General features: G+C 41.8%; 2 protein-coding genes across 15 annotated transcripts; both read right to left on the bottom strand.

The window, feature by feature from the left end:
* Positions 1-14,844: 14,844 nt before the first annotated feature.
* FAM120A (family with sequence similarity 120 member A) lies at positions 14,845-65,605 on the bottom strand. The gene is made up of 18 exons (XM_080996725.1): positions 64,546-65,605; positions 55,324-55,570; positions 54,693-54,775; positions 37,636-37,764; positions 36,527-36,623; positions 33,723-33,820; positions 33,284-33,567; positions 31,764-31,851; positions 31,236-31,460; positions 30,277-30,451; positions 27,260-27,509; positions 26,137-26,251; positions 24,234-24,443; positions 23,462-23,645; positions 22,040-22,177; positions 20,322-20,463; positions 19,404-19,500; positions 14,845-16,749 (listed from the first exon to the last, which is right to left on the bottom strand). Exons 1-18 carry the CDS (start codon positions 65,017-65,019, stop codon positions 16,438-16,440), a joined length of 3,348 nt encoding a protein of 1,115 aa, XP_080852851.1. The 5' UTR covers positions 65,020-65,605; the 3' UTR covers positions 14,845-16,437.
* Positions 65,606-112,848: 47,243 nt separating this feature from the next.
* Positions 112,849-235,807, bottom strand: WNK2 (WNK lysine deficient protein kinase 2). Of its 14 annotated transcripts, XM_080996655.1 has the most exons (32): positions 235,145-235,782; positions 233,036-233,965; positions 203,997-204,169; positions 202,817-203,037; positions 198,064-198,221; positions 193,573-193,661; positions 192,179-192,398; positions 188,904-189,192; positions 183,796-183,992; positions 178,969-179,121; positions 178,018-178,209; positions 164,969-165,520; positions 163,244-163,255; positions 161,431-161,736; positions 160,776-160,825; positions 159,014-159,179; positions 158,692-158,808; positions 157,434-157,601; positions 157,207-157,252; positions 155,761-155,877; positions 153,756-154,804; positions 151,260-151,332; positions 148,809-148,864; positions 147,659-148,275; positions 145,007-145,221; positions 141,037-141,252; positions 139,961-140,059; positions 135,249-135,293; positions 133,309-133,568; positions 122,285-122,396; positions 121,035-121,067; positions 112,849-113,094 (listed from the first exon to the last, which is right to left on the bottom strand). In XM_080996655.1, exons 2-32 carry the CDS (start codon positions 233,936-233,938, stop codon positions 113,066-113,068), a joined length of 6,933 nt encoding a protein of 2,310 aa, XP_080852781.1. In that variant the 5' UTR covers positions 233,939-233,965; positions 235,145-235,782; the 3' UTR covers positions 112,849-113,065. The 14 variants fall into 14 exon arrangements, 13 of the variants coding, with proteins under 13 accessions (XP_080852781.1, XP_080852782.1, XP_080852771.1 ...); XM_080996656.1 differs by lacking the exon at positions 121,035-121,067 and having other exon boundaries at positions 235,145-235,781; XR_013983311.1 differs by lacking the exons at positions 121,035-121,067; positions 122,285-122,396 and having other exon boundaries at positions 133,037-133,568; positions 235,145-235,780.
* Positions 235,808-288,358: the final 52,551 nt, after the last annotated feature.

Below are 288,358 nucleotides of genomic sequence, written 5' to 3' on the forward strand. Positions count from 1 at the left end.
AAATATACTGGCTGTAAAGCAAGACACTTCAGCAAACTTTCTTATACTCTCTGAGCACTCTTCCCCCCTCCCATACCTTCTCAAATTATTCCCTTACGTGGCACATCTATATTGCTTGCTAAACACATTTTATTGCTTGCTAAACATTCCCTCCCCTCTCCTTCGTACACGTGTCTTTTCTCATCTTTGCATTAGTAAGCATAAGACAGGAAAAGGGGCCTCTTTAGCAGGCCTGGTTAAATCTGCACTTTTGACCCGCCAGCCAAATTTAGTAGGTCTGGTTAGTTATTGCTAACAGCAGCGGTTTCTTGCTAGCTGGCTAGGCAGGAAACGAACTTTTGACCTGTCAGCCAAATTTTGCAAGCAGTCACTGGCGGTGTGCTAACTGTCTGGCCAAAATTTGCAGAAGTAAGATTAGCACAGGATTAGCACAGGAATTTACTGCAGATAGTATTTGAGAGCAACCTTTCTTAGGTACAGAGTTCTAAGCACAGAAAATATTGAGAGAAACCTTTTCCCATCTCCCTTTACTCACAGGGCTGGAAAGGGGTTAGTTTAACCTCCGGTTTGCTAGTAAAACTGAAGTACCGTGTCGCGAAATGATGCATGACTAAAAAGTATGTCACCAGCACAAAAAGTTTGGAAACCGATGATCTACAGGTAGGACTGGCAGAAACCTCTGCTTAAAATCCTGCAGAGCCTCTGCCAATCAGCATAGACAATACTGAGCTAGATGGACCAATGGCCTAACTCAATATAACGCAGCTTCCTATGTTCCTCTGTAAATAGATTATGATCAATCTGAAGTTCTCTGTTCACTGGTAATGATTCAGTCGATAATATTCGAGTAAGAATCACCTCACAATGCAAATAAGTGAGGTGAAAATTTAACATGACACATGAAGAATTGGAAGTTTGCTAGGACCATTTTTTCACAACGATGGATGCAATCTTTTGTCATAATATCTCTCCATGTGATTTCTGGAATCAACATCAGCTTAGTCATGCTACTGTAGTAAATACAAACACTCCCAGTATAAAGGAACAAATGATTCCGAAATGTTAATGTTATCGCTCAGCCGGCATTAATAAGCCAGTATCACCAGTTTGTCATTGGCCCTTTGAGAAGTATGATTTTCACACTGTGATTCCAAGAAGAATTTCACAAAGGAAGGCATAGACTCCATTAATTGGCTGTGTCTGGGAATGACACTCATACTCTCTAACAATCACTTGCAATTACATGAACTGTACTTACAAAAGCCGGGCTGCTCTGGTTCACTTATTGTTTTATATGCAACTTCTTTTTATCTGATAAATTTTACCTTGCTATTAATTATGGTGCACATGCCGACTGCTAAATAGATTAAGAGAAGGATTGTGTGTATAAAAGAAATGTTTTTTCACTCTTTCATAAATAAACCCTTTGGGAACCGCTGCTAAGTGGCAACTATAAAGATGAAGAGACCTTTGACACCTTACAGACTAATTTATTGCAACTCTTTGACATTGCTTCCTGTACTTCCTGCTTCGGGTAATGCTAGGCGGTCCTCTTCAGTTCCTCAAGCAAATGAACTACCTCTAACTCACAGTAAAGAACGCAAAGAAAAGGAAAAGAGGCTTGCTGGATCAGACCAAAGGCCCATCTTAGTCCAACAGGTTCTCCCAGCAGCCAACCAGATGCCTCTGCAAAGCCCACTCGAAGGATATGAGTCACCCTTGATCTCCAACAACTGGTATTCATGAACTGGTACATGAAGACTGGAGGTAATAGAACCTTAATCCACCATGAATTTGTCTAACTGTTTTTAAAGTTGATCAGGTTGGTAGTCATCAACAGCATCTGTGGCAGTGAATTCCATAGTTTAACTATGAGCTGTGTAAAGATGTGCATCATCTTGTCCATCCCAAATCTGCTACCATTTTGCTTCAGTGACCTTAGTTTCTAGTGTTATGTGTGAGAGACAGACTTCTCCCTAACTACTTTCTCTACACTAGGCATAATTTTATACAGTGGTACCTCGGGTTAAGTACTTAATTTGTTCTGGAAGTCCGTTCTTACCCTGAAATTGTTCTTAACCTGAAGCACCACTTTAGCTAATGGGGCCTCCTGCTGCTGCCGCACCGCCAGAGCACGATTTCTGTTCTCATCCTGAAGCAAAGTTTTTAACCCGAGGTAATATTTCTGGGTTAGCAGAGTCTGTAACCTGAAGTGTATGTAACCTGAAGCGTATGTAACCCGAGGTACCACTGTACTCCCTTTTTTCTCAGCTAAAAAGCCCAAAATATTACAAACTTTTGCTCATAGAGGTAAGTGTGCTACTGCCTTTTTCTGCACATTTCCCATCTCTTCAGTACCTTTCTGAGGGGCATTGACCAGAACTATGCATAGTATTCCAAGTGCACTATAGATGTGATGAAGGCATTATGATATTTGGCCTTAAAAAGAAATATTTTTTCCTAATGATCTCCAGCATGGAATTTGACTTTTTCCCAGCAACCTACTCAAATATGAGAGGTCCCACTGGTATTGGCATTAAGCCAGCTCTTAAAGCCCCTTGTTTCCCCTCATTCCTCCTCATCTCCTGTCTTGAACCTCATGTTTTAATTCTTTGCATTTCTGTTTTAACTCTTATTTGTTTTGCAGTTTTAATGGGCTTTTATTGTATTTAATCATTCTCTATGGCAGCCCCTAAGCTATGGTATTGACTTCCTACAGAGGTGTGTCTGGCACTTTCGTTGTATAGTTTTACATTTGCTGAATATGTATCTTTTTACCATGGCTTTTGACAGCTGCATTAATTTTTTTAGGACCCATCCTATAGTTTATCCAAATTAGACTAATTCTGATTACACAGAAAATGCTGGTCGTTCAGGTCATTCAGACCTGAACAGAATTGGACAGGCTCCAAACTAATCCAAACCAAATCTGGCTGTTTTCTGAAGGTATTCCCATCCTGGTCAGAGCATAAGTGAGGAATGTTTAGCATTGGAGCCAACTCCTAGTGGCCAATTTGTATTCCCCCCCCCCCCAATATTTGAAGGGACTACCCTTCTCCCCATTTGTCATTCAAATGGTGTGTGCCTGCCACATCTTGTGATCACTTATGTGGGGCGGGGCTTACCTGCCCCTCCCCAATATTTTATTCATGTTGGCACCCCTGAATTGCTTCACATGTAGTTCATGGGGTTGATATTTTTCTGACCTCAGGCAAATGGATGGAGCTAGTGGATACCACTGTTGATACCAAGTATAGATAAGATTGATTTCATACTCAAATCAGGAGCTCAGTCAATGAATTTCATTTTGTTTGTAAGCTGCCTTGTGAGGACCATGCCCTGAAAGACAGCCTGAATTAGAAAGAGCCAGAAACTGTATTCGTTTCTCCACAGAGAATATTTAAAGGTTTCTTCAGTGAAGGATGCTATCCTCTTAAACAAAAAGAAGTAACAAAATAGGATCCCTAACTTAATGAATTGCAGCTAGTCTATTGTGGTTGTTTTCCTTTAACTCCCACAGCCCCGATGGATTTTTTCTTTCTTAAATCAGCATTACTGTGCATACTGTCATTTCTTTCATACTAGTGACCTTGCCAAATGATCAAACTTTTCTTCAGCTCTCTAAATCTTGCCTTCTGCCTGTGGCTCACATCCTGCTACTTAACTGAGAGCCAGTGTGGTGTAGTGGTTAAAAGCGGTAGACTCGTAATCTAGTGAACCGGGTTCGTGTCTCCGCTCCTCCACATGCAGCTGCTGGGTGACCTTGGGCCAGTCACGCTTCTCTGAAGTCTCTCAGCCCCACTCACCTCACAGAGTGTTTGTTGTGGGGGAGGAAGGGAAAGGAGAATGTTAGCCGCTTTGAGACTCCTTCGGGTAGTGATAAACCCAGATATCAAATCCAAACTCTTCTACTTACCACTCATTTGTTGTTGTTACCAGATTCTTAGAACTTACACCTCTTTGTCAAAACTCCAAGAACTATCCCTTCAGCTTGTGGGGCTCATCAGTTTAAATAAGTTTCAACAACAATGATTTCTACATCCACATAGTTGAGCGCACACCTCTATAACTAAATAGATAGGGAGCAGTGATGGTTCTCTCCCCTGAGACGTCTTCAGTTTTAATTGCATTTCTTTCCTTTGATAAGGCCAGTAGCTTTGCTTCTAAGTGTTCAATTAATTTAGCAAGAAAGTGAAGTCTCCACAGTAATCCGGCAAGAATGTTTCTTCCCATGAGCTTTTAGAAAATAAAACAATGAGGCCTTTATCCCTGGACAACAGCAAAGCGGCAAAGTGAGGATTGAATCCCATCGACCCCAATAGCAGAGTGTTTCATCACCAAAGGGGGGGTGGGTTGAAGAAGACAGACTTGTAAATGCAAGCCCGCTTGATGTTTCATTAAACTGTCCTTTCACCTCCATTCTTGAACTTCGTTTTCAGCTGTCACACCTTGAGCAATTAGATATCGCCACATTAATTTAAACACAATTTAGCCTTCGGAGCAGATCAAGACATGATGCATCAGACGAGTAAGGCACAAAAAGACACAACACTCTTTGGGGGACAAAGGCTACATCAAGAACCTGGAAGGCATACATTAAAAAGGCTGCTGGTGGTAGTGAGGATAGAGAACTTAAATCTTTTCAAACATGTGCAACTGAAGGAGACAAAATGAGCCGAGATCCATTTAATGGACCTTCAGAGGCAAACCTCAACTCTGTTACACCTAACAGAATTTCTCTTTCTAGAAGTCTCTCCAGAGCACAGTTGTCATAGGTGAGATGTCATCTGACAAGGTGAGGCCTGCTCATCAACCAGCAGCAGGCACTATATCCAAATGCTGGAGACAAACAATGGCAGAATGCCGATACTCTCCTCTGGTGCTTGTGATACAAAACTCACAAGCTGTGTACAAAACAGGGGTAGGACATCTTGCTTTATGATAGTGTTTTATGAAGGTGTTCCTATTAATTTAAATGGGACACTTTTTGGCAATGCAAATTGCAGGTATTTTGTGTTGCGCCCATAGCAGGGAAGAGAGTGCTAAAACTCCTACTACATACCCTGACACCAGGGTCCTGACCCATATGAGGGGCCCATGTTGGCTTTTTGTATAAGTGAAGGAGGGCTAAATTACTAATGGCATGTGTAGTACAGTGGTACCTCGGATTAAGTACTTAATTCATTCCGGAGCTCCATTCTTAACCTGAAACTGTTCTTAACCTGAAGCACCACTTTAGCTAATGGGGCCGCCGCGCCGCCGGAGCACGATTTCTGAAGCAAAGTTCTTAAACTGAGGTACTATTTCTGGGTTAGCGGAGTCTGTAACCTGAAGCATATGTAACCTTAGGTACCACTGTACAGGTTTAAGCCTTCCGTGACATTAGGAATCCAACAGAAGTAAAGCTATAATCAAAATATCTATGGGTATTATCAGTCATGCTTGATGGTATTCCATATCTTGGGCTGTAGGACAGGCATAACGATGAGGTTTGGTTACTTTTGCCAGTTAACCAAAGAACTATGGAGTGATAAATGGTTCCATTTGTTCTCTCTCACATGTTGGAACTTCCTCAACCCAAAACTTCATCTTATTCCAGCAAGAACCAGTTCATTCATTGCCTGAATTCTGCCACCTTGTCATCAGCTACCTGGTTATCTGTATTTAAAACCCCATAGATAAGACAGGAGGCAATTGCACATTTGAATGAATGATTGACAAAATGAAAGAAAACTTCATTACAGGAAGGTTAGCAGCACAGTCCAAAACAATTAACTACTATTAGAGAGGGAGGAGCAGCTAAAAGAGCAGAGTACATTTCAGAGCAGTGAAGAGACCCCCTGCAGCTTGATTGCTGTCTGTTAAGGGGAGCATTATGCTTCTCTCCTACTTTGCACATCCAAGAGCAATATTTAGACAGAAAGCCCAGCCTTGGTGAATGTTCTCCAACACTCTTAGCAGCATCAGCAGGTGGATGTGCAGATTAATTGCATGGGGGCATTAGTGTGAAGTGTACTGGAGAAGCTTAATCTGCTATCCTTAGTCAGGGATTCCACACACACACACACACACACACACACACACACACACACACAGTGGTACCTCGGGTTAAGAACTTAATTCATTCTGGAGGTCTGTTCTTAACCTGAAACTGTTCTTAACCTGAAGCACCACTTCAGCTAATGGGGCCTCCCATTGCCGCCACGCTGCCGGAGCACAATTTCTGTTCTCATCCTGAAGCAAAGTTCTTAACCTGAGGTTAGCGGAGTCTGTAACCTGAAGCGTCTGTAACCCGAGGTACCACTGTGTGTGTGTGTGTGTGTGTGTGTGTGTGTGTGTTTATGTTCAAGGATTACTATGTAATAAGATTTTTTAATTTTAAATATATAGAGTAAACAGTTTCCTCTATACAATATGTTTGGGGGACAACAATGAGTGAGGGAAGATGATTCTGAGATACCTGAGATTTGTTTTGTGCTCATGTAGCAGAGATGAGCAGGGATTATTTTATAAATGGTGTGCCATTGTAACTTTTCCTATTATAAAAGGTCTACACACAAAAAAGCCCCATACCCTTCATATCATAAAAAGCTTTCAATAATAATTTGAAACAGGGTGATGTGTCAAGCTGCTCACCTGCCTGAGAGCCATGTTCTCTTAACAAGGAAGTCCCCCCCCCCCCCATTATAGTTTTAAAAGGAGGAACAACAAAACCGCTTCACCACTGTGTATCTCAAAGCCCAGAAAAGCTTATTTTGGGTCAGAGGAACCTTTCCCAGCCCGAGGGAAACTTTCCAGAAGCTACATGCCAATGGTTGGAGAGGCCAGAAGCAAAAAATGGGTGAAGCAATGGATGAGACACCTACGTTTGTATAGTTGGCTACATTTTGGCCAGGCAAAAGTCAACACACTCAACACATACACACCCGCCCACTCCACCCCATCCTTCATCCAGACAAGGAAAAAGGCATTATCACAGTTCAAGCCAGGCAAAGTACTTGAGGAGAGCAGTACAGAACAGTTTCTATCCAAATGCAATTTTGGTTTTAAACGCAGTGTAAGGTAGTCTGTATGGGAGTATACTGTATTTAATTATGGGGTATCAGAGTTTTTAGGGGGCTAACCAGAATGGGATAGCTGGGATAGCAGGCTTGTTGGTTTTTGAATGTCTGATATAATTTTTTTCAATTTCGTTGTTCTGTATGGGACAATGACAATAGAGATTATTGTATCGTAAGGGTGTGTGTCCTGGGGTGGAGGCCTACCTTGAGTAGCCTGGGTGGCCAGATTTGGCCCCTGGGGCTCAGGTTTCCCATCACTGGCTTACGGCTTAATTTTGTTGCTTTTGCTGCAAGTGACAAACACAGTTACCTCTCTGAGGCTTGTTACAATGGAAGGCACCAGATTTAAAGCGTATTTGTAAGTTAATGAGAAGTGAGAAAGTCACCCTGCCTCTACTTGCAGGCCTCTGCTTCTTTACCACAGTATTAAGTGTCACACGGCCAAGTCCTTGTATTCTTACAGAAGAAGAATACAAAAGAGGAAAGCTCTTATTTAGAGAGAGCCACTTTGCTAAGGAAATGCTCCTCCTGTCACATCGTAGCAGCCAAAGCTGGGACTATGCTGTATTGGCCCAAATATAAGCCACACCCAAATATAAGCCACACCTTTAAAATTGGGAGGCGGGGGAGAGAAAAAAAGAGAAAATACCTGAACATAAGCAGCTACCTTCCTTGCTGCTCCTGGCTGCATGCTGGGGGGGGGGGGGAAGCCATGTTGTGTTGCCGGTGGCCGTTCCCCTTCCTTACTCTCTCCCTTCCTGACCTGAGGGAGAGGATGAGGGACTACGCACACGGCGGGCGCTGCTTTGCCACGCTCCTGGTGCTGTTTGCCCCACGCTCCTGGCTGCATACCATAAGGTCACGAATATAAGCCGCACTTTAACTTTTCACGGTCGGAATTTGGGGGGAAAGTGAGGCTGATATTCAGGCCAATACGGTAAATGGAAGGTGAAATGCTTCTCCCGAACTAGGAATTAGTTGTGGCAAAAATAGGGAGTGTTGTTCGTCTAGTCAGGCTGCCTGCCATTATTTTCTCTTGTGCTGGTCTCGGGAGTTTGGGGAAGAGAGGAGAGTAGTAATTAACAGAGAAAAAGCTCTCATGCCTAAGAAGGAATTCTGAACTTGGACCAGCCAAGAATACCATATATACGGAACAAAAAGCTGGGTTTGGGCCTGTTTTGGCAGGGCACTGAGGGAAATTGTTCTGGGCTCACCCATGGAGGGGGCTCACTCAGCAGTGGAACGGTTGCATTGTTGTCAACTGTGAGAAGCAACCATCTCTGCTTGCTGCCGCTCTCTTCAGCTGGGCTGGGCCTTCTGGGCTGAGCTCCAGAACCTCATAGCCCTAAGCTCTCTTCAGAGGACTACCAAGACATGATGAGACCAGCAGCAAACCAAAGTGGCATCAGCATCCTTTCTCTTTCCTTAGTTTTAAAAACCTCTTATAGTCAAGGGGCAGCTAGATGGGCGTGTGCACAGTTACTTATGTTCATTTTATTACTATTATTATATTTATATATTGTTTTCTGCTACAAAATTATATTCATTTCCTGGTAAATGTGGTTAGTTTCAGAGCAGCAGATGTAAACTCAGTTTATTCCTGTATTCATAATGGTTACTGTGATTTAAGTGAATTTAAAATGGGAAACTACACATGCTCAGTTTTGAGTGGTTTTTTTAAAAGCAGGGTGACAAAAGCTTTTTATTTATTCTGAAATATTGGGAATGTAGAAGCAGTTGCGTGTGTGAGAGAGAGCAAGGAGGTAAGAGAGAAATGTTAATTGTATGCTTCACAACAAAAGGAATACAGTGGTACCTCTAGATGCAAACGGGATCCGTTCTGGAGCCCCGTTCACATCTAGAAGCAAACGTAACCAGAGTCTGTGCACGCACATGTCACTTTTCGCCGCTTCTGTGCATGTACGTGACATCATTTTGAGCGTCTGCTCATGCGCAAGCGGCAAAACCCGGAAGTAACGCGCTCCATTACTTCCGGGTTGCCGCGGAGCGCAACTCGAATGCGCTCATCCCAAAGCACATTTCAACCCGAGGTATGGCTGTACACCTAAAGACCCTCCAGTGCTCCTTCAGCCTTTCAGAACCCCCATAGGTCCCTAAAGCCCAAGGCTGCCACCCTCAAAATTAAATTCACTGCCAGGAAGGTTTGGCCAGCAGGCACCACCAATGCCATTTTTTGAACTATGAACAGCCCTTTTACATGCAAGCTGCTGCCAGTGTCCTTCAGGCTCTCTGCTCTGCCCCGCCAGATTCTGACTGGCCAGCAGATTCAGAAAAGAGGCAATGAGAAACGTGGGGGAACAATTCTAATTGGCCACTACCAGCAGAGAAGAGAGACCAATTTGAACCAGGGAATACCAGGGAAGATTCTGGAGCAGATCATTAAGCAAACAGTCTGTGATCACCTAGAAAGGAATGCTGTGATCACCAATAGCCAGCATGGATTTCTGAAAAATAAGTCATGTCAGACTAACCTGATCTTGTTTTTTGACAGAATTACAAGCCTGGTAGATGAAGGGAACGCAGTGGATGTAGCCTACCTTGATTTCAGCAAGGCATTTGACAAGGTGCCCCATGATATTCTTGTAAAGAAGCTGGTAAAATGCGGTCTTGACTATGCTATCACTCAGTGGATTTGTAACTGGCTGACTGACCGAACCCAAAGGGTGTTCATCAATGGTTCCTCTTCATCCTGGAGAAGAGTGACTAGTGGGGTGCCACAGGGTTCTGTCTTGGGCCCGGTCTTATTCAACATCTTTATCAACGACTTGGATGATGGACTCAAGGGCATCCTGATCAAATTTGCAGATGACACCAAACTGGGAGGGGTGGCTAACGCCCCAGAGGACAGGATCACACTTCAAAACGACCTTGACAGATTAGAGAACTGGGCCAAAACAAACAAGATGAATTTTAACAGGGAGAAATGTAAAGTATTGCACTTGGGCAAAAAAAATGAGAGGCACAAATACAAGATGGGTGACACCTGGCTTGAGAGCAGTACATGTGAAAAGGATCTAGGAGTCTTGGTTGACCACAAACTTGACATGAGCCAACAGTGTGACGCGGCAGCTAAAAAAGCCAATGCAATTCTGGGCTGCATCAATAGGAGTATAGCATCTAGATCAAGGGAAGTAATAGTGCCACTGTATTCTGCTCTGGTCAGACCTCACCTGGAGTACTGTGTCCAGTTCTGGGCACCACAGTTCAAGAAGGACACTGACAAACTGGAACGTGTCCGGAGGAGGGCAACCAAAATGGTCAAAGGCCTGGAAACGATGCCTTATGAGGAACGGCTAAGGGAGCTGGGCATGTTTAGCCTGGAGAAGAGGAGGTTAAGGGGTGATATGATAGCCATGTTCAAATATATAAAAGGAGGTCACATCGAGGAGGGAGAAAGGTTGTTTTCTGCTGCTCCAGAGAAGCGGACACGGAGCAATGGGTCCAAACTACAAGAAAGAAGATTCCACCTAAACATTAGGAAGAACTTCCTGACAGTAAGAGCTGTTCGACAGTGGAATTTGCTGCCAAGGAGTGTGGTGGAGTCTCCTTCTTTGGAGGTCTTTAAGCAGAGGCTTGACAACCATATGTCAGGAGTGCTCTGATGGTGTTTCCTGCTTGGCAGGGGGTTGGACTCGATGGCCCTTGTGGTCTCTTCCAACTCTATGATTCTATGATTCTATGATGCTATGAACATGTTCCATCTCTTCTCCCTGCTGGTAATGTCCAATATGAACTGTCCTACAATTCTAATTGGATGCTACCAGCAGAAAAAACAACAACTAGTATTGATCTCTGGTACATAAACCCATACAAAAAGAGGAATTGGTTGGCATCTGTCTGTCTCAGGGACAATGGAAGAGTGTGCTTTTGGGAGTGAAGTAGGAATCATATGCTAAACATTACCTTGAAAAACCTGTCAGACTAGTTGGTTCTGCAGAGAAGATGGCACCCAAAATCTGGTCTGTTATGCCAGAGAGTCCAAAGAGAAAATGGTGGTTATGTCAGTGCAGTGGCAAACTTTTAGATATTTTTTTTAAAGGAGGAAACCTTTTAAATATATTTTATGGCAGTATTCTGACACACATTCCTTCGCAGATTTGGCAGCATCAACGAAACCCTAAACGAACAGCATTGGATGTTGCTGGGATAAACCTTCCCTCCTTTCCTCATCACCCTTATCTATGACATGCAAAGAACATCTTTGAAGAAACTGAAGAAGAGGCAAATGCGTCGCCATCAAGTGGAAGCCACTTATTCAGATGTAAAATCAAGAACATGGAGACACAAATCAATTTTCCCAGATGGAAAACGTGACTGCAAGCTAACTGGCACAGACAAATTCAGGGCAGAAACATGCTGTAGGATCTTAAATAAACTTCGCATAGAAGAAGTGAGCCTGTGTTTACGCAGAAGATGTGCAAATTTATTTGTGTTTCTGCCAGGACTATTTCCTAAATCTTTCCTCCAGTCCTTTATAAAATAGGTCCTGTGGAAGGCTGTGCTGCTACCCCACTCTGCCCAGACGATGTGGTACTATCTTATTCTACTCTGCTAGGAACTCTGCTTTGCTTGTTACTGCTCAGGCAAGGTGAACTGGGGTTCAAAGACGGCAGAACAACCAGACCCCCACCACATAAAACATGCACATACACATATGAAAACTGAGTTTTGCTTTCATGTATGGACATATGCTGCTCTTGTCCCAGGAAAACTTATGTGGGGCAGGCCCTTGGTTCATTCCCTCCACTAGGTCATTTGCGGTTTGGCCCAAACCCTTGAAAGGCTGTCTATTCAAGGTAGGATTTTGGAATGCGGAAATCAGTGACCAAGAGAAAGTTTGTTCCTTTGTGGAATGGTTGCATAGCCCAGCGCATCAGGACTCCCAGGCAAGTAGAAGTTGATTTGTTAAGCCAATCTTACAAATGGATTTCAAGCCAATCTTACAAGAGGGACCTTTCCAGCAATGGGGCTTAGAAGCCTCTCATCTATTATCTTTATAGCTCTTTCTCTGTACCTGGCATTGACTTTATGAAGAAAGATCTCTCAAAGGATCACACAGGTCAGCAATAGCAAAGCCTATTTTTCCCCCTTTTTCATTTTGTAGGTGGCTGCAGTTGGGTATGGGAGAGCTGATCTCCCAGCCCTGCTAGACGGCCACTACCAGAGCACATCTTTCGGTTTCAGTAGCATTATGGCTTACAGATCAGACGCACTGCACTTCCAGGCCCATTTATTTATATGATCATTATATAGGCTGAGCAGATTATTTCAGAAAGTGCCATTCCCGGGTTTGAGGCATGTGCCTCCCCCAGATTCACAATGGAGCCATTAGCCAATACAGCCATCTTGCTTTCCCTACCCCCAAGCCCAACCAGAAATAGTAGTAAAAATCCTCAGAATTCAGCTGCAAAGCTCCCTTCTGGAAATCCCTCTTATAGTCAGATTTAACTGTGTTACTAAAAACACAGGCAGAGAGGGGATGGAATGACTTGCTTTCCAAATAGCAACTGCTGAGCACTACAAGGACACAGTAGAGGGAGCTTGCAGAGCTATGAGAAATGTAATGAGATAGCGTCCGTCACAGGCCCCATGCACCTGACCGCATAACCACATTTCTTACAATGCTCCAAATTACCGTACTGTATCAATTCATACAAAACATCACGTTTTCTTCAGAACATTGTGCTATGCTTGTGAAATATAACAATGCACTTTGTTTAAACAACATTGTTCATGCTGACGAAAATCAGAATTGTCGTTCCAATTGCACTGGAGCACATGCTGGTACTGCAATGAATCTACCTACCCAATTTGGATAAAATACCTTTATTTTATTTTTGCTGCCGATACTGTGGATTAAACATCTTTGCATGCGCTCACCATCTAATGCATATTTACTTTTTGGGCAAATCATGCATGCGAACTACTAGGTTTCTTTTACAATTTGAGGGGCAGCAGAGAAGGGCAGGAGTAGCAGGGCAGAGGAAGACAACTAGGAAGTAGGAATCGCAAACTGTGAAGAGGCAGTTTGCTCCAGCATCTTTAGCAATGCTTTCCCACCTCCACCCTTTATCTAATAAACATTATTCCTGATCACAAGGACTAGAAACCTGTTTTCCATGGCCCAGAAATGCACTGTACTGATTCCAATTCACTCTGATCTGGTAATTTTGTATTTCTCCTCAATAGTCTAGGAGAACATAGAGGAATGGATGAAAATATACAAAGGCAGCCTAATTCCAGACTATTATCAATTATTTACCCAGATAAAGAAACAGCTGCCTCCTCTTGACAATGAAGAACAGACTACTCCACCACCAGCCAGCACTTGGATTAGTTAACATGCAACTGCTGGCATCCTCAAGGCTAGCACCTCACATTCGAAATAAGCAGCTGTTTATGAATAACTGGACGGTTTTTCCTGCCCCAACCTCTCTGCACATTTGAGCCATCCCAACAAAAAAGACAAGAGCTTCCTTCCGTGTGAAGCCAGCACATTCATGTGGCAGTCTCACCAAGACATAGTATTTGCAAATTATCACAGCCTTCCTTAAAGCAAAGTTTGGAAAGCGGTAGAAATTGTGGCAATCAGAAATGAGCTAGGAATTATGCAAATCAAGCTTCTTTGGTGGCTAATTTCTGTTGTTCCCGTAAACATGCCCTTAGATTTCCTGCCGGATCAAACAGGGAGATGACATAGCTCAAAACGCATGGCCGCTGATTCAAATGGCACCCTATAGTGAATTCCCACCCCAGCTCCATAACATACAGTAGAAATTGTATCCTGCGGCCATCAGGTTGTTTCCTGAATCAATAGTTGCCATAGAAAGGGCATAAATCAAAGCATCGTTTGGGGGTGGGAGGAGGAAGACCCTCAACCAAGGGTTGCCAAAAGAGGCTACCTTTTGTCCAGCACCTGGGCACTGATGAAACCCGCATGCCTCAGAGTTGCACTTACGTTTGTACTAAAATCCAAGGGTTTTAGTGCCACAATTCCAGACCTCTGGAATAAGTTACCAGGTGAAATTAGGCAGGTGCATACATAGCATGGGATGTGGGTGGCGCTGTGGTCTAAACCACAGAGCCTTGGGCTTGTCGATCAGAAGGTCGGCGGTTTGAATCCCCACGACGGGGTGAGCTCCCGTTGCTTGGTCCCTGCTCCTGCCAACCTAGCAGTTCAAAAGCACGTCAAAGTGCAAGTAGGTAAACGGCGTTTCGGCTGCTTTGGTTTCGCCAGAAGTGGCTTAGTCATGCTGGCCACATGACCTGGAAGCTGTCTGCAGACAAACGCTGGCTCCCTCGGCCAGTAAAGCGAGATGAGTGCCGCAACCCCAGTCGTCTGCGGCTGGACTTAACGATCAGGGGTCCCTTTACCTTTATACATAGCATCTTGAAGCTTAGGCAACTACTGAAGACATTTTGAAGGCTTTCCTTAAGATGACCCAGTTATTTAATTTAACCGATTGAATTTTCAATTGAAAAATTAATTGTAGAAATGGTTTTATTAAATTAGTCTGCATTTTACCACTCATTTTATCTTATTGTTGGATGATTTGATATATTTTGACTGCAAAGCTGTTTATAAATATCTGTAATAAAATAACAGCACTGTGCTATTGTAATTTTATTAACTTTACATTTCTGGGCTCAACAGGAAGCACTGAAAACATGCTTGAGGACTGCTTCTTTTTCTGTGAAAAAGAGAATTTTATAGGGGCTTAGGATCACAAGAGCGCATACAAATCAAGACGCCGTACAGCAATTTTATACTAAAAGAATAAAGATTTTTATTAAGCATTGTAAGTTGCATTCAATAGCCTTCAAATACACCACACCACAATCCATCTACAACCAATCAAACCCAACAGTAGTTCATTCTTGCACAATCCATGAGTTGGGGCAGAACTCCCTTCAACTTACATTAAGATACCTACTTAGCTCTTGCGGGCAGGGAATGGGGAATTACACCTCATTTCTGATCACTAATGTGTGATGAAGAGCATCAGGAGAATTATATGAAAACAAATATAAAGAAATGATTCTGATTTTGAAGTACATTAAGTTTGGAAACACTAACAAAAACATCAAAATGATACAGGTATATTTGCTTATACTAAATTCTTGATGGGAAAGTTCTCAAGAACAAGCCATTTGTTTCCTGCTACAGAAGGGGGGTATTTCTTGAAGATCAAAGCTTTTTTTTGTTTTTCCACAGAATTTCATATTTGCTAATATGAAGGCATAAAACAGCAACAGAGAACAATAATGCATACAGCAATGAGTACACCAGGGTAACGTTGATATTCAAAACGGCTAGATAATTTTTTTGTTTTAGAATAAATGCAACAGAGGTCAATAATCACAAAATTTTAAGGTTAGAGCAAGATCAGTCAATGACTAAACATAGTTAACATCTTTTATAGGACTATTACTGATTATTAGCTTTTTTTTTTTTTGTTTTGCAAATGGGCACAGTACTTGTAAGAATGGAAGAAAGAGGACAATAACATGCATAATATTAACTACACACTTTAAAAATTATGAACCATGCAGAAGTTTAGCTCAAATAGTAGTACTAATGGTCTACGTCTGATTCAAAACCACATAGTTCATTGATCACGGATGCATGGTATTAGTCACGAAAAGTATCAGAACACATTGTGTTTGTTTTGAAAAGGTCATTTGCATCTTCTATGATTTTAAAGTTAAATCCATTTTACCTTGCTTGTAAAGTATGTATGATGTATATTTAAAATCAGCAGAACTCCAATATTACTCTATAATTTTTTTTTTATTTTGATAGTTTGCACATTTTAAACATAAAAAGAACCACATCAACAGTGATGAAATTTAAGAAAAGAAAGAACTGTGGTTGTGCCTTTCCCCCCCATAATCATGAAATCAAAGCCTTAAAGAAAGCTTTGTGACACAGTAATGCAAAATCAAATATAATGGCATACATATGGTGCCAAATACTAAAAATTATATTTCAAGCTATATATACTGAAAGACTGCCAAAATTTGTTGTTGTTTTTTTAATATATCTCAAGAAACAAAAACTACGAGCTTTTGTCATAACCAGTTTAAACTTTGTGTATACTTCATTTTAAGTGCGGGAGTCAAATGCTCTTCATTCTCTTTCATTTTTGTTGTATTGTAGCATTTTGACTACAACTGGTTAAAACTAAAAATGTGTTCTTTAAATCTCTGACATCCAAGAGGGATCCAAATTTCCAAAGTCCTCATTTTTCTCTTACGGAAAGGAAAAAATGTACGTAACTGTAGGCTCTCTTTCTTTCCAGATATTCCTAATCCTGACCCTTCCAACATCCTTCACCCTCTATAAAAAATAAGTTTACTCTTCTTTTTTTAAGACAGTGGCCTCAAGAGTATCATCTTTATGGCAAACACTGTCTGCATTTAGTGCATTTAAGTGAGGATTTGTATTGCACGTTTTAGAGTCATTACTCAAGGCACTTTCAGACTGGTTGGAAGCCCTGACGTCTGCTGTACTCCCATTCATCTGGGAGGCTGGTTTCTCCTCGTTCACTACTCCATTTTCAGCCAGGGATCCTTCTGAAGACACAATAGAGGACTTGGATTCCTCTGATTTTGACTTAAGTTCTTTGGCCACTTCTTCTGCTGAAGCAGCATAAGGAGGTTTGCCCTATTTTAAAATAAAAGAGAAGACAGATGGGTTATAAGCACATAATTTAGGTAGGGCAGTATTGCCCTTCAGAGTCCTTGGCTCAGTATGGAGAGGAGACAGCAGCTACTTTAGTCCTCTCCACAGCTGCTCTGCTGAGTTAAGCCATGATATGCCTTAGCATGGTGTCCAAACCTGCACTCTTCATGGTCAAATGCTCCCAGACAAACCAGAAGCTGTTAACTACAGTGGAACCTCTACTTACGGACATAATCAGTTCCGGAGGTCTGTCCATAAGTCGATCCGGGTCGCTGGTAGAAGCGCCGTTGTGCACAGGTGCATTTGGCAGCAATGCGCTTCTGCGCATGTGCAGATGGCAGAAGCCGCTTCTGAGTGTGTGCGAATCGCGGCAAACCTGGTATTTACTTCCGGGTTTGCTGCAGTCGCAACTTGGATCGAGCCCAAGTAGAGGCGGTCGTAAGTAGAGGTTCTACTGTATAGGACAAACTCTGGTTACAGCTCAAGGTTTGAAAAGAGGTAAGCTAAGAGCTGGGGTTTAACTGTCAAGGTAGGCTAATGGGGAGGCTCTGGCCTATGGACCTAATTAAGCTGCCAGGCATTGCCAGTTGGCCCACATTGCTGCTCTGACCAAGCCACACACACATGCCCTCAATGATGTCAGATATGCGAGGCAGAAGGGACTACAGATTGGCAATCAGCGCAAGCAAAGGAAAGCAGGTCACGTGACATCCTTTTGATGTCAGGTGACTTACTGACAGGCGGGCCTCCCCACCCCTAAGTTGGCCAATGGGTGAGGGCAAAGTAAGGATCTGGTTCACTCGCCAGATCCAGTCTCCCAACCCTGTATTGCACTAAACGGTTTATTGTCGTGCAGCGAAGGAATGACTGGGGAAGAACAAAGCAGCTGCAATCTCATACTCTCTCTCTCTCTCTCTCTCTCTTATTCACACCAAACCACATTTGGCTGAGCAGTATATGCAAACTGGGCCATGCTCCTCTGGTTTCTTACTGCAGTAAAACAAATAGCTATTAAAGATTAGCACATTTGTTATGACATAAGCTTTTAAGCTTCAGATGTGTGAAATGGTCTTGAGTCCATAAAACTGAAGGCCACCATACATGTGTCAGTCTCTTTATTCTTTTTGCTGTGAGAGACTAACTTGGCTATCGCTTTGGAAATTACTGTAGATGCCATGCAAGATTATTTATTTTCCTTTATTGGATTGACACAGCATTTACAAATATGAACTAGAAATAAAATTTCAAAAACTCACACCTGGGACCTGTTGCCCTATTCTTCATGGTCTGAAGAGCCACTCTGGATTAAGGAGAGTGCTGACCAGTCACTTGGAAACTGTTCAGCAAGTTAGATTTCATTTTAAGAAGCAAGTGACAAATCTGGCAAAGCTGGCCAAATCACGGCCTGCTGGCTCCCAAGGAGAAGGCTGCAGATGATTCTCTCCTCCTTGGCAGTTTGTGCTCAGGGCAGCCAGCAGCTAAAGCAAGTTTTGACTTTGTAGGGTGTCCAAACCTGGAATTGTGATTAAGCTCTGTCCTCCTTAACCACAATCCTGGATTTGGATGGCATGCTAAGTCGAATCTTGGCTTAGCTGCTGTGCCAGGCTAAGCTAAAAGGACTGGTGGGGAACAAAGCAGCTGCAATCTCATTCCCAAGAGCCAGCACACTTGAATGGTCCCCGTAAGTTATAACTTGGCTTGCCATGACATGTGAACGGTGGCACACAACAGCTGAATATCACCCATAATTAAATATGATAACAGTTTAGGTATCTGAATCACTGTTTAAAAGCATGCCAATCCTGACATCAAAATGTGGAAACCCCCAATTATGTTGTTCATCCAGTTCTTTTGCAGATCCAATGTAAGGTGTCTATGTAAGTGTACATATCCACATAGACATCACTTACACTGCCCTTTCTATTATTCCCCTTCTCCATCTTGAGTTGCTTTATATATGTGACCCTTTAAGTACAGATATGTATGTGAAAAATTAGTTTTATCATGCACTCCTGACAATCTCATCTGCTTAATGCCAGTATATTATATTACAAGACTTAATTTAACATCCAGAACTGCTGAGCAAATGGAATCAGAGTGCAACAAAAGCAATGGGAAAATGATGAAGTAAGCTGACCATGTTGGCAGTAAACCCTATTACCCTTTTGATTACTGAGCTAAAACAAAAGGTGTGAGTTGCAGATAAAGGAGGGATTCAGCATCGGCTTGCCAGGGGGAACTATCCTTCCCCCTGCTCTGGGGGTTCTCCTACCCCCCCCCCCCCCCGAGCCAATTTCAGGGAAAGAAGAGTAGGGGAAATGGAAATTCTTTGCACAGGACTTCCGCTGAAGGGGCTCCCTAGGGCAAATTGTGCCCTATGTTAAGTATTAACCTCTGAAAGAGGTGAGTGCAATTCACAAACTCCACCCCACCCCCAAGATAGGGGGAAAGGCAGTGAAAGCAAGTCAAATTAAAGGCCAATATAATTTAGTTCTACGGTCATATGGTTATTTCATGCAGTCTATCCTCCTACTCCCATGTCTATAGTTAAATTGGTGTATACATGATTGTCACCTAAACTCACGTTACCAAAATCTTTTCTGACTCTCAGTTTCGTAAATGATTTCTCCCAATACCTGAATTGTTCCCTGGTTCTTATATGCTCTCCCATAGTATCTTCCTCCTCTGCCAAACGTTCTTATCACTGGAGTGGAAATAACTCCTCTCGGGCGTCTGCATTGAGTGAGAAACAATTTAAAAACACATTTAAACTTTAGATATGTTTCTGTATTTTTAAAAGGAAAAAAGAAAGTTTCCATTTGAAAAAAAAACAACCCACAGCACAGTCTTTTGCTCCTCACAATCAGAAAGCTAGTTCTCTGTATCATTAAGAAGCTTCTCAAAATATTTATTTTTTATAATGTGAAAGTTGTTCAAACAAACGTTTCTTCCACTTACATTCTTGCAGTTGCTGTGTAAAGTACCAGCAAACCAAACATTGAAAACTGGTATGAATAGAAGTCGGCACCTATTTCCCCCCATTAATCCTGCTGCCAAGTTTCAAATATAATCTCTTTAGTAATTCTTAATGCTCGGAAGTTAACATTTACTAATCTCATACTAGTTTAGCCTGTACTGATCCATGTTTGTTCTTCATTGCCGTTTTTAAATAAACTGCTTAACCAAAGTACCTCTTCCTCTAAAATGATCAACACCTTATAGGCAGCAGCTGCCTTAGAAAAATATAAGTAAAAACAGGCAACAATAGTGAAAGAATTATATGTTGAGATTTGGTTCAGATCAATGGTCAACATGAAAGATATTAACTGTTATATATAGCTGATATAATTATAGCTAACGTCCCATTAGGTAAAATCATTCCTGATCTTTTCAGAATGTCTGACCCACATTCATTTTTTACACCCAAACATTCTGAAATAAAAGATACAATAATTGCCCTTTTCTGTACTTTAATAAAAGCCAGCTGCCACTTTTTTGCCATTGCTAAATTCCAAAGCCAAGCCAATATTAATTTAAGATTTATTTCTGCCTACCCTCTTGTGGGCCCTCCGACAGAAACCACCTGCAGAGGAAACGGCCCTCTCCCTCCACGACCACGTCTGCTTCCAGCCCAGTGGCCAACCACAGTGCCAGCTATTTCGAGTTTCCCTCCCTGAGAAGGAATAGGTTGGACACCTGTACAAAGATGAAAAGAGAGATTGCTATTTGCAGCTATAATTCAGAGAACAGAGTACATGGACTTCCAACTTTCCCTGAAAATACTGCTTTCCTTCTAAAGAAAGGAACATTGCACATTCAGGCACAAAAGATTCTAAGTTTTGTACTAAGGTTCTTTTAATTTATTTTAAATGAATTGCATGGTCCTTCCTGGGGGGTAACATTATCAGCATCATAATTTACAATAATCTGACACATGCTACACTTACAATCTACACACCCCTGTTCAAGATTAGATCCCATTGAGATTATTGACTGTTTTGCACTCATTTTATCCAGTTAGGTTCAATGGCCTCATGCTTAACCAAGACCACTGGATACTGGGTCCCAGGAGTCTCGTGGCACCTTCCCAAAGCTGGGTAAACCTGCGACTGCAGCTGTACGCAGGTGGGGAAGGGGAACAAATAAAGGAAGAGTGGGTTTATTCCAGTCTCCAATTGTTTGTTTATTTCCGCACACCATGCACAACTGCGATCTTGTAAGTAAAATAAACAGTAAGATGCGAGTTACCTGCATGCAAAGAGAATGCCAGAAATCCCCACTTTTAACCACCCCACATATGTTTTATCTTTTAAACACTCGGGGGTGGGGAGAGAACCTTCATTACCTCTCTGTTCGAGAATATGTCTCAACTCAAATTCAAGTGTTCACGTGTGAGTATTTACATAATCAAATCATTTCTAATAATCTATGGGATAAATGTTAACTAGATATGACTGTTAAAGCTGATAAAATGAAAGGGTTTAAACAGGTAGAAGCAATGTGGTTACAAATTAGGCCCCAGCGTTAACTTACTAATTACTACAGCGCTAGTGAAGGCAGGGAAGTACATTCTTCTCTATACTGTACAATCAACTCTAATAGTACAGCAGCTGCTTCATTGGGCTTCAGAGAACCAGAAGTGTCAGTTACTAGCTAAAGCTCTGATGTTAGAGAGCTTGCAGGAATTTGTTGGAAGTAATTAAAATGCGGGGGGGGGGGGGCCTTCCTGTTCCACTATTTTATTTTATTTTTTAAGGAGGAAATTGGGGAAAATTCTGTTCCCTTCAGAAGTGCATGCCCAGCTTCTGAAACATGAACACCTATGAGCTACTTACAAATAAAACATCAGCAACACTGAGCAATGTTTCCTGCTACTTTTATTTTCCAAAGTATTTATCCCGCAGCTGATTTCAAAACAAGCAAAAAACCCCAGTCTTGAAGCGCATGTTGCCTTTGAAAAAATTGTTTGTCCAAAAATTGGAAACAAACCTTTAAAAGAATACGTGCATTTCACCAGGTGTGCGTTTAATTTTGGAGGCGAGAATGTGACTCCTGTAGCATGTCACAGAGTTCTGAGTAATAGGCGTTAGTGAACGACGTGACAGCAATCCGAGGGGGTAGGTTGTACAGCAAAATGACAGCTGCGTTTGGTTACAGGAGAGAGGGATGGAGAGAGAAAGCAAGGAGGTCCCTGTTTAAAAATCTCAGACCAGGGTGAGGTGAAGAAGGCGACTGCCATAAGATGTTAAGAAAAGGGGTTTGGCATAATTACCGCCCTGAAACTTGCTAGTCCTGTTGCCGTCATTGCCAGAGAAGGCTCCGGAGTGTCCTCCTGCAGCAGCCATCCGGAAGGCTCGATAAGCGCCTGTTGCAACTGTTTCCCCATAGGGGCCTCCAAAGCCATAGACTCCTGTGAGACCCAGAGGGAAAGAGACAGGGGGAAACCGTGAGGGGGAAGGGGGACATACAGGAGTTCCCCCGAAAAATAAGCTATTGACCTCTGCTGGTGTGACCACAGTTTCCCTCCAAAAGCACAGGGCTGCACATTGAGAATATGCTGATTTAGCACCCAAGAGCAAACATGGAAGTCCCATCGCCCAACCAGAAATTGGTGAACATAGAGAGTTTGTCAACAATTTTTTAATTTACAGTTGACCGCCTGTTGTACAGGAATTCTTCAACAGGCAGAAGATATGGACCCTATCCACCATTTTGGACCGTTGGCTTATATGTCACTTTAAGTATGTCATTTTATAAGGAGGTCATGGCAGTTAAACATAAACCTTAAGACACTAATGTGATCATGCAACAGACTGTACTGCAATATATTCTACTGTATTTATACTGCCTCCACATCGTGTCAGACGATGACCAGACGATATTTCCCAGTTGTCAGACATACAGAAGCATGAACTTTACATCAAGTATGACGATGCAAGGGGAGGGGTCTCCAACCATTCTGGGTTATATGTGAATTGTTGAGGCGTACACCCTCACTCGGGTTGCCTTCCCCCCCACCCATGGGTAACACACCCTCCTCATAACCGCTTCCAAACAGACAGACCAAAAGTGATGCCTCCTTCTGAATTTCCTTTATTTTATCTGGGGGCCACAAGAAACCACCACTGCATTAAAGCTTGCAATGGTAGACCATAAGACTCATTGGTATCCTGTAAAACTCAAGGATCTGGTGGTCCACAAGTTTACAGGGAGCACCAGCTGACAAACCCCCCCCCCCCAGGTTTTCAGTTACTTAACACACAATGACAAATGCCATGATTGTTATAGATGGTAAACATGTTTATGTGCTAAACCATATAAATAAGGAAACATATCCCACAGTACTGCACTATACAAATAGTATTATAGTGATTATTATTTATTAAATATGTTAGTTGCTTTACCTTGTCCAAGGCCACCCAAAGAGACTTAGAACAAACCAAACAAACCTGCCACCCAACACAGATACATCAAAACTTAGGGGGAAAGAGAAATACATTTAAAACACCCCCCCCCACACTTCTAAAAGGCCACAGATAGTTAATGGCCAAAGGTCTGGTTATAGAGGAAGTTTTTGCCTGATGCCTAAAGATATAGAACGATGGCTCCAGGCAAGCCTGCCTAATTATACTAATAACACTGTCAAAATTTATTTTGGATGAAATGCTACATGTTAACAGTGACACATGCTTACCAGGAAAGCCTCTGCCTCTGCCCTGAGGTGGTGGAAGTGGCCCAAAGTGCCGAGGGTATACAGAACCTGGATAAAAAGGCATGGCAGGCGGTGGAGGAAAAGGGAGTGGATGGTTCTGCCGGGAGAAATTTAAGCCTTCGAGGATGCTCTGGCGCATCTTTTCAACCTTGGCAGCTTGTTCAGTCTACAATAAAAAAACACACAGCACAAACACATTTGAACGACAAATGGGAGGTGCCTCTTGGTCCAAACCCTGTTCTGGTCAACGTCTTCCTTCCTACAGTTCACAGGAAGAAGATCGAGCCCAGCCCCATGTCAGCATCTCTGAGTGGTGACAGAAGGAGTATCTTGAGAAACCAACATATTTCTTACATGTTTATTCTAGAAAGCTAAATATTCTGACTGACCCCTTCTAAATTCAAATATGCTATTCTACAAAATCATTTATCAATCAAGAATCAGCATCAGGTCTTAAACTCATAAACATAGTATTCTGTATTCAAACAGGACCAGGATCTTTAGTGGGACAGGGTCAATTCAATTTGTCAAGCTCTTTTTATTTACGCACATGAACATATGTTAGATAAAGTATGACTCACCAACCTTTTGACTTAATAGCCCTCCAAATTAAGTCAATCTAATTACCAAATATGATTTATTTAAAGTAAGCATTCTATTTTATTTTTTACCAAAGGGATTTGCAACTGACTAACTTGACTCAAAACTAGTGAAATTTCCATAGGCATAAAAGACCCCTGAGGAGCGAACATACCTGACCATCACAGAGGTCAATGAGAGGAACTTTCTCCCGGGTTCCTTTGATGAGCTTGGTCTGGAACAGCTTCCCATCAAAGTACATCCATGGACAACAATGCTCCCAAGGAATCGGTTGCCCGCAAGCATCATTTGCAAACAATGCCATGTCAACACCGCTCATAAACAATGCTGACAGCTGAATTCCTCGAGGATCTAAATTTTCAATCTTGGAAGACAGAAAATGAAACCGCAGTTGACTACCAGCCGTACAAAGTTATTGGCTTCAAGCACACTTATTAAGAGCTTATTACTGGAAGAGTACAGGTAAAGCCACATGATCTTGCACCTGCTAGTTAAGTTAAACTTACTTAAAGCCCATTAAAATAGTCTGCCTGTGTGTAGTTAAACATTTCTCTGTATCTGAAAAATGTGCCCACTGCAGACTATTTAATACAAATACAAGTAAATTGCAGATAACTGTTTTTTCAGGACTTGACCACTGTGGAAAAACTAGTACAAGAAAGCAGGCTATTTAGAAAACTCTACTTTTTCCCCTTCTCCTTCCCTCCTAGGTTGTTTGTGGGAAGAGATAAGGCTTGCAGGCCCCTCCTTCACAATAGGGGTAATGAATGGCCAAACCTAGAGATTCCACAGTTAATTTAGGAATGCAATCTATTTGGAAATGCTTAAAAAAAGCCGTATCAAAACAAAGGACTTAGGTTTGCCATGGGCACTGGATTCTGAACAGTCCCGGGATCAGTTTGGCTGTTCCACTTCTCCCTGTGGCAAGACAAGCTAGAAAAGGACCACCCTCACTGTATGGCAGCATGGGGCTGGGAGAGAAAAAGAATGTCGAAACAAGTTATGAGTAAGAAAATATTTAAAACAAAGCAACCCCATGAGAAATGAATGTATTGATTAGCAGAAAGTACTATGGAAATTAGAGATGCAGATCTTTATTAATCCAGTTAGTAGAATAGCAAACAACCGCAGTAAAAGTTTAGGCATATCACTTCTTACCAGTATATTTAGCTTAAAAAAAGAAAAAGAGGTCCTGCAACAAAATGTAACACTTTTGTCCAGGGTTCTGGCCACTCTATTCCATTTCCCTTCTCCCTGGTTTCCCACCCTCTTCCCTGAGTTCAGCATTTTGTGTGCACTGAGCATGCACGGTCCGCAATAGGCTGTTTCTTCTTTTGTTTTCTTTGTTTTTTGGATAGTGAGATGGGCTAGAGAGCCATGGTGGGAGGTATACCTCTCTAAGGAAGTATAAGTTGCTAGCAAGAAAGCAGTGGGCAGTGATGGGGGACGGACTGGGGACCAGGAAAGTAGAGAAGGTGAGGAAAGGGAAGCAATAGACAAGGCAAACAAAAACAATGACTCCTTTGAGATGGGACAGAACTTTGACTAGTATACGTAATTAGCAGAAGTCCAAACCCCTCTGTTTCAAGGTTAGGCACTAAAACCCTAGGGTTACCCAGTAGGGTCGGCTAATTAAAGTGACTATAATTAAAGTGACTATTTCCTGAACAGAAGATGCACAATTAGTTCCATGAAATAATTAAAGATATATTGGTTTATAGCTGACACACAGGGGTTCCACGGGAAAAAGAGAGAATCAAGGAAAGTGATATATTCTTGGGAAACCCTTTATTACAAGTTTGAAAGCTACAGATGCAAAGGAAATAAAATACCAAGTAAAGAAGTGAATAGATGATATCACAATTACGATGAACAAGTTAGAGTTCACTTGGAGTTGAAACCAGAACCCCTTCTCTCACTCACACTCTCTCACAGACACACACTTACACTTGCATAACACACGCATATGGATTAAGTTAAGAGTACTGACAAAGAAATGGGATTGCTTGTATTAAGTATGGATTAAAAGCCCCACAGAAGCAAAGTTCTAAAGTCACCTTTAGTTCCTGTAGTTGGTCAGGTTCATATAGTTTTGGAGATAAAGCTTGAGCCAGGAAGGCATCAAGTTCCTGGCGACGAAGTATCCGAACCCCAGGCCATTGCACCATATATCTACAGAGACAGACAGCACTGAATCAACATTGCTTGGAAAGCTGTGGTACCATTGCTTATAATTTCTGCATATAGGAATTGAAAGTCCCACAACCACATGGAAATTATGTAATGACATAACAATACTTGGCACAAACCTGCAAAAAGTTAGCACTTAAAAGTCCCATTGTTTTTTTAATTGGGAGACATTTACATTCCATTCTTAATTCTGCTATTGAAATCAATGAAATTAAGAAGTGCTTTACAGTAGGCTTCTTAAGCTAGCGTTGTGGCAACAATAAAAACCCTGGTGTATATTAGATCAGTATATTTAATATGAAAAATTCAAGCACACTAAGCTTGGAAGAGCATGTAAAACTACGTCATCATAGAGATATTATTAATGCTAGATTAAATTAGTTAAGCCATATGGTTTGCATTCACTTGCCAAAGTTAAGGGCAAGACACCTGGACTTGAATCCTAAGATTTTCTCGCACTCATGCAACAGGGATGGTCACCACTGATGCTGCCTCTACCTACGGATCTCCAGCCCCATATCCCAAGCCACTCCAGACTACCTAGCCCTCAGGAACAAATTTTGAGGTGGTACAGTGGGCTGAAATGGGAGAGCGGAGCCATGAAAAACCTGTTCCAGCAATGAGACTGGAATTGCTCATGGGAGGAAACCTCTGTCTGTGAATGGATTAGAGCAGGGGTAGGCAACCTAAGGCCCGGGGGCCAGATGTGGCCCAATCGCCTTCTCAATCCAGCCGGTCCGGGAATCAGTGTGTTTTTACATGAGTAGAATGTGTCCTTTTATTTAAAATGCATCTCTGGGTTATTTGTGCTGCACAGGAATTCATTCATTTTTATTTTTCAAAATATAGTCTGGCCCCCCACAAGGTCTGAGGGATGGTGGACCGGCCCCCTGCTGAAAAAGGTTGCTGACCCTTGGATAAGAGCAGGTGGCTATCTTGTGGCTCTAGATGAGTGTTTATTCTACACAAAAATCCAGTCAATGTACTCACCGTAATACACAACAGAGCACCATAAGGTGAGTGGGCACATTAGATGGGTTGAGCATTGCTGGTGTGTCTGACCTCATACAGGCCAAGAAAGCCCTCATGCGTCGATTCTTGTCCTCTACCGCCTTCCCCAGCCACAGTTTCTTCAAATTGGGACAGGTCCATTCCCTAAATGCAAGAGCTTCTACCAACTCAGGAGTCTGGGGGGACTTTCCTTTGTAAGCAGCCCATTCCTTAATTATCACCGGTGAGACTACAGAATGAAAAAAAGGAAACCAAATACTTTCAACTTCTGTACACATTTATCAAGGCTGAAATCCAGCCAGCATATTTAAGCTACTCATATACAGTTTAATTTGCGTGGACAACACTTGATAATTTTTATATCTCCCGGATTTCTATGAAATGCATTAACACCTAAGTTGAAATTGCAGGTTGGTGGCTGGCTATGCCATTGGACGAGTCAAATGTATTGAAAGACAAGACTTGGCTCTTTCCAGCTCTGATTCTACCTGATCTTGGAAGTTATTGTATGTTGGCCTGAATTCTAACTTTCCATTTGTGAACAGAATACAGCTTTCCTGTCCATTTCCTCTAAATCTGCTTCTGGAAGAAAGGGGATACTAGAAAAAAGTATGGGATATGGTACAGGGGGCAACAGGTAGAGGGGAGTTGGTGCGAACTGTTATCACCCCTTGTTTGAACAGAAAACTAACCTACAGCATCCAAGTCAGCTCAGACAACCCCCTCATTTACACGGGGGTTACGTTTCGAGACATCGCGTGTGTTAGTGAAATTGCGTATATTTGAAACCCCATTGAAAAAACCTGCAAATACCCTGTTCTGCCCCTTTTTGTGACTTTTCGGGTCACTTCCGGGTTTGGTGCAATGTGTGTATGCACAGCTGTGCACATACTGAACGTATGTAAATGGGGATGGGTGGGTTTGCTTGTATGTATTTTCTTAATGGAGATTTGCAAAGGCCAAAAACTAAGGTGAAGCTTGGTTAAACAATATTGGTGCATGGTCATTTCTGCATTCCGTAAGATTCTGCTTCTCCCTTCAGGCTTGATGCTTTTGCAGGACTTGTAGAGTATGCCAAGCACTACTGCCATCTTGTTACACTCTTTAAAACTGCAAACCAATATTGAGATTGAAATGCAGAAGACAGAAATCTTACCTCTGCCTTCTGGGGAATATCAGAAAAGCTGTTTTCTGAAAGCCAGACTAAGGCCAGAACTACACATTCTGTAGCCTACTCACACTTGGAAACCCAGGCCACTGTTTGCCCTCTGCAAAGCAGCATTGGAGGGACCACGTGCAGATGAGGAGTGGGGGGCAAGAGATGGGGTGCTTACCCCTTCTGCCCGCTTGTCCCCTGCCAGGTTTCCAGAACAGTGTTTTCATCTCAAATGGTATGGTTCCTTCCCACTCAGCACAGGCAATGGCAAAAGATCCCATGCCACTCTGGTGTGAATTTGGTCTGAGTTGTATCAGAAGAATTAATTTCAGAGGACCTTGTGCAGGACATGTTTCCAGTGAATTGTGTCCAATAGGTGGACATTTATGCACGGTACATATTCAAGCTCTTCTTGTCCAGCTATGCTGAATACAAGATACTAAACGTTAACAGAAATACTGGGTTCAGAAAAGATTTCATTTCACAAGTTAGACGGTTCTGTAGTTCCTATTTTGTTTTATTTAACAAAAGGTATATACTGCTTTATTGTACGAAAACCTCTAAGCGATTTACAAAAATATAAAATAAAATATTCTCTATAAAAAGTTAAAAACAAATGTTTTAAAACATTCAAAAGGTGATTAAAATCAGTAATGGCTAAAAAAACCCAGAGCACATGTAACTTCTACATGTCTGGATAGGGTTGCCTAAACAAAAATATTTTAAGCAGGCACCAAAAAGAATAATCCAAAGATGCCTACAGACAGGATTATTGAGACTTAACTCATTATATTTCTAGTAGTTTTATAGATTTTGACATATCTGCAAGAAAAAACCCATGTTTGGTGCTGTCCTGTCAAGGTTATTGCTTAACTGTTTGTGTCAACATTCAGGATAGAGGCCTATTTTACACAAAATACAACCTAACAATGCACTTAGTTCAATCCTCCAACACACTCACTTTTTAAAGTAACCCAGAAGTCACTTCAAAATTGAATTCATAATGTGCTATGATTATATATACATTTTCCTCCAACAAGGTCGGGGAAGAATGAAATATTGTATTTCAGCTACAGATAATGTTGTCTTTTGCTGCTACTGTTTTACAACTGCATTAGTAAGTTTTAAGATTTGTGTTTGTAGCAAAATTCAAAGAACTGCTGTTTAGACTGTAGTAGAAAAGTGGTATATAAAGCTTTATAAGGAAATGCTGACTCTGTTCAAACATTATACCAAGCTTAACTAATTTTGGATGTTATCTGAATTAACAAACCCATTTTTTAATCAGTCAGAAATCCATTAATCAGAAACTACAGCTATACTGACAATGACAGTGATGTCTGAACTGATAAACCATAGCTGTGGCCATTGTTTCTCCTCCAGAATCTTTTAATTGCATTCTATTGGTTGTATCCAACACTATGGGAATGGATTTCTGCTTGCACAACAGGACTTCTTCCTCTTCAGTCCCCATGACTCCTCCAACCCGAATCTACTCCTGAGGCTCTGGAGCAGATTTTGAGGGTGCACAGCAGGTGACAAGGGTGAGGAGGAAGGGGGGAAGTTCCATTGTGCAAGTGGACGTCTGTTGCCCACGTGGAATATGTAAACTGCTTTGAGGTTATAGATGATGAAGCGGTATATAAATCCTGTTTAAATAAAATAAATAGATAACATAGGAGGGCTGAACAGATGAAAAATGAAAGCAGTCCAGTAGCTCTAAAACATAGATGCCTATACGTTTGGCTCAAATGACACTCTAAAACATGGCTGGTGCAAACTATAGTTTGGTATGATGTCTGAGCTCAGCCAGCAATAATAGTAGAAGGCAGATACATACATTCTGGAGGAAGTCTGTTCTTTCTAAAGGCAAGCCTCTCAGTTTTTTTCCTGCTTTCTGCCAAACTGAACAGGACACCGTAAACATACTGACGAACTGGCCTATAAAGAAGAGCAGCAGGAGGCAGGTCTTTGTTTGCTTCATCTTCAATAGAAACTGCAATTTTAATTTCACCCTGTACATGAACAAAATGATTAGTAGCATACAAACTCTTGCAGATTCCAGCATTAGTAGTAGTAGTATAGCTCTCAGCACCTATTAGCTATGATAAAATGCACAATATAAAGAAACCACTCTGCGTTAAAGTCTTGAATACGTTTTTCGTAATAAAAATAATTCAAGACCTAAAATCTCATTAGTTGATTAACTGATTCGTTTTTTATCCAGTGTTCAGCCTGAGGACAGTTGCCTGGAGGACTTCTTGATGCTGGTGCAAGCCAGTCACCACAGAAGCACACTGAGATCAAGGTCCTAAAAATTGTGGACATCAGGACCCACAGATGAATAACTTGTAAATTGTGAAGAAAAGAATGGTCCTGTTTTTCTCAACAGCATTAGGGGAAACAGGGTCTCTTCCACTTCTGTGGAAGTACCCTGTTTATGTCATTTGGGTCAAGCCCAGCAGGCTCTGTTGCCAGACATAAATAGGTTGATGGGGCAAGAAGTCAGAAATGCTATTAAATTATTTTAACATATACAGGCTACAGAATCTTGGGAGTGCAACAGCAGAAGGCATTCCAGTGCATACAAGAATCTTCACATCTCCCCTGGTATGGCATGGCATTTCAAAGGGAGAAGGGGGAGTTCTAAACATTTTTAGAAACCCCAGGAAAGGAAAGCTTTAGAAGCACCAGGGCTTCAGCTATGTTTGCACTAATTAATTAAAAGCAAGGGACAACAGCAAGCATTCACCAATCCTTTTAGGATTATGGTGCTACTTAAAACTCCGAAAACCTTACCTTGGTTAGAACATGAAAGATGTAGGGATACATTAACCCCTTTTTGTGTCTGTGCTCTGCCACTCTTAATACTTCTGGTGCTACAGGTGGTAATGGAGGAGTGGTAATATCCATATGGTTCCTGGTGGGCATTGACAACAGACATGGGATTTGTGCACTATTGACTTGGTTCCCTTTAACTTCAGCTGCCTGGTTTCCTGAAGAAACAGTAGAGGAACCTTCTGCCTGTAATATACATAAAAAGTAATCTATAACAGGAACATCTTCCTTTAGCTTTAAACGTGGAAGCTTTGCAACTAAATATCAAGCATCTCTAAGATATTTTTTGAAAGTAAAATTTGAATATACTTGCAAATGAAGTTAAAAGTCATATGCATGCATGCACAGAGCTCATTGCCCTTCAGGTGTCAAGAGCTTTTCAAATTTCACCTTACAAAAGCAGTTTTATTATTTTTAGAAAAATCACAGGATTCAGCTGTGCATATAAAGTCTAATCAACACAGACTATAGTGCTAAGAAGGACTGTACCTTTGTTTGGTCTCCTGGATCCCCACGTCCTTGATTTTCTGACTGGGTTCCTGTTTTCTCCCAGCGCAATTTGTTCCCACCAACATGACTGGAGAGGAAAGAATGCCACACTATTTTTATTTTCAGAATTATAATTCAAAGGTACTGTTAAATAGTATCAAGATAAACACAACCCTTTGTATTTGCAGAGTTTGTTTCCAGGCTCAATTCAAAGTGTTTTTGACCCTTAGCACACCTTCATGGTTTGAGTCGAGGGCACCAGTGATATCATGTATCTCCACATGAAACTGCCCATGTGCTAAGGTTTTCAGCAAAGGTCCTTTTCTAGGTTCGCTTCCACCTGGAAGAGAGCCTGTGGTGCCAAAATACTTTCTCCAGGACGTCTCATCTGGTGCTTAACACTAATGTCAAGTGCTACACAAAGAGCTTTTCTGTTTCCCCAGGCATTTTAATTTGGCTTAAGTGCAGCTGTTCTTTTAAAACTGCTGCTTTTAGTGTACTTGTTGTATGTTTTAATTATATCATATTATTTCATCTTGGATTTTTGTAAGTATCCGTGGGAATTTATTAAAAGGATGGAACAAAAATAAGATTGTTGCATAAGTTCGTTGTTAGGGGTGATACTTGCACCCTAAGTTGTGTAAAGTTGACAGGTGAACAGCCACTTACCTGATGGCCTATGGCAAGTAAGAGTAGTCTCCAGGTGATCAGGCAATGAAGTTTTATATATAGTGGTACCTCTGGATGTGAACGGGATCCGTTTCGGAGCCCCGTTCGTATCCTGAGTAGAACGTAACACGCGACTGCGTGTCTGTGGGTCGCGTCTTGCTGCTTCCGTGCATGACATCATTTTGAGCGTCTGCGCATGCGCAAGCAGAGAAACCTGGAAGTAACGCGTTTCGTTACTTCTGGGTCGCCGCAGAGCGTAACCTGAAAACGCTCAACCTGAAGCATATTTAACCCAAGGTATGACTGTATATTCAAAAGAGCTCCCCCCCCCCCCTTAGGTGAAAAATGGCTAACATAGGCACATGCACATACCAGTAAAAATTGGGCTACTAACCTTCTAACTGATATAAACTAATTTCTGAAATAAGTCTTCACTCTCTTTAGCCAACCAGGGGAAATTGGGAAGCCAAATACTGTTGCCTCTGCTCTCTACCTATTTCACAAATCAATCATTTTAAAGGATCCAACACTTAACATTGTCTGGTATAAGCTTATACACTTCCTACCCTGCACATCATACACACAACTAATAAACATTGTTATAGCAAAAATTTAATAACCTCTACATCTTGGCTGATACAAGATTAGTTTACTTTTTAAATTTTCCTCATTTATCTGAAAACATTTCTGTGCCACCAGCATTAACAAAACAAAGACAAAATACATTACAATTAAGTAGATCACATCAACTGAATATAGAAACAACAGCAGGTGCAGGAACATTTCTCTGCGACAGTAAATTCAAAGACGCTACTAGCAACTTTCTTGCTAGAAACACATGATGTACTTACTTCACAGCGCTGCCACTGCCTTCATCATTGTCTGAAGATGATGATGTAGAAGAGGCAGGAAAGTATGTTGAATCCACATGATTGGGGCTCCCACTCTGAGCTGGGTTTATTGGAGAGGATCGTTCATATAGTGGTGTATGTTTTCCTTCATGAGGAATGTTGCTGTAGTTGTTCTGCTCAGAAATATTTTTCCCACCTGCATCCAAGGTGATGGCTGGTTCCGAGAGGCTATAGGGATATGGACCCTGACCTTGGGTATTACCTTGACTAGACATATGCTGGGCCTAAAGAGGGGGGGGGGAAGTATATTATAAATTATAGCTGCTTCTTCATAAATCAGAGCAAACTGCTCATACTCTATATATGTGCGACACACATTTCTCAAAAACAATTGAAGGGTGCTGGTGGGGAGAAAGAGGAAAAAGCAGAGTATACTTGCCACATGTTTTGCTTGGAGAGGGGTCTGTGGAATGTTAAGCATCTGAGCAGAGACATACGGTGGCACTATACCCGGCATTCCAAATTGATTTGGTCTGGCTAGTACAGGAAAAATCAAAACAAATTCAGTCTCATGCACAGCCTGGCCAGAGTTGCATTTTAGGTGAATCCTCAATAGGAAAAAGTAATCATGTAAGAACAAATGCCTGATATTAGGCTTTTGTTCTTTAAAGCTTTGACCTCATTTCCTATAGTACAGGTTACTTCAACACACACTGACTGTCAGTTTTGTTTCATTTTCTGCCTCTCTCAGGAGACACATTCACTTCCTCCTAGTCTGATCATTTATTTTTTCTTTCCACTATCTGTTCCTGTTCTGTTTATGTTACAGTCACTCCCACCATTTTAGTATCCATTGTTTACTTTCTATATCCCCACAGAACAGGAAGTGTAGCAATTTTAATTCTGCATCCAGTTCTGAAGTGGTTTGTTTTTAATATCCTCAGTTCATGCGCAACACGCAAGAACAGAAGAACAAATATGAAGTCTTTGAAGTCTTTTCTCACTTTAACCAGGATACTGTCTCAGCAACGAGTTATTAAGAAGTCTTTTTGATTGGTAACACATTTCTCTCTGTCGGTCAGAATTCAAGACTTGAAGAGAGTCAGGCACATGAAGATGGATACATCATGTAAGAGAAAACCAAGTTCAAACAACACTTTACAGCCATTAATATATCTGCTTTCAATTAGTCTAATGAAGACTTGTTATGTAGGATTTCTCCAGAAGAGAGAGAACTGATTTCTATATGTTACCCATCAACCTGGGAGACAGAAAAGTAAAACTAACTCAAATCTGTACCATTTTGACAAGATAGCTTATCTCAGAATAGGTAGGTTATTGTGTGGCTGTCTTGGCGTAAAAAGGCAAGTCTTGCAGAACTTACTATTCTGTGTGATCAAGCCCAAATTACTGTGATTTCCACAGCAAACTGAGGTGAGGTGACATCACTTCAGAACAGACAAAACCCACAGATGGGGAACTGACATTTATCCAGATGGTGTTTTGCCCCAGTTCCAAGCATTTTCTATTTTAAAAACTATTTCGCTAATGCAACAAATGTTACCTTTATTAAAAGTTCTAGTTTTAGATTTCCATATGGTTACATGTGTAGACTAGAACAGTTAGTTATGACAAATGACCACAGTGCTCTTCTACCTCTTTATTTAATAGGGCTGTACACTGTATTCAGACAAATTCCAAAGCATAGAGGAAAGCCTTGGCAGTGGGAAAGCAGGATTTGTACGAGACACCAAGGGTGAAGTGGGGATCCCTGGAAATGCATCACGGTAGCTCATCAAAAAGGGCATTTAAAAAACCCCTACAGGATGTGTGTCTGCTGAATACAAAAATAGTATCTCTAAGCTTATCATGAAACCTGAGTGGAATGACGGGTCAAGCTGGAATCAAAGAAAATGTTTTTACCTAGAAAGCAAGCCCCTTTTAGTTTTTCTTACCCCAAAATCAATGTGGAAAGATATCCAGCACAAAAGCCCGTGGATTTATTTTTCTGAAATTTGGCATGCTCTTTTACTCAGGAGGGGCTAGTGTACCTGCAAATTTCATTCACTTCCACCAAAAAGGAAAAAAGTTTATATAGCCTTTCTCCCCCCCCCCCCCCCTTTCCAATAGCTATCTGGGTGGTGAGCAGATTGAATGAACCCAAAGCTGAACTGTGCACCCTATAAAGCATCTTGGACAGAAGTGGGGGCTGTTTCCCAAATCAGGGGCCAAACTGAATATTGTAGTTGGTGCACACCACTAACATTTTCAGAAATAGTTAAGACTAGTCTCAGTATTTGTGTATAATAATCTGATGTAAAACTTATCCAGGATAAAGTTAGTGTAAGCTCTTTAGATCTTGTTTCTGAAGCAAAATTCACTTTGCTCAAAGGAATTTCTGTACAAAGAGACACACTGTCACATATGCGCACACTCTCTTACACACAAGAACATTTCAAAATAGGATGCTATCCTGGAGGAGAAAAGCAAGCAATAACCTCACCCAGGAATCCCCCTTTTCACCGGCTGCCTTTCTAAATCTGCATCAAGTATTGCCATGTACGTGGCAAAGAAGCTGTCAGAGCAGAGCTTTCCAAACTGTGTATCGTGACACTTTAGTGTGTCGGCTGCTGTGTGTAGGTGTGTCACACAAACGCTCCCTGAACTCCTCCCAGGGTTAGTTTGCTAGTAAAACTGGATTACTGCATCGCAAAATGATCCATGTCTAAAAAGTGTGCCACCAACATGAAAAGTTTGGAAAGCTCTGGGTCAGAGGCATGAAATCACAGAGAAAAGGTCCACAGCAGACAATGACCATGTCTGGGTGCAACACTGACTTGAGCACTCACACTCTGCTCCCCCAGTGGGGGCGCAAACCACAGACTAGCTGGCTTAATGTTATGTCCAAGCCAGAGCTTGTGACTAACCACAGCAGAGAAGCCAACATCTGCTTGTGCACAAGCTAATCTGCCAATAAGTAACATCAGTTTCAACTGACCAGAACTTCTCTGACAGCAGCGAGTGGAACACTTAGAGCAGACACAAGAGTGCCTGCTAGGTACCACAGCTGGGTCAGATTGCCTACTGATCCAGGATATCAAAGTGAAATCTGACTGATTTAATAGGATAAATGTTGTACGATTTCTCTATTGTCTCCCATCTCCTCCCTGGTGTAGGCCATCTCCTACTGTTTAACCAAATTCTCAGTATCATACTCAACTCAAAGTAAGTTTCAACACTTACCTAGGTAATGTGGTGGATGAAATGGCATAGGCTTATTGGTTGCTGAATAATATGCAACTGCTCTCTTAAATCGTTTAACCTTGTCATCCGTTCTAGACTAAAAGACATATTAAAAGCTTTATTAAAATTACACACACACACACACGAACTAGTATTCTCATTTTTCAAACCTTTATGGGCATATAGATTCCAGTAAGATTCAGTACAATAAAATCGCTCAGCAAAATTTACATCTAACTATTAAATTAAGGTTGTATAACATTCACAAATCTTCACTGTATGTTGCAGAAACCTGACTACTATCTCCATCTTATCCCTATCCTGAGTAAACATAACGCTAACTTACATTCATCTGAATGCCACTCCCTGCTAACAAAAAATCAGTGCACAACTGATGCATGTGCAGTGCAAAAGAACATGCACAACTGATTTTATATGACTCTGTCCTCAGGGGCATGGTCTCTCTGCGAGTGTTATTTTGTGGAATCTCCCTACAGTGTTGCCGAAGGTGGCACATTCAGTCTCACTAGCATGTATGCCCTGTGTTGATTCAGGTTGGTCCAATGGGAGATAAGTAGCCACTGGCTCCTCACATCGCACCATCCCTAGACTTGCACAGAAGCTGTTCCTGATTTTACTACTAAGTTCTTGAAATTCGTTGTCTAACAATCTGCGTTTAATTATCTCAAATGCAGGATTTTCTGATAAGCAGTACAGGGAGTCTAGTGAGATTCCTATCTGTTGTTTTTCCCCCTCCATCCCTCTTAACCACCCCGATGATTAGTACTATTCAGCTAGCATGGTCACAACAACACTGTTAGGGTCAGGCCTATAATGCAACCACAACCAAAACTGAAATGTTAGTAGCCACGCTTGTGTTACTAAAAGTCTTTGGTGTTAACATTGCCATAAAGCTGTACCCGGTATTATGGAAATTTACAGAACCCAAAAAAGCAAACCCAAGTTACACATCCTTGGACATGACAATGATAAGAGAGAATAGTGATAGGGAGGCATGTGCACATGAGTACACACACAGTAGAAGTTGACTATTTGTACAATTGTACTTTAAAATGAGTCTACACCTATGATCTTTGTTCCTTCCTTACCTGTGAATGTTGAAAGACATCTTTAGCTATGGCATCCAAATCAGAAGTGTCCTGAATATTGCGGACATAGTCAGCTACAGCTTTGATCACTACATCACAGGGTGGTAAAACTAACTGGTGTGCTCGTACCTAGAAACACAAACACATGTTAAAATGCCACAGCAGCTCCCTAACATAGCTCAGTTTTGTAGCTAGTAAGCAGACCAACTAAAATTCCACTGTAAAATATGTTAACGAGTAATTCTACCAACACAAACAGAATTTAAAAGCTTGTATATCTCAGATAGTGACCAATTTCTGAGGAGACTTTTAATAGAAAGAAGGATCTCAAAAAAATACTCTAAATATGAATTGTTATTACATGTCTGTTCAGCAAATGAGATGCCTACATCTAAATATGCAGCAATTTCTTTAGTAATTAAGTGGCAGCCACTGAAGCATTTCCATAAGGGATGTGTGAGCATAATCAAGTGGAAGCCAGGTTTTCAAGCTAATGGCAACAAGTAGGAAGAAGAAATGTATAATTAAATGGAAACATGGGAAGAGTAATTTGGGAGGAGTTTGCAAAGTGGATAAAGGTAAACGATTTTAAACTGATTTTACAATTCTAATTATGTGGTGTCTTTCCTAAAATAACCTGGTTTAAAATGAAATCTAAATACAAAGCATGTTAAAATCTACTTGTCTCTTTAAAATGAATTGTGGCCTGATAGCAAACACATCTTAAATAGGCTATTTTTCTAATAAAGCAAAAATTACAGGGACAAATGTCTAACTTCCGAAGTTGAGAAAATGGCACAATGAACTATTTAATTATTATTTGTTCTTATGGCCTAACAAGAGTTTAGCAGGCCATCATAGGTGCTGGAAGCTAGGAGATGCTAGTCCACATTTTACCCAGCATTCCAACAGTCCACATGGGTGACCTTGTGCAAATGTTTTGCTACATGAACTTTGCGATGTATTACTTTTCAAATTATGGCACTGTAACCAGCAGAATGGTTTCCATGATCTCATGGAAACATTGGGTTTTTTTGCGTACTACCGACCAGCCTTGCTTCTGGAAAGTTCCAGACACTTACAACTCAGTCCTACGCCTATTTACTAGGAAGTATTGTTGTTCAAAGAAACTTTGTTACAAATAACTGTGCATACAATTTCAGCTGCAGACAAGTGTTCTTCCTTTGCTTCCTTGAGCACATACAAAGAGGGCTAAGCTGCTTTTCTCAAAGCAGTTCCAATTCTGCAATTGATGCAGACTACGTGGTAAAAGATTTTGGATTATTCTGAATTGCAAACGAACGCATTAATTATTGTAGCAATCAGATAGCATGCATGCTTGCCCAGGAAATATATTAATTTCACAACAAGAAATCCGATTTAAATCAATGCACCCTTGGACAAGTGTGTATTAAGGTAAATGTCAAACTATGAACCTCTGACATTTACTAGTTCTTAACATTTTAGGGAGCCAGTGGAATATTTCAGACAATTCTGACATTAGTGGAAATATTTTAAAGCCAACCAAGTGTCTTTGACCAAAGACATTCTTGTTTCAATAATTCATTGATAATGTCCAGAGTAAGTTTTGTGGGAAATTGTTCAAATATTTGCCAGTAATGGGAGAGAAAGGAGGATGAAATTTGGTCACTGTCAGAAAAAAGCACTCAGTTTGCCTTAAGATTCTTTGATTGTTGGCATGCATCTGTCTCGGCGAGACAGTGGAGAAGTACGTTTACTATTTCCTATGGACCTCAAAAGACTTTAAGGATTACCAATAAACATCGGCATTCACTGAACTTCTTATGCTTACTACAACATATACATTAGCTCAAAGTTGGTAAAGTCTCTGGCTTTTATTTGCACAACTTCCACAAAAATATACTTTAAAAGATTGATTTCAACATTCATTTAAAAAGCTTCCTTCACTTCCATACAGGCATCCTATGTGAACAGCCCGGAGATATTTTGATGGAAGGTGGTATAAAAATCGAATAAATAATGAAAGTAATAATAGTAATAATAGTAATAATAATAATAATAATAATAATAATAATAATAATATAAGCGAGCTTCACTTTAATCAGTTGAGCTTACTCCTGAGTACATATGCATAGGATTGCAGCCTAAAAAATAACTTGCCATATTCATGTTATTCCCAACACAACACTTTTATTACAAGGAAGGTTTTAAAGAATTTATCATGCTCTACATGCCATAAAACAAATTTCTTTGAACTATGCAACAAATTTGTTTAATTAAAAGTATTCAATTCATTCATTATCAGCATTTGTACTTTATTACAGTGCTTCACTACAGTGTTTTATTTAAATATTTTGGGTGTTGTTTTAAAAAAAGGGTGGGATGTACGCTTATTACTAAAACAAACGTACAAATAGTTCCAGGTGAGGTTCCATGGTCTAATATCATCAATGCTTTTTCCTGGAAATCTACTGATTGCAGAGAACTTATTCTAAACAAATATGCTAATCTTGTGGTGGCAATTTAAGTCTTTTAGTCCTCGATAAAGCTAAAATGTTAGGTTTACATTACATTTCCATCATGGCAACAGTGGAGGTCTTAGTTGCTTAAAGAGTGTCCTAAAAGTAATGGGCACTAATCCCCTAACGAGCTCCATCAGTGCAAGCCCTGCACTTGGACTTCTGCTTGCACAATGGGGTTTTCCCCCCCTCTCTTCCCCCCTGAAATTGGCTTGGGTTGGTCTGGAGAATGCCTAGAACAGCACACAGGGGAGGAGAAGGAAAACTGTTCCATCTGAGAAGCTGCAATGCCTGTGCTGATGGGACATTCACCGCAGCACGGTGCTGGATTCCATCCAATATCCTAAGACATAGAGGAGTCTGGAAAAGTCAGTTTTAGCCAGCATGACTGCCAAAAGAAGTTTGGTTTAATTCATTTAAACTGTAGGTCATATTATCGCAAGGACAGAGAAACAAGCAATAACACAATAATTGTTAACTTATCATACAGTACACTTTTAAAACTCCAGCAACTGCTTAGTTCTGATCACTATAAGCTGGACCAATTGAAAACATATTTCAATGCTTCTGAAAGCTTTAGCAAATCTCCAGCAGAAGAAAACTCCGTATCTGGTTGAGCAGTCACCAGGAATACCTTTCTCTGCATCACTGCCGCATGGATTCTGCACATGTATGGTATAGAGTGAGGTAAGAGTTCCGAGTTAATCATAGAGAGAGTGTTACACGACGTAAGAAATGACTCATACTCTTCATTATGAATCCAATACATTTCAAAAGCTTTGCACATCTGGGCTTGCGCATATGAATTGGCGCAGGAAACGAAGAGCTAGTACAGGAGAGAGAATTAGAGTCAAGTGATGTGTGCCAATTAGAATGCAGGCGGCTGCACCTCTATGTGAATGGAAGCAATTTCAAGAGAAGCCCTATATGGCCAAGGGGAGGGACCATAGTTGAGTGGCAGAGGACATGTTTTTCATGTCAAAGGCCCAGGTTTAATGTCCAACAGCTCCAGCTAAAGGGTCTTAGGAAGCAGGACCATACCCAAGACCTTGGAAAACAGTTGCCAGTGCAAGCACTCTGGGGCCAGATGGATCACCATTCTGACCGGGTATACTGCAGCTTCATGTCTGGCATTCAGTCTTGGACAGATTGTTACAGATACAACCACAAGGCAGCAGCCACTCAAGAGTGATTTTATTAGGAATATTTAACAGCGATGCTCAAATAGCAGCCTAGCTAGTGTTTTTGAAATGAAGCAGCATAAAAGGCAACGTCTCACTTTCGGTCAAGCTAACAGAAGCCTGGAACCAGACAAAAACATCTTTAGTAGGGCTGCTTAGCAAAAAAAAAAAGGTTTAAGATATGCTGCTCCAACTGCCTTTCTGCAATTTGGTACAAAGGGAGGGTTTGGGTGATTGTATCTCTGCTTAATAAGCCAAGATAGGAATATGCCTCTTGCTCATGCATGCAAGCAGCAAACGAAACAGGAAGTTTTAACTACAGTATTGACTAGAGTTTTCCATTTAATCACAGTTTTCCCCATCTGGATCAACAGCTTTGGAATAAGGCAGGATATTAAACCAACTTCAAAACAGTGCTTGAATATCCCAGCCTGCTCTGAAATTGATAACTAGTTTCCCAGTTCAGGTTCAACAGGAAACTTGTGCAAAGGAACACAGGAAGCCGACATATACTGAGTCGGGTCAATATTCCACCTAGCTTAGTATTGTTTCTACTGCCAGGCAAAATTTCGGAGAGGAAGTCTCTCCCAGCCCTACCTGGAGATGCCAGGAATTGAACCTGGGACTTTTTGAACACAAAGCAGATGTTCTACCACTGAGCTACAGCCCTTCCCCAATGGATCTGTGGACTCAAGCAGGCAAAAGCCTCTTTTACATGTTTGGTTATTAAACCTCTGAATGTGATCTATCAAGGAATGTCAGAACTTGCAAAAATATTCTTGACTGAAACTCCTGGGCCTACTACACTGTTCCTCAGAAATAAATTCCCCCTGTTCCCATAGGGCCTGCCATTATGTGTAAAATAGTTAACCCTGGCTGAAATTAAGCCGGGACACTTCTAAACCAGTTCAGAATCCTGATTAAAACCAGCTTTTTCCAGTATCTTCTTCACTATTTAGATGCCTGTAATGGAATTATCCAGGCTCAACACCAACATGGCCTGTATCATGTAAGAAAGCCTGCAGCAGAAGCTTCATGTGGCAGATTTACTTTGGTGCCAGAATTACATGCAAACCATCAAAACCTGGTTTCATGGCTGATCTACCTAGAAGTTGGCAATCACACCTCAGTACCGTTATCTGTGCCCTAACACTAGAATAGTATTTCATTGCAGCGAAAGATCACAAATGGCACCAAGATGCACTGGTAATTTCAGAGGCAAATAGAACTACAAGAAATGTTATTTGGGTTATTAAAAACCACAGGCAAGAGAGCTGGGGCAGTAAATGGGGCTGATTAGCAATGTTTGCCACAGAAGACCCAAACCACATGGGCTCTAGTCCAAGTGGCAAGTTATTAGTGTGAAGCTGTATCCCAGGAAGCTCTTCATTTTCAAGAACTTTCACCAAAAGAAGTTTGGTTTTTTAAAAGCCCAAATTATGTTGTATTTGCTTCACACAAAATCACTTACAACAGTGATGTCCATGCACTTTGTAGCCTCACTGGCAACCATTCTACCATATCACATGTAAGATCAAAGGTAGGGAGCCTTCGATCTGTGAGCCAAATTCACACCACAGTATCATTTCCCCCAAACCACACCCACCTGCTCCACATCCAACGCTATGTGTACATCAGGTGTGGAGCAGGGACGATGCTGCTGGATCAGCTGTTCGACTGAGTTCCCCATAGGAAACTTGATCACTCAGCCAATCTCTACAGAAAACAGGGGTGCCAGCCTTATGTTCAGACTGCCCTAGTCCCTTGAGCTGTGGTTCCAACGTGCCCAACAACTAGCTGGCTGTAAGGCGCTTCAAAAGCAGTGCACTACGGACTTGGACAGATAGGTGGGGTAACTCACCTGTCAATCATGTGACATAACGATAACAGAGATTTACAAGTGTGTTGATTCACAGGGGTGGGAAAGAATAAGGATCTCTCCTGCTGGGCCAAAAAGGTCCCACACTCCTGTGTTAGGTGGTTAACTTTTATAACCTTCTAATCGTTCCATTAAGTTTTACAACCTTCTAAGATTTTTATTAGGACCTTAATTTATGCAAATATATCCAAATGGCTGCTCCACCCCAACCCTGCTCTAGCTGCCATAGTATTCATTTGAATCTCAAACATCTTGTCTTCCAGATGACGTATAAGTGGCTATTTTTCATAGCAGGGTGGTGTTCTTGGAAACTGCCTCAAATTAAAAGCTATCATAGTCTTTTAAAACCACCAGAGGGCACTCCTGAAGCCAAAGAAAAACATATTATCCATAATCAGCCCCTGCTCTGATTTCAGTTAAATTTCAGTTAAAATACACTACAGACAAACATGTAATTCTAAGGTACTATATATACGTAACCAGCAAGATTATTGGAAAGAAAACACATACAAGAGACCGGGAGAGTCAGAACAGAAGAGGAAGTGATATAAAAGTCTCATTTGTAGATTAGGAGGGTTGTCACACAACTAGCCTATAATTTATGCCCTCTCACTACCAACAACCTCCCCCTCCTTACATACCAATACACCGCTTCAGAAAAACGTTGGGTTCAAACAGGGTTAAGGAACAGAAATGTCTGGATAGTCTGCCTCTTCTATAAGGGCTTCACTTTTGAGCTGTAGATAGGCTCTGGCTTTACCACCACCACTTTTCAGTTTCTGAAGTCCTTGTAGTACATGACTCCATGCATTAAAGCAGACAGTACCCTCTTCACATTTGAATTGTGCGACGGAGACATCACATGGTGACCAGGAAGTGGGAGTGCACCAACACATAGATCTGAATGTCTGCATTGAGGAGACCTATGCATGAGCAGCTACTGTGTGTAGTCTTCCACATGACCTGCACTTCTGATAACGCTGGAGCCCTGACCTCTTTGGAGCCTACATATGAGCAACTGCTTCTTCAGCCAAACCATGGAAGGCCCTAAAGGGCCATAGGTTAGCCACCTCTTAGGTTAGACTATATTGGCCAAGATGAACCAATGGTCAACGCTGCACAAGTTGCACACTCTTTCTTGCCAAAATACAAGGTGAGCCTTGCAGTTTTTACAGAGCAAAAAGTCATACTTTTTATATCACCTCATGATAAATGATTTGGTGGAGGGGGGTGGGGGGAGCAGCAAATCAGTACGTCTGACTAGTGCTTATTTCAGAAGTTTAACTTGAAGCCTCACACAAACAGCAGCATAAATTTTGTTTGCAAAAAGGTTGACAAACCTAAACAGTTTGGGAACGCTGAACTTGACAGCACTTAGGTGTAGGAAATCAATAAGTAAGATTAGCTAAACAAAAACTGGTTTTAAAGCATCTATAATTCCAGTCTCTCCAGCATGAAATTTGGTGGGGGTAGGGAACACATGTGAAATTTGAGAACAAAATATTACCTGAAAAGCAAGGGCAACAGTAGACCCCATTCAGAAAGCTGGGTGGCAAGGCAACCGCTATTCACTCTCAAGAAAGGAATTCTCTGTGGAAAATGGCCTACTGTAAGATTGCATTTTAAACAGCATAGCGCAGCTATAAAAACTGTTCAACTGCTACAACATGAGGCCAATACCCTAAGGAAAATGCTATTTGCCATTAATAATTACAGTTCCCAACATTTTCATCTTTGATGGTTATCTGAAAATTGCCTCATACAGAAGACAGAGCTTCAAAACCACTCACATAGAGTTCTTTCTATGAAGAACTGGGCAAAGCCTGCAATTTACGAAAAGGCTACAGTACATTATATCCAAACTTAAGCAGTTACTAGCATTTCCCATGCTGAAAGGTTGCTATAAAACAGGATAAGGATTGACACATTTTAAAAATTTGGCAACTTTCTCCTTCAGTATTGATTTATTTAATAAAATGTATATACTGCTTGACTGTAAAAACAAAAAAAAAAAAACAAAAACAAAACCCACTTCAAAGCTAGTTATATGTATTAGAAGAGATGTAGCTTTGTGTTCAAACATATTCAGCTGAGAAGCCAAGAAATCAGTGGGAGTCCTCAGGCAAGTAACTATTTCCTCAACTATCTTCAGTTTAGCTCAAGAGTGAGCAACCTGTGGTGCTCAAGTTGTTGTTAGAGCACCTTTTCCCTCAGTTCTATGGGTGAGAGCCATTGATGCCACCGGTTTCTAGAAACTCCTGGTGGACTAAGGAAACCCAAACTGAGAACAGTAGTTCTCCACACCCCATTCTCATTGATGCCACCATGCTGGAAGCATGAATACTTAAAAAAAAAAAAAAAACAAATCATTGGCGGCATCTGGTATGTAAGATCTCCTACTGTGCACAAGATTATAAACATGCTTTTATTATACAAACAGTGAGAACCACTATTGTTGAAAAGGAATATACAAATATTACTTTAAAATAAATAAAATCTGCCAAAGGGTTCCCTGCCTTTGTCTTGCTTCATTCTCCCTCATTAGGCCTGGTCTCGCCATCTCAGCAGAATCCTTATCTCTTCCCATCCTTGCTCACCTCACAGGCTGTAATACCCATTGAGCAAAAGCCAGATCGGCACAGTAGTGACTGGGCTGCCCTTGTGTAAACCTTGAAGCCAGCTCCCCGTCTCCCTCCCAGAGCAAATGTTTAAGAGTAAAAACTAGCATCCAGAAAATGTAAACTAAAGCCCGAAGTATTTGAACATGTAGCCAGTTGAAAAAACAAAATGGCAGTGTGCCTAAAGCAAGAGACAATCCGCATTCGGTCCAGAACCACGGATGTGAATCCACTGAGAAACTAAATTTAGAAATTGGAAAGGGCTCGTATTGAGCTTGTGAACAAAACTGCTGGACGGAATGAGGAAAACCCTGGAGTCAACTTCCTTTTGTCGTGGGAAAGATTCCACTCACTGGACCTTACCTCAGTATTGAAAATGGCCTCCAACCAGCAAGAATCTTAAGCAGACAGGTGTGGGTGAATAGAAGTAGGGGCACAACGCTGTAGTAGATATTTATTTTAATTTAAAAGAGGAACTGTGCTTTCTGAATATACTATGCTGGCAAGTATATTCAAGAGTGTTGGATTCCTGGGAGTGGTAGGGCCTGTGTGTGAGGAGCATAGCTGTCAACGTTTCCCTTTTCTTGCGAGGAATCCTATTCGGAATAAGGGAATTTCCCTTAAAAAAGGGAACAGTTGACAGCTATGGCAATGCCACCTGCCCTTTAAATCCTGTTTCTTAATTCTGTGATAGGCCAGTTGTTCTGTAGGAGAAAGATGCTCTGCATATGCAGAGAGGCATATTTAAATATTCTTGCTGGCTACTAAAAATAAAAAATGGCTACAAAGCCCAGCTACTTCTGTGTACTGGTGTACGAATCCCACCACCTGGAGCCCCATCCACAGAACCATTTTACCTCATTTGGAAAGGATTCACCTGACTGAAACTTGTATGATTTTTGCCTTCAGAAATAGAGGTTATTCTTTGTCCATTAAAGAATTACTGGCGCAAGGGCATTTTTCAAAGTTTAATAACAGATTTAAGTATTTTTAAAATCGGCACGTAATTTTAAACAGGATTAGTGTAAAAATATTGACAAAGTGGGATGAGGAAACTAAAACGTGAAAATTTTTTTATGAAACTTTAAAAAATATAGCGACTATGCTTTGACATCAAGTTTTTATTAACTAGCAGGTCATTTTGTCTTCTACGCTTTACCCTCAGAGCAACAGCTAATGAAGGAAATCAAGAGAATTGTTAAACCTTCTTCTCAGATTAGAAGGAATGGAATACCCTGAGCTTTGCTACGAGAAAATAAACTAAATTTAATAAAATGCCACTTAAAAATGCTCACTGCTTTAGAGGCCCCTTCATATTTTAATTTTCAAAAGATGGTTCTACTTTTCCTCATAGCTGCATTTTTCTGATGTACAATGTTATCACTTAGTTTTTAGCTCCCCACCCAAAGCAACTAGCCTGCTTTTTACTTATACAAAGGAGTTCCTCTTATTAGCAAAAAGCAGACTGTTTTGTGTGGGGGTTTTTTAAAGGAAAATTGCAAGCTACAAGGGCTGGTGAAGGAGAAACAAAGCACACCAGCTCCCCTTAGGAAGCCCACTCACACACCTGGAGGGAATTCCTAGCTGCCAACGGTGACCAGGTGAGTAGCTAATACAAGACTGAATTGTCATAAGTAACATTAAATGAATTATATGTTGAAATTCTGGATTTACTGAATATCAAATATTAAAGGATGCATAATCAATTCTGAAAACATTTCTAATGGAAATGGAAATCAGAATTCATTACTATAGCTCCTATAACCAAAAATTACAGATGCTTTAACATGAGCAGTTAACAGCATGGCAGCCAGGCACAAGAGACACTTAAATGGGTACGGAAGTATTGTGTTTTTCTTTTTTCTTTTAAAATCTAACTGGGTAGCACTATAATTATGGAGGAGGAAGTGACATCACACCTGGAAAACGGAAGTTTGAAAGGAGAATTCTGCAATCCTGGAGAAGATTTTTTTTATAACCCAGTAACTGGAACCGAGAAGTCCACAAAAGAAAGTAGCAGCAGCAGCAGATTAAGTGGCTGAAAAAGACAGGCAGTGAATAGAGTTTTATTCTATAACTACTAGAAGAAAAACCTCAAACACTTCTGCTAGCACAATGAGGATACCATGAAGTACATAAAAAGACAAAACAGTCAAGATATCATGTTAAGCTGAAGCATCTAAAAAGTTAATGGAGTGTGTTTAGAAATGGAAACGGCTACAGATTTTCTTCAAAGGAGAAAAATGAATTTGCACTAATGTATAAGATCAAGTAGACAGATGTTTGCAGCAGACTGTTAAGTTTCAATAAGAGTACATAACCAAAATTAATAATCAGACGGCAATGGAGGGGGAGAAAATGTAAATTGCACGTTATGAGATCATGACAAGCAAAGTTCATTGTGAACCCCAAAAGCCCAGAGCCTGACAGCTTGGAGCAATTTCTCAAGGAATGACTGCACTTTTCATAAAGCCTAAGGATATTTAATCCCATTTTCCATGCCAAAAATCTGCACTCTATACTTCAAAAGCCTTTTTTTTATCATTTCCACTAGAAATGAGTTTTAAAAAGAAACCTAGATAAATTCTTCACATAGGTTAGTAAAACTGAAACGCTGTTTCGTTTAAAAAAAGTGAGAGCTGAATGAGCAACACAACCCTGTTCTTAAAAATTAGACATTATCTCCTCATAGTTACAACTAAAAAGGCCCTGAGACTAAAAATACTCATGAGCAAAAAGGCCTCAAAGATGCTATTGTCTTCAGAATCTCCACTTCTACACTGATGAGTGAGCAAATGTTATTTAACTAAGAGCAGGAAGAGATGGTCACATTCACTATACAATTCCCTACAAAGAATTTTTTTGGGGGGTGGGGAGAACAGAGTCTTTCTTGCTCACTCCAGGCTCATCTATTCTACATTAACTCTTCCCTATCACTTTGCATTTTCCTTATCTGACATTTTTCCTGCATCAATTACAGCAGAATCAGACTATTAGAGCACTCATCTAGGCTGACCCCTTTACTTGGTTCTATTTCAGGCTTCAGGAAACAGGCTACACGTTTTGTATGTTGCTTCATATAAAGTACTCCCTGTACATACAGAACTATGTCAAGGAGGGCTCTAGGCAAGTGTTCTCTCTTGTCATACTAGCTTGTTATGCACACTGAGATTTCTCAATGTGTGATCAGGGGACAGGACATAGAAAACATGCAACCCTCCACCTGCAGTATGAAATTATACAGTCCAGAAACAGGTACTTTGTGTCAGTGCTCTCGATAATTTACGTTTGCTCCTGGATTACAAATCCACAGGACAGAAATTGTCAACTGAGTGTTATACACAACATCTCTTAGAGCCATTTCCAGCTATGACAAGATAAAACAATGCTGGGATAATGTGCATGCTGCACATACAGCAACCATATATAAACCTTTATAAACAAAGCTACATACTCTACTCTCAAGCTTACACCTAAAGTAAGACAGGGTCACCAATCTTTTGGGACCAGTGAGCACATCTGGAATTTTAAGAAAGTGCCACAGGTTGCCAGCGAAAAGATGGGGTGTATAACCTAACACAAAATGGCTGCTTTGAGGGTGTGGTTCAACACAAAATGGCTGCTACGTCTAAAAAAGGAGAGTCAGGACCACAAAATGCTGTGGGCCTGCTCCCACCCCATAAAAAAGCACCTACATGAGCCGCCGCACTTGCTCAGTTTTTGCACCTCTCCTCTGTTCAGTACAGGGGGAGTGGGTGTCCAATCCTGGCATCCAATGAAATGTGGGTATGAACATGTTCACTGTGGGGGAGGCTGATTCAGTACAAACAAGAACTGAACAAGAATAGCAAACTTACACACTGTAGTTTTTTGAGGCGATATTTACGTTTCATAGGCACCACAGGGTGTACTGGTAGGCACACTTGCACCCAGGGGCACCCACTGCAGGAAGACATAATGGAAGGGCAATGTATGGGAATTGTAGAAAGTGAGAGTTCAGTTAAAGAATGATAGGATGAACAATACCTCTTCATCCCTTCTTTCTTTAACTGCATTTAAATACTAAAAATGGAAGAATGGCAGAGTTCCAATGGAGCAACAAGAAAGATAAAAAACAGAGCACAGTGGGGAAATCAATACTGTAGCACTGAATTTACAGGGGACAGTGTTATCAGGGGAGTCAAGACAGCAAGAGAGGAACATGCACAACAAACAAGTGGAAGAATGCATACATTTGAAAGTTAAATTGAATGCAAGATGAGAGAGAGCCAATGTATGTAACAGAAGACAGGAAGTAAAATCATCATGACGAGGATAGATTAGTTGAGCTGAAGAAAGAGAATACATAATTGAGCAACCTTCACATGAAAACCTACTGGACAAAAACTAAGTTACCATCAAGCAACTGTAGGAGATGCTGGAATCTGTCCAATAGGAAACACCTTGTCTTCTGTGAATCAGATGCAACAGTAGCCTCTCTCAATGTGTGGAGATGAAAGTAGAAAAAGGTGTCCAACCTCCTTGTGTTCATAATGAGGGAAAATGTTGCACTAGTTCCATCCACCCACAAGTGATTTTGATTTTAAAATACATCTAGATTTTAGAGTAGGAGTATGGAAAAGAGGTCGACAAATAGACAGCGGACCAAGTGCCAAGATTGTTGTGAAGCAGGCCAAACTAGGTAGCCAGTGCTTAATTCAAAAAAGCACTTCTTTTGTTTTTAAGAAACTGTGTTTACTTGGGAACATTTAACATTGATTAGCTATGCCTAAACTATTAAGAAATCCACTATTGCTTTGTAAATTTAAGAGCCTAGTGGACCACAGGGATTCCCAGGAGGCAGAAAGCTAAGAATTCAGCCCATTCTTGCCTCAGAAAACTGACAATGAATAAAAATTAGGTTATCTTATAAGCTGAGGCCTTATTTATGGATTTTAAAAAAAAATATCTAAGGTCTTAAAAATGACTCAACAACTAACCAGAGAGGTCATGAGTGAATCTCATTTCCTCTGTCCTACTTACTGGCTAACATGAACAAAATAATAACAGAAACTATTATTAGTTTTCTCTTTTCTCCTGCAAAGACATGTAAAGAAATGTTCTTAATCTTATTGGTTTGTTCATATTCTTACATTAATGTAAGTACCACATATTTTAACATTGTGTATGTTTAGAGCTGTATGTTTTGGGTGTTTTAAATTGCTTTTAGAGGATCTATGTTAATATAATAAAATTTGCTTTGTATTGAATATAACTTCCTAATGTGACAGTTGAGTATACATGTTACATGGGTACCAATACCCAATAACAACGCTACAAAACAAGACAATATTTTTAAAGTTTAAAAAGTGTCATCTATGACAATAAAGCTAATGGTTTTTAATGACTTTTTTAAAAAGCAGATGGATGGGGATAAAATTTGCTAACAGCACAGAACAGACAGCCATTATTTGTTTTTGTTCATATAAAGATAAAGAGGGAAACAATGCAAGGGAAACAATGAGCGCTAGAACAGGAGAAACTGGAATGGAGCTGGAGAGTAGGAACTCATGCATTCTGAGACTTCATGACTGCATTCACATAAACTATAATGATTAGTTTATCAAGAACACACAGATGGCCCCCATTTTGCTTCTCCCCTAGCAGGAACCACAAATCACAATTCCTGGCTTGGTGTTCCATCTAAATCATGACTGTGGTTTGTTTCACTCTAAGCTAACACTGCTGAGAAGCTAAAGTCTGCTCTTGGCTTCCCATTGCTCCTCAGTTCAGATATAACTCTTAGCCAGAGATCTTCTGATTGGAAAGGAGCACCGTAGGCACAATCTTCACATTAACAGTAATCCACCAGCTATAGTTTACTGTTATTTGCAACTGTCTGAAACTAAGGCAAATTGAGAATCTTTTTTTATCCCAAGAAGACCACAAGTGTATTGGTGTGATAAAGATTAAAAAAAAAAAAATCTTTGATGAACTGTGATTGATGTAACTCTACCAGAATGAATGGGACAGTCCAATAGCATTCTGAAAGGTAACAGTAGAACCCTGTTTTGAATAGTGTCTCTGATTTTGGTCTATCTATTCAAGAAGACTTAATTCAAACCACTACATATGGCAAAAAGCTCCAGTGATGGTAATAAACACTTGATTACAAGAAGCTGAAGTAGTTATGCCTGTTTAGCCTGTTCAAAAGGAGGAAGAGAGCAAATGAGCACATAAGCCTTAATGTCAAACCAACAGAAGATATTTCTAGAAATAACTACACAGGTTAAATAGTACCTACTGCAGATACAAATCAATGGTTGTAAAACTACCCATTAATAAATTTATATTAGAAATCAAGTCAAGGCTACCCAGCTACCACGTTTATAAAATTCTGCCTGTCTTTCTAAAATAATAACAAAGAACTTTAAAAGAACAGTGAAATCCATGTGTGATTAGTTTTAATCAGGTGCCTCATTTGTGAAACAATGGGGCACAGGTGGAGGGTGAATGAGAATGTGCTTGTATAAGCCTGAGGCGGTTGGTACCCCAAATATTGAAAATATTAATTTGTATTATTCTTCCTATTATTGGGCATCTGGAAAACATGGTATGCCATGGTACCTTGTGTGGTATAAATAATTCAACAATGCTATTTTAGGAGCTTACATTATGGGTTGAAACTAAACTTGTAATTGGCCAAGTTTCACTTCTGTTGGAAGAGGAGAGGAAAGAGATGTTTTGCTGATCCCTCCTTCACCTTGCAGCTTCCTGAAAATCTGCACAGGTTGGTTGGGGAGCACTATGAGAGGCATCACATCCGTGAACACAGGTCCCAATATGTAAAATTGTGATATGAAAAGCTGCCTAAGGGATGAAGTAGATATGGCCTGGGGAGCATGTTTTTTACTGGGGAAAGCTGGGTCCCTGCAGTGAGGCAAGCACAGGAAGGCAATGTGAGGGGAAATCCAGCTCCCCTGATGCATGTACACCCCTTTTGTTGCAAAAGAACTTCCCACCACCCTGGCGCCCGCGCGCTCTCTCTCTCTCTCTCTCTCTCTGTGTGTAGTGAATAGGACAGACGCACAAACAACATGCCTCTATTACATCTAGTTCAGCCTGCAAATTATCACCATACTAATGGTCAGAAACAATCTTCCCTTCATCAGGTTTGCTACTGAGGTTTGGACTTCTTTTTGCCCATCTTTGCTCCAAGTAGCTTACCTCACCGCTCTGAAACATCTGGATTGTTTCCCCCTCGTGTCCAGGCAGAAAGAAAGAGGAGTAAATGCAAGAGGCTGGTGGACACTGGGACACAGCTATTTGGCCATTAAAATATGTAACAGGACAGCTACTTAAGAAAAATTTGCCCCACCACAAGCATAATCTGTGAGGCACAGATTATAGCGAGGCACTTACAATTAGCATTTGTGCTGAATCACCCTTTTGCATTTGGGATTGTTACTCACCTTTTCTTCACAAACATGGACTAAACGGCTTTATTTTTTAAATAAGTAACTCACATTTAATACAAAGTGAAAGCAAGACCAGCAACTAGCATGCAGATTTGTAGCCTAATCTACATGTGATGAGTTTGATGTCATGGCTTATGATACTGCAGGTTGAAGCAGGCCAAGCTGCTTTTGTTCCTTACAAGACTTTCTTTTTTAAATGAGCATGAAAAGTTGAATATATATGATTACTCAAAACAAAGCAAAGGGGGAGAAATAAATAAATAAAAACTTCCAAAACTCCCAGTGCTGAATCAGCCTTGAATCTTAGGCTGCAATCCTAAACAAACTTACTTGGAAGCAAGTTGCAGTGTCACCAAGATAATTTATGTTCAAGACAACCTAGTAGGATCTGGGTTCTTATTGTGTATGATGGCTTCTTCTCCACCCCTGTTGCTTATTCAACAAACATAAAAGTATTATACAACTGCAACAAATAGTTAGATGGACTTAAAGTTATGCCCTTAAATCTATCTAAATTCCTGCAGCACTTTTTTTGCAAAGATGATAACTTCAGCAGAGGTATCTAGGCGAGAAAGTGACAGAATTCAAGAAAACGAGGAGGTGTTTGATCTCGTTTAAACCATCAACTGTGTTTACCATTTCTTAAACTCTGGTATGCATGTCCCATCAAGTCTAAGGAACCAACAGCACCTCTGAGAGCTGGAAGCTTAAGATCACCACTGTTTCAGATACTGAATTTTCATAAGCCGTACACCAGCACCCAAGCCCTCTGTTCAGGTTTTTCATAAAGTTGTCCAACTGGCAATACCACCACAGGTACAACTTTTGTACTAAACCTTGGTTCTCGAACTTAATCCATTCCAGGAGTCCGTTCGACTCCCAAAACCGTTCGAAAACCAAAGTGCGGCTTCCACTTGAGTGCAGGAGCTTCCTGCACTCAAGTGGAAGCCGCATCGAACATTCAGCTTCCAAAAAACGTTCACAAACTGGAACACTTAATTCCGGGTTTGCGGCGTTCAGGAGCCAATTTGTTCGACAACGAAGCTGTTTGAGAACCAAGGTACCACTGTAAATGTATCTAGTATAGCTGAATACAAATATTTTTTTCTCTTAGAGCTATCAGAAAGAAAGGAAAGGGAAAAAGAGCAAATATTTTCAGAACTGCAGTCATGTTGCTGATGCAGGTGCAGTTTAGTATGATAAAATGAGAACTGAAACAAGAAACACGGTGTGTACATTGCCCATATGAATGGAAAAACTTAAAGAACTCACTTACAGTGAAGCAAGTTCTCAGAGTAGTCCTCTTTTAAGTCTTTGGTGCTACTTTAGAATACCCAACAATATTAGAAGTTGCCCAAATTATGTTTTATTCCTATGCTAGGTTATTTGTTTTAATGTCAGAAATTATATTAAAGTTGTACCTTAAGAGAGGCTAGTGGATGTTCTGGACCAAGTAAACTCCAATGAAATGAAGCCAAATCTTCATCAGGTAGAATGTGATTACCTGGAATATACAATATGCAATGCTTTTAAAAAATATACTATATGTTACTTGTTCTTCATAAACGGTGTCTCGTTTACTTTTTTAAAATATCAAGGCAGTACTTGAAATTAGTGAAGTCTGACAGAGTTGGGGGGAAATAACAATCCTAAATTCAAATTTCACTTGCAGATAATGCAATTAGAAAGACTGAATATGATAATGAGTATTTATAAGGTAACTAATCTACATTTTTTCCTGGTATAATGTCTAATTCAGAAACAATGTTTATCCAAAACTAAGTCCCATATTAATGGGGCTTACTTCCAAGTAATCACATTTAGGATTGCAGCCTTACTTCAGGTACCTCCACATTTCCATGTAAAAGTGATTGGGATAAAAGGTACCAGATTCTGAGTCACTGCTATACAATTAAAAAACAAAAACAAAAACCACACACACAAACCAAGAGGATGAAGAAATGATAAAACAAGTGTGCACAGAAACAGTCCTTCCAATAACACATTCTTAAGATCAGATAAATGTGGACTTCCATGTGTCATTCCACCTACCTAAAAGAGCAGCAAAAATAGGAAACCGATTTGGATTCAGGTCCAGTTGCTTGGCAACTTCATGCATCAGGTATTGGCTTGTCGTGAGGCTTTTTCCATTACGGCTCAGTTTTAGGGCATGGGCACTGAAATAGTAAGGGATGTTGCACAATGCGTAATCTGAATCAAATGCAACCAAGCCATGGAAGCCTTTTTCTCGGCAAAATGAAATTACTTCTTGGTGGTGGTCTTCAATGCTCTGTGCAACCTATGCAAAAAGGGAGAGAGGAAGGGGGAGGAAGAACAGGATACATTAAATGTTAATACCAAACTGTATGAATGTGCTGAAATGTACATTAGCAGCTCATGTTAAAAACAAGTTCTCACGCACTGGAAATGTGCAGCTCCAACTTGATGACAACAACAGGGTATCCTATACCATCCTCAGTCAAACTTTAGTCCTGTTCCGAACAACTGTCCTTCCTTCTCCTAAACACTATAATCAGGGCCAATGAAGATCCCATATTCAAAACAAGTGTGCAGTTTCCCAGTTCAAGATTACTTTCTAACAAGAAGGAGAAGAAAGCTGAAAGCAACTCTTGATTTCACAGTATTCAATTGAGGGAACTAATGAACAGGCCAGACTCCCTATTCTGCTCCCCGCATCCCAAAAGACCTACATAAAAGACACCCATGTTCCCCTGCCAACAACTTTCTGAAACATACCTGTCCCCTTGGGACAGAAATGTATTTACAAGACAACACACATCCCATCTGAACTGTTTTCAACTCTTTTACAGGCTTATCAGGTCTCACCTTGGTTTTTGGCAGATCAGCAAGAGTCCATCCCTCCTGTGGTGTGGCATACCGTATTTTTCCGTCTATAAGATGCCCCCATGTATAAGACTATTTTGGGGGACTCAGATTTAAGAAAATGGCCTTGGCACTATCCATTTATAAGATGTCCCCTAATTTCTGACATAATTTATTAGGGGGGAAACCTAGTCTTATACATGGAAAAATACGGTATATATTTTTCCTTCTGGAGGTTAAAAGCCTGGAACTGGGACTAAGATCATCATCTGTCAAGGACCAGGACAAACTGCCCATATTCACAGCCATGTATCTCTGAAATATCAAAGTCCATCACCAAGATGCAAAAATAAAATAAAATTGTAAGCTGCTTTGGGAGCCAATCTTCTTAAAAATATATTTCAATCTCCAACTTTATTTGCCCATGTATTTCAGCAAGTTTCATAGCTTTGCTGGATTTTAGTGGGGGACTTATTTATTTAATACAACTATTTATGTCCAGCTTTTCAAGATTCAAATCTTTCCATGGTAAATTACAAGTAACAAAGATCCATGAATGAAATCATAAGTTTTGCTGGAGTTTCTTTGTCAGTCTGTTTTTTATGATTTTATTGAATCAGGTTTAATTTTTATGCCATTCTGAGTTCTGTTATTATCTTCTAAAATGACTAAATAAAGCAGGATACAATAATAATTAATTATATAATGCAACAAGGATCCCTGATGACTCAGGGATGATTATGATAGCTACTGCAATACCACTAGGACTGATTGATTGAGATTAAGAGATATTTAAATGTAAATCACATTTCCCATTTTGAATTTCATACATGCATGCAAATGCTACAATTGCACACGCTCATCAGTAAGTCAATCTAAGTGAACAAAGTGGGATTTATAGAAGATCATGCTGACAAGTGTCCAAATTTTCCCAGAAGCAATGTTATTGAACAAAATAATGTCTTCCCAGTGTGGAGTATAAATGACCATGCGATAGAATCATAAATATAAATAATCTGAAACTGAACACATAGCTGAGTTTAGGTACATGGACAGCATAAAACAGGACTACAAACTCAGTGGATGATCCTGCTGTCATAGAAGTCTGGTTTGCACATCTTACCAAGCCAAATTACGGTTTAGTAGGAACACACTGGCTCCTAAAATGGCAATAGCCACCATTTGGCTCCTCCCTCCTAAGTCATGGCTAAACCTATGGTTTAGCTTTCTAAGACAAGCTGAGAGCTATAAACCACAGGACAAAACTTGGTTAAAGCTCATAGCTAATATGGAGAGCTAAAACACAAGGCCAAGTTTAGTCAAAATGCTAAGCCATGTCATGGCTTAGTGCAGCGCAGCAGAACAAGCAGAAAGTATCTGCAATCTCTTCTCCCAGAGCTCAAGCATCCAAGCTAACCCACAGTCTGGCTTAGCATTTTATAATGGAGATGGCTCTATGCTGTTTGAACTCCCATCAGTTCCAGCCAGCATGGCCAATGGGTCAGGGCCTGTACAACTTACTGTCAAACAACATCTGAAGGTCCTGTGATCTTCCGGTAAAGGGGGTCTTACAGGGAATAAATGTAATTAATTAATTAATTAATTAATTAATGATGCTAGCAATCAGAGTAGTAAATACAGGACTTGACTTGATAAGATGTCTAGCTTATGAACCTTGAGGCAGTAATGGGTTGGACAAGGGACAAAAAACTTAAGTGCACTCCAGACAAGGCATTTGTGATCCTAATCAGGAAGGAGACAGACTATGCAATAGGATTCAAGCTGTTTTGGACAGGGTTGTGCATTTGAAAACATCAAGTTCTGAGTTTGGGAGTGCTGGATGACTAGGTGACAGCAGTGGTCAGCTTAGACTCGTGCATGAACCTTGTCCATTCCTGGCTACAGGAACTCATGCCTTTGTTACATCAAGGTTTAGCAAATGCACTGCCTACCACAGCCATTCCCAGTCAAATTTAAAGTGCTGGTTTTAGCCTTTAAAGCCAGGATGGGGAGCCTTTGGCCCTCCAGATGTTGCTGAACTACAACTCCCATCAGCCACGGAAGCATGGCTAATAGCCAGGTATGGTGGAAGCTGTAGTTCAGCAACCTATGGAGAGCCAAAAGTTTCCCACACTTGCCTTAAGCATAACTGGGCCAATTATTCAAAGGACCACCTGCACCCATACCAACCTGCCTGCACCTTAAGATCAATAATAAGGGCTCTTGTTGTTTATCTGCTACTAAGTTGGTGGGTACAAGGGACAGGGCTTTCTCTGTGGTGGCCCCACAACTTTAGAAGACACTGCCAATTGACCTACCTCTATAAAGCTACTACATTTCAGGTCTTCAGAAAGGCTTTGAAGATCCAGTTATTTTCATGGGCTGATCTAAAAGTGTCACTCTATGCTGCCACTGAGTTTCCTTGGCCAATGGTCTTATGGAAAATGTTTCATCTTATTATTATTGCTGGTTTTCTTAATGTTATATTGCATTCAATTTTATTATCACTGGAATAGTTTTACTCAAAAGGTAAAAGGTAAAGGGACCCCTGACCATTAGGTCCAGTCGTGACCGACTCTGGGGTTGCGGCGCTCATCTCGCTTTATTGGCCAAGGGAGCCAGCATACAGCTTCCAGGTCATGTGGCCAGCATGACTAAGCCGCTTCTGGTGAACCAGAGCAGCGCACGGAAACGCCGTTTACCTACCCACCGGAGCAGTACCCATTTATCTACTTGCACTTTGACATGCTTTCGAACTGCTAGGTTGGCAGGAGCAGGGACCGAGCAACGGGAGCTCACCCCGTCATGGGGATTCGAACCGCTGACCTTCTGATCAGCAAGTCCTAGGCTCTGTGGTTAACCCACAGCGCCACCCGCCTATAAATTTTTAAATAAATACTTGTGGGATCACCTCCTCCCAAACCATCCAGCTTCCTCAGATCAGGAAGGGTCCTTCTCTGCATCCTAACTAGAATGGAGGCTCAGTAGATGGCACAAAAGAAGCAAAGATCACCAGTGTTGAAGCAATGATTCTTCAACATTAACTTTGTTGGACTGGTTGGATGCCTGGGTATCGTCTTCCAAGGCAACTACTCTATTCCCAACTTAAAAATGGAAAGTGTAAATCTGGTGGTCAACAAAAGAGGTTTAAAGATGCTTTCAAGGCAAATCTTTAAAAATGTAGCATAAACATCGACAATTGGGAAACACTGGCTTGCGAGCACTCAAATTGGAGAACAGCCATTACCAAAGGTGTCATGAACTTTGAAGATGAACTCAGGACCAAACAAGCCAAGAGGAAGGCACGTTTGGCAGCCCCTCACCATGATAAAACTCCCATCCGGAAACCTATGTCCCCACTGTGGAAGGACGTGTGCATCCAGAACTGGCCTCCAGTCACTTACAGACTCACTGTTAAAACCATATCGATGGAAGACAATCTTACTCAGCTATGAGTGATCACCAAAGAAGACCTCTCTGGCTGGATATCACCAGCTGACGAATACATTTTTAACCTGGCAGACTTCTACCTGCCAAACACCTTATATAAAGGTCATGGTTTACCTCTTATCGCTGCCACTGTTATATTTTTAATTTTTTTAATTTTATTTTAGGACCTAGCAAATTTAATTTACTGCAGGTTGCCCCGAGTAGTGCCTATGGTGGATAGGCTATAGATATACAGCATAAAAACTAGAAGCCAGATTTAAAAGTGAAAGGAAGTGTGTAAGCTGAAGAAAACCAACAGGGAGGCAAAATAAAATGGTTTTGGCAGCACATCAAAATACCAAAAAACAGCACACCAGACACACCATCCAGGGTTGGGAGTTCTACAGCCTGAGCATCACAACTTAAAAAGCCCTGGCCCACATCTTAGAAAATCAGAAGGCCACTTATGATGCCTGCAATGAGCAGGCATCCAGGTTCATGAAGGCAGCCCTTCATATCTCTGAAACCAATCACGTTCTGCAATCCAAGTACAACACAGAAGTGCACAAATGGGGACCTATCATTTTTGCATGCAACACACATTTTTCTCAAAGGAAAGCAGTTTACTCACCTGTGGACCCTGCCTACGACACAAACACAATTATTCATGCTTTGGTAACCTCAAGACTAGATTACTGCAATGCACTCTATGTGGGGCTACCCATGGGCCTGGTCCAGAGGCTCCAACTGGCGCAAAAGGCTGTGCCTAGGCTGTTGACCAGGACAGATTATCACCAGCAAATAACTGTGGTGATCAAAAGTTTGCACTGGCTGCCCATACACTACTAGGTCAGGTTCAAGACTTGCATTAATTTACAAGGCCTTTAATAATTTGGGTCCAGGATACCTTAAGACTTATATACCTCAATCCCTTATATTTCAGCAAAGTCACCAAGGTCACTATTAGTGGTCCCCCATGGGTCAGATGCATGACTCATATCCATCAGGAGTTGTGTGTTTGGTACTGTGGTCCCAATTTTATGGACTTCTCTCCCAACTGGTTGAACTTCTGGCACTTCCTGAAAACTTTTATTCCAGCAGTAATTTAAATGAAAATCTGATTTTATAGTTTTAACTGATTTTTACCTTTTCTGAATTGGTATTTATTATATACTGCTTAGAATCAATTGAAGATTGTTTAGATAAATAAAATGAATTTTGTACTTCAGTATCCACACTTGACTATAACATTCCAAATGCAGCCAATATATGCCAAAATAGCAAAGAAAAGTTTGGTGGCAAACCAGACTATGTGTACATGGGTCTGCCAACAAGTAACAGAAAAAAGAAAAAGAGATGTCTGTATTTGCAATGCCTACTGTAAACACTAGAATTAGACTATGAAAATGAAAACTATATTACTCTTTATTAGTATTTGTTCCAGTTTACTTAGTGTCCCTAAATTCTAACTTGTACTGTATTATGCCCTCATAATCTGACTACCCAACTAAAAAGTGCTGTGTATTGACAGAATAGCATGTGCTCTGAATACTGTTTCCCACGCTCCCGATAGTCTACATTTTCCACTGACAATGCAATTTGCTAGTAGAAATACCCACTTGAGATTTCAACATATCAGTGTCATGAATTCCTATTTCATTTGACTTAGCACTACAAGAAACCATTATATATAAACTGTCTTTTAAATGAACTGTCAGCATGACAGAATTCCTAAGTTTCTATAAATTGATCTATTAAAATGTTTCTAGCCCACCTTTTATCCATAATGACATTCAAGACTTTACTCAAAATACCAATCATTAAAAACAAAACAAATATTAAATGGCATATTAAGCAACAATATAGTATCACTAAGCACAGAACAAAACTTCAACATTTATGTATTCAAGGTTCAGTAAAAGCCTTATATATGCAAAACCAGGAAATAAAAAATAGTAAGAATCAAATCATGGTTTGCTATAAAAGTCACTGCTACAATACACTATACAAACTAAAAAACATATTTAAAGATAAAATATTTTTCACTTCAAATGTACTTCTATACACTTCTTTGAGCAAGAATCTTAGGGAATAAAAATAAAGTGGTTTTATTTTTCATATTAGAAAAAAATGCATACTGGTTTAAAGTATTATTAAAAATGTGCAGTAACAGTTGGACTGACACATATTTAAAACAAGCTAAAAAGCAAGGTAACAGAAATTTCAATATGTGAAGAAACACAAATATTTGTTGCACCTTGATAAGAGTTGAACTAGATGACCCTCAGGATCTCTTCCTGCTCAACAATATGAAATAGTCTCTAAAAAGAAATAAAATTCTCAACCTAGATTATTCTTAAATTTAGAACTTGAAGAGATATCACTAGTAAAACCAGAACTTTACCCTCCAACCCATTTTAAAAGGCAGTATCAGCATTCATTGGTATTAAACATCTTTTCAAATCTAAGCAACTCATCCTATGAGGCCTGTAAAAAACAACAACACAGCACAAACTACTTGTGGTAACAAGTTTTTAGACTCAATCCTTTCGTCCTTTATTAGAAATGCATGTCACATCCGATTAAGTTACAGAGGAAAGTGCGGTTGCACTTAACAGCTTTCTGCTTCCATACAGATGAATTTAACAAGCGTACATGAACAGAACAATCTAACTTGTTCATAGGAGTGCTACACTTTCATGTCTGTCATTCCTGTAAGCCAATCATTACACTAGATCTGTCAACTTGCAGGCTTATAAAATTTCTTACCAGTTAAAAATGAAACAAGGGGTGGGACTTCCACTATCAACTTTGTCTGAAGTATCACTGCCTCTCTAAAAATGCAGGATGATTTCTAGGCCTTAAACCTAAGTTTTCAGCAGAAAATCACCCAATCCAAGCCTCTAGTGTTACTTTTCCAGTTTCACTGAGTTAACTTCACTGAAACTTAACTTTTATGAAATACTTTTTAAAACAATAGTAATTTTTCTCTTTCTAGAGAAACTCTCCCCATCCTGAGAAATATCCTTTGTCCCGATTACAGATGTGGTTTAATCTGCCAAAAGGGCAGCACGAAAGCCCAATAACGTTAAGCTCTGGTTCTAGATCTGTGCACGTCTCTGAAGGCCACAAAATATTTGATATGCTATGCAACGGAACTTTAAAAAGTGTACAACTACTTTCTATGTGCTCAATACTTTTCCTTTTCATAAAAATTCAAGCAGAAGAATATCCTGAGGATTATACACTTTTACCTACTTAATTTCTTCTGAAGATAAAATAAACCATAATGAAATAATACTACTGCCTCTTGATATTTGTCTTTACAAGAAAAAAATTAATGAGGTGCTGTCATAAAATGGACATTGATTATTTGACATTAAGTACAGCTTAAAACTATAGGCACTACTCATTTTCAACAGCTGCCAGTTTACATGTACAGTAAGAGAAGTCTAAAACGATTTGAAACCAGAGTATGTTTAACTTGTGTATAGCAGTCATTTTGCAAGAGCTAAACCTAAAGCTAGTTCAAGCTGCAGGTTCTCTTTAAATGTAAATCATATGTTAAAGAACTTGTTGCTTACTTTCATTTTCTTGGCAAACTTGTGTCTAAAGCCCCTCAAACATTTCACTTACAGTTGAGTCAAGATGCAGAAGTGATTGTACTTTTCAAAAACAAATGGATTGGATTTGAATTGAGTCTGTTTCCAGAAGACTGGCTGCTAGCTTGCAAGGGACATTTTATAAATCCGAGTGATCAGAACAATGGCCTCCCAAACAACATGGAGTCAGAACACACCTCGCTGGAGTTTTGAAGATGAGCAGAACTGCTCAAACTTCAAAGCATTAATTAGGGTGGCTCTGGAGCACAAGCGTTACAGATTCATTTTGCTACCTGCCCGTCTTCAAATTCTCCATCAGGCAAGGCACGGTGAGAGCACCAACCTCCCCTTCTTCCCGTTTTATGGGATGGGGAAAGAAATGGATCCTGAGATGCGGGGGGGGGGGGGAGGAAAGAGGAGCGGAGGGGGATGCATAGAGGCAAAAGTGCTCACAAAACCAGCAGTGGGGAATACAGCCTCAGGAACGCTGGAAAAACGAAATTATGATTGCATCTCCCAATTTAGCCTTTGCTATTCATTAGGACATCTATGATAGTGGATGGGAGCCTTCGGATGTTCCAGATCACCCTCATCTGGTTTTCAAAGCTTGACAGGTATGTATAAATAGAAAAATCCCCGTAGAGATTGAGGACATCAGGGCGCTTACGAAGTCCTCCCCTTTGCCAGCTCAAGGCACCCTGCTAAGGAGGAGGCGCGGAGGCGACTTAAGGCCTCTTGGCGGGAGGGGGAGACCCCCGGCCAACGCCGAAGCGGCAGAAACTTTTTGGCCCCGCTTGGGCGGCTATTAATGGCCAGCGGGGAGCCCGCTTGCTCCCAGGAAACTCGCCGCACCTCCTCTCCCCGCCCAAGCCGCCGACACCGCCAGCTTTTGACGACATTTTGCGGATATGGAGAGACACAGATTCCCTCCCTCTGAACTCCGTCAAGCCACAACCAAGAGGGCAAAACCTGCTGCCATCTTAAGAGTGCTGCCCCTCCTCTCCCCCCCTCCAAACACTAAAAAAAGACCCCCCAAACCCCACTGGAGCTGCGAAGAACCGAGGAGTGGAAAACCTGGCGCTTCAATGGCTAGGAGAAGCAGCCCCGGAGTGCCAGAGGAGCCCCGGGGGGGGGGGACCAGGGAAGGGCCCCTATTAGTGTGGGCCAACGGTGGGGGGGGATGGCAAGAGAGTGCAGAAATGGCCAACCAAAAGGAGGGGGCCGCAAGGTGGCAAAGGAAAAGGGGCAATAGGGCAGGGGAGAAGATGCAAGGGGCGCTGGCGCAACGTGGGGCTGGCCAGGAGGGGAAAGGCAGGGGCCGGCGGGGCAGTGTGGACAGCAGCCCCTAGCGCCCGAGCCCAGGCCCCCTGGGCCGCCTGCTGCTGCTGCTGCTGCTTACCTTGATGTGGAAGCGGATGAGGGCCAGGCGGATGCAGTGCGCCATGCAGACGGGCGGCAGGAACCAGACCTTGGGCGGCGGGGTGCCCTTGTTCTGGACGTGGCTGACGATCTGCTGGGCGGTCTGGCGCTCGTTGCCCTGCCGCTTCACCCACTCGTGGAGCCGGGCCTTTTCCAAGGCGCCGTTGAAGAAGACGAAGAGCTCGATGTTGCCGTTGAAGCAGGCCTTGGCCAGCGCCGCCAAGTAGCCCAGCATGTGGTTCCACTGGCCGCCGCTCACCCAGTCCGTGTAGAAGCCGCCGTAGAGCCGGTGCAGGCAGTTGTCGGCGTCGATGAGGAGGCGCAGCGGGGTCTGCGGGGGCCTCTGGCGGCCGCCACCCACCAGGCTGCCCCGGGCCAGCTTCTGCAGCTCCACCGGCACCACGGCGCTGGGGCAGTGTTTCTCGATGTAGTCCTGGAAGCCTTGCACTCCCATGGCGGCGGCGGCGGCGGCAGCAGCGGTGGCGGGGACCGGACTTGGCTTGCTGGAGGCGGCGGCGGCGGTGCAGAGCGAGCGGCCCGGGCGAGGCAGGAGCGAAGAGTTGCGGGGTGGGAAGTGATGGCCAATGTGATCCGACTAAGACGGGGCGGGCTGTTTGGTCTGGCTGGCTGGCTGCTGCTGCTGCTGCAGTTGCACGGCGGCTCTTCAGGGGGGAGTTGTGTGGGTTCGTGGGGGGCTCATGGCTGCTGCGGCCGCCATGTGCTGCTCTCACAGCGCCATGGCTCAGGGGATCCGGGCTGCTGCCGCTGCGGCTCCTACTGCCTGCCGGGGGAAGGGAGGAAGGGAGGGAAAAGAGAGAGAGCGCGGGAGGGGAGGGAGGACGGCGAGGAGGAGGAGGAGGAAGGGAAGGGAAAGGAGAGGAAGGGGGCAGCGGCACACGGCGCAGGAAGCCAACCCACTCGCCGTCGCGGAACAGGCGGGACTTGGCCCGGGCAAGCGGAGCCGCTCACACCGCCCGCCCGCCTTGCTGGGCGGCAAGCGGGACCAAGGCAGGGCGCCGCCCCCCGGCCTCTCCACTCCGCCTAGCGGGAAGGGAGGGCTGGCCGGGCCGCCTCCCCGCTCTCCCTTCTGGCGCCCGCCGCCCTCGACCCGGCCTGCTACCCAAGCGGCCGCCGCCGCCGCCCCTGCAGCTGGGACCCGCTCGGATGCCGGGGCCTGTTGCATAACCCAGGCATGCGCACGGCAGGGCAGGCGGGAAGAAGGCGAAGCGGAGGATTGGACCGGGAAGGGCCTCGCAAGCGGAAATGGAGGGAGGGGGGCTTGCGAGGGGAGGGAAGCGGGGGCTGCCGGGGAGGAGGCGAGGGGAGGGGGCTCGCGGCGGAAAGGCGGCGGCGGGAGGAGGAAGCGGCGCCGCGGGGAGGGGTTCGAATCTGGCACTGGCGAGGGGGACACGCAGCCACAGCCAGGCGGACGAGGTGTTCACCCCGGACACAGACAGGAAGCTTCTGGCACCTTGCGACACAACCCTGCCCCCATTTTGCTCGCTGAGGCTTGCTCCCCCCCCCCACCGTAAATATGGATAGGGTTGCCACCTTGAAGATTTAGTGCATTTTATGGGCGTACACACCAGCTAACCCACGGCCGGTCTTTTAAGGTGTCACAGTGCCTTTCCTGCGTGCTTGGACTGCACTATATACCACATACTAGGATTGGCATGTGCAGTGCTGTCGAGTGGTACTCAGGGGCCCACACAATGATGCGTCAGACAGATGTCGATAAAAGGAGACAGGTATCACTCCCATAAGATCAGGTTGTTATCCTCTCACCACCCACCACCAAGAGAACCAGACAACTCTCACAGGAACATTTCACGTATTGCCTTTTTAGATGTATTCTTACAAATTTAAAGGATGACAAATGCATGTGTCATATAAAGGTACATTAGTCAGGGAGCAGTTAGTGGCTGCACTTCCTTGTTCAGGGGTACTCTCTGTGCTTTGTGTGAAATGGCTCATATTTTAGCAAGCGATGATACTAATTTTCACCGCTTATTAAACAGGGATTGATGGGTTCCTAAGGTCAAGTCAGAATCTATCTAGATGTAATGACTGTGTGCCCTTTTACATATTAAAACTCATTGGTCAAGGCCCAGACCTTGCCATATGATTAAAACCATGAACGTGAAACCTCCTTATGAGCGTGGTTTTTAATACCATGATTTCAACTGCAAATATGTGCTTGGCTGCCTGATTCTATGTACCATTGTTTCAATAGTCTTAGGCACAAATAACGGCGCAGGATTGGAGTATACATATCTCTCATAGAAATAAACAAAACTTGGGGGAGGGACTTCAGTTGACTGAATTGTACTCTTGATATGTTTCTAGCTCTGCACTGCCAGAAATAAAAGTGACATAAAGGGGGCTGCCATATCTAAGACATTTTGAACAAAATAACATTAATATTATTTATACTGTTAACAGCATTTATAGCAGGTAGGTCACCTGCATTACTATAGTTTACTAAATGCTCAAAAGGAAAAGTCAGCAGAAGTTGTTACCTCTTTCTGACTGTTCAGATAATAGGCATTTCATATATCAATTCTAGTGAGCAGGGGAGCCCTGATTCTCACCTTATTTTAAATGTTGATTTAAGATAATTCAGTGAAATATAGGGGATGGAGGCCAGATTGGAAAGAAGCTAGCTAGGTGAACCTAAAAGAGAATAACCCCATATCACACCTGTAAACCACATGTTCAGTGGGTTAATATAAAGGAATCTGGTTGCTAACTGAAGGAGAAAAAAGCATCTCAAAGAAGCTTTAAATTGAAGAGCAAGGGAGGGGAGGGACGATATTAAAAAGTCAATGATGAGAAGTTGAAGCAAATTGATAGAGAATAAATGTGTGTGGAAGTGAAGGAGACGAGATGATACAGCAAAACAGTAGTTGCTTTTCTTCAAAAGAAATACATGATAAGTACCTAAGAAGAGTCCTGCTAGATCAGACCAAAGGGCCATCCAGGCCAGCATCGTCTTCTTACTGTGTCCAATCAGTTGTTAATGGAAGTCTGCAAGCAGAATCTGAGTGCAACACTACTATTCCCACTTGGGATTTCTGGCATCTAGGAATAAGTTGTTGTTGTTGTTGTTGTTGTTGTTATTTCACATCAAATAAACACATAAATTAGTTTTAAAACAGTACCAAAAAAACCCTGAAGATGGGTTTAAAAACAATACAAAATAAGGCCGAGACCTTTTCATCTGAAAAAAACATGTTGAAACAAAAACATATTCGCTGTTCCATGTCTTATCTGTTGTATCTTAACAGGGATGTTCTACAGAACAAGAGCAGCCACACTGAAGCCCTGCCCCAAGTTACTGTGGAATGGGCTTCTGATATTTTAAGGACTTAAAAGGAGAAACTCCTGCAGAATGTTATGACCTCCTGGGTATACAACGGATAGAGTGGTCTCTCAAGTAAACTGGTCCTGTGTAGGGTCCTGTGAAGCTGGTAAAAGGCAGTCCTAGCTACTGAGGACTTTTGTACAGCAAGCACCTCCTAGAGCTGGATCTAGGAGCACTTGCAGACTATGCACCTGCTCCTTCTGGAAGAGAGTAACTTCATAGAGGAGAAGCAACCAGACCTGGAAGTCACTCATCCATAGAGTTGCCATCTGTGCCAGACACAGTTTATTAATCCTCAGCCAGCCCATCACTCCAACCAGGCACTGATCCAGGGCCTGCGTGGCCATTCCTGATTAGCGATGGCACATCACTCCAGATCTCCTAATTACTGTTCCCAGCAGCTTCATACAGATCCTAAATAACATTGGAGATATGATACTACCCTGTGGCATTCCAAAACTGGGTGGACTAGAGACACTCATCCAGTGCTATCATCTGGAAGTATCCCAAGACCAGAAACGATGCACAACAGTGTCTTTGATACAATCTCTTGGAAACCATAGTTGATGCACTCAAAAGCTGATGAGAGATTGAGAAGGAGCAGCCCCCTTCTGATAAAGACCATCCACCGAGGTGACTGTGGCAGACTCAGTCCTGAAACCAAGTCTCAACCAAGATTAGAAAGAGGCTAGATAATCTGTTTCCTCTTAAGAATGCCTGCAACTATATCACTATGATACTGTCCAGTACATTGCCCCAAAAGGGAGTATGTGACTGGGTGGTAGTTGATAAATACTATCTGGTTCTCGCAGTTTTTCTTCCAGGAGTAGCCACACTACCACCTCCTACAAAGCAGCAAGCATCACACTGCCGTTTGCAACATAAAAAAGAAAAAAGCAGACCATTGCCCAGGAGCTTACAATCTTTTAATACTGCAGTAAGATTGTAGGGACAGGTATCTGAAGGGCAACAATATATGAATGCGTGGGGAGACAATGGCCTTGATTTTATTGTGGTAGAGGATAAAGACTTCAGGAGCTGGGGTTAAGTAAGGGCTTCATGGGAATGATCAGCCTGGAAAAGGAGGATGGAGGTAGAATCACAGATGGTGTAGGAGGGCATTCCAGGAGAAAGGGGTAGGGTAATGGTTTTACAGCCATGAACCTGAGGAATGTAGAATTCCAAAAGCAAAGGTATCTAGGGTATATTCAGGAAGAAAGTCAGTGGAGAAAAGATAGGGATGGGGAACTTGTGGCCCTCTAGATAGACTCCAAACCCCCATCAACCCACATGGCCAGTAGTCAGCCATGATGGGAGTTGCAGTTCAACAGCATTTGATTGCCCACGGTTTCTTCATCCCTGAGTTATGGATGAAATTACTATTTTTCTTCTTGGCATTGTTCCTGCAACAGGGAGAAAAATGAGCTTTTCTGAAGTGAACAATATTCTTTTTAAGATGGAAAAATTGTAAGTTACTACTGACTATGTTGGTAACCAATCTTTCTTCTGGATATAAAGTACATTTATCACCACTTTTATCAGCTGAATATGATGAATGCACCTTTTGACTCGATAAAGGAAGCAATACAATATGTCATTAGCTTGATTTGACTCTCTAGTTAGGAAGTTTTCTGCTGCTGGAGGTGATTTTAACCTGCATCATTAGAATTTGAGTAAAATATATATGTGATGTGCCATAAACTACAAAGATAAAGGGATGCACATAAAACCCATGTCTTGAAAGCACGTGTGGAAAAGTGGGACATGCATATGTGAAAGAGCCACACATTAGTGTGAATGTAGAGCCCCTGCACACTGCCACTGAATTGGCAGTCCTGTTGGAGCATGGCTGGCACATTCGTCATTGGTACAGGGGCAGAGCTACAGCCTCTTTGAAGTCCCCTCATACATGAAATTTGTGAGAACCCCATTAATAATAAAGAGTTGTTCGATGTTATTTTTCACTTTTGAGGTGTTTTTCTATAAAACAAAACAAAAAACTTGATCGCTTAATCTTTAAAAACTGGCTATTGTACATATGTGGGTATAATGTTGCCAGAGTTCAGTACTAATAAGGTCTATTGCTCTCAAAATGTGAGTAAAGCATAGGTCTAATTTCCCCCCACTGTAATCCATGAAGTTTAGGGCAGTACTAAGCACATGAGGCAGGGTCTTCTGATTCATGGTACACGGAAAAGTTCCTTACACTGAGTCTGACTATTGATCCATCTAGCTTAGTATTGCCTATGCAAGAGGTTTGCTAACCTTTCTGGGTCCATGGACAAATTCAGAATTCTGAAAATGTGCCTTGGGCATCAGTCATGAAATGGTTGCCGTTGGGCGAAACATGGCATATTACAAAATGGCTGCTGTAAAAATGTGGCATAGCACAAAATGGCTGCCATATCTAAACGAGTACACAGAGATGACCACTAAATTGTGCAAATATGGAAAATTTTAATTGAAGTTTGAAACATATAAGTAGCTAAAAACATTACAGGAATTTTTCCAAACATCGATAAGCCTAGTATGTTCTGTTGCTGGTGAAGTATTGTATTTTAGAGCTATAAAATAAAACAATGCAAAATTGTTCCTGAACTCAATTATAGCATGACTATACATACACAGTAACATATAAAAATACGCTGTTCAAGTTGACTGACTGGTAATCATAGTATTTTACATAAATATTTTTTATCTCAGAATGCCCACTAAATAAACCCCCTAGTCTTACCATCTGAAAACACATGGCACAACAGGAAAATGGATTGGGATGTTGCATGAAATAAGCAAATGCATGTATAAGTCCTTAGCTACAAAAATATGGAACACAGGATAGGAAAGAACAGCTCAGCAGAGAGAACTCGCTAGTGTAGTAGATGGAAAGCACTGCCCCAGGCTAGTACAATGACTGAGGCCGAATTGCACCTGCAATTTGTGGAACTTTCTGCATGCAAAGCCCCTTCCCCATATGTCCTACCCCTAAGATTTGGAACATCTCCCTTCAAAAGACCCATTTGGCCGTGTTGCATACCCTCCCAAGTGTCCCTATTTTCCAGGGACTGTCCCGGAATTCCGAAAGCCATCCTGGCTTCTGATTTGATCCCGGAATGTCCCTATTTCCCTGCTGCTGAGCTCAAAGAGGAGGATAAGTCAACGCTTGTCCCGAGCAGTGGCTGCGAGGGGGAATCCTGTTACCTTTCCATAGCTGCTGCTGCCAGCCTCCTCCCCTGGGCAGTTTGTAGCAGCTGTTGGAAAGCGGGCAAGAAGGAGAGGCTGCCACCAATGAGGCCCTGTCCCACATGATGTGCTGGCTCTGAGCGGTAGGAAGAGGGCAGGGCTGTCCTGGACGGGAAGAAACGGGGAGCATAGCGGAACACAAGGAGTCTTGATTATTTTTTATGCTGGCTAAACATTTGTTTTTCAGCAGACAAAGATACTTTACTGAGCGAAGTTCTGTCAGACTCCTTCCCTTCCCCCTTGTTTTTGCAAAATCTTGTTTTGCAAAAAGATACAGCAACTTGGGCTTTCAGAGGATCTCCTGGGCACTGTGGCTTTCCCAATCACCAAGGCCATGTTAAAAACCAGGCTGTGGGACATAGATCGCCAGGAATTAATCTCAGCTGTGGAAAAAACATGTTCCCCTCTTTATTTTCTTGGAAATTTAACCTTAATTATTTACAATTTTTGTTTAACCCACAAGAAAAAAGGGCTTTTTTGCTGGCTAGGTTCAATTCTAATCCTTCTAACCTCCTTTGGGGTAGGTTTGCGGGTATGGCAGTAGGAGATAGGATCTGCCCATGTGATGCCCACCTGGTGGAAACTCTAGCTCACATGGCCCTTAAATGTAAAATGTATGATGACCTCCGCCAACAATTCCTAGACCATCTATGTATTCCAACATGGAAACATGGAAACCAGAGACAGAGGTTATACTCTTCTTATTACAGGCGAGAGACCAGGAGCTCACCAAGACAGTAGCTAAATTCCTCTGTTTGATTTTTTTGTTGCCGAAGTATGCTACAGGATCCTGCCCTTGCTGGAGACCCACAGAGATGAAATAGATTGCTCGCCTCTTCTTCCCTTTGGCAAATGACTGTACTGTTGAAATGGCAATGAGATCGCACTGGCCTATTTATTCTGAATGTTTGTATGTGATGCCAATAAAGGTTTGATGGTGATGGTGATGATGATGATTTTTTAAAATGCTTTGTGCATCTGTGCCTAATCTTGCTCCTTCCTAAAATGTATTTATTGGTGTGTGCTTTTCCTTTCATAAATCTACCAAAGAATGAAATGAAATGAAATGAAATCAGGCTTAAGCAGTTTTCTCAGAATGGAGGGGGTGTGTGCTGTGTCCCATTGGTGCAGTATTCATGGCATTCGCCCTTCGTCCAATAGGAAATGCTCTGTGGGCAGGGGAACCAAAAATGGGTGGTGGTGAAGAGGGTCAGTCGGGGGAGTGAGAAATGTCCCTATTTTCATCTGAGGAATGTTGTTGCTGCTCCCCTTCAACTGGGCAATAAATACCTTGCTTTTTAAGCAAGACATTAACATATATCTACTTACTAAAATTTGCCTTCAGTTATGTGGTCACCAACTCTCTACCCCAATGTTGACACATGAGGAAAAAAAGTAATGACTCTTGCCTCCTCTATGATAAATACAAATACCTTGTAGGAAATAATGCTCTCCAAGCCATTTCCTGCTCCCTAACTTTAAAAAATCCTTCCTGTCTGTACATGGGTGTAGCCAAGGAGGGGGGCAGGGAGGGCAACTACCCACCCTAAATAAAAAAAAATCCATAAAAATCCATAGCTAACTGAGGTTCTGCCCCCCCCACAAAAGGCCTGCCCCCCCCCCCAACAAAAATCCTGGCTATGCCCATGTGTCTGTATATGCAGTTTTACCATCAGAGCCTTCTGTAGTATAAAAGTCTTGTGTTGTCTTGATTTCTGCAACATTTGCCTGTCTACCTTTGTCTCGCAGAACTTTTACACCCTTTTCACAGCACGGTGGTCAGCTTTCCTTTCCTTGCTAATTAAACAGTTTATCAAGCATTTCCTGACTAAGTTTAATAGTTACATATCCCCATATATATTGCATTGTTTTCCTCACCATTACCTTCAATGCTTTCTCGTGGTCCTTGTTCCATTTTGTAAACCTGCGACCTTCACTTTCAAAATCTTGATGCCTATAAATTGCCTGTTGTTCCTTCACATTTGCAGATTCCCCCTTATGGCTATCATGTCACAAACAGGATGCTTAGGCTTTGCCACTTTTAATCATTTCACAGATTTGCTGCTTTTCAATAGCTTTTACCTTTACTTTATTCTTTTCAAATTGTAATACAAAAAAATGCAACATCAGAAATGAAAGAACCAATAAAAAATAGAATTAAAAACAGGCAGAAAAAAATATTAAGTGGTCTCCTAAGACCATATTACTTATTTATGTATTAGTAGCACTATTGTAAGCAATGTTCCATGGCTATACTCAGAAACTCCCAAAAGTGCAATTTTGAAACTAGTTTTTTTAATCACTGCAATTTTACAATGTGTATTCTGTCACCTTGATTCAACATGGCTCCCAATCATATCCAAACACAGACAAAAACCTGCTTCTTGATCTCAGGAACCATCATGCAATATTTGGTAAAAACCAGTGCTGTTTTGAAGGTTTAAGTCTGCCATATGGTTCACATGGTGTCTATCTGTTAGCAAACATAGACCCACACACCTCCCCACCAAAAAATACCCTGCTCCTTGATCACAGGAACCATCATGCAATATTTGGTTGCAATATCTTAAGAAAATGTAACGAACAAACAACATTCCAAATTATATAGCAGACGACAAAATTTTATCATATATTTCCTCCAAAGAGCTAAAGGTGGTGCACATGGCTCTCCAACCTCCACATTTGAGCCTCACAATAACTCCCTGAGTTGGCTAAGCTATGAGACACATACGCCTGCTCAGCCGCTTTAGTCAGTGGAATAGGCGCTGTTACAGGTGCCATGTTATACCCGTTCCTCATGAATAAGTACTTGATCATTTGTGTGGTGGCCCCTACACTTCTTGCCTATTGAGATGGAGAAGGACTTCACTGTGCTCTTTTTGGCGCCTGCTAAACACACTCTTCTTTAGACAAGCCTACCCAGACGCTAAGGAAATTGCAGTAATTTTAATCTGTTTTAGTATTTTAGCTTTTATATAATATAATAATAATAATTTATTATTTATACCCTGCCCAACTGGCTGAGTTTCCCCAGCCACTCTGGGCGGCTCCCAATCAAATGTTAAAAACAGTACAGCATTAAATATTAAAAACTTCCCTGAACAGGGCTGCCTTCAGATGTCTTTTAAAGATACGATAGCTGCTTATTTCCTTCACATCTGAAGGGTGTTCCACAGGGTGGGCGCCACTACCAAGAAGGCCCTCTGTCTGGTTCCCTGTAACCTCACTTCTCGCAATGAGGGAACCGCCAGAAAGCCCTCGGCCTTCTGTATGTTTTAAAGTATGGTTCTATTTTCCCCCTTGGTTTTACTATTTTATATTTTTGCAAATGGCTTTGTTTGTTTGTTTGTTTGACAATCAATACAATCAAGCTGTGTATTAATTTTACAAAATAAATAAATAAATGGTGAGCTTCATAAATGAGTAGCAGTTTGAACTCTGGCCTCCTGGGATCCAGTTCAGCACCTTAACTGGTACACCACAGTGATCTCATGTCCACAGACCCACATTCGTTCACTGTCTTTCATGGAATCATAAGATTGGAAAGGACCGCAAGGGTCATCCAGTCCAATCCCCCGCAATGCAGGAATTTTTGCCCAACAAAGGATTTGAACTCACAGCCCTGGGATTTGACCTATCCAAAACATGTAACTTTTATCTTCTTCCTGTTACACTTTCAATTTGTTGCCTCTCTTCCTTATCTAGTTTTATATTTTAAACTGTTGAGTAGCTGCCTTTAAAACAAAACAAAACCCTGCCAATGGCACTTTATAAATAATAAAAGTAATGACAGCCATGTTCATGGATAAAACCCACTTTAGGCCTGAAAAAGAGAGAAGGCTCGTTCCCTGATGAATAATGGCATTTCAGCGCAGTCAGTGATGGATGCCAAAGTCAGAACTATCATCCTCTCCTGTAACTGCTTCCAATATCATGGTTGATAACTTTCAGCCACATGGCCTAGATTTAGCTTCGGATGCTAGCCGGCATTGCGGCTGCACACAGTTTATCACTTCAATATCAACGTACTGTCTTCTTATTCCTGTATACTTCACATCTGTCTCCAGATGCCCCAGGATAAATATTTCATTGCTATGGAAATAAAAACTGCCCCAAGAAAAGTAGCAGGAGTGTATACAAACTGTTTCCTCTTCCTGCAGATTTAGATATATATTAAATAGTCATTTTGTAATGCATGTTTGCAATGGCACACGAGGAAAATTATTAGTATGGCTTTATATCAAGCTGGTAAGGGTAAAGTCAAAGTTAACATATTTGAATCAATGACACAGCATACACACTAATGAAAAAATGAAAGCACTTTCTGGAACTCCATGTTGAAAACATCTGGAAAGTAAAAGATTTTTGATGACACTTTTATACGGTTTCCTGAAGAAGTCCATCCTATTCAGCTAAGATCTCCTTCAGTGTTATTTAGACACTTCCTCTTGCATCTTCTTGTCTTCTCTTCATTGTGGCTGAGACATAATGGGTGATTTGCCCTTATAGGGGTGTTTTAATTATGGGTTTCCTTGACCCCCCACCCCTTCGTTGCAAAAAAGAAAGAAAGAGCTATTCAGCAATTAAAAATAGAGAGGACAACACTGAAATGGAACAAGCTGACAATATTACAAACGGATTTTCTCGATTTTTCAAAGTAAGTGAATGGAGGATGCCAGTTTGAAATTAAATGGTTAGGATGGATGCAACATACATTCATCGATTCTAGGGCAACAAATTATTGAAAACAAAGTCTTACTATTGCCAATCATAGCTTAAAGTTAGAGGAGAGAAATTGTTTGATGCTGCCTTTACTCTGGCTTGAATTCTCTCAAGAGCTCTACTGGGATAGTACAGAAAAAGACAGGTGTCTCATAGCACGTCAAGAGAGATTTTCCACATTTATAATTCTGAAATGCATGGCAAGCAAGATTCTAGCTGCTCTGGGGTCCTGCTTACATATTTGAGGGAAAATATGCATGGATGGACATTTTGGCTTGAGCGTTTTCACATGTATGTAATCACCGGGTCACTTTGCAAAAGCCAAGAAAGCAGGTCATAGAATGACTAGCGGTCAACTACATCTTTCAAGATAAGGAAATATTTATTCTCACATAACTCCGAGCACAGGGATAGCAAACGCAGTACCCTCCATATGTTGCTGGACTAGAGTTCCTGTCATCCTTGGCAATGCAGGCTGGGACTGCTTTGAAAGAAGCCTTGTTTAGCCAAAGAATGTGGTTGGGGTTGATTTCAGGGGGGTTATACCGGGGGGGAGGGGGGTTTGGCAGAGCAGCAATATGTATGTGGTGCCCACCTCAGTTTCTTTGATTTGCAAATGCTCCCCTCCCACAAAAAAGAGCCGTAGAACCAGGGCCGTAGCTAGGGGGTGGTGAGGTGGGTCCCCGCTAGGGGCACAGGGGCGGGGGGCGGGGCGGTGGCGCAAAATCAGTTAAAATTTGTCCATAAATATATATATTGATTATTGCCTCATAAGAAATCGTTTTAAAAAGAGGGTGAATTGAATGGGTGGAAGGGGGGTAGGAGGAGAGGCGGAAAGAAGAGCTAATTTGTCTGTGGCTAGGGGGCGCAATCTGGACGGTTCTGCCAGGGCGCAAGATCACCTAGCTATGGCTCTGCTGGTTTCCCCTGCCTTAGACTCTCTTAAATACAGTGGTACCTCGGGTTACAGACGTTTCAAGTTACAGACGCTGCTAACCCAGAAATATTACCTCGGGTTAAGAAATTTGCTTCAGGATGAGAACAGAAATCGTGTGGCGGCAGTGGGAGGCCCCATTAGCTAAAGTGGTACCTCAGGTTAAGAACAGTTTCAGGTTAAGAATGGACCTCCAGAACGAATTACCGTAAGTTCTTAACCCAAGATACCACGGTACTATTATCTCTCTCTCCACATCCCCAGCAACCTTTTTATTTTTTTGTGTATCTTCTGGAGTCACTAAAGAACTCTTAGTGGTGTGCAGTGCTTTTTTTCTTTAAAAAAAATGTTGAGGGGTACTCTCATTCCATCTGAGACTCAGGAAACACCGTGACGGGAAATGAGGTCGCCGTCGGGTGCAGCAACGGAACTGACAATTCACCGCTAGAAGAGAAACTAAAAATTTAATATATTTTTAAAGTTTCTGCTCCCATTAGATTCACAAAATGTTTAGGGGTATGTGTACGCCTGCAACCCCCCAGGAAAAAAGCATTGGTGGTATGCACCCAGACAATTTCAGACCTAGGAAAGGCCCAGTTAACAAAGCTTTCACACAGGACAGATGAGGAAACAGTGAAGTACTTGCAGAGAATTACACAATTCACACACTCATGTGTACTCTGGCATACTGCCTTTGTGTACATGTGTGTCGATAGCTACCATGTGCAGCATATGTACAGGCCTTGTAAGAGCCCACTTCTGTATTTGTTATCATTAGGCCTAGGGACCAGCTAACAAAAGTCAGTACTGTGTGTTTCAGACTCTATACTGTATCACCCTGACATGAAAAAAAACCAACCCTTTATATCAGGTCAGATCATTAATTCACCTAGACCAGTATCCTCTACTCTTACTGGCAGTAGCTCTCCAGAAAGAGTTATTTTCCATCACTTGCTTTTTGATCATTTTTAGCTGTCTATGACAGGGATTGGACCTGAAACATTCTGCATGCAAAGCAGAAGGCTGTGGGAGGAACTCAACGTAGCACTATGGCAATTGTTCCACCAGTGTAAACATTTCAGCTTGCCAGCCAGAAAAAAAATCCCCCTTCTCCTCACCCTGTGCACTGTTCTCACAACCTGAGAAGGTAATGTGGGGGGTGTTAGGGGCACAAAGGGGAAAGCCTCATTGAGGTAGTGGAAGTCCTTGTGTGCGTTTTCACTCATTGGCCATGTTGGTGAATTTGGGCCTATGTTTCCTCTCTTCTTTTGCTAATGCATTTAACCCACAACAGTGTCCAATGAAGTCCCTTTGCTAGTGCAAAGATTTGCCCCCCTGCCTCGTGCCTTCCCCAGATCTGCTCCAGAGGGTTGGAAGCAAACCCAGACCAGTTTAGGGTGAATGCAGGAGAGGAGAGGGAGGGTAAATTGTGTCGCACAGACAAATGTTCTTGCACTACCGGAACTGCTTTGGTGGGTACCACCCAGAGTAATTTGAAAAATTGCAGATGATAAACAAGAATGCTAAGTAGATAGTAGTTTATATAGACACTGCACATACAATTCTAGCCTTGGTGGGTCTTCCTAACCTACTTTTCTATGCACAACGGTTGGTTCTTATATATGGAAGAACTTTCAGTTATGCAATCCCCTTCCTGCTATCAGACGTGGTACAACCAGGAAAGGTTTGGCTGCCTCATCTGTGTGAAAGAAGGCCATGATAATTTAATAAACAGTTCCAAACTCATGTCTTCAGTAAAGGAAACCAACTTCAATTCACATTTATGTCGAAGCCGCAGAGCATTGCAAACACCCTTAGTAGACTGTTAAAATATTGGTAGGTAATTGTTTGAGCCATGGATGTAGAAACCAAACAGCAACTACCATTTGCCTGACCATCAGCAGCTGCTTCTGGAGAGATTTGAAGAGATGCAAAATTCCAATAACGAAAGTTTTCTTTTGAAATCCTACAGCTCTTCTCTGTCCTCACATTTCCTGTGCATTTGGCCAAAATTTTCATTCCCTCTTCCCACCATCCCTTTCTGCCACCATCGCAGAGATGTGGAGGGTCTCTCTTTACATTCATTTACAAACTAAGTCAGAACTGTGGGTGTCTTTGATCTGCTCCTCCTTGGTAAAGTACAGAAGAGAAGAACACGTTGCTAAGCAACCATGTGCAGTAGAATGAAACTTGTGGAAATCAGGCAAGGCGGCTGGTGCGGGGGGAGCAAGCGAGTAAGGAGAGAATGAATGGCCCAAAATTACAAAAAAGAATGAAACAGCAATATATGCAGCAGAGAAATCGGAAAAAAACCTTTATAAGAAAATAACAGGACGATCATACAAGAATCTCACATTGGCACAACCTTAACCTCAAGGAAACAACCAAAGAAACAAAGCACGTCAGATTGACTTTAGCACAGCTTTAGACTTGAAAGGGAATCAGAGTTTTATTATAGTTATTTTTACACTAGACAAAGTTATTTTTAACTGAGCAAGCTTAGTGGACTGAACTGACAATAGTATCGCAGCTTGAGTGTCACACACCCACACACTGTGGTGTGCAAGTGTATGCACTAAAGGTCTGTGGGTACGGAACAATGCTTTTGAGTTTTTAGTGTAGCAGTATGTGGTGGGCCTCCCAAGGTGAGGTGTGGAAAGATCCTAAGGGAGGCCCAAATGCTTACATGACCCTATGTTTTTTTAAAATTATCAGGAGATGGGGGATAACAGTCATTCAGTCTGTTTGTTTGTTTGTTTGTTTGTTTAATTTTGTATACAGCCCACCACTGGAAAAACACAGGGTGGTTCACAACATAAAAAATACAAAATACATAATGAAACAAAACTAAACCAAACCGATAACACCCCCTCCCACAAACAGGTTTAGAAGGCCATAGAATGTTCAATCAGCCCAAGGCCTGGCTATAGAGAATATTTATTTTGCAATCCTTTTTTGAATAGTCTCTCCCCATCCCCCTTAAAAAATAGTAAACTGGGAAACAGAAGACCATCACAGCCAGCTAAAGAATGAATTTGCTTTTCCACTAATGTACTTACTTTCCATTTGCAGGAAGCTGGTTGCTTCTCCACAGGTCACTCAAAATGGAGATGCCTTACCTGCTGTGTGGTACAGACCCTTTTATGGCCCCAGCAATCTCTGGCCTTTCCATCTGCATGTGTAGCCCAGACTGGAGAACATGAAGTGACTGAAGCACTCAAGAGAAGCACTATATAGTTATAGTATCTGGGGAAGAAGGCTAGAAGTAATAGGAAAATGGTGTTTTCAGTTATAAATGAAATATTTGGGTTGAGGTTCACCCGTGAAACATTGTTATGACTTTCTAATAACATGAATGATTGGAGGAGAGCTAATGTGGCATAGTTGTCTTCTTTGGCAATCGCTCGTAGCCAAGGAAGATTGTCTTCCATGAATATGGTCTTAATGGTGTGTCCGTAAGTGACTGTGGAGGCCAATTCTGGATCCACACGTCCTTCCACAGTGGGGACATAGGTTTCCGCATGGAAGTTGATCACAGTGAGGATTTGCCAAACATGCCTTCCTTTTAGCTCGTTTCTCCCTTTCGTCCTGAGTTTGTGCTTCTTCAAAGTCCATGATGCCTTTGGTAGAGGCTGTTCTCCAACTGGAGCGCTCGCAGGCCAGTGTTTCCCAATTATCTGTGCATTTTTTTAAGATTTGCTTTCAGAGTGTCTTTAAACCTCTTTGGTTGTCCACCAGCATAGTGCTCATGCTAGGAGTGTCATACTAGGAGCTGGGAGACCAGGGTTCAAATCCCCACTTGCCCATGAAGTTCATTGGGTGGCCTTGGGCCAGCTGCTAGCCTCTCAGCCTGACCTACCTCACATTGTTCTTGTAGGAATTGAACAGTGTCGGGAGAACCGTGAATACCACCTTGAGCTGTTTGGAGAATAATGTGGTATATACATGTGTCATGGACTGACCAGATGCAGAGGAGTAGTGGGAGGCACCAGTGAGGGAACCCCCAAGGAAATCCCCGTCAGAAGAATGCACAGAGCCAGGGGATTGGTGGTACAGTACATGGTCAGAGAGAGAAGAGGGAGCAGACTAAGAGGGAGAGGTGGCAGAAGCTAAAGAGGCAACAGGTTTAGTGAGAAGGAAGAGGTGGTGGCAGAGAGCAGTCCAGAAGCAGAGGAGGAGAGGAAGGGGGCCAGGAGACAGAGAGGAGGCAGGCTGAAGGTGGGGACCTTCAGTCCTCGCAAATGCCTCATTGGGTAGACCTACTGGGAAGAGTTACTGTGATCACTAGGCCTGAGCTGTTTGGTTTCTTTTAATAAAGAGTTAACTTCACTGACACTCTTTTTAGATTTCTGACCTACTCCTGACTTGGGCTCCTGACAATATGTGATAGAGATAGATGATAGATAGATAGATAGATAGATAGATAGATAGATAGATGATAGATACTAGGATACTAAAGCATATTCATATCCAAATGTTGTATATGTTAATGGTATTAAGATTTACGTTTGAAAAGACTTGGAAGGATAACTACAGTGGTACCTCGGGTTACAAACACCTCGGGTTACAAACACTTCGGGTTACAGACTCCATTAACCCGGAAGTAGTACCTTGGGTTAAGAACTTTACCTCAGGATGAGAACAGAAATCGTGCTCTGGCGGCACGGCGGCAGCGGGATGCCCCATTAGCTAAAGTGGTACTTCAGGTTAAGAACAGTTTCAGCTTAAGAATGGACCTCCGGAACGAATTAAGTTCGTAACCAGAGGTACCACTGTTTAAGAAAGAGTCAGGAGATTATTGGGAGCAGATGGCAATTGTCAACTGGACAATAATGTTAAAAAATAAGGAAATCGCAGACAGATTAAACATTTGGAAAATGAACAAGTAATATATAAAAAGAGAACATGTGATAGCTAGAACCACAGTAGATTACGTGTTAATATAAGTGAACATAAGAAAGGATAAAATGAATTTATTACATGTTTCTAACCTATTTATTACCTATGTAGATTTGGCCATTCATTTCAGTGGGGCCTTATTAGGAGGTAGTCTAGAATCAGCAGCTTTATAGGCCTAAGTGGAACCCTATTGGTCCTTTTGGTCACCTGACTCCTGCTGAATGTGCAGTTACAGCATCACTCTCTGATCATCTGTTTTGCTGGCACAGAAGAAAAGCAGAGAGCAGGCTAGCAGCTCCCTCCTCTGGCTAGCTACCATTGTAGCATAGAAAGTAAAGCACCTGAGTCCCAGTGCTGGAGTTCCTATGGGGCCTTGGACTCTTTGGACAGTTGTATAGTGTTACATGTACATTTCACGGTGTAGCTGCTATGCACAGCTGCTAGGATCCAGTGCATCAGTGCTATAGCTTCTAAAAATGGCATGCTGCTTTCCCCCCATTTCTACTATCAATTTAGATGAGCCATCAGATCTGAGCCGGTTGGGTGCGGTGATCTTTAGACGCTAACAAAAAAGCACGTGCAGGTTATTGAGTTTTGCAGAACCTAGCAGAATAGAAATATGGCTAATTTTCATATGTATGTAAAAAGAGATCAAAGCTTCCTGCAAATGCACGTAACTCAACCACTTTCGAGTGATAATGGCTTAGTCACAATATTGTAGGATTTAAAACCCATGAAAGGAACATAGATTCTTGCAAGGACTTAAAGATCTGAGATCTTTGTTTAGGGCTGCGTACACATCATACATTCAAAGCACATTTAAAGGATATTTAAAGCACATGACTTCCCCAAAGAATCTTGAGAACTGTAGATAAACCCCCACAGAGCTGTAATTTCAACACACTTAGCAAATGACATTTCAAAAGAGTTTTTCGGGAAAGCCATGTGCTTTAAATGTTTGGTGTGTATGCAGCCCAAGTCATTGGTTGTTTTTGTTTATTGCTTGTTTTGTAGTAAGCAAGATTTAGCAATAGGGTAAAAATGTCTCTTGCATTTTTTTCCTGGCCATCCTTTATCAATTTATGAGAAAAAATACTGCATTGGAAAATTAGCAAAAGAGGAAGTGAAATTCTCATGAGCAAGATGCAAGGTTTTAGTGGAACTTACCTTACTTTCAAAGAACCCAAAGAGTGCTTGTGAGTGTCCTTTCTTACATTCCACCAATCATTTTTCCATTTAAAGAAATCAGTGTGGATTTTTTTTAAGGTAAAAGGAAGAACTTCTCTTCCAAAATCAGTGACTGCACTGATTTCAGGTGCTTGGTAGCCGGCATTTCTGAGTTTCCATGTTTGAATTAAAATATCATGAGGTAATTTCTCCTAAGGCACTGTTTTGTGATCAGGAAACACAAGTGATTGGGGAGACTGTACAGCACTGGGAAAATGTTTAATGGAAGGAAGAACACCCACACAACTCACAACAATAAGGTACGCTCCAGTCCACACCCACTGAAATTCTAGAGTGCCCTCGAAAGAGGTAGAAATGCAGAAGCCTCTTTTCAAGGGAAGAATACTTTTAAGAAATTAGTGGGAATAGCACTAACAATTAAAATTTTAAGGCGTAGGCATTTTGTTTTTTTAATTTAGCAGATATCATAAGCTGTTCAGGTTGGAATCAAGCACCAGATGATGATCATCTACCACCTGAAGATTGGACATTGCATTTTGAGGGCTGTATTCCCCTCCAGCTAGGTTATACTTCACAATTTGACTTCAGTTTGACTCTTTTTACCTAGTGCACCACCCAAAATTAATCCCTGGCTTTGCCAAATTAAAGAATGTCATGTTTCTCTTTACTTCTAACCAATCCGGAACCTGTGTGTTTTCTCAAGACTGGCTCTAGCAAATAATCAGTACTAGTTTATTGTGAAAATTCACCCATTTTGATAGTGAAAGAATGCTTTCTGGAGGTCCAAAATATTCTCACCCCAAAACCCCTTAATTACTGAGAGTGTCCATCTCTTCCTCCCTCCCTCTCCTTTTTAGGTAGGATTATCCCCCGTACTTGAAGTTGCCTAAACTTCCTTAGGTTGGGTTTCTTTCTCTTTTATGGAGTAATCCCAACAAATAAATGACCCTGTCTTGAAATGATGAACATTACAATAACAGATAGCAAACTGGTTGTGGCTGCATGCTGACATCACTGAGAGTGACTGAAATGAAGTTGATTTAGAATGAAGGCAATGACTCCTGGGTTGATCCTAGCCAGTTAGGAATGTGATGCCCTAACTGAGGATAAATAAAGCCTATCCAGGGCACTTCTTCCTGCTTAAGTAAATGCACATTTCAGGCCTTCTCACAAAGTCTACCAAAAGGAGGGGATGCCTTTTTATTCTGATTAAAATCCTTTTGCCTTTTGCCTCAGCTCTACTGATACTCTTCCTATTGCCATTATAGATCATGCACTGCAGAGGAGACTCTTAAGTACATGAGACTACCATAATCTTATTTCAAACACCGGTATATTTATCTTTCTTATACATCAGAAGATCATTGTTTGGACTAGGATTAGAAATACAGTTGACATTCCCCACACTCTTTCCAAAGTACACTCAAAGTAAGTGGAGGTTTGCCAACATCAGAAATGTCATCTCATCTCATTCAGACCTACAAGAGATGTTCCAAACTGTATGTCCCTGTTTGCTAATCTTAGGTGAGAGGCAGAATCCAGCTGGCTGTCTACGAAGAAGCAAGAAAAATTCATGGGTTAGCTCCTCCATGTGAGTTCAAGATGTTGGGTGCATTGTTGGTTTACGGTCTTCAACAATTCTCACAAAAAGAAGCATAAATCATCAGTTTATTGGTGAAAGGACAGGAAAGAAAGATTAATAAACGAGTCCTCAAATGCATGTTTGGATTAAAAGTGGGTCCTGGGTCTAAAAAGATTGAATCCTATTGCTCTAACAGTACAGTGTGAGAAATTGTTGCTCCAGAAATAAACACTCTCTTCTAACATCCATAGGGTGCTGGAGAGTCGGTACTAGGAATGTGAGTGGATGTAAAGATTCTTTGAAGTTGGTGATTTATGGAAGTGTAGGGAGGAAGTGGGGAACTGATTCTGGCTTGATAGCCATTCCCCATCCCCCTACTGAAGAAGATGGTGTGTTATTCAGGGGGTTTGCATGACTGAAGTGAACTGTTTGTGAAGAAACACCAGGTTAAGATTTTGGCAGCTATTATGATTTCATTCCAGCCCCAGATGTTATGCCATCTGCCAGAAGAACCTCAGTTCCAATGTTCTCAGCTTGCTCTTGCGCCGGGCATCACCAAAGATTAGGGCTGCTGGCTTTTCGGGAGGAGAAAATACAGCCAGTTAATATAAATAATGGTTGTAATGGAGGGATTGTAACTGCCTTGCACTGAGTCATAGCTTTTCCCTTTTCTTGCAAGGAATCCTATTTGGAATAAGGGAATTTCCCTTTAAAAAGGGGGAAAGTTGACAGCTATGCACTGAGTACAACCACAATTCAAAGAAACAGTGAACCTCAATGGCCCACCCACACCCCTGTAGTAGTGATTATAACTGCCTAGTGCCTTTGCCAAACTACTTTGAAAACCTAATAGCTGGTGAGTTACATTAGACCAGGCATCCCCAACCTTCAGCCCTCCAGATGTTTTGGACTACAGTTCCTATCATCCCTGATCACTGGTCCTGTTCTTCAGTCAGTTTTGGATGACTGATGTTGCTCAGAATTCGCCAAAGTCATTTGCTCTATGAGTAGGTGAGTTATCTGTATGCAGTGCTAAGCTCACTTCTTGTATGCTTTAGTTTACTCATTCACTGTTCATTTCTGGAATGAAGTAATGGTTATGATATTGTGGTTTTATTGTCTGACAGCATACAGTATTTGGAATGTTACTGTCAATTGTTTACCACCCCAGGCAACTTTTACTGAAGGGTGGCATGCAAATGCTGTCATCGCCATCTGTTAGGTGCTGTGTAAAAGGACAGTCCTTGCAAAGAGACTAAGATATTATGTGGCATCCCCACCTCGCTCCAAACACAGCAGTTATATTAAGGCCCAGCTAAAGTTTCTCAAGGACAATTGTGTTTTTCCTCTGCTGTTGTGTACACTTGTGCCTAAAACATATTTTCTTTGAAATAAGTCCTCAACTCCTCATTAAAATAAAAATTCAATGGACTGGGACATATTTCTAAGTAAGCATGTTTTGGATTGCGGCCTTAGATGTTAAGAGAGTTTTAAATATTAATATCCACATGCATAAATACATGGCTAGTTTCCTTCATCGGTAATTCTCTAGCTAACTGCTTTGCTTCCACTTAAAAAATGAAAACACCAGCCTCTTGGTGAGGTATATACCTAGTGTGTAAAGGAAACAATACGTTGGATAGATGGACAGTGTTACAGTGTTTTTTCCTTGATTGTTTATGCATATAAGGTTCATTTATCTCCATATATTTTTCTCTTTGCTTTTGAGAGTTGTTAAAGAGAAACAATATGTACATTTTTAAAACATGAAGATGATCCAATACAGAGAGATCAGAAAAAAGGGACTAAATTTGTTGGCACACATTAATAATCATTACATCCTCCAGGTACCAATCTAGCACCTGAACATTTCTAATTCAGGCAACAGAGAGAATTGGGTGCTATTCACATATTGGTGACACTTCATGCCAAAAGTCCTGATGACCTCCCTCAGCAGCTTCATATAAATGCTAAATAGAAAGAGGAGGAGGGCTATATACTTGGAGCCATGGGAGTTGTCCTGTGGTGTCCTGCAAGGATCCATCTTGTCCATCCCCCTTCATGCTGTTCTTTGAAAGCAGTTCTGGAAATGGAGCTGAACCACAACAAAATAGTTCCCTCTCCATCACAGAATCACTCCAAGATGATACTGTGGTTATCAGCAGCAAAAGCTACAGAGAGGTCAAAGAGAAGGAGTGGATTACACCCCCACTATCTCGATTCCAACAAAGCCACAAACCAAGGCGGTTTTGTTACCATGACCAGGCCTGAAGTCTGATTGAAGAAGAAGAAGAAGAAGAAGAAGAGTTTGGATTTGATATCCCACTTTATCACTACCTGAAGGAGTCTCAAAGTGGCTAACAATCTCCTTTCCCTTCCTCCCCCACAACAAACACTCTGTGAGGTGAGTGAGGCTGAGAGACTTCAAGGAAGTGTGACTAGCCCAAGGTCACCCAGCAGCTACATGTGGAGGAGCGGAGACACGAACCCGGTGCCCCAGATTACAAGTCTTAACCATTTCACCACACTGGCTTTGTGTGAAATAGATCTAGATCACACTGAAATAGATCTAGATCAGTGTTTCCCAGCTGGGGGCCCAAGAAGTCATCAATCACCCCCTGGCCTAGCCAGCTGTCCCCTTCCCAGTAGTTTTTATCAGCCAAGAAGGGCAAGGGCCCAGGGCACAAGTGGTTGCCTGACAGACCCAAGCACCTGGTCCACATCCTCGAGCCTTACCTACTGAAACTCATCCAACACAACAGGACTAGACAGTGCTCTGGACACTCCTTGAGATTCATCTGCTGTAGCAGTGAAGCAGGAGTGCCGGCTTGGCCCCATGACTGTGGGTGCCATGCAGCATGCATGGCCCTGGCACTGAAATTTGTGGGTGCCTGGGTCCTTCATGAGGAATTTTGTGGGTGCTTGGGCACCCAGTGCCCCAGGGAGCTGGCACCTATGTAGTGGAGGCAAGACGAATGCAAGCGATTTTGTTGTCAAATGCTGTGCAAACAACCCACTGTGAGCCACCATCGGTTCTGCCATCTTTTGGGGGCCAGCTTTTAAGAGGCCCCACACTACCCAGAAAAGCTCTGCTGGATGGTACAGTGAGGATGCAACGGTGGCAGTAAAGTATGGCTTCTTTGCTGCCTTCACTGCCACCAGGTAGGCTTGATAATGAGGCCTCACCAATGTTCGATATTTGATAAGCCCCCCTATCCCAGTGCCAGGCTGGTCCCGGAAATCTAATATGTGGAGACATTGTATGAATTTGACATTTGAAGATATTTAGGTGACTCTCTCTATTCCCCTTGTTTTTTCAGAGGAAGACAAAGTAACAATGTAGCTGTTACTGGAGTTTGGACTCTAATAAAGCTATTAAGAATCAAAACGTTCTAGGTAATTTACCTTTGAACTACATGGTAACAGGGCCTAATTAGCAGGGAAGCTGCAAGAAGAGGCAGTTACTATATATTTATGCGGGATTGAATCATGCCATTAGAGCAAAATTACAGGGATTATATTTGTGCAGAAGAATCAGGGTCCAGAATATACAAAGCACTTTATTTTCCACTTCCTAAAATTGCTAGATACAGCAATGCTGCTTAGCAAAGCACTGCTTTCTGCTGTGTGTAGATATGAGCTACAGGTACCAAAACACATGTTATCCAAGACAATGACATTCTCCAATAAACTCCTCTGATCCTGTGCTCTTTTAGACAAGGCTATTTCTATTTCGGATGGCAATCCCAATGTGATATAAGTAGCAGTGGATACGGGTTCCCCTCCCCACATTCAATAGCCCTTCTTTCTGCGGTTGCTGGCATTTTTTGTGCCACTTTTCAGCTGGAAAAACAAAGCTCGATTATGAGAATAATGAGTCCCTGCCTTCAGGATCACAATCTGAGATAAGACAACACAAAAGGAAAGGGGGACTGGGAGGGAGTAGGAAATAAGCAAGCTCAAGCACTGGTTCTCGCAGTGAACAGCAGAAATGGGGGGGGGGGGAATGGAGGCAAGTCAAAAGTTCCTGGTCTTTCAGCAAAGTCAATGAAAATGCCCTGCACTCCAATCTCTCTCTCCCCCCTCCCTCCCTCCCTCTCCCTCTTGCAGCCTGGCCAAATGGTTGCTCTAGATGACGGACACCACTAGTTTGCTACCCACTTTCCCAACATCTGCCTTGTTGCATGGAACATTTTATATGAAGAGTCCCCTGGAGGTAGCTGTGTGATCAAATTTCGCAAAGGCCAACTGCATATTCAGTGTGCAGCCGCTTCCCCTCTGAGCCCGGATATATCTATGATAAGAGTATTCATGATTGCTTTTCAAAAGGCAGTTCTCAAATGCTTAAAAGAAATGCAAAAGCATACGCCATGTATTTTGACAATGCTTTGAATATGCAAAAGGGCAGAGGGAGAAATCAAACAGTGGTCTCTTCACCTTTTATTATCTCATGTATATTTGTGAAATGTAGGCACTGAATTGAGAGGTGTGCATAGTTGTATTCATGCCATGAATCATGAAATATGGGTCTTGAGGTTGAATCTAGGAGGTCCCAAAGAACTGACAACCAGGAGGACTGAATGAGAATTGCATAGGTTCCTCTCCAGTATTCACTTCCAGACTCTATTTTGAATTCCATAGCTGAGTTCTTGACCATTTAAAGTAATAAATATGTAAATATTATGGATAACCCTATTGCACAAGGACTGGTTATGGTTAAGACTTTCCTTTTCCAATTTTAACACTGCTTCCAGTTCTCTATAAACTGGATTCTTTGTATTAATATAAGAGTGTAATAATACACAACTTGCATTAATTTAAAATTAATGTATAGGGCAACCGTGGAAGATTTTGCTCTGTAGCAGAGAACCACACAAGTTGATATTTGGATTATAACAACTTTTAAAAGATGTTTTTATTTTTCTTACTTGGGGCCATACAAGACATTATGTGCGAGATCCAGGTTTCTGTGTGCGATGAATATTTTTGTATGGAGGATCATCCAGTCATTTAAGTCCCCTATACAGCTTGGTACAGTCCAGACAGAGAGAGGGATGGAGGAGAAATTGCATTCAGTTCGCATTTAAAGGCAACCTACCTAATCCACACTTTCTGAAGCAGTACAGGAACTGAACCACAGCCATCCTTTTGACATTTGCACTTCCTCCAAATTTTGCAATGCAGGTCTCTGAGATCTGATCTACCACATCATCTCAAGTTTGACAGAACTAGACAGTAATGCCTTGATACGAATAGTAGTGGCTAGTTCCATTTACTTAATCTGATCCATTTGTCCAGTGAAATAAATACTTTTGCATTAATCCATTAATCTGCTGCAAAGGGTGGTGTCTCAGATATATGTATGAAACCCTCTCCACAAGCGTTCTTCCACAATTTTCCAAAGTGAAGATAGCTTGCATATTTGCACGTACAGGCCTTGCCTTTCTACTCAAGAAGTCCGCATATCCAAGAGCTCTGTACGTGCATCAGAGCACATGTTCTACCCAAGAATAGGACAAATTGGGCTGGATTCAACTAAGTAGTTCTCAAGGGCTCCCACTAGTGCAACAGGACTTTTCCCTACTTTCTCCCTTTCACATCCCTCCCAAATCAGTTGGGAGAATTCCTAGAATGGAAGAGAAGGGAAATTGTTCTGTTGGGACTTCCGGGGTGGCGCCATCGGCAATGGCGGACTCCCTCTGAACAGGAGGGACTAGCTCCGCGGGAAACGGGTCTTTTCCGCTACGGCGAACCGGGGACCCTTTTAAAAATCACAGGCAGATGAAGCCTGTGACCATGGGACTCGGCGGGCACCTTTAGCGCCCCCCCAACTCGCTAAGGAACCCACTAACGGGCTCCGAAGTGAAGAGGGGGAAGTGGCGCGGTGCTGTGAGTCAATTGCTATTTCCGTGGAGCGAAGCCGCACAGCCGTTGCCGGAGAGCGCTGCCTTTTTCCTGGGACAATTTGGACTCTAAAATAAGCACCCGTGAGTACTTAGACTTTGAACAACTGGACATTAGATAAGGACTTGCGAGCAGAAAGGAATTGGATTTTAAAAACCTATTTTAATTTGGTACAGAATGGGAAGGTCTAAACAGGAAGTCAGCCTTCCATTCTTCTGTAGACAGAATAAAGCAAAGACAACGTAAACTAGAGCTTAGAAAATCGCCTTTAAAGGATTGGATTTCATCATTTAAAATTGTGGAACCCCCCTTCGACAGCAGGAGAAGGAGGGGGATCTTTTCCGGACTGTTTAAAGTGAGTTTAAAGTAAAGTAACTTTCCTCCGTCCTGATCCTGGAGCAGGGTGTCAGGACTGACGTTTGAAGTTCATTGACCAGAGACAAGCATTTTGACAGATAGCTAAAAGAAGAGAAACATAGCGATTCCACTGCTTCCCTTCGCATCTTTAAGCAACAAATATTGACAAAGTATCTCAAAAAGGGAAATTTTGTTGCAAGAACAAATAGAAGTTTTCCCCCTAGAGGGAGACTGTGTAACTGTAACTAACTCCAGAGAGCCGGCAGCTGTTACAGATAACAATCGTGGGAACAGGTATTCGACCTTGCAGGACAATGTATTCAGAAGCTTTGTTGTGTGCTTTCTATAAAACAAATGCCCTACTGGAACAATTACATGAAAAGGTGAATTGGATGGCGACTTCGACTAGAAATTTTCAACAGGCAGTGGGAAATTTTGAACAGACAGTGGGAAAATATGTGGAGCCCACTCAGGAATTAAATCAGGAGTGTGTCCTGACAGAACAGGCCCAACAGGAATATGAGTTTTCGGATTTGACAAATGAACTTGGAAAAAGCCAGATTTGGAAAGAAAAAGTTTGGTTTGGCTTGGAAATGTGGGGCTGAATTGACCCCCCTATGCTGGGATGTTTGGACTTTTCAAATCTGACAATGGGCCGTGAGATGTTTGGGATTGTGGGGGCTCTTAATTTCGGAGGGTCTTTGAAACATGCTTTTAAATACCATATGGAACTCAGTGTTGAATATGGAAAAGGGACTGATCTGTCGAGAAGGGTTAAAAATATTGCCAAGCTGGAGTTACCACGAGCAGGAGACAAGGGAAAATACAGTTACAAATATGAATAAGAGCTGCGGAAGGGACATGGAAGAGACTTGAGGGCCTCGGATATAAGGCTGCCAGGTAAATGGGCTAGATTGACGGGATAATAAGGACTGACAAAACCCGGAACCAGGAGGAAGGGACGTTGGATGAAGATTGGATTTGTTTGTATTTCTTCTTTCTACCATTAGAACTGTTTTATAAAATTGATGAATGTTAGAAAAATGTTGGAATGAAACTACTTGGCTTTAGTAAAGATGTTTAAATAATTATGAAAGAATATTATGGTTATGAGAAGTTGGTAAGGATAAGATTTAAGTTTTAAGCTTTAAGGTTTATTTTATTATAGAAAGATAAGATTAAAACAGTTTAGGGTAATGTAATGACAGAATATTATGAAATATGGAAAGGATTTGCTGGGATAATTAATAACTAGGATACAAAGAAAGGGAGGAGGAGGAGGTCAAAGAAAGAAGGTAATGACAGTTGAGGATATGAGAATAATGAATTTGTTTTTAAATGTTTTTTAATTGTGTGTGATGTATTTTTGTATTTTTTTTCTTTTTGTCACTTTTTCTTATTTTTGAATTTGTATTCATACGGTTGGAAGGGGTTTGTTTTTTTTTTCTTTTTCTACTTTGTTAATTATTTTTATTTTATATTTTCTACTGCTTTTATTTTATTTGGTAACACTTTGAAAATTTCAATAAATATCTTATAAAAAAAAAAAGAAATCGTTCTGTTGGGCAAGCAGAAATACTTACGTTGGCAGAAGATTTGTTTTAACACAACGTTGAATTCATCCCATTACTTTTCCCACTGTAGAACGGCTGTACCTGATGTTTAAGCATCCAATAAAATAGGACTTTATCCAAGTAGAGAGGTATTATTCAGCATTTTATACAATACTAATGGTTCTTAGAGTATGGATGCTACTGGGAAAGGAAATATGGTAGTTGGCTCTGATGCATTTGTCATTCACCAAATATAAAATTTTAACACCAGCAGAGATTGGAATAGGCCAACGGTACATTTGTTCATCTAATAGGGATGGAAAGGTGGGCAGCTTTCCTAGATAAAAGCTATTACTGGAGCTATTACTGTTCAATGTCTTAATAATTTTCTTGTCTAGAGGGACCTGATTTATGGAGAAAGGAGGAGGAATGCTTTACGGGGAAGACTTATAATAGAACATGATAGGACATGTCATTTGTTGTATTAATTCACACTTTACACATTGGCTGAGTGCTACCACACTGCCACTGTTAGAAATTAATACAGTTCTCAGAGTCTTGTTGTGAGTGATTTTGAATACATATTACATAAATTGCTCAGAATAATTTCAATCCTAATTGTATTTTGTTGCCCTGTCATTACAGTCAAAATTGTTACAGAGCCAGTCAGTGTGACCTTAGTTCATTCCAATCCAAGTTTCTTGTCTAGAGTGTCATTTGCAAATATATACACGAAAAGCCACTGAAACACATATAAAAAACTATTAAACAATGTGACAGAAAAGGGCTTAAAATCATCACACATCACTAAAACAGCAAAAGCAGCCTTAAAACGCCAGGGAATAAACCCACAACAAACCCTACAAAAATAGAGAATTTAAAGCAGGAAATTTAAAAGCAGCAGATTTTTAAAGGCTGAGAGAACAAAATGGATTTTGCTTGGTGCCAAAACCCTCAAAAAAACATTGGTTCCAGGTGGGCCTCTCTGAGGAGGACATTCCACAGTCATGGTACCTCCACTGAGAAAACTTTGTTGTTGCCCTCAAATAAGGGATGCCATTGATAACTTTGGAGCATAGACAGGTACTGTCAGGAGCTGGAGTCAAGAGTAGGTCAGCAATAAAACACCAGGTGTCAAGTGAAGTTAACTCTTCATTCACAGAACCCAAACACCCAGGCCTAGTGATCACAGCAACTTTTTCCAGAAAGTTTTGCCCCAAAGAGGCAGTTGTGAGGACTGAAGGTCCCCACCTTCCCACTGCTCCCTAAGACTCCTCTCCTGGGTCCTTCCCCAGCAACCTGAGGCTCCTTCATCTTGTCTCTCTTTGCTCCACCCTCTTCATTCCTCTTCATGTTCTGGGAGACCGAGAGGAGCACGTCCGGTCTCTGCCTCTCAGAGCCTCTCCTCCTCTCCAGCCTCCACTTCTGCCTCTGATTCTGGACTGCTCTCTGCCATTGCCTTTTCCTGCTCACTAAACCCTGTTGCCCCTTCAGCTTCTGCCACCCCCTCCTCCCAGTCTGCTCTCTCTGACCACCCATCGTCATCCCATCACCAGTCTCCTGACTCTGAGCCTTCTTCCCCTGGGTGTTCCCTTGGGGGGGCGGTCCTCAGCTAGTGCCTCCCACCATTCTTTTGCATGCAGCCAGCCCATGACAGGTACATACTGGTAGGAGGCTGTGGCTTCAGATCCTGTGGCCCCAAGCCATTTTTGAATAGCTTTCAAAGTCAAAATCAGCTCTTTGAACTGGGCCTAGAAATGGAATGGAAGCCAATGAAGATTACCGTATTTTTCGCTCTATAAGACGCACCAGACCATAAGATGCACCTAGTTTTTGGAGAAGGAAAACAATAAAAAAAATATTCTGAATTTCAGAAGCCAGAACAGCAAGAGGGATCGCTTCATAGTGATCCCTCTTACTGTTCTGGCTTCTGGGATAGCTGTGCAACCTGCATTTGCTCCATAAGACGCACACACATTTCCCCTTAATTTTTAGGAGGGAAAAAGTGAGTCTTATAGAGCAAAAAATACGGTATATAGTTCAAGCATTACTGCAGGGCAGCAAGTAACGAATTGGCAAAAGAGCAAGATCCACATGGCAGAAAAGAGAACAGGGGACATCAACCAATATAAAATTTGCATATGGTAATTTATATGTATGGATGCAAATTTAGAAAGAATTTCCAGTAATGGAAATAGAAGTGTATCTCACTATAGTGGGGAAGATGCCAGGCGATGTGTGTGCCTGCCTCAGCCTGCTATTCAGGAGCTGCCAATGCTTGCTGGGCAGTCTCAAGGCTCCTGTTCTCCCTTTTGATGGTTCCTGTCTTTAAACCAGACTTGGACTGGACAGCCGTCAAACAGAAGACACCTTCAAACAGAGAGCTGTCCTCTGTAAAGTAGAATGTGGAGATGCCAGGGTTTGAACCGAGGCTGCTATATATGCTATGCCATTGAACTTCAGTCCTTATCTTGGTGAAAACTGTATTTTTCCTGGCGTGAATATTGCTGAGTGAGAGCTTGCTATATTACTGAGAATGATTATTGATCAGTTATGATGGTGGCCTTTTACTCTTCCCATTTTACTCAACTTAAATCCATGAAGAACTCAAAATAGAAGAACCCAGTTTATGTAGAGCCATGGGAATGCACGTAGGAAACAGACAGGCCACGTGATACAAACCCAATCAATTCCAGTATATATAGAGCAAAAACGTGAAGCCTCTCAGTCTTGAACAAACTGATCTCAAATAATCTACAGACTGAAAAACTGTCAAATATTTCCAAACAAATCTGTTCAAGGAAACCAATCTGTTTAGCGACATATACTATACTCGATGGAGAAAAATCACATCGTGAATTTTAATATTAAGCAGTGACATTTTTCAGTACTCTGTTTTTTTTAAGCCATGTTGTGTGGTGGTAAAGAACAATTAATATGCTTTGCTGTGGTAATATTTTCAGTATTCAGTATCAAATACCAAAATCTGAAGATCTTAGCTTTTCCTAACTCCCTGCCCTTCTATGGTGTAGTGGTGTAGTGGTTAAGAGCAGTGGACTTGTAATCTGGTGAACCGGGTTCGCTTCCCCGCTCCTCCACATGCAGCTACTGGGTGACCTTGGGCTAGTCACACTGGCAGCAGCTCTCTAGGGGTCCACACAGGGCCTGGAGATGCACAGGGTTGAGTAACTCTACTATAACTTCAACTGTATGAGGTTACTTCATATTTGTTTTGAGAAATCTTCCTTCATCTGCTTGTTGGACCTCCCTGACTTCTTTGGGTTTCCAGGTCCAGATGTTCAGAGGACCTCTGTCCTTGTAAGAGCTGCATGGATGCCAGGGATTTATCAGCTAAGTGACTTTTCTCTTCAGAGTCTTACAATGACACAAAAAGCTGCAGCTGGAGCACATTCCCTTTTATGCATTTCTTAATGGTGTGGGAGCACCCTCATTGGTGTAGGCTGAAGGCATGGACAGAAAAAAAGATGGCCACCCTCCTTATCTGTCTACAACTCCCAGTCCCTCCTGTTCCTGAGACTTTTTTTCTGTTTATATTGCTTCAATGACATATCTGGCATAAATTTTCCTCCTATGCTGGAGGCATGGCAAATCAGAGGTTTAAAATCCTCAGTTTCTTTGATAGTTGTTTGCAAAACCCCTCCTGCCCATAAGCCACTGTGAAATTGTTTCTTTCCTCTCCCCCCCCCCTTCCATCACCAAACCTTTATTAAACATTACAAGTATAGGCCATCATAAAACATCCATATGTAAATTTTTAAAATATATACAAATAAACAGACATGTAAAATATGTAATAACAAGGATTTCTATTGGAATTTCTTCCCGCTAAATAGTGCCCTTCACCACTCTAAGAGATACTGTTGACAAAAACTCAGTCCAGAAATTGTTTCCTCTAACCTTTCACTTCAACTCACAGAAATGGAATGTCAGTAACATTCTAACTCTGATGGCCTCACAAAGCCGATTCTGCCCCCCCCCCCCTGAAAATTCCATGATATCGCAAAGGCGCTGTCACCAAAAAGTCCCTTTGCACAACATTGTATAGATTCATTGTCCTGGAACCTTTGAAACTGCCTAGTTTGTCCACACAGATTTCTTTGCAGACTTCCCTTGGGAGCCAGACATATGGCTTTATAATCCCTACTCAATTACTTTTAAATGGAGTAACAAGCCTGGTTCAGTGCTATTGCTTCTATATATTGCCTGTTTTATTATTGTTACTGCGGACTTCCTCCTGCCTCCGGCAATACTAGATTCACAGCAATAATGAACAAACTATGATGAAATAGTAGATTGAAGATTGCCTTATCTGGAAGGCTTGTGGTGCTGTTTCGAATTTCTTCATATTTCTAGTTCATTTCTTCTCTGATAATATGAATGCCAGGTGACATTTTTGGAAGGAACTGAAAATGCATTTCCTTTCTTCCAAATGCTGCAATACGGTTGCATGGGAGGGCTGGTCTTCTGCTGGTTCCCACACGCCCTTCTGTTCATGGCAGGCTGGCAGCCCACACACTGGGCTTCATTTGTGCTCAGCCCCGGAACATGTGAGGTAAGTGTTATGTATTCATCAAATGGCTGTAAGTAAGTGCAAGCCTGCACTTCCTCATGTACAGTGGAACCTCAGTTCTTGAACGTCTCCGCTGACAAACGTTTCGGAAGCCGAACACTGAAAACCTGGAAGTAAATGCTTCCGTTTTCGAGCGTGCCTCGGAAGTCCGCTGCGTGTTTTTCAATTTTCTCAAATGAATTTGCTGGCAGGCCTTTGTGCTTCGGTTTTCGAACGTTTCGGAAGTTGAACAGTCTTCTGGAATGGATTACGTTTGAAAACTGAGCTTCCCCTGCATAAGAGATTAAGGAGACATCTCACACCTATCAGGGCTTGTGGTGGTATTTTGGGGTCAGACCTATGAGAGCCAATGTCACTTTATTAGGGTAACCATCTGTTTACTTCACAGAGGCCCACCTTCTATTTCAAGGAATCTTCTGTATGAAGGGCTGCATGGTCCAAATCTGGTTGAAAGATAAAGAACCCTAAGAAAAGAGAGCATGTGCCTTGAAGTTGCCCCTTAGCATAGGCCTCAGTCTCTGCCACTGCATTGTTTTTCTGTTTACACTTTAGGGGTGTAGCCAATGAAGTTATTCCACTCGACCTTCTCTTACCTCTCCCCATCCACTCCAGCACTTCACCTAAACCTCCTTTATGGATTTGAGGAGGACACAGAGGAGGAGAAGGAAGGGAAGTTCTGTTGCACGACTGGAAGTCATTCTGCAACCACCTTATTGCGACTGGGTGCAACCCATAGTAATGATTTCTAAATTTGCACGAACACATGCAAATCAGCATATGTAAATCATATGCAAACCAGTGTCCTCTTTTGCCCTCTTTTTATTATACATTACCCCTTTTTTTTTGGCAGCACATCAGCAGCCATTGTACTCTTTATCTAGAAATGAACTGCTGCCCATGCCCCACAGCTGGATCAGCCAGGAACAGCTCCAGCCCTATGCTAGCACAATCTGCTCTTTCATTTTCAAATGAAGTGAAAGTGGTATATTCTCCTCCATGCTTCCTGCCTCATGCTAAGGAACAACAGAAGAAGAAGAGGGAGAAAACACACGGAGTGGCTGTCTAAGTGTGCCCTCAGGTATCCATTTCTGCTGGGCTGGCAATAAAATCTGAAGTTGAAATTATTCATTTCCAGGCTGCTGGTCCAGCCCACCTACATCTGCTGCTACTAAGGAGCCAGAGAGCAGTCACTTTCAGTCTCGCATTATATACTGCGTTTGGAGGAGAGGTCAGCCAATAAACCCAGGAATGCTTCCTTCACTGGAAGAGAACTGAGGATCACAGGGAAGGGAAGAAATGTAGGCCTGCAGCTCTCTTCCACCTACCGTCTACTTAGTGTCAAGGCCACCTGAAGGAAAGAATGGCTTTGGTTTCATTGTCCAGCCAGCAGGCCACCACAATAAGTTTCACCGGAGGTGGGGTACATCCAAAAACCTTAAAACACTCAATGGCGCTGTAAATGTGATCCAGCACCGGCAGTGGATTCCACTGTACAAAGAACAGCCAGAAGGGTATATTTAAAGCATTCCAGTACTGTTCAGATTGATCTTTTTAAAGCAAAAGGTGCAGTCTGTCTAAGAGGATGGTGGGCAGGAAGAGAAGAAGAAGAAGAAGAAAACCCAGAGAGTGGCTGTCTAAGTGTGCCCTCAGGTGGGAAGAGCAATACAACGCTATGTTTAACTGAGGGCTGTGGTTTTTTAAAAAGGTAGAGCGAGAGGCTGTGGAATCATAGCTAAACAGGGACAAAGCGTAGGGAGCATAAGAAGAGCCTGTGGGATCAAGCCATTGGCCCACGTAGTCCAGCATCCTGTTCTCACAGTGGCCAACCAGATGCCTGTGGGAAACCCACAAGCAGAATCCAAGCACAAGGGCTCTCTCCCCTCCTGCAGTTTCCAGCAACTGGTATTTAGAAGCATTGCTGCCTCTGAACATGGAAACAGGAATAGGTAGATTGGCAGGAGCATAAATTGTAACTGGGAAGGACAAGGGCCATCTCTAAGACGGAGTGGGGGTGAATGAATGTATGACGCAGATAACTGGAATGGCGTTGATGGGATTTAAGCAAATTACGGGCCTTGTGTGTGAGGAGGATACATAAGTGAGTGTGTGTCACCATCCCTCCATCAGAAAAAAGATGCACCTAATGAGGCCATACAGTTCTGGAAAGCACAGAATTTCTGTCAGGTAACGAAGCAGCAATCCTGGTGCACCATAATGGGTTAGTGTATTTGCCATGAGTTCACTGTGCAAACTTAAGCAAACCTCTCTCTCTCTCTCTCTCTCTTCCTCGGTTATCCCACCTTCAATGTGAAGGATGACAATACCGACTTACTTTACAGGGTGTTGTAAAGATTACACCTAGATAATGCAGGTGAAATGCTTTGAACATTGGTTCAAACATTTGCTATACAAATGTTAGGGTTGTATTAGATGATGCCGATGATTTAGTGCCACTCTTTGGGGACTGTCTTATTGCCAGAAGGATATAGCACAGATGTGTTCCTGCATTAACAAGTTGTTGGAGAGTATGGCCCAAAGGTCCTCTTACCCTCCCCCCCCCAAGTCCCTGTATGTAGCCACTAGACTTCTCACCTTACTCAGAAGAGATACTTCTAAAACAGGAATGGTGTCATGGACTGGTTGGATGCAGATGAGTGGTGGGAGAGACCAGCTGGGGAACCCCAGGGGAAGAAGGCTCAGAGCCAGGGGATTGGTGGTGGGCCAATGATGAGTGGTCAGAGGGAGCAGACTGGGAGAAGGAGGTGTTGGAAGCTGAAGATGTGTAGTGAGCAGGAAGAGGCTGTGGCAGAGATAAGTCCAGAATCAGAGGCAAAAGCTGTAGCAGAGGTGGAGGGAGGCCAAGAGGCAGAGATGAGTGAGACTTTTGAGGAGTCATGGATGTCCCCCCTCCTGCTGCAACAAGCACCCCTCCCCCTTTGTCTTCCAGAACCAGAAGAGGCATGAAATGGGCAGAAGAGAGATTGGCTGCACAGAGGCACAGTCTCCAGTTGCTGGGGGGAAACTCTGGAGAGGAGGGGACTTAGGTAGCTGTGGGGAGGCAAGGACCTTCAGTCTCAGCAACTGCTTCATGGGGGCAAGACCTACCAGGGATGAGTGGCTGTGCTCATTAGGCCTGTCAGTCCTCCAAGTCTGTGCAGATTGTGCTTTTGCCAATAAAGAGTTAACTCCAACTTGCATGGTGTGATTTATGGCTGGCTCGCTCCTGTCAAGTGGGGAACCTGTGTTCCTCCAGCTGCTGCTGCTGGACTCCAGCTCCCATCACCCCTGACCGATGGCTGGAGCTCATAGAAACTGGATTCCCATAACATCAAGAAGGCCACAGATTTGCCCCATCCCACTGTTAAAAGATTGTGAGCATAATGCTGCTTTAATGTAATCCCACACACTTCTGCGTGTTGAATGGAAGCTATTTCCTTTTGCCAGCTGTATTCTGTGCCTGCAATCCCCATTCAAGCTAATGGGAACTCCATATAGCTGACCCATTAAATATCAGGCCACCTTTTCATTCATTTGTAATTCAGATGGCGACCGTTGCCATACAACTCATTTACTCAGCTGCCTCGGAGAAGAGGAAGGCTCCTAGGAAGGCTGCCACAAAAATAGGTTAGGAAATTGATTTGTGGTCAAGTTTAAATAATGGGAGCCATTTCCCAGAGAAATAAAATGTGCTTTCTCTGTCTCATTAGGCTGCCAATAGCTGGATATTAAACGGCTTCACCCGAGTTTTCATAAACACCCCAAGGAAGGAAAATGTTGTCTTATGTACTTGCGTTTTAATGATCACTTTGTATTCCCAGACATTTCATGAGGACAAATGAGTTGTGTTAGCAGGAGACAGTCTCTCGTTGTCATTATTGCTATGTATAGGCTTTCACTGTGGTTTCTGTGAGGGGCATTGACAGTGCAAGTCCTTACTCAGTGTATGTAGGAGCATAAAACAACAATACCACCACTATCAGCGCAGCTTATTGCTGAGAGTGGCTGAGATGCTTTAGTATGCACAATCTTGCTCATGCATATTTTCAGTTCCATTGGCATGTGTGTATCGTACAATGCATACATTTATAGAGAAATACGAAGACATTTCATAGGGATGGTGGCTGGTGCTTTAGCGTGGTAAGTATGAAATCTTTGGTCCAACACACACAATCCCTTTCCCTTCAGCCTAGAGTGATCCTTTTTAAAACTGTAATTTGCAGGGGGGAAATGTTTGTTAGCTAGGATATCATATAGCTGTAGCGGGTGGCGCTGTGGTCTAAACGACCGAGCCAGTTGGAAGGTTGGCAGTTCAAATTTGCCTGATGGGGTGAGCTCCCATTGCTTTCTCTGAGCTTCTGCCAACCTAGCAGTTTGAAAGCATACCAGTGCAAGTAGATAAATAGGTACCACTTCAGCAGGAAGGTAAACAGTGTTTCCGTGTGCTCTGGTTTCCGTCACGGTGTTTCGTTGTGCCAGAAGCGGTTTAGTCATGCTGGCCACATGGCCCAGAAAGCTGTCTGTGGACAAACACCAGCTCCCTCGGCCTGAAAGTGGGATGAGCGCCGCACCCCATAGTAGCCTTTGGCTGGACTTAACCATCCAGGGATCCTTTCCCTTACCTTACCCTTATGGCTGCTTGAAATAGTGTTGCCTCACTGCTGGTTCAGACCACAGTAACATTTCTTCACCCTAGTTTCAAGCTTGTAGATGGCCAACGATGGACGTGGGGTAGATCCACGTAGGAGAAAAGGACTGAAATCTCATGCTACACTTGCTTCTTCATCAGACCCATCCCCTTTGAGTGTTGACAAGGGCTATGTGCCCCTTTTATGAAGGTGGTCTTATTTATACAATATCATTAATGGACACCAGGAGTGAGGAACCTCAAGCATCAAGCCAAAGTGGCCCTCCAAATTAGGAGTGTTGGAGTTTTTTTGTTTTTTTGTTAATTTCCCCTTCCTCCTAAAGTCCCCAGCATCACCTCTCATACTGGTCTAGAGGCTCTCTCAACTCTTTTGGAACAGATCATGGGTGGGCACAAGAGTCTGTAGGGGGATTCAATTAAACTTACTTACATTTTCTGCTGGTTGGAGCATTGCGTGAATGACACTCCTCTCGAGGGACTCTCCTGCTAATGGAAGCCAAGTCAGGATCCAAGCCAAAGTCTATTCTAGTTTCTGTACAGTAACAAGACCAAGGTTAGATCAAGTCGTGAAGGTTAGTTGAGTATGTAGCGGCACTGTTCCCCTTCTAAATAGGTGATAGCCAAGGTGATAGCCAGTGTCACCTCCCATCATCCTGACCATTAGCCACATTGGCTGGGGCTGATAGGAATTGGAATTCAAAAACATCTGGAGGGGACCACATTGACTACCCCTAGCCCTCAAGTTGTTCAGGGCTTTGCAATGCAAATCACTCGCAAATATTATTTATGTAAGGGTACTGAATGAGTTTCAAAGACCACGGTGCTAATTATACAGATGAAGTTCAGGTAGAGTGACTCAGCTTAAAAGCTGGTATAAAACAGCATGAAATATTGCAGACGTGTATAATATTTGGCATTCACAACAGGTTACGAAATAGCAGAACTTCCACATACTCCTTTGCAGGAACTATGGGACAGCATCAACAAATAAGTATTCACCCAACATCAAGCACAGTATCTTGCTGCTGTGTAGACAGCCTATGAGTTGACTATTTAGAGGAGACTGAACGGTAGTCTTCACATTAAAAATGTGGCTAAAACAACTGGCTGGAAAGGCTCTGCCAGAAGCATGATATGTGGAGTTCCCCTCATCATGCTGCTTCACTCCTATGCTTAGAAAAGGCAGTACAGTATTAAAATAGAACAAGTTGCCTTTGGAAAAATGAATTAAGTCAAGCCTGGACCTACTACTGGGTTGCCTTTGATTTTATCATACTATTCTTCAACTTGCATCAGCGGGGAGGTACTACAGATATATCCAGATACAACATTAAGGGTAGAACTACATGTTAGATCAGGGGGTACAGGAATCTGTGGACATCTGGATGTTGACAGAATTATAGAGTTGGAAGGGATTCTGAGGGCCATCGAGTCCAACCCCCTGCAATGCAGGAATCTCAGCTAAAGCATCCATGCTTGGGCTCCAACCACCATCACTCCCAGCCGGCATGGCCCACGGCCAAGGATGATGGGAGCAGTAGTCCAACAAGGAGGGCCACACACACTTGTCCACCTGTTTCAAAAAGTCAAGGGATTTTCAGGAGTGACTTACAATAGAGAAGAAATTGAGGGTACGTAGACAGAAATGTTTGCACATGGTCATGGGTATAATTAGATCTGAGCCACCATTAGTGGACTACATCAATTTGCAGAAATTCTCCGTCTTCAGTATTGGTTGCAGACCATCTGAACGGCGCTATTTACAGGGGATTTCTGAATGGGGTGGAATTTTAAAAAGGAGGCCAATGCACCATTACTGGGCATCCTGTTACTGAAGCAAGTGATGTCAGCATTGATTAGTACTCAGCAGCACCCAGGCATTCATGCACAGCCACATCGTGCATTCAGATTACCACCCTCAGAACAACAAAAGCTTTTCATGTCCGATTCCCAATGTGGCAGTTCCCAGTTTCCATGCGCAGTCAGGGATGCTGCAGTAGCCAGGTGCAGGAGGGAGAGAACATGGCTCATATTTATATTTGGAGTGTCTGCATGAGTCTAAGTTTTTTTGGTGGAACTAACAACCCCGTTTTCATTCTACATCTGCCCAGGAATCTGCCAAGCACATTTACTTTAGCTTGTTAGGGAGAAAATTAAAGAGGCAGGAAGTGGTTTTCTCTTTTTTTAATTCACAGGCTGCAAGCAGCAGGGATCCTGAGGGAGACACAGCGAGCATTCAGCATTGCCTCTGAGGGCAGCTCATCCAATTCAAAATAAGTTAGTGAGATCTAGACGCTGTCACTTCCTTCCACCTCAAAAAAATGCTAGGCCAATGCCAATCATCAGATTCTCCCATCAGCTTCTGAATGCAACATTGACTCGTGATATTTAGGACAAGGACTTCTGAAGAACGTGTCCCCGTTTCAGCACTAAAACAAATGTTGATTTTTCAGAGATCTGAAGATAGAAAATCAAAACGAAGCCTCTTCATCCTTTCATAAGGTTTTGCTCGAACAGATTTCTTAAACAAAATTTATGTACTGCTTGATTGCAGTAAAAATTCTAAATGGTTTACAGATCCATGGGATGGCCTCAGAACTGATTCTTGCTGGACATGCAACAACAAGTCGTATATACACCTTGTTAATCACTGATATAGAGAGGGATGGAGCTGGAATCCTGAATGGATGGAAGATCACAGTGTTGCCTGCAAGGCAGTTGCATGGATCACTCATTTGGGCAAAAGGTACTCATACTACGGTACAAGCCCAGGGATGGCCTTGTTGGCCCAGGGATGCTCATTGTTGTTTTGACTACAGAATAACATAGATCTTCTTCTGATGTGTTTTTGAATTTGCTTAAGGGCAGTGTTGTCCTTCTCCTCCATCAAGGCAGACAAAACTTTTCTTGTTTGTAACATGATCATAAGCACTTTGCCTGAATGCCAGTTCAACAGCAGCTGTGTACACACCAGGGGCACACAGATCCCCTTTCTCCATGTGTGCTTTTTGTGCACATTTGTCCACACAACAGCACTTTCAATTGAACTCTGTCTCAGTGTTCCCCATTCACACTTAGTTCTGAAAACCTGAGGTCCATTGTGGGCACAGAAATGATAGACAGACAGATGGATAGATGATAGATAGATAGATAGATAGATAGATAGATAGATAGATAGATGATAGATAGATAGATGATAGATGATAGATAGATAGATGATAGATGATAGATAGATAGATAGATAGATAGATAGATAGATAGATAGATGATAGATGATAGATAGATAGACAGATAGATAGATGACAGATAGATAGATGATAGATAGATAGATAGATAGATAGATAGATAGATAGATAGATAGATGATAGATAGATAGATGATAGATAGATAGATAGATAGATAGATAGATATAGATAGATAGATATAGATAGATGATAGATAGATAGATAGATAGATAGATAGATAGATAGATAGATAGATATAGATGAATGATAGATAGATTTGTGATTCCCCATACTTCAACAAAACTGCAGGTTAACACATTTTCTCCCCACAAAAAAGTGTGCCACACTTGTTCCCACTGGTAGCCCATCCTCCTTGAGTTCCAGAATCCTAAGGTCTATTGTGGACACATAGAGATGTTTGTTTACCTATGTGTGCAGCCTGTTGTTGGTTTTTTGTGTGTGTTATTTTAAAGATAACAAGTTTCCTCACATACTAGACCAGCACAAACCAAAATGTTAATATCAGTGCTATTTTTCTAGAAAAAGGTGCCAGAACTCACCATGAACCCTTGTTCTCTTATAATGGCAATGGTGCCCACCTGAGAGGTGCCGGAACCGAGTTCTGGTGAGTTCTAGCTGAAAAAAGCCCTGGTTAATATATTTTAGTGCACACGTGTTGCACCTGATCCCACCACAGCTTGCCAAGGAGTGCCTTACCAGCAGAAATACAGGGTAGGGTGATAGAATGGACCCCACAAAACATTACTACACACATTAAAACACTAACTATGCTCAGACAGTGCACTTCAGTATGTCTGCAGTCATGTAATATGCTGTTTTATGTTGGATCTTTTTCCTTGCTGCATTAGCAGTGGTTTGGGTATATCTGATAAAAAGGAGAGGTGGAATGTGAGCTGTCACTTGGATGAGGGCAAAGTTGTATGTGGATGATGCAAAAACCACTCACCCATGGCCCGTATCAAATCCACTTTCATGTGCCATGTGTAAACAGGGAGCATTACAATTATGGAAACCATGGCATTTGCACTGAATGTTCTTTCAGGGCAACCATCTGTAATTAAAAATCCAAATCTTAACGTGTGGTTATTTAGGACCGATTCAGATAAAATGTGCTCATCTTTAGTTGACAACAGCATGAAATGATGACTTGCATGTATGAATCAGCTGTCACTACAGATAGCATTTCATGCTGCCTGGGGCCAGTCCAAATACAAAATACAGTGGTACCTCGGGTTACATACACTTCGGGTTACATACGCTTCAGGTTACAGACTCCGCTAACCCAGAAATAGTGCTTCAGGTTAAGAACTTTGCTTCAGGATGAGAACAGAAATCGTGCTCCGGTGGCGTGGCAGCAGCAGGAGGCCCCATTAGCTAAAGTGGTGCTTCAGGTTAAGAACAGTTTCAAGTAAAGTATGGACCTCCGGAACGAATTAAGTACTTAACCCGAGGTACCACTGTATTCAATGGACATACATTCAGCTGATAGTTATCAAGTGATAAGTTATCTAGTGATTAATATACATGTATCATCCTCTGACCTCGGTATCAAAACTTTGACCTCTTTACCACAGAAGTGCCAGAGTTTCAGTGGTGTCCTTTCATGAATTGACACTGAACCTCAAAATAGCAACAAGTTCTAACTCCAGGCTGCTTAACCACGAGAAAAGTTATCAGGATGGGGGGTAGGGAAATGAGACTGTGCTCAGACTAACCTGTGTCCTGGTTAACACTACAACCCAAGTGACATTTCAGGCTTGCTAGGCAACTGTAGTACAATGTTGGCTTACTAACCAGGATCTTGGAAGATCCTGGCTGGTAAACTGACATAAAACCACAGTGCACTATTTAGGATGTGACTGGTTTGAACTAACAAGCACGTGGATAAAGGAACGTAGTAATGGGATGAATGACCTTCCAGGCTTCATGCTTACTTTCCACTTCACGCTTATGTTCAAACCAGGCCTACATGATCACAGAATCATAGAATAGGAAACCCCCTGCAATGCAGGAATCTCAGCTAAAGCATGCCTGGCAGATGGACATCCAACCTCTGTTAAAAACCTCCAAGGAAGGGAGACCACCACCTTCCCAGAGACTCTGCACCATTGTCAAATAGCTCTTACAGAAGTATAGAGTTGGAAGGGACCACAATTTTGCCCAACGCGAGGCTTAAAACCATGACCCTGGGATTAAGAGTCTTATGCTGTACTGTCAGAAAGTTCTTTCTGATGTTTAGTTGGCATCTTCTTTCTTGTAACTTGAAGCCATTGGTTCAGGTCCTACCCTCCAGAGCAGGAGAAAACAACCTTGCTCCATCTTCCATATTTGAAGATGGCCATCATATCACCACTCAGTCTCCTTAGTCTTCTCTGTGAAGAGGGATTGATTATTAAAGCACTCTGGGAATTGTAGCTGTCTAAGGGAATGCGGGTGGCACTGTGGGTTAAACCACAGAGCCTAGGACTTGCCAATCAGAAGGTCGGTGGTTCGAATCCCCGTGACGGGGTGAGCTCCTGTTGCTCGGCCCCTGCTCCTGCCAACCTGGCAGTTTGAAAGCACATCAAAGTGCAAGTAGATAAATAGGTACTGCTCCGGCGGGAAGGTAAACGGCGTTTCCGTGCGCTGCTCTGGTTCGCCAGAAGCGGCTTAGTCATGCTGGCCACATGACCCAGAGGCTGTACGTTGGCTCCCTCAGCCAATAAAGCGAGATGAGCACCACAACCCCAGAGTCGGTCATGACTGGACCTAATGGTCAGGGGTCCCTTTACCTTTTTAAGGAAGACAAGAGTCTCCTAACAATTCTCAGCATACCCTTAAAAGACCACAATTCTCCAGATTCTTGGGGTGGAAAACCATGATGGTGTAAATTAGCTTGCTTCAAATGCATAGTGCAGATGGGCCTCTTTTATCAATGTTCTGACTATTAATATCTGTATGCTTTGTTTTGAAAGGTCATAACATTTGCTCTTTGCTCTGAAATACTTTCAGGGGGGAAATTATTTAAAATGACATCCAGTGCTGATCCAATGTGGAGCTTTGTTCTGTCCATGTAGTCTCATGTTTCCTATGGGGTGGTGTTCTTGCTTTCTCTCCTAGGCTAACAAAATAGGCATGTTAAGAATAACTCACCCAGCATATTTTGTGGGCAAAATTTTCCAAAGCGAAGTATGAACTCAGAAACCAAACATTTTGATTGGGTGTCTGCCACGGAACAATGATAAGGAATGCAACTTGTTTGAAAAGTATAGCCTTTCTTCCCAGCGCTTCAAAAGAGGGTTTTTCGTTTTGTTTTTGTAAAGTTTTTTTTAAGACAGTCTTTGGCATTCCTGGAGTAGTATATTTTCGGGGGCAATGAAATGTTTGGGAACTTTAGCCATAATTACTGCCACCTAGGATTATCAAGAGGAAGAAGAAAACGCTTGCAGGGTTTTGTCATGTTTTCCTTGAAGGCTCATAAAAAAGAAGAAGAGTGAATCTGAAACTAGGTATTGGAATAACAAGGGACTGGAAATAGATCATGGCTGCTTTCAGTTTTTTCACTCAAACTATGAATAAGAAAGCTTTGCAAACTTGCTGGCTCCAGAAAGAACTCTGCCGCCATGACAACAGGAAAGCATTACTGAATCACCATGACAAAGAGCTTTAGACAACTGCTGCGGCAATGAAAAAGCCAGATTTAGGAAATCAAAGTTTGGCACAAATAGAAAAACACAACCAGCAAAAAAAAAAAAAAATGTTCTCACTTTATTTATTATAGTACTGGCTGTTGGTATGTTGATCACGATCAGCTAAAACAGCATGAAAATAACAGGATATTCTTATGACTGGATTATATCTCTTTAGAGTGGAAGGAGCAAGCTAAATCTGTATTTTCCTAGGGTCTTGTAAAGAACAATAATTTCCAGTCAGCTACAAACCAGTATATAAAACAACAGCAGTTTTATTATAAGGGCATCTACTACTTTACAACTGTGCATCACTGCACTAGTCACACTGAACTTATTTGCCATTTTTCTGCATGTTCTTTTTGCATAGAAGGGGGGCATTTACTTCAGTAGGAGGGCAGTTTTGTTGCTGGAAATGCTGTGCTGCTGCTCTCCTTCCCCGTGGGTATGGGAATGCTTTGGGAACTGTGGTGTCTTTAGGATACCATATTTTTCGCTCTATAAGACGCACCAGACCACAAGACGCACCTAGTTTTTGGAGGAGGAAAACAAGAAAAAAAAAATCTGAATCTCAGAAGCCAGAACAGCAAGAGGGAAAGCAGCAATCCCTCTTGCTGTTCTGGCTTCTGGGATAGCTGTGCTGCCTGCATTCGCTCCATAAGACGCACACACATTTCCCCTTACTTTTTAGGAGGGAAAAGTGAGTCTTATAGAGCAAAAAATACGGTATATGATAAGATACAGTCAAGTTTCTTGAGACGTATCCTGGGGCTCCCAAGTTCAATCAACTATGAGATGATGTGTGCAGAACTAGGTATACACACGATGGACTATTGGGTGTGGGCTAGCAGTATAAAATACTGGTTGCATTGCTGTTTGCATTGCCAACCTTCAAGTCTGTTCTGAGTTACTTAAGGACTGCTATAAATCCAAATGGTTCCAACTCTTACATGGCAAAATCAGATCTATTTGTATTGACTTGGAACTCTTGTATAATTCAAGTTAGCAATATATTTATCATAATATTAAAACCATATCAAAAAACAAAATGTTGAGTCAGCTGTAAATAAAATTTGCTCCCCCAAGTTCCATGGTTTAAATCAAATAGATAACAGGGGCACTTATATCTCAAAATTAATAATTCCTTTGTTAGCCCAATTTTTCCTCAGCTTTTGTCATCGCACACAGAGCTCCTTTCCTTTGTTCCCCTTAATGGCCCATCACCCAGGCAATTGCCTCACCAGGAAGCAAGCCTGGCTTATAATTTAACCCTTGCTAGATCCAGGGGTGAGGAGAATCCAGAAGTTAGAATGGTCTTGGCATACAGCCCACTCCCCACCCCAACTCATAATTTACACTATGAGAACACCTTTAATGTTCCTCATTTTGTCCCTAAAGTATCTTTTCATTATCCCTCACTTTGCTTCCATTCTCTACAGTAAAGCAATTGTTCACCAAGTCTGCACTTGGTGATATTTATCTCAAATACAAACAGACTTACAAAAAGCTTCCCCCAACTCAACCTGTACAAGCAAATAGTTATAAAAATATATAGTTGTCATGGGTTACAAATGTCTACAGTGATCTTTCGTTCCTCCAAACTGAATTAAAAAGAAAGGTAAAAGCCATAAATCTGAGCTGGATTTCTTTCCATAGGTTACACATGAATAAAACTCCTGATGGTATCTGTTATTCACAGCCATGTAAATGACTCAATGGAATGGGTGAAAACTTCCTACATCATAGGTAGGCAAACTAAGGCCCGGGGGTCTGATCCGGCCCAATTGCCTTCTCAATCCGGCCCACGGACGGTCTGGGAATCAGAGTGTTTTTACATGAGTAGAATGTGTCCTTTTATTTAAAATGCATCTCTGGGTTATTTGTGGAGCCTGCCTGGTGTTTTTACATGAGTGGAATGTGTGCTTTTATTTAAAATGCATCTCTGGGTTATTTGTGGGGCATAGGAATTTGTTCATTTCCCCCCCAAAATATCATCCGGCCCCCCACAAGGTCTGAGGGACAGTGGACCGGCCCCCTGCTGAAAAAGTTTGCTGACCCCTGTCCTACATAATTGACACTGATGTCTAAAGGTGGCTAAATGCTTCTGACTATCTTTGGGGTTAAAGTTAGGCCTGAGTCAGCAGCCTCAAAACTGCCAAAAGAGACCAAAATGTCAGTTTTTTCTACTCTCTCCCAAATATTTCACAAAGATGTTAATTTCAATATAGAAAAGCTTGATTCTGGTAGCATTCTCTGTCAGTCACAGACAAGATTTCTGATCTATGGAAAGAGAATAGTGCTCTTACTCAGTGTACCGACTGACTAAACAACAGATTGTGAATCAGGTAATTTTATGCATCTACTGATTTTTCATTTTAGCTAGGCAATTACCTTCCATTTGTCTTAGTCATTCAAGTTGAAAATAATAGGCTAAAGCAGATTCTTTTTGAAAAATAGGTGCCATGAACAATTTTCTTACATGAAAACAAAACTTATGGATCTATCAAAAATTGTACAACTGTAAAAGAAACCCATTATGCTAGATTCTAGGATGCAGCAATCAATCTTCTCTTGTTATGGATAGATTACTTACAGTGCATTCCTATATATATTTGCTCAGAGGAAGGTCTCATTTTCAATGGAGTTCCATCTCATAGGATTGTAGCCTTAACTTCTTTACATATTGCAATTAACTATCTAGATTTCCCATGTACTGTGGGCAGGAGGGAGGAACCACTTTCTCTTGGAGATCTCGTTACGTTAATTGGTTCATGGGAACAATTTAGTTTGATGAAGTAATTTGATTAGCTACCACATGGAGAGCTGTTAGTTTTGTTTGATCTAAGCCCTTAGGTGCGGGGAAAGTGACAGAAGGTATCTATGTGAAAAGGCTTGGGGTAAGCAAACTAATGTGTCTGGAGTTCCTTGGATATTTTATTTTTGCTGGGAACTCTCTCAATGCTGTCCTTGCTTGCTGCTTCATACTAACACATTTTTAAAAGGAATTTGCTTCCCTTCCTGCGGTTTTCTGGGCAACAATTTTGGTTTTTTTAAAAAGGCATACATTATATCTGCTCTATGTAACCTCTAGTATTTCAGAAAGGTACTTGAAGGGGTTAGAGAGTTATGCTGAATGAAAAAAATATAGCTTCAGGCCTGTTTTCTCCTCAGTTGTTACCCAAATCACAGAAACAAAGTGCTAAGTTGATTTGATAGAAGGAGATCTGTGGGCATGAATGTCCAGCATTTTCCAAACACTAGAACTAGCAAAGAGCAAGAACAAGGTGATATATACTGCAACATCCCACCCCTAAAGTATTTTGACTACAGAGCCGAGGAATCTCAGGTAAAATCCTTTTCTTAACTTAGAACCTAGACCTGTCACTCAAAAAAAGAGCTTACCCTCTTCCCTCTCATCACCTTGGCATTTTCTTCAAATGTTTCAATTTTTGCAGTTTTTTATAATTTCCAGATCACACTGAATAGCTAGTGAGCTCGATTCAATTTGGGGTGATTTGGAGCAATTTGCTTTGGCTAAAAATTCATGCGCCCCTCACCTCCTGTGCTCCATTCTACAATATTTTTGTGGTATCCCCTGCAGCATGGTGACCCCTGCAGCTGCACCAGTTGCGCCACTCTAAAACAGATGCCCTAAAAGCGTAACTATGATTGACAGATGGAAAGTTCCACCCACAACCCAAATGCGGTCTGTGGATGGTTGCCCACTTTTTGATCTAGCCTGCCAGATGCAGGTGTGAGCTTAGTGTCCAAAAGGACCCTTTCCTAAATATTCAAGCACTCATTTAGACCTCCATTTTAGCCAGAGGCAGTTTTGAAGAATAATTCCCGTTGCTGCATCTTTCATGTAACTGTCAGCACTAGTTCACTTGCTGAGAGGTAAATTCACAGCATGAAGATTAGGCATGACCACATCAACATATGCAAATATAACCTTCTTCAGGTTATATCCTTATTTCCTGTTTTTCTTGTTTAAATAGAAGGCCCATCACAACACAGAATTTTGGCATCTTTGCCACATCACCACAATCTCAAAATGGCTATATGAACCTGACTTTTAAATATATATTTTTAAAAGGTGACATTTGGATCAAGGAATGGTATGCAACTCAGTTTACTCAGTATAGACCCATTGTAATTAATGGACCTCTCTTAGTTATGTTCATTCATTTCAGCAGGTCTACTTTTGAGTGAAATTTTGTTGAATACCACCCAAGTTGAGTATCATTTGTATCATAAAAGGAAGAAGTTTGCCAGCCAAAGTAGAATGTGGCTGATTTGGCAAAATAAAATAATTGCATGGGTTTTCATTTGAATGAAATCTTATACCATAAGAAAAACAGATAATTTCCCACTCAAAAATGGATCAAGCCTTTTCCTCAAAATAATTATAGTTTATTTATTTTTGCATAATGTTTGAATTTCCAACTATAAATAAAAAAAGGTTTAGAAAGAAGTTACAAAATTGAATTTAATGGATAAGAATAGTACAGAGTTTCTCACATGTGACATCAATTCCCAGCTTTCCTTCCCCTTCCTTAGTTGAAGTAAGATCTTGATGTTGACCCTATATCCAAGCTTGGACATGCGTCACTTGTGGGTGTCCTCCTCCTCAGAATCTAAAATAAAAATATCAAAATCATGTATGATTAGAATTAGAGGCCCAAACACATTAAACATCGTATTATATGCATAACCTTGCACTATGGATATTTCAGGTGCCTTACAGAAACAGCAAGCCAAACTCATGACAATCGCAAATACTAGTGCCATGCTTAAAGCTCAGTGGGTTTACCTTTTATTTTATTTTTCATCTAATCCAACAAAACAGAGGCACCCTTGCCAAACCATTCAGTTTGGGCACAACAGTCATTATACAATCTGAGCTGCATTTTCTATCCATATGGAACCCAAAAGATGGATAGATGAAAAAGATGGAAAGCAGCCACAATTAATGTATATGACGCGATGTACAAAGAGAAAAACAGATTATTATTTTTAAAAACGAAAACAATAAAATAAAACAAAGAGAAGCCATGCAGGAGCTGCTCCATGGGCCAGGAAATCCTACATATAAAGCCACAGAATTCTTAAGAAGCACCACAATGTCCGAATAGCTCCATCTTCCTTAATAAGGCACATAGAAGCAACGGGCTTAGCAGTGCTGATGTTTCGACCAGGCCAGTTCCTCCCTGGACAAAGCTCATCCTTTTATGGGAAGTGTTAAGCAAGACCACCAACATAAATGGTGAGATTGGGGGGTGGGAAGGATCTCATTTCATTGGCCCCTGTTGTACAAGGAAATAATTAAGAAATCAAGGACCAGGAAAGCCATTCTTAATAGGTGGTGGTGGAGATGGGGAACTCTGCTCCTCCACATGCTGCTGGATTCCAGTCCCCATCGGCACCCCAGTCAGTATAGTCAATGGTCAGGGATGATGGGGGTTATTGTACAACAAATCTGGAGGGCTATTGCTCCTTCCATGCCTGCCTTTCTATAAGGAATATCCTTAGCGCTATACTTGAATTAACCCCAGCCCAATACCAGTAACACAATATTATACTCTTATTTAAGTGTGTTTGTGTGTAGGGGGAGAAGACATAGCAGAGGTACCTAGGGCTCCTGTTTGAGGTAGTCATATGTGAGCTTGTCAAACACACGCAGCTGCTGCTCAGCCTCCAAACAACTTTAAATACAATAATGAGACTAATAGGATCTCTTAAATCCTGTTTCTGTTTGTTTAGCTTCTTATTATTTGATTATTTTGCCATATTACTGTGTATATTGTGGGGTGTGTTTTTTTTAATTGTAACCCACTTCAAACATACAATAGCCTAGAAATACAGGTGACAGAAATCACACAAATAACCACCATCACAAAGTGTCAGCATGGGAAGAGAGGGTGTGTGCCTTGAGACCAATGATGTCTCAGGAGAATCCTTTAACTCTTCACCCAGCCACTCGCAGTAGCAATGGCTTTTCTGCTGAGAGGTGGAGATGTGGAAATTACATTTTCCCAGTGAAGAAATACTGCATTTTGGAGCGTTGGAGAAATGTAATATCTCCAACACTCCAAAAGGAGTAACAATTGCAAATTGATTGTAGTGTGTGTGTGTGTGTGTGTGTGAACTAACAATATTGTCTGGAAACACCCAATGTGTGAAGGCTCAAGCATGATGTTTAATCAACATGAATAATAATTTAGGCGATCTAAAACTTTTTCATGCGATTGTATCAACTAACCTTTCTCATGACTGAACACAGCAGGGAATATAGGGCCCAGAGCCCACTGGACATTAATTGCTGTTGTCAAAATCCACTGACATCATGCAGTCCCAGTCAAAGCATGGATTAGTACATAAGAAAACTACACAGTTTCCCACTGCCAGATCATGCTTGAATAAGTTACAGGCACAGATTAGAAATTATTAGGGTGCAATGGTATGCACACTTAATTGGGAAGTAAGCCCTGATGACCGCAGTGCAACTGATGTTTGAGTAGACATGTATAGGATTGCGCTGTTAGTTAACTAAAGCAAAGAGAAATACATTTTCTCAGTTTACATTGTTGAGGCATGCATTTTCTATAATCAAACTGGCAAGCATGTATACACTAGTCACTATGTATTTTAGCAGACAGGGAATCGCCTTCTACACTGGAGGAATTTCAAGGCTTATCTTCCAAAGGGGAACTGAAACTATTGGTGTCATGTTCTTACATGACTATCATGTTTCCTAAAATGTGACTGGTGCTCCTAAGCATGACGTTTGTGACATCTGCATTCTTTCTTGTGGTAATGGCAAATGTTCATCTTGGGGGTGGGAAAAACAAACTGGCAACAACCCTTACAAAAGGGCTGCCACAAGTAGAATAGCACTGTAGGGCTGAGCAATATATCAATATATCATCCAAAACCAGTTTGAAGTTCATATCAGTTTCATGGTTTTTGATCTGGCAATATATCATGAATCATGATGTGTATGCTATGCAAAAATCACAATGTGGGAAAAACTATGAAGCCAGCCAATGACTCTACATAGCTCCATCCTTATTTCAGACATTGTGAAATATCAGTGTACTGCAATGTTTAAAGGTAAAGGGACCCCGACCATTAGGTCCAGTTGTGGCCAACTCTGGGGTTGCGGCACTCATCTCGCTTTACTGGCCGAGGGAGCCAGCGTACAGCTTCCGAGCCTTGTGGCCAGCATGACTAAGCCGCTTCTGGCACACCAGAGCAGCGCACTGAAACGCCGTTTACCTTCCTGCTGGAGCGGTACCTATTTATCTACTTGCACTTTGATGTGCTTTCAAACTGCTAAGTTGGCAGGAGCAGGGACCGAGCAACAGGAGCTCACCCTGTCGCGGGGATTTGAACCGCCGACCTTCTGATCAGCAAGCCCTAGGCTCTGTGGTTTAACCCACAGCGCCACCCGCGTCCCTTGCTGCAATGTTTAGCTGGTGATATATCATGAAGTTGAAACCCATATATCACCCAGCCCTACTGCTCGCCTCTACATAGTTCCGACATCGTGATATATCAGTATATCACAATGTTTACCTGGTGATATTTTGCATTGTTGAAAACCAGATATCGCCCAGCCCTGGTGCACAAGCACTGGGTTGCAACCTTCTAAATTGACCACTCCAGTCCTCAAACCTGCTTTCTCAACACCTCTAGATGATGCTGGGTGTTACATGGCTTTTCAAGCAGCAAGCCTCACCATAAACACTTCTGAATTCTAGCCAATCTCCTCTTTCTTACATAACATTCACAGGCAGCACTCACACCTGTTCCCTGTTGTCAGATGGATTGTCACCAACTACAGGTATAGCTCACACATCTCATCCGGCGAAGAGAGAGGATGATACAAGGTTCCCTATTCAGACATTAACAGCTAATATTCAAGTCCCTTTTACGTTCGCAGTTTCCCACACCTTCAATTCTACTTGGAAACATTATTATTTCTCTCTTAACTATAAAGTGGAGCATTGTTAAGACATTCTAGGCACATGCAGGGCAGAAAATACCCCTGCATAGTTACTTGCAGTACAGATATAACAAATAGTTGTAAGTTAAAAAATGAACATGCCCAGCATTTTTAAAAAGCAGCATTTAAAAACATCACATTTTTTGGTGTAGACAACACATGGCATACAGGCCAGTTAAAATTTCCGAAGTATTTTTGTGCCATGTAGGTAACTTTCATTATTGACAGAATCAAAGCTTTACTTCTGAAAACATTTCTTTTTTACCCCTAATTGATGCAATGACAAATGTAGTGGCACAAAATGTTCCAAGAAATCAAAATTTTTCTTTGTTCAGTTGTGCATTCTAAGCCAATGCATTATGAATTTTACAGCCATCAGCTCATGTGTTTACCATATTCAAGTTCAGCATATCCACCATGTCATTTTTGTATCCATCAGGCTGGTGTAATAGCAGGGGGCAAATTGCTAAATTCTACGCAGCAATGCTAACTTTATTACATATAATTCAAAAGCTTGCACCTCTGCACCCACAAACACAGGAGAGAGAGAGAGAGAGAGAGAGAGAGAGAGAGAGAGAGAGAGAGAGAGTGTCCCGGTGCTTCCATTGTTGTCACTACAAGATGAAGGGCAGACAACCAGTACTTAAAATAAATTAAATAAATGAGGGTTGAATAGAACGCCTCTGAATACCAGATGCTGAAAACATAACTGGAAACACTGTTGTCTTCATTCCCTGCTTGTGAACTTTCTGGAGTCGTCATTGGAAATAAGATGTTAAACTAGATGAACCTTTGGACTCATCCAGTAAGGCTCTTCCTGTTTTCTTACAAACACATGCATGGTTCATATCCTGCAAATCCGTAGTATTCAAGTGGCCTCAGCATAATGTATGACTTTCCCTATATGCAGCCACATTTTAAAAGGTCCATGAAATGTGCTGTGACATTTGTGTACTTTCAGTAGAAACCTGAATGCTCAAGTGTTACTGTTCCAGGTTTGTTTTGAAAGTAAGATTTAATAGTGGCCATTTCAAATTTCACAATTTAGTGCTGCACCAAGAAGCCTGTGCTCTTTTCTATACAGTCAGTTCTTCTGCAACTTCATGATCTCTAACGGTCCAGGAACAGAATACCAGCTTCATCCAGTAGCAAAACTGAGATGTGTCACAAAACTTTCACACTGCATTGTATCTTGAGTCACAAGTGACTCAAGTTTACCTAATGGAAAATATTCCTTTATCTATTAGTTTTTGCCATTAAAGACCTAATTCCTGATGACTCCTTGAGAAGAAGTGTAAGTTGGATAGCTGATAAGATGCTATATATTTATATTTGTCCCCTAAACGAGAAAGACATAATTTGGATCTGCTTATTCTGCTAGTGTGACCTAACAGCACAATTCTTGTGAACTGTTTTTGGACTAACTTAAGACTATTGGGCCTCCATGAACATATCACTTGTAATCATTTGGCTGGCAAAATATACATACAGTACTCAGCACCATTTTTAGAACATGAAACTGGATGGACTGAAATAGGTAATCTTTTAGGCCCTGAAGCTAAAAACCATCAACAAAACATACAGGGCAGATATCCTTCCATTCCCATCTTCATCACCCTTTACCCAAAAGGCTGTTGAAGATGGCCCTCATCACCTGTGGACAGAGGAACTTGTTACTTTTCAGCTTCCTCTAGATATGGCTGGTTGTGTTTTGTGTAGGGTAGGGGGTTTTTTTAATACCTCTGCCAGTCTGGCTTTTTCTGGACCTACAGTTCTGCACTCTTGCTTGCCACTTGGATCTACCATTGTTAGCTAAAAGATTGATATTATTATTATTATTATTATTATTATTATTAAATGACCCATTGCAGATTTTTTTGTACCTTCTGTTGCCATTGTTTTTGGAGATAGTTGAGACAAGCACTGGTGGCAGCATCTTTGGGTGTTTTGGTTCAGTGCAACAACATTTCAGAAAGCATCTTTTTGAAATCTCCCCAGAGCATTCCCCATGAGATCCCAGCCAGTTACTTCTTCATTTCAATTTGCATAGAGGCAGTGGGACAAGAGAAAGATGAGAATGAAATATTATGCTGGCTGCAGGGCCTAATCTGTCCAACTGACTGCTTATTTGGTATTTGGTGATGGAGGGAGAATGGATACCAGTAACTTGATTGCAGTAGAATTCAGCATGAGACAAAAAACTAAAGAAGTAATAGCTGACAAATCTTCTGCTCTGGAAGGGCAGAGGGACATTCATCACTGATGCTCTGGAATTGTGTCAGTGCTGTAGTGATCTTCTTCAAGTAATAAAGCAGCGATCCCTTATTTTAGATTCAGACATGAAGTTCATTACCACCATCAGTTCAAGACTGGAATTACTAATATATACTATCTGAAGCTATCATTTATGAGTCTTCAGACACAGGTTCTTTTGCTTGGAACACATCAATGCATTTCTACTGACTCCCTTTAGGATTGAATTCAAACTCTTGATTTTGACTTAAGTTCACAACTGAAATGTACTGTATAAGAATGCTGTGGCCCATATACCCTGTCCATGATCTCTTGCTGAGCTCCATGCCATATTCATTCATCCATCTACGTGAAAGGGCAAATCATAACATACTTTTTTAAAAAACCAAATTGCGGGGTAGGGAAGCAAATACATTTAGAATTCTAAGATACAATTCAAGGGCTGTCTTCCAGATCTCTGGTGGTTCAGGCTATATACAGAACTACACACCCAGTAAGCCACCTCTCCCATCAGCAAAATGTAACAGGATTCAGGTTACATTAATATGGGCAGAAGTCCTTCTCACTTTAAATGAGAATGAGCTCAATTTCTTAACATCAAGCAAGACTCACTGGGCTCAAAAGTACCAGCTGCAGAAGGCAGGATTAGGACTTTGAGCATGAATGGCATCCTCATTCATAGTAACTGAGTCTATTTTACTCAGTGATCATGAGCTCAGTCAAGGCTGCTCCTTTGCTATTAAATAGATACAAGAAGCAACACTACTGATAAATTTAGATAAGAGGCTGAATTGTAGTCAGTGTCTGAACCTACAGTGATTTCTCCAGTCCAATATACTTTTATTGTGTTGGAATTTTTGTGTCATGAATCTTGCCACCACTGCTACCGTTTAACCATTCCTTTTCCAAGTTGACAGTTTATTCCACCCCAAACATATACAATAGCAAATACTCAAAGTTCTGTGCCTAGAATTATCAAGCAAGCCGATTGCTGTTTATTTATTTAGATTTCCTCCCCATCCTTTACCATAAGATTCATGGGTGTGAAATGGATGAACAGAATGGTGCACTAAATTTTTCAACTAAAAATAACAACAAAAAAGTCCAATTCATTGAGGACAGTGTGGCAAAAAACATGAGATCTGCCAAGGGCACCCATTGAAGGATTTACTCATTGGACTTGGTGGAGACAGCAAGGGGACACAGAGACGTATTTTTAGTGCTCCCAGTTAAGGATACCTGGTCACAGATGATTCCTTAAGTCAGTATCTGAAGCTGGAGGAAAGGAATTAAAGAGCGGTGCTATCTTGTGATATTTTTAGAATTTTAGCAACACACTGGGTTTTCCACAAAATTTTCAAGCACAAAAATGTTTTATTTTGTCTTCTCTTGAATATATACAATCTCTTGGGAGTGAGGAGTTAGTGCCACTGACTTGTCAGCTTACAAGGGGCACGGCTATACAACAGGCAATACCAACAAACCGAAGGTTTCAGTGCAAGCCAAGGGGGTAGGAATAGTGAGAACAAGATTTTCCATATTTTGCTCATAAAGCATACAGACATGAATCTAAAATAAAGTCTCAAACAAATGAAATATACATGTTACAGAGAGCAGAAATCTCTTACTACAGCATGTATTTTGCCCAGGCAGATGACTCTGCACCATGTTCTACAAAATTCAATTCTAACCGAATTGATGGAATAATATAAACTAAATGGAACCAACAAAACTTTTCAGACAGTTCTTAATGCTCAAAGTACAATAGAACTATACAATTCACAGATCGGCAGCGCAAAACAGCTCCGACTCTTCAGCAGGTAGTTCAAAAATGTCGTTGCCATAAAGAGAGAATGTGAGTGCAGTGTGCCTTCAACTTTTCTGTTGCAATGCTTTTTATTTTAAAATGTGTGCCATTATGCTTGTCCTAGGTTTTTTGTTTAATTATTTCAAGTAAATAGAGACTTACCAATCTGCAAATCAATCTTAGTAGTTACCTTGTGCCTTTGTACTGAGAGGTGAAGGTGCAAAGTCTATGTACAGTTAAGTGAACCCAATGAAAGAAAGCTCAAGTCAAAAAAAGAAAGAGGTGCCCATTCTATCTACAGTGCAAACGGAGTGAAAAATGACAAAATAAATTCAAATGTGGTCAAACACCAACACTACTAAATAAGTAGGGTGGATAATAATAAAGAAAGCTTCACATTTAATTCCACTTCAGTGAAAATACTGTAAGCACTTCAAATATGGTTCTGAACTACGACTGCTGTTGGAATAAAGGCAATGGCATGCAAGTAAAGTTCTGTACTTACATACTTTTTTTAAATAGTAACTTTGGGATGGGCTCTCCTATAACCAATATTTTGATTAGTTCATTTCACAAATGAAACATGCATGGATTGAATTTAAATTACATAATTTGTTCAGAATATTTTTTGTTTTTTGCTTTTGCGGCTAAATGAGAAAGAGAGGGAGGGAAGGAGAGAAAAGGGGGAGGGAGAGAAAAGCATCTTAAACTGCTTGCCAAATTTGCTATTTCATATTAAAACAGAAGTTTTCACTTGCAACAGCTTTTCCAGAAAGATTGCATAACAAAGAGAATTGCACTGCCCAAAGCTATTACCTGCACACATATATACAACTTAAGTTCAAGCTCTTGTAAATGCTCCTATTGCAAAAGAAAGCTACTCAGGTTATTACTCTTCATTAAAATGAAAAGTCTTCCGTCAGTAACTCACTCTGTAAACATTGAAGCCACCCTTTTTCTTTTTTAAACTCACCCTTTAACCACCAGTTAAAATAAAAGCATTTACAGGAGAAAAATGGAACAAAACTGGGCAAGAGTTTCAAATGTAAACCTTCAACATTTTTTCCAATATATTTATATATATATTTGCAAATTAAAAAAAAAATTTAACCTCACACAAGCAGATTGTAAATAAAATACACTTTTCAATTATTCTTATTATTTACATCTTTCCAGCGAGAACTGAAAAGCTTGAATTCAAGGCACTAATACTCCTGCAGGATTAATACAGTTGTCTTAACCATCAATTCAAGTACATTAACGCTGAAGTTTGCGGTTTCAAACACCAGAGCACAAAATAAAGTGATCTTCGGCAAGGAAGGAGAAGCAAATATTGCCATAACCACAAACGAATCGGTGTGAAAACATTTCACAGTGATTGCTTGATTCAGTGTATGGATGGTGTGCACACTAGCAGGCCTGAACCGAATGCCGGCAGGTCAACACACCCCGTGCATAGGCTCAAACGCGCCGCCCTGGCGATGTGGGAAAGCACCGTCAGCTATTGAAAGGCGGCCGAGCTAGGTTATTCTCATGTTAGAGCCTGGCGGGCTGACCACAGGTTGCTGCAGCGGCACTGGAAACAGCTGCAAGCCGTTTTTGCCCAGAGGTGGGAATGGCGCAACGCTCTGGCCTCCTACAATCCCAGGCTGTGTGGCTGGGCCCAACCACTGCACTCCAAAAACGGATGTAGGAAAAACTCCTCCATATTGACAAAGAGGCATCACATAAGGTTTTACTGTGCCAGAAAGGGTAGTACCTGGCATAGGCACTGGCAGGGATGGTGAAACTCCAGGAGTTAATGCAGCTGGCACTGGGCAAGAGACTGGAACAATTGTCTTTTCCCCCACTCCTGTTCTGACTGAATTAACCTACAAAAACAAACATAAAAAGCAACAGCTATTACGCTTGTACCCTCCTAGCTGAGCAGTGAGACATCATCGCTTTATGGCAGTTTATCATTTCAAACTCAACAGTTGCATCACACTCGGCTACTCTGTTCTGAGGGGACATCCTGGTTCTGCGCCCTCCAGTGGAGGAGATTGTAGATTGTGAATGGGGCAATAAATGCAGAAACTCGTCCAGTTGCTTTAACACACACACACACACCCTCTAGGTTTTCATAGACATAATGACTTCAGGGGGAATCCTCTGAACTGTCTACATTCCACATGAAATTTAGGCAATGTGGTGGTCTGCAAAATACCTGCATTATTTCTCCGTCAATATATAAGAGCTGATAATCAATCATTGCTTTCCTTAAAACAATAACAACCCACCCACCAAAGTCCCACACCTATCTCCTTTCAACACAATCTGGAGAACAGTGTCGCTGTATTGGCTGTAAGCAGCATATAGCCAAATCTGAAAAAAAACCACCCCAAACTGTTGTCCACAATATATTCATGTGTAGGTAGAAAAAATATATGTACCAGTTAGCTCCCTTCCCTGCTTTCAGCCATCCCATAACATCTTTTCACTGGCTCTCCAGAGAATTCTTTGAACACACACACAGAGCTCTTGGGACTATATAGCTCAGCTCCACAGCTCTGAAAATATCTAGACAATGCAGAACTGAATGAGAGAAAGGGCTTTCTTTTCTAAACACTGAGAACAGCTGACTTCCTGAGAATTATGAGCTTAAATATAGTCCAAATGCCACAAAAGCAATTATTGTACAAGAGATCTGTCTGGTTCCCCCATGGATTTGGTTAGCAGGTTTTAATTTCACATATAATTTACAACTTCTGGCAGTGATTTCATTAAGTCAGTACCTACTCCTGAATGATGGTTCTTTCAGGCAATCCCTTTGTCTTATCAGGGTCAAATTGGTAATTATACCCAGGAGATGGAGTGAGAATTTTTAAGGCAGAAAATGTGCATGAACTGAAGTGAAAACTTGTTAATAGGGAGAAAGCATTTTGAGGGAGTTTTGCTTGCAATATCTAGACTGAAAAAGACAATAGTACCATCCTAGGCATATCTACTGAACAGGGTTCCTACTCCTTACCCAAAACTAAGCTCCATTGAACTCAGTGGGACTAACTTCTGAGGAGAAATGTGTAGGATTGCACATCAGCTACCCATTTTGGCTCCAAGAATGACAACTTCAAAATATTTATTTCCTTTAAATGATACAAGGGAGATGAGAGGCTTTCCTAACAATCTTAAGAGACTCTATTCACTGGGAGCCCATTTAGCCAAGAATTAGTTCTTCATGGAATGAGCAGTTGTACGTGGGCAACAGATTTGCAGAATGTTGATAGCTTCTCTTAGCAGCAATTGGCAGGAGTGTTACAAAGTACAAGAGGTATGTGCCATGAAAGTGAGCACTCTATCATAGAACCTTAAAAAAGAAAAGGGAAAAAAATCAGGTATTATTTTTTACTTTGCTCAGGCCATCTGTGGTTAGATAACATTGTTTTGCAGGATGAATTTGGTTCAAAGTTCTCTATTTAGGCATTTTTGAAGTACACTTCTAGCTTTCATGCCCTACAGTGGCTAATATCAGCTCATTGTCTTGAAGGCTGGAAGACTAATTAAATACTACTGAGAAGGAAATAATATTGTGCTTTTTCTCTCCTAATGGCTCCAGCTTCCATCATTTCTCGAAATTGCCTATCCTGTCCTATCTATCCTAGAGGTTTCCAGATAGTCTGCTGGCCCTGAGTCCTAAATACAACCTAAATGCATGCCTATATTTGAAAACTAATTTCAAGTAAATTACTAATTTGTATGTAAAAATATTTACAGTTGTGCAACTTTTAAATTCATTGATTCCTGATGGGGTGTTTTTTTTATAACCACCTACCACAAACCTTCATTCATTTATTTGTACTACTTATAGGCTACCTTATAATGGAAGTTCACATGCATTCCTGAACAACTAGAGAGAGAGAGAGAGAGAGAGAGAGAGTTATAGTTTAATATGTGGGGAATGTATTGGCCTAGTTAGGTGGTCTGAGGCAAAGCCTTGTTTGAGGGCATAAAAAAAGAGGAAAGAGGAAGACAGCAGAGGCCTGAGGCGTGACTAAAGGGGAGCAGGTGATGCAGCAGAAAAAGACAAGGAAGTGAGAGGATGGGGATGGGACAAGGAAGAAGAGGCAGGGTACCTAACAGGAGGAAAGGCAAAATTAGAAAGATGGAGGAAAGCCAGCTAGGAATACAAAAGGGAAGCTGGGGCTGGCACTTGCCAGCTGCTCAGCTACGGCTCATCTTTATCACTATGTTTCCATAAAGGCTTGCTGCATTTGGATGGGCAACTTACTGGAAGTTTTATAAACATCAATAATGTGCTCAGACCTTCAACTTTTTTGAAAGCCATAAAATCCAAATGGCACCGTGTATACTCGTGAGATTTCTGCTAAAGCCAGTCCCTGGGTGGATACAGCTTATTTAGGATTCTCTTCTCTCAATACGTTTTGCTCATCTGTCACTTTGCTGTTCAGTCAACCAGCTTGAAGACATCCTTTTGGAGATCTTTGGATGAGCCAAACTACACATTACGTTGGTTGCATGCTTGCCTTTTGCATTGATATTTTATTTGCAAATAGCCAGCCCAGTATGCGCTTCAACCCTCCCGGCACATATGCACACAGCTCCCTCACCAATAGAAGCAGTGGAAACTATTTCACTATCATATAACGCAAAGCCTTTTCAAACCGATTTTCATTATGTGCTCCCAAATTTAACCCACAGCATCCATGCTAATTTATATAAGAGAGCCATACCCCCATAGTTTTGCATACCGTTTGGGCATTTGTGGATTCTTCTGATATTTGGCACATATTAATCTGGCAGTTATAATAATCAACACCTTTCTGTTTAGATAGTAACTCTTTCAACACTGTGAGAGCTTTTTAATATTGTGGCCGCTTTCTCCCCTCAAAACAAACAATAGCTGTGGCGGGTGGCCTGAAAAAGGTCAAGGCCACAGCAAGGGAGAAAGGGTTAAAGTACTCCTAACCTGCAAGGCCAGCTCACAATCTTGATCAAGTCCACCAGGCTGGCTATTGAATGAAAAATCTTGCACGCAAATGACAAAACATGTGACTAATGTGATATGCTAATTGGTCCATAGGCTGAATGGGATTTTTAGTGTTAGTTGTTATAATTTTTAACAATTTGCTCTTCAAATTTCAGTTTTACATTTGCTTTGTCAGTTTTACTATTTTGCTTTCTTCATTCGCTTCCCCTCCAACATCCAATAATGTTGACCACCTTTTGTGCTTCCCCTCCCTGCCTTTTGTAATTAAAGGTATGCATTTTATTTGAGCTCTTTTAATTTCTTTTAATAAGCTCCAAAATTCCCAAAGGAAAATGATGCTTGTAATTGAACATTTTAGCTTTCTATCAACATCTTGCCATATTCTCATACTGAAACAGCGTGTAAGTTCATTTTGGGCCTTTGTCATACATACTCCATGGCAACCACAGCCATGATTCTGCTTTCCGGAGAGAATAAGAAAATTGTTTCTCCCTATTAAGGTCTCCATATTTTTTTAAATGCTAATATGAATCACACTCAAGTCTTTCCTTGTTTGAACATTCGTCTTTTCTTTCTTCATGTTTCTTTCAAAAACCACTTTCCCCTTCTTACTAGTTAGTAGAGTTCTGTATAAGTCAAGGCTGCAGTCCTATGAACACTCACTTATAAATTTCCATTAAAATCACAGCGACTTACTTCTGGAATTGTGCTGCATGTCTGCTCAAATCTTGTTGAAATCAGTGGAGCATAAGCACACTGATCTTCCTGTGGATTATGTCCAGTATCGCCTTAGATTAAATTACCATTGTCCAAATCCAGCAAGAAAACTCTGCCTATGCTAACCATTCCTTTAAGCTTGAATTCCGAGTTTTTCTCCATTTCAATCATGGCTCTACCACTAAGGCAACTTCCTAGCATGTTTGCAATGTGGATTTAGATGTGTACCTGCATGCATACTTCTGTCCACAATACCCATGGGCCCTATAGAGTTGACTGGATGTGTCTTTCATTACAAATGAAGATGTACAGCCACACCAGGGACCATCAGTTGTGATATGTGAACAGGGATCAAGCCTAGTTTTAACAGAACTAAACCTCAGCAGCTCTACACAACCTCTTTATCTGGATTCCTTCTAGTATTTTTGACAGGTTACTATATTCTCTTTCCTATATTAGGGAAGATAATGGTGAATTGCAAATGCTACTCAAACTTGTCCAAGGCAAGGCAATAGATATGAAACACTGAGGACTTTACCCCCTCCTATTTTTAATTCTCCATTCTTCACCCACACAAGAATTCTTGCTTCCTTGCCAGCTAGCATCAAGCTCAAACAGATGTAAAATTCTGCTGTTTCCAGTTTGTTTAACATATCACCTACCAGCCACTGAAACAAGAACTGCACTCTTAAGGTTCCTTCAGCATTTTCTTCCCGTCTCACAGCTTTCCCCCCTACACCATCTTCATCCCTTTGGAGTCCTGGTCTGACACATTTATTATCACGCAAAAGAAAACACATATTGTATTGTACAACCTCCTGTTAAGATAATTTCTTCCAGTTCAAGGAATTCTATATGCAGTACAGCTCAAGATGCTATTTTTAGCCCGTAGCTCTCGCATCCACTGAAGTTGTTGAACATGGGTTACAGTAGCATTAATGAAAAGCTCGTAGATGATGGGCTGCCACCAATACATACTACTTATCTCCCTTACTGTTTGAAAATTATATTGCATGCACATTTCATGATGTTTTAAAAAAACTAACAGCTAGCATGGCTACCCTTGCCTATCAGTGGCTTTGAAAACAAATGAACAAATCTGTGCTGGCCATTCATGCTTCATTGCCAAATTTATTTGATGTACTTTATTGTAGGCGTTCTTACTGCAACAGAAGTAAAGAGAGGTGAGTTCCTTTTTATCCAAGAAAGAAAAAGTAGAGATGTGGGTTGCACTGTCTATCATGCTTTTGATAAGCAAATAAAACAGGACAAGCAAATTCTTATAAGCTTTTATGCAACTGATCCAAGAAGAACCACCATTCCGCCCCCCGCCCCCCAAAATACAAAGATTTGTCTTAGAGAAAGAATGATGCTGAAAAGAAACAGTACCATTGGTTGAATAAAAAATATCACAGGGCGAGTACTCTGTATAGCAGGGCAAAGAGAGGGACAAATAGGAAATCTGTACTTAAACAGTATGCATGCAACTCTCATTATCTGTAGAGACTTGCCCATAGAACCATCACGTACGAATGTATAGTAAGAATGTACAAAATATGGCAGAAGAAGTTACGTATTCTTCTTCCAATGCAGTGCTTCTCAGCCCTTTTCTTCTCTTAGGACTGGATACAAAAGTATGAACACATTATTTGCAGAAGCTTAGCACCAGCTTTATCAAAGCCCTGACTGCCGCAGCTGAGCAAACCTGGTATGTTTGCTCCACTGCAACTGCTGTTCCCAACTGGACAGACAATTAGGGAAGTGCAAGCCTACTTTCTGCATTTATTTGTATCACTGGAAAGGGCGGGGGGGGGGAGAGAAAAATATATAGAGGTTGCTGGGCAAGGAGGCTTCACTGCTTCAAGACTGCTTTATATTTCCATCGTGCTTCTTGCCTTGATTAACCCTGTAGCATGTCTTGGTGCTCTAGTGCTGCAACACAAGTATAATTACATCACACGCTATTTCCACAAGTAATGGAAGCTGTGCAAGTGTTTGAGAAAATATTTCAGTGAGTGCCGACATGCAATCAAACGGATCTCAGTTACCAAAGGTATATAGGAAGCGTGTTCTTGTAGGCAGACACCACAGCTTGTAACCATTTGCAGCTAACAAAGCCAAAAGCCCTCTTAAGAAACAAGACCTGAGATTGTGAGAACTTTCCACCTTGCTAAGATAGCCTCCTTATACCAAGTTCCTTTATTTTTGCTATTCTCCCTTAACAATATGATTTGTTAATTTTAAAAACAAATTTAAAGTGTCATTTTCATAGGAAAGCTGCTACCGATAAAATGAAGCATTTAATTAAAAAAAAAAACCTCAAACATTAAAGATGTTGTTTTTTTTTAAAAAAAGATGGTATTTTCCATCAATATTGAATAACTGATAAAAGCACATAGCTCTTCCTCTTACTCATTCCCTTCTCGCTTCCTGGTTTTCTCGTGTTACCTTTCTGGCCGGGTTCACATATCACGCTAAGCCAAACCATGCATGGGTGCACTGTCTTACCACAGAGTAGCTCACAGCTGCTTTGCTCCTGCTGCTGTGCTGCACTGCTTGAAGTCAAAGCTTGGCTTCGCATGTCATTCAAAACCAAATTCATGTTCGAGCTCTCTTCCTGAAAAAGCTAGGGGCTGTATCCGCTTAAGCCGTTGGGTGCACAGAACAACAACTGCTCGCGCAGCAAAACTTCCCCTCCCTCTCCTTTCCCTGTGTGCCACCGGCAATCCTCCAACCCCAAACCTGCTCTAAGGGTTCCACCAACCCTCTGCTTGTACAGCTTCACCTGGTGCCTTGGCCCGTATGACAGTCTAAGCTGAACTTGGCTCCGCTTAGTGTGGCAGCAAAAGGGACCAGGGAGGAGAAAATCGGCTGTGGCCTCCTCTCTGGGAACATGATGTGTGAGCCAGGCTTCTGAGTTTTGACTCCAGCATAAATCTGACACTCACGCACACACACACACGTTCTTTGATTTCCATCTGCTGGATTTAGATATGTATTTGTATTTCCCATCACTATGTTTTATGGTTACAGATTTCCAGCTCTAAACAGCAGCAATTTGTCAGGTCCAAGAAATGTATGTAACCTAAGCATGCCACCTGCAGTTTTGTAAATTGCATTTGCCAGATACTGCCTCTGTCCCATAAGGGTTGTATTCCTTTGTGAATAGAAGAACTCCTTTCATCGATTCATTCTCTGTGTCACCCCTCTTTTCCCAGTCTGCAGTCCCCTGGTATCTTCCATGTCATTTTGTCAGTCCCCGCAACCCTCTGGAATAATTTTTGGTGGGTGCAGGGGGCCACAGAGGGGAGAAATGTATTTGCAAAAAATAATCTCCCTTTCTCTTCTATCAGTGGAAGCATCTTTCAGGGCAGCAGCTAAAGAAGAGCTTGCAGGGCAGCAGCTGAAGAAGGAGCAAATAAGGGTTTTCTTGTGTGTGTGTTTCTTTGTGGCTGATTAGCTGCTCTCCCTGTGCAAAGGTCAGAGGGGGCAGGGTTTCTGTTGAGGCAGGTGATTAGCTGTGGGAGGAGCTTATCAGAGCTTGCAGGGCAGCAGTTTGATCCATCTTTTAGATTTAGGGGAGCTAGTCTCAAACGTTTGTTGGGGGAGACCTAGGTTTTTTTGGGGGGGAGTTATTTGTCCTGTCTTCACACTTTTTATGATGGAGGACCGCTGTAGCCACCCCCAACGACACATTCTCAAGATGGAGGGGGAGGGAACAGCTGCAGTCGCCTGCGGTTCCTGCGCAATGTTTGCCATCTTGCCAAAGGTTGCAGACAGCTTTACCTGCAGCAATTGCATGTTGATTGCCCTCTTAGAAGACAAAGTCCAGCAACTGGAGGAACGTGTAGCTACACTCCAAAGAATTAGAGAGCTGGAGCTCTTCTTGGAAGCAACAGAGCACACCGTCTCCACCAAGGAGGAGACAGGGGACTCCCCCGAGAAGGAGGCTAGTTCACCAACACAGGAGCCAGATATATGGAGAAACGTGACTCAAAGAAATCGGAGGCCCAGGGTTCGCTCTGATTGTTTAGAAATACACAATCACTTTGAGGTCCTCTCCCCTAGCATGGAAGACGAAGAGCAGACTCCATTTGAGGATCTCTCCCTCATTACAGTCGATCAGGTATATGAAGACGAGCAGCAAAGTCAGTCCTCAGGGAATGTGCAGGCGACCTTGGAACGGACAGCTCACGGAAGAACCCCGACCAGACCTAAGAGGAGGCATGTAGTGGTGATAGGGGATTCCCTACTGAGGGGAACAGAAGCAGTGATCTGTGGGCCTGACAAGATGTCTCGGGAAGTGTGCTGTCTCCCCGGGGCTAAGATCCAAGATGTAACTGAACGACTGCAAGGAATCATAAAACCCACTGACAAATACCCCTTCCTCTTGGTTCATGTGGGAACCAATGACACTGCAAGCAATAGCCTCCAGAAGATCAAAAGAGACTACGAGGCTCTGGGCAGGAAATTGAAGCAATTAAATGCACAAATTGTCATCTCATCTGTCCTCCCAGTTGAACGACGTGGCCTAGGGAGAGAGGGAAAAATAGTGGAAGTGAACAGCTGGCTTCGCAAATGGTGTAAACAGGAACGGTTTGGATTCTTAGATCACGGACTGCAGTTTCTTGAAGATGGACTTCTGGCAAGCGATGGGCTGCACCTCACAACGGTTGGGAGGAATGTTTTTGCCAAAAATCTCAGAAACCTCATCAGGAGGGCTTTAAACTGACTAATGTGGGGGAGGGAGACAGTGCTCCTGAAGGTAGGAGAGGTAAAATGCAGTCTTGACTATGCTACCACTCAGTGGACTTGTAACTGGCTGACTGACCGAACCCAAAGGGTGCTCATCAATGGTTCCTCTTCATCCTGGAGAAGAGTGACTAGTGGGGTGCCACAGGGTTCTGTCTTGGGCCCGGTCTTATTCAACATCTTTATCAACGACTTGGATGATGGACTCAAGGGCATCCTGATCAAATTTGCAGATGACACCAAACTGGGAGGGGTGGCTAATACCCCAGAGGACAGGATCACACTTCAAAACGACCTTGACAGATTAGAGAACTGGGCCAAAACAAACAAGATGAATTTTAACAGGGAGAAATGTAAAGTATTGCACTTGGGCAAAAAAAATGAGAGGCACAAATACAAGATGGGTGACACCTGGCTTGAAAGCAGTACATGTGAAAAGGATCTAGGAGTCTTGGTTGACCACAAACTTGACATGAGCCAACAGTGTGACGCGGCAGCTAAAAAAGCCAATGCAATTCTGGGCTGCATCAATAGGAGTATAGCATCTAGATCAAGGGAAGTAACAGTGCCACTGTATTCTGCTCTGGTCAGACCTCACCTGGAGTACTGTGTCCAGTTCTGGGCACCACAGTTCAAGAAGGACACTGACAAACTGGAACGTGTCCAGAGGAGGGCAACCAAAATGGTCAAAGGCCTGGAAACGATGCCTTATGAGGAACGGCTAAGGGAGCTGGGCATGTTTAGCCTGGAGAAGAGGAGGTTAAGGGGTGATATGATAGCCATGTTCAAATATATAAAAGGAGGTCACATAGAGGAGGGAGAAAGGTTGTTTTCTGCTGCTCCAGAGAAGCGGACACGGAGCAATGGATCCAAACTACAAGAAAGAAGATTCCACCTAAACATTAGGAAGAACTTCCTGACAGTAAGAGCTGTTCGACAGTGGAATTTGCTGCCAAGGAGTGTGGTGGAGTCTCCTTCTTTGGAGGTCTTTAAGCAAAGGCTTGACAACCATATGTCAGGAGTGCTCTGATGGTGTTTCCTGCTTGGCAGGGGGTTGGACTCGATGGCCCTTGTGGTCTCTTCCAACTCTATGATTCTATGATCTTCTATGATTCTATGATCTGCATCTGCTTGATCAAAAGCCCTTTCACAAACAGAAGGGCGCACTGGATTCAACACACAGTATATTAAGTTCCTGGTCCGCATGCATCTCCTCTAATGACATGTGCCCTAGTTCAGCGGTTCCAATGTGTTATTTGGGACTTGGAGTGTGCACAAACAGTCACACAGACACACACACACACACACACACACAGAGAGAGAGAGAGAGAGAGAGAGAGAGAGAGATGTCTGTGAAGAGGGCTTGCCCCAGTCTCTTCAAATAGAGTGGATTCACCAAATTTACCTAAAAAAGGGAATTGGGACATTCCTTGATTGCAGTATCTCTCTGTGTGTACACTATAGGGGAGTGGAGCACTGATGTTATGATTTAGTACTAGCCTTTTTAACAACAACAACATGCAGTTAGAACATGTGGTGGTTGGGAATAATCAGCTGTAGCATTGGAATGGGTGGCAGTGATGAAAGTGGCGTGGTGAGGAGATGACAGTGTGTCCATCTTTCATCTTTCATTTTAAACCACATTCACATCATTAAATTAGGGTTCTACGAAGTATTATCAATGAAATGTAAAAAAGAACACTAAAGCTGCAATCCTATACCCAATTACCTGGGAGTAAGTTCCATTGAACTCAACGGGTTTCATGTCTGAGCAGACATGCCTAGGATTTTGCTGTGAGACTGCTCTCAGTGGGACTTAGCTTCTGAATAGACCTCCATAGGACTGCAGTACCAGTTGCCGTCTTCCCCTTTAAAAGGCAAAAGTACTGGCATAGTCTCTCACAGAAGAACAGCCTACAAACTGCTACCAGCAAGCTATTCCAGCAAACCAACAACTGGAAGATTAATGACACAGTTGGAAAAGGAATTAAATAAAAAAAAAACTTCAGCAACCATTGTTTAAATTTGTTTTAAGACAAAGCAACATTTGATTACCAGTAAATGTATTGCTGTGTATCAACTATTCTCCATTCGTATTCTTCATTTTGTCACAATTCTCCATTTGTAAAAAGTTATATACTGAACCAAACAGTGTCAAGATGAAGTCCAAGTAGATAAAAATTCGTAAGCTATTTTTAATAATTAATGAAGTGAAATGGATATTTATATGGAAAATGCTCCTTAAGCTTATGTCCTCCAAACACCAGCTCTGCAATCGCTTTCAGACACAAAGTAAAAGGTAACGCTCTTCAAGGAGCGCCACTTACTCCACACGTCTCATTCTGTGTCTGCATGGGGTTAGCCTTTGGCTCCATGTCTTGCCGCTTTTGGTTCTGCTTAAGTTGATTTAAGGATGGTTTCGCCTGCACAGCTCCCACGGTTTTGCTTGTCCATTGATCCACCAGTTTGTGGAGATCATCTGTGAAAGTTCCTTTCTTGTTGTTGCTGTTGTTGGCTTGTACTTGTACTTGCAGCGTTGTTTGTGGAAGAGGGTCCGGATATGCTACAAGGCTGTTTGTCGAGGATCCTAAGATGCCACAGAAAGATAAGAATCAGCTGCACGCATCAACAAAGCCGTACTACTTTCCACTTTTGCTTTTGTTTACTTCATCGCACAACAGTTCTACAACCACACAACTATCTGGTTTTCACCCAGCTGCTTCTCCTGAAGAACTGTTTTTGCTTCAAAAATGGTTTAAGAAATGATATGCATTTCACCAGTTAGGTGCAGCTTTCGAAATGGCACTGTAAACAACTTTTTCATCCAAAAAAATTTAAATATTGGTGAGTATGTCTTTATGCAAATCCACTGGAATTGACAGAGGGGAGAAGAATAGAAAAGGAAATATGGATAACCTAAAGATGACACAGATATCAGGGATATATTACTCATGCTCTGCACAATCATAATTGGCTCCACTTTAATAAGCAACACCATGATTGGTTTGGGATTTACAGATTACCTATCCAGGACCCCAATTACCCTCCTAAAAAAGCTGATAAGATGGATTCAAGTTTTCTTTATTTCCAGTCTAGGCTGGTGAAATCCCATCCTTCATGTAAATTCTGATTCTGAAGAAACCCTAAATGACTCAAGGAAAAAGTACATCTGCTGCCATCCAAACCTTCTTGCTTCCACAAAACTCCCATGTTTCTCATTCCATTTCTCTTTCCAAGTTTACAAAGCAGTTTAAATATTTTACATGACAAACTTTTAAAGATAAATGTGCTATACCTATAGGCACCAGCAGTGGTAATAAATTACACATAGTAACAGTCAGATGTCATGTTACTGATTCATCAAACCATGATTTGGAGATTAGAAACATGGTGTCTACATATACCCAGTATATAGTAATGTAATGTAGCTTGGCTGTGGAAACAATTATCTCACTTACATCCTGAAACTCGGATACCTAATGTTGAACTACAATTTATTCACAGCAAGATGATAAAACCAATATCTAACATAAAGTGAAACAGTCTCTAATATTGTTTGGTAGGTGAATCTAAAATGAATGCTTTTTTAATTTTTTGAAAAATATTTGAATTCTAATTCCTAAAAATACCAATTTGAAGCAAAAAAGTTCAAAGCTATATTGAAATGACATTATTTATGATGAGCGAATGTGCTATAGTCTTATTTCTGCTGCCATGGAGACTGTGATGTGTGCTATAGGTAAATCAATTAGTGATTTGTTCGAATGAACACTCGCACCTTCCTTTAAAAATAATTGTGCTCCAAACTTTTGTGAATTCTTAGGTTCTTTTGAAAAAACGAACCCATGAAAAGGTAAGTTCTTTTTTCCAAGGATTGACTCCCAGCAACTATTCAGTACTTCAAGCATCTCAATAGGTGTGAGGAAGTGTTAGGTTGCATTAGCCAACCAGCAGCAAAACAGCATTGTAAAGAAGCAGTGTTAATTGACATATTAGATGAGCACACTACCCAGCTTTGTCTCATATACACACATGTACATACTGAGATTAAGATCATCTTGCAACATGCAGGCATCCCAAAGCATCACCAGCATGCAAAGCTGCCAAAAGGATACCTGCACTTAATTCAGATGCAGCCTAACTTAATACGATCATGAATGCAACGCCTGTTGTTTAAATAAACCACTAGATTACATTTAAATAAAGCAGCTCATGCTCAGAAAGAAATAACAAAAACCCAAAAAACAAAAGAGAGAGGGATAGTTACTACTACTGTGATCTTTGCCTAGACATAGTCGTTTCAGGGTGGACCCTACAAGGTAAAATGATACAAGACATACAGAGTTAGGCAAGACTAAAAAGGGGGGAAAGAAAAAAGTCTGATGGAAAATCTGCATTTTTAAACAACAAAAAAGTAACCATTATGCAAGAAGGAACAGACAGAAAGTCAGCAGTTCAGGTGTGAAAAGAAGAAATAACTGGGCAGCTCAAAACCTACAGAAATTTGATGCTATCCAAACAAATGCTATGCAGTTTTTATTTGGACCTGCGCAAATCTAAGGTGAATTTTAAAAAGCACATTTTAAAAAATATGTTGGTGCCTGTTTTAATTGTGCTTCAAAACTATATTCATCTGATTAATCAATGAATAATAAATATTAAGAAAAAGGCAAAACTAAGCTGGCTATATATTGTTTTTACAAGACCACAAAGTTCTGCAGAGCTGAGGACCATCCAATTCAAATTATGTGTCCAAATACAAAATACTGAGCCCTCTAATCTCTATAATATGTTCAAAATGCATCTGGATTCTAATAGATCTATTGGGGGGTATTCCAATTCATCAGTTTCAAAAGCTTGGTGAGATGCTATGATACATTCAGTGATGTACTGCTCATTTTCCAAATGTTAAGTACTTCTAAGGGAGAACTCTGAAGAGAGCATCATTTGCTATCTATTTAATTACTAGATTCCTTAAACTATTTTTTTAAAAAAAAAACACCTCAATATTAAGCAGATAGACAAAGCCATGTTGTTGTTTGAGTCATTCTGCTGCTGTACTGCACTGAACTAAGCCATGGTCTGGCTTGGTGGGTTGTTTTAACCAGTGCTCAAGGTTTCACTTTCCCAGACAAATCATGAGCTACAACTCTAGGACAAACCTTGGTTACAGTTCATGGTTTGCCTGGAGAGAACTAAACCACCAACCGAGGTTTGGATGACATGCTAAACAAAAGCATGCCTTGCCAAACAGTCCTACCTGCTTTACCTGCAGCCTCATGCTACTATAAACTAGGGAGAGGCCCTTACTGCACATTTCTCTTAGCCATATGAAACAGTTAATTAGCATTTTGCTGAATGTCATTAAGTATTCCAAGCAGACTCCACATGCTACTGTACACAAGTCAGAAATTGTGTTTTGTGCCTGAAAAATAAAACCAGGCTAGATTACTCCACATCTGTTGATACTGCATGTAAAATGGGACAAGAAATGCCCTGGGTATGAAAGCCAACAATAGTATTTTTACTTCAGGAATGATGACCAATATTGAATTTAAGTGTAATAAGTAAAGAATAGAACTTCCACACCAGATGTATCCCTCACACCTCCACAACCCATCCCTGTAAAGAAGAGGGACCTTCAGTTATGATGTGAGGGAGATATTTTGTCCAAATAAACATGGCAGAGCTGGACCAGCTATTACTTTCTTGAGTTGGGGAACACTTTTCTCTTTAGGAAGTAACATTAGCTGCTTGATTCGGCTAGAACTCTTTCAAACAGCACCAACAGGATGATATCTTTAATCAAACAAACTGAAAGTATTTTTTTCATTCATATTAACTGTTAAGACATCCCTTTCTTTGGGAATGTTCCCATTTTCCCTCAGTGACTGTATGCAAAGTTATGTTATTTCCAGGAGAAGAGGAATCAAAATTCACATCAACTGCATGGTAAGAATTCTTCTTGCCATGCATCAGCTTAACTGAATTACAATGTAAATAGAAAGGTACATTAGATACACATTTTAAAAAATGTCTGTCATCTTTTAAAAGAAATAAATAAAATTCTATTGCTATGCAAACTGCCATCAGAATTAGGTATTTTTCTAGACATGATTTCAAGGTACCACTTTAGTCCCACTAAAAGGCAGTATATGGAGTTTCTGTCATGCCCTTCAGATATGTATATAATCAAGGAGGAGAGTACAAGTCAACCTTTTTGATGATTGCTGAAGTATCAACCAATATATCATCCCAGCAAAATGCAAGGAAAGAGTTTGCACTACAGAAAAGCAACACTTCAGCCTACAGTAGGGAGGGGAATCTGGAAAGTACTCTGTACTTTCGAGAACTTTCTTTTTATGGAAATTAAAATTCAGATAGGGGGAAAAAAAATTTTTTTTGCTCCAAATGCATGTAAGGCTTTTTTTAAAAAAACTGAAATGTGGCCATACTAGTCTTGCTCAAGGGAAAGAAGCATGAGGAGAATGGAAAGGTTGTCCTTGGACAAGGGGCTAAAATGCTATGAACCTTCAGAAGACTTAGCCCACCATGCCCAAGTGTTTCTCCACAATGGGAGGGACAAGACAGTTACTTTTTATTTTAATGGAAGTCGAAATTCATTATCCGATATGATGCTTGCTCAACGATGTTTATGCACGTGCAGACAGAGGTGAGGACCAGCTAAAATGAGAAACATTGGGGTCTAGACTATGAAGTCAACTGCTTTTACGCAGTGGCGTTTTAATGCTTTTGTTTTGTTTTGTTTTTAACTTTTGTTAACTGCTCTGGGAACTGATGAGGTATAAAGCTCTAAAATAAATAAATAAAATAGAAATAGAAATCAGGCAGCCGATTCATTGTGTTGGACAACTGAATGGTGTCAGATATTGTGGTGGTCACATTATCCTTTTGTGTGTCCTGGGCATCAAAATCGAGGTTGTTCTTTGCTACACTAGCCAGATAACTTGAAACGGATGATGTCAAATTATATGTGAGATTCAGTCTAACGACATCTAACTTTGGGCAAAAGATTTATTAAAAATGGCAAAGTTCACCCAATAGATCACATCCACTCTCTGCTTTCAAACCAGATGATAACATCTGATAGCATATTCAATTAATTGATTTGTTTTCCCTTTAGAATGCTTTGCTAAAGAATTGCATCACCAATAAATCACCTAATAAATACATGCTAAAAAATTGAGGGCTCATGTGATTAGTTAAAATGACTAGTTTAAGAATGTAAGTTGTGTGTTATCTTTGTCATTACTGTCATGGAACCAAATGCTAAGAACATTTAATGTTTAAAATTAGAATGGATTGTGTACAGCAAAGGTGTAGAAGACAAATGGAACTATTCTGACTACTTGTGACTATAGAAAAAGTTACAAGCATATCCAGATTGTTAACAAGAATAATTATATACAGAAAATTTCAGTAACACTGAGCAATATCCAATGTTGATCATACTTGTACGTGACCCATTGAAATCAACTATTATGTGTATAACTTAGTTGGATATTATCCATTAGTTCTAGATCTTGAAAGTACTGTTAAAGTTTAAGGTGACTTGCTTCATATGCGGATCTCTATATGTATCAGTTCTCACCAGCCCTTTATAATTAAATATTAATGAAGTTTTAAAATAAAAAATATAATTATTTGGGAATCAAGGAGGATGCATTTTGAGTAGTCTTGTGCCTTTGATCTGCATCACCTCAATAATGATAAAAAATGCAGTTCCAATGGTAAAAGTTTGATACAAATGGAAATGAACACTAAATTAACTGGATGTTTAGTTACCAAAACGCTGTCCCTGTTTTTTGGCACTACATGTAACAAAGGTCTAGATCACCTTATCAGTGCAATGTACCTTGGCTGCACAGTAAAAAAATCTATTTGCCTTATAATTAATACCTGCTTTAAAAAAGTTAAATATATGTGAGAGTTGATTGAACTGCCAATTGGTATACTTGTACAATTAAGGAAACATCTGCTTGCTTTTAGTTGTACAGCTATTTGAAATCAACCCAGACATTGTATCAGTGAAACATTCTAGAGTGCCATTAGAACTTTAATTTTTCTTTAAAAAAATATTCTGTGCTTTGATGAACTGCTTATTGACTTCATCTCTGAGGTCACGTAAGGTCATAGTAAAAATCAACCGAGTAAAGTGCTCCAGCTAGGTGAGTTAACAATAAAAGCCACACTGCACTTTGTAGCAGAATAACTCAACAGTTGCATTTAACAAAATTCACTTAAAGAAACCCAAAGTATACATTGTGTGTGGGGGGAGAAAATACTGCTCATAAAAGATGTTTAAAAAAAAACTAGCAGGAGCATTTCTCAGCATTTCCACATGCAAGGGATAGAACAAATAAAATAATAATAATAGTAACAGTAATAAAAAGGGTGGATATAAACAGTACTGTATATTGTTTGAATACAGCCCTTGTGCAGAAGTTATACCCTTCAGTGACCTTCTAGTATTGTGTCAGCTTGCTACATGCATGTCTTCATAGTCCAAACATGTGTGAAAGAGACCATTCGTCTACAGAACGTTGGATTTCTTTTTGGTATCGCTGGAACTGGGACAGCAGACATTTATAACTGCCACATTGGAAATTAAAAGTTACTTAAACGTAAAATCACATAAAAGATATGTCCAGGGTAAGATTTGCCATAAGGCTATAGAATAAATTATGAGATCTTCCACACATGCTTTTGGTTTACCCAGGCATGAGCCAAAAGCAGTGCACAAAAGCTTTCCACGTGAAATAAATAAATAATAAATAAATAAATAAAAATAGTGTCAATGATGATTAACTTTTAAAGAAGGAAATCAAAGAGAGTGTCTAGGGGGGGAATAGGGACACCCGGTCAAACGTTTTAGATATATATATGAAAATGAGTTTTGGAAAAAGGGGGACAAAAGAAAGATGGGCTATGATAAAATACAAAAGAACAAATACAAACAGATGGACAAAGACACAGGTCCACTGAGGAATCTGGTACGAGGTTTGCTACTAGATTTATAGGTCACTCTCTCAGACGTTTGGTGGAAAACCGTCCAGCCTGCAAATGAATATAAAGGGAAGAAAACAAAGACACTTATAAAGTACAAATAGCTGAGATCAGTTGTCACCATCAGTCATATCAGCTTTGTTAGTTTATCATCCACATCTCCATTTTAGCCTTGCCAAAGAGGAGTAAGTTCATTGGCTATATGCAAAAGGATGCAAAAAATAACAGCAGAAGAAAATAGATACTTTGTAGGATTAGTTTGGCAGGACATGCAGAACTGAGTAAAGTATTGTTTTTTTAATCATCATTACACTTTGCAACAAATATTGCTACACATATCGTGACTAATCTATGGAACTGTGCACTGCAAGATACGAATACTACAATTATATGAAACTGTGTCTCAAATGAGATAGAGATCTTCTAGTTAAGCCAGAAACCCATGAGAATAACGGAACTAACTTGCAAGGTGGTAAAAGCTTAATTGCTCCCATGCTATATTTGCATAGGCCCAATATGAAAGAATGTCTTAGGAACAAAATTCTGCACCAGATTTGGATCTAAGAATATGGACCAAAAGAAAAGTAAGCCAGCCTTTCCCTCCTACCAAATTGTTTAAATGTACAAAGGACCATTTCCTTATTTTTTAAAAAAGATGTACAATTCCTTGAAAACTGGCAATTCTTCTATAATGTGAATCTAAGACAGGTGATACCTTCATTTTCGACACACTACTAACCTTTCAAATATTGCTCATAATCAAAAGATGCATTAATGACTTGGACATCTACAATTTCACGATACTTGAAGACCCATTATAATAATGTTATCCTCACTATAGGACCCTTTCTGTTCTTATCACATTTATCCTATTAACCGCTCTATAAAGTAGATTAGACTGTGAGACGGTAACTTGCCCAAGTCAGTGTGCTGAGCAACTCCCAACGTCATACAAATTCACTTTTAATGTTGAAATAATTGCTAATCTCAGTATAGAAGGAATGACGACCCCAAGTATATAGAATCACCTTGGGCAGAATTTTCATGGGCATCGCCTCCCTCAGTAGCTAATCCAGAGCAGATGTCAGTGGACAAGGAAGCCTTGACAGAGCAGGGTTGCTGTGTCTGAACTGACTTTCCAAGTATGGCTGATGTGGACGAAGTTAGTGCTGCTGCTTCAGTAGAACCAGTCTGAGCTTTAGCATTTTCTTTAGCCAGAGTGTCTTTGCAGTCTGATACACTACCTAAAAAAGGAGACATGCAAAAATCACCAAACGCCAAGAAACAAGATTGGCTGCAACTAGTGGGTCATTACTGAAGAACGCTTCAAATATTTTGAAGCAGTGCAAGAAATCTACAGCTGCATGAAGCTGCACAGTTGAAACACTTCCAACTGCAGGTAACCAACCTGCTGTTCAGTTTGCAAGTGTTGATGCCAATATAATATGAAATAACACTGACAGCAGCTTTACAATAGAAGTAGCTTTAAAACAGTAGCTTTACAATAGGCCCATAGCTAAGCTAAGCTATGGGCCTTTAGCTAAGCTATGGGCCTACAGGTATCCTTGGACTACAATTCCTATGATCCCTGACCAGTAGTGGGTGGCATAGTGGTACTCACCTGATCTCCCAACAGCTGAATCACTTCTCCTTACCAAGAAGGAGAAGGTGAGGAGGTGGGAAGTTTGGCACAATGCAAACACACCAGTAAAACCAATCTAGTGTTTGCACCGTGCTGACCTTCCTACCACCTCACCCTGGCACCACCTTCTAGTAAACAGCAGTGATTAAGTTGTCAATGGGTCAGGCGAGTGCAGCTGCTCCACCATGCTGTCTACTAATGTCTCTGACCTGTGGTCATGCTGGTTGGAAACAATAGAAGTTGGTCCAACAAAATTTGCACAGCTACACCATTTTACATTTTTTGGACATAAGCTATGTTTGTATGCTGACTAACCCCACTGAATGCAGTGAGATTTTACATCTGAGTAGACCTACATAGGATTACTGATGGATGCCATGACTGAGAGAGCTACATTAGGTGATGGCAAAGGTTTTTCAGGACTTTTCCATTGCCATATCCAAACTATTTTTAAAAAGGGTATTTTAGAAATCTGGTGTATGTATGTGTTTGTGAAAGACTGCTGTTTGGGAAACACAAGATGAAAACCCCAATGGGCACACAAAATGGGGACACAAAACAGTGTTGTTATTGTCTGGATTCTTTAAGATACATGAGACTTGAAGGAGCTACTCGCAGCCTCATCCTACGCATGACCACTCAGAAATAACTAAAGGTTTATGCAGTGGGATTCACTCCCAAGTAGGTACATAAAGGATTATAGTCTTAGTCCATCCAGAGTCTGGGCGGAATGCACCCCACCCCCCAGCCACCCAGACTTAAATCCATTTTCACAGGAACTCATCTGGCCTTCCCTTAAAATGATCTCCAGGGAAAGGAGAGACCATCACTTCCCTGAAGAAGCTTGCTTCATTTCCCAACATCCTATGAATGAATAACCCTAGAAGAAGAAGAAACTGGATAAAGGGCAGAGATGAAACTGCACTCCTGCATTGTGAGAAAAAAGCAATACTGCTCACCTGGGTTGAGGGCAGTTGGGGGAAGACTGAAAGGAATCATTTCAGAAAAACAGTGCAAGATCAAGCCACTCTATCAGATGGAATGGCTGAGCAAAACCCGTCCTCCCTTTCTCCAGGAACTACAATGGCCTTCACGTTTTTAAGTAGAAATTAGTGGGAAATAATAATTAAAATACTGAATTTCATTGTCCCATTCTCTGGAGAACAGAGATTAGGGAGAAAAGATGGTCTTCACCTATCAACTTTTACACAATGAGTAGGCAGGGTAATGAAGATATTAAAGAGTTTTACAAGGATTCTCTCCCTCTGTCCCCAATTTACTTTAAAACTGCTGACAGTGGTGGAAACATATGGGATGGAAGCAAAAAATCCCCATGTAAACAAGTTTCAAACACAAAAAGTTCATAACTTAGTATGGAAAAATGCTACAGCATTTTCTATGCAAAGGTTGTAGGGAATATGCCCCACATTAGCTACAGCAAAGACTGCGGGAAGTGGGTGATTCCCAAGGGTAGCACATTCTTCCTTTTGGGCAGACAAAAATGAGAGGTGGGAACATGAAAGTTAAAAGGTGCTTTTTAATATCACCCATCATATCTTCAGCCTAGTATACAGAAATAATAAAACAAAAGTTAAAAAGCTAAGTCATCTACCCCATTCCACTAGGAGAAGCCAATGCAAGAACTCCTGCTAGTGCAAGGGGACTTGGCTGCCATACCCCACACCCCTCCCTCAGATCTGCTCTTGGAAGATTCCACAGAACAGTGTGGGGTGTGGAGGACTGTATTCCACCAGCAATCTCCTCAGCACTACATTGAGTTCCAAGTCCACTCACCCTTTCAGTGAGGCAGTGTTGAGGGACAGCAGAGGTTCCACTGGGCCTCCTGATAAGAGAATCCTAACATCAGTGCCCCTTCCCGACAGGTGGTGTGGGCGTAAGCCAAATCCTGGCCTGGTGAATGGGGATGCAGGCTAGGACATGGGCTTGGCGAGGGGGTGGAGCCGAAGGAGTGGGAAGGCTTCCCTTGGGTCCGCTCCCTGACCATTTAAATGGCCCACACCTGGGGCCCTACCTGCTTTTCCCTCGTCGGGTTCCCCACCCTTGGTTCAAGTTGATAGTCAAGGACTTTGCTGTGGTCGCCGTTTTATGGGGCTGGGTAGGAATTTGTCCACCGGGCGAATTGGCTCCAACCTGGTGGTTTTGCCTACCTCATAGCAATCGTTGCAACTTAGTTGGGCATTGGGGCAATCCTTTGTCTTGGATGGAGAGGGGGGTTGTAGTTTTCGCCTGCTGCTCCAAATGCTGGGGTATCCCATTAAAGGGATTCGGGGGTCACCCTATTTGATGTAAGTCTTAGGAACCCCCGCCTGGATTGACCTATGTGTCACTTCCAGTGGGCGGGCCGGAAGTATTTTGATTGTCCCATGCCCAAGCCAAACCTCTTTCATCTGTATTCAATAAAGTTGTGACCTGTTTCGATCCAAACCCAGTCTTAGTGGTCTTTTATTTATCTGAGGTTGGGGAATGGGGAGCACAATGCCTGGACCCGCAACTACTGAAATTAATGCACATAATGTGGTCATGTTCATTCATATCAGTGGGTCTATTCTGTGTAAAAATTAGTTGAATACCACCCAACAGAAACAAAAAGCAACTAAATCATAAAACAGTCTGTAGGGTTTTTAAGTGCATTATGAGAATTAGGGTGGTTCCCCCCCCCCCAATTTTATTTTATTTTTTTTAGAAAAAATGGTCTTTTGCTATTACTGATGTTAATATAAATACCGTATATCCTATATAGGTACAGCCACATGTGGAGGAACTTGAATGTCATGCTTCTTCCGTGCATGCCACCCTCCACATGCCTACTAATGGCTTGGCGTGCCAAGAGGAAGAAAGACATAAGGAGAACTCTATCGGGCCTGGTGCTTCCCCAGTACTGAGCTGGATCATGCTCAGACCATAAAGACTAAGCTGCAACCAGGCAGAAGAATACCATTTTCTAATCAAGACACAGTCTTATACCTAGAAATAAGGTTTTACAAATGTTTCCGTATGCTGTTGCTGCGGTGGTGTTTAATGTTGCTTCAGTGCTGGATTTACATGTTAATTTACTCAACAGGAAAATGTGCTAAAGGTCAGTCTAAGTAAATCCATTTTAACAGGCCTTCGTTTGTTCTGGGGTCAAATAGTGCAAGTGTAAAAAAACCCAAAACCACTGCCTTACAAAAGAAGTCCTCAATTTGAAATCTTGAGTCTCTCTGCGAGAACAATGCAAATGTAAAATTGACACAGATGCTTTTCACTACACATCATGTGCACTTCATAAACATGTGGCAGCAAAAGGATAGCACTGGTAAAGTTACTCATAGGAGAAAGTTATCTGATGTACGTACTTGTACTGGATGTTGTTGTTTTGAGCTGTTGAACAACAGGATTGATTAATTTCCCAGTTTTTAATTTGCTCTTGCTGGTTCTTCGTCGACGGCCAGTTGGCGGGGCAGAATGAAGGAACCCGATATTTGGTGGTAAAGGCTTCCCCAGCCGGATGTACAGGGCTTCTATTTCTTTCTTCTGCTGAGTCTGCAGCTCAGTAATTTCTTTCATGTGTCTGAAGAACAGAAACAGGTTGTTACATCAAATTCAAAGCGCTGCTTAAATGTGTGTGTGTGTGTGTGTGTGTGTTGGAAAAGGTTCAGAAAAGCACCACGAAAATAATCAAGGGGATGGAGCAACTCCCCTATGAAGAAAGGTTGCAATAAGAGGCGACCTGATAGACATCTATAAAATTATGCAGAAAGCACATAGAGAAAAGTTTTCCTCCCTCTCTCATAACACTAGAACTCATGGACCACTGATGAAGCTGAATGTTGGAAGATTCAGGACAGAGAAAATAAATGACTTCTTCACGCGGTGCAGAGCTGAACTATGGGACTCACTCCAACAGGAGGCAGTGATGGTCACCAAGCTGGATGGTTCTGAAAGAGGATTAGAGAGGTTTAAGTAGGAGAAGGCTATGGGATGCTACTAGCCATGAGGGCTATGCTCTGCCTCCACCCTTGGAGGCACCAATGCTTTTGAATACTTGTTGCTGGAAACCACAGGAGGGGCGAGGGCTTGGATCCTGCCTGCAGGTTTCCCACAGGCTTCTGTTTGGCAGCTGTAAGAACAGGATTCTGCGCTAGATGGGTCATTTGCCTGATCCAGAAGGCTGTGTGCATGTGTGTGTGTGCGTGCACATAAAAGACACACACACACACACACACACACACAGCATATGTCTAATATATAATTTGTACATACTATCCACATTAGGATCACAGGCAGTCTTTTTCGTGCACACTGCATGGGATATATCCCAAACTCTGAGTTAAGCAAATATTTCAGTAGAAAACCAGTCATATAATACCACCTGGGACACACACAAAAAATCCTGTGTAGGAAAAGAAAAAGAGGCATGACCATGAAGGCTATTAAAAGTTAATAATGAAAAGCTTGTGCATGATGCAGGAGTGGACAGGAAGCCAGTGCAGAGCTTCAAAAAGGAATGACACATGAGAAGAGCAATGAAAAGGGTGAATTATTTTGAAAGAGTGTGGAACAGAGGTGAGGGGACCAAGTTAAGAAAATGGAAAACCAAACAGGAGAAGGTTGCAGTAGTCATGATAAGAAATGGCGACGGATTGGCTGGAGGTGCACTGGTCCAGGATGCCAGGATTGAACAACTAACTGAATAGTCCTGGTTGCTCCTCCTTTTCTGAGGCTGTAGGCAACCAAAACAGGGTGGTAGTGGTAGCAACTACAGAATAGTAAAACCCAGCTGGCAGCACTGCAGGGCTGTTGGGCAGCTGTTGGACAAGAAATAGGTGTGCAAGGCTTTCCTGAGCATCCTCCCTTTCTCCACAAGGAAATTACTGGTGATTTGGGTGAAAGTAGCATTAGTGAAATGCTGAAGGTGGCCACTGTTGGGAGATAGGGTGGTGTAGAAATTAAGTAATTAAATAAATGTAATGTAATGTGATCAACAGCAGAGTTGGAGGAAACAAAGTAAGAAGGAAGCTGAAATATGCAAAAAGGAGAAGTTAAAGGTCAGAAGAGAAATTGGAGAGGGAGACTGGGATATGAAATAGGGTGAACAGTGGCATATATGAATACAGAAGGGGAGGAGTTAGATGAAAGGCGTAGGTTGATACTGTGACGGAAAGGAGGAGAAATGACAGGCTATGTGGTTTTAGAAGAGGACAGGACCACAGCTTCACATGAAGTTAGATGAGGGCAACAGAATAGTGAGAGAAAGAGGAACGGTTTTAGGGACATGTAGGAGGAGGGAGAGCTGGAAGATGCGTCCTGTTAATGGAAAGAAAAACTGTGTTTACTTTATATTAAGCTATCATCCACAAGTGTCCTGGGTCATGATGACCTTGTTCCTTCTCAGATGTTCTGATATAGGCCTAGTTCTTACTGTGTCGGGACTCTACCACTTCAGACTAAGTGTATATAACATAGAACAATTCTATCTTCAAGAATGGAAAAAACCTATAAAATGAAGAGAAGGGGAATAAGCTGCTCCAACTGAAGAACATAAACCAGAGCCTGCTAGACCAGCCACTGGGTCCACTCTCCATTTCTCACAGTCGCCAACCAGATGCCCATGGGAAGCCTGCAAGCGGGACCTGAGCACAACAGCGCTCTCCTCTCCTGAATTCCAGCAACTGGTATTCAGAGGCATGCTGCCTCTTAACAATGGAGGTAGAACATAGGCATCAGTGTTAGCAGCCACTGACAGCCTCCATGTATTTGTCTAATCCTCCTTTGAAGCCATCCTTCAACCTCAGTCCTTCACCTTTAACCTTACGTGATGCCGGCCAGATACTTGACTGCCAGCTCAGGAGAACTAGGCCAAAAGAAGGAAGTTGATTTACTTGTAATATCAAGCAACTCCAACTTGTAATAAACGCGCAGGAAAGAAACAGAAACGGATTAAGTGCTGTAAAAATATCACAAACGCACAAAATGACACCAGACATTCTGATGGAAATGAAACATACTTTTCCCTCAGGTGCTGCAATTCTTTCTTCATGTCTGCATCTTCAAACTCTGAGTCATTGTCACTGCTCACATATGATGATTGTGAATGGAAAGAAGTTATGTTGATGGTTGGGATTTTTGATCCATGACCATTAGGAGAATCAAGGCCTTGTGAACTGGACTTTCCAGACTTTTGCAGAAAAGATGAGGTCTTTTTCACGTAGTCATTTCCTGCACTACTGCTCTGTGGTGATGGTGGAGCTGCAGCTGGTTTCCTTTGAAGAGATTCATCGCCAGAATCACTAGAATCCTGACCACAAAGTACATCGATAGAGGATGCTGTCTGCACACGCCGCAAAGAAGTCTTCACATCAGGGCTAGAAGGTTGATCATCTAGATAAACATCTGGTGGCGCAGAGTATCTCAAGGAATGCACAGGTGGTAAAGTTAACTCATCCTGTGTACTGACCACTGAAAATCTGCCAATAGTTTTTGCTGGTGTGCTGTCGTGTGTTTCAGCTTGTTTCTCACTACAGCTCGAGTCCACAGAGTCATCCTTTTCAGATTTACTTTTCTCTTCAAGTAATGGCGCAGTATTTTCCTTTTCACTCCTCTTAGAAGCATCTTTCTGAGCAACCTGAAGTAACATACAAGAACACAGTCTAGTTGGAGAACATGGGCTGTATCTAATGCTGCTGTTACACCTGTGTAACGGACTTCCACTTATGCAACGGAACTTCACTTTCCTCTTCCCTCGCCAGCCTACCACACACCCTCAAAATCTGCTCAATGATTGGGGACCCTCTGAGTCAGATCTGTGGGTGCAGAGAAAGGGTGAGTGGCAGAAAAAGGGTGAGTGGCAGAAAAAGGGTGAGTAGCTTGTGCAGCACTTGTGCAGCACATTATGTCACCAGCCCTAGTTTTGATTACTACACGAGAACATGGAAAGCTGCCTTGTGGTGTGCCAGATCATTTGTCAATTTCTGTATACTGATGGCAGCAACTCAGGGTATCTAGCAGGAGTCTTTTCCAACCCTATCTTGATATGGGAGAGATTGAATTTGGGACTTCTTGTATGTAAAGCAGGTGCTCTAACACCAAGTGCTGTAAGAATGAGATGAAAATGTAGAAAGGAAAACAATACACAGGTAAATTGTAAGTTCAGAATACCTGAGGGAGTCCTGATGGTGTGCCAACAGAAGCGGAAGTAATGTTTGCAGCTTGTCCTGTTTAATGCATTGGAAACAAAAATGGACACACATATGAGCAGACATTTTTTTTAAAAAAGCACACACAACGCACACATAGCTTAATGGTATCGTGCATAGATGTTGCACAAGGCTGAAATCCCGGTGTCAATGGGTCATAGCAGTGTGCAAGATTACAGCTCATGTCTATAGAACACCATGTAAATTATGATGGCAGATGCAAGTTTTGAAACCATCCCAACATTCATGATGTAAGACTATAAGAAGAGCCTGCTGGCCCATCTGATCCAGCATTCTGTTGACACAAGTGACCAACCAGATGCCCGTGGGAAATCTGCAAGCAAGACCTAAGCACAGGAGCTCTCTCCCCCACCTTTGAATATTCTGACAGAAGTTCAGTGTAATGAACTGGGCATTTCCACATTTCTCTGTAGAATTGAATGAAAAAGATTAAGAAGGCTTTAATGGAAAGAATTGGATGTTTATCTGCACGCAAGGGATATGCTTAGCAGCTCTGATAAGCCTTATAAAATCTTTTACACCCTATATTTTGGTCCTTAAAAGGGCTCCCTGGGCAGCACAACTGAATATATGTGATAAAGGAATGAGATCATAGCTGCTTGCCCCACCCACAGTGAGTACATGATCAGCCCCAGTGCCTGATCTGTGGGTGTTTGATTTGCAATAGAGCTTACACATAAAAACATTGAACATGTGTAAGCTTGAATTGTAGGCTTGATTCCAATACTATATGTGCGATAATTGTCCTTGCCTTTTCATGCATTCACCCTATGGAAGCAAGGTCTAAAGGAAGGAGATGTGCCCACGGTGGGTGAGTTTAATACATGTAGCTCCTCAGCAGATCAGGCTGCATCTACACATTTTACATCCTCCCAGTCCATGACAAATTACTTTCAGCATTCTAGATTTCAAAATATGAGGGTGGACTGACTTTGAACACAATAGGTATATATGTTCAAACCTCCACCTTTTGCATCTACGCTATAGCATCTAGTTCATACGGGGAAAGTTATGCAGATCACAGATGGTCATGCAGTCTGCACATGCCACCTCTGGCCACATTAAGAAGGGTCAGAGGTATATATGTACACAGGTCAGGTAATTTGGCAACTGGAAATATAAATCAGATTCTGTATAAAGATGTCTATGATTTTTTCCTTAAACCTTTTCTTCGCTATTGTGACAGGTTGATATTGGCTGTTGTTGTTGTTGTTGATGATGATGATTTTTTTGCCCTGGATTAATAACACTTGTATAATGCTTGCCTCTTTTTAAAACATAATTATATTTGAAAGAATAAAGGTGCAATCTTAATCCATGATACTTGAAGGGATTAGGAGCTAGGGGGTTTCTCATCAGCAGGCAGGGGATAGGATCTCTGCCTGTGCAGAGGCCTGAGCTATAGCTGCAGAAAGCATGGCAGAGTCAATACTACCACTGACGGTGTTCCTACCAGCAATAGCTGAAACGGGATGAAACAGCAGCATTTTGGGGGCAGAGTTGGTCTGGCCAAGAATCTGCTGGAGCCTAAGGGGTCCAGCTGCCAGAGATCTGGTGCAGCAAAAAAAGGGGGGGATTAAGTTCCCCTCTACCTTCTGCCTTGACCTGTGCAAGTGGCAAGGTTTCTAATGTGCCAGTAGTTCTGCTGTTCTATTCACCCTGTTGCTCCCAGAAAGGAGTTAGGATGCTCAAGAATGCATTTCAGTTAATAGCAAGAAAAACATTTCTCCATTTGCTTGAGATTCTGCATGGCGAAATATCAGTCAGTATCTTTCAGATTCTAATTGGTACTAAAACAAAACCCTTTAAAAGGCACTCAGTTATCTACAAAAACACCCAATGTGATTTTTATTAAAAGCCATGACTTCCTTCTCATAAATAAATAAATAAATAAATAAATGGGAGGTGGGATGAGTGCACTCCTCAGTATATTTGGAAATACTTTTCCCTACCTTCTGTCTGTGTGTAGAAAAAGACTTGTATAGCAGCTAGATCTATGCCAAATTTGAATAGGGTGTGCATATATATATATATATATATATATAAAATATAATGTTTATCGGCCAAGTCCATGAGGTCAAATTAATGTGATCTCATTCACACATTACATGTTGGAGCAAGTATTATCCAAACTGGGTTTAAATGTACCATATTTTGTATCATATGTTAAAAATTTAGATATATTATAACATATCCTTATGCATAACTAGTAAGTAGTTACATATGAATAAAGGCAAATATTTAAGTTTCTGATGTAGTTGCTGAAGCTATATCTGAAGGAACATTCCCAACTGCACATAATTTGATTCCTAGAATTATTGCCAGTCATTGATGTTAGTTGGTCTGAAGGGTATCTATTAGGAAGAATAGACATTAAATTCATTGATGCTACCTGCTCTGCTTGTTGATCCATGAGTTATTTCTGAGGGCTGGATGCTGGTAGAAGTAACTTCTGCTTTTCTCACCTTTAATAAAAGGACCATAATACAAATTAACCTTTCAAAAGAAAGCAGAATGTTTGATTTACATAGAAATATGTATGCATCGTCTCTCAAGCTTATTTCATATTTATCCTAAAACAGGTATATCACACACCAGTAACCTGCTTTCTTCCATTTTCCAGGTTCCATGTTAGTCTTTCTTAGATAGCTGAATCTGGGGGTCGTGGATCCTGTCTGATGCCCTGCTGGTGGCTAGGGCCATGGCACGACCCCCAGTGACATCAGGGGAAGCTTCCAGTTGTATTTGCATCAACAAGCTCCTTCCACTGTTTGTTAACCTTCAAATGACTCCCCACTGAGTTGGGTGGAGTCATATATTGATTGTTTGATCCAATGCCTAAGCCAATACCACTTACATGCTGTAACCAATAAAGCTGTGGCCTTATTTAGCCCATTAGCCTAAAATACATGTGTCCTTGTGTCTTATTTATCCCTAGGTGGGTGGTGGGTTCTCGACTCACAAACACCAATTCATTAAATTCCAGTGTTCGAGTCATAAGTATGACATAATATGTGCGGCGTGTTTAGGTGTATATTGCAATTTTTAATAAATTCTGGGGGAATCTAGTTACGATTGTGAAATCATCCATACGCCAAGGATAATCAATTGAATTTGTTATTCGCCTTTGGCCCACCCCTGATTAACGCCTTATAAAGAAGGTAGGCATTTCATGTGGTTATGGCACCCAGGAGGTGCCAGACTGCACTAATAGGGCACTATCAGCCAAAGTTGGTAGTGTGCCAAATCCTGGTTAAAGAGTGTAGGGACTAGCAAATGGCTAAAGCACATCTCTCTCATGCTCTCCAGTCTCTGGAACTAAGGCCTTTACCCTTAGCTGAATGAACCCATACGCTGGAGAAAAGTTTCATAGGGTGGGATTCAACTAAGTATGCAATAGTGTGGATGTAATAATGAATTCACAGAGCTAATATTCAACATGTGTTCATGCTGCTGGCCAAAATAACATCACAACAACTGATATTAGGGTGGGCCCTATTAGGCTTTTGGCAGTTCAGGATCCCAACATGTAAATGGATTCTTTTGACAACTCAGCTCCATGTAGCTTTCATTTAAAAAAAAAAAAAATCTGTTCACTTGTTAAAGGTAAAGGTAAAGGGACCCCTGACCATCAGGTCCAGTCGTGACCAACTCTGGGGTTGTGGCTCTCATCTCGCTTTATTGGCCGAGGGAGCCGGCATACAGCTTCCAGGTCATGTGGCCAGCATGACTAAGCCCCTTCTGGTGAACCAGAGCAGCACACGGAAACACCGTTTACCTTCCTGCCGGAGCAGTACCTATTTATCTACTTGCACTTTGACGTGCTTTCGAACTGCTAGGTTGGCAGAGGAAGGGACAGAGCAACGGGAGCTCACCCCGTGGCGGGGATTCGAACAGCCGCCCTTCTGATTAGCAAGTCCTAGGCTCTGTGGTTTAACCCACAGCGCCACCCATGTCCCACACTTGTTACTTTGCCCCAAATTCTTCCCAGGGTGAGATTAGGAGCAGATGTCAGATTTGTGCATGCCTCTCCTCACTTCTATCACTACAGGAAGAAGTTAATAAATGTACTGATAAATGTGTTTATCGGAATAGGAAATCTTCCTTGGGAAATAGAACCCACTAGAAAGGGGCAAAAGATATTGCAGAGTCAATATCTACATGCAGACTTCTTCATTAGACTTGGGAAGAAGGAAGAGCACAGAATTCCTACCTTGATCTCACCTTTGGCAAAATCCTATACATCAAATAATGAGCAGCCAGCCAAATGAGAGAAATAAGGCTATGAATGCAGTATACCTTATTTTCATTCTCATATTCCAATAAACAATCTCTTAGTTTAAAAAAAATGTTAAGTTTAAAATAAGGCTTGGTTTCACCAATGTTCAGAAAGTAAGGGCCAATGGTAACAACACATTAGAATTTATTTTGATCATGGGCACCAGATTTTTTTCTCTGTGCATAGAACATTTTGAGTGGAGGAGGAAGTAAACTTTACTTTTAAAAAAAAATTAAGAGGACTTTGTACTATCTTGGTAGTTAGACCTCAAATAGCCTGAAACACAATGCACCCCTCTCAAATGACAAGTTTGGTTTTTGTCTCTTAAGGATAATGACAGTGAGTTTGCAATGTTTGATGAAGGCATGTATTGTACACCACAAAGAAAGAATATTTTTTAAATTTGCACCAATAACTGAGAACCATGTATTTGCTTTGTGAAGCAGACCACACAGCATAACAAGTGCAATAGTTTGAAAAAGGCTACCATCGGCTCTTCGTTTCTGAATTCTGGTTTACAAAGCCCATAAACTGCAGCACTCTTAGCAGAGGTTTGCATGATTTCTGTGTCAGTGGTACCACAGGCACCACAGCCACAGGTTGACTTGCCGGAACAGGAGACGTGGTGAGTTCAGGTTGATCCTCAGCTGACGTAACATCCATGCCAGCTGCAGGAACTTTCAGGTCCAACACAAGCGCAGGCAAAGGTGCCAAGTTAAATTCACCATCTCCTTGGTCTATAGGTACAAAGCTGTCCGGTGTTGCTGCAGATGCAGAAGATGTCGGGACATACTCCTGGTAGAGCAAGTTGCGCAGCTTCTCATCCAGACTCTTTATTGTGTTGTCAGCAAAATCAACTCTCGGTGGCCCTTCACCGTCTGATTCTACAGCACAAGGCGGCTGAGGCCCGCTAACTGCAAGGCCAGCAGATGACGAGGGCTGGGACTGGGTTTGTAACTGGGATGTAGCTGCTGATGAGTGAGGGGGACTTGAAAGCTGAGGTGCTGCTAGAATCAGAGGATCGGGGACAGCAGACACAGGAACTGCCTGGCTTGCAAAGGAAGGAGGCATCTGACTAGGCTGACTGCTGTCTGGCAAGTTGAGGATTTGTGTTGGAGGCTGGTGTTCCAAAATAGTTGCATCAGAGACAGCAGGGAGTGGGCAGGCTTCTGCTGCCTGTGCAGGAACAGTCTGGATCGGCTCTGGCAGCCCAGCAGTCCCCTGTTCAGCCTCTGTCTCAGGGACACACGGGTTTTCATCTATTCGTTGGAGTGCCTGCAATGGGGGATTTAGAGGAAGCTGAGCCTCAGGACGTTCTTCGAGTGAAGTTGCACTGGGGGCAGCAGGTGTACCAGGCTGACTGGATGCAACAGGCTGTTGTTGCGGAGGGTACTCTGGTTGGCCTGTGTTGTCAGCAACCTGTTCTGGAGCACATGGAGCTGTCACTGGGGGTGTTGCAGTGGATGTTTCTGGCTGGACCTGTGGAAGGGAGGTTGGTGCTGCAGTGGAGACTTGTGTCAGAGGAGCAGGAGGAGGAGCAGGAGTTGCTTTGGGGCTGTCCGTGGCGCTCCTTTGACCTGAAAGCTGCTGATGGGCTGTGTTTGTGGGTTTGTCTGTTGCTGTAGAGCTCTGCTGCTGATCATCCGACTGTTCTACATCTGTAAATAACAGAAAAGGAAACCCTGAGTTCAGAGAATGGCACTTCCGTTTGTAGCCTCAAATGGAGCCTCAAACATATGACCAGAAATGTAAGAGCAGAATGATAAAACGCTTTAAACAGCTGAAGTGCTCTCCTTGTATTTAAGCAGTTTTAAAACAGATGATTTTCTGTATGTAAACAAGAATATTGTGTACATTTTGTTTTACATCTACAGCTAAAACATGATCATAAAGACAGGCTAGTCCTGCTTACTATTACAGCTATATATAGCAATTTTTCTAATGTAAGACGTATTGCCCTTTATTGGCTATTAGTAGTAATGATGCACTGCCCCATTTCAACCAACTGGAAAATTGAGATTAATAACAAGGTGGTGCATGCATTACAGAGTCTTTAAAATTCATTTATGTGACAGGAACTTCAATTACATCTACGCATGTAAAACAAAAAGGATCAAGTTCAATGTTCATAAATGCGTACTCTTTTGTAGCAAGGTTTTGACACTAATTTGCCTCTAACTTGTTCCGCTTGCCCTTGGCTATTCCAATTCTCTTGAGTAATGAATGATTGAAATAAATGCCTTTTCCGGGGAAAGCTAATTGCTACTTTAAAGCTATGGGACCCACACATTTGTGGATGGCTTCTGCATGCAACTGCCTCTGCATTATTGATTGTGGCCCATCAAACCCTGGTGACAAAAGAAATGAAAATCCTGAAGATGGTATCTTGAATAAATCCAAATATATTTTTATTGGCCACGTAGTTAGTTTTAAATGCTTTCCTGCTATTTCTTTTCACTTTCCCATGTGTTTCCTTTTTGAAAAATAGTAAATGAGTTTTTAAAAGGTAGCGAGTTTTCTATCTTATGCTATGATTTTTGTGTAAGTGCCTGGAAGGACAGGAACATATAGGAATTCTATGATTTGTTCTTAAATCTTTAAAGTTCTCAAGTACCTGGAGCGTCGGCCTGTTTTGCACTTTGAGGAGCTGATGAAGTGAATTCTGGTGCTTCAGCCGCTGGATTTTCCACAACAGGACAAATGATAAACCACCGCTTTCCTGTATGCAGAACTAATCACAAAAGGAGGGTTGGAATGGTCACTATTTCTATATCAAACACGGGCAAGAGGCTGATATTGCTCAAATGAAATCAGCACATAATGCAAAAGATACACTGTCTTTAATTTCAAGAAGAAATTCAAAAAACAATAATGCAGGACTACCACATTTAAATATGATGCTTCCACAAGGCTGATGGAAATAATGAAGTCTAGAGCAATGGCTACCGTCATGCTTGCAGCCTAATCCTAGACATGTTTCTTCAAGAACAGGGATGGGCAAAAATGCCAATATCAGTTTCTCCCAATTTCTTATCCATCTTAAATTCAGTTCTCCACATTTCCATAGGAGTTTGATTTTTTTTTCTTTAAAAAAGTCATCATGAAAATTCATTAGTAAGTTTCTCCTAGTATACACATTTTTGTACAGAGTTCTGTGGAATATACGCAGAGCAATTTCCCCTCATATATTGCATTTTTATGCACATTTCATTGTAGTATATGCATTTTTGTAAACATTATTGGACTGGAGAACTGCATTGCAAAATTTGGAAAAGTCTGAATTCTGATGGATGGCAGTGTTTCAGTTCATATATTTTTTCAGAAAGTCTGAGCAAGGTAGGTTCACTTTTAAATGCAAACAGAACTGAATTTCCCTGCCATCCCTACTCAGAAATAAATCTCACCGTGTGCCGGTAATTGTGCGCAGAAACACAGTGTTGCATTCAGAACATGACAAGATTGGGTTCATTAATTTCAGCAGGCTTACTCTGAACAACATTTAGAATAGCATCCATAATAAGTGAATTGAAAGCTAGAAGCAATCTTTGCAGGATTTTGAGGCTTAGTTATGTTTTAGATTTCATCTTCTGCCAAAACCTGTAGACTACCAGAAAGCCACAGTTAATATGCTTACACTTATCTTTTATGTCTGCAGTAGTGCATATATGCACATGTAGAGACAAACCTCTTTTGAGGTGGAAAGGTATCCTAAAGGATGGAAGTGTCACTAGCACAGTGCTACTATGATATTCATAACTGATTTGCCAACGTAAGTAAGAGTCAGGAAGAAACATTACTTGCAATAGGGAGAACAATCAGTCAGTGCTCATTTCCCTTTAATGTGATGGTGCCATCTAGCAAGACTAATAGCAGTTGGAAGACTGTTCCCCCGTGACACTAATCAGACTTAAGCTTGGGGCTTGCTCTGTAGAATGTTTAGTGGCTGGGCTGATGAACTCTAAAAATAGATAATTGTCAGTGATATCCAATATAGATTAATTGCTTTACAGGGTTTTTTAGGGGGGCGGGTTGACACATATAATCATGGAAACACTTTTACCATTCTGTTGGTACACTGGCATTCTTGCCTGGGATTGCCGATTCACCTATTTAAAATGAAAAAGACCATTAGTAGTCTGCAGGCATTTATCTGTGGTTGAAAGTTCTGCTTAATGAAATAAGCAAAAAATATTATACTATCACATAGTTCTTTTAGTGGAAGCTGTTGAAGACAATTAGAGTAGACTTTCATCTACCTTTGGTGGGTTGGGTTTTTTTTAGCAATACCTCATTGTTTTCCATCCTGCAGGTGTCTTGCTGAGGGCTTGCACCCTGATCAGAACTTCGTTCCCCTTCTGTATCTTCACTAAGCATATCTTCTGCTTTGTCAATGATTTCTTTCAGTTGCTCTATAAATATCTCTTTCTCAGTAGGCAATATAAATTCGTTTTCTACCTATAGGGATACACAGATATATATATATTTTTTTAAACTGCATTTTCTCTAGTGTTTGCTCTGTAGTAACTTCATAACAAGAAGTAACTGTATGGCCAATTTAAATCTTTTAAAAATAGCATGCAGTGGAAAGAAGTTCCACATATATGGAACTGGGTGTGTATGAACCATAGTTTATGCTTTACATTTGAAATGAACAGATCTTTTCCCTGGCCTACAGAGCTGAGCAAAGCTACAGAAATTATTCATTGCTCTTATGTAACTGACCTATCTTGATTAAGCAGTAAATGAATGCATTACTGCATGAGAGGCATTTCAAAATATGCACAAGCTTCAAGGACTAGTTGATGGGTCACTGGGAACTTTCAACTTGCCCTGCTTATGCCAGAGCAATTAAGGATAGCATATTGAATATCTCTGAGCCAAATTAGCAGCAGTATTCATGAACAGCTGAAGCATCTGTTGCACATATGCAACAGCAAAATTGTGACTAGCATGTATGAAGGCCAGAACAGTACCTCTCATCCCACATGGCACACTGACTTCCCAAACAGTAAAGAGAAGAGTGCAAAAGTGGGTCACTCATAGGGAGGTAAAAAACATCCTCTCTTACTATTAGCCTGTGTGTATAGACTAAGTCTAGCTTCCCCTCCCTGCTTACCAGGCATCAACCCAGAGACCCCTTTTATTCTTCTTCTGGGAGGATGAGCACACTGCAGAGCAAAGCATCAGCTTGCAGCCATCAGACATCTTCACTTCCTAAGAATCCCTCTGGGTCCATATGGGTCCCAGGGTCAATTTGAAGAGGTCAGCCATTTGTTTTGACGTGATCCCGGCCCACTCAGAAGGTTTAAAGAAGAAGAAGTTAAAAATAATTAAAAATAGGAGGGTAGGGAGCCTTGGCATGTGGTTTCCATGGGTGCCAGGGTGTCTATCAGCACCATACTGGGCACCAAACACACATCCAGAAATGGGATGCTAAACAGAAATCAGGCTGCGTCTCAATAGCTCCCTTCTGAATGATCAGAAATACTTTTCTTGGCTGTACTAAGAAGGCGGTGGCATCAATTCAGCTAAAGAAAGGTCTTACCATGTAAGTAGCAATTTCCTCTGGTGCATCGCCATCTAAATCAAACTTAAATGTAACCATTTTGTGATTGTGTGTTTCTAGCTGGCATTCCACCATCTTATCCCCTGTGTTGCATACCTATAAAAAGAATCAATAATTATTTCTAACACTCCCAAAGGAGCCCAGGGTGGCAAAAACATCTCATTCATAAATATTCTGTTATCAAAGTAATTCTCCCAACCAGAAATTTCAGGGTTGCCAGGAATAGTACCTTTTACCCATGCATGGGTAGAACAGGAATATAAATATATAAGTAAGTCTTAAGCAAATGTAGCTGACTTACATTTAAAATTGTCAGTTTGGGCCTGTTGGATTTTTCCTGGCGTGAACGAGTACGTGTTGATTTCTTATGCTTCTTGGAAGATTTTCCTTCTTGTTTACTACTTCCACTTGTTCCTTCAAAACTGTCACTCATCTCTTTACCAGAAGCCACATCAGGACTCATGTAACTTTGCAATAAGGAGTAAAATGAAGACAGAAGACAAATAGTATGAACATGAAGCATTCTTTTAAAAGCTCCCCCTCAAAATCAGCACAAACTCTTCAGAACATGCCTTTTTGCAAGAGATCAAAGGTCCACCTCATTAGGTATTCCATCTCTAATGCTGCCAGCAAGATTTTTACTATGAATTTTAACTGCCATGTTCACTGACAGATCTATCCATCAATGTGTCTAAATTTAGTATTTCTTTTTATTTGTCCAGAACCTACTGAGAAGCAGTACTCACTTGGTGACCTACTGGCAAACTACATTTGGCTTGGAGGGTCCCAAGCTAGGCATTGGTAGAAGAGGATATTTATAAATAAAATATAAGATTCTGTGCTTCCTTTTTCATCCAGGCTTTGATTGCACAGAATTTGCTCAAATCAAAGTCCCTCATATCAAATTAGGAAACAGACATCAGATGGACAACTATTTCTTTCAGCTGTTTAAATGCATTTACATTTTTAATTAAAAATATCCTCATGCTCTTCTCACAGTGTACCTTGGGAAACATAATGACTAAGAACAACCACAAAACTGAAGATTTGGGGGGGGGGGGGTCTGGAACAGTGTTTTTAAAATGGTGTTCTGATGAGATGATCAATAGTGGAAGACAAGTTGTCCAAAATACAATTTCTCCATTCTTAGTAAATGTTTCTGTGGTACACCTCAGCACAGTCTTGGGAACTGCAGCAGCCGGGGTGTTGCTAGCCCCATGCTTGGTGTTTCGCAGGGGTTCTTTGGCTTCATGTGCCTGTTTCTCTGGTGTAACAAGAATACACAAACCAAGGATGTAAATGGCAGGCTTCTTTCTCCCCCAGTCCCAGAGAGAGGAGAGAAATAAGTGCTTTTCCAGTCCTAGGCTCCTTGCTAGCCCCTGTTGTTTGGGAACAGCTAAGCATAGGGCCAGCAAAATGCTTCTTTCTCTAACCAGGAGTGGGGGTGGGGGGTGGGAGAAAGAAGCCTGCATTTTAAATACAGTGGTACCTCGGTTTACATACGCTTCAGGTTACGGACTCTGCTAACCCAGAAATAGTGCTTCAGGTTAAGAACTTTGCTTCAGGATAAGAACAGAAATCATGCTCTGGCGGCGCAGCAGCAGTAGGAGGCCCCATTAGCTAAAGTGGTGCTTCAGGTTAAGAACAGTTTCAGGTTAAGAACAGACCTCCGGAACGAATTAAGTACTTAACCCGAGGTACCACTGTATTTGCTTTGGCTGCACGTGCCTGTTCCCAGCAGGATTTAACCCCAGCTGTGGAGTAGAGGTAAATTCCTGCTTAGTTTGGCTGTGTGCACCTTCTGGGAACAGGCACCCACACCCAATGCAGAACTGAACCCTCATCCTCCCACCTATCAGTTGACATCACAAGGGATGTAGGATGATTGACAGGCTTGGGGAAATGGGTTTGTGGGCCAAACTGGACTCCTGAGTGGACAAAGATTGGCCCGCAAGCCGGAGGTTCTCCACCCCTGCCCTAGAAAACGTTTCAAATCCTCTTGTGTAGACATGATAACAGTTAATGATTGGTATGCCACTGTACTAGACAAATGGTGAGGATACCTTTCACAGCTCTGTGATAGTGACTGCTGCTTTTCCATTATTCCATGCTCCTAAAATGGAAAGAAGAAACAGTTTTTTCACCAGAGGCATGCTTCAAAATTAATATTTGTGTGCAAATCCAGCCACGGCTAGCACTTGTAATTCCCATTGATTTCAATGGCCAACTCTGTGCCAGCATAGCAAACAATCTCTGAGGACACCCTCTCTTTGAGGAAATTACTAGTCATAATGCCTTTGAAGCTGTTCCCCCTATGGAGCAGCATCATGTGCTAGCACTGATATCAGATGAATCAGCTGGTAATATCCGCAGTGGCAAGTTTCAGCCAAAGACTAACAAAAGACCAATCTTTAAAATGCAGGTCACTTTATATTATTATCACTATGCTATTGTGGTGGGAAACTGAATAAAGAAGCATTAGTTTATGGAAAGGAAGGTACTCAGAAAGCTGTGGAATGAATATAAATATGAAGAATGAAGATTTTGAATTATTTCTTATAAAGAACTTATAAATGTCATTGAGAGGAGGATCATAAAAAATTCACAGGAGGTGAATTGATTTTAGGAAAATTGAGAAAACAGCTCATTCAACTAGACCAATGAATTTTCTGATAGTTAACAGCACTAAGGATTCATTAGCAAAAAAACAAGTACTACCTCTTGAGAAGATTCTGTAGCCTGTGGCACAACTGGGCATGAAGTTTGGACCTGCTGGCCCAGAGGCTGGTGATTATCTGGCTGAGGCGGCAGATAACCAGTAGATTGGAGAGGCAGCCCATGATCTATAGGCATTGCTGCATTTGATGGAGCAATGGTGCTTTGTGGAAGACCTTCTGGACCAATACAGGGTTGCAATGCTTCAGGCTGCAACTGCAGTGGTGGTGACATAACTGCAGAAGGCTGCACTGGCAATGCAGGCATCTGGGTCCCAATATCCACAGTATACTGAGGGTGTCCAATAATCTGTTGCAACATAGCACACACCTGTTAGTAACATCAATTCCATTTATGATATTAATAATTCACATAGCTAAGCTCATAACTGTTTTAAATAAAAAAAACATTTTTAATACAAATCATTGCACTGTAGTGTGATGAAACCATACTTAAGTGCTTTTTGTTTTGAAAAACAAAGGAAGGAAGGAAGGAAGGAAGGAAGGAAGGAAGGAAGGAAGGAAGGCCCATTCAGACAAACAGTGACTTATCATATGCAACAACTCACCACTTAGATCTGAAAATTTTCAGCACACCACTGCAGATTACTAAAGGGAGTTGTGAGTTAAATCACCAGATCTGCATGGCAAGTTGCTGCACATGAATGCTTTATTTTATGAAGCAGCTTCTAAGAGCCCATACACATGTCTATTTCACCACATAGCTAAACCTCAGATCTATTCACACCTTCCTTACAACTTGTCAGGATGATAAAGATTACCAACTTATCCCACGGTGAGAGAGCTCACATCAGGGAAGTTTAGTTGTATGTACAAGGTGAGAGTGGTTGCATTTCAGACAATCACAACATCATTATTTCTGTGAAATGGGGCTCAGTTCAAGAGTTAGGAACTGGATCAAGTCATAATGTCTAAATGCTGGATGTAGATTTTTTAATATAAAACTAGGGCCCCCCCCCCACAATCAACAAAATAAGCATAATGTCACATATTTACACATTGCTGACACTATACCTTTGTTTGCACGTAACACTAAGCCAAATCACGCCTCAGAATGAGTGAGCAAACTGCAGGCTTCCAGAGAGAAGTTATTTAGCAAAGCGCAACAACAAAATTGCTGGAGAGCAGAGAATTCGACACAATCTCTGCTCCACGAGCCCACACGTTTCCGTGTTTGCACTAAACCATGGTTTAGCACATGGTGGTGGGAAAACAGACTTCTGTTTCCTTGCACATATTAATTTGGTTATTGCATTTGAAAACCACTTCAAATGTTTGGGGCAGAAAACAGAAACATAATGCCACTTATTCCACAAATCCCCTGTGTGGAATATGTGATGGTCTCTAGAGCAGCTTCAGATGAAATGGATTCTTCCAAGTTCTAAATCTAAAGGATGAGTTCTACTAATGCTTGTGTTATGCAACAGGTATTCTGCGCCAATTCCAGTCATTTTGTCATGAAAATCATGTGTTCAGGCCTTATATTACTGAATCCCACATAGTTAAAGAAGCAAACACCTCAAAGTGTTTGCGCTAAAGAGACTCACTGAAATGAGTGTTTAAGATTGGGCTGCAAGCCCTTTCTTTGTGTACAAATGACCTATGATTTACAGAATTATAAAATTGTAGAGTTGGAAGGGACCCCAGGGCCATCTAGTCCAACCCCTTGCAATGCAGTAACAAAAGGGAAGTTCTCCATAACAGCACTGAGTATGGGCACATCATTATGCATATATTTCTCCTTGGTACAAGAAGCTAGAACTGTGCAAGTTTCAAATGACTGAATCAAGCTTTACCTGAGCAGGAAGCTGAAGCAAGGATGGGATACAGAAGAGAGACACAATAGAAGAGGCAGCAGCAGCAAAGGAAAGCACAGAAGACAGAGAAAGTCACTTTTAGTACTATTAATGTGCCTTATAATTGATGTTTGTGTGCGTTTTATATGTAGTGTGTGTTGTGACGCCAAGACAGAAAGAAAAAAAATAGCCTGCATTGTTAGCATTCACTGCACATAGTTTTAAAGTAGTTTAAATTTAATATAAAGGGATATTGTCAAGTTTACATAATTGTTTCATTTTGGGTGAAAATGAACAATGCTTCCTTGAAAGGAACATGTGGACACAACAGTCCAGTACAGCAGTTCTTTCACAATCTCCATGCACTGGGGAAAGATGAGGAAAGCCTATATTTTTGATCCATTTTAAAAGCCTGGGTTCTAGGCAACGCTAGCCCTGCTTGGAGTAGGCCTGCTGAAATCAATGGACTTCTCCTGTCTGTGGCTCTACTCTGAGTAGGACGAGTTATTGGCTACAACTCATTACAGTTAAATTACAGCCAAGGGAGTTCCAAGATTTCTAAATCTGAAGACAGAAACTAACTTAGTGATCAGTGCAAGTGAAATAGAGACAATCTGGGATGCCAATTTTTTCACATTCCCATGGCAAGACATAAAACATAAACATCTTCTGGTCAAGGCTCCTCATCATGTACCACAAGTCTCCTTTGAGAACAAATAAGGAATCATGAATCTAAGTCAAAACTGATAGATGTTTATCAGTATGTGACAGGCAATGCTTAAAGAGTTACCAGGCCTGGTGCAACTATTATGGAATCCAATGGGAGTAATACCATTGGTTCAGTGGAGGGTAGGTGGGAATCACATGAACTTAAGTTCTTCACAAACAATCTATGTGTACCAAATATATGGCTGAAGACAGAAACTTAGATACAGTAAAGCTGAAGATACAGAACAATAGGTTGAGATGAAATGTTATGAATTTTAAGAAGGTGGACGATAATGATAAAATGCAATGGCTTCTTATAAAATTCCCATTTTTATCATTCTTAAGCAGTCTTCATTCTCATTATAATCTCATTTCTGCTCAAATTGTGGTTAATATTCTTTAATTCTATATTCTGTTATAAACTTGTTTTATTAAGAGACTCCTATTTTCATCTCCGGTAAATGCTAATGCCATAGGTTGCACTTCAGTGACCCTAAAAATCTGCAGTTGCAACAATGCAGAATAATATTTGTTACTATTATATATAAATATCCTCAAAATAATATTTCTGAAATTAGTCCCCAGTAAAAATTCCTTTGTTGAAGAACAGTCTGCTTTTAAAGCAATTTTGGTGGTATATAAGCAAAATTATAAATGAATTAAATATAAGTAGATCTGTGTAGATCACCTACTTATTTATTTCTTAATTGCAAAAGCAAAATTTTCTTCACTGTTGATAAGATATTGTACCATCTCCTGAGACAGGAGATAGAAGATGGGGCACTTGATGCATGCCCATCAACTATCATTTGCCAGCCACTTGCTATATTCTACTTTCCATCACCCTAAGACTTTTATTAAACAAATTCCTTTTCCAAAGTGACTGGTTTTCTGGTTCTACCTTCACAGGGCAAATTCCCCTATTTGCTTTTATAATGAAACAGGCTACAGAACTGTTACTTAAGAGTGATACTCCTATGTTCTAGTACCGAGAAAGTCCAATGTCAAACAGATTACCTGATTACCAGCCCCAGATGCAGACATAGTCTGTTCTGAAGGATGAATTATGCTTGGTTGAAGTGACTGAGGAAGTGGAGGCAGCTGCTGTTGCTGCTGTTGTGAAACTGCTTGCATGTTCTGGGTGTGATGGGGAGAGGGAAGAACTTCATTCTGAATTATCTGCTGGAGGGTAGCCTGGTACATCTGCTGCTGGGAGAGCTGGGCTACTGCATGATGTGCTGGCAAAGCTGACACTCCTGGTGGAGCTACAGCGAGTAATGGTACTGGAGCAGCCGACATATTTGGCACAATTGTTTGGCAGGGCAAGACCAAGGAAGCCACAGAAGTATGAGGAAGGTTGACTGCTTGCATGGGCAGGGCAGGGGAATTTGATGTCAGTGGCAGAGCAGGGTTCATGGGGAAGCTTGGTAAAATCACAGCTGGAGGAAAATACTGAGAAGGAGCAGGTATAGGGGGCGCATTTGCAGCAGGTATATCAGACAAGTTTGGAGGGTGGCTATCAAGTCCTGCCAGAGGAGTAACTGCAGGAATGACGGGAAACTGAGGAATCTGAAAAAAAATATAATATTACGTGAATTGCAAAGAGCGTTCCAGGCTGGCACATTTGCCTTACTAATATGATAAGTACGATGAATAGTGATTTCCGCCCATTTTCTTGGTGTACGCAGAGAGCAAGCAAGATTGATTTTAGAACAAACAGAGAAGAAGACTTGAAAGCAACTGCGTGTTAATCTGAGCAGTTCAAAATTATTGCAAAGGAAACTTACTAATCATGCAGCAATCTATTAATAATCACTCGTTCTATGTACCTGCGCTAGAAACATCTTTGGGCAGGTGTTTCGCACATCTCCCACACACCGGTTCTAAATACTGCTGCCCTGATTCAGAGTTTTTCTATACACATGTATAAAGTGTGTGTGTATATATATATATGTGTGTGTGTATGTGTATATATATATATATATGTGCATAATATATACATACTATAGTGTATATGTAAATATGTATACTATACATACAGTATACATGGAGCTCCTATTTTGAACAGGCTTTCTTGTTCAGTTCAGCAGAGTGCCATGCTACACATAGAGACTCTTGTAACTTGAAGTGAAGGGAGAATTTCCTGACCCGAGCCAGCCCAGGCATTAGGCAGGGTGAGGCCCCACCACCTCCACTAGCATCATCAGCACCAATTTCAGGCAAGATCACATCCATTTTGGGCAATACCTCACTAAAAATTGGTGATCTTGCCTGAAATCAGGGTTGATGGCGGTGGTGCTTTTTTCTGCCAGCAGGGCGGAACTTCCAGTTTTGCCTTAAGCAGTGAAAAACGACAAAGCGTGTTCTCCCTAGCAGAGAGCACGTGTTGCGGTTGGGAACAGGCCACCCTCCAGTGACTAGGCAAATTTAGTTGAATCCCGACCATTTAAATGGTTAAACTGGGTTGCTGGGGTGTTTTGATTGTTGCCAATTCGGAGGAGGGGTCAGAGTCTATATATACAGGGGCCAGACGTTGGCACGGCCTCTTGGCCGTTTTGCATCGGATCACATGGAGCACTTGGACAATCTTCTCATTGTCTGGTTACATTTCTTTATTTCTTTATTTTCCCCTTCTTTTTAATCCTCTCTAGTCCCTTAAATAATTTAATTCCCCCCTTTTCCTGTTCAATTTCCCACCCCACCCCTTACCCTACCCCGTAGGAAGATTCTCCCTGTATCTGTGGCTTGCCTTTCCCAATAGGGAGAGAGCCCCCGTTAGGGGCTTTCTTTCGCAAAAAGGTTTCCCCCATTTCTCTTGTTGAAATTGTGGGGCTAGTCAGGGCTGTTCCCAGCTTAGCTGGTATCACTTTCGTTTATAGTATCCCCGAAGGTTGGCTTTATGGCTCCCTGTGCCTCCAAGGACTATGAGCACTCTGTATATGTTCTTGAACTATGCTGTTTCTGAACAAGTTTATTTTCTTTAAGTTTGTTTTGCCCTGATAGTGGCGACTGCCATTTTAGAGATGAGCCATTGTGGCTTAGTGGCTAAAGTGTAGGACTAGGACCTGGGAGACAGGGTTCATATACCCCTCTTAGCCATTGTTATAACAAAACAAAACAAACTGCTCCTTTTGGGCTATTCTGTTGCTGGGTAGTTCGGCCCATTTGTGATAAAAGAACTTTGGGTTTCTTGAAGGGGTGCTTCCCTCTAAAAGGGCAAGCAGGGGTACCTGGACAAGCTGTGGGCTACCTCAACTCTGCTATTTCACTGGAAACATTTATGCCTGGCCTAGCAGGTGACCCTAGGGCTTTGCCCTAGAATTCGATGGCCTGGAAGCGTTTCCGGCCTCAATAGTGTCCCCATGTGGTCCATGAAGCATTGGTTTCACTGGGTCAGCGGATAGTGCCAGTAATGCCTAGGTTGCAGGATTGGTCCCTGTATGGGACAGCTGCATGCTCCCCCATTGCTCTACCTGGACACTTAAGTCCTTTTGGTGGTTACCTCACTGCGAGGGATGTAACGGGCGCCATGTTTGCAATATGCAACTGGGAGAAAGCACCTTTGCGTGCGTTGCAGAGCACGGCGCTGCACGGGCTGCAATTGCATTGCATTGCTAGGAGATTTGCAGTTGCATTGCACGGAGGGTGTGTGCATTGCATGGAGGGTGTGTGTGCATTGCACGGAGGGTGTAGTTGCATTGCACGGAGGGTGTAGTTGCATTGCACGGAGTTTGTTGTCTCATTGAACAGAGGGTGTGCAGTGCACGGAGTGTGTAGTTGCATTGCATGGAGTGTAGTTGCATTGCATGAAGGGTGTGTGCATTGCAGGGAGTGTGTAGCTGCATTGCATGGAGGGTGTAGTTGTATTGCACAGAGTGTGTTGTTTTGTTTTGTTTTTGCATTGCACGGAGTGTGTGTGCATTGCACAGAATATGTAGTTGCATTGAACAGAGGGTGTGCAGTGCACGGAGTGTGTAGTTGCATTGCATGGAGTGTAGTTGCATTGCACGAAGGGTGTGTGCATTGCAGGGAGTGTTTTGCATTGCACGGGGTGTGTAGTTGCATTGCACGGAGGGTTTGTGTGTGCATTGCACGGAGTGTGTAGTTGCATTGCACAGAGCGTGCTTTTTTGCATTGCACGGAGTGTGTAGTTGCATTGCATGGAGAGTGTGTGCACTGCACGGAGTGTGTTTTTTGCATTGCACAGAGTGTGTGTCTGAAAAGGAAGCTGGCTTGGCGGCAGCTTGGTTGGGACTTCTTTAGGGGTTCTGGCCAGCATCGGCCCTGTAAATTTACATATCATGATGGCAGCACAAGATGCCCCCTGCCCAAGCGGGGGCTGGAAGCTGGCAAGCAATAGCTCAATACCTTTTGCCCATATTCCCATTTTTAGGGATCCAGTTGGATATCGTTGCTAAAACATACCACTTGGCTATGGAGAAGCTGTCTGCCTTGAAGGAAGTTAATTTGTAATACTTCCTCTGTAGCAAGTGATGCTTCACCAGATCCGATCTTGCTGGGTCACTTAACTAATCTTCCCACTAGGCCAGGCTGCCTAGATTTCACCCCTCCCATATCCAAGAATCTCCTGAGGAGTCTGCTGATTCTCCAGAGAGGAGGAGGCGTGTTCTGGTCTCTACTTATTCTGCTCCAGCACCAAGTCAGTCACTCAGTCAGTGTCGGAGAGGGAGAGAGACTGAGTGTTAGAGATCATGTGTAGAGATAAGGTTGCTGCTAAGGGCAGCTGCAGACACTCAGTGCAGTGCAGCATTTATTTATACTTAGACCTATTAAGCTCTGTATATAGTTTGTATAGTTGTAGATAGAATAAAGAAGATATTCTACAGAGCTGCTCTCCGAGTTGTTTATATACTCTGCTAGACTCTGCTGTACTCTGCTGTGCAACGACTGTCCTTTTGTTGGAGTGAATCCGGTGCTCACAACTCTAAGCTGTGAGTCCACAGCACTTTGACCTGTTCCTGTGCAGAAGGTGGTCTCTGGAAGTGCTACCCAGCTCGCCTGGCCCAGTTGGGGCTGAAGTGGATGAGTCCAGTTGGTGGCACTGGCTCAAGGGCGATGCTGACAGAGGTCCCCTTACCTCTGTGTATGCCTACCAAGTGTGGTGAAGGCAGATATCAGGCGATGGTAGCAATTCCTGAATGTATGCAATAGTAGTTCGCCATGGCAGGATACCTTGAACCCGCTCAGGGATTTTCAGGTTCATGCTGGTGCTGCTGGATCTTTGCCCTTTGGTTTTATTTCAAGGGCTGCTGGTGTGCAAAGCTATGGCCTCAAGCCTGGTGTGGTGAGGCAATCATGTGACATAACTTTTCTTGAGTTTTCCCCATTGTAGTAGCAGTTCACGTGGCCCGAGGAGTTCAGTGACCATCGGATCTGCTTTTGGTCTGATAACCAGGTAGTGGTGAGCGTCTTGGCAAAACAGTCCTCATGCTGTAGCACAGTCTCTGCCCCTCCGCTCATGCTTTCGAGCTGCGCCACTTAAGGTTTAATATTGTGCTTTCTACTCTCCAAATTACGCTGACACTATTCGATTTTCAGATGAAGCGCTTCAGATCCTGGGCTCCAGACTCAGCTATTGCCAGACTTTTCCAGACCTGTGGCATTTTGACAACAATTAGTAATTTCAGAGAGCGGCAGCTTCCATTTCCCCTTCTGCTTTTACCTCTTATGGGAAGGCCTGGATGGATTTCTTAGCCTTAAGCTGGCAGTTCTCGGCCATTCAGAAGAATTGGCCCCCATCCTCTGAGCAGATCCTGCAGTATTTGGTCCACCTGCTGCAGATTGGGCATGCGGTTATAACTATCCGAATTCAGTCCGCTGCAATGTCTGTTACATTGAAGCTTTATTTTTCAGAGACCCTTGTATAAAGTTTGCAGTGCGCAGGGCCTTGGAAGGTTGGAATAGGCTCCAACCTCATAGGACAGTGGGCAGGAAGTCGGTCAATTTTTACCTATGCAGTATCTGCAACAAGTTAAAACTTGTCTGCGGGTTAAAGATCAAGGTGAGACTACTTTCAGGAGTCCATTGCATTTTCGCACTGAGGGTTGGGGAAATGGTTGTTGGAGCCAGCACGGGGCTGAAAGTCTGGAGGCTTATTGCTTCAGGACTTTTCCTTATCCTTTGGAGCTTGTCATTAGAGTTGGTAACTCTAAAACAGACTTAGTGGGCAGGAGTGCCACAATCAGGCTTCCCGCCACAGGTGAGGAGGGCCCTTGCCCGGTTATGGATAACAGAATATTTGGCTTTTTATTCCCTGGGGGCTGGCCCGCTCCAGTGCATGAAAATGGGTTCCTGTTAGCCCGGCATCAATGTGCTTACGTCGTGCACCAGTTATTACAGCCTGCGGCTTGCTTACCGCTGTACACTCCTCATTCCTTACGATTAGGTGCTGCTGCAAAGGCTGCACACTGGGGGCCTGTCAGTAGACAGGATTGTGAATACGGGTCATTGGAAGTCTGACGCTGACAAGGGTTATATCAGGAAGTGTCACAATGATGTCTGTGCTGATGCTTGTCTGTTATTTCCTTTTTTCATAGGAGCAGCTGTGCACATTTGAGCCACAGCATTGTACACTAGGCTGGCAAGCATGTTGACGAGTTTGGACTGGGGCGCCATCTCAGTCTTCCTGCCCATGTGAACATATACTGGATGTCCAGATGGGGAATGCTTTGGGAGGAGATCCTTCCTTTGGTGCGGTCGAGTGTGACCTGTGCAGGTCCTCCCGCAGTGCTGGTGGTACAGCTGGGCGAGAATGTTTGCTGTCTTCCTCCAGCATAAGTTTGCATTCCTGCATGCAAGAGGGCTTGGATTGAGTTGATGGCAGCTCTCCCTGGACTCAAAATAATTTAAGGCATTGGTTCAAGGTGGTCTGGAGGGGGGGTTGGAGCACCTGTCCCCTCCAATGCGCAAAGATGTTCCATTAAGGGAATCCAAGGATTCGCCATGCTTTTGTCGACCCCTTTTGAGGGGTAAGGCCATGCAAGAGTCCCTGGGAGCATTTGGGGTGAGCTTGAGTCTGATCCTGGTTCATTGCTCCCCCATGCTGTTTACTGGAACTGACGATATGGTGGGGCCCAGTCGTCAGTGCTGCCCTGCTGAGGTCAGGTGCAGCTAGTCGGGAACCAATGCCTAGACAAACTACCACCGAGCAGGCCTGAAAGCATGTTAATAAGGCGGTGGATAATAGAATAAAATAAATAAAGTAAATAAAATAACAAATAAAATAAAATAGGTCTTTGCTTTAGGTGGTTCTGTAATATTGCACCCTCCTAATTTTCTTCAAGGCTATTGCCCTCTTTAGGGCAGATGGGGTGCATCTTTCCCCTATGGGGAACGACACCTGGCGGGATGCGATTGCCTTGGGATTCATTGCTCCCCCACAATGTTTGCTGGTACTGACGATATGGTGGGGCCCAGTCGTCAGTGCTGCCCTGCTGAGGTCAGGTGCAGCTAGTCGGGAACCAATGCCTAGACAAACGTACCACCAAGAAGGCCGGAAAGCATGTTAATAAGGCAGTGGAAATAAAATACAGGTCGTTGAAATCGAATGCATTCAAAGATTATGTTCGTTAACATTATTGGTGTCTTACAATTTTTGCTTGTTTTATCTTATTTATCAGGTTTAGCGGTGACCCGTGTTTGGATTGTGGGGCACAGTATCGTCCATTGGGCTGGCGTCGCAGCACGGCAATCTGGATTGGGTCCAGATTTTGGCTTTCCTCCACATATTCGCTTGTCTTGGCTGTCCAGACGTGGGATGCGCTGGTCGGAGTTCCTGCCAAGTATCCGGAGGCAGTTGCTCTTGGAGGGGCCGCCACCTGCTATTGTGGTGCAGCTTGGTGAGAACGACCTGGTGCCCATGGACTGTTTGTCACTACGTGCTGCAATTTTGGGTGACCTGGAGACGCTGCGTGCAATGGTGCCGACAGCGAAAATTTTTTGGTCAAAGCTTTTGCAACGCTGCGTTTGGAAGGGCAGTCGTTGCCCGGCTGCCACTGAAAGGGCCAGAAAACGCATCAATTCTGCTGTGGTCAAAAAAGTTTTGGAGCTGGGTGGCGATGCAATTTCCCACCCCGAGATTCTTTTTGAGAGGCCATCCTTTTTCCGAGCTGATGGCATGCACCTTTCCGCTTCAGGGAATGAGGCTTGGATTAGTGCGGTGGTGACCAAGCTGAGGTCTTGGTTGGGGCTGTGAGTGGTTTGGCGGTGAGCTGAGGGCTCCATGGCGGTTAGGCATTGGTTTAATTGGTGCTTGGAGGGGTAAGTGCCTACCCCTCCAAATGATGCGAATGGGAATTCCGTTAAAGGAAATCCAGGGGCTTGCCATTCTTTCGTCCTTGTCCCCGGAGTCGGACTTGGGCCGTGCAAGCCCCACAGGAACATGAGGGTGAGAAGTAATGGTCTGGTGCCCAGCTTTATTTCTCACCCAATACTTGTTTCCCACGCTGGCTTCCGCTGGTGTCCGGAAGGCCAGCTCTGTCCCTGAGGGCAAGGACAGATAGTCATAACCAATGCCTAAGCAACCACTCACATTTTTGTATTTGAATAAAGTTGTGGCCAAAATTATGCCAAAAACCTTAAACAAAAATTGATGTGTGAAGTGTGAATTATTGGGGGGCTACTGTGACTCAACACGCAAAGCGTGTTCTCCCTAGCAGAGAGCACGTGTTGCGGTTGGGAACAGGCCACCCTCCAGTGACTAGGCAAATTTAGTTGAATCCCGACCATTTAAATGGTTAAACTGGGTTGCTGGGGTGTTTTGATTGTTGCCAATTCGGAGGAGGGGTCAGAGTCTATATATACAGGGGCCAGACGTTGGCACGGCCTCTTGGCCGTTTTGCATCGGATCACCCGCCCTCCCTCCCTTGTTTAAGGGGGGTATTGAAGGATTGCTTGACCTTGCTATGCCTGTCATGGGGTCGTTCGCCTTGGTGCGAGGGCCTGGTAGGAATTTTGACATCTGGCTGATTGGCTGGTGCCATTTGGTTTTTGCCTACTGCGTAGCAAATCGTCACAACTTGTAAGGTTGGCGGTTAGTCATTGGTTTAATTGGTGCTTGGAGGGGTAAGTGCCTACCCCTCCAAATGATGCGAATGGGAATTCCGTTAAAGGAAATCCAGGGGCTTGCCATTCTTTCGTCCTTGTCCCCGGAGTCGGACTTGGGCCGTGCAAGCCCCACAGGAACATGAGGGTGAGAAGTAATGGTCTGGTGCCCAGCTTTATTTCTCACCCAATACTTGTTTCCCACGCTGGCTTCCGCTGGTGTCCGGAAGGCCAGCTCTGTCCCTGAGGGCAAGGACAGATAGTCATAACCAATGCCTAAGCAACCACTCACATTTTTGTATTTGAATAAAGTTGTGGCCAAAATTATGCCAAAAACCTTAAACAAAAATTGATGTGTGAAGTGTGAATTATTGGGGGGCTACTGTGACTCAACACGCAACACCCCTGATTCTGCCCATATTGAAGTTTCTGCAAGTCACTGCAATGTTACAGCTAAGTCAGGGCAAACTTATTTTCTTCTGCATGCAGCTTAATGTTTTCCACAAATCAAAATACTGCAGTGTTTCTCAAACTAGAAGTCTGTGCAAGGGTTTGCATGTTGTATCGGTAGAAGACCTGCAAGTGTTAAAATTCAGCATTTTCCAAAGTGAGGATTGGAAATCCACTAGAATCCTTGATAAGGAAGATGGGGGTGTTGAAAGGTCCCAACTGCTGTAGGTTCTTTTATTCCAACTAGAGACGATGTGGTGTGGGGAAAGCAGGTATGCAAAGGATGGGGAGATAGAATACTGCAGTTTGTGTGGGTGGAAGCAATGCAGGGGATATAAGAGCTGGGAAAGCATCCTTAAGGAAGTTCAGGATGGGCAAAGCATGTTAGACTGAACACAATTAGAAGCTGGGATGCAATTACATATAGTTTGAGAAACACTTAACTTGCATAATAAGCCTCCAATGCATGCCATTCAAGGTACTACATTTTATACATTATACATTTATATATATATATGTATCACAGGATAGCGTCTACTGAAGATATTAATCCTTGGAGTTACAGGGATGCAAACTGACATGCATTTGAATTTTCAGCACTAAACCATTTCTGGAAGCTCCTGCTTCCCTCATTTAATGCACATTTAAGTATTATTGCACACTAGCTTGTGTTCTAAAGATACTGGGGTATATTTTTTTAAAAAAATTGCATGTATGTTTTAAAATAGTTTGCATTATTGAATAAAGGCATGATCGCTCGGTTGTGTAAAATTTTGGAAATGTTAAGATTGATTATACAAGGATACAAATTGCACTTCTTTCATCACTTATGGTGACTAACAGTTGTATCTAGGTATAGAATGCATTTCTACTCCCATGTTTGCTTCCATGTTGAATGCTCTAGGATTCAGCACTTGACAGAGATGAAGCTATTTACTGCCCACTCTTATCTCCCTTTGATCATCTTTCTTTCGTCTATCTCTGAACAGCCAATACATGCGGGTAAACACCAGAACTCTGAAAGCAATTAGCATTGGTGAGCACAAACTCTCTAACAGTATATGTACTATCTGAGGAGGCCTCGATTGGTAGCAGGAGAATTTAATTTGGGTATGGAATACAGGCCAAGTTACAAGCAACTCAGCTTCTGAAAAAGAGCAGGACAAGTACCGTATCTCCTCAAGTGGAAAAAAGGCACGAGGGAATCTGAGCAGAAATCCAGAAGATAAGTGAGCCATTTTCCTTTGAGTAAGGAACAAAAACACTCTCTTCTTCTCTCTCTACCCCTCAATTATATGTCCATTCTTATATATTAAGCATTTAGGGGGAAAGAACCAATTTCCTGGAATCCTAATTTTAATTTGATGTGGGCTTTAAGAGCAGCTGAAATTTCCCACTTTGTGGAAAAAACCGAGGGAATCAGAGTGTGAAGGGACTTCTGAAAATATTGTCTGAGCAATGTGTATGCCTCACTGTGTTCTGCATTTTTACTTTTCTCATTCTTTTAGTTTTAAAAACATGGTGAGTGGCTTGATATTGCCAGTGCTACTACTACCGACCTAAAAAAATTTGCCACCTCTTGAGAGCCAGTGTGGTGTTGTGGTTAAGAGTGGTAGTCTCATAATCTGGGGAACCGGGTTTGCATCTCCGCTCCTCCACATGCAGCTGCTGGGTGACCTTGGGCTAGTCACACTTCTTTGAAGTCTCTCAGCCCCACTCACCCCACAGAGTGTTTGTTGTGGGGGAGGAAGGGAAAGGAGAACGTTAGCCGCTTTGAGACTCCTTAAAGGGAGTGAAAGGCAGGATATCAAATCCAAACTCTTCTTCTTCTTCTTCTTTATCCACACTCACCAGTACAGACAATCACATTCTTTCCGGCGGACTGAGATCATAAGGACTTGTCTGTGTGTTTGCGCACGCGAGAATGCATGTGCAGTATGAACAGTGCCCAAAGTGCTTCTTTGTGGACATGGAATGCTGATCTCAAGAGTCACCCAACCTTACACTGGCTTTTGAGGAAAGGAAGGGGATGATGACAGGAAGCTGAAAAGCTAGTATTTGTGTGCAATATATTGCACACAACCATTGTCCTGAAGCAGAAAGTTTCCTTCACAAATACTGGTGGAGCAATTACACTAAATGCTCAAAATTTAAAAAGTTTGTTGCACCAGCAAAATAAATGGACATAACAACTGGTGTAACTGTTCAGAAATATTTTGCAGAGATGTTGGAAAAAATAAAAATTGTGCATTATAGAGAGATACACCGACACTTTTTTTAGATTCAAGAAAAAATATATGAAAATGTAAATGCTTTCAAAATATGTGAGCACCTTCTCTCTCTCTCTCTCTCTCTCTCTCTCTCTCTCTCTCTCTTTTTAGGTAAGAGGCAAATGCATTTGAACCCAACATAAGGCAGTGTCAGCTATTACTTAACATGTGGATTTAACACAGGAAACAAAGTGCAGAAAAATCTAATCAGGCCAGGGACCTTTTCTTCAATAGGCATCTTCTGTTCTGGAACAAAGCATTGTGGGTTCCCCCTCCCCCATTTTGATACAGTCAGAAAAAGAGCAAAGGTACTTGTTCACCTTCAACTTATTGTTCAGAAAATCTATTATAAGCCACTGAAAAGCATCTATATTTCTGCTGCTGCTAAAGGAAGTAACAACCTGAGCACTACAATAAGAAATGAAGGTGGGGGAGGTGATGAAGGTAAGTGAGAGCTCATGGGGGGAAATGGAGTCATATCTTGTCCATCATGCAGAATTTTCAGTATCCATGGCCTGTCTACCCTACTACGAATTAAATTTTCAACAAAACAATTCAGAAAAATTAAGACCAAATGGAGGACAAGGAATGTAAATAACACAATTTATTCAAAGAAGTCCAAACATTATCTTTATTGCTATCTGTTTTGGTTCACTGGTTGATTGGTCTTAGTTTTTGCTTCTCTTTGGTAATCCCTTTGTGTCAGCTGTTCTGTTGTTTTCACTGTCCTGCTTTGCTTTTCCTGTGGCTGGAAGTCTCTTTCCACTGTTCCCTACCTCAGTTGTTTTTGCATACATTCAGAAAATGCAAAGCAATAACAACAAATGGAGTCTGAGGAACATTAAAATACTAACTGGCTTATTATGGCACAGAACTTATTGTGGGCTAGAGGCCACGCTATCAGATCATAGACTCGTAGAGTTGGAAAGGAGCTTGAGGATCATCTAGTTCAACCCCCTGCAAGGCAGGAATATGCAGCTGTCCCATATGGGGATCAAAATTGCAACCTTGGCATTATCAGCACCTTCAGTAAGATCGTCTTCCGTAAACACAGTTTTAACAATGAGTCCGTAAGTGACTGTGGAGGCCAATTCTGGACCCACACGTCCTTCCACAGTGGGGACATTGGTTCCTGGGCAGGGGTTGATCACGATGTGGATTTGCCAAGCGTGCCTTCCTCCTAGCATGTTTCTCCCTTGTGTTCTGCGTTTGAGTGTCTTCAAAGCCCATGACACCTTTGGTAAAGGCTGTTCTCCAACTGGAGCGCTCGCAGCCAGCGTTTCCCAGTTGTCGGTGTTTATACTACTTTTTTTTAAGATTTGCCTTGAGACAGTCTTTAAACCTCTCTTGTTGACCACCAGAATTACACTTTACATTTTTAAGTTCAGAATAGAGTAGTTGCTTTGGAAGACGATAATCAGGCATCCCACACTCTAACCAACTGAGCTATCCAGGTTGATGCACAAAGCGTCATTCTTTGCACATAACACAAAGCCAGTAAACCATGGCTTACTTCAACAGAACAGACGGTGGAAAGTGTGCCTCTGGATTTTTTCAGTAACATTGGCCATGTCTGGGCTGGTTTCAACAACTGGAAGACCAGTTCCAGATACTGGTACTTAGAAACTACTCCTTAGCCCCACAGCATTTTTGGTATCGCATCCTAGACGTTTCCATTTTATCTCCCATGCTTTTAAACATCTATATGTATTGACTGCACTAGGTTATCTGGGGGTTTGGAACAACGCCTCATTTGTATGCAGATGATGCCCAGCTCAGTTTCTCCTTCATATCTGAGGCAACGGAAGTGCTAAATCAGTGACTGAAACCAATGATGGATGAGGTTCAATAAGCTGAAGTTCAATCCTGACAAGCCACAGTTTTGGTTCAAATACATCCTCTTTCTTCTCTTATAGTTAAAACCTAGAATTTTTCTTTGCTTTTCCTACTTTTATATTATTCTTGAGAGAGAAACAATTTGCTCTGCTTTATAAATGATACCGTTTGCATATTATAACCACCCCTTCTCTTTTGTGTCAGTATTTAGATTGAAAGTCTTCAGGCAATGATGTATCTCCTTTAACTTTTTTGGATGTGCTCAATTTATTTTATGCACTATACAATTAAGTAATAAAAATAAATTTCCTAAACAAGATGCAAATGCACAGAAGCCACACACTAATTGCAAAGCCTGCCATACCAACTATTAGCTGTGAAGTTCTACCAAAATTAATTACTTATAACAAAATAAATAATGCTTATTGAATTTGAAGGTCAGCTTACCTGGCCAGGTGGGACTGTTGGAAGTTGCTGCACAGGGGGAATCTGCAAAGGTGTGAGAGATGCATTGCTAGCTGCCACCTGAGAACTGGGAGTTTGATACTGGGGCAATAGGTGAGGTGCAGGTTGCTGCACTGGGCAAATGGGCTGGTTGGCTAGAACATGCTGTAGAGGACCTGGAGGTGGGATGGACTGCTGGTAGAAAGAAAAAGGGAGTACACTGTAAGTTCCCAAAGTGCTCTGGCCATGGGGGATAACTTATTTGTCATAGGCACTACCTGATACCTCAACATAGGTGCCAACAACAACAACATTCTACCCCCTCTCTGTACCAGCTAAAGTGATAAGAAAATAATAAATTAACACTGTTAAGAGAAAAGTTGAGGGGGGAAATCCATGTAGTCTAGGAAAAGCCATCGCCTACCACCTGCAGACTGGTTGAATCATGCCATAGTGATGTAGCATCATTCCATTGTGCATTGTGTCCCAGGACTGCACCAGAGGAGCAGCATGATCAGATTCCACATCCCCCACAGAAAATCACCAACTACCTCCCCGTTTTTGTGAGAAATGAAGCAACATGGAAACTGCAGAGGCGCTATCTGGGTCAGTACTAGGTAGGTCACCCAAAGTTATGATAGATGAAAACTTTATTTTCCATCTCCAAAGAATGAAATGTATCCTCTCCTCCTGGTCATGGAAGAAAATTGAGGAGATGAGCTACGGAAAGGACCACAGGTAGGGATGGAGGCTTAAAAATTCAGCGCTCCCTGTCTTTCTTGCATATTAAATGGATGCAGCATAATTATAATAACTCATTTTAGAATTTGAGCACTGCATTTGAAGATTACACCACACTTGTAATAATGCAGGCTTGATATAAAGGGTAATAAAAACACCCCTATGTTTATTCAGCATCTTCACTTAAAAGCAAAACAACAACTAACTACTTACCTGCTGGCTGGCTAACACAGGCTGTGATTGTCTCATCTGGACAGGGGCAACGGAGGTGGGATGGACGAGAGGGAATGGGATTGCTGGTTCTTGATAATGTTGTGGTCGCTGAGAGACAACAGCAGGTGGAGCCTGAACCACTGGAAGTCCAGGCTGAAGGGAAGAAAGGGGGGGAAACTACTTTAGAAAATTACAAGCTACAAAAATTATTGGCTGTTAGGACAGCCAAGTTGTGTTGTGAATCACTCCTTAATGGCAATCTCGTAGCTGTTCAAGAAGTGAGGCCCATAAACTGAGTGGACCTTTTCCTATGGTAAGCAGTGATGACAAAACTCAACACCCAAGTTTTGTAATCCATACTTGGTATAAAATACAGAAAAGAAGACACAGAAGTTACAGCTGAAAGGATGGAACGAAGCTGCTGGAACCTCAATTCCAGTGCTGTGATCCTATGAATATCTTGAATACAGTATACTCAAAATGTGTCCACAAGAAACAATAACAATGTATGCATACATGCCAAGAACATAACCTGCAGGTGCAGTAAATGTTTACTGGAGATTTCCCTCGTTCCCTTGTAAGTGGGCAAGGAGATTTCTTTCTCTCTCTTTTTCTAAAAAAAAATCTTTAATAAGTATGAGCATTGGAGCAGAAAGTCACAGATGGCTTTCTGTTTTTTACAGCCTTCATTTACACTGTTCTCTGCCTTAACAATGCCCAAGCTGGCTGGTGTCATGGTGTCCACTGTTTCCACCAAGGCATGCAAACTTGCTACTCGAGCAATTAGCACTAACCGGAGGCAATTATCTTATGCCTGTGAGACAAGGCAAGAGTGGGATGAGACCTTATTTATTTATTTTACAACTGATGCAATCTGCCTTTTAGCCCATTATGGCTCACAAGAGAAGTATATTAAAATATGAACATTCAAACAAACAAATATTCACACTAAAGCAACTAGCAATAAAAGCAAGGTTGTAAAACCCAAGCATATTGCGTGATGCCTATACTTCCCTTTTCCCTATGACTCAGATGACAGGTGTGGGAAAACCCTGGAAGCATGATTATGGTACTGAGAAATGGTAGGGGGATTGAAGGGTAGGGGGAAAGAGAGTGGAGAGGAAACTGAGGCATGCTGACACTGACCTGCACTGAATCTCCAAGTCACCACCAACAGTTCCTAGCAGCTCCACATGAAGGTAAATAATGTATTTACAGTGCAGTAGTGACCATTTATTTCTTGGGATTGTCAGAATGAGTCAAACCAGATGGAGGACAGGAGATTTGCCATTAGATCTCCTTTTGACTGTTTACATATTACTGGCTTAAAACACAGAAAGGCTCATACTTATTTTCAATTCAGACTGGTTTTGGGGTTGAAATGCATCAGAACACAGTGTTTCAGAATACCGTATTTTTCGCTCTATAACACGCACCCGACCATAACACGCACGTAGTTTTTAGAGGAGGAAAATCAGTAGGCATGCCACCCGTAGGCATTCCCTCCATAACACGCACAGACATTTCCCCTTACTTTCTAGGAGGAAAAAAGTGAGTGTTATGGTGCAAAAAATACGGCAAATGACAGGATAGATATGGATTGTGGCTAACTGCTTCTCAAACCAGAAGTGGATGCACTATAAATGGGAGTGTGTACACAGCCTTCCTTAAACCAACAAAAGCAAGCAAGGAGTATGTGTGTGTGTATGCAATTTGAGCAGGACCAGTTACAGGGGTAAGGGAGATTAACTTCACGTATGCCAAATTTCCCCTCCCTGCAGAAGCTAATATTTTCCCCCTACATGAGGTCTAAACATTCAGCCTACTTTTCAACCATCTTCCTTTTGTGGGTGGTGATTTTTGTTTTTTAAAGGAAATGCTGGAGCATCCCATCTAGTTGGACTCTAAGATGTTATGGGAGGGCGGGGGAGGTGGTGATAAAGCAGAGAGCAGGCACACCAGGGCATCCATGCACCTGTCAGATTGCAGAATAATGTTTAGTTTTTAAAAGGAGAGGTGTCAAAGACTCAACCCTTTCTGAGAACATTTTCACTATTTCCAAAATGTATGGCAGAGCGTGGACTGGTTGTGGTGAGGGGAAATCATTCCATTCATTCTCTCCAGGGCACTGAAAAGTAATAAATGAATAGCCCCATAAGCTGATGCCTGCCCACAGCATATTTCCTACCCCGACTGTAACTTCAGTGGTTGGGTACTAATGCCTTAGAGAAGTCTTGTTTATTCACTAGACTCCACTACCTGAACAGCTTATGCAACCATGAAAAATGCACATACAAAAATGACTTTAAAGAAAAGAGAATTGAAACACATAAAGTACACTTTAAATTTTCATGAAAGGCAGGCAAGTGATTAAAAACAGCTGATAAACTTTGGGGGAGGAGGGGGTTTGCAACTAAAAGCATGCTGTAACACATTAGGAAAGGGAGAAGTTACTACGTATGTGAGTTGCTTTATATTTTTATGAATGAATAAAAAACAGCCATGTTAGCACTAGGTAGTCCACGAGTCGATAAAGAGCAGCTTTTTTTCAGAAATAGAAATGGCTTGCCAAAAACAAATAATGGCTTGTTAAAAAAAAAAAAAAGCATTATTATTTTTTTTACAGAAAGGCAGGAACCCTATACAAAACATCAGAATGTATGTGGCTGGATGCTGAATGAAAACTTGATGTGTTAAAAGCCATATTACAAAGGATGACTTCTGGCACTTTTCTTTGTAAGTGATTAATAGGAATATGTTGTATGTCATAAAGACCTCATTAAAACATAATGTCATCTTCTTGAAGTCTTACTCGGATGTAAACAATGTTGAAGAAAAAAACTGAAACAATACTGATCAAATATAAATAATTTTTGTGATGACTAAAATTAAGCAAAGTGCATCTTTATGAAAAAGTATTTTACTTTTTAAGAGTTTTCATTTAGATAAAAAAGCAATAACCAATGTTTTTCACAAATTTCAAGTTAAAATATTTTACTTTTTAAAGCTATCAGGAGTGTCACATCCATACTTCACAACTGAAAATCAAATGTTGGGTGGGCACTGAGGCACCCAGCTACATTGCTGAATTTTGCAATTGCACAAAGTTGCAGGCCTTTTGCTATATATAATAAAGCAGCAAGATAAGAATAAAACTTACAAGGTAGGTAGTACATTTATCTGAGGAACCGTTGCAACAACAAAGGAAGGCTGGTACAATCACCAAAGCTATTCCCCTCCCCCGGGTTAAGAAAGCGATGCTGTCATGGAATTCATGGGACCATACAAACTAAGTACACCTTAGGTTAATTACAGGCATTTTGGAGAGAGAAAAGGGAAAAGTAGGGCAAGCATGGCTTTTCTGATTGATTGAAAGTCATTCCGGGTCAAACAGGATGCATTCAGTATCATTCTTGGAATTGCTCAGTCTTCTAAGTCAAGCGAGGAAGCAATGAGGCATTCCACCTACCACAGCTCTGGCATCTTTTTTACAAGCTAGGCTGCTCCCAATGTTTGGTAGGCCTTGAGTCAGGTAGTCATTCTGCATCACTGAAGTCTGATCTGGACCAAGCTTGTGGCAACACTGGGTACATTCTGCCTTGCTGGCTTGTTCAGAAATAATTTCTGAACATGGGGTTTTCATAGGCGTGCTTGCTGTTTTTACTGAGGCAGAGCTGTTTTGTGGGTTAATTAGATGCTGCACAGATTCATTTAATAAAGACAGGTCTAAACTTTTGCCATAAAGATTACTAGTTTCATGATGTGCTTGAGCTGCAGAGCTGGTTTTTAGACTATTGCAGAGGACGGAAGGAATGTGTATAGCACATTTAAGAGGCATTAATAATTCAGTTTTGTTCAGATCTGCTCCAGAATGCAGCAGATGAGCCAAGCACTCGTGGCAGGTTGGTTTAATGAGCATAAACTCGGCAGAATTTGAAGACTTCCACAATCCCAGCAGCTGTGATTCACTGGTTTCATTTTCCTTCTCCTGCAATGGCTTTAGGCTTGATCCCAGCAGTTCTGCTGTGAGAGGCATTGCATTTGGTGTCAAAGCCACCACTGAATCACTATGGCGACGGCAGCTGAAGGAACTGCTGTGCAACGCAGGTAGCAAATACTGTCGAGTACAGAAGCACTGTGTCCCAGGGGTCTCTGAGGAGGAGCACACAAGGCACGTGCCAGCTTTGTCATTGAATAAGACTGAAGGTTCGTGTTCGGCTTCTCGCTGCTCTTCTTGCAGTAACAGTTCCATTAATTTTTGCTGGTTGTTGAAACAGGAGCATGAGAGCAAGTGCGAATGACTTCCTAGGTACTGGTTGTTAGATTTAGGAGCTTCTACAACAGAAGTGCTTCTTCGCCTCTCTGAAATATTCAGTCCAACGAAAGAGCTACACAGGTACTGAACAGATGCCTGCCCTTTAGAACAGCTGGAAGAAATATCTGACCCGAAAGATTCTTGAGAAAATGAAGGAACAATAATATGTGGCTATAGAGACAGCAAGAAAACACAACAAATGAGAGAATGCTTAAAACAATAATGTTTAGGGGTTCTAATTTGGTTACAGTTAAACTAATAAACACATTTGGGTTGAATTAAATGTATTGCACCTGCTTAGTTTGTTAGAGTACACAGCTAAAGCAAACATACATACTGAGTAGATAAGCATATGTGCTTTTATGGCACCAATTCATATATATGGGGGAGCTTCATATATTTATGTGGGGAAACTGGACTCAGAGTCTAGAATCTGAAAAAGAATTTGTTCTTAAAGGTTATATGTGGGGATCCATAAATACAAAGTATTTTAAGAAAACCGTTATACTTACAACTGAAGGCTGCTGGTAGGGTCCCAGCTGCTGAAGACCATGGGGCAAAGTCTGGCTTTCGCTGAGAGGTGGGCTATAAACCCGCTGAATTGCAGGAGGTATTGCATCAGGCATTGATGAGTAGATGACACTTTGCTGGCTGCTCTGGGTGTCTGAATACACGGTTGATCCCTGCCCACTGTCGAATGTGCTATCAGCTGAAGGATGATTGGGGGGAAAATAAAGGGTGTGTTAAAAATCAAAGGAACTTAGTTCTGATCCCCAACTCACTGGTGTCCCAGCTAGTCTGCAACAATGCAATGCCTATGCAATATCACAGCCTGTGCAATGGTGTGCTAGTGCAGTAGCCCATATACCTTCTCCTAAAATTGTAATGCGGGATGTGGGTGACGCTGTGGGTTAAACCAAAGAGCCTAGGACTTGCCGATCAGAAGGTCGGCGGTTCGAATCCCCGCAACGGGGTGAGCTCCCGTTGCTCGGTCCCCGCTCCTGCCAACCTAGCAGTTCGAAAACACGTCAAAGTACAAGTAGATAAATAGGTACCGCTCTGGCGGGAAGGTAAACGGCATTTCCGTGTGCTGCTCTGGTTCGCCAGAAGTGGCTTAGTCATGTTGACCACATGACCCGGAAGCTGTACGCCCGCTCCCTCAGCCAGTAAAGCGAGATGAGCGCCGCAGCCCCAGACTGGACCTAATGGTCAGGGGTCCTTTTACCTTTACTAAAATTGTAATGCATTTATCAGCTTGCACAGCATGTCTCAGAATTGGCCCACGGCTCAAATTCACTTTAGTTGTTATACACTAAATGGCTGTTGGGTTACTTTCTCTACCAATTTTCTCATTGCCATCTTTATCTGGATAGAGCCATACTGAAAAATTCATGTCAAGGCTAGCATGTTTTGCTCGTTTATGTCTACCAGACACTATTACAGACCCATAGCACAGTGTATTTGATTATGATTTCAACGTGACATGAGTTAGATGAACACCTTGCTGGAATATTTTTTTCTCCTGTATTTTTAATTCTCTTTTATTCAGTGATGATATTACAAATTCCAAGGGGCCATATATACAGGACTGAAGCAGTCAAGTGTGCTAGGATTTTGTTATTGTAAATTTCCTCTAAAGTAGGTGTGGAATTAGGGGAAAATATTAAATGTAGGAGTGGGATGGACGGATGGATGAAAGGAAGGAACTGTTCAGCAGCCTGCTTGCATACTCCCGTGCTTTGAACCTTAAATCAGCCTTTACGCTTTGACTTTATAGGAAATCATCATGGCCATAGCATGTCATTCAAGTTAATGTTAATGTGGAGTATTCAATAGATATTTATTGGTGCAGTCCAAAGTCCTGGTCATGCTGACACTACAATCTCTTTTCTATACAGCTCAGTGCTTTGAATGAGAATGGATGTTGGTGATTCTGTGTTATATTTTCTCTGCTCATAGAAGGGAGCAAAGAAGCATAGAATATGGGCTGCATGCAAAAGAAGTGTGAGCAGACTCCGGCTTACTAATGCCCATCAGCAAAATAATTTTTTAATATATACTTTTAGTAAAGCTGAAGGATATGTAGTAGAAAAAAAACAGAAGTAATTTGGGTACATTACTTTCTGAGTGATAGAAATACAAAGAGTGCTTTGTTCTATTGTTATTTATTGCTGGAAGAAAAAAACTTAAGAATTCAAGTTCAAGTGCCACTTGCTCTGCAATGATACATGGTAAAGAACAGAGAACTTTCTAGTGAAAGAGTGAGTTCAGTTTACTTTATATCGGGGTGGAGAACCTCCAACCCAGGGGTCAGATCTGGTAAGGTTCCAATTTGGCCCACACCACCTTTCAATCCCAAACGATGTACACCTGCCCCACACCTGACACCATATGTGGTAATATGTGTGGGGCTGTACAGAAATGGCTGGATTGGCTGCCCTACCAAGTTCCCTGCAAGGAGCTCAACCACATAGCCAATCCTTGCAGAAAGCAGTTTTGCTAGCCCTGTGCTTGATGCTTTTTCCAAGTATAGGGCTGGCAAAGCCCCAAGTACTGCGGTCCCCAAGCACCCAACAGCCAGCTGGCTGTCAAGTACTTGGGAAGCACTGTGGAAGAGACTTTGACAAGTGGGCAAGAGAATCTGCCTGTTAATGTCATAAGAACATCAGGTGACTGACAGGTCACTTGCCCAAGCTGGCCTGCAGAGTTGGGGGAGATGGTGGGCAAAGAAATTCCCCAACCCTGCTTTATACGAATGGTTCCTGACCTAGTTTCTGCATTTACAACAAGTACACTAGCTTATTTAACCATAACCCTAAAGCAATTTGATCCCAGCTAACCAAGCAATTTTTTTTCCTGCCCCAAGGCCCTACTGGTCTTGGCAGTGGCAGCAAAAAGAGGGGGGAGGGAATCAAAGCAGACACAGCACTGGGGAGGGCAGAGCCCAGGAACCTGGCTATCAGATTGATCAGCTGATGAGCAGGGAACGGGCAACAGCACCCCCCCCCTTCTCAGCTGATGTGCTTTAAATATGTCTTTGGAGTGTGGAATGTTTAAACACTATGCTATGTTATTGTATAGCTGATATCAGCAGTCCAGTATCTCCAAGTTTGATAGGGTACTATATTATTAAAATAGTTTCTCTTTACAAAGCAGGAAAAGGAACATATGCCACACAATTCCTAACTGGAGCCAAAATCAAGATAAAGCTCAGGCTTAATAAAAGTATTTGGGAAGTTACATTTCTTCTGATTTTGGGGGTTTCAATTCTAGCTCTTATAGGTTTGGGCCAAATCGAACCATTAGCTGATGAAAATTCATTGTGGTCCAATCAATCTTCCTTTTAGTGGGGTGGGAGAAGCCACTTCAAGTTTTGCTCATGTATTTGTTTATAATCAAGGCTCCATGTATTTTATAATGTAGAGATGTTTACAGCATAGATATTTTAATCTATTACAGAAATTATTTGTAACCACAATTGGGGGGGGGAGTGTAACTATACAGAGCTGAAGTAGCAGTAGGAAGCCAAGTCTGGATTTTTATGGCTCATCATGTCGTACAGAGATGCTAAATTATTTATCTTCATTTCTGCCTTCTTTGAGTATCACAGGCAGCGTAAAGGAAATTATTTATAGGGCTTTTAGACACAAAAGCACTATGCTACCATCCAAATAGCATATGATACTGGTGCTTTAAAGTACAGCAAAAAAAAATTTAAAAAAATGGAAGTGGTGGGATTAAACGGCTTCTTATTTTTAAACATATTTATGTTTTGTAAGCAGCTCTCATTGAATAATTATTTTATAGCTAGATGTTTTAACTAATTTAGTTAAAATGTATATTGTTATTTGAGGTCTAGTTCTCATATTAGGAAATTTGATCTGTTTTACTGAAACAGAAAATTATAGTTGTCCATTATGATATTATTTCAGTTATTTCTGTAGTCAAAAATATTGTGTCTCATCTTCGAATACGGTGGCCTACAAGCTTCAGCAATGAAGCAGAATACTATTGTGCTGGTAAGAATATTCAATCCTGACCCAATCCATTGTGCTTGGACACAACAGTTTCAGAATTGTAATTTTCTAGATAAGTTTTTGCAGGGTTCCTACATGACTCCTGCTGTAGGGACTATCTGCTACTATATAGCATTTTAATTCTATTAATGTTTAATTGCTTTCTCCCCTGTGTTTTAGCTGTTCTTATTTTATCTGTAAGCCACCTTGAGACCCTGTCAGGGAAAAGGTTGGGGAATAATAATAATAATAATAATAATAATAATAATAAATAATATTAATAGAACTATCTATGGTGGCTGCTTGCCATATATTAGTTAGTGCTTCACTCTAGCAGGAAACACCACCTGGGATGAAAATAATAGGTGTGGAATATGTAATCTCATCAGGAAGTAAGTCGCAAGAACACCTCTGTTAGTTGAAGCTCTACGCAAGGATATGCAGAGAGTGCTACCAAGCTGCAGGGGTCATGTCTGACTAACATCCCCAGGAACAAGAAGGATGTCAGATAATGACAATGCTTTGCAGCTTTCTTTGAACTGTTTAATGAAATCTTTAGCCCTCATCCCATTTTCATGTTCACTGTGTTCCAGATTCAAAGGGAACCTCTGGCCCTTGGCAGAACACCACTTCCTTCCATTTCTCTTCTCAACTGGTTGTCACTTTTTTCCATATTTCAAGTCAAATATTCCATGCCATTGTGAGCTTATGGGGATGGTTGTTTTCCCCCCACCCTACTTTAAGATATTTTTTTCCTGAAGATATTCTGAGCATCTGCAAGCCCCAGAGCTACTTTGAGCCTGCCAGCACCTCCCTCTTGTACATGGGTAGCGCTGTTTTGGCTACAGCTCCATGAACATAGGAAGATTTGAACAAGAAATACAGGTCATGATAACTATCTGCTGACCCTTGAGAAAATGTTTCTTTATAGATCACTTATTTATTTTAATCACAAATACGTGGAGCTTTTGGAACCATGCATCCCAGTTGTTTTTCTTTCCCTGCTATCTTTCCAGCATAATTTACCTGTTTCACACTCTACAAATTTGCTGGCATGGTAACTGTGCCTATATGATTCTGTATAAGACTTTAATTAGTTTACATGCAGTGCTTTTTTCTTTTAAAAAATGTTTAGTGGTACTCTTATTTTGACTCAAGAAAATCAGCATTTTATATTGGGGAAAATAAATACAGTGGCACCTCTGGTAACGTACTTAATTTGTTCTGGAGGTCCGTTCTTAACCTGAAACCGTTCTTAACCTGAGGTACCACTTTAGCTAATGGGGCCTCCTGCTGCTGCTGCACTGCCGCGGCGCGATTTCTGTTCTCATCCTGAGGTAAAATTCTTAACCTGAGGTACTACTTCTGAGTTAGCAGAGTCTGTAACCTGAAGTGTTTGTAACCCGAGGTGTTTGCAACCCAAGGTACCACACTGTACAGTAAATGGACAAAGGTACAAAGATTCACAAAATGTTTAGGGGTTTGTTTAGGTCCCCTTGCGTCCCCCCAGAAAAAAAGCACTGTTTACATGTATTATACACCACCAGTGCCTTGTTATATACTCTCAGTTGGGCTTCTATGAATACTAAAACCAAGCAACTTACATGCAAGTGAAGTGACGCTTGTGGGAAGATTCTGCTGAGAAAGATGCTGGTCAGCTTCAGGCTCTTCTGGTTCTGACAGGATGTGATGACCAGTGTGAGAAAGGTACATAACCTGAACTGGTTGTGCTTGTGGAATCTTCATTTTTTCTAAACTCTCTGGATCCCGTTGTTCTTCTGATTGCAGGAGAGGCCAAATCCTCTCTCTTCTCCACTGTATTAATGCTACTCTGTCACGTATTGACTTTGCAACAATTTTGACATCGCTCTCATGAAAAAATCCAGCATCAACCTGAAATAAAGCCATGATTGTTCAGCTGTGAATCCACATACATGTAGGTGTTCATTCAGCAGAGTATTTTCTAAAGAGTTTTCGAAGAAGTGTGATATAACGCATGCCACAGTTTTTCATAAAATAGTGACGTAGCTGCAAAACCAGCACCAGATCAAGAAACTATTATTCTATTTAAACATATGTCTGTCAATCATTCTAATTTGAAGATCTCTGGAGCACCATATAAAATCAGTTGTTAGCGAGTGTTACTTTTCAGTCAAAGCATAACAGATGGCTGACAGGAAGGGGGCATTTATAGGAATAATTAAACCCAGTGCACACTGCCATCATATCTGGCATAATCTCAGATGTCTGCTTCATGAATAACCTACAATTTTTCCAAACTGCATTGCAGCTTAAGACTACAGCTTTTCAGGAACAAAACCTTACAGAGGCTACCTCTGTTTCAAGTTTTTCAGTAAGACAGGTTTGCAGCAACGATATTTTCAAAATGGAACTAGGCACCTAGGCCAGATATTCAAGTTGCAATGTTTAAGACAATCACTCATTTTATGCTGTCTTGCATCTGAAATCTACTTTACAATTTCATTTACATGTATTAATCTCTGTATTTGAAACAGAATGAATATCATAATGGAGAAAACATAGAACACATAACAAGAGCCAGTGTGGTGTAGTGGTTAGCGTGTTGGGAGACCAGGGTTAAAATCTTCACTTGGACATGAAGCTCACTGGGTGACCGATGGCCAGTCACTGCCTCTCAGCCTAACCTACCTCAGAGGGTTGCTGTGGGGATTAACTGAGCAGGGGGAGAACCATGAGCTCATTGGAGAAAAATGTGGGATATAAATTCAGTAAATAAATGCCTTTCCTATTGTGAATATATCATTTGTGCAGCTGCTCCTGCAAACGTAGGCTCACCAAGCCGTGTTCCAATCTTTAGGTACTATGTAAAAAAAGTCATCTCATGTCACATTAACTACAATGTAAGCATATTCAGCTGATACCATTTCAAAAGCTCACTTGGCACTGATACTTTTACTTTTACCTCTTGGGTTAAGTCCTGTCTTTCACCCAATCAGAAAAGTACATATTTCCATATTTATGTTAGGGTCTAAGACGTGGTATGGAACTGAAACAAATTCACCCCATGATTTTTAAAATGAAACATTAAAATATTTAAACCAAAAGGACTCAGGTGTAAGTGATTTGTGTAGTCTAATTAAGTCTTTTAAAATATATGCGTGCTGATTAAAAAACTGGCATATCAGCATTAGCTTGCATGGAAAAGAAACGGAGTTTACTGCAAAAATCTCATTTATTACTCAAGCAAACAAATAGATTTGGGCCCAACTGATACTGCCCAGCCAACCTGCTTTTCATTAAAGACATCTTGATGGAAGAGACAGAAGAGTACAGAACACTTTTGGCTAAGCAAGGCTACAGAGCTTCCTTGTTCCTTCAGGATTACTTCCCATGAATAACTGAATTCTTGCATAACTTCCACTGGCAACTTCACCAATGTATTTGCTAACACAGCAACTTTGTGCTTCACACAAGAGCTCTTCATATACCAAGCAAATTTATTCTATGTTGGTAAATCACAGTAGGACGGACCCTATGGCAAACAATCTGAAAAGTACTATACTGTACTGGAACCAGTGAGAAAAATTTTGGGGGGAAAAGCTTTCTTGTGAACAAACTATAATCATTATTCACAGATGCATCTGAATGAAGTCGAAGTAACTAGAACTATTCTGTTGGGAAACTGAGGGCTAACAGTCTTGCCCTGAGAAGACCCCAGAGGCATTCTAGCAGTGTTTTGCCAAAGGCTCAAGCACACTTACTCTGATCAGCGCCTCATATTACGTATCATCTGAATGTCCACAAAAGTACATCATGCTCTTCCATATGCATGTGGGAAGAATAAAAATGTAAAGAACCGACTTGTAGTAGAACTGATGCAGCAGTGCTTTTGCTGTAACCATCAGAAGCTACACATAATTGTACTGAATAGTGTGTATACAGTGGTACCTCTGGTTATGAACTTAATTTGTTCCGGAGGTCCGTTCTTAACCTGAAACCGTTCTTAACCTGAGGTACCACTTTAGCTAATGGGGCTTCCCGCTGCTACTGTGCTGCCGCAGCGCGATTTCTGTTCTCATCCTGAGGTATAATTCTTAACCTGAGGTACTACTTCCAGGATAACAGACTCTGTAACCCGAAGTGTCTGTATCTCAAGGCGTTTGTAACCCGAGGTACCACTGTATAGGATTGCAACCCAAGAAATGCAGAACTAATGGTTATTTCATCATGGCTTCTTCATATCTGACTCCCCACCTTCTACTTGGGTAGCCATTTTTATGCATTGGCTACTCAGTCCTTACACCTAAAGAAGAAATCAGATCCACGGTGCCTTCCTGATATTACAAAGAAATCTGTTCTCCTGACACTGTGATTAATCTATAAATCAAGAAAGGAGCATTTGTGTTCCCATTAGACTTTTCTTTGTTTTATGTCCCTTCTTAATCAGTCATTGAAGTGCCACATCTATTTTGTTGCTGTTGTTGAATCATAGATGGAGGGAGAGGGAAGTGAGGGGAGCAATAAATATTCACCCAACGACAATAGGTATCTATCTGTTCAGTATATAAAACAACTCAGCAGCAAACTTGACAAAGTTTATCCTAAAGGTATCAGTATTAAACCTTGAATAGCCCTTGTTCTTTGTTTCTGCAGTTTTTATCAAGAAATTAATTTGGACACATCTCATCTTACTGGAGAAAAAGTTAGAAATGGTGCAAACTCTATTCAGTACTCTAATTCAGGATCTTTTATTCTCCTAATTTCTTACCCAAGCCTTCTAAATCTCTCTGACCTGAATCTTTGGAATGGAATTTACTTTACCAGATTTGCTCCTGGTGTCCTTTGAGATTAATGTACTACTTATATATATATTTTTGTCAGGAGAAGTTTATTTTACCATTTCTTGTGCAACATCATCAGGAGTTTCCTTCTCCAGATCAAAAGTAAACTCAATGGCTCCATTATCTTTGGGTTTTCCTTTCAGTTTCTTAGGATCTTCTACCCAGAGTCTTAAGGCAATAGAGGATTTCCTACCATCATCTTCTTCTGCAAGTTCCACTCTTACCCCAGTATCTTCAGCAAAAAAGGCATGGCTTAGTAAATCTTTAATTTCATATCTGGAACAAGGACAAATTACAAAAACCGTATTAAGGCACTACAGATTTTAATACAAACAAAACTCTGTATCACACAAAAACCAGCAGAGGGGCCTTCAGTAATTAAAACAAAAACTGAAGGAGCCTAACCAATAACAAAGGAAACAATGGATATATTTTAGGAAAGAAGCCTGGAGCAAAAGTCTGTCTAATGTTTTCAGGCTCTAACAAAGTTTGTAGATGTACATTAAACATTTGGGACAACATTTTTAGAATGTAAGAACAGTGATGCTAGAACAGTATAAGGAATGCAACTTCTTTTCAGCAGTGACCATCCAACAAGCTCACAAGCATAATGTGAAATCCTCTGGCCTTTTCCTAACTTGTACCTCATTAACAGATATTCAAAGGTATACTTTCTCTGAACGTGAAGACTCCATTTTGCTACCATGGCTGATAGAACAGAATTGTGCTCCATTAATTTGCCTACTTCTAACACAATCTGATTAATTACTTTATTCATTTCTTTAAGTGGATTTATTCATTTCTATTTTATAGAGGCACCATATCAAAGAGGCACTAATTGCGACAGGCATGGCTTTGCCTGGATTACTCTCTTGTTTCTTTGCCCACATCTAGTCCTTCCATAATCACAAGCAATGGTTTAAAACCTCCACTTTCCCTCTTGAGCCTGATGGGAAAGAAAGGTGGAGCTGTGCATCATCAGCATACTGATGGCACAAAACTCCAAATCCCCAGGTGATCTCACCAGTGGTTTCATGTAGATGTTGAACAGTATAGGGGGTAGGATAAAACCTTGTGAAATATTGTATGCCAATGGCCACTGTGCCAAGCAAATATCCCCCAAAACTATTCCCCAGGAAGAACCCAAACTACTGCAATCTGGTGCCCCTCAAATTAATCTTGTATAGGCAATCAAGTAGGATTGGTCTAGCAAAACCACCAGGAAAACACTCGCCCTGTCTAGCTACCAAGGGAACAGAACTGGGCCAGAACCAAACAGAAAAGAATCCAGATCACATGTTTTATCCAAGAAAACTTGTAGGAAAACCCTAAGCCTTAGAGTTGCATCAGCTGGAACTGGATATTCTCCTGTTCTCCTCTCTCTGCCACAAACACAAAAGTCAGTTTAATATCTACTCAGTGATGAAAAAAATTACTATTTGAAACATACCTCTCTTCTTTATTTTTGCAAATGCATTCTCCAATTATCTCCTTAATTTCAGGGTCGGTAACTTTATCAAAACTTGCTGGTTTGACACCCTGCAAGGAAAAACAAATCAGCCTTAGGTCTACTCAGAATAGATTTCAGTTCAATAGTATTGAATTACTAGCAAACTTACTTTGGGTAGCTACTTGGTCTAATGCAAAACAATAGTATAGTATCTTCTGTAATCATGGTAAAGCAAAGATCAAACTAATTTGAAACTTAAATGGTAGAATTCTTTTCTATGGCATCTTCTGAAATCAACATATGTGCATACAGAACAGCTTGGATCCATAGCAGAGGATTTGCATCCAGAGTGTCCTTTCGCTCACAGAAGGTATCTTCCACAAGCAAAAGGGCAGCCTGCGATCCAAGCTAATATTAAGAAAATACATCAGAGGAAATTAATGAAGATACTGAGAAGGACAACGGTTCTATTTTCCATTTTAGAATGTTACCGGTCCTCTAGTTATGATGTTCAACACAGATGTACAACATAACCAGATTTCAAGGATCAGATTTGTAGGATCCTTCCTACAACTTCCACTCACACAACCCAGGTTGAACATGGTGAATCTATAGTCCCAAAACATTACTATGTTGTGATTTCTAAGATTGTTGTGAATCAATTGTAGATTACACAGTATTATTTGAGATTAATTTCTATTGAGGTAGCAAAACAGAAAGTTCTAGTGCATTTCTTACCACATCAAGCTGAGGAGATTAACAAGAACCAATTATTTACGCATGCAACAAAGGCACGGTTGCTTTTTCTTTTCTTTTAATGAAAATTAGCTTTGGGCTCTATGGTTCTGATTACAGGGTAGGTGGAAATGGGAATGGGTGGGTGTGAAAATAGAACCTATTAAACCATTTTCTTAACAGTTATCATCGCCACCCCCCAAAATTGTCCACATACTTTCCTTGTCCTCCCTGTAGGGTTCCAGATGTGTGTTGATCCTAATAAACACCCATATTTATTTTGAACACAGCTAGTGGGGATAGATTAAGTGCCTATCCTAATGAAATAGTCATTCTGGAGAGGCCACTTGACATAAACGAAGGGGGCTGCTCCACACAGCGAGGTATTCATTTTAACAAATCCTCATATGGGTTTGTTGCCACCTCTGTGTGAGAACTGCTCCACTACAAACTATTTCAACAGAAATGCTTGGTTGAGGCACAGAAACCAACAGCGTGGCTGTTGCACATGAGAAAGAGGCTCCTCAGCTGAAACAGTCAGCGCTTTGTGTGACGACCATCTTATGTTAAACTATCCTTATGCTATTAAAAGGAAAGCAGTTCTTCATTATACTTTTGAACACTTCCCCCCTGCTAACGCTTTATTCATCCCCCACCCCATTAAAGCCTTATTCATCTTTTAAAGAACTGGATCAAAAATATATGAGGAATATGGAATCCTCCTTAATCCTAGAACAGAAGACTAAATGCTTCATGTATCATATAAGACACAATTTCAATATGGTGACATGAATGGGGGAGTATTGGCGAGTGAGGTTAAAATTCTAGACAAAACTGGCAGACTAATGGACAGTTCTGCTCAACCTGCCATAAAACACAACTCTAGAGAGCAATCAATTGTTTCAAAAATAGCAGTATGTCAGGCCACAGAGATGTTTTATGGCCTACAGAAAAACTCCCGAAGAGTGGGCATTGTTGGTTTTAGGAAACAGCAACTCGTTTCTACCATCTTAGCATTTTAAACCATTTGTCTGTTGATCAGTTTAGTCATCAAATATCACAACTGGACTGGAGGGGAGAGGATTCTGTCAGGACAAGAGAACTTGAAAATAAAAGCTGCCCAGTAAGCATCCTGAGCAAAACAAAACAAAGCAAAAGCTAAACCCTTGACACAATGCCCACCCAAACCTATATATACCAGATGGATATACAAGCTGATTCATTAAGCCAGTTATGAGTCCTGTCTAGAAAATGCCAATTTTGTATTATTTTTAAATGTTTTAAGTGCTTCATCCAGTGCTTCATGAATTTCAGCAGCTCATTCTCTTTTGAGGTATTGGAATTTCAAACAGGGATGAACTTACCAATCAATTTAGTAGTATGGTAGTATGGTCAACTAGACCTTTAGTGGAGATGAGGGGAAGCAATTCTAATCAGCAAGGATGAAAGTTAAGGTCACGCTTTTTGGAAGTGGTTTTGATCCCTATGTTTTACTTAAATAGGTTTTGAAGAATAAAAATGGGGTTGTATCCATTGCTAGTCAGTAAAAAGGTAAAAGGTAAAGGTACCCCTCCCTGTCCATATGGGCCAGTCTTGACAGACTCTAGGGTTGTGCGCTCATCTCACTCTAGAGGCCAGGAGCCGGCGCCGTCAGCCGACACTTCCGGGTCACATGGCCAGTGTGACATCGCTGCTCTGGCGAGCCTGCACCAGCGCAGCACACGGAACGCCGTTTACCTTCCCACTATAAAGCGGTACCTATTTATCTACTTGCACTTAAGGGTGCTTTCGAACTGCTAGGTGGGCAGGAGCTGGGACCGAACGACGGGAGCACCAGTGGCGTAGCGTGGAGGGTGCGGGGGGGCCGGGCGCAACATCTGGGGGGGGCGCGCTCGCACTTGCAGCTCTCTGCCCCTACCTGGCTCACTCACTCTCTCTCACTGCAGTGCTGGCTGTGCGAATCCGATCCGAGCCGCTGGGTCGCCGCCCACTGTGGAGGGGGTGGGTGCCAGGCGTGCGGTGCGGAGAGAGAGTGAGGGACTATTTGGGGGAGGGACAGTGCAGCGGCCGCCCAGCGCAGCGCTGAGCGCGGGAGAGAACCACACCAGACCAGACCAGGCAGCAGCAAGAAGAAGCTGGCAGCGGCGGCAGGTTAGGGGTTAGGGGGCGCAAATTACTTGCCTTGCCCCGGGTTAGGGGGCGCAAATTACTTGCCTTGCCCCGGGTTAGGGGGCGCAAATTACTTGCCTTGCCCCGGGTGCTGACAACCCACGCTACGCCGCTGGGGAGCACACCCCGCCGCGGGGATTCGAACCGCTGACCATACGATCGGCAAGTCCTAGGCACTGTGGTTTTACCCACAGCGCCACCCGCGTCCCCTTGCTAGTCAGCAGACCCGTTAAAATTAATAAATTAAGTTAGGCATGCCAATTAATTTCAGTAGGGCTACTCCAAGTATGACTAACATTGATGCCAACCCTTAGTTTCCTGCTAACAATGAGCAAGTGTAAGTTTAATGAGTAAATGTAATAATTTCTCCACGATAAAGCACCTATCTTGAGCTTTATGTGACTTGCTAATTTATTTAAATTTAATCAATCACTTAAAAGGCAGGAAATTAAGCAGCTAATATTTTTAACTGGCCACGAGTCTAATTCACATACATATATTGGCTTGCCCATTAAATTTCATAACCATTCTCTATCATTGTTGATAGCATTTGGGTTCAGATAAATGTTGTCTACACATTTTAAGTGTGTGCATTTTAGGGGCCTAATACATGGCTATAAAACAGTGCTTCCTTGTGAAAATGGCAACTGTGTCTCTACAACATGATTAGTGGGAAGAATAAGCTGTTGCCTTGTGCATTCTGCCTATAATCCTATATGCAAGCAAGACATGTATCCACACAAAGAGCGATACATATCATGTCACATGTCTTTTTTCTAGGCAGGCTATCTTTATCAAACATCTACATTTCTTCATCCAAAGAACATTTAATTCTACATTCAGAGTTTGGAGCATTGCATTTTCCACTGTGGACAGACTTAGGACAGTTATTTCAAGCTTTGAAAGCATACTTTGTATCACGGAGATTTAATCACTTTATGAAAGAGATCCATTCTAGGCTATTCACAAAGGGCATTAACAAGAATCTGGCATAATAGTAACTAAATTATGTTGACAAAATGTACCCAACTAGGCAAAGATTTTGTCACATGAAAGAGAAGCACTAATAATTATGACTGGAATGTACATTGTTCTGTTTTCTTAAGACCTAAAATAATTAGCATTTCACCTTACTTTGACTCGATAATCATCACAACAGCTTTGTAAGGTAGGCAACTATTATTAGCATCATGTTACAGACAGAAGCTCAGACTAAATACCAAAAAAAGAAAGAAAGAAAGAAAGAAAGAAAGAAAGAAAGAAAGAAAGAAAGAAAGAAAAGCAGTTGTCAAGGGCTGTAGATTTGATCAGGGAAGTTATGGAGAATTAAGGACTACTTAATTTGTTTCCCAATGGCCTTTTCTGAACAAGATGCTGTTCTACTAAGGGGAAATTATATATTTTACTTTACATGTCAATAAATATGGAAACATGAAGAAGACACTGGAAATTTCAGCAGTAACAGGACATTATGATCACTTTTATTTGAGCCGTATTGTCTTCTTAATTGTACAAAAATGTGACTTAACAATAAAAAAATACACCACAAGTTAAGAGAGGAAATGCCCATATTATGAAGTCACTTACACAGGTTACTTTCCTGTAAATTTGAGCAGCATTCTGGCATTCTGAATATGGATATTCTGAGGTAGCCATTTCCAACATACACATTCCAAAAGCATATACATCCACGGATTCATCATAGTGTTCTTCATACATCTCTGGAGCCATAAATTCTGGAGTACCTGAACATAAAGAAAAAGCATTTGACTTTGACTTAAAACACTTGTCTCTTTGTGCATTTAGAAATAAGTGAATTCATCAAACCCAGAGCTATCGTGAGTTTGCTGTTTGGGAAGTCAATGTGTTTGAATGACTTTAATGTTCAGTTTTATCATGATAGTGTTGTGTATATGGCTTTGGTATTCGTTGTGTAGTTATTGTATGCCAGTCTGGTATCACTGCTGATAAAGGGCAGCCAATAGATTCAACCAATTGATCAATGAATACACTAGCTAATGCATCACATTGGCTGTGTGATAGCAACCATGATGCATTATTTCACACTATACTTTATATAATAGTTATGCCACTGTGTTCTGACACTACGAAGGAGCACTTCCTACATCCATCTAATGTGAGACCAAGGACTACTACAGAAGCTAGATTCTACTGACAGAATTCTGAGCCCATGTGAAAGCCTGAATAAATAGCTTAATTACTGTTTCAAAACTTGGAGATGACAACTTTTATAAATAGGTGATCTACAAGCCTTGCATAATTTTCATTTAGGTAATAATAATAGTAGAACAGAAATCACATCAGTATAGAACAAAATCCACTCAGAGAGTTAACAGGGGCTTGGTAATTAAGATATGTTATATCAGAACAGTCTTGTCAAACAGGTAACAAACAGAACAATCTCTTCTTCCTTGGAGGCATGCAGCTCACCAACAATAGTGGGATACCCATAAGGAAATGTCCAGAACATTGTAACACAAAGCAATTAGGCATGTTGTAAAACATGATGTATAGTATAACTAGAACGTAAAAAGATCTGGGTGAGTAGAACGTTTGGTTAATGATGCAGTAAACGAAAGCGGCTGTGCAGAACAACAGAAGAACATGTGTGTATGCCCATAAAAGGTGTTTTCAAATATGTTTATGCATCAATTCTTTTTCTGTACGTCCCTAGGAAAGAGGAGAGAAATGTTATGAATTCAGTAATGTGAAATTGGTTTAAATAAAGAAGACTTTATCCAAGGAATGCTACGGGGAATAAAACACGTAGCATTATTCCATAAATTAACAGTGGGACACTGTGTTTGTCTACTCAAATATTGATCTCAATGGAACTAACTTCCAGATAAGTGTGTATAGCAGCATATCCTTAGGAAACCTCTCCAGGTCCTAACACTGTTCATTGCTTGCTGCCAAAACTGGGCTCCCCAGATTAAAGCTCCTCAGCACCTTCTCTTTACATACTGGACTGCTTGTTCAGAGTTTCGGTGGTGAGGCCGAAGCATTTCTCTGCCAATTTGCCTCATGCTGGCAGAGTGCTCTCAATACCTTACTTGCCCTATGACAAGGGGAGAAAGCTGCAACAAGATCCAGCCTCATCAGCTGCCTCGTTCTTCTTGTTGCCAAGATGCTCACGACTGGCACTGGCACTTATAATCACAAAGCCAGGAAGTACTGTAAAACTGCAGATTTCCTTCTGTGCTCTGACATCAACCCAACCCAGCCCACAGAGATAGAGAAGGGGTGGCTTTGAAGAGAGGCTGACCAGGCAGAGAAAGAAACGAGAGAGAGAGAGAGAGAGAGAGAGAGAGAGAGAGAGAGAGAGAGAGCTCTATGTGAATCCCTACAGACCCTGTTTGCATGTTCTGGGGAGATGTGCCATTCCAAGGATAAATAGTGCCCTCAGGAGAACAATCTGCTACCACACACAAACAGAGCTCCACTGCAATGTCCTATCAGATTTCAGCCCTGCCCAGACCTGGAACCTGGGGATTCCTTAGACTCCTCAGAGGAGTAGTCGTGGAGCAGAACAATCCCACAGATCTCCATGTTGCATGCCCTGTGGCTGGCTGCTATGCACCTGGTGAAGGCATTCTTAGCATGAAGCTGGAGCCATAAGGGACACTATACCTGTTACCCTGCTGCCTGTCCTGATGTAGAACAGCCCTGACTGACAACTGCATGTATGTGTCTTCCTCTTTCAGGATCAGCTCAATCCCAGATGCTGATCAGTGAAGTTTATGACTTTGCTATATATGTTGTTGTGGACTGTACTCAGTTTCTTGGGCAAGTTGCTCGTTTCCAAATCTCACCACTTTGCCTTCTATTAAATGGGTTTTGGAAACAGCAGCAAATACCACTAGTTTCATCTATTACTAACCTTGGCTCTGCCTACTATTACTGGCCATGCCCTCCACTGCACCAGGCCTAATGGGCACAAGCTACATTGTTTAAAAAACCATGGTCATCACAAATCTGGGCATTTTTGAACCTAATGGACTCAACCTGACCAGTTCCAGCAACCTCACAAAATGAAATGCAAGGTAAAAGACCACAAAAACTTAGCTGCCAGTATGCTAGGGCTAGGATCAAGGTGCTGGTTTTTGTATACACAACCTTATACAGCTTGGGACCAGGAAATCTAAAAGATTCCCTCACCCTGCTGCATAGCCAACAGATCCCTGCTTTCCACGGGAGAGAGCCTCCTGCAGATGCCATCATATCAGGAGGTTTGTTACAAATGATGTCAGGATCAGGCCTTCGGTGTGGTGTTACTTGTCCTTTGCAATTCCTTACCAATGCATATCGGACAGGTGCGTTCTCAATTGTCAATTCAGCACCTGTGAAAGGCATTCCTCTTTCAACAAGCCTCCTAAAATCTTTGTCCCTATTAGTACCTGTCATGGAATTGTTGTGTATGCGCTAGTGTCTTAAACTGTGTTTGTTTTTCTTATAATAAAAAACTATTTGAAATTTGTGTGTGTTTGTGTGTGTGTACATATTTCAAATAGATAATATTTGATTATATATACCCACCCACCCACCCATATTTTTCGCTCTATAAGATGCACATTTTCCCCTCCAAAAATTAAGGGGAAATTTGTGTGCGTCTTATGGAGCGAATGCTTGGCTTCAGCGATAGCAACGCAAAGCCTCCAAAGCGCAGTGGGAGCACTCCCTCCGTGCTCCTGAGGTTTCGGGTTGTCTTCATGGAAGCCTGGAGAGCGAGAGGCGTCGGTGTGCACCAACCCCTCTCGCTCACCAGATAGCCGCCTGAAGCCTCCGGAGCTTCAAGACTCTCCTGGCTTCAGCGAAAGGAACCTGAAGCCTCCGGAGCGCAGCGGGAACTCCCGCCGTGCTCCAGAGGCTTCTGGTTCCTTTCACTGAAGGGTAGGTGCCTCTTCAGCTAAGGCACAGCGCCCCTTCAGCTAAGCAGGAGGAGAAATGGAAGGGGCTCCATTTCTCCTGCTGCTTCACTGAAGGGGCGTTGCGCAGAGAGGGGGATTTTTTTTTTCTTGTTCTCACCCTCTAAAACAAGGTGCGTCCTACAGAGCGAAAAATACGGTATATATTCAATTCTTCTATCCTTTTCTAATATACCAACTGTTTTATCTATGTCATTACAGTGGTACCTCGAGTTACAAATGCCTCAGGTTACAAACGCTTCAGGTTACAAACTCTGCTAACCTGGAAGTGTTACCTCGAGTTGAGAACTTTGCCCCAGGATGAGAACGGAAATCATGTGCCAGCGGCGCAGAGGCAGCAAGAGGCCCCATTAGCGAAAACACGCCTCTAGTTAAGAACAGTTTCAGGTTAAGAACGGACCTCTGGAACGAATTAAGTTCGTAACAAGAGGTACCACTGTATATAGTAACTTTCTTTGGGATACCTCATGGAAAGTAATTCATAAATGAAATAAATAAACAAGCAAACAAAGCAGATAAAACATCAATATAACAGTTAAAATAAAATAGCCAGCTAAAATAGATTACAATAAATTACAAATTATCTTGAGTGCTGAAGTCCCTTTTTTAAAAAAATAAAAAAATTATTTTTAATCCTGCCAATATACAGTCATCAGAGATGAAGCTAGCCAAGCTGCCCTTGGCACAGAGTTCCTGAGTCAGTTGAATCAGGCCCCCCCCGAGTATAATTATTACTAGTATGCTGGCTCCAGTAAAAAAGACGAAGTAATGTGATGATACCATATACTGAATCAAACTATTAGGGGGACATTAGTTAGCTCTTTGAAGAGCTCAAAGAACCAAAATCTTACTACAAATGCTAGGCTGAGAAAAGGCACGACCGTCCCATCATTGCAGCTAAATTGCACAGAAGATGCACTTTGATTTGGTTATGATTACATTAAGACTAAAATCCTTTACTCATTTGGCTGTTAGTAAGTCTCACTCTGTGCAGCTGACGACTGAGTAGGCATGTCTAGGTTTGCAGCATAAAGCAATTATGGTAAAAAAAAACCAACCATAATTTTAACAAGATGATGGCTAAGTGAAGCCCACACAAAGTCTGAGCTTCTTCTATAGCAAAGAATTTTTATTTTATTTTTTTAGGAAAACCAACAGGATGAACAATTATGAGTTAGGAAAACCTACCATTCCAGAAGCTGCCATAGGAAGATAATTTTATAGCAGTTGTAAGGCACTTCAACGTAGTTTCCACAAAAATTATAAAAAGTGATTTGTTTGTTTTTTGAGGGTCTGTTATCACTTATCCATGTTATAATAATTTACAGATTTGTAGATGGAAATACCTTGCTTATAAGACTGGAGGAGACAATTGCTAAGGAAAAATGTCTTACCTATTACACTTTTGGCAAATGAAGCTCTTTTGAGAGTTGCCAGACCTAAATCTCCTATCTTCACAGATCCAGTTGGTCCAGTTATAAAAATATTGTCACATTTTAAGTCTCTGTGAATGATTGGTGGAGTTCTAGTGTGCAGAAAATGGAGACCCTTCAGGATTTGCCGACACCAGCTACGAAGGACTTTTGGTTTCATCACTTTAAATCTCTTCAAATAACTGGAATAAAAACATATCAGACAGAACAAAAATCAATGCTACATTGAGAATTTAAGACCGCACAACAGTGATGTTACATTAATATGTATTTTAGATAACTGCATTTGGTAAAAGGTAATATCTGTGTCTATTTTAGATACTAGATGGAGGTCTTACCATGGATGATCAATATTAACTCAGTCCACTCAGAGCCTAAAACATTAAAGACCATACATTCAAATGATATGAGGGATCATGTAAAATTTGAAACTGATGTATGAATACCTGCATTCTGCTGGCTCAGGGGAGGGGGAGTAGCTTTGCTGGAAAGTGCTTGCAAAACTACAGATTTGGTGCTAATATGTGGCAGAAGTCCCTGCTATAAATTTACTGACATCTATCAACTCAAATCTAAGTAATTAAGAAGTAGTGCTGTGGCCTTGAAATGTTGAGTGATGTGTTCATATGTTCATATACCAGGGGGTGGGGGAGGAATATACAGCGTATTCTCATGAGCAGCGGAACATTTATTCTTCTGATGCCATCATCAAGCTGAACATGATCATCAGCACCATAAACCATTAATTAGCATGATTCAGATTAACAAAACAAAATTAACAGTTTGGTTTCAATGAGGCAAATGCTTCTTTTCCTCCTCTCTCATCAGCAGAGGATTGGTTTATTGTGGCTTAATAATAAATTGTGTTGACGCTCTGAATCTCTACATTCATCTTTCATGTGTAAAACAGAGGGGAAGAGGAAATAAGGACAGAACAGCTACTGGTTACATAACAAAACAGACTAGGACGGAAAGGCAGTGAAACTCTGCCTTCAGCTCAGTTAAGATCAAAGACAGATAAGCTATTAGAAGGAAAGATACCTTCAATTCATGGTAATGGAATATTTTCAAACGAAGCGAGTGATTTGCCCAAATACCTCATTTGGTAAACTACGCACTGCTCGATTTGTCCAATGCTTACGTTTTCAGGGTTCCAGATGTCATCAGTTCTGTAACCAGCACAATACACCTCTTTCCTTTTAAACACGATTCCCAAAAGTCATAAAACCTAACAATGTTCGGATGCTGAAGACCTTTCAACATCTCTGCTTCCTCTTTAAATCTCTGCCGTTCCACTTTCGTCAGCTTTCGGTCCTGTGTTTCAGAAGAAATTGCTTATTAGTAGCTGGCTTAAGAAAACTGGCTTGGATCTAAGGATCCTACTGTGCTAGCAAAAAACAACAACAACACACATTTCTGCTCACAGGATTTTACCCATGCCTCTAGAAAAGCTGCTCTGGAGCACCTGCTTGACCCTCTGGAGTTGGATTTTTAAAAAAGACACAGGTGGGAAGAAAAATCAACAGCAGCACATGTAAAGATGTGCTTACCTACACAGTAAGATCTTTGAACCTAAGCCATTATCTTCACTATCAGTTAAATAGGAGCTACTGCAAATATATCTATAAAGGTCAACCATGATTACAAATCTTTCTGGTTTAACATAAGAGCAGAGACCTGAATAATATGAATCAAAAGGTTTATCAAAAGGTTTTTTATCCTAATTTTGCCGTAACTGGAATAGCATGCCTTCATTTAATTAAATTCAAAGGTAAAGGGGCCTAATGGAGCAAGCATCTGATTATCTTAACATATTACAGTTTCTAACCAACATAATAATGCATGATTAGCAGAAGTGATACTCGCTTTATGATTCTAGCTTCAAAGAACTCTCATTCCAGGCTATTTTTCCCTATGACCGTGTTCAGGCATTCACAACTGTGGTTTCCCCCGATATTGCAGCATATGACCACCAACCCCATGTGTAGGCAAACTAAGGCCCGGGGGCTGGATCCGGCCCAACTGCCTTCTAAATCGGCCCACGGACAGTCCGGAAATCAGCGTGTTTTTACATGAGTAGAATGTGTCCTTTTACTTAAAATGCATCTCTGGGTTATTTGTGGGACATAGGAATTCGCCCCCCCCCCCCCCCAAAAATAGTCCGGCCTCCCACAAGGTCTGAGGGACAGTGCACCGGCCCCCTGCTGAAAAAGTTTGCTGACCCCTGATCAACTCTAAGGGGGAAACAGCAGCCCAAAAAGTAGTACAGTAGTGACTTGGTGAAGGCAGAATTTAAGGTAATTTGTACTAGCCTATCAATCATTTGGCTACAGTCTTCTAGTGTTTACTAATGGTTCTTTTATCCATTAAATATGGGCACTGTTAAATAGGTTTCAGTCAAGTTTGAATCAAGTGTGAAGGCTGTTTGACCCAGAAGCTCAATTCTCATTACAGAAATGATCTTACACCAAAATCCTGGATTAAAGAGGAGCTTTATCTAAAAAACAACAACTAGAAAGATACCTCAAAATAGCCCTTTACCCAATTAATAAGTACTGGGCAGAATAAAGATGGACTTTTGTTTGAAAAGTATTTGGCAGTACCTACATGGGTGGGCCATTTAATTCAACGAAGTATAGCTCACTATATTACAAGCACAATTACCACCTACCCACATAATTTATTCATTCAGTGCAGCAATACCTCAATATGCCACCTTCAATTTAAAAAAAAATCCTGTTAAGAGATATGGTTGTTCAAAAGATATTTAAAGTAATTTGACAGATGAATAAGAAACACTAAAAAGATAGCCCTTATTATCTTAGCACCAATATATTTTACTTTCTTTAGAATGCCAAGATACAAAAATATCTACATGGTGAATTTTCATTGCCTTATATTTAAGACTGGGATGCCGATTTCAGACCATACAGAAAATACTTTGCACTTCCATCACCTGTAAGTGCAAAGTATTTATAAACTAATGCAGGGGTAGAAAATCTGTGACTTTCCAGGTGTTACTGAACTCCAACTCCTATCAGCCCTAGCCAGCGTGTTCAGGGATAATGTGATTTGTAGTCCAATAACTCCTGCAGGGCCACATTACTCTATCCTTGACCTAAAGATTCTTCACATTGATCAAAGTGTGCTATCAGTACATAATCCAAAGGTTTCTTTGAAACACTGTGCATTTCTCAAAGGCAACACAGTCACACAGTGCTTCCATTCTCCCTAAGTGATGGTCCCAAATGTGGTGCTGCTGTTGCTGTGCAGTGCTTGGTTTTCTGTAGCTTTCATCAAGCAAAATTAGAAGAGTGATTTGATCCAGGGTTGCCTGGAGCAACAGTAGCAATCTATTCAATCAGGGCAGCTGTTTGCATCTTGGGGGGCATATCTGTTGTAATGAGTCAAGGCTAGATTGATGCAGTTGGCGCTCACAGCACCATTACTCCTGACAGGATGTCATCAACCACAGTGATCCACCATCAGTAACAAGGCACCCTCACAGCTTCTTTTCTACATAACAAAAGATTCTGACAATGGAATGAAACCCCATGCAAGCCAGAAAGGATGGCAAAACCCTCCTGCCCTTCTCTCTTCCCAATCTAAGCCAAGTTGATTAAGTCACTTCCCCACTTTAAAAAGGAAGAAGCTGGAGCAATTTCATGCATGAAAAGGAAAGATATGGTGGAAGTAAGCAACACTCTGATGATGAACAATAAGAAAGGCATTCAATATACTTGAAACCATACCTTTTACCACCGATTTATCTGAAAAGTCAGTGTATGACTGGCAAAACAATTGTGGCAGGATATACTGAAATGCCCAGTAAGTTATAATGCTATTTCAAAGTTATAATAATAAAATAATGAATAATACATCAAGGCCAGTAGAGCAGAATGCACCTTGATCTTGCGTGTGTGATTGTATAATACAGCTAGAGTCTTTGCCTGTGAATTTACAAATGATAAACACAATGTCAGCTCATAAAGGATAGGAACATTCTGAGAACCACAAGAGCCCATTTGAGAAGTGCGGGGGGGGGTGTATAAATAAAATGCTGTTTCAGACTATGATGTCCCAGTCATACAAAGAGTATTTATAGATCACTTCTGGCCTAATGCCCTTGCCGAAGTTCATATTCAGATTGTATAAACACCCCAAGGGTGAACATGACACTGAAAGCAAGCCAAAGTCTTCTGTAAGAGGCTTAAAAGTTCAGCTTCTATGTGACACAAAGGAACTCCACCTAGTTGTGGTTTTCGGCTGAGTGCTTCACCCAGAGCAAGCCAAAACAACCACAAAGAATAAGCCAACATCACCACAAATGATAACCTTTATGTTTTCACAAACCATCCATGCCACATAAAGCAAATACTTACAGATAGTGAGATGATATTAAGAGGCTTTAATTTTAAATGCATAGCCCAGTAAATTTTGTGCGGGGGGGAGGGTATGGAACGGACCCCAAGCTACAGCTAACCTCCTTAAGGATATTGGGCGATTTATTCAGTGACTCACCTACTGAGGGAAGGAGCAGGAAACGGAAAGCTCTGCACAAAAGCTGTGTGTGGTAAAACATAAGCTTTTATGAAACATTGGGAATATTTCCAGGGAAATGCTCAATAGGATGCTAAGCAAAAATATGGTTTGGGAACAAGGGAATGGCCTGGGGACATTGAGCTGCAGAGAGAAATGGGATTGAGAGGCAGCTGTAGTTTAAGAGCGTGGGGTATGTCTGTAACTGTAACAAAATAGACTATACAGAACTGGGTCCTTACTGAAGGTGACCCGAACATAGAAACAGCTACACACCCACCCAATATATTGATTTATTCCCCTTTAGTTCAGACTAAACAGATTCACGTTTCCAATCCATTTGTGACAGAAATAAGTTGTGATTAAAAATAGCCTGCTCAAGTCAATTTAACTGAACTTTCTTGCAGTTCTGTCATCCATTTGAATACACAGTATTTCATCTAGAATATTATTAGATAAATAATTTGCCCATTAATTACTCTAACCAGCTGATTAAGATAGAACAGATGGACAAAGATAAAGATAAATCCATTTATAAATCCTTCAGGCAGCTGCAGCCGTGGGTGCTGCCAGATTTCAGGGAGGAAGATACGCTCTGGAGCCATCACCACCCAACGTGCTCCTACCATTCTGGTAAGAAGTTGGGGGGGGGGAGTCCTGTTTTGCTTTTTCCCTTCAGAAACTTGAGTCTAAAGTGGTGCATTAATACTGCACTCACAGTAAAAACAAACGGATATGCCCTCGATGGAAGAGGGAAGGCAGGTCATCTGGGAGAAACTTTTTACTCAAGTGGGAATATGTGTATTTCAGATCCCACAGAACATGCTCTTCAGCTTGTTCTATTCCCTGCCACACATATTATATTCCCACTGCCTGTTCCAACCATAACTGTGATTTGTATACTGCCTAGAAGAAATTCATTGGTTTCTTGTTTTCATGTCAAAGTGTACTAACAAAAGGAGGATAAACAAATGGATATATACCCTTGATGAGCGAGGGCAGGACAACTGGGAGGGATGTTTTACTCATTTAACTCAAGCAGGAATATGTCTATTTCAGATGCCACAGAACCTGCCCTTCACCTTGTGTCATACACAGTCATGCATAATATAGCCCCACTACCTGTTCCAGGTGTTGACTGTGGTTTGTGTACTGCCTAGAAGAAATTCACTGATTGATGGTATACCAGGAAACAGCTATTCTTTTTCTCTTGTCAAAGTGCATGAATAAAAGGAGATTCTTCATATTAGATAAACTGACAACAATAAATTAACAAACTACCTTAGCTTCCTTGTGTTAGAGCTGGCCTTGACCAGAGGTCATTTCATCAATATTATATAATCCAAACTACCAAACAAATTTATAGCGTTACATACACTAGGAATTACATTTGGAAATTGCTTCGGAGTGGGGGGGATACCTTATTCAGAACAAATATACTTCTACTGAGGGAGTTTCTTTGATCCTCAATTGTATTCATTCATAATTCTACATCAGGCTGTTATTTTGACCAGGGAAGCAGTGCTGGGGCAGAGTTTATTTTTTTTTTCTTTCACGTTTCTTTTTTTTTAATATAATATTTATTGGAGTTTACAATAAGAATAAATGTAGCAGACAATATAACAAATATCTTAGCATAGTTTCACATTTTTTTTTTGGACTTCCTCACATCTCCCGCTCCCACTTTCATCGTTATAACTTTTTACCAGCAATTTGTTATCTTATTTACATTCTTATATCCCTTCTATATTTCATAGTCTTCTAGTTCTCAACAAGAGTTATATTTTCTCAATCTCACTTATTTTCTTAGATTGTCTAAGTTAGTGGTGCTCAATTATTTATGATCTAGCATCCTGCTTAGCATTCACTGTGCTGGGGCAGAGTTTATTAAGCTTTTCCTTTTGTGCTATTTCCCTGATTGAAATCATTCCTTCCTAGAAGCTGCTATTGTACTTTTGTGCTTTTTCCTCCCTACATTGCTAATGGGCTCTGGGCAAACTTAAGGAGCTGAAAGCTTTAGGCTAGTCGTGCTTTCCCAATTTAGCATTTCTGTTTGGCAAAGTCCCACATGAAATCCTGATCATGGATTTCTCACATCACAGTTAGGGTGCAGTCTTATACACAATTTGCTGGGGAATTAGTCCCACTGAAATCAATGTGGCTTATTTTAAAGACGGCATGTAAAGGATTGCACTGCTATTTGAGCCCTGAGTTAGTGGCTCGCGTTGACAAAACCAAGTACTGGATCCCTAATTAGAATCCAAGATGAGGTGCATAGCGCATCAGCTGTCTGAAAGCATGTTCCAGGACACATCCCAAAACAAGCAGCTGAAGCAAGCATACTGTTGATGAACCATGCTATGGAGGTTTATATAATGCACTTTCCACAAGTCTTGCATGGGTTTTACAAGATGTGGAAATGAATCCTGCACAAGTGACTGATGATTCTCTAAAAGCCAGAATGAGTACCTACCAGCACTTGAAACAGAGACATGAAACCTAAACTTTAACATTTTAGTGCCACATAATGTTCTCCACCTATCTTATGTGATTGTTGGTAGCTAGTAAGCCAAATAGCAGTACACCCTTATTTGGCTTAACTCTCCCATCTGCCTTCATGGATAAAGAGACAATTAAAGCTGACGCTGACAGCAAATTATCCTCCAGAGAAATATAGTGTGGGAATGATTTATGCATTTGCTAAAGACAACCATACTCATTCTCTGATTACACAAGAGGCACAGAAGCCCATTTTTGGTTAAAGAAACGCCGTCAAGGTTCGGTGGTCTAAGTTTGTCCTATCTTGACAGGCAAGCATACTGCAGTGTTTCATTTTGAACTGGCATCTTACCAAACATATGTTTTTGAAATCAAAAGCATTTAGAAGAAAAATCAGGAAGGACTTATAAGGCTAAAATCTGTACACAAAGTGTCCAACGTGCTCTTCTCCCATCCCCACCCCGATACTTGATTCACTGTTTTTCATATTTTGAATACATTACACATTTCTGAAACCATGTGGTCATTTTAGACTGTGATTTCATGTGTGAATGTGCACGTGTATTGTTACATGTATCATCAACAAAGCTATCAACTTCACAAAACAATATATCAACTTCCCACAGGCGATGGGTTCTTGTTGCTACTGTTGCTGCTTTACCTGGGAGCAATTCCTACAGTTCCATTATGAACTGGTACAGTCTCCAGGGGAAGCTGCCATATATTATTTCCTGAGCATTTAGATCAGCTCAGAAAAGCGTACACACCGAAAAGAGATGGCAACACTGCTGGTTTTGATGGAGCTGAGCCAGAGGAAGATAGGGTGTAAAGTACAGGCACTGTTAACCATACTCATTAACAGGGAAAGCGAAGGACCCAGCCTACAATTCCTCTGATATATGTTACGGTTGATTCTTGCTTTATAGCATGAATGGCATCCTGCATGTCAAAGGGCACAGAAACCAAGGCTGTGTGAACCCCAAGCTGCTAGAGGTACAGCAGCAACATGTTGATGCCCTCCCTCCCACACCTCTTAGCTCTAGGGGTTTAGCTTTTTTGCCACTAGGTCCTCCAGACAGGGACAGGGCAGGGCACCAGCATGCAGAGAAACCCAAGTTTCCCCTAAGTTTTGTAGTGAAGTACACATGAAGTCTCTAAATCCAAAAATTAGCACGATCTGTTATGCTAATCTTTGATTGAAACAAATGATCAATATGCTGTTTAACCAGCATTCCTGCTTTATTAAAATAAAGAAGAGGAATATTGCACACCTGGGTAGCTCAACTATTTGATCTATAATTGATCCTAAAAGAAACTGCAGCTTATTCTGAGGGTTCTAATGGACCAATCTCTGTAATTAGAGGTTTGGATAACCTCCCTGGCTTAGGACAGATGCAGCTGGGATAGCCTGGCCACTGTCATCCATGCATTGTTGACTTCCAGACTGCAATGCTGAAATGTGCTCCTTGTGAGGCCACCCCTGAGGTTAGCCCAGAAGTTGCAGCTACTACAAAAAGCAACGCTCACCGAGGCAGAATATTGCTATTATACTGAAAGGCTTGACTGGCTGCCAGCTGGCTACCAGGCAAAGTTCAAGGTGCTGATACTGGTGTACAAATGGCTTGGGACCAGGATACCTAAGATTGTCTCACATCTTATATACCCACTTAATCACTGCTCTCTGCAAGAGATGGCTTCCGTTCCTACAGATATCACATCTTATCACATTTCAGAAAGAAAAGCAAGAAGGATCAGATGCTACTATTCTAAGAAGAACAGTAGACTAGCAAGGAAGAAATCCGACGAAGAATCAGAGCTATGCAAAACCAGACCCAGGATGCAAGTTATATAGACACACGTTGTGGTTAAACACAACAGTTCAGGATCAAATTCATGAGGAAATGGGTAGTCAGGCTCAGAAATCATATAAAACACGAGGCGAAAAAGTGTTAGTAAGACCAAAAAGCAAGAGGGTTAGGCAAATGTTTGCCAGCGGATTTTAAAATCAGGAAATAAGGTCTGAGACTTGAGTATGAAGGTCATGCAACATTCAGAATTAAATAACTATCAAATCTAAGTTATTGGTAGGGTAACTGGCACTTATGGATGCATACTGGGAAGACTTGTATATTCTGGACAACTATGGAAATCCAGAGAAGTGCCCGTGAATCAAGGCTAAATGTTAGTGGATGGCTAGATTTTTTATAACTATTTACCTTTTTCACAGATTATACCTTTTAAATAATAGATGTACGGTAGTAGATTTAAGTCACAGAAACACAGTTAATTTCATATTATGCATGCTCCTATGTTTAATTTCTAAAAAAGAAAAAAAGGGTTCTCAGGCTCAAAACTGCCTAGAAGCCATGTTGAAAAAATACGTAACCAGTTCTAGGTGTTTGTGTTTGACTATTGGTGGAGGGCCAACAGCTTATGCGAAGCACAGAGTTCTTTATTTATTATTACATGATTTAAACAAAGTCCAGGGCTCAGCTATGGAAAGCCTTGCAAGAGTTGGAGATCTCATTTTGAAAATGGCTTAGTGTAAGGTTACCAGATTTTTTCCCAATGAATCCGGGGACACTTTTCAACTTCAGTAGGAATGATAGGATTTTGTCAAGGGACTGGTTTGTAAATCTGGGGACTGTCCCCGGAAAACGGGGACGTCTGGTAACCTTAGCTTAGGGTGCACCTTGAATTATGGTTCAGGACTAAAGTCATCGAGGCAATCTACTTAGGAGTTTCAGAAGTCTTAAGGTTTGAACAGTCTACAAGAATTTGTCCCTGCATGAAGGTGAAACTTTGACTCAGCCAAAGCATTTGGCAGTAATGAAAGACAATTGGAAGGCAACATATGGAAACAGGTTTTGTTTTTCAGTCACTTGGCGGCTAAAGACAATATTTTGCTGTTGCTCTGCAAGGTTACCAGTAGGGATTAGGAAAACACTGCATTAAGAAGTGACAGGTTTTAATCCTTTATTTGACAGGTTCAGTATTGTGATTGCTGCTTGCATACTGTGATTTCATATCTTGCTATCCTCCTACAAAAGCTGTATTTTCTTTTAATACAAGTCATTAACCTTGACTTATGGAGTCAGTGTTTCAATTCAGAAGATTTTATATTAGATTTTACAGGATACTAATGTTTGGCGTTGATCATTACTTTTATGCACTGGCCACAGCAGCAAAAAAAAGATAAAAGGATTAACCATTATCTCCATTTGGTCATGATCCAAAATTAAAAGCTTCACAATAACCTTATGTTCCCTATAGAGTTTTTAAAGGCCTATTAACTATATTAAGATGATGGGTTTGTTGCCTGCACTGTATCAGGAGGGGAAAATAATTTAATAGGCAATATTATATATTTTAAAATTTTAATAATAATAATAATAATAATAATAATAATAATATGGACATCAATATTTAACATTAGCAAAATCAGCTTTGGCAATAGGAGCTAAGTACTTAGGAGTCTCATATAGCTAAGTGGTGATGAGTTTTTAAGAGATATTCATTGAACAAAAGCCTACTGGACATGAAAGTATCGCAAGTTGTGACATAAACACATGTATGTAAAGTCTCATAAAACTTACTGCATGATACCAGTAATTTATATCATCCCACATCGGGAATTTGGCAGCTCTATCCCATCACGAGAAATGTGAGCAGTTTAAAATGTGCTCAAAATAAAAGGTAAATTGTGTATGTTCATTTCATAGTATATGTTTTCTGTACTACACCACAAATCAAACTTTCAACGGGCCTTTTATTTATTACACATTCCACTTATTAGCTAACCCAGTTCAGATTATATGTTTGCTTTATCTTATTGTAAACTTCAAAGTATTTGGTGATGGAATTTAAGAGCACTTAACAGAGGTTGCGTTGACATTGGTAGTTTCTATTGTAATAGTATGGAGTGGAAGTGGGTGTCTTGCATCTCCCAAAGAATTGTGCTGGCATTTGAACTCAGATGGATTGGTGTTTGGCCACTGCCAAAGCTGAAGGGCAACATTGTGCTTTGACTGATCATCTGGTGCTAGCCAAATAATTGGGTGCATGACAGACATCTAGTCTTGCCCAAATGAAGACTAGGACTCTTGTGGGCTTTTAATGGGGAAACCGTTAAACTAAAGGGGAACCACCTCGACCAAGGAAGAAGGCTGGTGACCTCAATCCTACAAAAAACATAAAGCTTTAAATTAGGGTAGCCAGATTTTTAAAAGAAGTAGTACAACTCATGCAGCACGTTGGCAACTAACATACATACAATAATTACCAAAATAATTATACATTCTTTATCAATCTTCTGAGAAAAATACAAAACCTAGTGTAAAGCTACATAGACTTATGAACTACCCAACTTAAGATGAACTTATGCCTGGTTTCAATGGATTTTTCAAATGCTTAACTCAGTCTTTTGTTTTCTTTATTTTTTTAGGTAAGTTCATGAAGATACTCACAAAGGGTTTCAGTATCGGTTGAAACTTATCTATGCACAAAAAAATAGAATTTTTTGTATACGGTAAGGACACAAACAGAAGGACACAGCATTTCAGCTTTATTCTCTTGCAAGTCTAGCATAGCTTCAGATCTTACAAAGCAGCTGTTAACTGGAGTAGACAATAATAAGCTAGATGGTCTGATGGTTTGACTGGGTCATACCATTGTTTTATAATCCCACAGGGAGAACTGTCCTTCAGCAAAGAACATGAAGTAGAATGAACTGTTCTGAGCCAGAACTTAAAAGCAAAGTTCAACAGCAGTTCTATTCAGACTACATCCTTTCCCACAACAACCTTGGGTATACAGAAACATTACAACAGTAATGACAAACTTTTATTCCTCTCCTTAGCTTGCTGCACACATGCATGTGTCACCATGCGCAGGCTAAGGCAAACTGTGGTGACGTGTTTCCACCTGTTTGAGGCAACTATGATTCTGCAATGAGGAAATGAAGAAAATGAGGGTAGATAAGGCTTAAGGGTCAGATTACTGTATATGAGTTATAGTAGGATGCTGGACCTTTGTATACATGAGTGTGTCAATAAGAGAATCAGGTAAAGAATGTGTTTTGGTACAAAGGCGACAAGCTCAAAACTCATTCATTTCAGTGTCCAGTAAAGAATTTGAGAAAGAGATAGTCACAAAGGATTTATGTTTCTCATATTAGCTCAGGAAAAATGCGCCAATTGTAGCTTCAAGGATCTATTAAGCAGTTGCTTCATTCTGAGCAGCTATCCTCCACTCCAAAACATACTTTTCTTTTGCCCAGGCAAAAAAAAGAAAAAGCTGTTTCTGTGTATTCTCTGTATTTTGCAAAGTATAGGCACGGATTCAAACATGGGTCACTGGAGGATTGCAATGCCAGGTTGTAATTAGAGCTATTTGCTATTTGCTACTCCATGGCAGGCCATAAAGGCTTCAAGTGTGTCCTGAGACCAAAAACGGTTTCAATCAGTGTTTTAGTTGCTGGCCCCAATGACACTGAAACACACTGCCTTTGTGTAATTGCAATCAAAGATGTGTGGCATGCATGAAAAGGCCTCTCCAGGGTTTGGAGGCCCTACGCTGGTATGTAACCAGCTAACTGTGAAATAATTATAGCAAAGGCACCGTGGATTAACTGAAAAGGAGGCTTTCCTTTGTTACTTGGGCTCCTCCTACATACATGGACTGCACCTGTGTAAGACTTTTTATTATTCTTATTATTAATTGATTTATACACTGTTTACTTACCGAAATGTCTTCTAACTGGCAAAATTAACTCCTGAAGCAGTATAACAGAATGGCAGAGTGTAGACGCAACTGGTAGGTGTCTGAGATTCCTGGCCCCTCACATTACCATTAACACCCCTGCACAAAGTAGGTGCATATGCATGGACTGTGCAAGACGATGGGGAGATCTTCTGGCCTAAGGATCCAATGTGGCTGGGGAGATACAGATTAGCGTCTTCACCATATAGTTTTCTCTGCTGTCTTCCTGAACCTGACACAGGTTCCTCATTCACTATCTCGGAACCATCCCTTCCAACTCAGAAACCCAGGAAACCTCACTGAAGCTGCATGTCATTTATTGACTTCAGAATCTGATCTTTCTCTTTCTCTTTCACTCCTACAAACACCCCTTGTTAGTTTCAGGCTGGAATGGAACTATAGGAAACTATAGGAAACTAACGGAACTCTTTGTTTGCAAGTTGCCAATAGCATTTGTTTGCACTGTAGCTGTTTAATGTCTTAATACTGTAAGGTAAATACAGTGGTACCTCGGGTTAAGTACTTAATTCATTCCGGAGGTCCGTACTTAACCTGAAACTGTTCTTAACCTGAAGCACCACTTTAGCTAATGGGGCCTCCTGCTGCTGCCACGCCGCCGGAGCCCGATTTCTGTTCTCATTCTGAAGCAAAGTTCTTAACCTGAAGCACTATTTCTGGGTTAGCGGAGTCAGTAACCTGAAGCATATGTAACCTGAGGTACCACTGTAAAAGTTTAAGTAACTGCTGGACTGTTGGTGTAAATGCTAAATAAAAGTTTTTGTTCCAAGGGAGCCAGCATGGTGTAGTGGTTAAGAGAGTTGAACTCGTAATCTGGTGAACCGGGTTCGCTTCCCCCGCTCCTCCACATGCAGCTGCTGGGTGACCTTGGGCTAGTCACACTTCTCTGAAGTCTCTCAGCCTCACTCACCTCACAGAGTGTTTGTTGTGGGGGAAGAAAAGAAAGGAGATTGTTAGCCGCTTTGAGACTCCTTAAAGGGAGTGAAAGGCAGGATATCAAGTCCAAACTCCTCCTACTCTTCTTCTTCTTCTGAGGCTCTTCTATGCTCAATGCCCTTCTGCCACCTTCACTGCTGCTCTTGGGTCCCATATCCTAGTCTACCACTATCCTGGCAGTTGCAAAGGAGAAAAGTGGAAGTACAAATGCACTCACTCCCTTCACAACCTTGTAGCAATATAGATGGACTCTGCCTTCTACTAAACCCTAGTCTGCATAAGCTCTGTGTTGGGATAGGACACAATGAAACTAGTGTAAATAGTAAACTTTAGACTTCTTTTTGCATGTAAATAGCAGCCAACTATGGCATGTTCACATTGTAAATGAGAAAAAGAAGCACAAAGAACTGCATTCTATTTTTGACATTTCACCCTCCCACATATACTACCATTTTATTTAAAAACTTAAATCTTTATCCCACAATTGCCTAAAGCACCATTCACAAGGCATTTTAGTAACAGCTGTTGAATTATTATCCAGCTCTAACTTCATGGCAATAACAAAACTACCAAGGGACATGTTTAATCCTAAATAGTTTCACAATATTCTGTAATTCCTTTCTGAAAGAATTCTTATAAGAGTTCTGATAAACACAGATAACCTTAGTCCAGTCAATACTTCATTACAGATAGGAGTAAATGTATATTTTATTTTAGTACTGTAGCCACTAGATCTAAAATTGATGGCTAGCACCAGGATGGGAGTATTGATTTTCATCATCTGAACTAAGAGGATTGTTTATAAAAATAAACAAGACATATACTCCTTAATGTGTACACATCTTCTGAGTAATATTTTCAGCTTGCATTAACTCTGTTTATCTCCAATAGGCCTTAGATTGAAAAAAAACTGGCTTAAAATAGTCATAGAAGACAATTTTAACAGAAAACTAATCTTGTAAAAAAACCAGTTTTCACCTGCTTAACAAAAAGAGTAGCAGTGCATTCTGGAATGTGAAGATGTGAAGTTACTTTTCTATACTTGCAACTATATCTGTTCCTAAATTATTCCACTATTTCAGAATCTCACACATTTATATACATACACTCAAATATCCCAGTTTTCTACTTGCTGAAGCCAAGCTTTGGAGCCAATTTGCATCTGCACATTACACAGACTTTGGCTATTAAACCTACAAGTCAACCAGAAGGTAAATCTTACCAGAGTGATTTAACTTTGCCATTTCTTGTAAGGGAAGCTTTTTCTTTTGTCCAGCAATATAAAGGGCCTGGAGACTGAGCATGTGATACTGAAAATCAAGTCAGTTTATTCAATCATGGTACACAAATAGCTCCATATACAGTGGTGCCTCGCAAGACGAAATTAATCCGTTCCGCGAGTCTCTTCGTCTTGCGGTTTTTTCGTCTTGCGAAGCACGGCTATTAGCGGCTTAGCGGCTATTAGCGGCTTAGCGGCTTTCAGAAAAAGGAAACAAACTCGCAAGAACTCGCAAGACGTTTCGTCTTGCGAAGCAAGCCCATAGGGAAATTCGTCTTGCGGAACGACTCAAAAAACGCAAAACCCTTTCGTCTAGCGAGTTTTTCGTCTTGCGAGGCATTCGTCTTGCGGGGCACCACTGTACTACAGTTAGCATTCAAGCCTTATTATTGCTATAGGACCCAATCCGGGGGTCCATCAAAATGGCAAATTAATGTTTAGGGTCAGTTGCAGCAACTACTTTGCCAGTTAAAGCCAGGTTGTGTGCTCTTAATGTTGGCAGTACAATTCAAGGCATTGGTTAGAAAGAATAACAGGGATAAACTGGCTTATCCGCTGAAAATTTGCAGGAGGGAGCAATAATTATTCCATTTGGTGCATATAAACTGCCTAAGCATTTCATGAGAATGTGTTTCTCTATTAACGTGTCATTGGTGAGAAAGAAAATAAAGGTTCTAAACAGACTGAAAGCCCTTTATTAAGTATTTACTGACTTGCAGAGAACACCAAAATGAAAGGAAATACTCACTCAGCTTGCTACTCATAAGCTCTTGTACAATTGCCAATTTGTACGCTATGTTTGTCCAAATAACATAAATTAATGCTTGTTGTATAAATATGTGCTTTGATTCTGTCATTACCTAACCTTAGTTAAATGTGTATCAAGCAGTTGAATCATGATAGCTATTAAGCAGACTTCTAAATACCACTAGTGATTATATTTATAACAAGTCCACACAGCACCAGCAACATTCAGCTTGAACTACATCACTGGTTTCTTTCATATATACTTTTTCTTCGTCCCAATGCTCTCTCGTAATTTGCAGAAATAACATACAATCATGATCAGAGCTCTTCACAAGAAAATGTATTAATTGCATTACAACCGATCAATACTTAGAGGCACCATGCCATGAGTGACATGTCAATGCCTTTCCTCTTATTACAATATTCAGTATACAGTTAGGTAATATCCCCCAACTTACATCCTGTTTTATAACCCCCATTGACCATTAAGTTTTTAAAATACAACACCATATCAAAGTCTGCCCTAACCTATATAAAGTGATGTTGGGTTTAAATGATATAGCAAAGCATAAATTTTATTACTGTTTGTCTCAATACATGAAGACAATAAGAGCTATTTGCTGCAGTTTAAGAGTTTCGAAAACTACAGTGGTGCCTCGCAAGACGAAATTAATTCGTTCTGCGAGTTTTTTCGTCTTGCGAATTTTTCGTCTTGCGAAGCACGGTTTTCCACAGGAATGCATTGAAAATCCAAAAGGAAACAAACTTGCAAGACGTTTTCGTCTTGCGAAGCAAGCCCATAGGGAAATTCGTCTTGCGAAGCAACTCAAAAAATGAAAAACTCTTTCATCTTGCGAGGCATTCGTCTTGCGAGGCATTCGTCTTGCGAGGTACCACTGTAGCATATTTCCAACTCTAATTTTTCTAAAAGTTAAATCAATATTTTATTCATAATGACAACAAACTGTACTATTTTATAGGCTGTTGACTATATTCCAGTCATGTTCTTGTAGTAAAAAAAAGTTTAGATTTTATATGTAAACAAATGTTGCATATTTCAATTTTGCCCCAAACTTTAAAAGTGTCCACCTTCCTCCTAAAGTAGGATGAAGTAAAAAATTTCCCAGGATGCCTCTCTTTCTAAAAATGTTAATATCTAGTTAAACTAATGTTTAATTCTATATATTGAAATCAGTAGGACTTTAAATTACATTATTCTGACTAGTAATGTTTATATCAAAGCAGAAAGGCCCATGCTTCATCTCATGCTGATCAAAAGATCTAGTCTCACTGCACCGAGTTCGAAAGGCTAACAGAGAGAATTATGCAGCAACCAAACATGAGGATAAGGATTGGACTGCCAGCCCTTTTTCCAAATGTTTTAATGCTGTACACCTGCTACTTGTCATTAAGGTTTTTTTAACCCCCAACATTTCACTAAAAACAACATACCCACACTTCGTTACATTGCTGAAACTGTGTTGCATATATTTACAAGTCATAGTTGCGTCAACAGAACATGTGTTTAGTGATGACATTCTAAACATTTTAGAAGTAATGACTGTATCACTAACTTAAGTCCTACCATCCGGAAATGCTCCTCGGGTTTTGGGTGACTGATCATCCAACTGATTGATCTCCCAACCGCATGAAAAACCAACCTTATAGAGATGTTGTAACAACAGGAGATGGGCAGGATGGCCATATGCCCTACTTTATAGAAGACAGTCTTCTCTAGTCCAAGTCCAGTTTGAAAACAATGAATCATAAAAGCGGTGAGCATGGGCCTTGAAGCTACACATCAATAGCAGACCAAGCAGGCACACAGGTGACAGTTTGCCCATATGGTGAGTAGTACAGTATTTGTATTTAAATTCCAGTAATTAAAATGTATTAATTGGCATATGCATATATTTTTTTATGATGCATTTCCTCCTCTTTTTTTCAAGAGCAGCCACAGTGGCGGAGTGATGCCACACCACTACCCTCCTGCTGATACTTATTAGGACGGTGAGGGTGTGTGTGCTGTAGCTATGGGGGGGCTAGTCGGGGGGGGTTGCTCCAGGTGAAGCCTCCATAGGGGCACCATTGAGGCTCCCAGCCTGTGTGTGTGTGTACACAAATGCGCATGGGTGGTGCCAAACTTTGTTTATGACCCGAGTAAAATAAAGCCTAGTTTCACCCCTGGCAGGGTGGGGGGGGGAGTGCTGGATGGCAACAAGGTCAGGGTTGAGCAAAGCACCAGCAGGAGTGCTGAATTGATTTTGTTCATGCATCATTGCAACCCTACAACACCCGTCCTGGAATAACAGGAAAGCTGCTGTTGAGAGGGTGAGTAGTGCAGTACTGACTTCCGGCCCCTCCTGCAGTAATTCCTGTTTTTTGGCAACGGGACATTCCAAAGATAAAGAGCATGAGAAGCCAACAACAGAGAAATGATGCAAATTTGAAATCACAGATTAAGCTTTTGGATTTGACAAGAAGTGAAGTGCAATTCGAAGATGGGCAGAATCATAAAGACGTTTATATAACTTTGATAAAATGTACCATAACAAACAAGTTCAAAAGAACAAATAAAATCAGCCTGAAAAATGCACAGAAACAAATCAGACCGCCAGGATGAGAGAGCATGAAACATTATAGCCAGACACTGGAGAGACCTGTCAGGAGTAAGCACGGGCCATTGGTATCAAATAGTATGGGAAACATCCTTATTAGAAAAACTAACCAATAAACTGAAACTGACAAGGGGACAAATAGAAGAAGACACCTTCACCCTGGTATGGCTCCCCTTTATCACATACACAGCCCAACAAGACAACAACAAGAATCCACCAACAGCATACGAATCAATATGGCTAACCTGATACAAAAACACCCACCTACCCCACTCACACATAAAAACAAAGTTCACCACAGCCAACCACAAACAAACAACCACACCCTAGGCCAGCCCCAACCTATCTCACCACCAAAGCAACACATGCAAATATTAAAGAGAACCTGCACAAGCGAAGCTGACACAAAACCCTACACATACATTAAGTAGAATGGATGCGTCACCACCCAGCCCCAGCCACCATGCCCCCTCCACCTCTTTCCCCCCTTTTTTCCTAATGTAACACTAATATCTCAACAAATGAAACTGATCTATAGAAAACGTAACTTGAAAAAAGAGACATTGCACATACTTGTGTAAACCAAGAAATCTTTAATTAAAAGTATGTTAAAAAACAAACAAAAACAACAACTAAGAGTCTGCCCATCCCAATAAGATTCCCTGAAGCTATAAACCCATTACAGGTTCTGTTGTGCTTCACTTTTAAGATCAAGTGTGGTTTGACTCCCTGCAATTAAGGCATCTATTAAGTCAGTGCAAGAGTTATTTAACATTACATCTCAGAAAATCCTATTAGGAAAAAGTTGACATTTTGACCTTCCTCCATCTTGTTTCCAATACCTGCTCACCATTAGCTTAAACCTCTTATAGAATTAGTTTACTTCGATAAAAGGGTTGTTTGATTATTTCAAGAGTCTATTAACTAAACTAATCAAAGCATGTATGAGTTTCCATAAAAAAAAAACCAAAACAGATGCAGAAAATAATCACTCTAGGTAGACCAAAACTAGAGCGCGCTATATTAGATTCTGTCCTTAACAGCCGTACAGAATCCTTGAAAAGTGTTTTATGTCCTATTATAGCAAAAACCACTGACCAGCAAATGGGACTAAAGCTCATATTACTCTCTGGCTGTTTACCTTCCCAACAATGGCTTTTCATTACTCATCCAGGATTGTGACATTTTATTTAAGCACAGCTCATGCAGCTGACACATTGCTATATCGGTTCATAACAGCTCTGGACCAAGACATTTTGCTGCCTGAAGCAGAACCCAAATGGCACACCGACACCCTCTATGCTATACATTTTATAGCTGCACCATTCAGACATCAGTTGCTGCCTTCATCTGCTACCACCCACAACCAGCTCTACCATTAAACAAGGTGAGGTGACTACCGCAGGTGGCAGCTGCTGGGAGGGAATGCTTCCAGACATTCCTGTGCATTAGAGTACAGAGCTGTGCATGTCTCCATCGCTTCATTGGTACGGAAGTAAGATTCAGTTGCCAGTCCAGTCAACTTTTGTATTAGGATTGGGGGAGAAACCCCATCTTGTTCTTTTTTTAAAAAAAAATAATATTTATTAATAATTTCAGAATTACAGAAAAAAAAGAAAAAATAAAGAACAACACTGCAATACATAAAAAAAGAAAAAACGCAAAACATAAAAACCAATACAACAATACAGCAAAAAAGAAAATAAAAAAGGGAAAAAAGACACAAATCCCACATTACATGTCTTCAACTTCCATTTGCTTGTTTCGTTGACCTCCTCACACCTCCCTTTTTGTATTCTAGTTTAGTTAGTTATTTCAGCAAATTCTTTCCATCTTTCTCAATTTTTATTAAATAATTTATCTTAACAATTTAACCTATTAATTAACTCGACAGATCCTTTCCATCTTTCCCCATATTCTGTTATTCAAATTACCTTAATTTATTTAACCTTATCTTACCATAAAATACCTTAAAGCTTAAAACTTAATAATCAGTTATATATAACTCCTGATGTCATTTCTGCTAGAGTCATATAGTTTCATTCCAACATTTCCCCTAATATTCATTCATTTTAGACTAATTCCCTAAATAAAAAATTTTCTTTATAAATTTTCTTCCAATCTTCATCCAACGTCTCTTCTTCCTGGTCTCGGGTCATGTCAGTCCTTACTGTCCATTCCATCTAGTCCATCAACCTGGAAGTCTTATGTCCGAGGCCCTTAAGTCTCTTCCATGTCCCTTCTGCAAATCTTCTTCTTGTTGTTTATACTTGCCCTTTTCCTTGTCTTTTGTTGGTCTCTTTCTTAATTTCTTTCCTTTCTCATTGAGGAGTAGGTCTCTGGGGGATTCCAACCCCAAATTGTCTCCATCTCCCTTCATCAAAGCCACCCATTCCCCACAGTCCCACTCCCCACAGTCATCAATGTAATCCAAAAAGTATTTAAAAGCATATTTCAAGGTCTCTCCAAAGTTAAGAACCTCCTCAGCTCCAGACTCCCCCTGGCCCACTCCAACTTCAATCTTCAATGACAGCGGCTTATGCTCCTGTAGGGCCTCGGGTCTCTCCATTTGTATTATTTGAGGTGCAACCGCATCCTCCTCCATTATTTTCTGCACTTGCTCAGTCAGTACAGGTTCATGAGTTGGTCCCTGAATGGTTTCTGTATCAATGTTCCCTGTTTGTCCACAGTTATTAACCACAACAGTCATCAAGTCCATTTTCTCATTCATCAAATCCATCTTCTCGTGTATCTGTTCCAGCAAGGCACTTGTCTTGCATAAAGCAAGCACCCAAACTTCCTCCCAGCTCATATTTAGTCAAGGTCAGAAAAGACTGGTCCCACGATCTTAATCTCACAGCTGTTGAGTCCTCAAATAGACTGCAGCAACAATTTAACAGGCTCCCTCTAGAGGAGACAATTTCTATTTGTATCCATTTTTTTAAGGCAAGTCCAGCAAAGGAAAATTACTTTCATTTTTCAGATATTTTGTTTCTTTAGAATGCAAAAGGCAACATTGGAATCAGTTTATTTCTCTTCTTTAGCTATCTCTGTCAAAGTATTCCATTCACAGTCAATGAACCTCTCCAACTATTTCTGTCTCTGACACCCCGTTCCCAGGTTAGAGACGGTGGAAACTTATCTTTCTTCACTCCCTCTCCTGCAGGGGTTAAACAAAGTCCCCCCCCCCTTTTCTCCTGCTTCCAAGGGGGTTTCAGTAATTATAAATGAAGGAAATTAAGACTTTTTTAACGACTTTCCAGGCTTTAGCTTACAAGGTTTTTGCTTTAGTCTATATACAAAAAGCGGAAGGCGGACTTCCTGTTTTGAACCTTCCCGCTTCGATGCCAAATTAAGATATTTCTTGATCCAATTTTCCGTTTCTACTCATGGGTACTTGTTTTAAATCCAATTGTCCACAGGAAAAAGTCAGCGCTCTCCGGCAATGGCTGTGCGGCTTCACTCCGTGAAGGTAGCAATCAGTTCGCAGCACCGCGCCGCTCACCCCACTTCGCTCCGGCGCCCCAAAATGGGGTTCCCGGTGAGTAGGGGGGGGGCGCTCCTGGTGCCCTGCCGAACCCCACGTTCCCAGGCTTCCTCCGCCTGGGATTTCTAGCGGGTCCCCGCCTTCGCCACGGCGGGAAGACCCAGTTTTCACGGAGCTAGTTCCTCCGGTCGGAGGAACTCCGCCATTCGCCGATGGCGCTAACCTGGAAGTCGGCGCTAACCCGGAAGTCGAAACCCCATCTTGTTCTTTGCCTCAGACAGCAAACTTTCTTGGGCCAGCTCTGCCACCACCTGAAGAAATCAGCTTCAGCTTACTGCACACTAGGGCCCCCTGGTTCACATCATAACTACCCTACTTTTTAAGCATATACTCATCACTTTCCAAAACATGGTTGCAGCATTAAACATACTTCTTTACAACTAAATAGAGTTTCTGCATCCTCGTACTTCCTAAAAAGATGCATTGGAATTATGTACACCTGAGCAATTGCACAGCTTTACATTTTAAGCTTTAGATTCCTCCTAACGGTTATGTTATGGAGATGCATGCTGTGCTTAGGAAAGAGCATGATTGTGGCTGTATGTACTTGTAATTCTGATAGGAAAAACAGTCCTGGCTAGGCATTTACTGTGTACTATATTATTTTAGGTATTTACTGTGCTTGTACCTCCACTCCCCCAACAAAAAACAAATATCTGGCAAAAAAAGCAGTCATAAAGCTTCAGGAATGAGTCAAGAAAGGTACCGTAGATGCACCTATCCCTGGCATCTATCATGAAATCAATAGCTGAAATTCTATTGCAGGTCCTTGATAAATAGTTTTTTCTGCAACCATACACTCTCCTTTCATTACATAATTTTTAAAGGACCTCATTCCTGTAGTTCATTTCCACCCCCACATTCTCAAAGCTCCATGCTCACATAAACACCAGAATTTCATATGCAGACCAAATAGAAGCAAGCTTGCAAAAGGCTCATGCTGAGATATCTCTCTCATTAGTAATGGAAGGTTTGGCTATTTAAACATCTTGCAAACATTGTAGCGTCTCCAAAATGGACCGTTGAATGATCATATGCTAGAATGTAGGGTAGCAGTCCTTGACCTGCCCCCCTGACTCATAAAGAAACTTTGATTAAATTTGTACCAACTTGTAGAGATCATTTTCCTGTGTTATTACAAACAATCTGATGATATGAAGGACTAACCCCAAATCAAGCTACCTAAAGTATCACTCAGTACCGTAACAGTTTGCCGTGACAGTTTAAAAGTTTAAAATAATATAGTACACAGTTGGCATTCATATCTGAGCTAAAGCTCTTGACTGAAGGGGATTAGTGCTCTTTGCTTCTACAGCTAACCGGTTTTAGGTGGGGATAGTGGATCACCTACTCCTATTCCTCTGTGAGGTCACTGTAGGTGTGACAAGTGAAGGAGAGAAGCAGAAAATGTTGAGGAAGAGGAAGGGGGGGAGAAAGAGGAGGGTAAATACCAATCATGGATTTGCTCAAGCCAAAGATGGAGCTTCCATGAACATGATTAAGGAGAAGCAAATGGGAGCACTGTGCCATCCAATGAATTTTGAACTGAGCTGCACACAGTGAGCCTCTACTGTGTAACCCACAGGACCATGGATGCCGAACTAAAACCCACAAGTGCATGTGCAAATAGTTTGATGGGGATCAACCACCTGCATTTGTTGAAGCTATCATGTAAGTTGATTAAAATATTTAAATTCAATGCTATGCAGATTAATCCATGTGGATGAAGAAAATGATGACCCTGACCCTATAATGATAGCTGGTTCTATTTTCTTCATCCGCTTGGAGGTTTTCTTCTGCAGCATTGTATGGCATGCAACCAAAATCTCTTCATTAGTATACATGATGGCTAACGGCACTTCATCTCTATCAAACCATGCAGGCATGCGCGTGTCGTTTTTATGACTCTGCATGTTGCACAACAGAGGCTCACTTTCCATAGCTCAGTTCCAAATCCCACAAACAATATTTGTCCATGGGTATTTTCTGCTGGATATCGGGCATAAATATGTATATTCAGTGACACCATCCTCCCATTACTCTTTTGCTCATGTTTAGAAGAGAACCATGTTATGCCAATCCTTCACTAAACCACCACCTACCAAGCCCATTCTTCCATAGCTTTCCTGGCTTCTTTGCCTCGGCACATAAATTATTCCTTGGACTGAAACTCTTAACTTCCCTTGCCTCACTCTGAATCAGATACTGCATAGATCCCACAGATCCAACCCTGTTGCCCTAAATCACAACGGGGTAGATCCCTGCCAGCTAGCCTAGTTCCTGAAAGCTTGCAATGTGCTGAACAACTCTCAGCATTTGGGCTCCTGCGCTCAGCCCCAGTTCAATAGAATTAGAAATATTTGCTATTTCTTTCATTGTCTCCCACCCTACCTCCAAGAAGGAGGTGCCGACATATTAAGAGCAGCAACATAAAGAGATTTCTGTGATAATGTTTTTATTCTTAAATAAATTAAATAGGTTTATTTGTATAACAGAAGGCAAGACAGCAAGAGTATCCCCCCCACACACTATCTTTCATTTTTTATTACTGAGAACATAGAGTGTTCCTCCACCAGAAAAAGCTAAAGCAGTTTGCAAGATATACATAGAAACATTCCAACTATTCTAAATAAAGACGATAGAAATGCCAGCCAAAGAAAGAGTACAGATCTGTCCTTTTACAATCATGGTTTTGAACATGCCCTTAAAAGATTACATAACCCAACTATACACAAAACCCCATCTAAATGGAGGTTCTTGGCTATTTGCTTCTTTCAAACAAATAGCTGGAGATATATTCTGACATGGTGAGTTCAAGCCAAGATACACAGTCATCACATGCCTTCTTTAGTTTCAACCGTTTCATTTGTCAACAGAAATCTGAACGCTGTTTCACACATTGCATTTCCTCTGCTACATGAAAGAATATTTCACACAATTCTGTAACACTGCAATATGTTCATGCAAATGTATTACTTCCAGCCATGTGTATTACACAGAGAGATACAGACAGACACGACTGTGAACTTCAGGTTTTATCTTAATACCATGGGGAATAATAATAATATTAATTCATTATTTATACTCCACCCATCCCGCTGAGTTTTCCCAGCCACTCTGGGCGGCTCCCAACAGATTAAAAACAGAATAAAACATCAAATATTAAAAACTTCCCTAAACAGACTGCCTTCAGATGTTTTCTAAAAGTCAGCTAGTTGTTTATGACATCTAATGGGAGGGCGTTTCACAGGGCGGGCACCACTACTGAGAAGGCCCTCTGCCTGGTTCCCTGTAACCTCACTTCTCACAGGGAGGGAACCGCCAGAAGGCCCTCAGAGCTGGGCCGAGGCAGTTTAGGGCTTTAAAGGTCAGCACCAACACTGAATTGTGCTTGGAAACGTACTTTAAAAACTTTATTTTGCTGGACCTAACATGACAGCCACCACCAAAGATCAGAACCAAGAAGCAGCTCGGTTCTCATGCAAAATGCCACTGCCTGGTGGGTCAGCATGTCTCGGGGGGGGGGAGACACTGAGTAAAATGAATGGCAGCCAGTGCCAGTAAGAGTGTGTGAGAGAGAAACTGTGGCAGAGTTAGCAGAAGTGCCTAGCAGGGATCTCATGGCACCATGCTGAGGGCCTGTGAAAGCTGGGTGCTGGCCCCAGACAGGGGGATAGACATTTGATACATGCTGGTGATCTATCACTGACTTCGTGAAAGGTCTTTCCATCCTCCTACATGATTTCCGTAATGTTATTCAACTTTCTATTATGTAGAGGGATTGTTCAGCTTACTGAATTATAACCGCTTAAGTTATTTTTTAAAAAAAACTGTAAAAGTACTCTGATTGCTAAACACAGAAATAAAATCCTTTTGGTTGTAGCCAACTAAGATATATTCTCAGTAGACCCCCTGAAATTAACAGAATTAAGTTAGCAATCACCATTAATTTCAAAGGGCCTTCTGAATGTAGGGCTAACATTGGATACAATCCTGTAACTGTCACTCTTTCACATTATTGGAATTTCACTTATCAGGCTCTAAGACTTGCATTCGGACATAACACTAAACCACTGTTTGGCACTACTACAGGAATGAGCAGAGGAGCTCAAGTACTCTATTCTCAACTTCCAGAGCTGCCAACTTCAAACCATGATTTACAAAATCATTGGCATTGCCAGGTGGGACTGGGCTGGGAAGATTGCCCTAGCTTGTTCAGCTAAACCATATTTAAAACCAACAACAGTTCCAGGTTTGGATATAATGACAAACCACAGTTAAGCTAAAAATGGGAGCAAAGTCTTCTAAGGAAGAGAGAGTGTAGAACCCAAGAGTAACCTAGGCTCATTCCCATGAGCATGATATTATTTATTGTTATTACCCTTATTACTGTTGTTTAAATTTATACACCGCTCTTCATCTGAAGATCTCAGGCCCATCCACAAGATTAAAGATACAAGACAGAAGCACAAAATAAATAGCTGAAACAAAACAACAACACCTCTTGCACAAACACATTTAAAAGACCAGAGAGCAGGGTTTCCCAAACTTGGATCTCCTGCTGTTTTTGGACTGAAATTCCCATCAGTCCTGACCACTGGTCCTGGTAGCTAGGAATGATGGAAATGATAGGAATGTGGTGCAACAACAGCTGGAGACCCAAGTTTGGGGAACCCTGCCACAGAATATTACTCAGCCAAAGGCCTGGTTGAAGAGAAATGTTTTCACCTGGCGCCTAAAGATGTATAATGAATGTGCCAGGTGAACCTCCCTGGTGAGAGTATTCCACAAATGGGGAGCTGCTGCAGAAAAGGCCCATTCTCATGTTGCCATGGCCTGGACCTTTTGTGAATGAGGCACACCAAGAAGCTCCCCAGATGATGACTGCAGAGTCCTGGTCGGTTTATATTTATATTTGACATCCAATCAAAGTGAATAAACTCTTAGCACTTTCACAATTCAATCCACAACAGGACAGATAGTGTTTCCCAACACTGAGTGATTTCTCTCTGTTTCATACATAAAGGTAAAGGTAAAAGGAGCCCTGACAGTTAGGTCCAGTCGCGGACGACTCTGGGGTTGCGGCACTCATCTCACTTTACTGGCCAAGGGAGCCGGCGTACATGTGGCCAGCATGACTAAGCTGCTTCTGGCGAACCAGAGCAGCGCAAGGAAACGCCGTTTACCTTCCCACCTATTTATCTACTTGCACTTGACGTGCTTTCGAACTGCTAGGTGGGCAGGAGCAGGGACCGAGCAACGGGAGCTCACCCCGTCATGGGGATTCAAACCGCCGACCTTCTGATCGGCAAACCCTAGGCTCTGTGGCTTAACCCACAGTGCCACCCATGTCCCGTTTCATACATACATCCTAAAACATATACCCTTTTAAAAAGGGGGGGGGATGCTTTGAACAATAGTTGTAAGGCAATCCCACTGTATACTTGGCAGTCTGGGGGCAGCTGGTAATTGCAAGTTGTTGGGCTTTATAGATACAATATCTTTATCAAAATACATATATATTGTTAGATCATTAAAAAAACAAAGCAGTTTACAACAGAAACTATATACAATTTTAAAAGTTGTGTTTTTTTTACAATGTAAAAATTTTAAACAAAATATCATTAACCAACCATTACAGAAATGTGTTTTTGTAATTGCTTACATAAGCTTGGCAGCATAGAGAAGTGTTCAGCAGGCATTTAAAGTTTAAAACAGAAGGTGCCAGCTGAATCTCTAGTGGCATGCCACAGGACTGCACCGATGACACTAAAGACTCAATTTCTTGTTTTCAGATGAGCTTCGCCAACTCATCTTTTCAAAATGCGGACAACACACCTTACTAGAGTAGTACAAGAAAGGGTTCATTTCCTGCAAAAGGAACTCCTGGTGAATGGGATCAGGGATATACTAAGCAGGGGCAGGGAAGGTAGAGTGCCTGGGGGATGGATTTAACCCCTAAAGATGTCATTTGCCTAACAGAAAGAAGGTACAAAAAGAGTGACCAAAATGATTAGGGGTATTGATCCATGCTATTTACATAGGAAATATTAAGATGGGGCTTTTTAATACAGTACGGGAGGGGGATTACTTGAGATAACATAGAAGTTATGAATAATGTGATTAAAAAGTAAACAAACAAAGAGATGGGTTTTCCTCTCTTTTTTTTAACACTTCAACTTTGTTGCACTCTATTAAACTGGATGGCCATAGGTTTAAATATTTTCAGATGCATAGGCTGCTATTATGGAATATTTTTAAACAGATGATTTTATAAAACTACCAAAGTCATGACTGACTCCAGACAAGCTACATTATAGCACTCGTATTTGTAACTGGAATGATCAAATGCTAAACTGGATTGGATAATACTTCCTCCCTCTCTCATAAACCTAAAATGGATACAGGATGCTGCCTTAAGACTTTGGTGATAAAGCAGAGCCAACAATACATGGGGTGGTAACCAATGCTAGTCCTACTCAGAGTAGATCAGCTGCAGTTAATAGGAATGACTTCGGTTCAGTCATTCCAGTGGGTCTAGAACTCAGTTGGATACAACCCTATAAATATACATAGCTTCCTTTCAACAATGGCATCTACTTCTGTTACTAATTCATGTGCTTGCTCTCCTACTAGTCTCCAGTTGCACAAAAGCTTCAACATTATTGCAATTTGTTCCATTATAAGTAGCTCAATCAAGTCTAATGTTGCAGGACATAACACTTTAGATTCAGTTTACAATCTGACCCCTACAAACAGCAGGATAATTCAGGACCAAGGGTATTAAAAAATAATAATAAGGTCTCATTCTGATACTCATACACAAGCTGGTCAGCATCAATTTTATAATTCAACATTACAGGTTTGCTGCATGAAATATCACAGAATACAGAATATCCTAAGTGATTAGAAAGAGGTAACAACCAGTCATCATCCTATCATAGTTTAATGAAAAGTATGCATTCCTTGTTGTCTGCAACTTTGCAAAAAGTATTTGAAGCAGCTTTTTGTCCTATTAATCAACCATTGTTCCAAGACCCCATAAAGACTATTTCTGCAAAACAGCTTCACAAACAAAACAAAAACAAAAATGTGAATTATGACCAATTCCCACAGCCACATCATAAATATAATATGCAACAAAAATAGAGAAGGGAAAAGAGAAGTGGACTGTAAAGATCATAGATGCTTTTTCTCACTTGAGCATGTGTGGTAGAGAAGATAAAGGTCTATTATGAATAAAGACATAGAGGGGGGGAAGGGGAAAGTCTATTCTGTTTTAGAAAGGGAAGTGAGGTTCAAAAAGTCATTTCAGTATCCTGCCATATAATTTACGTGACTTTTGACAAATAAATGTTAGCCACAGTTATGATTCCCTTTTTAAGTTAAACAGAAAGTCTTTTTTAGCAGGAGGGAACAGATGACACTACTGTGTTTAATAACAAATCAGATCCTTCAGTTAGATAGATGCTCATTGAGCCAAAGTAACATTAATATTTCCATTTTCCAATTCATTCAGGACATTTAAAAGATCTTCATAATAAACAGTACAATCCTATGGCCATCTGGGATTACTCCCACCGTAAGTAATCACCTATGCAAACTTCCTTAAGAGTAAAACCTGTTGGACCCAATGGAATCTGCTTCTTATTCAAACTCCATAGAATAACCCTGCCTGTGGTATTTTCTACAACTAAAGTAAGACAAAGCCTGCCACTGTAAAACCAAGAAATAGTCCTGTGGTGCCTTTAACACTCACACAAGCATTGTAACAACTGCTTCAAGCAATTACTGTACATTCTTCCAAGATAAATTAAAAGTATTTTGCTGTGATTAAGTGCTACATTTTGTGGAATATTTAGTTCAGATTCTAGTAGCCCACAATGCAGCTGGTCCAGGAACATTTTAACCCTTTGGAGGCCCTTCTTGACATTTGTAGAGCAGCTTATTTTTTAAAATTCTAGTTTACACTAGAGGCACCTTGCCCTTGGCAAATCACAGGGCTGAGAGAGTTAAACCTGGGAGGAGTGTGTATGCATATGATGTGGGGGAAGGGCCGGAACCAATGAAAACACGGGAGCTATAGTTAGCCCAGGAACAAGATAAGCTGTAGAGACGATTCCAACAAAGCTTTTTTAGATGACACTCTCCTGCACCCTGTCCTCAGCTTACAGGGCATTTAAGCACACACACCTCCCCCCCCCCCCCAAGTCATTCAGATAGTTCCTGCCACTTACCTGGAGTTCGCACCAAGCCACTTCCACCCAGGTCTCCGTGTCCAGCCCCTTGTAGACTGTTTTGAAAGACCCTCTTCCGAGCTCGATATCAAACTTTAGAAACCTGCCATCGGGGGAGGTGGCCACCGCCTTCATGTCGGCCTCTTCCTCCTCATCCTCCGCCTCCTCTTTCTTGGACTTGCTCTGCTCCTTGAGAGATTCCGCCGCCTCTTTCTTCTCCGCATCCTCCTTGCCGCTCCTCTCCTTCGGCTCCTCGGCTGCTGCTGCTGCTGCTGCTGCTGAACTAGGAAGACCCTCCGGGGCGGCGGCCGCTTTCGCCGGCTCGGCGGGCTGCTCCCCGGGCTGCGCCTCTTCCACCACCGGCCTCTGCCCTGCTTTCACCCTCTCAGCGATTATCCTCCTGGTTTTGGAGAAGAGGATGATCTTTTTCTGCTGCGGCTGCTGCGGCTCGGGCGGCTCGAAGGTGGGCTCCTCCTGGTCGGAGTCCACCACGCTCCTCCGCAGGAAGCGCTGGTGGGCTGCTTTGGGATCCTTGGCGTAAGGCACTCGCAGGAAAGGGGCGGGGGCCGCGGGCCGGCCTCCTCGCGGCACTGCAGCAGGGTCCATGCCCGACGCGCTGCTGCCGCCGCCGCCGCCGCCTGCTCCATCAATATTCATACCCTTTCCACCCGCAGGAGCGAAGGCAGCAGCCGCGGCAGCCGCTGGGAAGCCGGCGCGTTCTGCAGCGACAGCAGCTCCAACCTCGCCTCCCCGCCGCGGAGGTGCTGTCCTGGCCTCGCCCCCAGTTTCCATTACAGCTGAGCTCTCGGCAGCTGCCGCTAGAGGAGAAGGAGGTGGCGGGGCCGCCGCGGCCGTCGACGGTGCTCGTGCCGCCGCCGCTCGGTGGGAGTCATCACGGTGCATCCTTCCGGGGAAGCTCAGCCCAGCCACCTGCCAGGCGAAAGAGAGAAAGAGCGCGGTGAGGAGGCTGCGGGCCCCACCTGGCGAGGGACCAGGAGGAGGAGGCGGACACCTGCAAGGGGGGAATCGCCGCCGCCGCCGCCCCCCAGCCAGACACGCAGGGCGCAACTCCGGAGAGGATCTCCTGGCAGCCTCTGTCCACGCTCGAGGGCGTGAGGAGCGCTGGAAGGAGCATCAAATGCAAACGCTCCCGAGAGGCAGAATGATGGAGAGACAGGGACTCTCCGAGGAATTTTGCTAGTGTTGTCTCCAACTGCAGGTCCCTCCCAGGCAACTCGAATCAATGGCTCACCCCTTTCCTTAGCCAGGATCCCGGTTCCAACCTCGCTCCCCCCGCCCCCAAATCCCAGTCAGTGCCTTTCAGCCTCGAGCTGCTCAGACCCTTCTGCAACTCCACGTTATCCGTCCCTTTAAAGAGCAGAGCGCAGTCTCCGTCGCCCAGCTCCCCCCCCCCCGCCATCCCCGCCCCCCTCTGCCCAAAGTCTCCAGCCGGGCTTCCCCTCTCGCCTCTCCCTTCGCCGCGACGCGCCCACGCAGAGCCTTCGAGACCCCCCTGGGCGGCTCACGCGCTCTCACCTCACCCCGGGCTTCCGCCTCCCCCGCCCCCTTTTGCCCACTTCAGTCATACTGCAGCTCCTCGGTGGAAAGCCATATTGAGGCTGGAAAATGGGAGAGGAGGGCGGGATGCGAGCAGCCGAGGCGAAGCTCGCCCGGCGGGAAGCCCCGACCGGACCGGCCGCTCCCCGACACCCCCCTCGCCGCAAGCTTCGAGCGGTAAAAAGACAGGCGGCGTCGCCGTCGTCAAATGAGCACGAGGACGGGGCTGGTCTTTCGCCCTGCCCAGCTCTGCGAGAGAAGCCGCCGCTTAGATAATAGCGCGCAGGGAGCACAATCGAGGCAGCCGCAGCGAGCCGGGCTGAGGGGGAGGCGAGGGGCTGCGGCGGCGGCCGACGTCAAGTGCCACCACCGGGGCGCCCGCAAACCACGCCAAAGAAGAGGGTGTTGGCGGCGGGCGGCTGGAGGAAGCAGGTGCCTCGGCTGCACAATGGAGCTGCTCACCTGCGCAGCCCGGGAAGGGAGAGAAGGCAGGCAGGCAGGCAGGGAGATCTAACAACAAGACAGCTTCCTCGCGCGGACGGGGTGACTTACCAGGAGGAGAGGGGGCCCCCATCTTCACTGCCGCCCATGGAGGTTGGGGGCGGGCGGGTGGCAGAGGGACGGCTCGATTCTTCCGTTCCCAGTCATGGAGCCCCCGCAAGACGCGCGCCCGCCGCCGCCCTCACAGGCCGGGCTCTGCAGCCCCCGCCTCCCCTCCGCCGGGCAGCCTCGTCCTCTCGCAGCCCCCTCCGCCGGGGATCCTCTCGGCTTGGCGGCGACGTCCAAACGTCGTCTCAGGGGAGAGCTCCGGCGAGCCAACGGCCAGGCGCTGAGGAAAAGAAACAAGAATAATCCACCTCAGGCGAAAGAGCGCGCCTGCTCTCTCCCTCGCTGCTGCCGCTGCCGCCGCCGCCTCGCCGAAGCCAGCGTGCAGGAAGCCTCGGCCCGCGCTTGCCCATGCGCCCCTCGAGCGCGTCCTCTTTTCCTCTTTCCCCCCCTCGGCGCTTTTGTCAATGGAAACTGCTCTCTAATGAGCGTCCCATTTAACGGACGGGCCGGGAGCCACGGGCATCGCCGAGCAGCCAATGAGAAGGGCTGGGAGGAGGTGGCCCCCTGCTAGACCCGCCTCGTGTCACCGGGGAATGAGGAGCGCGGCGGCTCGGCTCCCCCTCCTCAGCGGCGGAGAGCACGTCCCGACGACACACACCCCCCGCCTCCCTCTCCCCACAGCGCGGTTGCCTATTTCGCTGCTTCTCCTTCTTATAAAATAGCCTTGTCGCTTCGCTTCCAGTTCGCTGATGGCAACTGTTTGCGCATGCCCTCTGCCCGAGCCGCAGCCCGTGCTGACCCTTGCCCTCCCGTGGGGCTGTAAAGCGATGGGGGCAATGGGGGGGTGAGGGCGTGCGTGCGCGCGCGCACGCGTCTGGGCTGAAGCGGCCACCGCGCGGAGCTGAGGGAGGCCTGGAGAGGGCGGGTCGTGACGAGCAGGCGATGCCAAGGCGCGGGTTTAGTCCTGCGAGTGGAAAGGCAACTGGGGGGGGGGGGATTAGGGACAGACTGAAAAAAATGGCGGGGTTGAGGTCGGGAGGAGGAGGACGCGGGATGTTTCCATATGATTGTTGTGCTCTTCGCGGCGTGGTTTCCCCTGCCTGATGCAAGCTCGCCCCTCTGGGGACTTGGTTCGGCACAGCCCTATTTGCCATCTCCTCGGTGGGAGCTTTCTCCTTCCTCATAAATTGTTAGAAAACCACCTGCAGCTTCTCCGGGGCTGTTATTTATTTATTTCACGTCGCGCTTCATTCGGTGCACACGACGAGAAGAAATGAATAAGCAAGAGAGAGAAACGAGTCGTGTATCCCAAGCTGTGGGAACACCCCATGACTTCTGCCGGATTGCGCTGCTCTGCGCCTGCAGGGAGGGAAGGAGGGAGAAGCTGCTCGGATACGGCTGTGGTTTTCACACCCCGAGGGAGACCTCCTCTTTCCCTTCAGTCGGTTATTTAACATAAACGCTGCGAATCAAGAGGGAGTGGTGTCCGCACCCCCATGGGCCGCCGCTTGCTGCGCTTCAGCCAGAATGAGGGCACCGCCTCTGGCGGCTAATTTGGGGTGTCATGAAAGGGCAGTAAATTGAGATTTATTATTGCATTCTTATTGCTTGTGGGATTTCCTTATGGGATTTGGGGCATCAGGTGCTGAAATATCTTGGCCAGCCTTGGTTGCTATGCTCCTTGACTGGGGGAAGGGGAGCACCGTTTGCTCTTTTGCCTCAGGCAGCAAAGTGTCTTGGGCTGGTCCCTCCCCCCACCTGCCATTTGTTCCATCAACCCTTCTACCTTCACTGCCAAATGCAATATCCCTCAGAATATCAGGTGCTGCGAATCATAGGTGGGCAGAGTGGTTGTTGCACTCAGGTCCTGCTTGTGGGCTTGCCACAGGTGTCACTCAGCACCTGGCTAGCTCAGTTGGTTAGAGCATGGTGCTGATAATGCCAAGGTCACAGGTGGTTGGACTAGATGATCCTCAGGGTCCCTTCCAACTTATCCTGAAAACAGGATTCTGGACTAGATGGGCTTTTGAACTGATCCAGCCAGGGCCCTTCTTGTGCATATTACCTATCTATCTACCTATCTGTCTATTAGTAGTGGACAAGATCTTGGGTGACCTGGCAGCTGAATCACTTCTGTTTACTGGGCAGAAGAGAGGGAATAAAGCAGCATGGGAGTTGGCACAGGGCAAACACACCAATGGGACCAATCCAGCTGTCCTGCTGGTGTGTTTGCACCACTACAAATTCCCCATTGCTTTACCCCACCTGCTAAAGAGCAGCAACTCAGCTGCCAGGAGGGTAGGTGAGTGCCACTGCCCCACCTTGCCATCCACTACATAGATGTAGATAGGCAGGTGCACGTGCTTCTAAGAAACCTGGACATTTACGCAATAATACGGATTGATTCCCCCACTCATTCTAAGAAACCTGGACATTTACGCAATAATACGGATTGATTCCCCCACTCACCCTTAACTATAGTACCTAACTATAGCTTGATTGTGACTTGGGTTGGAAAAGAGTAGTGCCCCCTTCCCATATGCTATGATCTCAAGTAACAATTCAATTCCATGTACCTGTAATTAATTCAGGAAAGAGAATATAGTAGTAGTAGCTGCTCACTACACATAAGAGTAACATGTAGTTCAGCCTCAGGGCAAAATTTGCAACCCAAATTCTCCTTATGTGTTTTCTCTAGAGAGAGAAGCTGAAGGGCAGAGTGCACAATACACACATTCCAGTGTGGGACTCCCTTCTAACTGGTAGATGGAAAGCCTCATTAGTCCATAGCCTCTCAGACTGGCTGCGATGAAATTACATCTCCCACTCTCAGTTCCTCATCTGCAAAATGCCTTCCTTGCAAACGAAAGTTAGGAATCAGGAAAAGATGTAACATTATGCCCAGAGATTTTTAAACATTATATCTATCTAAATAAAATAATTGGCCAACTAAGCATTCTCTGAACATGATCATTAGTTTTAATATCTGAACTGTTGTTATTACTGCTGATTGTACACTGCTACACATGCCACCTGTATGTCAAGGAGTATGGTGTAAAATGTTTGAAATGAATAAAGGTAAATGAATAATGGTAGCAAACAATATCTGAGCCAATCTGTTTAAAATGAGGACTGAGACTAGAAGTGACAACAAGGATATTCATTCTCTGTGTAAAAGAAAAAGAAATGTAACAATCCACTGAACATATTTTCTGAAAATTAAAAAAAACCATTACCTAGGCAACCACAGCTTTATTTTTCAAAATATACAACTAATTCTTCTTTTTAAATGAAAAACTTGAAGTTTAATCCGACAGATGGCTATTTTAAACTGTGTGGAAATTCTGGTGATTTCTTTGTTAAGAAATATAATTGATGTATTTGAGAATGCGGTGTTAATTGGTGCACTGAAACTTGTTAAGGACCAAATCATTTATCGTTATTATTTATAATTTAATATGAACCTTTAAAAAATTGTTTAGGCTGCTCCAGAATCCTATAGATTTTTGATAGTTAAATTTTGCTAAATGAGAAAATTAAATGCTTGGAAGTCATAGGCTGCCTTTTTCAATCCACTTATATGTGGGTGCTTTCATCCAACTTATATAGTGTGCACTGTCTGGAAGCCTGTTTGTCTGCACAGCTGTGTTCTCCTGAACCACTTGACCGGTTTAGGTAAGAAAAGCATCATCAGAACACTGAAAAGAAAGATAAGGCTCTGTTTGGAGGACCTGTGACTTTTAGCCTAGCAAAAAGGGTCATAAGTAACCTGCAAACACTCCCTTTCTCTTGGGACTACTTCCATCAGATTAAATATGCATAGGATTGCACTGTCAATCTTTATTTTTCAATGATATATGCTATCCTTGTCTAAAATGGCAGCTCCCTACTCCAGCCTCACTGGGCATAGGGTCACACACATGCCCAAGCATCTATTTTCCAAGCAACTATTTTCCAAGAAACAAATAAATTTGTCAATTAATGAATAACTTGCCTGTTCCTAGTGGGCAAACATTCTGGTGGGCATTTCTGTACTGTATCCTGCAAAATTATCCTGTAATTTTGCTAAATGGCAATATAGCATTTTATTTTTGCATTGGCTGGAATATTTTCTGGCCTTGGTTTTCACAAGGAAATAAAATGTATGTTTATTCACCTGCATTATTATTGCCTTTTGTTTGTCTGCCTGAAAACCCACATGGATGTTTTCATACTTACCTAGGGTTTCATGTGTGCTTGGCTGCAATTCTGTCTTCCTTCTCAGCACTGCTGCTCTCAGAAAGTGATGACTGTTTCTGATTCTAGTTCTGAGCCTCTAATTCCAAAGTTCACTGTGTCTATTTCTGTTTTATGCAAAAGTTTTTCCGAGTTTCTGTATAAGATGCTAAAAATAACTAAAAGCTTATAATATTCCTTGCTAAAATTAATTTCAGTCTGATGTATGAATCATAGGACTTTACATATATAACTCCTTCAACCAATATGTTGGATGGGCTGTTATAACTAATAGGAACCTAAAGGGCTCCTCAAGAGATGCCAAGCGAGTGGCATTGAAGTCATATATATCCATTATCCAGCCTAAGAAACAGTCTTCATGTGCTTTCTTATATTGCTCTCCTTTGAGAGGCATTTTAAATGTTATGGCTTACATGTGGAAGCAACCAAACACATAGCACTTCCATATGGTGGTGTCAACATCTGAAAACCTATCACATATATGGTCACTGCCGTTGCATATGGTATCTCCATGCCAGTGGTGCACAGGCAGCAAGTGCTTTCATGGGGTCCACTGCATGTGACTGGGGAGCAAAATGGTACATTACAAATGAAACATGGGGGTTTCTAACCACCATGTTTCCTCTGTAATGCTTGTGTGGGTGTAGGTGACATTTGCAATGGCTACTTTCCAGTTCATGCTTTCCAATGAAACACCATTTTTTAAGAAAATGAATCCAGTGAGGATCTGGGAAATTATAGGCTGGTTAACCTAACATCTGCCCCAGGAAAACCTGCGAAAAGTATGGTTAAGGTGACATAATCAAGGCATACAGAAGAACGGGCCTTGCTAAAGCAGAGCCAACCTGTCTCATGTTGAGAGTGTCAACAAGGCTATAGATAGTGATGATCCAGTTGACACGGTGAATTCAGACTTTCAAAAAGCTTTTGACAACGTACCTCATGGCAGACCCCTGAGTAAGCTTAGCGGTCATGGAATAAGAGAAGTCATCTTGTGGATCAGGAATAGGCTAAGGAGCAGGAAGCAGAGGCTAGAAATAAATGGACAATTCTCTGAATGGAGAGATGTATGAAGTGCAGTCCCCCAAGGACTGGTTTGGGACCTGGGACATCCAATGAGACTGAATGTGGAAGATTCAGGACAATTAAAAGAAAGTACGTATTTACATAGTACATAGTTAAACTATGGCATGTGAGCCCACAAAAGGTAGTGATGGTCATCAGTCTTGGAAGTAAACTCGGCTAGGGTAGAAAATGGCCTTGAGGATATTTGTTAAGGATAATTTATTCAATTTATTGCATCAAGCGGTTCAGGGAGGCATACATAGTCCCCTACCTCAGCACTCCCATTTTATCCTCGCATCAGCACTGTAAGGTAATACAAGCTGAATGACTGACCCGGTTCTCTTAAGCTTCATGGCTGAGTGTAGATTTGAACTAGGGTCTCCCTCAGTCCAGTAGTCTAACCACAGCAGCACACTGGCTCTCTATTGCTGAGTACTTACAGGGTTAAGTAGCCCTCTCTCACCTGCTGATCTTCTCCTGCATTATATCAGGAAATGTGCATTTGCAAAGGGATATTTGCCAAGATACAGTGTAGTTCTGTCCTGTGGCATGCATCTATTACTATCAGAAACACTGACCATCCTGAGATGCTGTCATTTTCAGTATCTATCACAGGAGAGGCTACAACATTATCCCCTAGAAGATCACCTCAATTGGAGATGGAAATGTGTTTGAAATATTTCCCCCTCCCCAGGATATGTATCCTTTATTATGTATTGTTAGCCTCGCTGGGAATTTATTTGAAGGGCAGGGTATAAATTTATCTAATTAATGAATCAAGATCATTCATTGATCACTTAAATACAAGCTTTATTTGTGTTTTCAATCTGGAGGCCAATTTTGTTTTGGCCTGTATCACTGCTAACTTTTGAAGTGGTCTTATCAGTCATCACTTATCAGATGTTCAGCATGCTCTTAGGCAATTTTGTGAGGGTGGGGCATATGCCTCTTGTGTATCAGAGTTAACCGAAGTATATCCCTGGTGTGCATCCCAGTGAAGTTTAAATCCCATATGCTTATTAAACACAAATAATAGATCATTTAATAGATGAGTGACAAAAACTGCAATTTATTTGCCACTTAGCCAGGAACAGACTCAGAGAGATGTATCCATAAGACAATGAGTTGTGACTTGGAACCAATTTATTAGGCAGAAGCAATATTTCTTATTATGTATTGATTGGCTGCAGAGTTCTGGCTGTTACATTTCCTAAATAAAATAGCATAGCAGGTTTAAATATTTGATGTCTTCTAGACTAGGTGGATTTCAAAGTAAAAATATTTCATCCCATGTTCTTACTTTATCTGCATATTCAAACGCATTTCCAGAGACTCCTGCTGTTTGGTAGATGGCATTGACAGCAGTGGTTCATTTGGGATAAATTTTATTCATTAATTCATTAAAAAAATTTTTTTAAACCTGCCCTTCACCATAAGGTCCTCTGGGCAGGTTTCAAATGGAATAGAACCAAAGCCAAACAGGTGGATCCCCTAAGGAAAATACTTTAATTGTTAAATGCCGTTATGGTGAATAACTATGAAAACACCTAGTGATTCTGGCTTACTCAGTGACCTCTAGTGGTCAGGGCCTTGAGCAGGACACCAAAGGACGTCATCTGCAGTAGAGCCAGCCACATTGTTCATCCAGCCAGCCCAGTTCCGCTTGCTCTGAATGCTAACAGTTCTCCGTGGTTAGAGACAAGAGATATTTTGAGTCCTTGTGCCCAACATCCATTGTAACTGAAACTAATCACTAATCTAGGGACTTTGTGTAAACAAAGTATCTAGCGCTAACTTATATGGTCCTTCCAGTTCTGTCTGCTTCAGGAAAAACGATTCTTTTAAGCAGGGCGAGGACAAAATAATTTCACGTAGCTGTGCATTATCCACAGGTGAACAGCCGCATTGCCTTCACATGAAACGGGTAGCTCTTCTGCATGCTCAGAGAGATATGCACCCTCCATTGAAATGAACAGAAAGCTCTGGTGGGTTTTGTGTGCTTAGGAAGAGCACTAGAGTATTATCCTTAAGCTATGTGCTAGGTTGAATAAAACTGAACGTATTCTGTAAAAGGTTTAATGCAACCTTGAACTGGTCTCCTATATTTTAAAAGGTTTTACAAACAGAAATTGTATAGCACATGCTATTTATAAAGCTACAAACAAGGACAAGGCTCTATACCACTATTTTAGTTCCCTTGGTCCTTTAGAAAGTAAAAACTAGCTTTGAAAAAGAGGTGATCCAGGAATCAGGAACCTGGTTCCTTTTCCATGGCAGCATCATATGCATAGATAATGCCCCAGGTATTTCATATTAAAAGGAAATCGGGAAGCTGGGCTTGGAAAGACCTTTAGCTGAGAGCTTTTGGGAGCTGAAATGGACTATGAAGATCAATTTTGGGCTGTTTTCCATTGCATTGCAATTACATAATTTCATACACACAAACACACACACACACACACACACACACACCCCACCCACTCTTGGCAGCTCCCAACAGAATATTATTAATAATGATGATGTTTGATAAAACATCAAACTTTAAAACTTCCCTAAAGAGGGCTGCCTTCAGATGTCTTCTAAAATTCAGATAGTTGTTTATTTCCTTGACATTTGATGGGAGGGCGTTCCACAGAGCGGGTGCCACTACCGAGAAGGCCCTCTGCCTAGTTCCCTGTAACCTTACTTCTTGCAAGGAGGGAATCGCCAGAAGGCCCTTGGCGCTGGACCTCAGTGTCCGGGCAGAACAATGGGGGTGGAGACGCTCCTTCAGGTATACTGGGCCGAGGTCGTTTAGGGGTTTAAAGGTCAACACCAACACTTTGAATTGTGCTCGGAAACTTACTGGGAGCCAATGTAGGTCTTTCAGGACCGGTGTTATATGGTCTCGGTGACCACTCCCAGTCACCAGTCTAGCTGCCGCATTCTGGATTACTATTCATGCTGCCAATATCTTAATTAAAACCAATTGTTTTGACAATATATTTATATTGATATCATCAAAAATAAGACCCTGATGTTGGGAAAGATGGAGGGCACAAGGAGAAGGGGACGACAGAGGACAGAGGACGAGATGGTTGGATAGTGGTCTCGAAGCTACCAGCATGAGTTTGACTAAACTGCGGGAGGCAGTAGAAGACAGGAGGGCCTGGCGTGCTCTGGTCCATGCGGTCACGAAGAGTCGGACACGACTAAACGACTAAACAACAACATCATCAAAAATATCCAGTAGCATTAATTTTGGACCACAAACACTAGTTTCTTTAGTAATATTTATCTGTCAAAATTAAATTCCAGAAACCTTGCATCAACTGACATTTCTACCATCAATGATGCACCAAGTTTATTGCAAGATACAGCAACCATGAGTGAGTTTACAGATGGCTTCCTTTTGTTCTCTTCCCAATGCCCTGCTGAGTTCATGAATGGCTGTGCATCCTTGAGCGTCTGTGAGAGACTCACAGGTGTGCATCACTATGACAACCAGGTACAGAAGACAGTGGTGGGCTTGTCCCATCATGCGCACCTGCTTGGGCTCCTCTTCAGACTGTACAATGGAAATGCAGGAAGTGGGAGTACCAAGAATGCATCAACTTGCCATCATCTGAAGGTAATCAGGCCAGAGGATCCTAAGCATGTTTGTAAACAGGACTTGCTCTCAAATAAATATTCCAGCCATACAGCATGTTCCTGTTCACTGTAGGGAAACTGCCCTGGATCTAATGAGATGTACTCCCCAAATAAGTGTGGGAAATAGATATTTCTTGGGAAATATTTATTGGGAAGTAGATAGGTTACTCTGCATTTCTTAAAGGCAGCTTTCTCGCTGAAGCACTAAGGGACTATATTAAGAGAATAGTTTATTTTTACAAATCCTCATTTGAAATATTAGGGTTGAACTGAAGCCAGTGACACACATGCATGCAGGTTCCATCATGACAGAACTAGTGTCATTGAACACTAGGATTTTGGTATGTTACTGTAAACATAACAGGACAGATAGGATGATCCTGTGAAATATCAGGCGGGCTATTTACAGGCCTCCCCAGAGACTCAAATATTATCTTTTGGTTACACTAAGAAAACCATCTGGAAGTTACAGATTTTTTTTCTCATGACACAGAGTCTCTGAGCAACCAAAGTGTTATTTTTTCTCATTCATCTGTGGACTGACCAGACAAAATTACTATGAAGCAAAGTTAAACCCATAACAAAAGGCAACGTGTTACACTCAGCTTTTAATCGCTGTAGAGGACAATGCAGGGCTATTTTTCCACCCTCCCCCCCACCCCCCATATGGATATGTCACTGTGGATAATGACAAGAACGTCACCACCACAGGAAACTAAAGCTGTTTTCATGTTCTGAAGTATAAAAATTGTGAGGGGAAATGCTTTTCAATATAAAGTTCCCATAGCAACGCATGCTCTCCACTTCCATTTTATTCCAGTTTCCCCCCGCAATGATGTCATATTAGTATTGCGTCAACATACCTCAGTGGCAGAGCGCATGCTTTCCACACAGGAAGTCCCAGGCTCAATCCCTAGCAGTTGCAGTCAAAAATATCAGGTAAAGTGAAAGACCCAAGGCTAGCAGAGTGGACAATACAGTGGTACCTCGGGTTAAGAACTTAATTCGTTCTGGAGGTCCGTTCTTAACCTGAAACTGTTCTTAACCTGAAGCACCACTTTAGCTAATGGGGCCTCCCACTGCTGCTGTGCTGCCAACACGCGATTTCTGTTCTCATCCTGAAGCAAAGTTCTTAACCCTGGGTACTACTTCCAGGTTAGCGGAGTCTGTAACCTGAAGCGTCTGTAACCTGAAGCACCTGTAACCCGAGGTACCACTGTACTGGCTTGGACTAAGAGTATGGACCTTGCATAAGGTAGCTGCCTGCAAACAATTTTAAGGGACAGCCAGTATGATTTACTTTTCTTGCAGACTGATCTTCTCTTGTGTACACCTCTTTCCATATGAACCTACCCGGTCCCTGAGATCATCTTCTGAGGCCCTTCTTCGTGTGCCTCCGCCTCCAGAGGTTCGGAGGGTGGCAACATGAGAACAGGCCTTCTCTGCAGTGGCTCCTTGTCTGTAGAATGCTCTCTCCAGGGAAGTTCGCCTGGCGCCTTCATTATATACCTTTAGGCGCCAGGTAAAAACATTCTTTTTTAACCAGGCCTATGGTTGATCCAATTTACCGTATTTTTCGCTCGATAACACGCACCTGACCATAACACGCACATAGTTTTTAGAGGAGGAAAACAAGAAAAAAAATTCTGAATGAAACAGTGGATGTGTCATTTTTGTGCTTCATGCTGTGGCCACAGACATGTGATTTGACGGTGAGTTTGGGGTAGCCCAATGCAAAGATCCTGAGGATCCATGTGGATCTGTGCTTTGTAACCACGTTTTTGCACCATTGCAGCCCCAGGCAACAGTGGGTGCGTGATTTTTTTGGTGCAGGCTGTAGCCATGGACATGCTATGTGATCTGATGTTGAATTTGGGATGACCCAATGCAAAGATCCTGAGGATCCATGTGGATCCGTGCTTTGTAACCACGTTTTAAGTGGGGAGGGAAGGAAAAACATAGAAGGGACAAGGAGCACCGAGAGGGGTGTGCGGAGAAGCAGCTGGCTAAGAATGCAGGAGAGGGGTTTTACTGGAGGGAGGAAAGGAAGGCAAAAGTTCCCCCCACGCACCCACCCAAGCCAGCCAGCTCTCTCTCTCCCCCCCCCCCCACCTGCATGTTGCAGCACCGGAGCATGGAGAGGAATTAGAAGGAAGGACGCTCTGCTTTCCCCTCTGCTTGCCTGGAGGGGAGGGGTTTTCTCTGCTCTTTGTTCCGTTTGAGCAAACACAGTAACAAACAGAAGCGGGTGGGCAGTAAGACCCTGAGGCAGAATGCAGGAAAGCAGCAGCTTCCTCTTTTCAAGGCTTCCCTTCTCCGAACGATTAATATTTGCCTGATTTTTGCCTTCACTCGCGCCTGTCGGCTCCAGGGACCACACATTCGCTCAATAACACGCACAGACATTTCCCCTTACTTTTTAGGAGAAAAAATCTGCATGTTATAGAGGGAAAAATACGGTACATCCTATGCCCTTTTAAAATGTGTTTTTTGTGGAGGGAGGGGGCTATTGGGTTGTTTTTATTTTTATTAGGTATTTTGTGGTTTTATATCTTGATTTTATTCTGTGAACCGCCCTGGGTATAGGGCGGTATATAAATTCAATAAATAATAATAATAATAATAATAATAATAATAATAATAATATCCATGATTACTAAGAAGTAAGTGCCACTGTATTCCTTGGGTTGGCTTTCAGGTGGTTAGTTAGGATCACAGCCTTATTCAGTGATCCTTTACACATTTTAAAAACTTGTGTCATTCTAGTCTGGGTCTAGGAAATCAAACACTAGCCACACTTTTCTTAGAAAGAATATCTATATACTTGCTCCCTCTATACCTGCAGTTCTTGCAGATAGTTTTTGCTTGCTTAATCCATAATACCTGGCAGGTTTTTTTTGGGGGGGGGGGTGGCCCACCAGATGTTGCTGGACTTCAGCTCCCATCCCCCTAACCCAGCATGACCAATGGTCAGGGGTGATGGAAGTTGTAATCTGTCAACATCTGGAGAGCCACAGTCCCTACTCCTGCCATAATATTTCTCTGAAATATTTTTGTAGCTCAGGGTGCTACAAAGCCAGTGTGCTTGGTAGTTTAGTTCCATTACACACGCTTAGCCCAAATATTTGCAAATAAATAAGTAGTTGCCAAAATATCCTGAGTCTCCCATGCTGTGTCCCAAAGGAACCTCACTCATTGTAAGCTGATCTGTTCACTGTTAGGGGAAGGGGAAACCTGACAGAATATTGAAATGTTATTAGCTCAGTGATGCACCTCTATTTTTAGTAATGCCTAAAATGTGAAAAGCACATAAAGGAGCAAATATATCTATATATATAGAAGAGATAGGAATATGGTGCTTTACAAAATGACCCTTTATACACTTCTTCCTAAATCTGAAACGTGACAGAATAGGATATAAGTGTGAGATAGTTAGGATCAAATTAATTGTGAAGAGAAGTGATCTTGCACTCAGAAAACAGTGAGGGGTCCCTTTGCAAAATATATGTTTCCTGCAGAGCGAAGTTTGCAATTCTCGTAACCTAGCTGGTTCTGATCTTTGCACTTTAGAACAAGCATCCCCCAACTCTGCCCTCCAGATGTTTTAGGACTACAATTCCCATCATCCCTGACCACTGGTCCTGTTAGCTAGGGATGATGGGAACTGTAGTTCCAAAACATCTGGAGGGCCGAGTTTGGGGGTGCCTGATTTAGAAGATTTCAGGCATAGAGCAGTATGGAGTAACCAGGACTGAGTATCTGCTATGTATGTGTATGCTGGGAGACTGGAATGATATTTACCTTGTAGATGTTAAGCTGGCTCAGTAGTCCAGTATGCTGACAAGTCCCTGTTTTCTTTTAGCTTGCTTTGAATAGAAGCACTCAAGACTTTAGAAGAGTCAATTGTATGCATGCATGTGCTAGTCATGATGACTATGCTCTCCTACCTCTGCTACCACATGCTGGGCTACTAGAGCAGGAGAGTGCTATTGTCCTCATGTCCCACTTCTGGGGATAAACATAGACATCTGGTTGGCCACTCTGGGACTAGAAAGGTCTCTTGTCAGATCCAGCAGGATTCTTCTCAGGTTCTTGCATTCTTATGTTCACATATCTGCAGCAATGTGAGCATTAATTATAATAATATCATTACAAAATCAATCCTGTCCAATAGGCTTGTACTGAACAATGGGAGCATTTATGGGGTTTGTTATAGAAAATGAATAAGCCTGGGCATTCCATGGAACAAAAGCGACAGAAACCTTTTCAAGCTGGTTTCCTCCTAGCTTAGGGATAGGACTAAAGAAGATACAGAAAGGACCGATGGAATTTCTTGAAATTGTCGGTGTCACGTGCCAATTAAGTATGAAAGGCCCTGCTTGCATTATCAAGGAAGTCCCAGAGGGAAAACACAAATAGGAATGAAAGGAACATTATGAGTTTTTCCTCTGGTAGCCTCTTTTATGAGAATGTACAACAGCAGATCCACAAAGTCTCTTTCTTAGCTCTATGGAAAGGGGATTGGCCTGGTAAATGTTACTTGAGGGATTCTCAAACTATTTTTAAGCAATGACAATTCCTATAAAAAGAACACACGTTTGCCCATGTTTCCTGACAATGTCCATTATTCTCTGTCTCTTATACACTGCCTCTTCTGCGATGTCCCTCCTATAGGGCTATTGCCTCAGATTTAGCCATTTTCAGTAATAAAATCATCCTCGTGATGCATTTCTTTGCATAAAAAGCTACGGTTTGCATAGAAAACATCTATTTGCATGGAAAACTGCTTGGAACATAGGTTAAAGTATTTTTTTATTATTGCTGAAAACAAAGTAAATGCAACTGCCTTCCAGCATATCTCAGCATGCAGCACCTTTTCCAATGGTCACAGTTGACAGTCGATGTGGCTGCCAGGGAGGAGGAACGTTCAAGGGTTTGGGATTGAAGATCCACCTGCTTCATGCAGAGCTCAGGACAAATCATTCCACATCCCACTTAATTTTGCAGCATCTCCACAATGGGAGAAAAGCCACCAATAAACTTATTTTTCCTGGGTTGGTATACAAATACCTGATAGGTCACAACACAACTCATTTAGGTGCATTTGGCTGAATGAGTGTTCATGATGGCTTAGGCCAAAATGGCGAAGATGACCATGAAGACCAGACACCAAAATGATTAAATTTTAGTCAAGAGTGGGGGGAGGGGAGGGGATATAGAATACCTTAAAGACCAATGTAGATATTAAAAAAAATAAATAGCAGGATTGTTATAACACATATAATGTATAAGGTAAAAAAGGGAGACAAAATGAATTTTAAAAATGTAATTAGATGTAATAGAATGAATAAAAGAAATGGAAACTGGGGGGTGGGGGAAAGCCCAGGGATCCAAGTAATCCCAAATGTGTAAAAACTGAAAATGATTTGAATGTAAAAGAATATTGTTGAAAAAAATGAAAATATTATATATAGGGTGTTCATGTGCGGTCTAAGGGGAAAGTTTCCTGTGGACCACCAAGTGTCAAACCAGTATAGGACATACTTACTACACGCCAAATATTTAGGGAAAATCAACATATTGATTATGCAGTGTACTGCAGTGTAGTTCTTTAAATTTAAGTTGCATACACTGATAAAACACTTCAGGGTCATGTTGCTGCAATTAATTCTAACAGAAGTGCTTTCTTTTTAAAAAAAACATTCAGGTCAGAGTGCACACAATGTAGCTGAAAGGATGCAGCTGTGAAAGCAAAGCTTTTAAGTCTCCCGACTCTTCAATATAATGGCTAAATTGCTATGCAGAAACATTATATTTTCCCACCTTGACTGTCCTTGATAAATAGATTGGATTAAAAGAAAGTGCATTTGATGGTGCCATTCAATGGCAATCACATATTTAGCTATAGGACTGCTTGCATGTGGATTATTCAGTGAGAGAGCTTCAGCCAGTGTTGTTCTATTCTGCTCCAAATTTCATTAAGCTTAGTGGAACGTGCAAACGTCTGCATCAGGGATATGGAATCTGTGCCTCCTCCCCTGCCAAGATGTTGTTGAACTCCAGCTCCCATAATCCACTGGCTATGGTGACTGGGGCTGATGAGAGTTGGTTTCCAACAACATCTGAAAGGCCAAAAGTTCCTCACCTCTATTCTAAATCATTAAGGGCTGAGCAGTGCTGATCCTAACACACACCACCGAAACAGCCTGATGTCATTGCAGAAGATATTTCAAGTCAGGGAACAGTAAGACATGCCAGTCCGTAGTTAAAAGCAAAAACAACAGTGGATGACATGCAACTATAAAAGGAAGAGACTGTGTTGCCATTGTTGCAGGGTTTTAGATGTTGTCGTATTCCCAAGCACAATTAATAACTGCAGCCCAGTTAGAGGGTGTACTTTGAAATATGTCAGTGTGGAGGAGGCGGTTGTCTGCAGGGAAAACAATCAGGAGGTATAAACCCACTCAACAGTTTTTGAGAACATGTAATTCCTAACAAGAGGCAATTTGTTCACTCCACTCCTTAATTGTGCCACATTGTCTTCCCTTTCGGCAGAAGATAGTGGCTTCTTCAATAGGTTTCCTTTCTCTTCTTAGTATTATGAAGCAAAGATAGGAAAACTACCTATTCCCTCTCCTTCAAGTTCAAAGTAAAAAAAAAAAAAGAAATAGGTTGAATAGATCTGCACATTTATCTAGAAAATTAACTAGTCTTCATTAGTGCCTCCCATTCTTCTTCCCCCTTGAAGTTTGGGAAATGTTGGGTAGTTGTGGGCAGATGCATGCCAAGTGCCTCCAATTCATGAGTCCCACCTACAGTTAGCCCAAAAAATGTCCAAAAAAAGAGGCCAGGAAACCCAGATTTGCTCAAAGACATCGGTCGTTAGGGTACTGTTACAGCACAGAAGCTTCAAAGATCCCAAGGGATTGCTATCTTGAGCAGAACAGGATTGGAATCAAAGGAAATCAAGGTAAATCAAGCATGCATTGTAGTTAGGTCATTTAGTGGTGTTAGATCTGCTTCTCCTTCAGTTCAAACCAATCTTCTTTCCCACAGAGGCCTTCAGAGTCAGAAGCATTTCCAGGCGAGGGGTGAACAATGGTGGCCTCATTGGAACAAGCTAAGTATGTCTCAAGGCTTGGGATGTTGCAGGCTGGCTCCCACTAGTGGGACAACATGGTGTCTGAATGCCTTTCTGTTTGGAGTCCATCCAGTCCTGCCCCTCGGGACTGAGTACGAATTGACCTTCTAGCTGGAGGTCCAGCTTGAGATCGCATTGGAAAGTGTTAAGACGTTTCCTGTGACACCTTGGAGAAGGTAAACCCTTTCCTCAGCTCTGCTAGGGAAGACCCTGGCTGGGTGGTTTTTCTGGGAGGAAACCCCTGTTTCCAATCCTGGTCCCTGTCCCCCCAGGCTGCAGTCTCCAACCAATATTCCTTAGCCAACACTGGAATATTTTTGCCTCACTTCCTAGTTCTTGCAGTTGTCTTCACTCATTGGCACCAGCTGGACTTCTTCCTGCCCACTGGGCTGTCATGCACAGGACAGCCTTGCTCCTCTAGTTGGGCCTCTGTGGTGAGACTGCATTGGCTACCTAAAGGGCCAATCATAGTCTTTTAAAAGATGCATTTCACATGCGCAGAAGGGGCCAAACCTGGCTGTCCTCCACAGAAAGTCACTCAGAAAATGGGAATCATTGAAACAAATCCTCCCACTGCCAGCATCCAAATACTTTCTCATTATTTTACATGAAAATGAGTGATAATGGATGCGCCTCTAAGTGCAAGGCATGCTTCTGGATTTTTTTATTTTCAATTCCACCAAGAGAAAGGGGTTGATACAAGTGCTGTGGAAATTTCTCATTCCCTTTCGTAACTTGAAATCCGTAACTGGCCTGGTAACATCATTTGTACATCATTAGAAAAACAGCTCATTATTTTCTCATTACGTATGGAAGGAAATGGCTGCAAATGACACTAAGGAACCTCTTGTAGTGAAAAAACTCAGCATTCATTTGGAGTGAGAAACAATCTGGCCACTTCCTTGCATGCTTCATACCTTCTACTTTTCTTATTTTTGAAAGACTGCCAAAAAAAAGGCTTGCACAATGACTTGACTTTGTTCCAAGTATGCCAGCCTTAAACCTGGCAAACAATAGATGACTCTTTTAGTCTCCTTATTTTGTTTGTTTGTGTGGACTACTTTAGCTAGTCATGACGTGATGTGTATCCTTCACATCCACATTTGGTGCCTTGAACAAATCAGGAGAATTAAGAAAAGGCTTTGCAATGATCCTGTGCTTCAGTTTCTACACGTTTGTAGCATTAGTGGCAATATCCCCAGTTACGGTGGAGGTGGAGGAATGGGGGGGAAAGAGTGCAGCAAGCAAGAAAGCCATGGAAGCATTAGTAAGAGTGTTTACAGAGGCCAGTGAGTTGCTTAGTTTGTGAACGAATCATTAGAATATTGCAAACAGGATGTTTGTTTCTTACTTATTGGATTTCCCCCGGAAAAGAGTAAATCTGGATTAAAGGAGGTGATATGTTCTGGCATTTCAGTGCCAATGACATTGCACGGGCACTGCACAAACAGCAGTAACCCCGGTCAAAAAATGAGCCTGAAAGTTGCTGCCTCAGCCAGGCATTATTTCACCTCAGAGCTTTTAGCATTTGGGATAGAGTTTGTGCCCTCTTTCTCAGAATTAAATTGGCCACATTTTGTTTCTTTTCTTTCTTTCTTTCTTTGGTCGCATAGTTTTTATTCCTTTTCATCCCTCCAGCTGCAATTCTATGATTCTGTGATCTTTAAACTGTTTGACATGGTTGCATGGAGGTGTATTTTTGTTTACATTAGAGCATATGGCATGTACCAATTTCATAAAATTAAAATCAAAACAAAAATAAACACTCAGATAAACCATTCCAAATATATTATCAAAGATGTGCCAAAGTGTATATACCAATATGATTGCATTTGTTCAGATATGAAATGGCATATAGTAAAGTGTATTGCTTAGACTGGTCATCATAAGCAGTGCTTTTTTTCTGGGGGCACCCAGGGGTAAGCACACCTCTAAACATTTTGTGAATCGTTGTACAGTACTTGCATCCATGTACTGTATTTATTTTTCCCAATTTGAACTATAAAATTTTGATTTTCTTGAGTCAAAATGAGAGTACCCCTAAACATTTTTTAAAAGAAAAAGAGAACTGACCATAAGTAAAAAGTAATTTGTATCAATAACAATTAGAATTTATAGGAAGCAGGGAGGGAGGGTAGAAAGAGAACAAAAATACAAGTACTTCAAGCACGTCACACTGTGCTGCAAACTATGGGTACTATTTGTTGGAATTCTGCCTGGGTCAGAGGAATGTGCCACAGCGTAGGCACCGGCAGATATTCCTGTCGACCTCCCCGCGTCTCCCAACCTCTGCTGATAAGCAGGCGAGGTCCGGCGATTCTTCTCAGATGTATGAGAGGAACACACCGTTCTTCCTCTCTCCCCTTTGGTGTCCCCAGGGAGGGGAAAGAAGCAGACAGAAAACTATTTACATCATTTATTTCTGCCTCTTACATCAGTACAGAGAATCATGTCTGCACTCAACAACAGCAAGAAGAAACTCCTCCCAAGTACATCCAGTACGGGTCATATGACACACACACACTGAGCTAACATCCGGTGCTCAGTACAGAATGGACTGCCCCTTTGTTCCCATGGCAACAGTCACAAACATCCTGTCTGGCTTTCCAGCCACAAGCAGCTGGCTGAGCTGCTAGAGCCTTTGCTTGCTGCAGCATTGGTGCTTTATGGTAACATACTCCCCCTAAAGTATCAATGTGTGCCGCGAGCAAAGCGTCATCCAGAGAAGAAAACAAACAGTTGTTATATTTATAACATTCCCCTGTTGTTTCAGTTCCACCCTTGGAACTCCCCACCACTGGTTTAACCAATGTACCTCTCTGGTTGTGTGACTTCGCATTACCTCGGTTAACAACTCTCTGTTGTGCCTTTGTCTCTGACTCAGACACAGCTTCAATCTGTCCTTGGTCGTTTACAATAGCAACATATGCAAGGTTAGCAAACTCCTTTGAATACCTCTTGGGTGGTACACCCTTCGTTGCTCTCTCAGACCTGCGTATGAGGTTCTGATCCTCTGTGCTCACTGGTTCAACCTTTGGACTTTGTTGAGAACCAGTAGCTATCAGTGGTTCTTCCTTCACCTGTGAAGGTCTATCCATTGTGTGAGATTTCCTCTCAATGACTGTGACAACTGAGCTGTCTGAGCTATCGCTGTCATCATCAGTACTACTGAACTCAATAAGATCAAACTCATCATCATCATCTGAATCGTTTCCAGTGGGAAATGTCTGTTCTACAACCCGCTCTTGCTTTGGAGCACTCTCTAAGAACTTTGTGAGAATCACCTGACCAGATTCAGACAAAATTACTCTGTAGAGACCCTTTTCATATCCCACAAAAATGCCTCTGGCATTCTTTACTCCACCTGGAGCTTCTGTTCTCACATGAGACCCGAAAACCTTAAAGTAGGCAACAGAAGGTTTTCTATTGAACAGCTTCTCAAAAGGAGAAATTCCCAAGTCTTTTGAGACCTTTCTCAACCACACGTGAAGATAGGACGCTAGCGATTCGGCCCAATATTCATGTGGCAAATGTGAACTCAGCAATTGCGCATTCATCCCCTTTTGCAATTCTTTGTTCACCCTCACACAGATTCCTCTGTTCCACGCTTCCTGCGAAACTGCCACTTTGTGGTCTATCCCTTTTCCATCCAGGAACTTCTGAAACTTCTGTAACAGAAAAACTTGTTTGTCATCTGTGAAAAGACAATCAATGTTAGCATCATGCATACTTTTAACCTTGTCACAAAACTCCTGAAACTTTTCTAAAGTTTCTTGCGGTTTCTCCATCATATAAACCCAAGAATAATTAGTGAAACAATCCACACACACAAGGTAAAATTTTGCACCGCCTCTAGATGGTTCTAGAGGACCAATCACATCAGCATACACCCGCTGAAATGCTCTGTCGACCTTCTTGGTCTTAGTCACCTTCCTGGTGCTCACACTGGTCACACCTGCAAGAGAGATTTCGTTAGAAACATCAGAATTACATTTCATGTAATCACTTTGATCAAAAGTCAACAAATACAGTCCATCTTTCTCTTTGGCAGTAAGAAACAATTCTCCATCTTTGTAGATCTTGCAGCTTTTAGCATCATAGGACAGTTTCAGTCCTTTCTTTGCAATCTGCGACACGCTCAGCAGATTAAATTTCAGTTCTGGAACCAGGTAAACTTTGCTTATAGTCAAGTTCAGACTCTCAAGATACACAGACCCAATTCCAGTCGCTTCCAACTCCTGACCATTGGCCTGTTTCACAGTGAAGCTTTGCTTCTTCAACGTCGAAAATAGTCCTCTGTGCGGGCACATGTGAACCGTTGCGCCCGTGTCAATTATGAACGAGTTCCCAACATCTGGCGTGGCTCCTTTCGCCATCATAGCCTTTGCAGGTTTCACCTGGCACTTGGTACGGCTTTTGCCTGACGCCTGAGGCTTCGTAGAGCTGCTCTTTGCTCCTCTTGACTGGCGCGGCTTCTTACAGTTTCGCTGTAGATGCCCAGTCTGTCCACAATTGTAGCATCGGACAGCACTCAATGCTACACCATGCTCTCCAGTAGCATCAGCAGTGGGGGAATTAGAACTCTGTTCTTCCCTCCCCCTGTCTTTTTCTTCCAGTGCAGCAAGTCTGTCGTGTTCATTCAGGACCACAGCACAAACTCTCTCCGCGGTCAGCTGCGCGGCCGGTAGGGAACCAAGCTGACTGGCAACAACCTTGTAGGTGCGGCTAAGGCTGTTTATCATCATGAAGCAAAACACTTCCTCCTGAAGACGGAAATTGCGTTCCACCATCTGTTGACGCAGAAACTTCATTTCTGTCAGGTGCGCTTGAACATCTCCATCAGGCGCAAGTCTCAGATTGGTCAATTTCTCAAAATACAGCAACGCTGAAGAACCAGCATCTCTCTGATGCGTTGTACGCAGCGTGTCCCATACCTCTTTCGCATTTTCTAAATGCTGAACATGCACCAACTGATCATCTGAGACACACAGAATTATAGCAGTCCTGGCCCTTACATTCTGTGACTCCCAACCTCTGGTTGGTGCTGCAGGGATGGGGTTTTCAATTACATCAAAAAGCCTCTGATTCTGCAGCAGGGCCTTCATCTTTACAGACCAAGAGGAATAATTGTCATTGGTCAAGGGAGGTGGGCAAGGCAAACCTCCCCCTTTCTTGGCATCCATCTTGAAGCCAAGCCTCCAGCTCACAATGTCAAACAAACTGTAAAATCCAACAGTTGTTTTGTTCTTTCTGACGCAGCAAACTGCAGATTGTTTACGCTCTTTGCACTTGGCAGCTAAACTCAGGCTGCTATTGAAAAGTCCCTTCCAAGAGCTCGTAAACCTTGTAGCCAAAACATTCTCTGGTTTTGTTTCGCTTTCCCAGGCTCACACACCTGGCAGCTAATCTCAGGCTGCTATTGAAATGTCCCTTCCAAGAGCTCGTAAACCTTGTAGCCAAAACATTCTCTGGTTTTGTTTCGCTTTCCCAGGCTCACACGCAGAGTCCAGCCCCTTTGCCAGTAACTTACCAGGACCGTTACCTAGCAACAATGCATTTCAATAGGACTTCTTATCAACCACAAAAATTTGTGGAATGCAGGCTTCAGCCTTCAAGCTGCAGGCCTCTTCCTCCGGAGCTTAGCTTTCTTTGGAACGCAGCTCCGTGAACCAGGGAATTAATCTTCCTGCGTTCACACTTTTAGCCCGAAATGCAGCATACCTTGAGCTCTGTTGCTCTGGAAAACACCTCTTCTTTCCACCAGCTGTCTGTGGAGCCTCTGGCTTCTTTCAGACGCTTCTCTTCCTCCTTGGAGCAGAGGAGGACAATCCACCAGCCTCTCATGCAGATGTCCGATGAATCGCAACCATCCTCTGCTACCACTGTTGGAATTCTGCCTGGGTCAGAGGAATGTGCCACAGCGTAGGCACCGGCAGATATTCCTGTCGACCTCCCCGCGTCTCCCAACCTCTGCTGATAAGCAGGCGAGGTCCGGCGATTCTTCTCAGATGTATGAGAGGAACACACCGTTCTTCCTCTCTCCCCTTTGGTGTCCCCAGGGAGGGGAAAGAAGCAGACAGAAAACTATTTACATCATTTATTTCTGCCTCTTACATCAGTACAGAGAATCATGTCTGCACTCAACAACAGCAAGAAGAAACTCCTCCCAAGTACATCCAGTACGGGTCATATGACACACACACACTGAGCTAACATCCGGTGCTCAGTACAGAATGGACTGCCCCTTTGTTCCCATGGCAACAGTCACAAACATCCTGTCTGGCTTTCCAGCCACAAGCAGCTGGCTGAGCTGCTAGAGCCTTTGCTTGCTGCAGCATTGGTGCTTTATGGTAACACTATTTTACCCCTATGCCTCATTATTTGCAGAATCAACAAACTCACACTAGACTACATAAAAATTGTCGTGCTTCTTTTGGTCTCTTGCTACTTTTAATTTTTGTGCCAGTTTTTCCAACTGTGCTGTTTGACAAATGGCATTATCCCATTGGTCCATACCTAATAATCATAATGGTGTGGGCACATTTTGTTGCTATTTAAAATAACAGCCAATATCTGTAGGGAGGAAACAAAATGGCAATTGATGCTACTATAATCCTATTGACTCCAATGGTATGGCATGAAGGTCAGTGCACCAGAGCTCTGTACATGGGCTTGTGCAGTATATACAGCTGGTGTTATAGCTGTTCAAACAATAAAAACCTGCAGCCATAAGGCTATTCCTAACACTTCCCAAATCCCTTTTCAAACAACACTTGGTTATTTCTAAACACTTTTCAGATAACACCTGGTTACAGTATTTCAAAACACTTCTCAAATAGCACTTGGTTCTTTGCAACACTTTTCAAAGCCTATGAGAAACTCACCCCAGGCATTCCACAACCTCTTACATCATTTGGGAAGAATGCACCCCGATGGTCCCAGACTTTAAAAGAACAGATATTTAAGTTCCCTGCATATTAAGGCTGCATTTCTTGTCACCCGGCCTGCACACAGTATTTGCTATTTCCCATTCTAGTTATATGCATATAAGCAATTCATGCAAGACACCCAGTCACTTTAGACTCAAACACTCTTTTCTGTTGAGAAACTAAAATAATAGTCACATCGCAGGGAGCTTATTTCCATTTGCAATTTTCACCCGGCATGAAGCATTTAGATTTTAAATTAGAGTTGAGAGTAATAAGAAATCCTAATCAAAAAATCCCAATTAAAATACCTGAAGTATTTTATTGATCCTGCCTATAATTTCTTATATACAAAGCCCTCTGCTTTCATTTCTCTCTCCTAAATGAAGCCATTTCTACAACACTATAGGCAGGGCAGTTTATATAAGTTTCTGAAAGCTAGGTCAAAAGTAGCACGGTTTTCTTTCTTGGCCAATTTTTACATTGCACTTCATACTCTGGCACGGATAATTAAGCACAAAATCCACACATCTCTCCCCAAGTCTGAAAGGTGTGGGCAAGTTGGGGGGGGTAGCTGGTGGGGGTTGCTGGTACCTTTTCAATGATTAGAAGTGGTGAATAGGAAAGAATAGAATCTGAGTCCTTTTGACTTTATATTGAGCCACATCTTTGATACACTCTCACTTCCTAGCTGTAAGATTCTTACCACAAAGTTGAGTTCATGCCTTTCCTTCAACCCACATTTTCTTGTGGCTGTGGTGATAACCCTGAGGATCTCTTGCCCTCAAAGGCTTTCTGCAGCTTCAGCACATATTGAATGTTTGGCAGCAACACTTGATCTACCTGGCATACGCAACCAGTCCAGCACACAGAAGCAGCATGTTTTGCATAACAATGGTTCATAGCACTAAACAGCTCATCCACAGCGCCTCCCAAATAATCCAAAGACTCTCCCCAACCACATGGAACTATGCCCTACAAATCTGGTCCAAAATTTGGAATACATTTGGAATACAGAGCTGCACACGTACACAAACGTGTGCTCTTGCAGACGCAAACACGGAAGATACAGACAAGATGCACATGTCCTGGTGACTGTGAGGCTTCATTATTCAGGACCTTAAACATGGAAAGGGAGAGCTTGGATGGGCTGAAACAACTATTGTGCTTTATACTGTTCCCTTTGTTTATTAACCAATGTGTGTGGACTGATTCATTATTGCTAAGATGCTAAGATACCTATGAACTTTCTTCTATTACAGCATACAGTTGTACCTTGGTTCTCAAATTTAATCCGTTCTGGGAGTCCATTCGACTCCCAAAATGGATCAGAAGCCGTGGAAGCCACGTTGGACGTTTGGCTTCCCAAAAACATCTGCAAACCAGAACACTCACTTCCAGGTTTGTGACATCCGGGAGCCGATTTGTTCGACAACTAAGGCGTTCGACTACCAAGGTACGACTGTACAGGTACTGAGGATTCTCAGGTAGCCTCTTCTCTAGGCACTGACCAGATGCAGACTTGTTTAGCTTCAGCAAGCAATATTTTTACATCATTGGTCCTCAACTGGTGGGCTGAGAAGCATTATTGGGTCGCATCACTACACTATACAAATATATGATAACAAAAAAACAGAAGAAGTTGTTCCCAATACATGTTTGGTCGACTCTAAAGATAAGAAACAAGAGAGGTATTGAGAAGTCTACTGCTGTAGGCCTTGTCCTGTTATGGATATTTTGGTCCATATGGAGCTATTATGGTTTCATATTGGGATCATAGTTTCATCTTTTGTATTAATTCAAATAAATATATATTTTCAGCTAATCAAGCACTGCATAGTTATCCGAGTAAGAACCTTCAGAGTTTGGACTCATATTTTGCTTCCTAGACAGGGCATTATGACCTCTGGGTGAGTGCCCTATAGTGGGTAACACTGAGAAAGAGAACAGAATTCATTTCTTCAGTTTCATATTCTTATCATGGGTATTCCACAACAGTCCTGCAATATTTCACTTCACAAAGTCTCGCTTTGTTTGTCTTTGCTCACTGTCAGTGGCCAGAAAGATGGCACAGTATCCTTTCACTTTATTTTGAGAAGGGCTGAATGATACACTACCTAACATGCACAAACTTTCCATTATTCAGTATGGCATTTGATACACAGATAAGGAGGACTGTAAAAAAAGGTGGGTACTCTTCATTCTTTTTTTGAAGGGAAGGATGAATGCATCCTTTCTGGAGCTACAGAAGATCCGCCTTTTAGGTGGCAGGCTTTCAGTAATAGGCTGAAGTATGTCTGCTTGATTAGAAGAGCAACGCAACAGCTGCATCACAAGCAATGTTCTCTCCAGCACCCCTTATTCCTTGTCACTCTGTAAAAGCAAGAAGTTTAATCCTGGTTCATCCCAGTGTTGTAAATCTGTTGCAGCAAAGGCAGAACCTCTTATGCTGCTGTTGATTCTCTCCCACAGTGTATTAGTTTACTTTTGCTAACATTTATACAAAGGAAAGAAGAAAATGGCCGCATACACCACCACTCTAAACACAAAAGCCATCTGTTGATTTTATGTCTCTCCCTTACTGAGCCTTTATATACAGCATTTTAGGCTGTTGAAAGCAATTTGTGTATACCAGCGATGGGAAGGTTCAGTCCCTGAGGCCAAATGCCTGCTGGCCGGACTCAAAGGTCACAACCTAGGCCACACACCCCACCAACCTTGCACTATGCTCTTCTTGAATGCTTTTGCCTGGCTGGAATGTGTCGTTGAACTGTGATACTGTTTCTTGCTTGCCTGAATGGAAGATGGAGATTTTATGTGTGTGTTTGTGTAGAAACCTCCGACTGGCTGGCATGGAGCCTACTGTACAAAGGTTTTGCCTCTGGCCCTGCCCACCACAGGCTTGGAAGGTTGCCCATGAGGAGACCCAGCCCCTGGGCTGCATAAAGGCTTCCACATCCCTTTGAACACTCCTGTAAGGTATTGTCATACTATATTAATCATCACCACCCCATTTTATTACAATGACATTTGAGTCAGGAACTTCCCAGCTCAGACTCATAGTCACTTTGCTGCAATAGCTCCAAAGGAGGCCACTAATTTGTTGAGGTAGCCATGTAAAAGTATGCTGAGAGAGTATACTGTCTTCTAAACCAGGGGTTGGGTATTAGTGGCCCTCCAGATGTTATTAAATGCCTGATCCTATCAGCCCTAGCCAGCATAGCCAATGGCCACTATTGATGAAAGCAGCAGCCCAGTAACTTCTGGAGGGGCAAAGGTTCCTTATTCTGTTATAGACCATCAGTGCTAGAATTCATACAGACAAGCAACAAGCAGAACTGCATGTGGTCATTTCAGAGTTGGTTGGGTTTTATTGACCCTGGAGTAGGTGATTTTAAAGGAGGCGGGGAGTGACATTCCTATGATGCCATCATAGAATTTCTGCAAGCAAGAGCAACCTTAGTCTTCCAAGCCCCACCTTGACTACACCACCTGGAAATTCCTCTATTGCTTTTTATAGGCTTATCACAAAATGAGAGACCAGATTGTAATTATCAGAACTACAGATTTAGAGGGAATGTTCTCAGAGGAAAATGTGAAATGTTCCCAAAGGAAAGTATGCTGGATCAGTATAGTTGACTTAAATTAATTCACCATCTTTAAAACAAACAGGACCACCCCCTTCCCCCCCAAAAAGCAGTGTGCAAAATTCAGTCTGGATTTGGTAAGCAACAGGTGGCTTTTACATCTATGATTTCACTTTTAGTAGTTATTTTCTTCTTTTTTTAAATGAACATGATTCCCAGATTGATCTATATTCTGAGAGGAATTCCAGTTCATATTCCCTGAAAATATTTCCAAAAAGAAAACTCCTTATTAAGGAAATGCCTATGGGGTTTTTCAGCTCCCAGATTATCATTATACATATATACATATATCCTAGGGCTGCCATATCGAGCAAGTCAACTGAGCTTTAAAAAGCTCAACAATTTTGGGGTATCCTGGGGTTTATTTAAATGGACATCATTGGGATCAAAATCCATTAAAACCCAGGGTTCACCTGAAACAATTTCATCAGTAAGAAAGATATGTAACATTATGTCTTGTAAAATTGTATTTGACCAAATTTCCCATGCTAAACTGGGGGAATCCTACTTTAAAAGTTGGTGGCGGATGTAGTATGGAAGAATTGGATGGCTGCAGGTAAACTAACTTTAGACCAAGTGACAGATGAGAATGACTAATTCTATACTACAGGTATATTAAAAGAAAAACGCCAGTTATCGCATTTGGCCCAGTGGCAATATTTACGGCTGCAACATATGTTAACATCTTTATTTGGGCCAGTAGCTTTTAGCTGAGGTATTAGAACAATTGGCTAAATCCACTGAGACTAAAAAGCCAGAGATTGTTTATTATAGATATCTGGTTTCAATTAATCGATTTGATGTACGAATGAATGGAATAGAGAACTGGAGATTCCTATTTTACCCATTCAGTGGGACAATGTTTTAACTTTGGTAGGCAATGTGTCATTAGATTATAAACTACATATTATACAACAAAAATAGTATTTAGAATACATTGGACTCTAATATGCTTGTACAAAAAGAGACTATCTACAACCACATGCTGCTGGTGATGTAATAAGGAAAATGCTTTTTTGGAACATGTTTATGCAATGCCTGATGCTTACAATTTTTTGGTGAAAAGTATTAAGATGTATAAATACTACTTTGGGGGGAAATTAAAATTGTCAGATGATAATATTCTCCTAACCCACATAACAACTATATGTGGTTTGACAGCAGCTCAAAGTAAATGGACGCTCCACACCCATAATTCTGCCAAAAAAACTATTGATACATTGGAAAGATAATACCAAGGCCTCCTTTGAACAATGGATAGAAGATATGACTACTCTTGCAACAGATTGCTTTTAGATGTAGATCATGTGGACAAATATAATGATATTTGGAATGCACTTATGATTCTAATATATGATCCCTTAAACAAAATAAGTTAATTAATATTTAAGCCATGAATTTGAAAAGAATGACAGAAAACTGTGTTTGCATTTAAACCATTGTGTTTAAAATGTGTTATTTAGCTTGTCTATTATATAATGTGGAATTGTTTCTTGGTGGTGGTATTTTTAGAAATAAGCTGCATCAAGCAGTTACTGAGTCAATTCACGATGGGGGTTGCCAATGCAATGCCCTCCAGGATGTTGCTGGACTCCAGCTCCCATCAGTCCCTGTCGGTGTGGTCAATGATCAGGGATGATGAGAGCGGCATTTTCCTGATTATGCAATTCCACTGATAGGAATTGGACTTCCTGTGCTATTTTTTTCTCCCCTAATGCACAGGCTGATGCAAAGCCAAGACCCTGGAAATTTGTCAAATTATATCTACGGTACCTATTTTCCAGTTTGGAAAAAAAAAAGCTCAGGATTAAGTCTCCTAGTTTATGTGAAATCAAGCTATCAATATTAATCATGGATATGACCCTAGGGCTGAAGAAGGAAAGGGAAACTTTTTATTGCATATTGAATGAGAGATCAATCGTTTGTGAATGCATCCTCCTCCTCAGACAAACTGGGCTGCAGCCATTGATTATGTCAAATGATGTACACAGAATTTATTATTCACTGAGTATGTAGGTGACCTGCTTCCAAGAGAGACAGAGAAAACATCCTAGTGCTTCACCACCCCTCATTGCAAGTCAAAGGGCAGGGGTGAGCGACCTTTCAAAATTGTCATGGAGATAGCTTGAGAGAAAACCTGCCCAGGCTTCTCTTCTGCAAACACAACACAGGCTTAACTCTGTGTCAATGAGATTGTCCGCAGCCTGAAGTTGAAAATGTCTGTGTTGGCAGATTCAGAACCCAAGAGAACAAATCATATAGGTGTCAGTATTATTAAACAAACAGGGCAAAATGTATTACTGGACTGGGCTAGGGTAGGTGGCTTATTTCTAGATGAATCTTATGTACATCTCAGTGCATTTGTTAATGAACTGGATCCCAAGGACAGACCGTACACGAATTGTTACACAATGATATACAAGTGACTTCCTAGCTTTTATTAGGAAAACAATTGCAAAAAAAGCATCTATTTCTCACTGAAAATTATGAGAAGTTGATGGGATTTAATGTATACATGTACTTGTGTTTTAAATGACATAGCCCAAACCTGCATATGAATTGTCAGGAAGAATCGACATACTGCATAGTTGCTAAAAATTTGCTGGCATCGTGAAATTAACAGGGCAGTCAACAGTTAACGAGTGTCACAATGCTTCAGCTGCATTTTAAGCACCGGAAAGAAAGTGGTTTAATTAGTCATTATTGTGATAAGTGGCCTTGAACTCGAGATTAAAGGGATCATTCTGCTTTTAAATGAAGGGTGGTAGTACTGGTTAAAGAAAAGCACCTCGAGCTACAAAATTGGACTGGATGTCTGTATTCACAGAATTAAAACTGGAATTTGCTTCCTACCACAAAGTGAGTTCTTGTGTTTACCTTGACTGCATAGTTGTAAGTACCAGGGTCTTGTGAATGGTTTAACATGTGTTGCTGGAGTGGGATAGACTTGGGTGTTTGTATCCAGAGTCTCAAGCTGTCAGGGTTCTAGGAACAGAAATGTCAGCACTGTGCTCAAGTTTCCTCTGTGTATGGTTGGGGAAGAACTGGAGCTCTGTGATACAGCATCTGTCTTGCATGCAGAAGGTCCCAAATTCAAGCCCTAGCGCAGGCTTCCTCAACCTCGGCCCTCCAGATGTTTTGAGATTACAATTCCCACCATCCCTGACCACTGGTCCTGCTAGCTAGGGATCATGGGAGTTATAGGCCAAAAACATCTGGCGGGCTGAGCTTGAGGAAGACTCCCGATATGCCTGGAACACTGAAGAGCCACTGCAAGTCAATGTAGGCAATACTGAGCCAAATGGAGCAATGGCCTCACTCAGCATAAGGCAGCTGCCTATGTTCCTATGTGTTCTGAAGGAGAGCTGGCCCAAGGCATTTTGTTGTCTGAGGTGGTGCAACAAATGCCTCCCTGCACACATACACATCATGGCGCATGGTACCTAACGCTGGTCAAGTTATTTAAACACCTGACACAAAACTTCACAACTCCTGGGAGTAAAAATGCAACAGTAATGAAAAGCAAACAAGTTCATGGCACCCAAAATCTGCTGCCTGAGGCAGCTTCCTCACTCTGCCTAATGGTGGTCCTGTTCTGAAGACAGGTTTATTTTCAAAAGTTGCTCCCATTTTGTGCACTGAGCAGCCTGTCTCCATAGTTTTCCCTCACCACAGTTCTCTATTGGGAACACTAGTGTGTGTGAAATGAAGTCAGAGTGATACCTCTGCATGCTGCATGCTCTATCGTTAAGCGGTGGTCTCTCTGCGTGGGGTTTTATACACTGGCAGTAGTGTGTTGTGATTGGCTGCTGAGCTAAACTGTATCCTACTGCTGTGGTGATATTGAAGAGTAGCTTGTTGACTTGTCGGCAGCTATTTTAAAATTCCCCTCCCACTATTGAAGGTAATGAGGACTGAAATTCTTTGTTCCCATATCTAGAGCTGGTGTAGAGTTACACAATGCTGGTGGCATAGCTGGTATTTCACTGGCATAGTAGGGCTTACACCAAATCCTATAGACCCTCAGCTTGTGGATCTGGAATGTGAGATTGGACCCAAAGTTACTGATAGCTAAAGCCTTTATCCTAGCCAGACATGCTTACATTATCAATATTGTAATCAGAAACAGCAACAAATGTGTTATACTAAAATTGACAAGGTGCAGTAGAAGGAAACTTGATTTCCCATTAACTCTGACCCCAGGTTCATTTTCCTCATACAACAGATGGGCATTTATTTACATATTTACATATTTACATATTTACACACATACATACATACATACATACATACATCAAGTCTTGCGGTTTAACCAGAGGAAGAAAAATTATTAGCAATCATGTGTGGTTCTTAAGCACTCCAAATGAACTGATTTTGTACTTTCTGAATACCTCCCTTTGTTTTCTTCAGCTGGAACTTTCTGTAAAGGACTGCCCTAAATAAAGGCACATTGCAAATGTATCAAATCCCTCATTATACACTGAAAAGTAGTTAAGTCCACCCGGGCCATAAATCAGTGCATAGCAGAAAGAACTGACCCTTTTATTCCCCCCCTCCTTTTTTGGCAGACTATGATAACAAGGCAGGGACCATTCATGGCTGCATTTCCAAACAGGGCTTCCACGCAACCAAAAACACTTCAAACATATTTTTAATCGTGGGGTTTTACATGTGAAAAATGTCAGGATAACACTGAGAAGCTGTACAGATTTTCAACTGCAAAAAAGAAATCTGTTGCCAGTTGCAAAATAATAAATAGCTGAGAGCACAATTCTTCCATTTTTATCAGTGACAACAAGGCTTTTCAGGATTATATGCATTTCCATTATGACACTCAGATAATTCTGTAAACTGTGGTTGTATTTTAATTTTGTTTTTAAGTTGTATTCATTCAGCTTGTTTTTATTATTGCTTGTTAGCTGCCCTGAGCCTGGCCTTGGCTGGGGAGGGCGGGGTATAAATAAAATTTATTATGTTGTTGTTGTTGTTGTTGTTGTTGTTGTTGTTGAACTGCAGGCCTGTGCACTACCTCCTCCCTTCTCTTCCATGGCTTTCTTCTCAATCACCTGTTTAGTGCTAACCATAGTTTGTCAGCCATTACAGAGCTGACCAATTGTGGTCAGAAGCCCTTGCTCTCTAAACTAGAACCAGAACCCCACTTCCAAACCATGGTTTCTACTTCTAACTGGTGCAGGGGTAGCACAGGCTCTAGCTAGCTAACCACTTTTGGCATATTCAGAGAAAAGCCAAGCACCAAAGGAGTAGAAGGAGAGAGCAGAGATCTCATTTCTGATCTCCAGAACTGAAGCTTATTGCAGACTTTAAAAACAAACACCCCTAAAATAACAATGAAAACTAAAATTTTCTAAGGATTGCTCTAATATCAACTGTAAACCCAGTTAACCAATTTCACTTATCTATTTACTGAGCTATAAACACTGTAATTATCTAATAGATACAAGATATAGAAATATTCCTCGTTGTTCTGTCTGAAAATATCTCCAGGAAAGGGTGTGCATTTTTTTTATGGTTGCTTGGCTGGCTTAGATAACATGTTTACATAGAAGTAGGTTGGGTCTGTATTGCTTTTCCAGCTTGACAATATATTTCTAGGATAGCTCTTTATTATAACACACACACTCCCAAACTCCAGCTGTAAAGACAAAGCCTTCGCTGCAGTAGAAACCACCTGTATGACAAACCACAATTGCTCTCCTACTGTGGACACTCAAATTCATAATAAAGCCTTTCTTTGGTCTCTTTCTTTATGTTTTATGGAAGAGAATCAGGATACCTCAGGGGACATCCATTCCAGAGATGCCATTTGGGACAGAAAGTGTGCGTGGAAACTTGCTAGCTTACGTAAAAAGATTCCAGATATCAATTAAGAACTCCACGTTCGCGTCAGCAGAGAGCCAACAGGGCCAGACTCAGAGAGGATTTAGGGAAAGAAAGGAAAACTTGGTGTCTATTTTCATCCATTCACATGCGTAAATGCAATTATTAATTAATTAATTGGATTTTATATGCCACCATTCATCAAAAGATCTCAGGGTGATTCACAAGATAAAATCACAAATAAATAGTTAAAACAGAAAAAAACCCAAAACAATAACCCCGCCTCCCACAAGCACATTTAAAAAGTTGTTGTTGTTGCTGTTGTTTAGTCGTTTAGTCATTTAGTCATGTCCGACTCTTTGTGACCCCATGGACCAGAGCGCTCCAGGCACTCCTGTCTTCCACATGTTAATCAGCCAAATGCACCTATAACCTAGCAAAACAACAGAGCTTGAACTCTAAATCATAGCATGGAAGTACCTAAAAAAATTGTCTCACCTATTATATACCCAAACAAGCACTGCAGTCCTGCAGATGCCATGCCACCAGGACATCCATTCAGTACAATGCCAGAATGGGGCCTTTAAAATGGTGGCACCGATCCTTTAGCACTCCTTCGTTACATATCTCTGTTGTTGTTTTTCAGTGCCTATTGAAGACCTTCCGTTTTCAACAAACCTTTTAAAGTGGAGGATCTTATCTGTAGCTGTGCAGGATTGGAAATTGTTTTCATATAAGTTTTTATTGTTCATATTTTTACGGCTGGGTGTTTTTTTTATTGTTGGTCACTGCAGAATGCTTCACGGGAAGCAATACTGGCGGCTATTTGGAAGCAGCAGGGGCAGCTTTCCGCCGTTGCTGGAGCAAATGTTCCCTCTTCCCAATGGGTGAGCCGGCCCCCCTGGCTCCGAAGCTGGTTGGCTAGGCAGCGTGTCTAGGAATTCTACCTTTTGTTACGGTGCCAACCAGGCTGCTTTGCCTTTCTGCACATGAAAGGGAATTGAACTGAATTGGGTGGGGTGGAGGGGAGAATGTTCCTACCGCTGCTGCTGACACAGTCAAACATCAAAGGGAGAAGAGCACAGTGTTTTGTTTGTGTGTCCAGAATAAAGAGAAACTGGCACTGAGAAGCTGGGGGTAAACATAGACACCTACAAGGGCTGCTTCTTCTTTTTGTTCCAAGGCTGAAATCTGTTGTTGTTCTTAGCAGAAGAATGCTGGGCAACAGGTAGTAAGTTTGCAATGGGAGCAATAGCTTCGGGACTCATTAACTTATTGTGCGCATGGCTGACTAATGTTATACGCAATATTCTTAGCGTTGCAATATGGAGATACAAGTGTTAGGAAGGATTAACACAATTGGGTCAAGGTTAATCCTAAACACGAAGTTAAACCCCATAGGAATGGAACTTTAAAGTTTGCATACATTTCGCTTCTCTGATGGATCTATATAAGTGTACGAAATCCTCCAGCTTAAAAAATATGTGTGGTAAATCCCATTGGAATTAGTGGAACTTACTTATAACTAAACATAACATAGGATGTTATAAATTAAGTTCACCATTAAATGGATTTATATTTTTATCTCAATTTTGACTATGGTAGTCTCTGTTCTCTTTTTTTCTGCAGTGCTTTGGTATTATATGTCATCACAAAGAGTCTAGAGAAGTTTCCATCTGGTCAGTTTTTTAAATGTAGGGATAGAAATATGATTATATATCACTTCTATGGCAGGCTTTTCCTCCCACAAAAGCTAAGGAACCCTTGGAGATTCATTTCATGGTGACTGATGTGGAATACAAGTAGGCATCTCAGACATTAATGAGCTCCATAAATTAATTATACATTTTGCAAGAGTTTCTTCTTTCAGTGGTTTTAAATATGATACTCCAGTTTCACTGTCTATGGGTCTTTATACCATGAGCAAATAATTTAAGGTGTGCCTGTTCTACTATATTCCTCACAATTTCCATGTTAATCTCACTTTTATGCTAAAAGTCTTAAAGCCTGAATCTATACATGTTTTCTCAGATGTAACTCCAACTGAATTTAATGAGCTTACTCCTAAGTAATAGTACAGTTATGGTTGCCATATTTTGAAGAGCAAAAAAGAGGACGCTATGACAACTCTCAGTTTAAATACCCCTACTATATGTAGGCTATAGAGGCTGTGATATATTGCTGAGGGGAGCAGGAGAAGAGAAGAAGAAAGTTAAGTCATCAGCTACCAGTTATGTCTATGTCTCATTCAGAAAGTATAGCCTGAGACATTTTGGCAAATTTAAAAGATCTAACTGGACAGAAATTTTACCCTTGAAAAAGAGGACATGTACATTATGACCTTGATCATTTCATTTTTTTAATGACATACCTTCTACAGAGTTGGTGTTTTCTAAATTGTTTTTACACGTATTTTCTGAAATGCATCTCATGGCTCTTTGGAGAAACTACGACTTACGCAGAACATCAAATAACTTTAGGCAAAGTTTAGCAGGTGTTTTCTTAAATAAGATGATTTTCAAGTGCTGCTCAGTTTCAAAAGTGGCAGTATGTGGCATGGAGAACAAAGGCCAAAGCTCCCTTCTGCATGGAAGGAAGAGAGCATCACAGTCCTTTGCATCACAGATAAATTAAGTCCCATTGCAATGACTCATGCCGTTGGTGGAGAACCTTCAGCCAGGGAGCCAAACTGGGACCACAAGACCTTTTATTTGGATTACCAAGTCAGTTTGGCCAACAGACCTGCCCTGTCATCATAACATGAGGTGACTGACAGGTGATGGCCAATGGGAGTTGGGGGACCTAAGAATTTGCCTCACCCGCTGAAGCTGGTTCCTGACATATACAATGGCAGCAAGCTTTTAATTAATACCTTGTGTTTTATTGTCTATGGATTACTACAAATCTAATTACTGTGGGGAGAGGTTGTTAGCCGCCCTGAGCCCGGCTTCAGCTGGGGAGGGCGGGATATAAATAAAATTTATTATTATTATTATTATTATTATTTCATGAGAATAAACTTAATAATATGAGAATATTTTACCTTGGTGCTTAGTTTAGAATGACACAATCTAGTTCTTCCTACTATGTGAGTGTGTCTATATTTACACAATACTTTACCACTCCATGTATGCTGATCTGACTTAAGAGATAGATAAACAGACACTCACATTCTTATTACATAGGCTCATGAATAAACACTGCTGTGTCGAACTGTCTGTCAGATAACTATATGTTTCAGAGTAACAAACCTTCTATTGGATTATGCCTACCATTGAGGTGGCCATAAAGAGGAGAGAATTTTCTAAAGAGAAGGAAGACCGGTTCAATCAGTTCCAGGATAGCATCTGCACAGGAGCCTCCTGGACAGCTGGAACGGGGACAAGAGCTGATCATATGCAACCTGCTTCTTCCCTCTCCTCAAATGCCTTTTTTCTTCCCTTGATTAACACCAGGGAAATGTTCTGCAGAGACAGTTCTTCAAGAAAATGGGTATCTGAGATGGCTAAGAAACTAGACACCCAATTCTTTAGATGCCACCATATTCTTTATCTAGCTATCACCCTAAACAGTACTTAAGTTCCATGAATAGCCTCTTTTGAGGGACTTTAATTTTACCCACCAGAAAAGCTGCTATCAAAATATCCTGGTTCTTAATAAAGCCCACCCTGTTCAATGCACAGTCAGAGTTGTGGGAGCCCGTAAACAATGAAATGTGCCTTCAACCATAGGCTAATATCTTCAAGAAGTCTAAAAGAAGTATGATGTTCCTCTCCAAGCTAAAGTTCATTTAAAAAGAGCCAATCTGAAAAGCTCTAATTTCCTTGCCTTTATCTATATTTCTGCAGCTGCTTTTGTTCTACTTGTGAGGTTAATTAGTAACTAGTCTAGAAAGGCAGTTTATAATTTGAAACACACTATCATTGCTATAAAACATGCCCAGACTTTTATTACATTTGGGAGGAGTGTGAATCTATTTATGGATAAGCAAAATGATCTGGAGGGTGTATCCAGCAATCCAAACCTTCCTTTAAAATTAATGTCTTGTTTCAACATTATCTGACACACAACTAGTACCTGTATGTATGACGTATGACATATACCTCTCTCTCTCTCTCTCTCTCTCTCTCTCTCTCTCTCAGCAACAAAATGGAGCATTTCCTTACTAACACAGGTTGATATAAATGCTTTTATAAGGATAACTGAAATAATGGTAAAATACCACTAATATAGGCAGTATTTGGCACTGTTGTACTGAAAAGAGAGAAATGTAATATAGGCAGTATTTGGCACTGTTGTACCGAAAAGAGAGAAATGTAATTTCCACTTCTGCCTCCAGTACTGCATAGTTCTTCAGAAACTATGGCCACCTCCAAAACATCAGGACTTTGTGGAATGGATTCAAGCACATGCTGGCAAATGTAGCTTCCTGCATTTAAAGTAGATTGAAGTGCTTTGTCACCCTAGTGCAACAAATCATGTTTTAGAAAAAGAAAGACTTTTGCAGTTAGGAAAGTGATAGGGAAATGCATTGGAAAGTGTAGAATGAACAAATGCTTGGCAGAAATACATAAACACCCCACAAACAAATCAGGACCACAAAATCAGGATGAATGCTCAATGTATTGGCTGTCTGGAGAAGCGCTATACCACTCTGTGCATTCTAGCCATACAAAAGTCAGAGGTTTTTACTCTTGCCACGCACACATCCTCCTGCTTTAGATTAACAACATTCCCACAATGATTCCTTATTTAGAGCTCTACTTTGGAGCTTTGATGGGGTTTAACGATATTGGAGGGTTGTGGTGGCACATGCAATAACTTAGCTGGATACAACCTAGTATATTATTATTGTTGTGGTTATTATTAATGATAGAACTTACATATTATTATTATTTATTTGATTTCTTACCTACCCTTCACCCTAAGGTCCCAGGGCAGGTTACAACAATTTAAAATCCTAAAACAATTTAGAACACATTACAATCATGGAAATACGACAGGTTATGAAAACATGCATTTGATGTGTCAAAGGCCAGGGCTTCTCATGTTCTTTCTTTGTTAAGCTTCCTTTTCCAAGTGGTTTTATAGACAAAAACACACATACACACACACAAAGTGTAGCCATAACCTGCTAAAGATATGCCCCCCTGGGTTGTTTGGCAGCTGAATAATATCCGTCATGTGGCAAACGGGGAGAGGGCTTGTGGCAGTGCCCTGTCCTTGGAATGCCCTTCCCTCAAACAAACAGTCAGCGAACCTTTGCTAAGCTAGCCAAAGAAACATCTTTACACCCAGACTTGTGGTTGAGGCCTGCATTTTTCTATACACTGTTGTCTGAACTGTGAATAAGTTTTGTTCGTTTTAATGGACCTCGCCCTGTTATCGTTTACTTGGTGGAGAACAGGTGATAAATCCTTTTTAATAAATAAGAGGAAATAAATAGCTTGAGCACGGTGCAAGAGTTCACATAGTCCTTTGATCAGCTTCTAATAACGAGAGGGGTAATTTAGAAGTACACACTAAAGGTATTTGCTGCTGGCAAAATGGCATTTGCTGAGGTGGAATTAAGTGGTTCTTTTAAAACACATGATTGCAGTAGGCAAGATGTATTCTCCGTTTTATGGACTATTAAAGTCGCTGGCCTATGACACCGAGGGCCTGAGAATTAAGAAACCCTTTGAAAACCAGCATTCCAGTCAGCCGAAGTCACCTGACCGTTGAAGAGAGCCACTGTGTGGGACACGGTGACCAGACTGCCAGCCTTGAATGTGAGCGAGCCCAGGCTGAAACCACTGCTTCTCACAGGCACAAACCTCAGTGGGTGGCCTTTGGCTAAAGCAGCCCCCTGCGTTAATTGGGAAGGCAAAATGAGGGAACTCTGTGTACACCAGAGGAGGAAGGGAAGGATATAAATGCGAGAGATAAAAGAGAAGCCCTCATTCCACATATAGCTAAAGGCTGCAGTCTAAAATATCATATGCACACCATCTGCTACTCCACCAAACACCTCTGCTCGGAGCAGCTGCCTCCCTCAGAACCACCCAAATGAGGCTTCCTTCTATTTGGACTCATTTCAATAATTTGGATTCATTTCAATAATAAATACACGTCTGTGGCGGCTGCAAGAGAGATTTTGGATTGTATATTGCATTAAAAAAAAAGTTCTCTCTCTTTCTTTTAGGCTTCTGAACTAATAAAAGAAACTCCAGCCTACAGTATGTTTAAAAAAACAGCTTGGAGATAAAGTGTGAACGTTGCGAAGAGCCATCTTCGCTTTAAGTTTGGGGGAGTTAAAAACAACAACAACAACTGTGGGGTGTTGTTCCTGGGAGGCAGATGCGGGGAAAACTTTCAGAAGAAAAACCTCCTGTTACTTATGCAGATGGAACATACATGCCTCCCTGGATTGCAGCCAACCAAGTCAGCTCTGGTAAAAACATAATTCTAAATTTAGCTTCGGTTGTAAAGAATTAGAACAAGGATCAAAGGAAATAGCAGTTAAATTTGGTCCCTTTCCCTTCCTTCTCAGGCCATATGATCTGGGCTTTCCATCATTGGTTACATGGGAATGGGGCATCGTGGGTGACTTTTGAGGCCAAAATGGCTACCTCTGGGCTTGCCCCCTCAAATATTTTATTGGGATTTGTGTGTGAAGACCCCTCAGCCCCTACGAGTTGGCTCCTGTGTCTGAGCCCTATTTCCCAGGACCCCTTTCCTGCAACCCAGCACTAAAGGAATAAACAAGAGAAAGAAGCTCTGGATTTTTTGTTTCCCAAACCCAGTGGACACAGAACTTATAAAACCTTGTAAAACATTCCTCCTCACATCTCAAGGGATAGCATTAATGACCATGCAGTCAGTACATGGGTAAAGATTTTAATGAGAAATCCCAGAAAACTGCCTTTGGAAACCAAAGAAGCGAAATGTCAAAACATAAAATAATTTTATTAGGGGAAGGAGGGGAAAGGAAAGCCAACCATTCCTTTCACACACTTGGGTTTGCAAATAAAATCAGTCTAGCCTAGCTTGCTACATTGTTAGCTGCTTGGGTAGAATCTTGGGTTCCAGAGCATGTGCAGAGTTCCTTGCAGAAGAGAGATGCAGAAAGAAAAAGAACATCTTTGGGTCCCTTGTCAGTTGTTTGTATAACAATACCTAAGGTTGTATCCAGTTCTGCCATTCTGCTCATACAATGGACTTCCTGCCTGCTCAGCTGCCTCTGCCACCAGCAGAGAAGCAGTGCCAGTTTCCTGTGAGATCTTGCAGAAATCTCACAAGATCTCACCAGAACCTGCTGCCGCCACCACTTTCCAGGTAGGGTAGGCTTCACAGGGGGCAGGACAGGGTAGTGGCATTTTCCCATTTTGCCTCAGATGGCAAAACAGGACATCCCCCCCCCAACAGATTGTAGCACATCAGGCCTCCTGGATCTTCACTTCCCCACTCTTTCTTGTTCTCACAAGATACAAGAGCCATGAAGGGAGAGTGGTGTGTGGAATGAGAATTGAGTGAGAAATCTTACCACCAGTTTCCCCTGGGATGTTAAATGCATGTGAAATAATTCTGCATACTTTAAGAATATAACAGAAGACAAAAACGGTACAATGTGTGTGTGTGTGTGAGAGAGAGAGAGAGAGAGAGAGAGAGAGAGAGAGAGAGAGAGAGAGAGAGAATTTGGGGTCTCAAAATGTTGATTGAAGACAAGGCTATGCCCCCCTGCCACTCACTTTTTGATTGTCTCCAGTAGGCACAGCCTTTCCCAATCTACATTGGCTGTTTCGTTACATGTCCTTACATGTAATGTGTAATACAGACCTTAGGTTTGGTAAAAATGAAATAAAATAAAATAAAAAGCAGTGCTTGCCCCCATTTTCCTTCTCTGAAGCAAAAAGGCTGAAATGTTCCTTTTGCTGCCTCAGGGCTGCCATTGCTTCCATCAGCAGCAACATTTGCCAAGCATTGTGTCACGAGCAAATTAAGCTGTGCTAAAGGTTATTGATTTTAAACCGGTTGTCTTTTTTTAAAAAAAAAAAATTAATAAAAGAAGGACGATGGCAATGTGTTGGTTTTTAATAAGGCTACCCCCCCCCTTCTCTGCTCAAACCAACAAGGCCAGATTAGTTAAATAAATGGTGAGATGAATTGTTGCCTAGTTCTTTTTCATTCCTTGCTATTTAATGAATTATTAATCTTAATAACAGGGGATGCAAAGGACTGTTGGCAGCTTTTGCTGGAAGGTGTCGCAGTTCTCAGCTATCCCTGGTCTAATAATTAAATGGTAGCTTCTGGCACTAACTTGTACTTGAAGTAGAAAGTCCCAAGTTCAAAATGTAGCAGTATAAAAAAGCAAGGGGTGGGTGATGCACAAAATTGACGGCTTTCATTCAGACTGGTGAGTTCCATTCACAGGTATGAGCACATGAAAATACTCAAGCACACAACCACATAGTCCTGATTCTGGAATTGTAAGTGGGTTTTTAAAACCTCTCATAGGTTATCACTTGTGCTTAAGGCTCATGGATTTCAATTGGATCACTATTGTTGTTGTTTAGTCGTTTAGTTGTTTAGTCGTGTCTGACTCTTCGTGACCCCATGGACCAGAGCACGCCAGGCACTTCTGTCTTCACTATTAGGATCACTATTAGGCCTGGGCAATGTACTGATACATCACCCAGGACCGGTTTGAGGGCCAAAGCACAATGGCACCTTCACTCGACAGTATATTGAGAGTGGAGTTTGCCTGAGCCTGATTCCCTCCGCTGCAAGTGCCCAGTGTGTGGAGGGAAGAACAAGCTGCATTGCGAGGCACGAGGATCAAATTGCCCCCACTCCCACTGAGGGAGCTATAGTTCGCTATGGGTGCTGAGAGGTGTCAGAAGACCCCTATTCCCTTCCCACAGTTACAATTTCCAGAATGGTTTAACAGCCAGTCCCTCTTCATGGGAAACTCTGGGAACTGTAGGGCTGTGAGGGGAATAAGGGCCTCCTAACAAGTCTCAGGACCCATAGCAAACTACAGCTCCCATAATTCCTTGGGGGAAGCCAGGACTGTTTAAAGTGGCACCAGAATGCATGTTGTGAAAGAAGCAGGTTCAAAGCTCCATTCACTGCAAAGCTCACAGTGCATGTGACCTCGGATTAATCACACAAGATTGTTACAAGGATAGGAAGCGGTGGGTGGAAGACCTTGTGTGCTGCCTTCAGCTCCTCAGAAGAAAGTGGGCAGTAAATAAACAATGAGATGCCTCACCCCACCCGACTTTGGATTGATGCAGTCTTTGCCTTCTTACCATGCTGTATTTGCGCTGTCTTGTCTAAATACAGCCTAGCTGTCATATGAACCATGTCTGGCATATGAACCGTGATGATGGGGTAGGGAGAGTGGGGGGTGCATAGGAAAGAGCAAGCTTCTTTTCCCCTCTGTTTGCTGACTTGAACCGCGGCCAGATGAAGGGATCTGACCAAACCCCTTCCCTCATTCTTCTCGGTTTATTCAGGAAGCAATAATTTGTCAGCAATAATTTGTCACTGGCAAAATGACATAATTGAGGACCATGCCAGCAAATTCTCTCCGCTTGTGAAAGCTGCAGACTGTGCTCTCTGTGTTACAGCAGCTTCTCAGGGTTCAGAGCGTTAGCATAAAGGGAGAGTCCATCTTATGAACACATGAGGTTTCCATTTAAGCTCTAATGATCTAACGAAGGATTATCTGGAAGACAATCCGATTGTCTCCAGCCCTTCAGTGTGGTAGGCGTTGAGCCAATTAATCTAGTTTATGTGTATCCTCTTATTTCTTCCTTCACAGACTGGCTTCTTTTTTTAGTAATTGTGCAAAAGAGTGTTGGTTTTGACAACACTTGTGGTCTGAAACGTGCTCAGGGTATCACAAACGCCACTGCGTCACTCTGCTTGTGCATGAGATAAAATGAAATAATATAACATGAATAGGTACTTACTAAACTAAAGCTTTGTCCTCTCTCTATTCTCTGTGTTAATCCATGTCATGTGGGGATGTATATGCAATCCTTTATTATGCTTATTCAGAAAAAAAGTATTGCTTTGCTCAGTGGAACTTATCTCTGGGTATGTTATTTTATTTATTTATCTAGGAGCTCAAGGAGGCATACATGGTCCCTCCCCCCATTTAATCTCCACAACAAGCCTGTGATCTAATAATAAGGTGAGAGAGGCAGTGACTGGCCCAAGGTCAACCAGTGAGCTTCATGGCCAAAGTGGAGATTTGAACCCCAATCACTTAGGTCCTAGTCTAACCCTCTAACCACACTGGTTCACACAAATGGACATATACAAAAAAACCCAGCCTGAACATATTCTAAGGTAACAGTGGTACCCAATAGACATTCTCCAAACCTTAATGGTACCCTGCCCCTGCAATATATACTGTAGCATGCAGAGATAAGCGTCTGTGATTATTATGGGCTGTGATTATTATTTCTTGGAAATTTATTTATTTTAAATAGTTACTACCTGCTCTTCCTTGCCAAGGCAATCCCAGAGAAAGGTATGTTAAAATAGTAGGCTTGTATCCACCCTAAATATAATTCTAGGCTCAGGCCTAGCCCAATGCAGTTTGCTGGCTGGCCACATTATTTTGGCACCTAAAACCAAAACAACCAACCAAAAAACCTACAAGCACCACACCCTGGCAAGAAATTTACAGTAATAAGTAACGGACAATCTGCAGCCCTTTCATGACACCCCAGATCAGCTGCTTCACTCTTCCTAGTGGTAGGCCTGAACCTGTTTTCAGTTCATTTATTTACAATTCTGGAAGGGGATGCCAAGTTTGTAAGGCCCTGGGAAAGTTGCCATCTCCAGTCACACACATCCCAAGCTTTCCAAAGGAGAAAGAGGGGTGGGTGGGTGCGCACCAGACAGCAGGATGGATGAGCAGTGATGACTGTGTGGTCTTCTCCAGCTTGGTGCTGTAAAGAAAAGTAAATGGGCAAGGTGCTCACCAGCACCCCTATCTACAGCAGGGATGGTGAACCTGAGGCCCTTCCAAGGCTGCTGGACTCCAGCTCCCAGCATACCTCACCATTGGTCATCCTGGCTGAGGCTGATGGGACTTGGGATTCCAACAAGATCTGGAGGGCCAGAGGGTTCCCATCTACATTACCCATAATGCCTCTGGAAGCTGACTCCAAAAACCAGCAGGGCCCAAATATATTGGTTATAATGGCAGCTGCATCCACCTGGCCCAGAACTTCCCTTTATTGTAGTGTTTTTCCAAAAGGAAGTCAGCATTAGCCATGGCAGGTCAGACCCTCCAACACTTCTCCGATGAAAATAGAGTTGTCATATTTATGAAGAAGAAGAAGAAGAAGAAGAAGAAGAAGAAGAAGAAGAAGAAGAAGAAGAAGACGACCACTCTGGGCAGCTTCCAACACTTATAAAAACATAATAAAACATTAAACATTTTTTTAAAGCTTCCCTATACAAAGCTGCCTTCAGATGTCTTCTAAAGGTTGTATAGTTACTTATCTCCTTGGCTTGGGGGGTCCATATCCTCCAATATTTCTCTGATGAAAATAGGGATATCCTAAGGAAAAGTGGGACATTCCAGGATCAAATCAGAAACTGGGGTGGCTTCTGTAAATCCAGGACTGTCCCTGGAAAATAGGGAGATTTGGAGGGTCTGAGGTCTTGACATTTGCCTCTGCATTCTGGATGCCAAAGGAAGACCTGTCAGAAACTCTGCAGATTGCTAAAATTCACAGAGAAAGAAAACTGGCCATTTTTCTTTTCCATGTTAATATATTTCAATGCATACAATTTTATACACTGCCCTTCAACTAACATTGAAGCTAATCTAAAAATAAAATGGCTGAGTGACAGAAAAAAGGGAGGGATGGGGGAGGAAACTGGTTTGGCTGGTTAAAAGCCGGACAGATGAGCCTTGCAACATCCCCTTTCATAGCCTTCCTCTGACAATCAACTTGGCCATGATTTCGTTCTAGTGGGAAAAGCCAGTTTTATTATTTGTTTTACAACAAATTAAAATATACACTATGGCTATACAATGAAACAGATTATGCAACAGAAAAGTCAGAGCACAGCAGTAAAAAATTAAATACATCCATAAAACTGAGACCAACACAGAGATCTACAGAGCATTCTCCGAGACCAACAGCCAGCCTATAACACAGTCAGAGGATTCCCAAAGCCCTTGGAAACAAAGCAGCCATTGTCAGGCATCTAAACACCACCAGGGGGAAAAACATCTCTATTAGAGGAGTCTCAGAGTTTTGGTACCACCACTGAAAAGGCCCTGCCTGCAGTAGTCATTCATTTCACTGCTAGACAATTTAGCCAAATGTATAGAATAAAGCTGTTTCATTTCCTCCCCGCCCCCCAAAGAAATACAGCCACAGGAGTTGGAGATTTTGAGGAGATGAATGTTGTACGTTCCCCACTGGTTACCTTTCTTGTAAAATCACCACGTCTGTTTTCCACTCACCATGGTTTCCCATGCCAGACTTCTGAACTAGGCAGGGGAGCTCTCCAGACATGTCAGCAGTCCAAGAGTCTAGTGCTGAGCAAGAGAGGAGCTGTCCAGACAACTGCTGGGCTAAGAGCAGGTCTATGAATGCTGCTGTATTAGCAGCTTCCAGGAAGTAACTGAGGAAATGCTGCCCCATCCTCCCTGGCTCCTCCTCCCAAGCAAGACACTAACAAGGGGGTGCCTTATATTGCCATGTGAGTGCTGACTGAGGCGCATTGCTCTTGCTGTTCTTCATGATCCATTGGTGGCTGTGGATCATACAGAGTTGGGGAATGAGCCCCGTTGGGGCGGATAATGTCCTTCAATTTGTCAGCTTCCCTGTGTGTTATTCTCTTAGGGTATTGTCTTAGAGGTTACCTTTGGGTCCTCTGCTTTCCCCTGCTCCTGGTTTATGCTAGGGACCCCTGGCAATTTCCTTCCAGGTAGAATCATAGAAAGTTTTACATACTTGACATCAAGGCTGCAATCCTAAACACACTGAATAGAGTGGGGCGTACGTCTAAAAACACATACAGGGCAGCAAAGTAAGGAAACCAGGGAAGTGGTTAGATTAAAAAGAATGGTACACAGCATAAAAAGCATTAGTTCCAGTAAAACGGGTCATTCAAAGCTTTCTGAAAATTCTTGATCAGCCTAGACAGCTGATCCTCACCCAGCAAGACGTTCCAGAGATGTGTTCAAAATGATTCATTTGCATTGCCTGAGAACGGTTGTGTGGGATACACACTATATTGCCATTTCCCTGTAGCTGCTGGGAGACTGCGGCTGGCTGAAGGATAATGGCTTTGCTGAGATCACATAGCTGAGATAGATGAGCAGATAACATCTAGACAAATATATCACAGTCTGTTCAAACATCCCACAGTCAGGAATGGAGGCAGGATTTCTGTTGTGGTGAATTATTCATCAGTTCCCTCTCCTAAGTCCATGCCACCTGCCTAGGCACATAGGGCATAAAAAGACAACTCTGACTTGCTTCGTTAGTATTAAAATATAATCTTTTGCAAAGGAGGGAGCTTCGCATCAGGCTTAACACCACCGCCACAAAGCAGAAACTCTGGGGGAAGAAATACGCCCATTCTTACTTCTCTCTTGTCCAGGGCGTACACACAGGCTGAATTAATAATCGTGCTAAATATGTTACAGAGAAGGAATTCCCTGCCAATGCATATGTACTGACCACTCTTCTGTATTGTTCTGTATCGTTCTGCAAACAGTGTATGTTCAGTGATCCCATAATCACAGCTGTCCGCATATTCCTACAGGTTGAAAAATTTCAAGTAGTCAGTTCATGAAGAATTGTGTTCAGTGTGGCCCTTCTGCACAGCCTGTACCATCACAAATTTCGGAGTTTCTTGTTTAAAAATCGCCCCCAAGGTTCCTAAACAGATGTTTTATTTCATTTTATTTCAAAAAAAGCAGATTGGGGGAAAGTAAGACTGACATGAAATGAGGGCACCATTCATTAACTCCCTAATACCCCTCCCAATTTGTTCACCCCAGTTTTGGTGGATTGGTGAGATTTACAAAATTGCAATAGTTTGTGTCACTTTCTGAATTGGCTTCATGATGTCTCTACATAGCCAGATTTGATTGGCTACATGGTGTCATCACAAGGGCAATTCAGAATGCTGGCAAGGAACCTTGCCCTCAGTGGATCTGTCTTTTTTATGCTAGACAGACACAAAATGCGGCTATGCAAATCCAAGCCTGCAAAATTAGACTTAAGACTCTGAATTGGATGAGAGAGAGAAATGCATGTAAGTTCTAAAGTGTATACAAGAATAAAATGCAACACTCATCCCACAAAAGGTCTGAACGTATAATAAAGATATGGATAAAGTTACTAAAATACAATACAACTGTTCCCCACCACCACTCACTTTAAACCAGGGGTCAGCAAACCTTTTCAGCAGGGGGCCAGTCTACTGTCCCTCAGACCTTGTGGGGGGCCGGACTATATTTTGGGGGGGAAATGAACAAATCCCTATACCCCACAAATAACCCAGAGATGCGTTTTAAATAAAAGGACGCATTCCACTCATGTAAAAACACGCTGATTCCCGGACCGTCCACGGGCCGGACTTAGAAGGCGATTGGGCCAGATCCAGCTCCCGGGCCTTAGTTTGCCTACTCATGCTTTCAACAATGTGATAAAAGCATTTAAAATGGATAAATATTTACTGCCAAATTCATTTTGTCTTGCATTATAAGTCTGTTTGAAGAGGTGTGCTGTTTGTCTGTCTCTGTTCACTCATCAGCCTGTGCTGGGGTTGGATCCATGATAAGACAATACACAGGTCAGCATTCACTCTTCACAGTGTCTAATGAAGTGCAGGCCATGCCTGTTCAGCTGCTTTTCATGCTTAAGGATCCAGCCATCTTGGGAGTTTAATACAGGAAAACAGTATGAACCTCATTGCAGCTTAGCATATTTCTGCTTATATTTATCCACACATGTTCCAACAACGGAGATCGAATTTATATGCAAGTAGGAATGGAAAGATTTATCAATTTCAGTTCTCTCCATTTCTCTATTTTCCAATCGTAAATTCCATTACCTGCTTTACTGCAGCAATTTGTATTTTTTTTTTTTAAAAAAAATTCTCATCACCTTTTAGTGCAGATTTTTCCTGAAAAACACATTTATGTATGCAGTTTTGACTAACGTACACATTTTTGCAAGCAATTTCACCTATTATAATGCATTTTTGTATTTAATTTTCATGAATATATATTCCTTTTTATGCACACTTTCCCCAAATATATTCATTTTTTTATTTAAAAAAATGGTTAAGGAACTGCCATGCAAAATTCAAATAAGTTCAAATTTTGAAGGATGTCTGTGTTTTGGTTATCATGGTTTTCAGATTGTTTTGGAAAATGTGAATTTGATAGACTGATCATTCCCCCCCCCCCCAGCTGCAAGACAAGCTTTTTCTACTGTGAAAAAGATCCTCCTGCAATTTAAATGTTTAAAAACACTAGGAAAATTTTAGTGCTGTCATCGATCAGGGTTTTAAATACTGACAGCTGGGTGATAGATAAGCATCTTTAAAGAGGTTCTGATTACAGCTATCTAGACAAGAGATGAATAAAATACAAAGTCAGATTATTGACAGACCATCTTTTCTAGCGTGGCTGTGTGACTATATTGACCATTGCAGCAGGAGTTTAGTGGCTCAAGTAAGGCTTAACTGTTGCAGGAAATGAGACCCCATCCAGAACTGGTCCTGTTTCCAGAACAGAAATGCTATTATACAGAAATGCTATTTTGAGAGGGATTTTCCTTGCTCTGTTGCCATTGCTAGAAAAACAGATCATGATTACCAACCTGATATCTTCTTCAATTCTTTCAACAAATAAATAAAGGGGGGAGATGCTATTAAGAACTGTTGCCTCTTTTGCATTCCAATCCCTGTTCTCTTCCTTCTAAGAAAATTATATCTTGCCTGCTTTGCCAATGCCAATATTTACTTCTAAAGGCCCAATAAACTCAAGCGGTTTATCCTGACTCTGTTTATTTGGGCAGCATACCCTTCTGCTGCATAATCCACCTCTCTTCAAATTCTTGGAATAAACAGCAGATTTTAATTTTGTCTTCAAAGCCTGCACCTCCTTCAGTTCCTTGTTCAAGAAAAACAATGCTATTTGCATTTGTTTCAAAATGAAATGTTGTGTCACCTGGAGCACCTAATCAGTTCCTCTGATGTTAGACCAGGCTTCGTCAACCTCGGCCCTCCAGATGTTTTTGGCCTACAACTCCCATGATCCCTAGCTAGCAGGACGAGTGGTCAGGGATTATGGGAATTGTAGTCTCAAAACATCTGGAGGGCCGAGGTTGAGGAAGTCTGTGTTAGACTTTCTGAGAATACATCATGAAAAGACAAAAGCAGCTCCCAAACTATGTAAATATATTTTTAAAAACCCATTGTTACTTAAAACATCCGGGAGAGAGAGAGAGAGCACTGCTGTCAGGTATGCACATTTTTCTAGAATGTAGCATTTTCCAGATGTACGGTGACTTCCCCACAAATAATGTAATGCTGACTGAAATATGTCAGACGCAAATGCAGCATTTGTAACAAATGCATTTTGTGAATGTGTGCACTGTACTAGCCGTATGTGCTTTTTCTAGGACAAGGGATGCTAATGCCAGGTGGTCCCGCAGTGTCTTCTCTCATCTCCAAAATTAGGCTCAAAGGATGCATTCTGTTTGGCCAATAGAATAGGTTGTGGTGTGAACTTGGTTGTGGGGTGCACACAACAGTTTCTCTGACTTGCAAGTGGGCGCCCAAAAGTTTGGCAATCTGTGTTCTAAAGCTGTTCTTGTTGGCATCCATTTGTCTTGAGAGACAGTGGAGTGGGTCTCTGCAGGTGAAGTCAAACCACTGTGGCAGCAACACCTAAATGGCCTCTCTGGGGCACAAGCCTGGGCAGTGTGTATGGAGGTCCTGGGCTGCCCCACTCTCACCCTCGCTGATGTGGTCCAAAAGAAAGCAGACAAATACATTTGGCACCAGCTTGGCTGCAGGAGTTGACAGAAGGTGGCATACAAGGCGCTCTTCAACCGTCTTAGGGACTCCACTCTGGATTTGTGCAGGGTTTACTCCAGTGAGTAAACAGTGTGGTGTAGTGGTTAAGAGCAGTAGACTCGTAATCTGGTGAACCGGGTTTGTGTCTCCACTCCTCCACATGCAGCTGCTGAGTGACCTTGGGCTAGTCACACTTCTTTGAAGTCTCTCAGCCCCACTCACCTCACAGAGTGTTTGTTGTGGGGGAGGAAGGGAAAGGAGAATGTTAGCCGCTTTGAGACTCCTTCAGGTAGTGATAAAGCGGGATATCAAATCCAAACTCTTCTTTTTCTCTTCTTAACCTTTTCTTCTCCTGAAGATTTTCTGCAAGACAGCAGAGGTTTAGGATCAGAGTTTTCCTTCTCCTAGATGGGCTACCTTCCCAGGTTGATGAGCCCCATCTGCCCCATAATTCCCTCTCCAGCACTTGCAGAAACCACCTTCTTGACCGCTGGACCTACTACTGCTTTCATCTGCTCATTCTGCCGGAGCCTGTCTTTCCATGAAAGGGAAGTCCCTAACTTACCAAGGGCTTGAGACCCATCGGCTACCTTCACCCGGTTTAGCCAGCCAACTAAGCCATTCACAGGGTGTGGCCACTGTCACATGCTGAAAGCTTCTAGGAGCCACAGGTGAGAGCTGAGTGTAGGGTGGGGATCAAAAGCAGACAGACTACCCCAAAAAGAGCACGACGTGTCCCCCACCAGAGGTACTACCCTTCCCTTAAGACCCCATACACCCTGATTATTCTGATAGGATTAAAAATGTCCCCTGATTATTATAGAAAGAATATGGTGCCATCACCTGACTCCTATTGAAAGCAACAGGTCAACATACTGATAAGCAATTTAGGTCCCATAAATTTCAATAGGAAGGGGATGATACCAACATTCTGTGGATTGGAGTCACACTTCCCAAAAACCTAAGAGCCAATTCAAATACATGATGGAACTGTAGGTCTGCTTCTTTGAAAACATACATATGTGAAAATTGCACCCCTCGTTAAACCTTTCTCCTCTCAGGAAGAATGCTTTTAGCTAACTGTCGCTGAACCTTTCTGTTGGTTCTAAGCAACTTAACATGAGAAATCTGTTCATGAAATTGTCCGTAGATGATGGCATGCCTGTCATTCCTCCTTTGGTTACATTTTTATTCATCTTTCAGTTCATCTTCAGTGATCCCAATTCAATACGGCCCTGCAGGCCACTGCAGACATTCTTTTGTATGGAATAAAGGATTAGCCACAAAGCTCATTTCCATTTCCTCATTATCCTATTGTACTAAAGTCAGCTGATATCAGCTATGGATGGAAGTGAAAAAAAATTCTGAGTTTATTAGTAGCATGTTTTGGACTGCTTAGGAATGAAAAGAAAAAGAAAGCCAAAGAAGCATACAGGTTGCAGTTTAAAAAAACACACAAAAGCAACTCTGTAAGCAAAATCTGAACAAGATTAAAAACCGGAAGTGGAAGCAGGAGAAAAGCAACACAAAACTTTTCAGAATAATCCTATGATTTAACCAAAAATGCATGGATTCTTTCTTTGTTTAGTATTTCAAGTGTTCAACCTGTTCGACCTTCCCAAAGTGGTTCATAATAATAAAATTACATTAAAAAAATTCAGAGCAACACTATAATATACAGTGGTACCTCAGGTTAAGAACTTAATTCATTCTGTAGGTCCGTTCTTAACCTGAGGTACCACTTTAGCTAATGGGACCTCCTGCTGCTGCCGCACGAATTCTGTTCTCATCCTGAGGCAAAGTTCTTAACCCGAGGTACTACCTCTGGGTTAGGGGAGTCTGTAACCTGAAGCGTCTGTAACCCAAGGTACCACTGTACTACAGGCAGCAGCTGAAACCAACAGTGTAAAAAAAAAAAAACTCCATAAAACTGCCTGCCACCTGCCTGGATAAATAAAAAGACCTTTAGATGTTTCCTGAATGCAGGTATAGAGCAGAACTGCCTGATTTCCTTTGGGATGGAGTTCGCATATCTGGGGTTTGGTCAAATGAGCAGATTGCAATGCCAAAGAACAGGACCAGCCCTACCATTAGCCAAGGTAGTGAGGTGACTGACTTGGCTTAGCAGGTGCTGGGAGTCAGGCCCTGGGTTTTCCTTCTGAGTCCCCAAACCATACCTCTCTGTTGCTACTTGGCCTGCCCTGAGCGTGGTAAACTGGGGCTAAAAAGGTAAGGAAGCATTTCATTCCTTTTTCATCAGAACAAAAAGTAGTTTCTGATTGAAACACAGATATTGTTGATCCAACTGAAAAGTAAGGTATTGTAAATCCTGGAAATAATGGTCATTGTTGGCTGTACAATTGAATTTCCAACAGGGAATGTTGCCTAGATACTTGTTGAACCAAAATGTAATTGTTTTGCAGAAAACTACAGATCTGGAAATACTCAGAAGCGACCAGTCTTCATAGCTTTCCATATAATGGTATAATTGGACTCAACTTCGCTCTGAACAGAAATCATTTTTCAGACATTCTTCCTATTTCTTCAGCTCACTTTTTGCTCTACTTTTGCTTCAACATATGTCAGGGCCAGAAAAAACTAGGTCCTTTTTGTTGAAGTGCCCCGTAAGAATAGAATTGCACGGTGAGGGCAAACCACTAAGCATGGGTAGGCAAGAGGCATATAGTAGGCTGCCATCAGAAAATAATAAAATAGTTTGATAGTTTAAACCAGCAGTTCCCACCACCTGCTTGGTTCCATAAACTCATCCCCAGTACCCCTTCTCTGTGAAAAGCCTTATTCAGAATAGCGGTTTGCATGACCCACTGAGGAAAATAATAACACAATAAAATTCAAAACAGAAACAATTAATTGCACATTTATTCCAAATCCCATTAAAACTATTTCATTTAATCAGCAAAATTGATGAATTTGATCAGTGATAATCCTGCCATTCCCTGAAGTGTCGAGAATCGCTGGTTTAAGTGTAAACCTAAAATAGTGGCCACAAATCAAATCCATGCAAGGACTTCTGGGACAAGTTTTGGCACACGGGTTCAGTGAACATAGGACAAAGTATCACTTGCTAGTAGTGAGATAGTTAGCTTCACTCTGCAGACACCCAGAACCAACCTGATAGTTCTCAACTGCCCTCTTGCCAAGTATTTATTGAATTAATTCCCATGCTTCCTAAGCAGTCAGATCCACAGTCAGTTTCCTGACTAAAGCACTTGACGCATCAAGGTCCTGAACATAATAACTTTGATCTCGCAATACGCAGTTATAGAGATGGACAAATCCATCAGTTTTAGTTTCTCTAGTTTCTCATTTTCCCAATGTTAAATTCAGTTCTTCATATTTCCACAGCTATTTATTTATTTGTTTGTTTGTTTGTTTGTTTGTTTTTCTCATGAGAATTCATCAGCATTTAATGTGGATTTCTTGTAATATACACATTTTGTTTGCAGTTTTGAGTAATAGAAACTTTTTTGCAATATATATTTTTTCCAAAATAATAAAACTTTTAACAACAAGTCTAGTTATATAATAAAATATTCACAAAAAAGAAGCAATCTTTCATAATATTATTCTATGTGCTTTTTCACTAATGTATGCAATTTTACGCATATTTTCCCTTAATACAGGCACATTGTTTGGCTGGGAAATACTG

This window comes from Podarcis pityusensis, assembly GCF_964106645.2.
Source record: "Podarcis pityusensis genome assembly, chromosome: 2".
In the NCBI taxonomy this organism is placed as follows: Eukaryota; Metazoa; Chordata; class Lepidosauria; order Squamata; family Lacertidae; genus Podarcis; species Podarcis pityusensis.

Excerpts from the sequence above, each read along its gene's own strand:
- FAM120A (XM_080996725.1), bottom strand. The coding sequence starts at position 65,019 with ATGGGAGTGCAAGGCTTCCAGGACTACATCGAGAAACACTGCCCCAGC. Across the intron at positions 30,452-31,235 it reads TCTTTCATGTTCTAACCAAG|GGTGAAATTAAAATTGCAGT; the intron begins GTAAGGTTTTCG and ends GTTCATGTACAG. Across the intron at positions 26,252-27,259 it reads GTGCTCTGTTGTGTATTACG|ATATATGGTGCAATGGCCTG; the intron begins GTGAGTACATTG and ends CTGTCTCTGTAG.
- WNK2 (XM_080996644.1), bottom strand. The coding sequence starts at position 233,938 with ATGCACCGTGATGACTCCCACCGAGCGGCGGCGGCACGAGCACCGTCG. Across the intron at positions 151,333-153,755 it reads TCACCACGTCTCCTGTTCCG|GTGAGAAAAGCAGAAGTTAC; the intron begins GCAAGTCAACCT and ends CTTTTATTAAAG. Across the intron at positions 140,060-141,036 it reads CCATGAAAATTCTGCCCAAG|GCTGGACGGTTTTCCACCAA; the intron begins GTGATTCTATAT and ends ATTCATTTGCAG.